We start from the raw sequence: 287,737 nt of genomic DNA, 5'->3' as shown, positions 1-287,737 counted from the left end.
TGCCGTATCTAGTTCTGCATTTCCATTGCTTTTTGCAGATGATACTAATCTTTTAATCTCAAACAGAAATATGGTTACTCTAATTAATCAATTAAATCACAATCTACGTAATTATTCAAACTGGTTTAAAGCAAATAAATTATCATTAAATATAAAAAAATCGAGTTTTATTTTATTTGCTGGAAATAAAACATATAGTGATCGAATTAAAATTGAAATGGATAATGAGGAAATAGTGCAAGTTCCATCAGCATGTTTTTGGGTGTCTGGATTGATGAGAAACTTAGTTGGAAAGATCAAATTGGACATGTCTGCAAAAAGATAACTAAATCAGTTGGAATTTTAAGCATAATAAGACATTATGTTCATACTTCATGTCTTGTAACATTATACTATAGTTTAATTTATCCCTATCTTACTTATTGTAATATTGTTTGGGGAGCAACATTTACAACTCACTTAAACAGAATATTTTTCTTACAGAAAAAGTTTTTACGGATAGCTACTTTTTCCAAATCTGATACACCAAGTGCACCTTTGTTCAATAAATTACGAATCTTGAATATTTTTGATATAAACACACTTCTTACTTGTACATTTGTGTTCAGAACTCAATATGATTCCAATTGGCCTTCTTATATTAAAAGTTATTTTCAAAGCAACACTCAAATTCATAATTATCCTACTAGACAAGCTACAAATTTACACCTTCCTTTATATAAAACCTTGCGTGATCAATTCTCAATTAGATTCCATGGTGCTAAACTTTGGAATATTAATATTGATCTTGTGGAACCCTTTGTATCACTGACTATGTATAAAAGCAGACTAAAAAATAAGCTGATGGCGAGATATTAATGTTTTAAAATGTGAACTGTGAAGATTATTATGTTCTACATTGATGCTGTTTTATATTTATACACATGATTGTACTAATAATATGAATTGACTGGGCGTGGTTTTTTTTATAAGCCCATTTGGGCTTCCACCACTTCCATGCACATGAATTTGTACGTTTGACTTGTATTTTTGTATTCTTTTATTATACAGTCTTTTATTATGTGCTAAATAAATAAATAAAAATAAAATAAATAAATAAAAATAAAAAAATAAACAACGCAATACTAGACAAAAGTAAGACAAAACTAACACATGAAGGAAGAGATGAAGAGCAGTGTCATAAACATTTGTTTTATTACAGCATTACAGTAGCAAATGTAAAGTATTCCAACAGAACAAGAAAGATGAGCAAGGATGCAGCAGGGACTTATATTTTGACTTTATAAAAAAGCCTGATGGCAGAAAATCAAAAATGAATTGTTTATCAGTGTAATTACTACAGTTTTACAAAACACTAATCTAAATAGCATAACAAAAAAACAAAAAAAAAAAAGTGGTAGAGGGCATCAAGGTTCAGTATTTGTATATGTTTCCGAGCAACTCTGCAAACCTTGGATCCTGCAACAGCAAAATGAGAGCAACATTACATTCACAATATGCTTCAAATGTTTTGGCATGCTTATTAGATTGTACAAAATGCTTTTACGCTTCCGTTTTGAAGGTCTCATGGGATATTCTGTCTTCATTTACACCTTCAGGACATTCATTGATATATTTTATGCCCAGCATGGTCAGAGCTGTGAGGACAAAAATGTCTGTAAGTATCTGTGTTAGTCCCCAGACTTAATATTCCAAAATATAAAATTTAGAAACTGTATCACAGGTCAGACATGGTGAAATAACACCCTTTTACAGATAGATAGACAGCAACACCTTTGAAATTTTGCATGAATAATTTTGTTCATCAGAAAGACTAAAATATCTAAAAATTTAATTAATTAAATACTATTTACCTATTGTTTTCTGGTAAATTACATTAGCTAAGAAAGACAAGCACTCACCATGTCTGTACTGAGCAAAACTGATGTGTTTTTGGTTTGTAGGGTCAAGTATCCCAAGGACTGCATCTAGGTTAAAGTTGTTGAACAGATTTGGCCCTTTCACACCAGTTTGTTGAGAAACCTTCAGCTTCTTTAGCTCTTCAACAAGAAACTCTCTGGGATTTTCTGAATAACATAACCATAATCAGTAAATCACACTGACTTTTCACACTGAAATAGCTAAGACTAGCAAAGAAGTGTATTTTTTTTTTGACAGTTTAAAATATACACCTAGATAAAAACCAATACAAGTTAGTCAGTTTTGAGTCTTGCATCTGAAATGAGAATAAAGTTTAATACATTCTAATGCAGTTTAAAATTAATACTAAAAAAAAGGAAAATTTAGCTTCAGAATTGCTTTTGATCAGTATCACAGTTTTAATTAACCAAGTAGTTTTTCTCCTCGGCTGCTATTATCAGAGATTTCACACAGTTTTAATTCCAAACCAGTACAAAACTAATTAAAGACAGCTAACCCACAGCCACACCATTCTTAACCACATAGTAACACAGTGTAAGCTAACATGCTAGCTATCGCAAAGCCTTTTTCAAGTACATGAAAGCAGGAAGGATCTCTAAGCTCTAACCTGGTCTGTGAAAGAGGAGCATACTGGTCAAGTTGTCCATGAGCTCAATAATTTTGTGTTTCTTGAGATAGTCTGCTGCGTCTTTCTCTTTCTGGGTCGCCATCTTTTCCCCAACTTCTGTTTAAATTGGTTGCTATGATACCGTGCCACGCGCTCCTAGATAGCTTATAATCACGGGGCCGCTGAAATTAATATTTACTTAACCACACTGCACCAACCCCACCTTCAGCCTTTCTTTCTACATTAATGCAAACGATTAATTAGTAACACGATAAGAAAACATACCTGCCGAGACAAAACTGAGGCGGACACTGCACAAGTAAGCATATTGTCTCTTCAAGTCAACATACAATGAAAAATTGACAATGATAAAAAAAAAAAAATAAAAATACAAAGACAAAGACTGTAAGATCTACACATTTTAAAAGCTCTAAAATAAGTATATTTAGCTGTTTGATAAATTAAAAAATAACTTCAAATTTTAAAATGGTTCAGAGTACAACCACATAATAATAATAATAATAATAATAATAATAATAATAATAATAATAATAATAATAATAAAGTAATTTACTATAAATTACTGCCAAAATATGAGATTGATATGTTTATTCCTTTGTGGAAACTTAACTTGATTTTTGTGCTCCTGAGGTTTTGTGTTATCATTTTATTCTTACTTTGACAATTTTTATTAATTCTCCATAGATAAGTAAATACATTTAAAGTGAAGATGGACTAACAAGGATCAAAGTGATTATGCTCTGGGGGGGGGGGGGATCCCAGATGGCTAAAGGCCCCAAAATGTGGCATCTTATACAATCCATTATACAGTCCATTTGATCAAAAAGGAAAATGATTATTTCCAGATGTCCCAGAAATGACTCAGTTCCCACGTCTGTTAAAGCATTTAGCGGTAGAATTCTGCTGACTGTCCATACAGAGGAAATATAATTCCACATCAGTCCACACTTTGTCATTTTTTAAGTTGTTCTAAGGTGGCAGCAGCTTCTTCTCTGACTTTGTAGCCCCGTAGTTCTGTTCTTAGCTCACCAGGCTTTGGTGGGACGTCTGGTATGGACTGAAATATAAAACAAAAGCAAACACTTTTTCACATTAACATTGTTATGTAATGTATTGTTTAATTCCTACTCATGACTGACATTATATGACTTTTTGTTTAGATCTGTAAATAATCTACATACATATTCTCGTATTATCAAAACATTTTGAAGTTGTTACAGGCCATTAATAGAAAACAGAAACCATTTACAATGAAAGTTTTTTTTTCTTCTTCTTTCTTTTTCCTCACCAAATCAGGCAGGTAGTACTGATGAACGGCCTGTGCTCCTGCAAACATGGCCAGAACACTGGCTCCGACCATTCTGAGGTATCGAGACCACGACACACCATATGGTAGCATCTTGACAGACTGGTGTGATCTGATTCAGCTTGGGGGAAAAATACATATACAAATCAGAACTGGGGAAAAAAAAGAAAAAAAAATCTAATCGTGATCAATATTTCTGTCTTGACGCTAAGTCATCTCCGGATTTCTAGCATTATTATAAAAAAAACTTATTCTTATATCAGGTAAGACACGCTTGTGCATGTGTTGTACTTTTACTATTAGCCTAGACATAATAGCCACAAGACTGGAGATATTTCACGAAGAGCAAACATAAACAGACCTGAAGTGAACCTTGTAAAACCTTACCTTGCTTACTGCAACAAAAATAACTGCTTCATATAACTATGTTTTACAATTTGAAACTACAGCGTCTGTCATTGGTACCTACAGGCAGGTCATACTGTTTAGCTAACATAAGAGCGATTTAAATGAGTAAGAGTTCTCACTCTGCACCTGTTTACGGATACCAAATAGTTGGATATTTTGTATCCTCCCGTTCTAGTGATGCCTTCACTTAGATAAAATAAGTAATTCAATTTCAAACTCTAATGAAAATCAAACTTAGCTTCTCTCGATCTTCGTAAATTTCACTGGAACTGTGCTTGGGAACGCAGTGTACATCTTTTATATAAACTATCTTCGGCTGCGAGTGTCTTCTTCATTGATTTGATTTTGTATTGTCGCATTCATCCATACGATATTTCCCGACATCTAGCGGTAAGATGTATGAATTTATCAGTCTTATGTAATATGCTCTGCAATCGCATGTGTGCGTTTCTGTTTTTGAATTATTTAAAAATATACCATTTTTGTTAAGATCTATGAGACGCCTATTTAATATGGAAGTTCTTTAATGGGGCAAGTTTAGGAGAAAACACTTGAACTTGGTTAATGTAGTACACTTTATCACCAAGAGATGGCGGAATGTACTCAATCAACCTGATTTTAATGAAGTCTTGAGCGTTTAAATGGTCTTTGTTTTGGGAGTCCCCAGTTTCCTTATCTTTTACCTTAAGAAAAATGTACGACAGGTATGTCTTTATATTCATATAACTTTCTGTTTCGTTATTTTAGAGGTCACTGACAGGTTTAAGACGGCCGGAGAATACCGTAGCGTTGTTAGCTTTCCATTAGCTAAACCTGTCTGTAGCGGCGTTCATTGGTCTTTGTGTTCCGTAATGCAGTATTTCTCCAGTTGTAATAATTCTAGCTTTACAACATACAATACTGACTTATTCAGGAGTAGAATAAATCTCAGTGTATTGAAATAAGTCAACAGATAAGATGGAGGAAAACCAGTTTACATCTCTCACGGCTCCTTCGGATTATTTTCAGCAGTGGTGAGTTTGTGTTGCAACTGAACGGACGGGGGAACTTCTCATCTTGTCTCCCCGACGTCTTCATTTTCATGCATGATGGAGAATTTATAATTATCATCTAAATAAACGTTTTGACCATTAATTATTTTAGGCTTTTAGCTGTCTTAGTCTAATTATTAAAGATAATAGCAGCATAAAATAGAGCTATGCCGTACTTATCTGGAGGCAGAAATACTTGTTTCCTACAGTGGTTTGCAGAAGTGAATGTAATTATTGACAATAAACTTTACAATTTTGGTAATTGTGTTGCATTACGTAAACATAACAATAACCCTGTTTGATGACTGACATTTTATGATTAGATTTCTAACTGTTTTTCCAGTTATAAAATGTAACAAGGCAAATAGGAGCGTAAGGCTAATAGACATGTACACAGAAAAAGTATATACAGTAAAATTATGCTGAATTATCGTTAATTATATTTAAAAATGGGGAAAAATAAACAAAAAAATATAAAACCTTTCAAAGGGATTTCTCAAAATTTTTTTCTAATGAAAAAAGTGTGGTCAGAGGTAGTGTATTAGAAAAAATTTAATTATGTATGGTCTCTAACACACACACACACACACACACACAAAACAGACTATAAGAATAAAAACAACACATTTCTTCACCTGCAGCATACTTTAAAATTAAATTCAGTCTGCAAAATCTTCTATTGAGAAACCATTGCAAGCGTAAAGCAAACAGTTGATATTGTGTTATTGAGCTTGTCTAGTCAGTGTTTTTGCAATCTCATTAATTGGTCATGTATTTTCATGACATACTAGCTCAATACCCTTTATCTAAGCAAAACAAAACTAGTATTTAATGGCTTTTTTTGGTTATAGCAAAAGAATGGTGTATAGGAAATAGAAAGCAAACATGTGCAAATAATTTAAACTCACTATTTAATTAAAATTGTTCAGTAGAATAAAATACAATATTAATCTTCTAAGCTCCAAAGAGAACTATATCAGTTATATTAAATACATAAACTGATCAATTACTTAATCTTTTAAAATTACTCATTTTGAATGTAATACTAGCTGCATATTTCAAAAGGGATGGGGCAACAAAATATCTGAATGAATGGATGTTATATGTTAAAAACAAGAAGAGATCATTTGGTATCCAAACTGATTACATAAAATGCATTAAATGATCAAACACAATACATAGAATATAAAGTGATGTACATCAGTGCATGCATGTTTATTAGTCCTGTGTTTTGTGCAAGTTTTCTTCAAACACTCCATTGAACACCAGACATCACTTGTCTTCACTTATTGTCCACAGATTCTTTCTGTTCTTCTTTTGCTCACCTCCTCTATTATCTCTTTTTCATCCTTCTTTCTCTTTTCTAGGTACCAATCCAGTCAGCAGCACCCTGAAGCGCAGCATGTGATGTCGTTTCATAACATGGGCCATTATAGTGAAGGCCCTGTAGAAGAGCCTGTTATGGGCCAGCTATCTGTCCACCAGGATCCATCGCTTTACCAGGAACCTTTTTACCAAAACTACCTTCCAGCCTCAAATCACTACCAGGAGCAGGTCTGCCACCAGAGCACCAGGGAGCATCAGCACCAGCAGCATCCTGCAGTCCTGCACCAACCTCAACATCACTCTATGACACAGCAGCAGGAAACAAGTATTCAGCAGCAACCTCAGCCTTCTGGGCAACCTCAAGGTATAGGAAGAGTTTTATGATTTATTTTCCTAACGAGGGTCTCTGTGATATCTGCTTCTTATTGTAAAGTTAAGTTTGTTTTCTGTTGCTTCTTCTGCGGCAAATGGTTTGGTACTCTGCAGAATATTTTAAAAACCTGACCTGCTTTAAAAACAATGAACTACATACAAACCAGAAAAGAGAAATGCCAATCTTCAAATCTTATTCTGCTTTGGGGTCTCTCTCCTAGTTTTGCCACCAGCAAAGAAGAAGAGAGGTCGACCTCCTAAGCAGCAAATGGACAATGGTGAGACACAGGAGGATGAGGAGGACACCGAAGCTGCCAAAAAAAAAGCAAAGAGGGCTCTCAACCGGTTCAGTGGCATGTCTGTGGCAGAAGTTATGGCCAAAACCCTTCCTGATGTTATTACCTACAATCTAGACATATTGATAGTAAGTTAGTTAAGAAATCTACAAAGAGTTTCTGTATCTGCTCTATTGTATAACAGAAGTGGATTTGCAGGTTAACTGTTGTTCAAATTGTGGTTAAGGTTTAAGTTGCACAAAAAACCCTCTTTTATTAAGTGTAACTCCTTTATGTTTTTCCTCAGATTGGAATCAACCCAGGACTATTGTCAGCCTTCAAAGGACACCATTACCCAAACCCAGGAAACCATTTCTGTATGTTGATATTCACTTTCACTAATAACCAAAAAAATCTGTATTTTTCATTTAACCTTTTCACTTAGAAAAGCTCCGTCCAAGACACAACCGTACATTGTTAAAACTGTGAAACCATTTCAGAGGTTGTTTAAGAGGGAGTATTAACATATTTCCATATTTATTATATTTTTAATTTTACTGCACATGTTTAAAAACTGTTAGTATTATTTGTTTATTTTTACCTTGATTCTGAAGAAAATTTGTACCCATGCAAACCAAAATCTTTTACAAGTTTTCTCACCTTTGTTCATCAGCCAGCTAAAGTAAGCTGGGAACAAACGTACATGTTGTGCAGCCACTTGTAGGTAAACAACCCTGCAAACCAACTAAAAGTTATCCTGTGTTAAATGTTTTTTTTTTATGATTTGCTTTGTTTGGTATTTACTTGATAGCCCCATGATGGATATTAAATGCTCAGTCCTTCCTTTCTGTGCAGGGAAATGTCTGTTTCTGTCTGGTCTGACTGATCAGCAGCTCAACTACATGCATGACCAGAGTCTGCCAGAGAAATACAGCATTGGCTTCACTAACATGGTGGAAAGAACTACACCTGGCAGTAAAGACCTCTCCAGGTGAGGGGAAAAAACAAATAAAAAGAACAAAAAAACATTGTAAATAGTTTCTAACAATCTGATTTCAATGAAAGTTAGAGGGAAACTCAGAAAGTGCATCTTTTACATGTACTAATGCCAGTGGGATATTTTAAGAATATTAAGAAGTGTGATTTGGATCCACTCCACGGTTTAATGGATTCTTTTTGCATCCATCCACTGTACCAGGGCTGTCAGTTTCGGCATATTAATTCTGGCAACAAGCAACAATAAAAGACACATTGCTTAGTTAAAGATACATTATGCACTTTCCCAACCTTAAAACGCAACGCTCCAACCTGTTTGGTTTGCATTTTTGGAGCCATCATTGCCCAGCAACGTCCCACTTTCTCTTCTGGGATGAGAATGACATTGCAGCCGAGTTTTAATTTACGCACTGAGTCACACACTTAACAAGCAGATATAAACACACCGGCTGATTCAGCAAGAGAGAGAGAAAGGGACAAGATAAAACTGTGTTTTACTGGCTGGATAGAGCTTACAGTACAGGTAGGATGCAAGATAGATGCTGACTTAGCCATTGATACGGGGTTGCTGAGTAAATCTGCAAAAGTTTTGTAGTATGTCTTTAAAATGTTTAAATAAACGTTGCAGTGTTTTAATAGACAAATTTATCAGTAGATTATACCTGAAATCCAGATATGGATTATATGGGTTATTCTTTAATCTCTCTCTCTCTCTTTTATGTTTTGTCCTAGTAAAGAGATTCGTGAAGGAGGCCGACAACTACTTGACAAGCTGCAGAAATACAAGCCATTAATAGCAGCCTTTAATGGAAAAGGTAAACTATTTCAAAACTTAAACTACTTAATTTTGTCTAATTGTTTGAAGTATGACTATAGGTTAAGCTGTAATTATTTATTCATTTATTTATTTATTTATTGTAAATTTCCCAGGTATCTATGAAATCTTTTGTAAAGAGACCTTCGGTGTTAAGGCCAAGAATCTTGAATTTGGCTTACAGCCCTACAGAATCCCAGAAACTGAAACGGTATGTGGAAACAGGAACTCTTTAGACATGCTTCCAGTAATTAAAATAAATAAATCTTCATATCTCTTTTGTCTTAGGTGTGCTACTTAATGCCATCATCAAGCCCTCGTTGTGCCCAGTTTCCACGTGCACAAGATAAAGTGCATTTCTACATCAAGCTGAAGGAACTGCGAGACCAGATGAAAGGCCAGGCAGCCAGCCACGAGATTGTAGAGACGCAGTACACCTTCGACCTGCAGCTAGCTAAAGGTAAATGGTGCAGTTTGCCTTAAGTACATAATACAGCTGTGAGATAGGATTTGTGAAACATAAGCAGATACAGTTTTGACATTTCTAGATTTTTTTTTTAGATGAAAGTCAAAACTCTGCTCATGTCTTTGTTCTGCAGAGGATGCAAAGAGGATTGCTATCAAGGAGGAGCAAGAGGATCCAGAGTATGAGAGCTGCAGTGGGCAGCAGAACAGCTGAGAGTACAGAAGAAAAACCTCCCTGTCTGCTGTAGCACTCAGGTAGCATGATTACCTTTTAGTTATAATTTAAATTGGTTAGAACTAAGGTGGAGCTGGACAGCTTGTTGTCTTAGCTCCATATAACCAAAAAATGTCAAATTACTTTGATTTCCTTTTTAAAGCTAGCTTGATTTCTGCATTTATTTATAATACTGATAAAGACATAAATTAATCACTGTATTTATTACATGATATTGAAATTGCTGAACTATACTAACGTAAAAAGTACTGACACATAAATCACAAATAATCTGTGTTATGGTCATTTGCAGAAATGAGCACTGTAAGCCAGTTGTTGGACCATATGACAACGGATCACCGCAGCTGGGGTTATTAATTCAACAGATAACCAAATATCAGCTGAACTAGTACCAAGGTACACATAGAATTACACATTAGAAGGGCTTTGCTGTTCCTGAGGCAGTGCAATGTGATGCCCAAGACACACAGAGCCCACACCAGTTATATTTTTTTTAACACTGAGAAATGTGCATGTTTTTTGGTGTTACTTTTTAATTACTATTTATTACTTTTTGTATGTGTTTCCAGCAGTTTATTTTGTATTTTGATAAAGGGTATTTTATGATTTATCCACTGTACAACATTTCTCATTTGTAAGAACAGCTTTATTAAATCTCTTTTAAAGCTGCCAGATTTGTTGTGTGATTGTTTATTCAATTTGCAGACTGACCTATAATATAAGAAATTGATTCTATCAAAGCACTGTGATAAAGGTGGAAGGATTTATCCAGCAGTTTTGAAACTTTAACAAAACGCCAAGAAATGGCTACATGGGCAATTTGATGTGAAAATACTGACTTTGAATGCATTGCACATTCATATTTTCCTGTAAAAACAAATCATGCCTCATCAGGTTTTATTGACAGACTTTGCACCCCTATTTCTTTTAAATCATAAGAGAGAATAAAGATCAATAAATATGACCATTGCTCTGTCCATACCATTCTCACTGTATTACCATTATTCGACAAAAACACAACCAAAGTGTCCCTTTTATCTTTTTTTTTTCTTTAAGTAATAACTATTTAGTGAAAATTGTCTCACTCGAGGTCCACATTTGTTGAAATGCTGATTGCTAACTTATCCTTTTAAACAAGACAATCAGCAACAGCCAGAACAACCTCGCAGTATTTAAAAGCCCAGCAGCTCATACCAAAGGCCGTGTAGGTGGACTGATTTATTTGTTTTCTTTTTATCTTTTTATTGTAAACCTTTCTTTATAAACACTCTTTTCAAAGAAGAATTCGAGTTAGATATGTTGTAGAATTATTCAGTGGTCGAAAATCTGCCCTAAAACATATCGTAGTTTAAAATAATGAAAGATATTCTTGCCATTCACCCCTATGTCTTCAACTTGGAATCTTCCCGTGTCAAAGTTGACAGTGTTGTCATGTCTTTGTTGCCTCTGTAGCATCGCAAATTTTGTGAATCGAAGTGGGGAATAGATGAAAAAATATCAGTTATTATCGCAGAAGAAACCAGCTTAGACCTTACTTACAACAGGTATGTTTGGGTTTTTTAAAAAAAGATGCAGACTGAGTACATTTTTGGGAGGGGGTTCGCTGGGGAAGCGAACCATTCATCCATGCTAAGTTAGCCGGTTAGCTAGCTGTTGGCTAACATTAGCTTTACTTGTGGCACTGTTACTGACTATCTTTTAACAGTACTCTTCATACGGTGAGCATGAATATAAACTATCTTTATTTGAACTGACAGAGTCACAAACGTAAACCATTAATTACCAATAATGTGTTCCAAACCAGTTTTAAGTGAATCAATTGAATACGTTTACATGCGGTTTAGCTTGTCAATTAGCAAAGTTTTAGAAAATAGGAGAATAATTTTAGCGGGTTTGTTACTGAATTGGTCTTTAGAATATGTCACGTGATATTTCCATTAAATTAAATCAGCAATATGGTGTTTTAACTTTGCTTTAATGTGTCATTTTCATTTAAATGTCCCTTTCTTGTTTATGTTATACTTTTTATTTACTTCCAAGTTTGATTACCCAGCGTTAGCACATGCATTCAGTTTCATTCTTTAGCATGGTCTTGTGTGCTAAATCACATGCACAACCCCTAGCTATGTTTCCTCAACATGCATGTTGATTTATCCAATAAAGTTAAACCACCCAAAAGATGGAGGAAACGCTGAATGGATCACTGCCTGTTGTCTCCCCGGAGTATCTTCAACAGTGGTGAGTCTTCCTCCTCACCACAGTGTGGCCAGAAAATAGTCAAATTACATTAACAAACCTCTAAATAGCACGGTGAGATTTAATGAAATGAAAGCATGTGCACCTACTTACCCTTTTGCCTTTATTTTGCACCATTATTATCATACTGTCATGTCATGAATGAGCATTGTTACTACAGTACATTTATGTATTTATTTTCTTTCTTTCTTTGTTGTAATTAGAATCAATAAAAGAAAACCAAAGAAATGTGTACAATGTTTTAACTTGATAATACATTAATTGTGCCCCAACAATTTAGCTAAAGTGCTGCTTTTTCATGCATCCTGAAAATTTGTTGCAAGTAACTTTTGCTGCTGCAAGGACAATATTTATATACTTCTCTTTTATTTGTAGATTTACACACAATAAAAATTCTCTGAACTTATAGTTCCTTCCCCGTTATTCATCCTTCAATAACTACATCTATTGTAGATGTATATGCAGTTGCCCGATTTGACTTTATGTACAGTTAAAAAAAACGCACACACACATTGGAGAATTATTGAATGGTGTTGCCCATTTCTAAAGGTATTGTTTCCACATTTAGTTTATTTTGACTGACAAATCTCCTCTAACATTGTTATGATTTAAACCTGACAAAATGACCTAATGATTGGGTTTTTATACTGTGATTTAATAATTTAATACATTGTATGGATTTGTGATGAGAATTATTAATTGCCTCTCTTATGAATGCAGCAAATTATTAGGCAAATAAAAAAAAGGTTAATAGATGAAGCAAACTGGTTTAACTCTTTAACCCCTTAACACATCCAACTGTCATTTTTGCTTGACGTAGTTGTACTTATCCACTCTTTTTATCATTTTTATGATTGTTATTCCACTTCAGGGTCCGTTCTGCCCAGCAGTTTCAAGCTCTTCAGGCCCAGTACGCAAACTTCAATCCTAATCACCAGTTTCACTACCCAGAGCATCAGACTGGAGAAGCAGCCATTGCACACATGGCTAATGCAGAGCCCATGATGGATCAGCTGGAACCTGCCAACTTGACAAAACGTACTGTGAATTTAGAATTAAACAGTCTACAATAAGCGGGGCTGAGTTAGAGTATCCCATTAAATTTGTGTATTTTTTTAAGCATGCATGCACTTGGAAAAAATCTTTTTGTAATTTAATGGTGGTCTTATAAATATGGTTTGTGTGGGTATTTGATTTGTAAGACAGAAAGAAAGAAATACAGTAGAGTGCTATTAGTGTACTGTGTTCTATAAAGAATCTGTCAGCATGAGGACATACTAGCTTTACAGTAAATGTTAAAAAAAAGTTGCTTGTTATGACATGGCTTTTCCTTTATTCTTGGCAGCCACAGCCAAAAAGAGAGGCAGACAGGCACAACCCAAGACACCCGGTGAACCCAAACCACCAAAAGTCCCCAAACCACCAAAAGTCCCCAAGGCACCAAAAGTCCCCAAGGCACCAAAGCCCCCCAAGGACCCAAATGCACCCAAAGCAAAACCAGGCCCTAAGCCCAAAAAGGGCAGCGAGGCTCAGACTGATGGGAAACAGGAAAAGATTGATGAGAGCTTCAAGAAGGTGAAGAGGAAAGTTGACCGCTTCAAAGGGATGTCAGAGGAGGAGGTCATGAAAAAAACTCTGCCAGACCTCCTGGAATACAACCTGGACTATGTCATTGTGAGATTTGCCTTTTAGCTGGTTAACCAAATTTGCAAACAAAATTTTGTTTGGATTGATTTTAATTTTGCCAGTTTAACAAACATGAATTTATTTATTTATATTTTTCAGATTGGTATCAATCCAGGGCTGATGGCAGCTTTCATCGGGCGTTGGTTTCCAGGACCTGGAAACCACTTTTGTAAGTTATGATTTAAGAATAATTGAATTACGTAATAATAAAATCATGGTTTAGAGCAGTGGTTCTCAAACTTTGTAGGCCACAATCCCCAAAATAACATAGGTTAGCTTTCGCGACCCCCACATGGCGACTTAGTTCTTAATTGTGTGATGTGTGAAATGGGTCATCCTGCATCATCCTCAAAATGTAAGGCTGGAAAACTGTTGAAATTATTCATAAATAAGGAATATAAAGTGGTTTTTGGTGGTTCACTGCTTTGGCAAGGCACCTAGATGCCCAAAATCAGCTTCCCTCAAAGAGATAATGCCAAATTCAGATTTTTTTTATGACATATGTACTAACTTTGTTTTTTATATGTTAATGTGTTAAAAATTCTTGTACTAATTTCACAGATTTATCTCTCTATTAATGGTTTAACTTTAATAGCCCTGGTAAAAATCGCAAACTTATTTGATAAATGTAGGTTATATATTTTTTACAATTATCTGGCGACCCCCTGAAATTCTCTCCTGACCTCCAGTTTGAGAACCACTGGTTTAGAGGTAGAATTTACACAGTTCACACAGTTTCCAGTTTATAAAGAACATGAATGGAAAAGCAAAGCAATCTAAGACAACTGTCTTGGAATAAGGTTTTAAATGCGTGAAAATATTGGGAAAGAATCATTTTGATTACAGGGAAATGCCTATTTCTATCTGGATTCACTGAAGAACAACTCAACCACATGCATGATACAGTTTTGCCCATCAAGTATAAAATGGGCTTCACCAACATGGTTGCCAGGGCAACACCTGGGAGCAAAGACCTCTCGAGGTAGGTTGGAAAATAAGACATATTTAACTGTTTGGATTGTCCTGAAGCTGGGAAAAAACATCATTGTTAAGGTTTCAGTTATTATTTTCAGTAAGATTTGTGTCCAAATGCTTTGTTGTAGCTGTTTTGTTTTCATCTCACCAGTAAAGAGTTACGTGAAGGCGGCAAGATTCTTGTGGAGAAATTGAAGAAATATAAACCACTTATTGCTGTATTCAATGGAAAATGTAAGCTTTCCTCTGACTGTAGAGCAACAGTTGAAAGAAAACGGCTTGTTTCACAGTATTAATTGTTTTAATTACTTTTTTTTTTTTTAGGTATCTATGAAATGTTCTGCAGGGAGCTGTTTGGCAAGAAACCACAAAAACTTGAATTTGGTTTGCAGCCACACAAGATCCCTGACTGTGATGTGGTGAGAGCTCAATTTTTAAAGTCATCATGTTGTTTCCAAATTTTAGATTTATAACATTGTACATTATAAAGTGTAATTCAAGATCAAATCACACAGATGAAGTGACAAAAATACTAGAGTTGAGTATTAATATTTGAGAGCAAGAACTCTGATTGAGCAATAATTGAAACCTTAATATTAATGTTGGCTTTTATATTTTTCATGTATTGACTTATTTTGTCAGGACTAAAAAGGATTTTATTGAGTGCCCTCTAAACTGAATGTACGTGTTTCCAGAACATGTTAAAACTCATGAGTTCAGATAGGGCCAGACAGGAAATCAGACATGAGAGCAGTGTAAATGTTTCCGGGTATTTTTAAAATAAAGGCCCTCGTGTAGATTTGCAATCGCTGAACTATGTAAACATTATGTCACTACTCGATCAGAGGGTCTGTGTTTTTTTTTCTTTTTTGTTTTTCCCATCATGGGCGACTAAATGTTTATCCTGAAAGTGGATAATCGCAAGATTATCCAAATCTCCTGTGACTTCGTGATCTCGCGGACTGAATTGACCTGCCGCGGATCTCTGAACGAAGTCGGAACACAGCGCGCATGGGCCTGGTGGAAATTGGCCATACATTAATATTTAATAGTGAAAAGTAAAATCACATTTAGGTTTAGTAAATTAACACTGTAACACTACAAACAGTACCTTTTAAATCTCGATCAAACCACAGGAATTTAATTTGTGTTCAACAAAGTTATATTTTAGAGTTTATTTTATTTTCCATAAAAATTATTACATTTTTTTCTTGAAACAGCTGACATAAGGTCACCTGATTTCATCAAATTGGCTTCTATCTTTAGCTTCAACTCTACTCAGACTCCACTGAGTAAGAAGCAGGTGGTTATTAAAGTGTTATTCATCTTGGAAAAATCTACGAATCATCAGCTTTATTTCCACAAGTGGGTTTGATCATTTAGGCCTGTTATTGAAGATTCTCTGGTTATTAGTGTATCGCAGTTCTAAGACAGAAACACTTAGCCATGATGTATATTGCTCATACAGCTTGTGATATGTCTTTCTTTAAAACACCGTTTGTTTTCTGGTGTTAAATCCTGGATGGTCCAAAATTTCTTAAGTTTCATGACAAAAAAATATCGAAAGTCATTCTGTTAGGTCGCCCAAATTTAGTTACTTCTGTTGTTTCTAATTATGGGAGTATTTTCAAATAATATCACCCAAAGTGCTCACAATCTGGGAGTAATATTTGATTTTAACCTCAGTTTTAATGCTCAGGTCTGTCTTTTTTTCAGCTTAAGATGATTGCTAAAATCTGGTCTTTTCTTTCATTTGCTGAATGACACAAAAAAAAATGTATGCACGTTTTTGTCTATTCTTGTCTTGATTACTGTAATTCATTGTTCTCTTATATCAGTCAAGGCTCCCTCTGTTGTCTCCAGTTAATTAAAAGTGCTGCAGCAAGAGTATTTGCCAGTACAGAAAGTATTAGTACATCTTCCCTGTGTTTTATTCTCCTTCTCTGGCTTCCTGTTAGATTTCGTATTGATTTCAAAATCTTACTGTCCACATTCAAAGCCGTAAATGCCCCAGACATCCATGTCTGACTTACTGACCTGGTATGTTTCTGAAATGTTGCTTTTTCCATCATGGCTCCACCTTATGGAGCTCTGCCTGCTACACTTAGACACACTTGAGGGACATTAGTATTGTCTGATGAATATATTACATAATCCATTGCTGTTAATCTGGCTTGCTTTGTCCCCCATTTTCTGAGTTGGCTATTTGTAACTTTGTTGGGTGGGGTGCTATAACATAGCAATAGTAGTAATACCCTTTTTTTTTTCCCCCAATATGTTTATTGGCTTTTTTGTTTTATACACACATTCAATAACAGTAAACAATAAATACAAACAAACAAACAAACGACGGCCCAAACAAACAATCTATCATTTCAAGACATCAAGATACAAATGCCCTTTTAACAATTGCTGAAATTTCCAGTCCCATATGAGACAGGAAAAGTTTCCAGGTTTTTTCAAAGACCACATCCTTGTGATGTAGTCGACAAGTTAAACCGTAGTAATACCCTTTTATTGTTATTGCTGTTATGGCTGAGTGGTTGTTGCTTCGGTTTTTTGTTTTATTAGATACCTTTTTTTGCTGCACTCAAATTTCATTATGTCTCATATTGTTGTTTTACCTGCTTTTAAGCCATGGCTGATATGTAAAGCCCTTTGAAACATTCTATTTCAATTCAATTCAAGTTCCAGTCAGTCGGTAAACAACAAATGTGTTCAGTTAGTACAAACTTAACATAATGAGACTGAAAAGGCCCAGGCTGAAGCATAGTGCTTTTTGGCTTAAGTATAGTGCGTACCAAAACATTGATTGGAAAATTGCTATATAAATAAAGGTTTATTAATGTTGACATCCTACAGACATGTTAAGAAGAAAATACTTAACAGCCATTTTGCTTAAACAGGCCCTGTATCTGATGCCTTCATCCAGCGCACGTTGTGCTCAGTTCCCTCGTGCTCAGGATAAAGTCCACTTCTATATCAAACTGAGGGAGCTCAGAGATCAACTGAAGGGTGTCCATAAAAGCACTGAGGTCCAGGAGGTTAACTACTCATTTGACCTACAATTGGCTAAGGGTAAGCTTCATTATGCCTAATTTTTTAAAAAGGTAAACATCATTGGGATAGTAACACAGTTTCTAGAATTTGTAATAACCCCTGAGACTGTTTGTCTCTGGGTTTGTAGGATCATGTTAAACATGTAGTTTATTCTTCCCTGTTTTATCTTAACAGAGGATGCCAAGAGACTGGCAATAAAGGAGGAGCAGTATGATCCTGGTTATGAAGATGCCTTCGGTGGAGCATATATGGAGAAAGGACCTGAAGAAGGCACAGCTGAAAGCAAGACAAACGGCCACTGTACATTTTCATCTGCTAAAAACACAGGTAAGCATAAATAGACAGGTGAACCTGAGGACAAGCCGACAGTCATATCATCCTTCATTATTTTAGATGTCTGGTTTGTGTATCATGGACAGAAATTAGCTTACTGGTAAGTGTAGAAGAATCTCTGGTTTCATCATGCAATTTACATGGAAATTCCCACAAACTCACCCTTGACTGGTTTAATAAGACAATAATGACATTCCCTGTAACTTTGAGATGAAACTAATGATTATGCTCACTTTCCTAATTGTTTTTGGCTGTAAAATTTCTTAAACTGGTGGCAAATATTAATTAATTAAGAAGACGCACTACAGAACTTTGCAGATTTTCCCTGTGACACACAGGGAATCATTGTCTGATTCGGTATCCATCTTACATCCTGCTTGTACCATAAGCTCTCGCCAGCCAGTAAAAGATTTGACTCTTGTTTTAGCTCTTGCTGTTTCTCCAATAATGGCTTCCTGTGTTTTTTGCTGAATCAGCTACAGTCTGCTTTCAAAACGGTTGGTAAATTGATATCTGCATGCTAGCGTGTGACGTGGTGAGTAGAGTGAAATTCAGCTGCAATGTCCCACAGTGTCATGGAAGAAGAAGTTGTGTGGTTTCTCAGCCCCAGGATGCTGCTGGGCAGCACCGGCTCCAGAAATGTACATAATAAATGTCACTGTGCCATCAAACAAGTCAGTAATACAGAGTTTTAAGGTCAGAAAGTTACGTTCTGCGTCTTCAATATCTTACAGCCAAGTTTTAAGTCTACAGATTTTTGCAAGACTGCAGACAAACAAACAAAAAATTCACTGTTTTTCTGTTAAATGACTCATTGTTTGAACTCAGCTGCTTGTGTATAAACAAATATCTGGTAAAGTGCTTTACTGCACATATGTCACACACTTAGTTTTAAATTAATGGATGTATAGGTATATATTAAGGATCCTGCTAATGTTTAGGCTTAGCTTGATATGTTTGTTTCCTAAACGTAGTACTGAGTGAAAACCTGAACATGGATCATCTGTCTGCCTGAAGTGGTTTTTAAACAGGAGGTTGAATCTCTGCCTGGAATAGAACCACACACCAAAGCAAGCATTCCTAAAAGAAATAACTAAATTATACAAAGGAGTCAGTAGTTCAGCGCGTCTTTTTGCATGTTTTCCATGTTCAGAGGTAGCGGAGGAAGCAACGACGTCGCAGACAGCGGAGGGCCAGCTCCCAGACGGACAGTGGATGACTCAGTCCTTTGCAGATCAGATTCCTGACATAAGCGGTGGACCAAAAGATGGCAGCATATGAGGAAAAGGTCTCTTTGTTGACACTAATGTCTGCCAATTCCATCTTTTACCTCATTTTTTTTTTTTTCTTCTTTTCGCTAGTGACTGAGTGGAATCTGACCACATTTAGGACTTTATAGAAATTTTGCAGAGTACTTTTTTCTGCACTTTTTTTTTTGTGGTCTTGTATGATTGTCTTCACAATATGTAAAATCAGGGACACTGATGTTTGACTGTCTTTGGAGAGGTTCATGTATTTTAACATTTGTTTTTTCCTTGTACTGTACTGTACTGCACATGCTGCAGTATGTTTCAATGTTCATATTTACTGTCCAGACAGTAGATAAAACTGTTTTTTAAGCTTGACAGATCAGAGTAAGTGTGTAGGATCCTTTTTGCAATATGAATTTAACTAGCATTACTGTTTTACATTCATGGTGCTATGAACTGAGATCCAAAATGATCACTTGATAAAACCAGACTTGTGTCAAATGTCCCACAAGGGGATATTTTTAGAAGACTTTTATTATGTTACACAACTCAAAATGTTTTTCATTTGAAATTTTGATCACTTTTTTCCTTTAGGAGTATTGTATGTTTATAAAAGCTGTCATTCAAATGGAATTTTATGAAACATTTGTGAATTAAAATATCCTAATGATGCATTTTTATATATATATATATATATAATTGGTTTACCTTTATTTGCACACAGTAGTACTTAATTTAATTGTTTTGAGACAATATAGAACATGAAAAAAAGTGGAAATTAACATTCAAAGGACCGGAATGCTACATCATAGCTCAGGATGTGAATAACATAAATGTTTGTTAGAAGAATCTTGCCAGAGGTAGATGAGATTTTATATCAGCAGCTGCAACATCTTTCAAATCAGCCATCTGGATCACTTGGATGCCTTTAAATACACACTTTTTCAATATGTTTATCATAAGTTGAGTTTGTGCACCTTGTGAAGTCAGTGAAGAATTATGTGCCTTGAAAGTAATTCAGCGAGGCCTTACAGTACCTTGAAGCAGGCTGGGAAAAAGGGCAGAAACTCTACTTCCTTTAAAGATTATTAATTCTGTAGATAATCCTACAAAGCTATTTTGTTGTCAAATGTCAGTAATTCAAATGCAAGGTATTCACATGTGTTCTAGTTAACACAACCATAAAAGATGACCCTGTAGAGTTTGTGTGGTCATTATGAGGTGAACAAATTCATACATACTTTTTCTTTAATGCAAACATACACCTGGTTAATAGAGAATGTGCGATGTTTTGTTACAGAGAAATAAAAGAAAATACAATGATCTGCAAGTCACATAAACCCCAAATTGAATAAGCATAATCAAGACAAACTATCAAATGGTGAAAATTAGAAACATGTATGCTTTTTATTATATAGTGTATAGTCATTTTTAGTTTAATCCCAGTAACAGTTTAAACATAAAATGGAAACAGTGATCATTTCCTACAAAGTGCTGTGAAGACATATATTCATATTATTTACACTTTCATTGCATTAATCATTAGATCAGCTTCAGTTCTGTTCACAATCACAACTATTACATTTTTATGTTTTTCTTGAATTTTTTTTAACATTTTAATGCAATTTTGGAAATATTTATGTGCATCTGGTATAAAATTCTGCATAATAAGAGACAAATTTCTGACTTTCAGCATTTGATGTGACTTCTTTGTTAAAATGATTTGGGGATCATTACATTCTGTCTTTATATCAGCATTTTAAAGAGCAAATAGTTTGTTTTAAAGGAGCTGTGGAATAGATCCTAAATTAATCTATGTAGTGTTGCAGTCAAAAACTGGACGTTTTCGTCTTATCCTGTCAGGTCAGTGGGGTCAGAGTCAGATGATTTGCTGTTGTGGTATTTCTCTGAAGATCAGATAAGACAAAAAGTAAAAAAGTATCATCATATGAACCCAGGATTTTGAAAGGATTTTAGAAACAACAAAGGATATCATTCAGAAATGTATAAAACAATTAATAATCTCAAATTACTGTGACTTAAATTACTCAGTGAAGAAATTTAATTGTAAATAAATTAATAATAATTCAAACCTTAAATTTACTACATATTCTTGTCGGCGTCACCGCCTCTGATGCTTCAGGGGTTTCTGCAGAGTTGTGTTGACGACACCAGGAGTATGCATTTTGCTCCACAGTCTGATGATCATGATGTAGAAATTGAACACAAATATGTCACAAATATATTGTTGTATAAAAAATATTCACAACAGTTTTTATTCTGTATTAGTTTCTTAATAAAGTAGCCATTACCCTGGTTAAATCATTCCCTTTCCTTTTGATTGCCCGGGGGAACTATTTTACCTTTTGGCAAATAAGAGGGTCAGTTGGATGGGCAGGAGGAGGAGGGTCAGTAGATACATGATGAGTTTTACTGGAAAGAAGTCAGTAAGCTGAGACTGCCCGCTGCCAGCGTTGTAAGTATCTCTGCATGTTTCACACAACACTAACACACAAAAACACAATAAAAATATAAGCTTTAGTATATGTATTGTATAACCTGTGGGAGATTTTTGTGATTGGGATAAATCAGTATTGTTTAAACATATTAATGCTTTAACAAAGTATAAGAATATAACCAAAATGAACTGATTTTGTAACCATATTTTAATTAAGGAAGTGTACTCTTAGTTTACTTTGTGTTTATATGGCTCTAATGTCCTCCTATTAGAAGTTTCCATTAAAAAGGTAAATCTTACATTGAACATTTTTTTAAACTTCAAACTTCCTATTGGTTGTTCATGAAACTGTGTAACTTACCTTTCTTGATGCCCACAGGGAGATTCTTTGTAACTTTGTGGTCTAACCATCGATAATCTTTCTGATGAAGATTTTGTTCATTCAGCATTGTCTTCCTCTTCCTCCGCTCTTGTGCTTGAGCCACTTCTTTCTTTGCTTCACAACAAGCAAGTTTGGCCCAGCTCACCTTCACCTGCATACTGAGGGGATTATACTCTGCACTAACCAGGTCTAAATTTAAAAACAACAAAAGAAAGAGTAGACTGATTACATATTTAGGCTGATTATTTAAAGAGTACAACTGATTTATTAAAAAGTGATTTATTAAAGATGAGTGCTTGCCTCTTTCTTTTAGGAAACAAAGAGCATCCATGTGACCATTGTGGCAGATCTCAGCAAGCTTCTGTCCAAACCATAAAAAAGTTTAAAATTACTGGATTTTTTTTCTATAATTAGACAACTCATAGTTAAAAAAAATCTTGTTTAAATTCCACTTAATGTAAACCCTGTAACTCTGGAGAGGGACTCACCTCCAGTCTAGGAGGAAGGAAAGACGTACAGACACGATGCACATTGCCTGTGTTGACCTGAATGCTAACATTACCGTAGTGGGCTTCAAAGAAGTTGAAGGTACCCTCTCTGGGGCAGATGTCGCTCTCGCCTGAGAATGGGGCCACAGTAATGGTGTTTCTGTGCTCAAACAGGGGCATGTTGTTGCTCAGGGCTCCATCCATGTAGCGCTGAGGAAAAAAAGAGTAATAAATATAGATCACCATACTGCAAAGATGCAACACTGACAATAGTTAATATTCATACTCTAAATTAAAAGACTAAAGCAGTAAACGTGGAATAGCAGCTCTGTTTCTGACATCAAAAGTTTGAATTTGAACATTAGAAAAAATAAACCTAAAAGAACTCTGAATCCAACTGTTCTATTGGCCACTAAAATAGTTGCTATTTCTGTCAAAAGTTGAATATTAAGATGTTTTTAAATAACTCCAGACATCCTTAGACAACCAAGACATATGCAAGAAGTTTGTGTCTGGTTTCTAGATTACATTACAACACTACAGCTGCCCTGAAGAAATTTTTAATGACTTCTTCACTTTCACACAGTTAGTCCTATTAGGTTTGTCTGCTGCCTTTACTACAATGGATAACAATATTCAGATGCCATAACTTTAGCAGTTTATATGTATCTGACTTGGTATGAGATACATATAAACTGCTAGAAAGACTAGAAATATGACAAGACATATCTTGTCCTGGTCATGATCTATTTTTCCATTAGATTAGATAACATAAACCCTATAAGTGACCTTAAAACCTGGTTGAAGCTCAGGTTTCTCAATCTTAATGAAAACTAATCAGAGGTCAGTTTGGAAAATCTGATATGCCTGCTAATCGTGCTGGCAGTTTTGGGTCCTTTGCTCTATTTATTTGCTCTGTCAAAAATCTTGCTGTGGATTTTTAATGCTCTTTTAATGAGGTTAGACAATTAGTATGCCCTTAAATACCTGGAAATAATCATTCACGCTTTTATCATCTCTCAACTAGACAGCTCCAGTGCAATGCATGCTGGTTTATAGTCTTCCCTGCACTGTTGGCTAATAGATCAGAACATGGCAGCTCTTCTTTAAACAACTTTTGTCTTGATATGTCTTCATGGGCTCTCTGTGTGTTTTAAATTTGATATTAAAACTAAATTTCTTACTTTTAAAGCTATGTTGTTACTTATCTACTTCACATCTACACCCTTTTAAGATCACTGTGTGCTTCTGATTCAAATCCAGTATGACACTGAGGTATTTAGCTAAATTGTGTTTATGATGTTTTTTATGCTTTTATCTCCTACTGATTTTTTGTTTAAACTGTAAATTTGACTATAAAGGACTTTGGGCTACTTTTGTTGTGTTTAAATGTTGTCAGTGCGTAAATTTGACCAGGAAAAAAAAAGCAAATAAGAATAATTTATAATCGTTTTTTTCAATACAAGCTTGACAAATAAATACGTAACATTACAAGATTTCTTCTCACCACTCCACGGTATGATGGTGGGATGAACCCGCAGTAAACAGGGAAAAAACAACTGCACATCAGAACCTACAAAATGTATGCACTGCAGGTTAAAATCTTAAAATGTTTTGTAGCTGAAATGAAATCAGTAGTCTCTTCTACCTGAATGAGCTCCTCTCTGCTGGTAAATTCTGACACCAAAACATTTTTACCATCAGACAGTCTGGTGAGGGACACACAGAGTTTTCCAGTGGCCCGAAGATGGGCGTCTTCTGGAAGCTTCTCCAGCAGGTAGCGATGTATTGTTCGCAGCAGACTAAAGGTCGGGTGGAAAACCCCAAGGGTGTGTTTTCTGGCCTCTTTCGCTATGGTCAGAATAATGAAGCAAAGCTGTTCTGAGGGCAGAAAGCAGCAAATCAGTCTTGGAAAAAGTGAAATGTTTGGGGCTTATTTACAATGGAGAACAAAAAGAAAATTAATTTGTCAAAGATATCATTTCAGTAAAGTTTTTTAAATCTATTTATCCAAAGGCAATATATGTAATCTCCCCCTTTTTTGCATAAAGAAATATCACAACTGTATCATGTTTAAAGAGCTATAAAACACAATAATCCTTTTTTATTTAAATGATTGTTTTGTTGTTCTACCACAATATAGCACTGGGTAGATGATTTACTCTTAATTACTCCTGTTTTCTTTAAATAATATGTGACCTATGGAATTTGCTCTCACTATTGCATGAACTCAGTGTGTGTGTCAGTGAACCTCTGGAACATTTGTTTACTCCAAGCACCAATCATTGCACCTGTTTTGAGATAACATATCCCTGATCTTCATGAATTGCCAAGTAAAACCAAATTAAATAAATTCCAAAAATAACATAATCGTTTCTTTTTTTATTTTTAGAACAGCAATTTCCGTACATTAGTTAGTCCTTGTGAAACATTTAAACATTTAAGAGAGTTTGATGAGCTGCACAATCTAACCTGGAATTTACAAATATGAATCTCACCGATGGGAATTCCAACAGTCAGAGCTGCTGCCACAAGACAACCAGATGAAGCTCCACAGATTTTAGAAGCACCATGAACCAGTTGTGGAACTCGCTCTAGGATACAGCTCAGTGCTCCAACGTAGTAAATACTTCTGAATCCACAGCCTGCAAAAGAGATGTTCCACTCCTCTGCCCAGTTAAACATCCGCTCTGAAGTCTCCATCAATTATAGGATCAATTATAGCTCAGACCAAATCTTTATTATAATTATCTATTCATCTCTCCAGCAGGTTAATTTGGACTCCTTTCAGTATCCCTTCATCTCAGACACATTAGTGGGAAAGTGGGCAGGGCTTTAGTTGGAAGTTGGATGTGGTAAAGTGTTGCACAACTTGCTAGACTCAAACATGACATGTTTCAGAAAAGAAAACATGTACTGCATGACATGTGACGATAGAGTGCACATTTGTGTGGGAGGGTCAGAAGGGCCAGGAAGCAAAACCAATGAGCAATGTTTCCTTGGTTCAAGGGTGTTTAACTAAATAACTATAATCCATTAACTTCTGTGAAAAGGCACTACATAGAAGAAAATATCCTGCATAACCTTAAGTTTTTTCTTTCAAATTAATGTCTTAGAATTCAGAGAAAGGATTTTGGAATTAGTTTTATACATTATCATCCCATACTTGTTTATTTAGTAATTTCAGAATAATATACAACCATAATCCATTGACACATGTGAAATATGGCACTACATGTAAGAAATCCTTCTTAAGCTTAAGTGTTTTCTTTCAAATGTACATGAACAGTTAGCTAAACAGCTGCTAGCATTATTGTATTCATACATTTTAGCTTACTAATAGCAGGTTAGGTAAACAAATTTAATAAGAACTTCTAAGAAAAAGCCAAATGTTTTTAAAATGTAACGGTTTTCTTTGAAATCTATGTTTAAGACATCAAGGGAAATTGCTACTAGATAGTTTAGCCCGAGCATTAAAGCTAGCAACTGCTAAACAGCTGCTAGCATGAAATATGCTCTTTTTATCCATTACTTCCCATGCTTGTTTTTATGTTAGATTAAGGGGAACTGAATGTGTAAATAAACAGTAAACAATGCATCACAGTATCCGCAGATAAAAATCAATATGAAAATCAGTAAATATCAAAATATGACATGTATAAGGATTTTTTTATTGGTGATTGCCATCCCATACAGCTTTTCAATTTATAATTTAGATAAATAAGGAGTTTAATATTTCAAACTTAAAATTTTCTTCCGTTTTTGTCTTTTTAAAAAAATGTTTTTTCAATCCTGAGGTTTTGTGCACATTTTGTACTCAATAATACACAACAATAATAATCAACAATTTAACATTTCTAACTGTTATATTAGTCTAAAACACTCCCACAAGTGAGGCTTTAACCTCATCAATATTATAGTCCTAAGGCTCTTTGTTTCTTCCTTGGTTTATTTAGCAACTTTAGGGCAGCAAAACAAACATAAACTTGCAAATCCAGTGTTAGTGAGTATTTCTAAGCGTGATCATTTTAAGTCCAATAATCATTCAGTGTTTGAGTTCAGTTGAAGCAAGGAATAAATTAATAATAAAAATGGAGGTTATAAAACTGAAACATGTTTAAAATAGACATTTGGCTTAAATAAAAAAAAAAAAACTTTGATAAATTATCAATATGGAAATGATAAATGGCAGATTATGTGTTGCAAAGGATCAATTTGACACTGGAAAATTGTTACATGTCTCTCTTATTCTTTTATTTAGTCAAATTGGTTTTGAATGAATCCAATTACTTGATAATTTACCTCTCAAATTTTCAATTTACAGTCCTCCTAAAGTACTGTAAAGTACTGTAAAGGACAAAAGTACTCCACAAAACTGAGAGAAAGAGTCAAATTAAGAAGTATACACCAATTCCGTTTTAATGAACATAAACTTCCAGAAAATACTAACAGGAAAATGTGAGAGTAAAAAAGGAACAATACAAGTTGTTTATTTAATAGTTTTTTTTCTTTTGTTTAAATGTAATCTTTGACAGTAACACCAAAAACAGCCAGACATTTACATCATTAATCATCATTTGTTTTTTCATCTGGATGCCAAACTAAATTAATTTACTTGAGTGCATCAAAGGTCACTGAATCTCCTGAGTTTTGCTTGGATCCAAAGCTTTGGAGCCACCCCACAGCCCTGCCTAAACCCCAGCTTCTAGCTGCGCTTGGAGCTGACTTCATGGTGGCTTTATCAACTCCAGAGGTGGTGTTGATGTTGGAAGTGTGGTCTGATGCACTGTGAGTGTTCCAGTTAAAGGTATGGTCAGAGGAAAGATTGGCCTCTGGGCTCGCTAAGAAAAGGGTCATGTTTTCTTTCCTTTGATCCCACAGGTTCAGATCTGATGGCAGGCTTATGCATCGGCGCAGAGGTGGTTGGCTGGAAAAAACAAAAGCTTTGGTGATAATAATTATGTGTCCGTCCTTTGGTCCAGAGTAATATAACTTGACAACGACTGAATGGTTTGTTAGAACATTTTATGCCAACAGTACAAAACAATGTAATTAAACAAAGATTTTCAATCTACAATATAGTGCCACGAGCAGGTCAAAGTTCCCAATTTCTTAACGTTAGGAGAAGATATCTTATCTTAAAGTACTGCAGTACTTTAAGATAACTTATAGTTCTTTAAGTGAAGCCAGAGTAGAAAGGGTGTGTTCTTAACACTGCTTACCTAATACTTCTCTCCATCTTGTCCTTCAAAGCTTGTTTGTCTCCAGTTGTCCAAAAGAGCCAGCTAATGTCCCTTGGTACCTCTGGAATCCAGCTCTTTAATCTAGAAGAACAAATCAAAGTTGTGTACAATCAAAGTCTGTAATCTTTTAAAAAGATTACATCTAAACATCAATTTATCCATTCTACTGTAGTTAAAAAAATCATAGCTGATGAAAAATGAAAACATAAAGACAGATTTTGACTTAATGTGGTAGGACACAATAAGTACAAGTTAGTACCTCTGAGCTAATGAGCGGGCAGACTCAAAAGGCAGATAAGATGTCATTTTCTTTGGCAGGTAGTCAGTCAACTGGCCCAACAAACCACCAGGACTGTGTGTTTCTTTACAGGCCTGACATAAAACTAACACAAAAACAGTGAAAAAGATGCTGCAGTCAAATAATAGTACTGCTTCAGCTGTAGATTGCTTGTTTTCTCTTTTCTTTCTCCTTACACAACCATGTCAATGACTGCTCTTACCCCTCTGAATGTTAACTGGAAGGTTTTCTATGAGCTTTGGATCCAACCACCAGTGATCTCTCTGTGGCTTCTTTAGTCCACATTGCTTTGTGCTCTCACCAGACTTTTCAGTTTCAGATGACTCCTTCACCTGATCACAACAAGCATGCTCTGTTGCATCGGTCTCCAAACTCCTCATTGGGCTCTCAGTGCTGATCAGTTCTGTGGTGAGTAGTTAAAATAAAATATAGATAACAGGACAAAAAAGAAGCACTGAGTGCACACAACATTTGACAGTGGTTAGTTTTCTACAGCTTCTACAGAGGGGTCTCTAATCTAGTTAGTATTTTTAATGGATGAGTTCATTATTCTTTTTCTGAAGACATGACAAAACGTTCTCACTGTTTTCTTGCAGGAAGCGAAGAGCATCCATGTAGCCATTTTGGCAGATTTCAGCCATTGCCTGTAAGTTCCAAGAATGCTTGATGAGAATGCAAGTTTTTGTTCACTCAACGCAATGTCACTGGCTTTTTTAAACGTATAATTTGAAAAGTGCAAAATACTAACTTACTTAACAGTAACAACCCGAAAGGTTTTCATATACCAAAATTAGTAATACAAATACAAAATATACCCCAGACATAGTTACTGCTACACTTAACTGATAATTGGTTGCAAACCTTTCGGCAACCACAATCTCTGAGCATTTATCAAAGCCATTTAGAGGCTTCTTGCACCTGCTTGCAGGCAGTCTCTGACACTTTACCACTGCTACATGTTCAAGCTCTCCTAAATTTGGTGCCTTCTGTACTAGAGGCATCAAAACAGTCTCAAAGCATCACAAAACATCCAGCATAGTAATTGGTGGCTCTTTCCTACACTTGCATTGTAGATTTTAAATTTCTTGATAACAGTGTTTCTGGTGACAGCCATCTGGTCTTTGAGCCATTTAAAATTAGAAATTGAGAACAGTCTGTGTTGTTATTGTTTGTTTTTTGTTTGTTTGTTTTTTCATTTCAACTGATAAGCTCAATTGAATACATCAAAAGAATGGCAATATTTGCAGTGTATGTTTCATGTAATAAATACGAGTCACCTGAACCTCACCTCAGCATCTGGGGGAAAGAACGTGCTGGTCACTCTGTACAAGTTCTCTGAGTTGACTTGGATGCTGACATTGTTGAAGCGCACTTGATGGAAGCTCAGCATGCTTACTCTAGGACAGAGGTCACTCTCACCTGCATATGGACTGATTGTGATTGTCTTTCCCAGGTTACAGCGAGGAAGGTTGTCACTAACAGCACCGTCTACATAGTGCTGAGTGGGAAAGGGAAAGTTGTAAACATTACTGTGTGTCAAACCTAGATAAGACCTTATCACAGATTTGAGACATCTGCCAACTGTTCTCTGGTGAACTCTGATAGAGACCAAGATGATGTAGCTTCATTCCTTAAAACTATGTTGCTTAAATTTCTATGTACTCAGGAATTACATTCGATATCAGCCTGATGAACTCAGCCTTGATGCAGCTATCTATAATGACGGCTAACCCCAACTCCCTGAGCTAAACTCTTCCTGGTGGAGTAACAGTTTCAGTAGTTGTGTGCTGCTGGTTCACTCACCACTCCACGGTAAGTGGGTGGAATAACTCCACAGTAGAGAGGAACGAAGCAGCTGCATATAAGGGCCTGGAAAAGAAGAGTATAGAACCCCATCTAAGCCTCCTCTTGTCAGACATCATAATCTAATAAAAGGGTCAGCCTATTTTCCAAGCTGTTTACCTGAATTAGCTCATCTCTGCTGTCAAACTGCGAGACCAGTAAGTTCCTCCCATCAGACACTCTGGTCAGGGACACGCAGAGCTTCCCAGATGCTCGAACATGGGCATCCTGTGGAATTTTCTTCAGCAGAGACTCCTGTACTAACTGTAGCAGGTCATAAGCTGGATGCAGAGGCCCCAGTCTGTGCTTCCTGGCCTCTTTGGCCATGTGCATTAAATCCCCACAGCATTTGTCTAACCAGAGGACAGAGCACTGTAATCAAATATTGCATACATTGTGAAATTACTGAACAATAACACTAACAGTAAAAAGGGAGGACATGTTTTTCACAAGTAAAACTATATTACTAAAGCCCAAAACTTTGCCTGCCAATCATAGCAGATAGAAAAAATGTGTACGTATTTTAAAGCAGTAAAGATTCTGTCAATTAACATAGGGACTTCATTTTTAAATTTTGGAAAAAGCTTTCTGGTATGTTGATGAAAGGTGGGGACTTTTAATGAGAAATATTATGCACTTTTTTTTCACAAGTTGACCCATTTTCTTTGGCTCTGTAATGTAATGTAATGTTACTTTGTCATAGTACATATACAATACCACAGCTGTCTTCACATTTGAAAACATCTTTATACCCTTAAACCATGCTCAAAGCAGTCAGTTGCAGGGGGTGAAAGGGTTATTTGAATCCACTCCCTCCTATGTGGAGTGCTGCTCATTTATATATCTATCATCCACCTTTGGGCAACCACTCAAACAAATTTTTGGACAAAAATTAGACTTGATATCTCTTGAAACATGTTATTATACAGAACATAAAGAGTTAAAAGTGACTTAAGTGACAAACAAAACATGGGATTGCAATGAAATCAACATCCAGTGCTAACTGGGGAAAAGCATAACTGTAGATTTATTACATCACAACTGAGCTTGGTGACTCAAATCTATGCTAAATTCTATAATTCTATAAATATGTTCCAATCATATCTTAAGTGTTGTTGGTCTCCTCTTAGGTTATTATTTATTTCTATTTCAAATAAAACATTTTAGAAATCAAGGTTTTGTGAGTCAAATAATCACCTATGGGGATTCCTAATGTAAGGATGGCAGCCACCAGAGAGCCCGCAGAAGATCCATAGATTTTAGACGCGTCTTGTATGAAGCGCGGGAACCGTTCAAGTATACAGCTGGTAACACCAACATAATAAATTCCCATAAAACCGCAGCCTGCAAAGGAGATGCTCCAGCCTTTCTTCAAATCAAGCATGCTGCAAATATAAAGATCCACTAAGCCTTCCAAATTAAACCTGCTGAAATGTTAGGCCATCCTTATAGTCAACTATCCCCTTCACAAAACACCTGTAATTAGCATCCAAAGGTTAAAAAGATAATAAACATTGTATAATTGGGTCTCAATGAGAGCTTTTCACCCATTGGCTGAAAAATACCACGTGACTCAACCCTCAGTCAGCCAAAGGTCGCGCGACTGTGCGAAGCTTTTACAACTTCTGCATTCAGTTTTGCAAGTATTATATATTTTCCTTCTGGTTTAAAAGCTAAAAAAATGAACATTCCTGTGGTGGATTTCAGCACTTACAACCTCAATGAGACAAATATTAGTGACGAACAGCTGAACTATTTAGGTAAAGAGCTGAAAAATGCCTTCACCGAAATTGGTTTTGTTTTCCTGAAAAACACGGGGATCACTCAGGAGGAGGTGAGGACAAATTAAGAGAACTCCAAATAAGTTGGTCAGAAGTGCTTAAAGTGGAATTTGTCTTTCCTCTGTGGTATGTGATGGACAGGTAAACCGTGTTATGGACATATCCAAGAAATTCTTTCTGCAGCCTGATGAACTGAAGCAGCCCTTCAGCAGGAAAAGCTTTGCAAACCATCCCAACCATGGCTGGGTGTCATTGGAGACTGAGAGGTGAGAAGAAGTCATGTTTTGGACAATTTAATTGATCTTGAATGAATAAAATCCCATTTCAGGTTGAATCCAGTTCGTCCTGGAGACCTTAAGGAGTCATTCAACACTTCCTCATTTCACCCTGACATAGTAAGAATTAACTTTTTACTTCACTTTTTTATTCAGTCACAAGACAGTCCAGATTGATCCCTTTGTGTTTGTTTCCAGTTTGAATGCTAAAGTACATGATAATCAATGTTTGTTACTTAACCACTTTTCTGTTTTAAAGCAGACCTTGAAATGATATTAAATAACCACATTAGCTAGTATGAATTTGCCACAAAATTATTGGTGTATTGGTACAGAGGTGAAACCCCAATAATGCAGTAAAATAGCAGAAAACACAAAGATGGGTTTCTAAAATGTTGATGTTTTTCAAATTCAATATCAGTTTCAGCTCTGGCATTAGTCAGGCTGTTCTTTTCTGTTCTGTAGAAATGGCCATCATCGGGCGCTGTAATGGGCTTCCAGGAGATCCAGACAACTTTCTTCCAGCGCTGTAAAGAGCTGAGTCTTCGGGTGCTGAGGGTGATGGCCCACAGCCTGGGTCTGGACCCAGATGTGTTCCTGAGTGCTCACTGTTTTATAGGAAGTATGATTGCCACATTAACTGTCTCCATAATGTGTAATAATCACAATTGCTTGGGACCAAAGTACATGTTAAAGAAGATGATGACTTTAGATATTTGGCTTTTCTGAACAAATTTCTGTTTTAGAACAATTTTACTTAATGTAATTATACAGGAATAGGAGCATAATATTAAGAATAATTGGAGTAAACTTTCTAACAAAAAAAAAAGAAAACTAACATGACTGCCAAGACTTCCCGTGTCGTCTTCTTATTAAAAATACTTCCAGAACAGAAATAAATCTTGACCCTCATGCAGGCTTTAATCCACAGACAAGAAACAAACCGTGACAATGCTGCTTTCTTTCGCAGCTGATTGCAATGGGACAACACTGCGGTCCCTTTACTACCCACCTGTGAACCATGAGAAAGCAAAGGACGGTCAGCTGCGGTGTGGAGAGCATTCAGACTATGGCAGCATCACTTTACTGTTTCAGGGCTCTGATGGCCTGCAGGTAACACTTTACATCATCTCCTCAGAAAGGAGACACACCCACAAGAGGTGTTTGATAATTCAATTCAATTAAATAAAATGCATATGGACATTAAATTCCAGCTTAAGTTGTGGTTATCTTTGTTTGTTTGTTTGGTTTTTCCTTAGTTTGCTTTAGCTTGACTTTAATGCCCCAAATTATAATAACTAGCTGTTATTAAACAGTATGTTATAGTTATCTACTAACTGCAGTTTTTTATTATTACAGGTAGCTTTTGTTAAATCTGTTTAATTATCTAAGTTTTTATGTATAATTTTACTAATTGCCTTTTTTCTGCATAAAATCTGTTTGGCAACCTGTTAAACATGCTTTAAATCACCTAATCACAATGTCACTTGCCAACTTTAAGGTCTGTAATCGTTCTGGTGAATTTATCTCTGCTCCCACTGTCCCTGGAGCCGTCCTCATCAATATTGCTGACCTGATGCAACGCTGGACTAGTGATCAGTTTATTTCAGTGGTAAGTGAAGAGTATTTATGACACTGTTATAGATGTTCGGCTAAAATAAAACAAAACTAGGTTTGTTGTATGAGATAAAAAACAATTGCAGTGTTTTTATTTAATCTTAACAGGTTCAAGTCTTTTTAAAAGTTGTGCCTATGAATTACCTTTAAATGGAAGAATTAATTGTAATGAATTTTAGCAGAATTTCTTCCAGCTGCTTCTTGACAGATATATACTTAAGTATATATATGTATGTATGTATATATATATATGTATATATACATAATTGCATTTTAGAAACAGTATTGGTCTCTGTTTCCCAGCGTCACAGGGTTTTACTGCCCCCTGTTGGAGACTCCTGCACGCGCCAGTCCCTGGCATATTTTGTCCAACCAGATGATGAGGCTCTGATCACCTGCTGTGACGGCTCAGACAAATACCCACCAGTTACATCAGGCGCCTACCTCATGGAGCGCTTCAGAGTGTCATATGGGGCTAGCTGAAGTCATTCTCATCATTTTTTTCAAATGTTTTGTCCACAAATTATAAATTAGTTTGAGAAATGAGAAAAGTTTGGAGGCACCCAAAATGATCTAATTATTTACAAATCATACAACCTTGTATCACACAGTGGTTTTACTTGTTTAATAGTGATTTGAATATGATTTTTTTTATTAAATCAGTGGGCTGAATTTGTGCAATGCAACTATACAAATGGTATGTTTGCCAGCTCATTCATTTTATTGTTAACATTCAAACCATGAACAACATTGTCATGAACTTGATAAACAAGATGATGAACAGATTTCAGCTCTTTTTTTTTTTCTTCAAACAGCATGTAAAGAAAACTAAACTGGCCAAGTTATTCTTGGAGCCAGAGGTGCCCCCCTCCCGCAGTCACCCCAAGAAATAAAAAAAAAAGAAATATGAATAATAAACAAACAGGTGAACTGTATCTCAAGTCCCCTCAGAATGTACCCTGTATAACTTTTCTCCCCTCTATTATTAACCTGTAACAAATATTTTTTTTAATTAAAGGGTTCCCATCTTTTTCAGCCTGCAGGTTGATTTCCAGTGGTTTTAGATAATAAATAAATCTAAAATATTTTATCATGAAAAATGACACATTGACATTCTTGCGCATTGATACACGTACTTAAGACAACTTCAGAATTCATGTCACTAACACCAGAACAATTAGTAACAAAAAAATTAAATATATATAATACAGTGTGTAACTTCATCTGCTCTGCAATCACTGGGTCCAAAAGACACTACAGCTAGAAATACATCTGATTTGGAAGGAATGTGATTTTTTTTATTTCTGACTTTTTGATTACAAAACTTGATTTTAGTAGGATCATTTCAACCCCTAATTCTCTTTTTTTCTAAGCCAGAAAAATACATTTTCATTGTTTTTATTATTTTGTAAATAAGAGATGGCATCAGTCACAACACACTACAGTGTGTACAAAACAAAACATTCGGTTATTACAGCCGCTGCCCTCCCCTTTTCACCCCAAAGAATTTCCCATAGAGAACAGGGTCCTTGTTGTTGTAAAAGATCAAAATGACAGAGACAAAAGGATTGATTGTCAACACAGAAAACTGGAACAGCTCCACATTTCAAGTCTGGCCCATTCAGCTGATTTGGCCAGTAAGGGGAGGGCCACCGTTGGCACTGGCACGAAATCTGAAGCATGGAATCAGATTCTCTTATACGCTCTTAATGCTTAGGTACCCCCCTCCCCCCCTCCACCACCATCAAGAGATGGTTTGGAAATATCAACACAAAACTGGGACTATGAAAACATACAAGTACACGGTCACTCATAACATGAAGAGTGTTGAGGCCTCCTAAGAGTGTCCTGGCACTGGTACATCTTGCTGCTGGTGACCAGGGGGCAGTGGCTGACTGTTTGCTGGTACAACTGGTGCTGGTCCACTTTCAGCTACAGGAGATCCAGGATCTGCAATAGTCACATGTGCACAAGTTGTGTTTAAACTGTTACTAAGCAGATGATTAAATGTTATAGCCTTGAAGACTGAAAAAAAAGGCGAGGAGTGTCCAATTTTGTTCATTCAATGGGATTTGAAATTTCTAGTATCAGAGACTAAAACACAGGCCTGTGTCCCTTTTGTCATGACCATTTTTTTTCTATTTCTTCAGCAAATCCAGTAACATTGCAAAAGAGAAACACGATAGCCCGTTTCACTGCAAAAGCCTGTGCAAACCCCCCATTGGATAGATTAGCATCAGAGAACAGTAACTGCAACGTCATACTTACGTTTTGTTTCAGCTTTTAGGTTTTGAGCTTTAACCCTTTCCATTTCTTCCATTGCCTGAGCACAGAAAGAGCAGGAAAATTGCAAGTGATTTTTTAAAAAAATGAAAATGGTTAAATTATTGCATTGTTCAATAAAACTGCACATCAGACTTGCCCGCAGTTAGAAACACTGTATGTACACAGTTTTTAAAATATAACATTTAAGTGCAGCTCAGAAATAAAAGGAGACATTTCAGGTGCCATTCAGTAATGAATTCCTTTCATCAGAATCATCTACAATCATCTCAAGTATGGATTATGGCAGTCATGTAAGTACAGAAAACAAAGGGAATGATATCCTCAATCTATAATTTCAATTCAACTACAAAATCCAAAACAAAACATAAAGCTGTCTTAATTTACCTGCTTAAGCCCCATCTTCTGAGCATTAAGTTCTTCCTGTTTTTTTTCAAGCTCCTCCCTCTGTTTCTGCAGCTCAACTGACTTCTTGTTGATGTCATTCTCCTCGTTGGCCAGTTGCTGCTCGTACTCTCTCAGTTCGTCCTCTGTGTAAAAGGGATTATGATCTAAAGTCTGCAGAGATCAGAGAGTTAAAGGATGCCATGATTTTCATCACTATGTTCATGACGTTGAAGTATAACTTTATCAAATGGTACACAACAGTTTGGAATACCAGTTTTAACTTAGGCTCCAAAACAACTTAACTGAATTCAGTCTTGGCATAACTCACCTAGAGAATTGTATTTCCAGGTCTTACCTCCCACTCATCTTTTTCGTAGAACTCCTCCTTCTTGGTGGCAGCCATAAACTCGCTCAGTGACACAAGTCTGTCTTTGTTACTGTCCACCTGAAAAAAGCACATGAAATTGCTTTAATCTATTTTTGTTGCCTTGATTAATCATTAGCCTATGCTCAAATGAAAACCTTTCATCTATTTCCTAAACCAATGACTTGGTTTTCTGCTGCTGTTTGTGCCTTGTGCAACCCAGTTATAAGTAAACAAATCTGTTTGCAAGCCTGTGTGCAGCTTGTCACACAATTCTGTGGAAAACCTTGTCCAAAAATAATTATTTCGGTCTCTGCTTGAAAATGGATGGATACTCTAAAATGACTGAATACTTAACCAAAGACGCCTCCCAATACTTGCCAGACCTAAAAAGTGACAGAGACTCCATATGTGTTGTGTTACTGCAGAGGCTCACTTCATTCATAACATGTTCCCTCATCCTCAGTCTCTCTTCCTCCATCTCGACCATATCATCCTCTTCATTTTGAGGGTTGTACACCTTCTCCAGCTTAAAGAAAAATGCAAAAAATACCTTATAGAGTCTTTAGATGTTAAAAATTGTATTAAAATGTGCAAAACCAGATGTAAAATAAAAAATACCTCTTTAGTGAAAAGTGCTTCAAGCTCATTCTCATCGAAAAAGCCATCTCCATTACTGTCTACAATACAAAACAACTGAACTCAACATATAATGCCACCCATATGAATAACATGAATAGTAGGACAAATACACCTTTTGGATAAAGGATTTTTTTCAATTCGCTTGAATATTTCATTTTAGATATTGGAGATAGTTATACAAATTTCTTTTTTTTATGTGTAATTCATTTTTCGAAATTCATGTATTTTGTAGTTACCATGCATTTTGAAAAAGGTTTTAGGATCAAAATCTTCTGGGTCCAAGCCATCTGCCTCGTGCCACACCTCTTTTAGCTGGTTTTCACTTCCCTGGACACACAAACACACACACACACGGTTGACAAATGATTCCTATTCTTTCACTATTTTCTCATCAGTTGGCAGGGAAAGGCCCTGGCGGTGGTTCTAAGTGTCATTTAGAAGCACAGGCAGTCAATACAGTTTTTAAATTCCAACTAGCCATCATTAGACTGTAAAAACAAACAGACCAATCATAGGAGTGGTCAAATCAACTGTAAGACACATTCTCAGAAATTTAAACAGGCCTTCATGTCTAGACAGAAGGAAACAGTGGTGTATTTTGAGTGTAAAGTCCTTTTACAGCATCCAGCCAAGTGAGGACCACTCTCCAGGAAGCAGACATATCATTAGTCAAGTCTACCATAAAACAGAATACTTGACTGAGCAGGTACAGAGGGCTCACCACAAAGAGAATAACCCTTCACGAGTCTCAAGAATAAAAAAGGCTGGTTCTACAGATGAAACAAAAAACCTTTCACACACAGAGATGTCACTGAAAACACCCGCATTATACTTACGTTACTCATTCACATTGACCAAACAAGAACATAGAATAACAGAATCAAGGCTAAAGAACTGCAAGGCTGGATTTGATCATTTTCCTAAGCAAGATAAAAACAAAATATTCATTTGAAAGATGGGTCTAAAATCAAGAGGTGTAAAAATGGAGAAGTCTTTGAACTGCTACTGATCCAGCAGTACGGGTGTGCATCACTTCCACTTGAACTGTGTCACTAGTGTTTGTTGATTATGTGTCAGAAAAAGACACATCCAGATGAAAACTGAAATACACAAGGATATACTTGCTGTTCTGGCTCAGCAAAATGCAACAGATCTGACTGGACAGAACAACACATCCCAGATTGACGTTGTTATAAAAGATTTTTTTAAGACAATATACTGCGCATTGCTCTGCCTATTAGGACTTTTAAATGACCCACATTAATATGGTTGTCTTACAGGATGGTTAACTTTGGGATGGTCGGCATGTTTCTTCTTCATCTCCTCATAATGCTGCTCTTCCTTCTTGCGGTCCTCCTCCTTCATGTTCTTCAGGCGCATCCTCCTTTCATGCTCCTTCATCATCTCGTACCTTTTGAACTCATCATGGCGTTCCTTGTCAAAGTTCTCCAGGTCTTTGGTTGCCTACAAATATATATTTTTATATAATATTTTAGAGATTTGTGCAACTTACTGGAACTGACAACATTACATGCCTTAAGAGATGTTTACCAGAGGATGAAGCAAAATATGTAGGTCACTCAACATTTGGTACAGGACCCTGATACAGAACAGGATTCTCATAGCAACGTTTAGGCCAGTTATAGACTACGTCTTATATTCCTGCTGTTTCAGTGCATCTTGTTAACATAAATCATATTAATTCATCTTAAAATTGTTCATAATATTTAACAATAAACTTGTACAGTTCAAATTATTCAAACAGTTCAACCTTTATATGCTTGCAAAATGTAATGGGTGCTCAACAACAGGTCTTTTAAAAGCAAGTAAGCAGCCTTCATTGTAAACCCAATGAGTTGACTTCTCTTTTATTCTTACTTCAGAGGAAGTTTGTTGCTCGATAAGGACCTAAAAATATCAATGACTACCTCTAGCCAGGGCTCCCCCTCCAACAAATGACATAAAGCTGTGAATGTCCCTAATGTACTACAGCTAAAATAAATAAAAGTCAGACCAGCTAACAGAGCTGCCTTTTAAATTTCAGATTTTGACAGTTGTAATTCTCTATAGGCTCAACAACACTAATTATAGCTATAATATAAACCACAGTGTCATGGACTGATATTATAGCAATGAATATGATGCATTGACATACGAGCAACAGCACTACAGTAACCACAAACAGTGCAAAAGCATTTCCCCTTCCAACAGTGTACAGCTGCGCTGTGCATGTATACCGATTGGATGAGGCGGTTCAAGTCCTCCACCTCGAAAGTGTTTGGATTCATGTGGTTGAGGTGCTCAAACTGTTTCAACAAGGCCTGATGGTCTAATGTAAGACCTGTAAAGAGGAGAATAATGGTTGGGTTCATTTAACTGCATCACAGTCCGATCACGTGTACTGTTCCTATAGGAACATAACAATAAAGAAGACCTTTTAACTTAATTTAGGCAGCATTCACAGAGACTAAGTGACTGTGTCATTCAAGAAAATGAAACCATGGTTGCTATATCAGTGTAAGAAAAATGTCCTTGAAATTCTTTCCTTGGAGTTTCATTGACATTTCAAGCTTCTACTTTTTTTTGAGAGATAACTGATAACTAACTATGCCAGAGGGAAAAAGAGGCTTCTTTTTTTCAAGCATCAAATAAAATTTTTTCTAGGAAAGAATTAAATAACAAAAAACAGTAAAAAAAAAAAAAAAAAAAAACAGTATTTCTGTTTTATCAAATGAAGAGCTATTACTTCAATGTTTCATTCCTTAGTTCCTGAAACTGAGGAGAAATTATCAAAAGCATCACCTACATTTGATGATTACCCAACTGCAGACTTGTATTAAGGAAGATATTGTGAAATTTCAAGTCTGTGAGTGACACATCAGCAACAAGAGACAAATTCTCACCATTCCCCTCCTGGATGTCATGTTTCGCTTTGATGAGCATCCGCAGCCTGTTCATTTCCTCCCTCTTCAACTCGTCAAGCTTTGAGCGAAAATTATGCTGGACAAAGTCCAACTCTTTGGAAAGTTTACCTTGCTGCAACCAGAGAGTCAACACAGTAGAGGTTAATTAAAAGTCCTTAAAAGTCAATAAACAGCTTACCAAAAACTGGGCTGCTTTGTGAGTATGTACCTTGATGTCATCCATATTGGCGCTTTTCAGCTTTTCTCTGAAATGGGGATCTTTCTCAAGGTACTCAATGACTTCCCTGAGGTAGCGGTCATAGTGCAGCCCGGTGTCCTGAGAAATAGTCCAAAGCCCCCATTTTGTTAATGCCTGACAGTAATTATGGTCTTTAAAATAACTTCTAGGTAATTTAACTCTTGCTAATATACACTAGCTCAACACAAAACACACTATCAAAACTGATACTGCTTCTGTTTGTTTTTCCACCAGCCTTTTACTCACAAGTAGGTGCACTTTCCATTTGCATCTCTCTTCACTGCAAGCTATTTTTCTGTTTTGTGACGTTTTTCTCTAAGACCTCTATGTAAGTGTGATACCCCTGAATTGGACAATGTACTTGTGACTCACAGTACTCCTGGGTGGCTCCAGTTCCTCCACCTCAGGTTTTTCTTTGGCCTTGTCCACACTGATAGGCACTGAGTGGATACACAACCACAAACTCAGTAGAACCAACCCACAATGGGCCAAGGCTTTACTTCTCACCATCTAGTTAAGCACGGACAAAAAGAAAGGAGAAAACAATGGGGGGGGGGGGGGGGGGGGGTAGAATAGATAAGGTTTCAAGTAGTAATTTTGAGATTTTACCTGAAGATGGTACATCTTTCATGAAGCTTTTATTTCTTCTCTTATTTCAGTGGCTGGATGCAGAGCACAGTCAGTAAAGACCTTTACCTTTAAAGACGACACCACCCTTAATTTCCCAACCACTGTCAAATCAGTAAAAGCCTCAACTTGACATAGACACGAAATAGGGATGATGTTATGCAAGTTAGACTTAATCTCAAACGCCACACTCTCCGCAACAAAGGTCTGTATAGCACACTAGTTTGCTGGATAAAGATGTAGAGACCTTAGTTTAAAACAGCTCCTTTACTGGAGATTCGTAGCTTGAAAATTGTGGACTTGTAACTCAAAATCAATAAAAAATACATGCTAACTAAACACTTTGTTTAGTGAGGATGGTATGGTGATGTGATAGCTAATTCATTATCCTGTAGAGCTGGAGAAGCCCCAAAGCATGCTGGATTATACAGAGAAACTTAATTAAGTAAAATCCTTTTTAAAGACTTACTTGCAAAACGGGGCTTACCTTGGTTTCTTCCTCCTTATTTTCTCCTCCCCGGGCTTTCACCGTTAAGTGCTACTCGAAGTGCCTGGGATTCAGCGGACCTTGTTTACAGCTGTCATCTGTCTACGACCAATACAAGCCTCAGGTAGCCGCAACCTACAGAAAAAAAGGCTGTGTTCACCATGGCAACGTCCCGCCTTAGCCGCTTCTATTGGATAGTGAAAGTATACGTTCTTTATAAAACAGTCGCGTTGAAAGATGATTGGGCCCTACGCCTGTCAATCACGAGTGTCGAAATAAAAAAAAGCGGCTTAAAGGTACGTTGAGCCAAACTGTACGTGGCGTTCAGTCAACCCCAGCCAAGGGCGGGCTTGAGGTTTTCGACAATAAACCATATCATTTTGAGATAAAAACTCGATTACAGATATCTAGGTTTATATTAATCACACTGAACTGACCTAAATGCGTTATCACAAAATACGCAATTTGCATGAATAAATCCAAGGTTCTTAATAAAAAATTTAGTTTTTTTCTTAAATATTCTTACTTTAATTATTCATATATAATATAGATATAAAAATAAAAACGGAAAAAATATCTATAAATATATATGTATATAAAGAACTGATATACACAAACGAGAGACTTCTTAAAAGTTTTTTTAAATTACAACAGCAATACCAACATGTAAAAATCCACCTTAATTAACTTAATTTCATGTAAACAAGCATACAATCCAACTGCTCCTGTCACTGTAAGATAATGTATTCTGCTATATTTTAGATTTTCAGCACTAATTATATCTCAATTTCATTGCGTTATAATGCATACGCACAAAAAAAAATCACTGATGGAGACAGTGTCTGTTTTTATCCACACGGTAGCGCTGCTTTCCCGCTCCATCCTCACCCAAAAGCTACCCAGCCAAGCAGAAACACTGCTATCCAACATTGTCCAACCAAAACTCCGCCAAACACCTCAACAGGAACTGACGTCTCCTCTGTGCAAGTGGATGGAAAAATGCAGCTGCAAGAAAAATGGCTCCAAACACCGTACCGCTGAAAGGTGAGAAACAATTCTTTTTATTACACTGGTCTGCGAGCTAAAGTTGTAGCTATTAGGTGTCCGAAATCATGTTTTTAGGCTTCGTCGTATTTAGTCGTTTCCCGTTTGAGAAGAGCCAGCATTTCCTCCTTGTTGTGGTTAGTTGGCAGGACCAAAGCAAGCAGTTGCCTGTGTACTTTTAAATTATTAAATCAGTTTGCCTTAAAGCACAAAACAGACATACAAGTTATCGTTGTTTAGCTAAAGCTAGTTGGATTTTTGTTTGTGTGAACGAGACGTTTGCTAAAAGTGTTTACAGTTTCAGCAGGTCTAGCGGCCAAGTTAGCATACAACAAAGTCAAAAGTTAAACTTCCAATAAGAGGGCTACCAAAAGTCGCAAAAAGTGGCTTTTTGTTTCGACTAGCCGGGCTAGTTTGTAAAAATATTGTTTATGATGTGTTAAAGGGGGCGGGGGGTTATCTCGTGTCATTGTGGCTCACATTATAGGATGACATAATGTGAAAACGGCACATTGACAATAAACAGCACTTCAGGTTGTGTCAGGTGAATATCAGCCGAGCGTTAGCGACGTAGCCGAATCTAAAATCTCTGCGATATGATTGTTCTGCAGTGTCTAATGCATTCAAATGAGTAAAAGAATAAATATATATATATATACTACATAAATAAATTATATAAACTGAATATGTACTTTGATATCTATAGATGACTACAAGGAAGCGAGCTGACAAACTGGTCTCTTCACTGTTCTGGACATAGCAACAGTACTAACTGATAAGGAGCTACTTTGGGCAGTGACTGCATGTTTCGCTCTTGGTGTTCGTCATTGTGAAATTCTCTAATCAATTAAAGCATTTATAGTTGATAAGAAAGAGCAAACACAAATTCTGGATTAATTATTGGTCATAAACAGACCAAATAGACAACTTGCAATCCCAGCTCCTTTCTGCTGCAACACTATCGTGTCTGTTTTGGGTTCAGTTTATCTTTACAGACGTTATCATCTGTGCAGGACAGAGTCTGTGGTAGGAAAAAAGAAAGAAAAAGATGGAGAAGTTTATTGTCTTCTACTAAGAGCCACTGAACATTTCTTTCAAATAAATAGACACTATAAGACCTGGTTACTTATTTAAGATGCTGCACTGCACTTTGATCAGCTGTATATTGTATTGCTAGCATCTGCAATTTTTCATTTATGAGAAGCAAAACTCTGTCTCATTTGGCTTGAACTCAAAGTAGTAGCACAAGCTCATGTCATGCTTTTATGCACTGTTCCTGACAATTGTATTCTTAATACTGAATAACTGAATTATGATAAATTTAAATATATGTTGAAATATGTAGATGTTTTTGCATTTGTTGTCACAGCAGTCATGCATATCACTGTGCACAAATGTAGTTTTAATGTAAACTAAGCTATATCAAAATATTCACTGTATGCAGTGTGTGATATTGCCATCCTGAGAGACATTGTATACCATAGACAGGTCACTAGTCCATCATTGGGCCAACCTAGAGACAAACACTTACTCCTAGGGTCATTTTGAATTGTCAGTTAACCTAACATGCATGTTGTGGACTATGGTGGGAAGCCAGCATATCCAGAAAGAACCCACACATTCACAAAGAGAACATGCAAAATTCCCATGGAAAGGCCATAGATGAGATTCAAAATGGGAACCCTCTTGCGGCGAGGCAACAGTGCTAACCACTGCACCACCAATTCATCAAACTAAATTGCATGTCATGGGGTTACGAACATGATGTGGTTCTATCTGGAAATTCCCCAGATTCCTTGAATTACATTTGTTGTTCCTTTTATATCCTCATTTTATAGAGGTATATAGTTTGGGTAGCTCTTCCCTAACTCTTGTGAATACTTTTAAAGTACTTATGTTATGCTCATGTGTGGTCTTCAGAGCATGACATCAGCCATCTTTTTTTTTTTTTTTTTGGCCAAATAGCAAAGAGTCCGTTTTTGGCATTTAGCGGTGTTTTTTGTTTTTGTCTCCAATTGCCGTATATGGACTTATAGCACATGGATGTCTTAAATCAGGGTCTTTAGAATGCATTTGTAATGGGTAGATCTATCTTCAGTGATTAAGAATGCAAAACATTTGACATAAATTAAAGTGATCTTTATGAAGTTCAGTCGTATTCATAGTTTCTCAGTTTGACCCAGGGTTATATAAAGAATAAGGAAGCAGCTACTGCTTAGTGTTCAGTGTGTTAAAATGTGCCAGTTAAGGGGCATTGTGCTTTTAATTCATAGCCTTTTCTTATTAAACTCTAATTTGTCACAATCGGTAATATACAGATCTTTTGTCAGAGGACATGGCGTTTCTGCAAAGAACTAAGCCATCATTGACAGCATGGACCAAAAGATGATGACCTTTCTTCATGCTCTAATTTCCCCAAGCTGTTTTTTTTTTTTTTTTTTGGCGAAGTCGGCACCAAGCTCTCCTAGTCAAATGCTTAATGAATGCAGCCACATTGTCACAGCCTGCTGGTGTTCGCACAGCTGATAAGACAATCTTGGGCCATGGCACTAACATAATGCTAACAGAGTGAGAGAAAGCCAGAGGAAGAGAGAGACCCATTGGGCTGTTTAGCATGCCAAATTCCTCAGCTGCACAATAGTGTTAGGCTAGCCTGAGCCCCAGCACAGCCAGCCTTCTCCACCACAATGGGAGGGGAAGCTCAGGAGAGGCCAGTGACGCCTGGGGAGCGAAGGAACTCACTCAACCCTGGGGCTGTGATCGTTCAATGAATGGCTGCTTTGAGAAAGCACTGTGTCATTTTAGAACAACAGAACACTCTTTGCTGCAGTGTTTTTCTTGATTTTCAAAAATTAAATGTTCCTATATCACAGGCAATTAATAGGTAACATAACTAGCTGATTAAATTGATAACAGAAAGAAGAATGAGTTTATGAGTGAGCTTAAATATGATGGACACACTGGTTTGAAAGCACATGCCAGTTATCTGACCCACATGACACTCCTCACTTTAAAGCAGTTAACTGTTGGCTGGGAATATGTAACAAATAGGAGCTGATCAATAAGCAATCAAAATGTGATCAGAGCAAAAAAATCTGGATTATTTTTATTTAATGTATTGCTGCTCTGAGTCAGCTGGTAGACTGAGTTATTCATCAATTATGTGGTTGGTACTTTGATGTTTAATTTTCTCTTTCTTGCTTTGACAACTTTTTTTTTTGTTGTTGTTTTTAGGTGCTTAACACTTTGATCTACAACCCATTTGACCACACTGACTTAAAAGCTGTTATACTTATGGCTCCTTCCACTTGACAGAATGGCCCAGATATCGAGTAGTGATGGGTTCAAGCTGGATGTCCCCCAGCCAAAGGGGGTTGTGGGTAAAGAGGAAGCCCTTCGCATGGAAGAAGAGGCTTTAGCTAAACTGCAAAAGGAGAAGAGACACGTTTTTTCAGCTTCAATATCTTCATCTGGAGCATCTTCATCTTCTTCAAAACCAAAATCAATAAAATCTGACACTACTGCGCCTAAACCTTCACCCTTTACAAATAAACCTGACAAGGACCTCATTGTCTTCCCAGAGGCCAAGAAACAGGCAGAACAGGACAAGTTCAGAGATATTGATGTGGAAAAGCTGACCAATGAGGAGCTTGAAAAGCTCCTGCTTGATGAAAACTTTGGGGCTAATAGCCGGGTGTCCCGCCCCTCATCACTTCTGGGGTTTAACCTTAGTGCTTCCTACCCTGGAGGCCATGCCTGCAGCCCCTCTCCATACCAGAGCAGCCTGTGGACATCTGTTCTATCCACCACATCGAGTTCCACTATGTCCACTACAACCCATCAGCCCACCCCAATTTTTCCCTCTGCACCGTTTCCCAAACCAGGCACATTTCAAAATGGTTTCACTCCAGCCATGTCACCCTTCATGACCCTGCCGGCGCAGCAGCCATCCTTCATGGCTTTCACTCCTATTCAGCCTGCTGCTACCATGGTCTTCCCACAACCACCAAACCCAGAGATGGCCAAACTGTTAAACAAGATTGCCAGCACCTCGGAATACTTGAAGAATGGCAGATCAGCCAGCACTGACCTAGATTCTTCTCAAGTGGGCACAACCTCTTTGGCACCTAACCCACCACCCCAACAGCCAGCAGCGATTGAATCTTCTCAAATCAGTCGCTTCGACTGGCTGGATCTGGACCCTCTTACAAAGCGTAAAGCTGAGAATGAGGAAGCATCCCTGCCATCAGGAGGTGCTGGACAGATGGTACCAGGAGTTAGCGCTGGGGATCCATGGGATGCAGTGCTTGAGACTGAAGGGAACAGTAGTAGTAGTAATAGCCCCCCTCTTGAGGGGAAAGTATCACTATCAGTCCGATCACAGCACAGGAGAGCATCAACTGGGGCACCTGTCGCTAGGAGTCACTCACTGAACATCCCTGGGACTTCCTCCCTGCACAAACCAAACAACCAGGTAAGGACATGTTAAGCAGGGAAACTGTTAAGCAGCTTTGGAGAACTTGAATCAAGAGCTGTTTTGAACTTCTACACTGTTGATTAAATCAGATCAGTGAGACACAGCAGTTCAGCTGCAATAGGCTTAGTTCCAGTTCATTCATTACTGGTCCTTCATCCTCCATAACCACACATTTTTATTGATGTTTTTAAAGGCCCAATCTCGTGTTTTCCCCATGTATTTTGGTTTATTTGCATCACCCAAAGCTAAGTCTGGATGGTGTGCTAAAAAATATGTCCTCAAGGGGCATTATGTTTTTTGCTATTGATTGACTGACAGAAAGGCATCATCTCATCATTTGTGGCTACCTTCACATGCTAATGTGACATTACAATAGCTGGTTCATCATCCAAAGCAAAAGACATGATACCCCTTGTGGTCATTGGGCCTCATTCAACAACCATTCTTACAAGCAAATTTGCTCTTAAGCCTGACTTCCAAATTTTTTACATAGATTGTGGCATTCTTGAGAATCTTCGTAGCTTGGATTTGGTCTTAGCTGAGAATAAATCCTACAAACACTCAGGATTACTCTTACAAACATTAGAGTGCTTCCATGTTTGAACAACATTATCGTTTGTGTTGTTTTCTGCTGTTCAGTTTTATAAGATTTTTAGAATAAGTCTTGGTCATTTACAAAACATTTTGTTATATTAAAATAAATGGCAAGGTCTTGCAGATGTCCTAACAGTATAATTTACCTCAGGGGAAAACTATTTTTCATTAATTTAATTAATTCACTGCTTTACTTCACTTAATTCACTTACTACGAAAAATCTCACCATGTGATAACAGAAAGTTGCAGTAAAGTAATGTTTGTTGATTTTCCAGCAATGGAAAAATAAAGTTCAATAAAAATAAAAATAAGAAGCACAGCCCTAATGTCACAGGCTATGTAATGAAATTTTAGTCTACAGTGTACTACATTCTCCATTAGCCATGACACCACAAGGATGTTTGTCCTGACTCACTCATAGGACCAGACTGAGGGCTCGCTGTCCAAATTCAGGAGCAATTGTTTACTTGTCTGTACCAAAAGCTGCTTTTATATTAATCAAATCTCACTGTGTGATTATTTATAACCAAGTTTTCATTTTAAAAAAGAGGATAATCGAGTTTCAATGTACATTTTTACCATTATTATTTTTGGTTTTCATTCATTCTTTTGGCATTCTGTTTGTTATTCTTCCCCGTCTGTCTCACCACTGTCTGTCTGGTTGCACACAGTTCGTCAGTCATGACCTTTTAGGGTCAGCTGGTCCATTCTTCCAATTTAGGAAAGATTGACATTTACCAATCTAGGAGGAAAGATACAAGCAATGTTATGGACTTCTGAACTTGAGAACAGATGTAAGGAGATATTGGTGAATGAGGCTCATTATTAGTATAATTTTGAAACTGGCATCATTAACAAGCTACATTGTGATATCAACAAATATAGAAAATAATATTCTCCTAAAGCTTTTTGCCTTTTCGCCCAGCCCTGCTTCCCCATATTTACGCTTGTTTACACAGAAAATCTATTTAAATAGCGAGGAGCTGAAAGATGTTATAATCTGTAATGTTGCACATCTGGAGGTAATGATCGTATTTACCAAAGAGAGACGTCCTGCTTCGGTCATATTCTGACTCAAATGTATAAGACTGCAGTTGAGTTTATGTTGTACTTGAAAACATTGTGTGTTTGTGAAAGTTTTTCCCTATTTAAGTTTTGCGTTAGCTTACTGACCAGTGACTCGAGTTATGCATGCTCATGAGTCACCACTGTCCTCTTCCATGCCTCTCAGCCAGCCTCCAGGAATTTAACCAGTTGAAAGGCACATACAGAAATAATTAAAAAATATTTAGAGATATGATGGGTGCAAAACAAATCTAGAGGTACCCAAAATTAAGAATTAAATGACAAAAGTGCCATCTCCCATGCTGCTCAAAGCATGCACTCATTTATATAAAGTAAAATAAAGAGGAAATAAAAGCATAGCTCTCAAAAGATTAGGGGGAGTAAGTTGATTCAGAACAGATCTTCTGGGTCAGTTGCGACACCCATTAATGCATTAGTGATAACTGCTTACAGTATATTTTTTAAGCCATTCACTTTCACAAGCAAAGCATCATCTTTACTTCTACTTCCTTCTATTCATTGTTTCATTGTGATTAGCTACCCGCTGTTTCACCCCACAGTTTGCTCTCAACCACATTTTGTAATTAAATAATCCTTCCATGGCGTAAAAGTGATCTAGATTCCTGAATTTAATATTTAGAGCATTCATCTGGGACAGCGCTGTGGGCAAATGGCATGTGATATTGCTGCCTCTATTTTTTTCCCCCTCAAAAAACTAAACAACCGTCTGTTATTTGGCTGATTGTTTTGAACTGAAGGAATTACAAGGCAAGCATGTCAGCTGTGCTAGGTGGCTAACAGCTATCAGCCACTTAAAAATGTATTATTATGTCTTCTCCTTTAATCAGTATCTGCCACTCAGGCTAACCAAAAGTCAGCTATCTCTTGCATGGAATTAAAATATCTTAAAAGTTTCATAAGAAGTCTAAATAGTAAATCTAAATATCAACATGCATTTGCCATTTTTGGATACATGTACTGCTAGAGTATAAGCTACAAGAATAGTTGGACTCTAATATTAAAATGCATTGCGGTAACACATGTTTAAAAACTACTATCTTTGAATGGTGACCTTTAGTTTAAGGTCTTGGCAAGCGGTTCTGTTGGATGCTATTTTTTGTGTTGCTGTTTACACCCACTTCCTGCTCATTGTGTTTAGATTTGTCATGACCAATCTGTGGCATGTTTCTCACGCTAAGGTGATAATTAGCCGTATAACACTGGAAGAACTCTGTTTTCAGAATTTCTTATGGTGGCAGGAAACCAAAACAATGTGGCATGATTTGATGATGGTGTTGGGGATAATTGTGGTGCATTACACTTTAAAGAAGGTCCTAAACAAGACCAGCCAAGTGCAGTTTTAGTGGACTGCTCTACTGGATCTCTCAGACCCGTGTTTAGGGCTGCAGACTTATTATTTAACCATCATCAGAGGCAGCTTGTCCAGTCTGTACACCCAACTTTGTCCTCCGGGGTTGAGGAATGCAATTTTCCTTGAAAGGATGCAACAATGCTTGTTTATTCTTGTCTGTATGTTATGTCTACTTTTAAGTATGTTTGGTAGTGAGACTACTGTGTTAGGTAATTTGATCCCCTTTAGTTTTGTGTGCTTCAGATATGGTTTGGCACTCACTTTTTAATCTCCATTCATCCTATCCTAACTTTTTGTGTATATAAAGACCTGGTAGTTTTTGTATTTGGTTCCTCCCCGGGTTCTATCTGCTGGCATCCATGTTGTCATAAACAGGAACAAGTCTGTACACATCCCCTGTGCCCTACAGCAACTGAATGCTCTAACAAGACCACCCTTATGAGTTGCTGTGCCATCCCTATTCCTGCAAGCTTAGGCTGAGGCTTAGGAAAGGGAGAAATCATATTTCAGTGAACTTTGGGTACCTGCAGAATGTTGCACTTTAAGCAATTGTCTTGATCATTTGATGCAAGCCGGGGGTATACACTTCCTATACCTTAATGATAAGTCTGGAAAGTCTTTTTTTTTTTTTTTTTTTAACAGGAGCTTAAAATTCTCGTTGTGGAAAATGGCAATGTGGCACAGAAAGAATAACAAAAAAGGTAAAGAAACGATAGAATAAAGCTAGACTTCAAACCATAGTGGCTACATGAAGGTATTGAGACCGTCATCTTACATTGATGAAACGTCTCAGAAGAGCCACAAGTGTCAAGCTCTGTGAAGCATGTATAATGTAAATTTCACAGGTCTGACATGAACTTCCTTTGAAACCCCCATGAGATCAGGTTTAAAAAAAAAAAGTCTTTCTCTTTGTATTTTTCTTTGAACCCATGTCTTGCTCTTTCTTTCATCAATGCATCAGTATTTGGCACAACATTGGCAAAGGATTATTTTGAGGGCATTTCTTAATGATTGTTTTTGTGTGTATTTATTGTTTTCTTTCTGAGGAATATACTGGCATTAAAGCATAGGTCACTTTTCTAATAAAATAATATTTATGGAATCTTTGTGAGACCAACAACATGTAATGAAAAGCCAATACAAGCGGGTGTTGAAATTCAAGACAGATCCGGACGTCGGACACCTCCTGTCTTGACCTTGCCTCTAAAAGTGTAATGAGACTTCCAACGGCACAGGAGCAAACATTTGAATACTGCTTTGAGCTGCATTGTGACTGCAAGTTGAATAACTGTAAATTGATTTATTTGAAGTAACAGCATCTTTTTAAAAAAAATGTTTAGGGACAACATGTGGTAGAATATAGACAGGAGAAAGTAGCTCCGGCCTGATTTCCTTTTGTGACCTGCTTGTACCACCAAAGGTCATGAATCACCAGGAATTCTCACAGGCATGGTGGTACTTTTGCCCTGTTGCTGTTGCACTTTATATAAGTTCTGTGTCTCACGAGGGTTTCCATTTTCATATTTTTAATCTTGTTGGGTGGTGGGGGGGCTACGGATGTTCAGATGCATTAGCCTGAAGCAGTTAAGCCAGAATTGACTAGTTTGGGGAGAGCAGTGTAAAATGGAGCAAATGTTGTTTACTTTTTGTTAATTAATTGAGATTAGACTCTTGGGAATGATGTTTGAACACACATTTAGTTTGTCTCTTTGATGCAGACTGGGTGAGCATGTGTAGACCTATTTTCTCACACTGTTCCTTCAGAATGACCTGCAGGCTGATTTTTATCTGAGCTAGCCTTTTTTTATCTTTATATGTGCTGTTATTTAAAAAAAAAGGTTTGTCTGAGAGCGAGAGAGAAACAGAGTTGGAGAAAGAGTACATGTTTTTTCACCTAAAACAGTCACATGTTTTCTTCCCAGACTTTAAAACCACCAAAAGCTCTTTAACATGTCTCACACCTTCACACTCTCCCACTCCAAACTCTGCCTAATTTGCTTTTATTGTAGTCTAATTACACCTTATGCACAAATGTGAACTGGAACACCATAGTTGACACTCTCAGTTTTCATCCACCAAAAAAATGTGAGGTAAAAGGATGCTACTGTTCAAAGATGTGCCATGAATTCCTGTCAAATATGTGATTCACTGGGCAAACGGCTCTCAGTCTCCTAAACTATATTGTTTATCTACTTCTAGAAAACAGAACTGTTTTGGGAAATGTGTTGACAAAGCAGGTGGAAACTGTGTAGTAATGCACACAATAAATCAAATATTTAAAAGACCTTTCTTTGCAGATGACTAACGAATTTGACTCCGCTTTAGCATTGGTTTGTCCATCGAGCCACATTTTTGACCCGGGGATTTTAGTTTATCACAGGAAGTGTGAAGAGATAGCTGTCAGCCACTTCCCTACTGAAAGAAGAAGTAGCTTTTTTAGAGCAGTTGGTTCCTCTGATATAAACTTTAGAGTTTCTCACAGAGTAATTTCTTGTTGTGAAAGCTTTCTTTAGAAAACCTGACTAATGTATGCAACCAAAATATCTTAATTGACAAGAACTGAATTATATCTGCAGTCCCTTAAAGCCAATATTCTTTGAGTAATACCTGCAAAAGCACTTATCAGGAATTTCTCTGTGGTTATATTGTAAAATTAAACTGACTTGTTGTTTTTGCTTGCAGTAAGTTAAGGCTCAGGTCATTTTCAGACTGAGTGTTAAATATGTCTCAGTGTTTAGAGAGTTTATATTTAATGACCTCAGCACTTAGCAGCTCTGTGTACTTGGGATCTTTCTGTCCCTCAAACATAACACTGATTGCCCAAGAACATCTTAAGGGGTTTTCTTAATATGACACAAAAGGTAACTTAGCTTTGAGGATAGACTGATTTGATTTTTCAGACAAAGATGAGTGCTTTCATCAAACACATTGCTGTCAGTTTCCCAAATATTCATATGCTAGTTAATGACATTTCACACAAATTTTGAGTTGCATATTGTATAAAAATCCTCTACCAGAAGAAATATTTGAGACACAACAGGTCAAAGATGATCTTTAACAACAATATAATGTTACACAAAAAAAAACTTTTTTGATCTTTATTCCTCATCACATCTTAGGATCAGGAGAGATGTAAAATGAAACATGAGGGATTGTCGAGCTGCAGTATAACTTTGGTTGCATTTTATTTGTTTAGTTGATTAGACGTTGCACTCTAACATCTTGATGTTAGAATAAAACATTGATTGTCACAGTGTTTACATTAGGTCTTTTCAAATGTACCTTTCAACACTTGACTAATGTGCCCTTGTTGCACATTGTGTTGTGTGACCGTAGAGGGTTGCATGTGGATTAAAGTTCATCCATCACAAATGCACTTCCAAGCCAGTAAGGGAGATTTTAAGGTTCTTTTACTAGTTTATAAATGCCTCAATGGTTCTGGACCTTCTTACCTTTCTGACCTGCTTTTACTGCTGTCATCATTGAGCTGATACATGATGAAGTGTGCTAGAGGCGCCTCAGCCCAGCATTGGTGTGTGCTTTTTCATGTGTATTAATTGCCAAGGAAAATCAGCTGCAAGTTCATGTTTTTTTTAAGCAATAAGGTGCAGCTGATATGTGAAAAGGACTAGTAACTCAGTACTTGAATTAATGCGATGGTATTAGCACCGACCACAAGTTTCAGTTATAGTCAGCCTTTAACTTCCTCCATTGTGTTCAGTCACTTCTTGTGTGTTCATCAAGTTCACTGTGTTCTTCTTTGTTAAAATTTGATTTCTTTTTGCAGCAGTAATTACAAAAAACCTTTATAATGTTAGTTTAGGAAGTTGAAGTCAGCAAAGCTTATTACATCTTTCAAGTTTGTACAGTAAAACATGACCTATGTAGGCATATTCAGACTAACCCCTGCTATCTTTTACCCAGTGTGCATCTGTTCCAAGAGTGTATACCATGTCCCACACATATGAATCAGTAACCATCAGACATTTGAAGTACTCATAATTGTGCTGGACTGGATCAAGATAGTCCAATCTGCCTGAAAGAACACAATTACAAAGAGACAGCGAAGCCACCAGGGGAAAGTGCCATAGATCTCTGTGTTGGCTCAGTTGATCACTGTTTGTTTCCCTGATTGTCATTAAATCTCAGACTGATGCTAATAGAAATTGTTGAGTTAGTATGAGCATGCAACCCTCCCAAATAATCATCATGCCTTTGTTATTAGCTTCCTTTGTACTGCCATTGCATTTATGTTTCAGAATCTCCACACTTTCCTTTAATTTCATATTCCCAGGAGCATCATAGATGTGTCACGTGTCCTGGATTTCTTGGGAGTGTCCCACTTCATCAGAAATGAATGCTCTGTGATCAGCACCAGTTGTGGATGACCACAGTGTTGGAAAGTTTTGCAGATAAATTGACAGAACTTGAGTTGCCAAATCAGTTGCAGTGAACTTAACATCAATAATGTTGAAACCCCTTAAAGAAGAAACATGCAGACATGTTGCCATGGTTTCTGCTTACATAGAGCAAAAAGTAGAAGCTGACAGTAGTATATTAAATTTCTTTTGCATTCCCAATCTGCTCTCTTGTAGATGGTTTTTATCCCTTCAGATACAGAAGGAAAACAAATCTACAACTACTGACACCATGTTGCAGGTATTTTCTAAATCTTACCACAAGTAAAAATAACAAACAGCTTTAGTCTCTCAACAAAAAACAGCTGAAAAACAGATTTCTTAAATATTTGTCAGTGTATCTTAAGGGTTATGCAATAGTCCTCTGGTCACCGAAAGTCCTGAATAGTTTTACATCTGTGTCATTCTGTAGAAGCAGGATTCACGTGTATAATTGATTGTCTCACTCTGGAGCCAATTGGGGCCAACTCGATGTAGGACACACATGACCAGCAAAACAACCCTCCTTTATAGAAATGAATTGTGATAACAGAGGCATTAGTCAGTAGGGTTGTGTCAGAGCTCTCAGCAGATTTGAATAATGTAGAAAATACTCGACATGTTCCTTGTCTTGGCAAATTGCAACATAGAACTGTGTTTAGACTATCACTGATTTAAGTTCATGAAGATCAGTGTAATTATGACAACTGACTGGAGCCATCTAAGAATTGAGGCATTAGTCTCACTTCTGTGTGGGAATTGCAGCACTTTAAGTAGATTTTCATTATTAAATTCAACATTACATCTTCAATGTAGAAAAACAGGTTGAGAGGTATATCTGTTTGCCTCTCTGGGGCAGTTTTCAACTGAGCCTTACATGCATCCTAGCTTTCAAATCTGATCCCTGACTGCATTTGCAGGCTGCATGAGATGCGTGTGGCCGCATTCTTTAGGAGGCAGCGTTAAAACACACAGGATTCATCATTCACAGAAAACTTCACATTTGTTTTATGTTGAATTTCTACATCAACAATCAGAAGCTTTGAGCCCATTCAAACTGTCCTGGAAGTTTTCTAACAGAAATTACCTTCATATAAGTGTAATATTTGAAGCCAATCTGCTCCTTTAAGCTATTCTCTCTTCTTCAGAACTACATTTGAGGTATCAAAGTAGAACTAAACCTGCACTGACATTGCGTAGAGATGTGCTTTCCCATAAATATGTCACTGCCATTCAAGTTGCATTTTATTGCTAACTAAGCAATTAGCCATTTTAATATTGATTTTCAAGCTTTAGTTAGTGAGCACAGCTGACACAGAGTTCTGCAAGATAAAATGTTATTTAGACTCCTTTTATGTCTTTTATGGGCATTACATAACTGAGCCTATTGAAATGTTTATGACTCAGGTGAATCTCAAACATATTTGGAAATATGGAAATAACATGCAGGTCACTGAATGTGCATCATTAATGGTTTTACTAAAACAGTAATAGACTTACTTATGTTTGTTACCCAGCAAACAGCTGATCTCACACACTGTCCAAAGATTAAATATGTCCTGAACAAAGCCATTAGAAAATACACGGTGTCTTTGAAGACAAATATGCAGCTCTCCAGATCTGCAAGACAAATAATATTTTAACCACTTGCTATAGTTCACATTTGATATCATGGTCTCCCTGCTTATAGACAGGATTCACCCTGGCCCACTCACTGACTTTATCCTCCATATCTCAAGTCTTGCATCACAACTTGTCTCTGGCTGTGGTTGACGCTTGATGTAACACATACATTTCCAAATGTCTGCACATCTTGGGTAACATTTGTATCAGTTGCTTTACTCCCAAAGGAGCAACTATATATGGCAAACTGTATCCCAGCTGCTACCGTTCTGATCTACAGCAGGAGAGTTTTTGTACCAGGTGGAGTTTTACGTAGGTCCTTGATCAGATGCTGCCTAGCATTTAAGTAACTTCCACTTAAACATTGTTCGAAACCGTACACACCCTCTATGGTGTGCTGGAGGTTTTAAGGTTTCCTGACAGGGAAATATATCCAGGCACACCAAACAGACCAGGAATAGCTCAATGAGCATGTGCCCAAAGTATTGACATCCCCCCAGCCCAACCCCTCCATTATGTTAATCCAGCTTTTGTGTCTGTTTCCTCATGAGTCAGAGTTGTGTCAGCACAGTGGTTTTAATGTTTTTTACAGATCAGTGTTTTAACAGGAGTCATGCAGAGCCTTGTGTAGTCACATCCTTTGTTCTGAACAAACTGTGTTCAGAACACAGTGTATTCCTAGCGTTGCCGTGAGTGTTGTGACACATCTCAGTATGTATAAGAAATGACAAAAAAGTAGTTAGTGTGTAAATTAGATCAAGCTGTTCCCGTGACTTCAGACACCAGGCGTTCTCAGTCCCTGTCCAAATAAATCGATAGAAAGAAACAAAGATGAGTCTGTCATGTTCTGCAGTCTGCTGTTGATGTATGAGTCTGAGTGTGACCATTAGCAAAGTGCTCTTTATTGGATTATCCGCCTGTGTTTGTTTTTGCTAAAATCATCCTGACTGCAAACATAAACACTGCTGTACTCAGCGACTCTTGTTGCTTGCTGGTTGTCTTTTTGTTTTATTACACACTTGTTCATTTTTGCCCCGTTGTTGTTGTTTAGTTCATCGTTTTTTGTTGTTTTCTGCCCCTCTATTTTGTCTCTCTTATTGTTTATTGTTTTTTCTTTTTTCCTTTACACAACCAAGATCTCAGAATGTATCTGGAGATAGGAAAAAACTAATGTGTGAAACATTTTCCAGCAAGGGAGGGGAAAAAACTGTAATTATTACTTTAGACTTGACTAATAAGTTGCAGAATAACAGTTTATATTAATATTGAATAAACCAGCAATTATGATATGAAACTTGTCCATAGGAATCTTGAAAACATAACAAAAATCCACCAGGCTTAACAGTCACTCTCTTCTGTCTCTTGTTGAGAGATACAGGTCCATGCTTCCCTGAGATTTTTATCTCTTGGTGTTATGTCTGGTCAGCTCAGTGCTTTGTAGTCTCTTCTCTTAGCCCTGCGCAGTTACACTCTAAATTAAATTTCAGGTTAACCCAAAGGAATTTGTGATGCTAGTAATGAAAGTGAAACTTCTTCAAAATGTTTGTCATGAAAAAAAGGGAGCCGCAGAGCTGCTCATTTGGTCTTTTGGTTTAAATTTGGCACAGGTGTGAGCACATTCGGACTTACTTATATATTTCCAAGTGAAACTTGAGACAGTAGATCTGTTGGAATTTTTTTATCAGCTGATCACCTGATTAAAAAGTAGACGTCAGCTTGATACTTAGCAAGTTGTTGCTAAGCATGATTTAGGAAGTGTTTCTAGTTATCCAGTTTCTCCATTATTGGACACAACAAGTCAATTCTGCACTCTGAGAAGAGGAATGAACTGTCATGGTGTCCCTCTTCTTTCAGTCCACTCCGTCTTTGCACCTCTCTGTCCCTGGTTGAGAATTATGTCAGGCACAGATTTTTAAGCCATGACTGAGCATTTTTGCAGACAGCCCTAAGCATAGCGGAGAAAGGGGAGGGACCCTTTCACTTCTCATTTCCTGTGCCACAGGAAGCACATTCCTCAGCCGCTGGCAGTCAGACAGCAGTAAAAGCAGAGTATAGCTGTGAGTTCCCAGCAGCAGGCAAGCCTCCAGGAATCTCTTGGAGTAATTCTCAAGGGAGCTGTCTCAGACTTTACTTTGGTGTGTGTGTGTGTGTGTGTGTGTGTGAATGTGAGAGAGAGACAGGCTGATTTGTAGCAATTTCTACTCAGTTCCTATAGTATGAATGTGCTAAAGAAATACATGTTGATGAAAGAAATTCCTCCATGAGCTATGAAACTGTTTCTAATATACTGTTCAACTCTAACTTGCAGAAAAGTTGGGAAATTTTCCAAGTTAAAATAACAACTTGTGGGTAAAAGACACAAATCCAATAAAATAATATTTATTGTCGTCAGTGACCGACTTTTTAAAATTTGATGCCATCAAAACACTCTTAAAAAAAGAAAATGTCTGAGATCTAAAAATAAAGAAAGAAAAGTTGGTGTCTTTTCCATAACCAGCATATTAATTGGTGACAGGTAAGAGTGTCACAATTAGGTATAAATGGAGAATCCTCCAAATGTTTAGTCTGTCTGAGGTAGGATAAGTTGTGGCCTGCCACTTTGTGCTAAACTCAGAGAATCATTTATAAATAAAAAAAAATGCATATGCAAGATTGCAAAGCTCTTGGTATTTCAACATATATATTCATAATATTATTAAAAAAAATAAAATAAAAATCACAGAGTCTGTGGAAGTCTCTGTGCACAAGGGCCAAAAATTAAAACCCGCTGTTGGATGCATGTGGCCTTAAAGCCTTCAGGTGGCACTTCATTAAATACTATCATGCCACCAATATCATTTTAACCATGCAGGAGGAGTATCTTGGATAGGGCTGGGTATCGTCACTAATTTCCTAAATCGATTCAGGTCGATTCAAAACAGCCTATTTTGATTTGATTCCGATTAAATCCGATTCGATATTGATTTATTTACATCTAATTATGTAACACCACCTATTTTTCTTGAATATTAAAGACATTCTCAGATAACAGTTTTTTCTATTAAAATCAGTTATCTGGGAGTAATCAGATTACAGTAATAATCTGATCTGACACACCCACATGCATTTCTGAAATACCATAACAATACAGTTTTTCCCCAGATTCACAGCCAGAAATGCTGTGATGAAAAAACAAAACAAAGTTAAACTTATAAATGTCCCAATAAAATGGTTTTATTCAGTAGAGTCACTCTAAATAGTCTTAAAGTTCAGATCTCAGATAACAAGTTGATGTTAATAAAACCTACAAAGAATACTGGATCCATTTAAATCCATAATAGCACTCAGAAATTCCTACAATGACATAGATTGAGCTTGTTCAGCTGTGCGCGTTTCCGTGACAACCATGACGCTATCGGCGTAACACTGGAGCAGGAAAAATACTCCATCTGCTCCTCACTAGAGCAAGATGCTTGCATCTCCAGCTGCCTAAGAGAAAACTCATATTTTTGTCTGATTTTCAGCTGGTTGACGTGTTTTCCAATGCGTGCTCTCTGTCATCTGATGGAAACCTGTGTGTGTGTGCACACGCGCCTGTGTGTGTGTGCTTACTGCCATGGACACAGAGAGCAAGCGCAGATATGACATGCTGTCATAAATCAGATAAATAGCATCAGACTGTTTACTTTTTGATAAAAGGACGAAATGTAAACCTGTTTTAGAGAAAATGTGACTTTAAACGATCATGCCAGATTAATTTCAAAGTACATACATGCGTGACGGCGTTCCTAATCTTGGAAACCACATTAACTAACACAGACTGTTGTTGCAGCCAGTAATGTAACCAGAAAGGAAGAAGATGAATCTACTCTGCAGAAACACAGTTTTAACGTTCTGAACACAAGCTCCTGTCAGATGGACAGAAAAACAGGTGAACTCATGTTTTGTAGTTAGATAAGCCCATGTTTGAGCTGCTTTGGGGAAAAATGGATGTCAGTTTCAACATGCTAAAGTCTATGTATAATCACATCCAAACCATCATGCTAAATTGACTACATTTATAGCACTTTTCCAGCCTTCTTGACCATTGGAAACTTTTTATACTACAACACATTTTCACTTATCCACGCCCCTATGAGTAGGGTCTTTTAGTGTTGGTGTTTCTTCTCTATCATGCAAAATGCTCATAAACGAAAAAAAAGTAAAAAAGCTGGCATCTGCGATAATAAGTGGTTGCATCAGTGTTTTAATGGCATGGATGACGTATGTGAAAGTACTGTAGATGGTGAGGTGAATAATGTCTTCTGGAAGGTGGATGGTTATTTCAACAGGACGATGTCTCATTATTTTTCACAACTTATAAGTTTGGCTTCATAGCAGGGATGTGCACGAATAACTGATCAGTCGAAACGGCGCACAAAGTTGACGGCTTTGTTTAAAAGTTGACACGAGAGAGAGAGAAAGAGAGACGCATGTCGCAGTAGGGATGGGTGATGCCAACATTTTTCCGGCTGATATAATAACATTAGTTAATGGTACTTTTTCATCAATAATGATATCGATACTTTTTGCCCCTTACAGACATTGCAGGTGTTTCGTTATTTTTTTTAAATTTTTTTTTTATTGTTTTCTTACTGGTGTAGCAGCTGATGTTGTTACCTTATATGTGCTTTTTTTCCCCTCTCTTCTTTTCTCTCATCTTTTCATTTTCTTTTTCTCTTTCATTTTCTTTCTTTTGTTTACTTTCAAGTTTCTTACCCCCCCCTACCCTCTTGTCAGGTCCAGCATAAATATGTAAAATCAGCGATAGACAAATTGACTGCCTAACCACCTTCAGATGTAAGTCGCTTTGGAGAAAAGTGTTTGCTAAATTACAGTAGAATAGAATAGAATAGAATCGTCTTATTATTTTGACAGTTATAGTCCCTGGTTCATAAATTATTAAAAACAAATGTGATTTTAAAAGTGATGTAACTTTGGTAGACATTCCTCTGTTTGGTATGTCTGTTAAAGGTTCAAAGGTAATGACATATTACCTTTTTATTATTATTATTACATTGCTGAAATTTTGCCAACTTTTCAGAATTCTGATGTATAAGAGACGTCAAACTGAAGGTGCTGAGCTACTATTTAAACATAAATCTAGGCTTAAAACCACTGAACTTTAATTAAATGTTAAACCAATACTTTTGACTCACTATCAGACAACAATATAAAAGAGCTTAAGATTTTTTTGTGTTTTCTGTCAAGCCTTTACCCCCAGAGACATGTTTATTCACTCTGTAGAATTCAGAGCGCTGAGTCTTTTTTTTTTTTTACTAAAACTGCCCCATCATCAATCTTTAAACACAAATCACTATAAACTCTTAAACATTCTTGTTCCTGGCCAGTAGTGTTTAGCTAATATAACAAAGTTTGTGTATATGCACTATAAAAATACCTTTAACCAAGACTTTACACTGCTGGTCCCTTTGTTTTTTTTTTTGTTCTACATGTCTCCGTCTGGGCTACTCTTGTTTAAAGCAGGGTAGAAAATAAGCAGGTTACTTGTGTATTATTCTAATCCCTTGAGTATCTTTGTGTTTGTTTCCGACTCTTTTGCTCCTGTAGGATAAGGGAAAAGAAAAAGGTCTGGTGAAGAATGTCGCCCTGGAGGAACAGGACGCTCAGAACCTGGAGATTGTCGCCTTCTGTAAAGACGTAGCAACGTAAGATCCTTCCTGTTGGCATGACAATTAAGTTTTCATTAGGCTTTTTTGAAATTATGTGTGACGTGTACTTTGCTAGACAGTGCTGAGAGCAAAATGAACAATGGCTGCAGTGCTACTTATATTTCTCTGCATTTGACTCACTTAAAAAAAGATTTAATGTTGCTACATGTCAAGAAACATAGAGTAATATCCATCTGTGATAGGCCAGTGTTTGTACTTCACACTGAAATAATAGCAACCTAATGGCTCTAAGCCAGTAATGCCATTGAAATAAGACAAAATTAATATTTTTTTGTGTGAGAAAATGCACACTTAGAAATGCACATAACCACATAAAGGCATGTTTTCTTCTTTTCTTGGGGCAGTACAAAAGTGAGTTTGGGTGGAGTGATGATAAAGCTGCACTCAAGGAATCCACTTTTTTTCTGATTATAAAGTTGATGGCCTCCAACTTTCCTTCATGCTTTTATCTCTGTTTTTCATAGCTCACAGTTACACAACTGTAAAAAAACACAGCCTATTTTTGTAGTAGTTTTGTCTTCCAGCAACAGTATCAGAATCAGCATTGTGTATAATGATCCACTGAGAAATTCATGATGGTTATTTTCTATTCATAGAGTTCCAGAGATATTTATTTGACCCTCCCAATATACATTAAAATAACTTCTGTTCAGATTATCTCTTTCTCCTTTTTTCACCTTCTTTTCTTTCCATCCAGTTTTCCTGTTAAATTGCTCATGCTGCATCCAGTAGTCTCATCCAAGTGATCTGATTCCTAATCCTGGCTTCTCTCGTCATTTATTTTCTCTGGCTGAGAACACCAAAATATGGAAGGAAAAAAATGTTGACTCTCTTTCTACTGTTTTTTGTTGTAGTTTGTTTATTTTGTCTTTGTTGTCCTCCGATGCAGCTTGCGTTGCAGATTCCCTCATGACGACATTTCAACCAACCCTGGCTTCGTCCTCAGCCCTGTCATAACCCAGAGAGATGGCGGAGGTGACAGTAGCTGCTCTGTCAAGGTTTCTATCGAAATCTCTGAATCTCAGCAACCTGTGACTTTCACCTGTGATGGTAAGGAGATAACCAGTGACCAAGGCATAAGAACAGTGTAACATGAATAAGTATCTGATTTTACTCATAATGTGTTGCAGGACAGTATATATCTAAATGATGGACTTTATAAATAGATTTATATAAAAAACTGAAATTTGGCAAAAAAAAAAAACAAAGATATGTGTCATCAATTTGTCTTTAATAGCAAACAGCTTAAATTTTAGATAACACAGGTCTGGAGAAGGGAAACAACATTCACAGCTGACAAACTGACATAACTTTGATTTTAAGGTTTGCTCCCTGCGCATTTGGTTAGCAATGCTTGGCTGACCATTCTTTATGTACACACACATTTACAACTGCTGAGACTGATATGTCGGATGTTTGATTTTAAAGTTCTTTAAGTAGTTTATAAATGTCTTAATGGTCTTGGGCCCTCTTATTTATCCGACTTGCTTTTAAATTATGAACCCTCATGGACCCTTAGGTCCTCTGGTAGCGGTCTATTAGTTGTCCCAAGGGTGAGGACCAAGACATATAGTGAGGCCTCTTTCCATTGTTACGGCCCTCGTCTGTGGAACGGCCTGCCAGAGAACCTCAGGGCTGCAGAGACTGTTGATGCTTTTAAAAAGAGGCTTAAGACCTACCTTTTTAGCTTAGCTTTTAACTAAATTTTATTTGATCTTAAGCTTTTTTTTTATTTTATTTTTTTTTATTTTATATCTTATTAGATATAATTAGACATATTATTTGTAACTGTGTAACCAAGTTCAGCGCCGTCTGCCTGGTTCCCTGAGGATTAACATGAGTCCACTCTGCATTTGTGTGTAGATCCATGTTTATATTAACATGTCTACTGTCTGTGTGTGTGTCAGTAATTTCCTTATATTCAGACAAGTCTTATGTTCTACTGACCCAGGCTCCACTCTAAATTAGCCATTTGAAAGCTGCAGGGTCTAAATTTACTACTTTCCTCATTTTACATCCCAGTTTTACTTTCCAAGCTTCCTAAATTCATTCTTAGTTTACCTGGTATTCTGGCTTTATTCCCACTGCCTGTGTCGCTTCCTAAATGTACTTCTTTCCTAGTGTGATCTCTATTTTGTTGTTTCCTAGTAACTCCCTATGTTGTCAGCAGAGTGTTGACCCACAAAGTTGATGTTTGGATTTCTCTGATTGGACACAATTCTGCTCTCAGGAACAATAGGCCTCAGTTGTTGCTTGGATAGAAGGAGTAACGGAGAGGACAGGAATGGCGCTTCTCTTTCACATGATTGTCCTTTTTCTTCATTCAGCATTTTTCCCTCAGTGTTGCTTTTGTTTTCTTCCACCCTTTTTCTCTTCTTCCATCTCCTGACTGTCCGACTCTGTCGTCCATCTAAGCTGCTAAATTCCTTGTCAGCTTTTCATAGATCAAAGACTAAAATTTAATGCATTGTCTTTTTCTATTCCCCTTCTTTGTTTCCAATTTTCCTGTTTTTATTAAATTTAGTTATGTGCTGTAAACACATCTAAACTGTTTAACTTCTAGTTAATACTCTGAGAAGATATGACCTTCACATTAGGCTGATTTTCTTGTGTAATACAATGTAAGTAAACAGTGTTTAATTCCAGTAAATTGTCCATCTGGTCAAAAGGTTGGATGAAATGCTCTGAGGTCCTTTGCCTCTTTTCAAGAGATCAAGCAGAGAAGAAAGCGACTGATTCTTCTAGGGCTTGGCTGTGAACTGCAGATGGCTTCTAAGGATTCTTTGCATTCTGTGACTGAGGTGGGGAGAGGGAACGAGGCGGAGGGGGTGTGCATTAAAGAAATGCAAAAGCGAGAAAGAATGCAGAAAGAGGGGGAGGATGGGGGAAATGTAGGAAGAGAGATAAGAATAGTGGGAGGAAAATAAAATTTAACGAGAGATGGATAGAAGAACTGCAAGTAAACGAGAGAGCTGCATGAATGGAGGAAGAATGCTTATGATACATGCAAGCTTCACAGAGCTTTTCTAATATACCTTATCCATGAATTATACCTGAAACTCACTCTGTACTGTAATAGTATCCTGCACTTCTAACTTTATATTCTGTTTGACTGTATATGTCTCCTCCTCCTCTCTTTAGATGTTTGACAGTCATGCTTCTTACAGAAGCTAAAATCTGTTATTTGCTTTAAGTCATCAGGGAAACACAACCATCCTCTTCACATCTTAACAATGTTTGTCTTGTAACTTTAAGTGCTGAGTGACTCCTGGCTTCACTCGAATGTCTCCTCAGTCCTTCTAAACAAATCTTGCATGAAACCTATTGGATCTGAACACTTAGTTATTTCAATCGTTATTAAAGAGTTATTGTGGTAGATTTATGTAGCATCCCATTTAACATCATTTAGGTACATGCTTGTGCTAAACTGACCATTTTTGTCCACGGGACCCTGTAACATCTTTCCCCATCCTTCTGTGAAATGCTTGATGGATTAAGACTGCTTCTTTAAACTACTGGTCAAAAATGCCACCTCAAAAAGCCCCCTAAATTGAGGTGTGGAATGTCTTAATTATGCTTACTGCACCACCACTGCTGTCCAGGCATACAGGACTAAAGTAAGCAGTAAGAAAAGACTCCATTCCTCTGAAGGGTGGTGGTCTGTTTTTGCTGGAGTCAGCCGAAGTAACCTGAGCATAGGTGCTTAGATCAAAGCCAAGATGTTTCTGTGTGCAGAGTCTGTATCTGTCTTTGTGTCAGTCAGCTTGTGTTTGTGTACACTTAAGTGTGTGTTTAAACCCTCAGAAGAAGTAGATAAACAGCAGAGTAATCTGCTGCGTGTCAAGTTACTTTCTCCACCCAGTCTTATCCTGGCTGGACACATCAGCTATCGGAGGATCGCGCACACACAAACAGCTGACCCCTCAACCTCCTCGTTTAATAACATTACACAGCACTCTGCTGTAATTCCTTTGATTTGAGAACACGTTTATTTTGAATATGAAACATAAGCTGTTTGAAACCTGGCAGGATGTTTTGCGGTTTGAGAGGAATTCTGAGAAGTCCTGAGGCTAAGTTTTTACTCCTGCAAAAGGTCTTTTAACAACTCCTGATGCTCATTTTAGCCAGGTTTCACCTAAAGGACTATATGACACAGACACATGATGGATGAAGTCATTTGTGACATTGCAAATTCTTTAGTTACTTTATAAAATCAACTAAAAGGCCTTCTCTTGTTGGTGCACCTTGTTTTGTGTTTCTTTAATTGAAACGTGTTACGTGTAGCATAAGATTTGCTGATTTTTAAAATGACATTACACCGTCATCATGTGTTAATCCTCCCCTCTGCCCCGTCTCTTGCCCCTTTCCTGGATCGCTATCTCTACATCCCTACTTTTGCCTTCATCATTTCTGTATCATCACTATCCCCTTTTTCCCCCCCTCCAGTGAATTCTCCAGTGGAGCTGTTGATCAGTCAGACTCTCTGCTGGGTCCACGATGACTTGGACCAGGTGGACTTCTCCACTTATTTGCTCAAAGTCTGTGGTCGGGAGGAAGTGCTGCAGAAGTCAGTATTTACAAGACATCAGCCTTTCGTGAACCTCTACCAACCTCTTTTCTCATGAGTTTTATTTATTTTATGTTTTTTATGACTTTTATTTGTTTTAATCTCTGTCTCAGTCTGTCACTCTTATCCTGTCCCCCCCCCCCCCCCCCCCCCCCCCCCCAGTGTCTTGTATAGATATGAATGGGGGATGTTTTTGTATCTCACACTTGAACCTCCTCCTCTACCTCTAATCTGGTATGCATGGGAAAGGCTTCCCTCCTTTGCAGCACTTAAAGGCTCCAGTAAACCTAAATGTGCAAAGCTACATATTTAATCTCCCCTTATTGGGACTGTTAAGTGAATGAATGAGCGATCATATGCCAGAACTAGTCTTCATACCATAAAAATTTCCTTTTATTATGAGTGTAATTATTACAAAATCTAAAAATAAATTGTCACAAAGAATCAGTTACAGATTTCTTTTGTCCTTATTACTTTCAGACATACCCTTTTTAGCTTGAAACGTGCTCCAAAAACCAACATGAGGACAGTTCTGTAACTCATATTTATTGCAGAGACTTTGAGCAGCTGCATCTTTGTCTCATCAATAATCAGTGTAAAGGGAACCTTCTCATTATCTCATTTTGGCATTTGAAGCTGTGTGGTTAAATGATAAAAGTAAATGAAATTTGCTCTTGACAGTTCATTTCAATTTAATGCATGAATGATCTTTAAATCATGAACAAAAACTTTATTCCGATGGATTTCTGTTTAACTTGTTACCTAAATTATTTTTATGTGCTTTCTTTTTATGTTTGTCCAGTTTAAGAGATACAATCCTAAAAATTCCACCAGAGGATTCATATTTCTCTTTATTCTGTTGCCTCCAGTAACTTCTCATTATTTTTCTTGACATGCAGAGTTATTTATTATTATTATTATTTTATTTATGATTTTTAACCCTGGGCCTCTGTCACCTTGTGCCACAGTAAACACAGCCTTGGCAGCCATGAGTACATCCAGAACTGCAGGAAGTGGGAGAATGAGATCACATTACAGCTGCTCTCTCACTCAACTATGAGGAGGGACTTGGCACGCAGTGTAAGTCACTCTATTAAGATAGCATATGAGCTCTTGTATGAGATTTTAGTTTGTTCTGGCTTAAGGTATTTCAGATTTATACACTTACTTTTACCCATTGTCCCACAGCTGGACACTGTATTCATAATTAGGTGAAATGGTTGTTTTAATTATATGTGATAATAAATCAAAAAGCTCATGCTTGGTCAGCAAGTCACTTTTTTTCAATTTATTTCACTGTGTTTTTAGGCAGAAGATGACAACTCTCGAATCGACCTAGAGAAGCACCTTGCCCAGGTGGAGAGGCCTTTTAAGGAGAATGTTACCAGGTATGAGGCTCTTATATTTTGGAAAAAAAATTTGGCATAAAGTTACATATTAGTTTATCTTAAGGTGCATTATTCATTTTAACTTTTTATTCCTGCTGCTCAAAAATAAACATTCTGTACTCTGATCTGATCATCTCCCACAATAAGTCAAATATCTGTGTCTTCTTACAGACAAGGCCTTGTTGACTACTTGGAGGGCTATCACAATCAAGTCAACATTTGTTCACAAAATGAGGTATATGCAGACCTAGAAATGAGAACTATGGAAATGGTGATGATTTTTATGTCTTTGTTTTGGGAAATAAAAATAAATTAAAGAAGAGTCTAGAAAGGAGAATATCTATTTTAGATTTCTATACAGAAGTGTATAGACAAACTACTAACTTTATTTAAATTATTATTACTATTCAACCATTTAAATACCATTGAGTAGTACGATAAAATAATTAAGATACAGTTTTATAATCTCCTGAATGTTTTTGTCTATTCAAAAACTTCAACCATAAATATTATAAGACCATGTCATTAATAAAATTGAACATCCAGCTTTCAGTCAAATCTGATTAAAATGGGGGTTATTTAATCCAACTTAAGGGGTCAGACTGCACCACCACCCTTTAAACTATTTTAAACCTGATGGTAACATAAAGATCAACTTGAATTATCCTGAAAAGAACCTTTTAATATACAAATGTTATGTTATGTATATGTTATATATAAATTTATGGTAAAATTTTATTTTTGACCATGCCCTATTTGTCCACCAACATCTTCACTTTTCTATCAACATTCATTTCACAATTTTGGCAGTGTTCAAAACAGTGTGGTCACAGTTCATATTATTCAGTACCAAGTGGAACCACCATTGGCATCACACAGGTTTCACCAGGCTTTCATTAGTGGTTTACAGAATGTTTTCCCTTTCCTTCTGATGTGCTACATGCAGCTAGAGTACATTTTATGGAGCTGAAATACATTATAGCACAAGGCAATCCAGAACATTGCAGGGTTGTTCAGATGGCAACATGTCTGGTGAACCAGTTGAGAACGGGGGTCGTCATCTTCCAGGAAGTCCATGCAAATCCTGGCAGCATCTGGCTAGGCATTGTCTTGCTGGAACATAATTTGATGGAGGTGCATAAACTGCACAATGACAGGTCTCAAGATTTAATTTCTGTATTGTTGCCTGTTCAAGTTGCCACCAATAAAGTGGATACAGGTGTGCTATTGGTGGCTTATGCCAGCCCAAACCATGATACTTGCATCGCTTTGTCACTTGCATTCGCATCAATGAAGTGCTCACCTAAATGTCGACATTTATGACATTTTTGGGTTACCTTTCAATGTCCGCAATGGAAGAACTGTCTGTGTCCTGGTCACAGCGACTTGCCACCATGCTGCTCATAAGTCAGTGAGTAATCACACTGGACACACGACTAATTTGAAAGCAGGGGTGTATTTGACCCTTTAAAGCCCGACCCAAGAAAAAAATGGGAAGAAAATATTTGGCCATAATATTTTGGCCCTTTAACAAAATTTAAATACTTTTAGTATATTTACCATTTATTACTATGCAATATGTCAGAATTATTGGTGTTCAAAAGGTATCCACCTGGTGACAGAAGAAAAGTATCAGATTGTATTCAGAGTTTTGGGCAAAGTTTTTACCATAAAGTGAGGCAAAAGGTCTCAGAAACTGTATGTATCAAATATGATACATACAGTATTAAAGGGTTAAAGGTTATGCATTTTATGAGAGCTGCGTTCTATTAACCTGCTGTGTATCACTGTATTTAGAGTACCCAATACAAGACTGTGGACCGAGTGGTGCAGACTGTGAAGAACTTGTGCTGCGCTCTAGATGAGGTGGAAACTCAGGCCATTACAGAGGCAGTTAAACGACTACGTCACTCTGTCAATTTATCAAGGACACGCTCCCCTAAGGTGGGCTCTTGATGCATAGATGAACTAATGTATTCATGATGTGATTAGGGTTTGATTATGCCTTTCTAAGATCAGCATGCATTGTTTTCTAGATGGGATCCACATCGTCTGGTCAAGCATCAAATGGTAATTCCTGTGCACACCAAGTCACACATAGCTTCCCCTAACCCTCTGCTATATAAAAACAATTGTCTGATAGTGTTCTGGTTGTATTTTTATTCTCTCCTTTGTTTACTATCCATTCTTTGATTTTATTATATTCTCATGATATCTCTACACTCACTTCAATTCACACCTGATCCCAACAGGTGTCTCCAGTCCTGTTGAGGAGAGCATGGCCTTGCTAACCAAGGCTGTCTATGACCTGGCCAAGCTCTACCTGCGCTCCTTCTGTCCTCCGTCAGCCTCCTTCAGCTCCCTTTCGTTACCACAGGCTGCAGATGGTGGGGAGGTAGTGGAGATAGTAGAGGAGCGGAGCAGCACAGAAGCTTCAGGCTCCACAGACCACCTTCAGTTCACTCTATTCGCCTTGCATGGCATCCCGGGCATCTGGGTCAGCAGGTACACAGTCAGAGGATAAAGCCATGTTAAACCCTTAAGTAGATGTTTAAAAGCTGGGATCTTTACATATATATATATATATTTTGAGAAATTATAGTATTTAAACAGGAAGCCTATGAAAATGACTAATTTGGTGCCTTAAAATATTTATAAATAGGTACAGGTGTTTGTTGACACCCAGCATATAATACAACAAAGAAGCAGTTATATAGTGCACACATTATATCTTCTCACAAATCTGATCCAGGCTTCAATATTTTCTATATTCTTTTTAATCCATCCATCACTAAAAAAAAAACATTAATATAATTAGAAATAAATATGTATGATTTTGACTAAATTAATTTATAGGTTTATATGTGGTACTGAGAAATGTATTTCTGTTCTGGTACAACATTAATGTTTGGTCTCTGGAGCTGTGCTTCCGCAGCAGCAAGCCTGGTTTTTTTTTTGCACTAAACAAACAGCTCTGATGTTGCTCCCCGTGTCTTATTTTTCCATGCCAGTGTCTGGTTTCACCCTGACTTTATCTCCCCTGTGTATCTGAAGCTGAGCTGAGCCAAATTTTCCATTCCCAGCTCTGCCACACATCAGTGACCAGGATCAGTGTAAGGATCCGTGAAAGGTTTAGAAATCCTAGCACTGTATAAAACAGTAATTCCTAAAATAAAAAGAAATACCATCTCAGGATTTTTATTCGTAGCTGTAGATTATTGGGATTTTTTGTATTATCACAGAGTTGTAATCAGTCTGCGTTGTACATCATGGTGAAGCCCAACTCAGATCTTAAACTGTAACAATAACTAAATGTATAGAAACTGTAATCCTGGCTGTAAGATGGAAAATTGTTTAAAAGAAAAAAAAAAAGTTCTTGGATTGCTGATTTGCTCTCCTCCATGGTAATTTTCTGGTCAGCCATTGAGGGTCTCATATAAAGAGGAACTGCTTAATAGCAGGCCTATTTACTCCAGCACTGCCTCTTCCAGCAGCTATTTTAAGCTAACTACAAATCTTGCTGCAGTGATAGTCATTCCAAAGACGCCTAACAAAATATTTAGCTCTTCTGGCAATAGGGACACAGTCAGTTTAGTATTTCCTTACACAGACCGACACCAATGCATATCTGTTGTGTTGTGGCATTATTATAATGCTGCTTTACTGTCGTCTAAGTGTTTGGCATTGTTGTGGCTCATGTGTCATCCATCTGCTGCCTCAGTGGATGCCACAGCATTGCCAGCATATGAGACACCAGGAGTAGTGGTGAAACTGCCAACACAGATGGCTCTGAGCACCGGATCAAGCTGGCTGTAGTAAAAACTTGTATCTGCTTGTATTTGCTTGTGTTTTTACTCTGCTCACTTACATGTATGGAAGATTAATTAAAGCAGAGGTTATTTTTAGATTTATGGAAGAAACCAAGTGCTTAAACGTGTGATCGCAGCACATCTGGAAATATAAATTCCTCAAACCTAAAGATAAAAAAGTTGTTTTGCAGTTCAAAGGTTTATATACATGAGTTTTACACAGGCATGTTTTAAAGTTGAGGAGCTGTATATAGATAGAAGTGTGTGGGATTTAAAGATATCCAGGTCACACAGGTGTTTTCACTTGTTTCCTGTTGAGCTCTTTTCTTGTCTGCCTGACTGAAAGCACTTTGTAATGTACGGTTGCTTGGAAACGTTTTCTTCTCAGCAGACATTTTTTGACATGCCAAAGCACAGGTGCAACTAATAATACTTATGATGGTTACTTCTTTTAAATCCATCATAGAGTTGTGTTATTGTTTCTGTTGGTTAACTGAAATTAAATAACTGGCTTTTCAGTAGAAATAAGATGTTTTCTTCTGAATTTCTTTTGGTGGAAATAAAGTCCCTAAACACATGATGTTTTGCAGTTGTGTGACAGCAGAGATAAATGTCAACCTTTGTTGCTGCATGCTACACCCACACAGAGATTTTCACTTCAGTTAATGCTTTTTTTTAGCAGGAACAAAAGAAAAGAGTTTAGCTACCACAACATTACATTTGAACAATAAACCCGTCCTTTCATTATCCTCAACTCTGTGCAGCATTTGGTATATTGTAAAATTTTAAGTACCATACTAAACTGAACTGTGTACATGATCTGACAAAATTTTCTCTTCGTAATTGATGAGTGATAAGTCCAACTAATAGACTTCTGCAACAGTTTTTCTAATTATCATTCATTGTTTTCATGCCTGTATCCAAGCAAAGGCTAATGTTAGCATTCTGCTACATTAATCATGTAACTGTTTTGTTATATAAAAACTTACTTTACTTGTAGATAATTTTTAATCATAGTCAAGAATACACAAATGCAGTGTTTATTATGTTGTTTCAGTTATGAGAAGTACTTCCTGGTGTGTTCTCTAACCCACAATGGGAAGAACCTGTTTAAACCAGTCCAATCCAAGAGAGTGGGCACATACAAAAGCTTCTTCTACCACATCAAATGGGATGAACTGTAAGTCTTGTCCTTTTCCTTTTCCCTTCTTGTATTTTTTTTTCTACATTTTGGCATTTTCACAGTCCCTCTGTGTTGCTGACATTATTCTTGTCTCTCCAAGAATCAATTTCCCCATAGCAGTAGCTGTACTCCCACTGGAGTCTGTTCTGAGCCTGACTCTGTTTGGGGTGCTGAATCAAAATGCCAGTGGCTCCCCCGACTCCAACAAACAGAGGAAAGCTCCAGAGCTTCTGGGCAAAGTTTCCATGCCCCTCTTTGATTTCAGAGGGTGAGGACAGAAGAACAGCCACTAAAAGCTGTTTGTTTTGTTTTGTTTTTTCAGTTTTCTACATGCTGATGCTTTTATAATGTAATATGTGACATTTTATAATGTAAGTTCCTTTGAACTAAAATGAAAGAAACCCATACTTTTAAGCTATATAAACATAAGACATCAAAAACAAAGTGAGGGAACATTGGTATGTTTGAAACATTACTTGCTCTTAATGTTTTGGTCAGTGTTGATAACTTCTGACTGTTTTTTAGAGTGCTTGCACGGGGTACCAGGCTGTTGTGTCTGTGGACATCTGCACAGGGTGCCGCTGCTGCTGCTACTGGGCCTGCAGGTAGCCGCAAGAGGGTACCCACAGAAAGAATCATATTACAGGTTTGTATTTATGGCACAATGCTGTCAGTATAGTTACATGTGAAATACTTTAAGTTTTAGTTAAGTTAAGTTTTGGGTCTTTTTTCTTTGTCCACATTTTCTTTTTCTTTTTTTCTTTGTTTTAGGCAGAATTTAATTTATCAGTTTAGAAAATCTTGTTTTAAAGATTTACCTGTTTCTTTTTGATGACTGCATCTTTAATTTCTTTTATGGCTAAACTAATGTCAAAATGGTACACAGCTGCCAAAGAATCAAGTAGCATTCAGGTCTTACAGTGTTGCCAGACTCCTGTGTGGTCACAGCACTACAGTCTTCAGGTATGTTTGGACCAAATAGTTCTAAGGGATCTCTTAAGGTCTTTGTTTTTTTTTTTTGTTTTTTTTGCATTTGAACCACTGATAAATGCAACAGAATGCTGAAGTACTGTAAAGACCAGCCAGCAGACCAGTGAAAATCATGTTGAAATTCCTCTCTTGCGTATTTGCTTAATATATCCTGCTCTTCACTGTTGGCCCATTCCTCTGTGTTTTGTTAGGATTTTAGAAGGTAACTTTATATGACCAACTTTTTACTAATTATGTTATTTTTGTAATGTCAGTTCCTGGTATTGTGTTTGTATGTTTAAGCAGTTAACCATAACAGTCACCGTACATATGTGTCATTTTGACCAATCACAGTACATCTGCGTGTGATTGCTCCCCTCTTGGTGGGGAATCCCCTACTCTGATGTATGTGCTAAAAATTGACCCAATAGAAGCATCTCTATGAGCTACAACCTGCCACCATTCCTGTAGTGTGTACATAAAAAAGAAGGTAAATCTCCTCTAGTACTTTCTAGAACTACAAAAATGGTTCCTATGGTTCAAAACTCCTTATGTTTCCCGCAATGTCTGATGTAAACCTGCAGAAAGCTTAAAATGAATATGCAAGAACACAAAGCCACAAGAAATCCCTAAATCCTACAATAACATCACTACCAATTCTCTGAGGTGAACGAAGAGACTTAGTTGGTAGTTGTGAAGCAAAGTGCAAGCTGTCCTCTTGATTTAAAGTTTAATTAGAAGAATAAACTGATCCCAGCTCTGGTATTTATGTTACCGTCAGGTGGATTTCCCAGACTCAGCAGTGGATATTTTATATGTGGGACCCAAGATGGCCCCCAGCCCTGAGCCCCACACACTGGAGGAGCTGGACCCAGACCTTCGACGCAAGCTGGAGAAAATCTGCAGCCGAGCCTCCAATTTCGGGTAGGAAAATGAAAGGGAGGTCAAAACAACAACAAGAAAAAAGCTCAACAACTATGTCACCACTCTTCACTGTCTTTATATCATCAGCAATAGGAGCTCATAAGGGAAGTTTGGTGTACACGACGGACTTCAGATGGAAGCACTGTGGTCAGTTATGCCACTCAAATCAGTGATTCTCAGCCTAAGGAGCAAAGCACATTTGCTACTTGTGTATATACAACAAACTTCAAGCAGCTGCTGGATAGTTCAACTTGTTATAACAAAAATGTCTCCAAAATTACACAAAACCTAAAAGTTTTTTTTTTTTAATCAACATACAACACATACAGTAGGTATTTGTTGTTGTTGTTTTTTTTTTTTCCTATGCTTCCATTTCCTAGCATTATTGAGATTGAAAGAAATGCACAAAAACTACATTAAGTCATCATAAATTTACCAGCATGCAGCATTTGTGGTTTTCTCTCAGACCACCCAGAATCACTTGGATTTAGTAGATCTAAAATGAGTTTTGTTAAGATGTAACTGACTTTTGCCAGCCACAGTTCCCCATCAACGCCTGTATGTTGTCTGCTCCAGTACGTCTTGTTACGTCCAGCTGCTCTGAGCCCAGCTTAATGCTCTCTTATGCCTACCGCCAGCCAAATCTCCTCTCCACCCTGCCAACATCCATGAGACTCAGCCGGCATGCACAGAGCCCTCTGTCATTGGGCTCTCACCAGCTGTTTTCTGTCCTGCCCATTCATTTCTACAGCTTCTGTGGGCAAAACACTCAAAGAGCTTCATTTTCACTGATATATCAAGTAACATTTTGTGCGTGTGTGTAAAACTCTCTGTCAGCCTTTGAAGCAGAACCTACATTTTCATTTACTAGTGCAAAGTCAGGGTTACAGGTGGCAACTTAATCCCCAGGATCATGTTTTGCTGTTTGTACTCTTATGCATGCATGTTTGGAGCTATTCAGTAGTTATAAAGAATTTTTTTTTCATTGGTTTAATTATTTTGCTGTTGACTGCTGAGGCTCTTCACCAACAATGGGAGTTATCTTTCTCAGTTAAATGTGTAATGCAAACTTCAAAGATACTCTGCGATATGTTGGAATCAGGTATTGATCCATCTGAATAAACTCCCTTCTCCCCTACTCTTTTGGCATATTTATTATAGTATTGATCCTTTAAGCTTTAAAGAACAAAAATAGTTAAATGGAAAGCAATTTGTTTAAACTACTGAACTCCCACTACTGAACTTTAGCAGATTTTCACACTTTGGCACCCCCTAATGATAGCTAATTTGGCATCTGTCCTGCATCCTGTCTCTTCTCTGGGCTCTCTGCAGCCAGTAAATTTTTCCGAGTAATTTGTTTTTTATATACTGCTGTAACTTTGTTAGTAACGCAGTTACTATTTGGGAGAAGTAACTAGTGACTATAAATTATTACTTTTTAAAGTAATATGCCCAACACTGGTGTTGATGTTCCATTGCTGGAGTTTGTTGCGATGCTGTAAAGCAAAATGCAGCTGTAACGTGATGCCCCTAGATGAGGGAAAAAAAAAATCAAGTTTGGTTTTTACTGCCTAAAGACACTACAAGTCAACAGCAGCTCAAGGAATGTACATGATGAATAACAAACGGGTCAGAAGCACTGAGTTTTAAGGTCGGAACATGTAGTGTTGCTTATCTGCTTTATCTCCGTCTCCAGGCTGAAGCGGCCAGATCACCAGCTCCTATGGGACCATCGACTCCACTGTAGGAAGGACCACCCCAGCAGCCTCCCCAAGGTGTTGGCCAGTGCACCCAGCTGGGACTGGGCCAGTATGGCACAAATTCACTCCCTGCTGCACCACTGGCCCACCCTGCCCCCTGTCACTGCGCTGGAACTGCTCGACTCAAAGTATGCACTGTGTTCAATACTTACAAATAAACTATGTTACCATGCAAAAAGGTACATAACATTATAATACAGTGCAGTGTTTGTACAATATGCATGTTGATTTTTATAAATGTTGCCAAACTTAGGTTTCTTTCTGTTTGTTGTCAGCCCGTCTAACTGTAATGATCTTCTGTCTAGGTTTGCAGATACAGAGGTGAGAAGCGTGGCTGTAAGTTGGATTGAGAAGAGCAGTGATGATGAGCTGGCTGTCTATCTGCCTCAGCTAGTACAGGTACAACCAGCAACACAAAAGTAGATGCATCACATGCTCTTTATAAATAATCTGTCATTTTTATCAAGTCATCTTTTCACCCACATTTTCTCCAACTTGGATTCAAATCAGTGCTATTACTGTCTCCTCCAGGCAATAAAGTTTGAGTGTCACCTAAAGAACGCACTCGTCATGTTCCTGCTATCCAGAGCACAAGGCAACATCAATATAGCCCACTACCTCTACTGGTGAGTGCAGCAGCAACCAAGCAACAAGTGATGAAGTGAAATGACAGACTTTCATAATATATGACAAAGCATAGATCAGAATCTCTTCTTTCATAAAGTAATTAGCTCTAAATCACACACACACACAAAATAAAACTAAAATCTCATCCAGCGGATTTGCTAAGAATACGTTTTTCTTCACAACTTTGTGATGTAAATCATTGTAAACTATTAAAACCTGATGCATCTCTTAATCATGTTTATAACAAGTTAAATCAGGTCTGGATGGGTTAATGATTAAGACAATGCAACAACAGTTTAACACAGCTGTTATTCTGCGGTTTGTCCTTTTACTTACATTCCTTTTTATATTCTAACATCTCAGCACCTGCCAGTAAAACATGCAGCAGTTGTTTACTACATGTTCACACACCAAACCTAGAATTGTTGCAGGATTGCAAATTGGCACTTGTGCCAAAACAAAAATGCATGATTTCTCCTGCAGTTTAAGTGTTTTGATGATGATAAAAGGTAGAAAGGAGGTGTCCCTTACATATTATGATACATGTAATGGCTGCAGGCTGTTAAAGGATGCTGTGCAGGATCCAACCTGGGGACAGCGCTATGAACGGGTGCTGGGTGCCCTGCTGTGCCTGTGTGGCGGCAGACTGAGGGCAGAGCTGGAGCAACAGACTCACCTGGTCACTCTTCTGGGAGCTGTGGCCGAGAGGGTCAGACAAGCGGGCGGATCTACGCGACAGGTCTGTTTGTGTATGTGCTTTTGTGATAACAGTCAGGTTTTAATGTGGTTCTTACTGTTTGTGTTTGTGTTAACATTAAGGTAGCACTGCAAGAAGGTCTTGAAAATGTCCAGAACTTTTTCCAGAGGAACCACTGCCGACTGCCCCTCAGCCCCAGTCTGGTGGCCAAAGAACTAAACATAAAGGTATCACACAATGGCTGTGAATAATGAAACTAAGTATTTATAAGATTTCTTATATATCATCTTCTTTTGCTGCATCTCTACTTGGCTCAAAAGGAAATGTGGGTGTTAAAAGAGCTTCTAATTAGACACAAAGGATTTTGTCTGGTTAAAACTAAGAGCTTCCTTTGTAGCTCAGCAGCCTGCAGGCATCATAGAGGCAGTTATACTTTAATTAGTCATTAAATATAGATTTCTTTTTCACTATACACTCAAGCATCTATTGTAAGAAAAACATAAAATTACTTGTGCTTTCGTAGGCCTGTTCCTTCTTCAACTCCAATGCAGTTCCCCTCAAGCTGGCCCTGGTCAACGCTGACCCCCTAGGGGAGGAGATTAATGTCATGTTTAAGGTGCTCCACATACACGCTATGGAAAATTATCAGTCAGCCTACAAAGTGGTCTGGTGTATTTGTCTTAAATAAAATTCTCTTCTCATTTAAACACTGCACCCCCTGGTGGCTGAACTGAAAACCAACTATATTAAAAACAAAAAAGTCCAATGTACTTGTGTTACCTGCTTCTAAAGTTTGTCTGGTTATGTATCAGGTGGGAGAGGACCTGAGGCAGGACATGCTGGCTCTTCAGATGATTCGCATTATGGACCGCATCTGGCTGCAGGAGGGGCTGGACCTCCGCATAGTCAACTTTAAATGCATCTCCACTGGCAAGGACAAAGGTAATCCATAAATGCACAAAGGCATGTTCCCTTTTGTCAAATATTAAATTTATCTGTACAACAAAAGCATGGATTTTTTTAACCTTTCAAAAGCTTAAATTGATTGTAGAGCACACATTTGCTTAATGTCAAGTCAGTTAGTTTGGTTGTTCCAGTGGGATGTCTTGAACACCCTTGGCTTGCAGTGTCAATAGAAGATTTCTTGTTTGCAGGTATGGTGGAGCTGGTACCATCCTCTGACACTCTCAGAAAGATTCAGGTGGAGTATGGTGTCACTGGATCCTTTAAGGACAAACCACTGGCAGAGTGGCTTCGCAAGTACAACCCAGCTGAGGATGAGTATGAGAAGGTAAACATAAAGAATGTAAACATGCACTTGATAATTGGAAAGAGAATAGTTGTGGATCAGTAATTTTAAAATATAATCACACCTTGTCCTTCTGCCAGGTTCTGTTTATATATATATATATATATATATATATATATATATATACAAATATATTGTGTTCTCTCAAAACTCTACTCTGACACTTTATGTGCACTCATGAAGTCATCTTAGTTGAGGCAGTAGCTGATCACATAGCATTACCAGCGGTCCAGTGAGTTATAATATTACTGACAGATAAGTGTCTACTTTTAAAATTAAAGAGGAAAACCATAACATGATTATAAGTAGATAGATAGATAGATAGATGGATGGATGCATGTATGCATGCGGAAAGTATTCACAGCGCTTTGCTTTTTGCTTTTTTTTATGTTACAGCCTTATTCCAAAATGGAAAAAAAATAATTTTTGTCCTCAAAATTCAAATGTTGTTTTTTTTTTTGCAAATTCATTAAAAATAAAACACTAAGAAATCACATGTACAGAAGTATTCACAGCCTTTGCCATGAAGCTCAAAAGTGTGCTCATGTGCATCCTGTTTTTAACTCATCATCCTTGAGATATTCCTACAGCTTTATTGGAGTTCATCTGTGGTAAATGCATGTGTGGTAAATACACATGTGCCATATGTACAGTATGTGTATTATGTCTTAGCAGCATTTAGAACATTTATTGCAGTAGGATAAACACTGTTTTTAAGCCTGTTCTCATTTTGAGGCTTCAGAATAGTCAACCTGATGGCAGCAGTTCAAAAAGATTGTGTCCAGGGTGGGATGCATCACTGAGGATGCTCTGAGCCCTTCTGAGGCAGTGGGTACTGTGGAGTTCCTCCAGTGTGGGGAAAGGGCAGCCAATAATTTTTTTGGGCATGTTGACAACTCTTTGGAGGTTCTTCTTCTGGGAAGCCATGCAGCTATCGTACCATACACACATACAATACGTTAAAATGCTTTCTATGGAGCAGCAGTAAAATGACACCAGCAAGTGATGCTGGATACGCTAAGCAATAATAATAAGCAGACTTTTGGTTGCAAAAAAAAAAAAAAAAAAGAACTATTTGGGAATTGCTGTGTTAAGTAAAAAGAACACACCTTGAAGAAGGCGGGGATGATTTGCTCGGTCAGCATTTATCTATTATTTTATTGGCTGGAGGACGTTTGACAGCCAGCTCATTTAGCAACCCGAGAGAGGAAAAAATAATCTGTGTGAGCTTTAAATTTATAAATGTGATAAATCAATGCATAAATATGAATAAATGCAAAACCTTACACTCATTTCTCAACAGAAACTACAGCCTGAAAAAAAGATTTCAAACATTTAAAGCAGCTGTATTTCAGCCCACCCAAACTCATTCAGACGTTATTTCCCAACATTACTCCAGTACTTGCTCATCAGACGGTTAAAAGGCACGTCTTCCTCTCTTCTTAATCTTTCCAGGCATCAGAGAACTTCATCTACTCCTGTGCTGGATGCTGCGTTGCTACCTATGTACTTGGCATCTGTGATCGCCACAATGACAACATCATGCTACGCTCCACTGGTCACATGTTTCACATTGACTTTGGCAAGTTCCTGGGCCATGCCCAGATGTTTGGCAGCTTCAAAAGGTGATGACGAGGTCACATTTGTGCGTGTCCACATACTTCTTATATAAATACCTCTCTGGGCTGTCAGGGTTTAAAGGTTTTTCCATGAGGGTGGACCAGGATGTTGACTGCTGACTTTTTGTTTTATTACCATGTTATCAGAATGTAAGCAAAAGTTCCTTTATCAGCTGATTTCAGCAGGAAATGCGTCTCTGTTGCAGGGTTGTAAGTGATTATACATCATCTTGAAGAAGATGAGAATTTTCATGGTTTTAAATCCCTGATCTTTTATTTTCTGGCCCATCCTGTCTTGGAAGCTGAATTGAAACTTAATTCCCTCCCTTTATTCTTCTCCTTTCAGAGACCGAGCTCCATTCGTTTTGACCTCTGACATGGCGTACGTCATCAATGGAGGTGAACGTCCAACCAGTCGCTTCCAGCTGTTCGTAGACCTATGTTGCCAGGCCTACAACCTCATCCGCAAGCACTCCGGGCTTTTCCTAAATTTGCTGTCTCTGGTGAGACAGAACACACACACACACACAGACATTCGTACCCCTGAAAAGAATAAGACAGTTTGTTACCTGTTTGACCTTCATTTTTAACATCATATTAAGTATTGATCTGTTTTTTATATATCTTTATGCTGCTTAAGCATTTTTCTGGGTTGTGTGGTAATTTTGGCCTCCTTTTTAAAAGTGTATTTTTTCTTTCCTTTTGCACCTGCAGAAGCCAAAATAACAAATGTGCTACCAAGAAGCAGTTCAGTCTTAATAACATAATAAATCACTGCTCTGTTTATAGAGCTTACCATAGTACTACTGGCTTTTAGATATTAATTCTGTTTGTTGTATCTGCAAAGGAGCAAATTAGTTTGTATTATGTAACCCACTGAAATTCAGTGATATTTTGTAATAAAAGCTATACTGCATTAATTTTTTTAAATGTGTGTGATTGGTCTGTTTTGTAGATGATGTCGTCTGGCCTCCCAGAGCTGACAGGCTCTCAGGATTTAAAGTATGTTTTTGATGCCCTGCAGCCCCACAACACAGATGCTGAGGCCACCATCTTCTTCACAAGGTAAATTGATTGACTTCCATTCTAACAGTGACGACGGACAAGAAAGCAAAAACATAGAAAATCAGCACGATCTGATCTGTAGTATGGTTCTGTTGTCTTTATTACTGCAAAATGCTTCTGTTCTGATGTAATCTCATGTTCATACCAGGAAAAAAAAAAATTTCTGCAAACACAAAATCCACCAGGTGGCAGAGCAGGCTTACAAGAAGAAATGAATATTTTCTGTCTCGCAGCAACAAAACAACAAATCTGACATGAATATTTTTCATAACACCAGTCTGTCTGGACTAAATGGACAACTTTTAGAAAATATTTCTTTTTGTGGTGTTTGTTGTTGTTGTCATCTGTCCATATTGCTTTATTTACCTCCCTGTTTTTTTTCCCTCTCTCTGCTGCAGACTTATAGAGTCCAGTCTGGGAAGCGTGGCCACCAAGTTCAACTTCTTCATCCACAACCTTGCCCAGCTCCGATTTTCTGGCCTTCCAGCCAATGACGAACCAATCCTGACTTTCTCTCCGAAGACATACACTCTGAAGCAGGAGGGACGGATCCTCCATGCCTCCATCTTCTCCTTCCAGAAGCGATACAACCCTGATAAGCACTATGTGAGCCTTGCCAAGGCTGTTTGACTTTTGTTTTTTTTCATATTCCAACTCATGTCAGATTTTACTCTAGTGCAATAACCCAGAGTGTGTGGTCGTGTTTTTGTCCTCTCTGTGCAGACATACGTAGTGAGGATCCTCAGGGAGGGTCAGAATGAGCCTCAGTTTGTCTTCCGCACTTTTGACGAGTTTCAGGAGCTCCACAATAAACTGACTATCCTTTTTCCCCTCTGGAAGCTGCCGGGGTAGGACACCACCTCCACTTATACACCTCAGTGACTTAACATCTATTTATGTTATAGTCTTAAAAGAAAACTATAAACAATTAATTTAATTTGTCATTCTCCCAAAACTGCAATCCATTTGTCATCTGTTTTTTTGTGCAGTTGAACAGTAACTGTGAAACTTATTAAATACCTTTATTTGTAGTTTTCCCAACAAAATGGTGCTTGGTCGCACCCACATTAAAGAAGTGGCAACCAAGAGGAAGCTGGAGCTCAACAACTATGTCCACAATCTGATGAGGAGCTCCACAGAGGTCACCCAGGTAGGCACACACCCACTCAGTATCAGCACACTTAAATTTGATTGATTATGTGATTAATTAACATGTTATCTTATTCTAGTGTGACCTGATCTACACCTTTTTCCATCCAATTGCACGTGATGACAAAACTGAGGCTTTAGATGCCACACCCAAAGCACTTGGTAAATACCTGCTCATCTCCTTCCCATTCTTCAACTCCTTTGCATTCTATTGTGTCTGATTTTAGTTTACCCTCCTCCATCATGTGTCATTAAATTGTTTAGATAAAATCTTAATAATTATTTAATCATTGGCAACAGCTACATTGTTAAAGGGCACAATGGGCAGAGTTGATCAATTGTTCTGAAATGTTTCAACAACTGTTGTCAATTCTGATTGTTTGCACCAGATTTCTTTTTTTCTTATATCAGGTTTTAAGCCAGAATGTTTTTAGCTTATTTTCTGAATGTCTGGTTAAAGAATTTGTATTGTGCATCCGAACTTCACAAGTGTGATGTGTGGTGTATCTGATTGTTGCAGATCCTCCACTGAGTCCCACTTCTGGCCGGGTTGAAGGAGAAGTGAAGCTCTCAATTTCTTACAGGAATAGCACCCTCTTCATCATGGTCATGCATATTAGAGACCTGGTAAACACTATAACTATAAAACACATCTCTTGCTATTTCACTGTTAATTTGATCATCCGCTTTTACAATAGTAACCCACAACCTTTCCTTTAGGTTTCTGAAGATGGAACAGATCCCAACCCATATGTGAAAACCTACCTGCTTCCAGATCCACACAAGACTTCCAAACGCAAGACAAAAATATCCAGGAAAACCAGGAACCCCACTTTCAATGAGATGGTACGGATGTGCTATTATTGCTTACATTTCGACAGTTATAACACAGACAAGCTTTAACAGTGTTTTTTTCTTTGTTTTTTATGAGAAAGGATCAAAAACACATTTACTGTGCTCATTTGTCCATCTTCTCCTTCCCTCAGCTGGTGTACAACGGTTACAGCAAAGAAACACTTGGTCTACGGGAGCTGCAGCTGAGCGTGCTCAGTGCTGAGTCACTGCGTGAGAACTACTTTCTGGGCGGCATTACACTCAGACTCAAAGACTTTGACCTTGGCAAGGAGACGATCAAGTGGTACAAATTAACGGCCGTCCCCTACTTCTAACCCCTGCCTGCCTCCGACTCCTCCAAACGATGACAACACTTGCATTCACATCAAATGGGAAATGCGACAAATGAGACCGTACTTGAAAACAGCGGCTACAGTTTCACTATACATTAGATCTATTCCAGAACTTGTGGCTTTAGAGATGGAACTTGTTTTGTTTTTTGTTTTTTTGTTTGTTTTTGTTTTTTAGGATGAGGGATTCATGACAATTTCACATTTGAAGTATAAGCAGGAATTTTAGTTTTTTAAATTAAGGAAACCAAATTTGCTATTTCTTCTCCCGAATCCTGTTGTAAGTGGTATAATTAAGATCTCATAGTAAGATTATTACATACATGTTGGCCTGACTTGATTCTGCTTAATTTTACTACTTATTAGTTTCATATTGTTTTGCAGGGTATTCCCATGTGACATGAATGTGATCCTCCAGACACACTTTCAAAGGGCAACAGGCTATTTCACCAACCCTGGAAGGGGAACCTGGTCTCTACTTTTACTTCATATTTCTCCCTTTAAACTAATCAAGATTGTTTTTGTGACAAACAATCTCGTTTCTCTTTCTTTAAGTATAACAAAGAGCTGTAATGTTTTGTACATTTTGATATTAGAGGACCAAAACAGCTTACTTTCAGAAGAGTATATATTATATATAGACTGAAATGTATTTTTTAAGGAAAAGAGAGGGGCTCATTTTTACACTTTGCTTGTTTATTTTCTATATAGGTCTGTAGGAGGCAACAGAGTTTCCTGCTTTGCAGCAAACAGTCCTGGGTAGAATAGTCCAACACACCATTTACAAGAAAATCTACAGTGACCTTACAATTCCCCCAAAATGTGCCAAACTTGATAGAAAGGACAGAGAATCAAACCACTCTCCCTAGTAGGGAACAGATCAGGGTGCCTTTGTTCTCACAATTTCTTTTTAATGCACAACTTGGCCTTATTGCTATATATGTATTTTTAATAATGTGGTATGTCCTGATTGAAGAAAAAAAAAAAAAGGTTCTGTAAAGTTATATCAGTTCTTCCAGAGCAGGTGTGGTGCCAGACCAGAGCCGTCATGGTTCTCTCTAACAGTGGACTGTCACTAAATGCACACTACTAGGGCTTTCTTTAGTTGTATTACTTGATTGTTTTTACACAGCACACTTTAAAGGGGAAATTGTATAATAAGCTTTGGAACATGCTCCTGTCTGTGTTATGAAAGAAGATTACGGAAGCTTACTAATGCTGATCTGAAGTCAGTTCAGTGGTTCTAAACCGCAACTGAAGAACCAAGACCTTTCTGGAGTCTGGACTCAAGGCTGTTGCAGTACAGGCAGCAATATCGCATTCACTCCCACTGCCTAAACGTGGTGTAATGACACTGTGATGAATTACTGGGCAAAAAGTCAGCAGTAACTGCCAGAGAGGTCCAGAGCCAGTAAGGTTTTATGTTCAAGTGAGAAAAATGTTTTGAATGTTGTGATTAGCAGCTTTGATGTAAAACATCTTTTCAAGAAGGGAACAAGATCCTGAGCAAGAGTTAACTGCTTTCCTCTCCATCTAACTAGAAAAATGTTGTTATAAAAAGAAATTAAAATAAATTTACCTGAAAAGCTTTTTAAAGATCTGCAATACAGCTGTTAAGTCACACTATAAATAATGGTGGTTTGATCAGCTCAAATAGCGACTGTACAAATTAGAGTATGTATTAACATGGCCAGTTATTTATTCTTAATTGGTGACCTCTAGCCAGAATGGATCAGTGTGTACTGTAATTCCTCTTTTTCCTAAAGCAAATTAAATGTTTTTTTGAACAAATATGAAGTGCTGCTTTGTGTGTGTGTGTGTGTTTGGACCTTGTGGACTGTACTTTAGTTAAAATGTGTTATTTGAGTGAGTTTCAATTCAATTAATCCATTGCATGGTGTGACTAGTTTCATTGGGTAAAACATTACTGCAATGTTTTGTTTGCTTAAATCAAGGTTTTTCTAAACCTCTTGTGTGTCAAGCTCACAAGTACAAAATTTTAACTTAAGGAAACTGCAGTGGCAAGCCAACTTCTTGATCACTTTATGGTTAGAAAAAGCCATTTGGGTTCAATTGTAAATATTTGTAGAGCTGAAATTGAGTTTAGATTTTATTAAATAATCTAGTCCAGAGCTTGCACCTGTAAGATTCATCAATGTGAAAGTCAGACCACCTAATAGCTAGCCGCTCTCATGCAAAGATGTAAAACTATTTTTGCGGCTTTTTTATGATTAATATTATTATTAAGCATATTTATTTATTTATTTATTTATTTTACATTTCGGACTGATCGGTCCATATCAACAATCAAAAAAACAATACATTGTATAAAATACTATAACGATCATTGTAATAACAGACACTTATGCTTCCGAATACCTTAGCAATAGCAATCATAATTCCATTTTTGTAATCCAATAATAGACACATAAATGTGCTTGTACAATACAGCATGAAAGGTAGGTACATTATCTGATAAAGCATGTAGTGTTCATGCTTTTTAAACTTTATCGTGCATTTTAAACTACTTTAGACGATTCCTTAGGGCTAAACAAGGAGCTACTAAAAAAAACAGAAATTAAATCTGTTTTACGGACCTCGCGATATATTAGTGGTAATCTGAATAAACCAATATAAATTAATACGATTTTCAAATTTATTATTTCTCAACCCTCTTGATTTTCGGTAGGAAAGGAGAACTTCCTGCGTGGTTGCGTCATTTCCGACGTGAAGGCAAAATACCATTTTCTGTCGCGTGTGCGGCCTCTCTTCCTCTACCGCCATCATGGGTCGCATGCACGCTCCCGGGTGAGCCCTTTTTATTCGTTTTAAGTTTGATATAAATAGTGTTATATCGGTTTTAGTGGCACTGCGTAGTTTTTAAGCATGTTATGGTTCACAAATGACAAAAATAAGTTCGTATTATCAAGTCTCAACACGAAAAACTGATTTGAAAAACGCATCCACTAGTCAACATCGATCTCCAGCTAGCTAGCGTTAGCAAGTTACCACATTTGCGGATTTTCAAGTGGTGTTTTCTCTTTACTTCCAAATAAGCTTAGTCACATTATAAAGGCATAAACCAAACACACAATCTTTCTTTCTTTCGCTGTTGATGGAATCAAAACGTTGCAAACACTAGCATACATGCCGTGCATGTAGTGTGAATCCAACGTTTGCCGGCCCGATTCCGTTATTGGTATTCGGATGTACAGATGTTAAGATGTTAGTTTCTTTTGAACATATGTATATCTTTAAAACGGTTGCTTTTGCGTTTCTCTGATCAAATTGTGACGTTTTTGCAACTAGATTTACATGTGTTGTGTTCCTTTTTATAGAAAGGGCTTGTCCCAGTCAGCTCTGCCTTACAGGCGCAGTGTTCCCACTGTGAGTATATAAATCTTTTTCCAGATATGCATTGTAACAGTAGCCATCAATGAGCTAGTGTTCTAGTTGATAATCCAAACATTTTTTTTTATAGTGGCTAAAGCTCACTTCTGATGATGTTAAAGAGCAGATCTTCAAACTGGCCAAAAAGGGTCTGACTCCCTCTCAGATTGGTGAGTTGTCATTCGTGAAGGAGACTACATCTATTACACATATTACTGTTTTAAACAGTAAAACCTGTTTTGTTTTTTTTTGTTTTGTTTTGTTTTTTTGTTTTTTGTCCCTAAGACACTGCTAAAAACAGACTGATACTTTCTCTCATGAGATGGACCTTGATCCTGATGTATGATTTTTATTTGGATATAATATATCAATATATCTGGAGTGCTAAAGAAGAAAGATGATTAAATTCAGTGGAGCATTGCCCCATTCCTCAGCCTGACCTTCAGATCTTTAAGATTGGACAATCAGCATGTTTGCTTGCAGTAAAATGTGTTATATCAATGTTAGCTCAATTAATTCTGTTTGAGTAATTGAAATAGATCCTCACATTCTTGGCTGGGATTGGTTTAACAATTATTTTAAATAAATATACAAGTATGATAACCAACAGATTATCTACGGTTTGGGGTACCACACCACAATACTAGAAACTGGGTTATTGATTCTGCCTGTAAGATCAAATAACCAATATAATTATTAGCCCTATCAACCTGCATAAAAGCAGTTATATTCATGATTCTCATGGGTTTATTCAGACAATTTCACAGTGACTGACAGTCGTAGATAATGTTCACATAAAATAAAATTGACTACATGTAGTGTGGAATAGTAAGACTTTAGTAAGACGCTTACATGTCATTAACTTAATTCTTATCGACATGTCTAGCACACTGGTTTTGAAAGAAGTAATAGATGGGATGGATGTTACATTTAGCTCTTCAGTGTTTAATGTTACATAAAGCATAACTTAGAATTTCCCTTTTACTCTCTCACACATGTTAATTACAGTCACATTAGTGAGCATATCTTTTTGTTTTCCTTGTACAAAAAAACCTTTTTAAAGACTAACAAACATTAAGCAAACCATGAGGGGAGGAGAAAAAATATTCTTCTGTCCAACTCCTCTGAAAAATTGTTCATATGACAAATTCCTTAAATGCAGCTGCCTCAATTGTCCATTTATGTTGGAATGTAAAATATTATTTGGACCTGGGAAAGATTATCATTGCATATTAATATTTAAAAAAAGGAGGGGGGGGGGGGGCTTCTGATGTTAATCAAAGACGTGCACTAGTGTTGCTGTCATGGCTGTGGGCCTATTGGTCTGAAAACCATGCTGACTCTCACTAAGCAGCTTATTCTCCAATAAATTTCTTTAATTTCTCGGAAAACAATTTCTCCATTACTTTTGAAAACTAAATTATTAAATTTCTGCTTGTCACCTGTTTTAAAGTGGAATGGCCTTTGCTGTTTTCATCTTGTCAGGGAAAACATGGTGTGAAAAGAAAGATTAAACCTATAACACAAAATTTAATCTAGTCTAGAGTACTTTTCATAATAATCAGATATATCCCATTACTTTTTTTTAGAAGTAACTCGACTTGAGCACACCTGAACGAAAATAATGACTTGTTAACAGGCTTGCAAAGAACTTCATGAGGAGGTTCATTAATCTGAATCAGGTGTGTTGGAGTAGGAACACATCTAAAACTTGCAAGACAGCGGGTCCTGCAGACCTGGATTGAGAAACACTTCTCTAAATGACAGTGGCTTGGGTGACGGCATGGCGGTGGCATGAGGCCAAACTAAATACTTCTAAATATTTCCTTCTTGGTAGTTTGAGAGTAAAATAGTTGTTTAGATAAAAGATCAAGCCATAAATATTTTCTATATTTGTTACTAGTGTATAAATTGTAGTTATTTATAATCTTAACGACCTTCCTGAGTAAAATTGATTTCAGATTGAAACCTTGAGAAGCTTTCACATCGGGCTGTTTTTGCTCAAGGAAATAGAACTCTAGACTCATTAAGACCAAAAAAACTTATCAGATTTTTAATCAAATCAAACTTTATTTATAAAGCACCTTTCATGCCACAGGCAACACAAAGTGCTTTACTTGATTAAAAACATTTATGCATATAAAACAAAACAAAGTGGGAATACATAATAATAGAAACACTCACCAAAATATTTCTCACAGCCGCACGCACACACACACACACGCCAAGCAGCCCCCCTCCCCATTCTATACAAACATGATTCTCTTATATCTGTCTCAAACTGAATGTTGTTATAAACCAAAACCATTGGAGGCAGGTGAATTTTTTTTTTTTTTTTTTTTTTTTTTTTTCATAGACAAATTAAAATGTTGTGTTTTTGGTGCACATACTTAAATTGAATTCACTTTAAAGTTTCAAGCCCTCTTGTGAGTTCTAAGTTTTTTCATTTTGTTATTTTTACATTTTTAGGTGTGATTCTGAGGGACTCGCATGGAGTGGCCCAAGTACGTTTTGTCACTGGCAACAAGATCCTGAGGATCCTCAAATCGAAGGGTCTTGCCCCTGACCTGCCTGAGGATCTCTACCACCTCATCAAGAAGGCTGTGGCGGTCAGGAAGCACTTGGAGAGAAACAGAAAGGTAATTGCCGAATATATGAACCAGATATTGAAACTAATGCTATGTTTTGTATGATGTAGAAAAATGTGAGTTGTTGCAATCCCATCTATAAGCTACCATTCACAAGATTTGTTCTCATTTGTTTAATTTTTTTAATTTAGATATTTTTTGAATCTTGTTTTCAAAATGCACCGCTGGTAGTTACTTTACCTATTTTGAAAACAACCATAAAACTGGTTTTATCTTTTGCTAATTGAAATGTTTTTGTAGAAATTCTTGAATTTATTTTGAACTTCTTATTGCAGTGAAGACAATGGTGAATATATTCTTTAGGTACACTGTTTAATTGAGGTTACCACAAGTGAATTTGACATTTTATTAATTAAAATGGTTGTATTTATACTTATTATTGCGTTTGTAGGACAAGGATGCCAAGTTCCGCCTGATTCTCATTGAGAGCAGGATCCACAGGTTGGCCCGTTACTACAAGACCAAGAGAGTACTGGCCCCCAACTGGAAGTAGTACGTATTGCTTTTACATTGCAGTTTCTTTCTAAAATGTTAATAACCTGATAAAATGTTCTACAGTTATGTGGGGGGCTGGTGCACAATTCATTGTCCTGCTCTTCATTCCCGTTAAGAGTGGTGATATTTCTGTTGTGCTAGAAAAAAACTGGAGGTAAATTAGCAGAATGGCGACTTGATGGCCTCTCTGCCAGTCCCCTTCAAACAATTAAAAAATTTCTTAGTTTGTCCCTGAATTAATTTACATTTAGGTACTGGACTAATTCATTCTTGCAATGTAAGGTTCTAATGGAATAAGCTAGAGGTGAAATATTACAAATTTATGTCCTAATATGTGCTCACATTTTATTGTCAGGTTATTTACTAAATGTTTTGTTTTGGGGTGTGAAAGTTGACTGGTAATTTTGAATATTTTTTTTATCTCTGTTTACAGTGAGTCTTCTACAGCTTCTGCTCTGGTGGCATAAACAACACTTTTTGGATTAATAAAAGTTAAAGTTTGAAAATTTTTGGTCCAATTGTCTTTTTTTTTCTTGTTTTACTGCTTAAGTCAATGTGGACTGCAGGAGGTGGGAGCTTTATTTTGTTTTTGTGTGTTGCTCTGTTTATTCATGTTAAAGAGATTATGTATGGTTATAAGATTTTTTTTGCCAATAAGTGTTGAGTTAACTAGAAAGTGCATCCAGTGTAGGAAATTTTTGTATTTGAGTCTTGAAAGTCTTATTTCCTTTTCCTTGCTCCAATTTCATTTTAATTTGCTTGCATGTCGGGGTCTGTTTGAAGGGCTTTCCCGTTCGCCGTGGAAATTACGGGCACTTTCCATGCGTCATATGTCACGTAACGTCAGGGGGAGGGTATTACTGGCTACCGACTGGAGTTTTCTGGGTGATTGACAGCCGCTCTGTCCATCCATAGCACGCCTTGACGTCATCTCGTTTATAAAATGGGTGGTGGTGCAACGTCGAGACAATTACTCCTACTACAACGAAGACTACACAACTGAGAAACATGGAGAAACTATGTGAGCACATCTGACGAAGACGATCGAAAAATAGCGCAAACCTGCCTGAAAATGAAGCGACAACACAGCGACGCATATCTGTCACCGACAAATACCTGGAATCTATTGGGTTTTGTTGAGGAATACCAGAATACGTGAGATTTTTCCGTAAAACACGCTTTAATCCGAGAAGAAAGAAGTTAAAAATGGCTACGAGTGTTGTTTCCGAGAAGGGCTCAGAGCGGACGGCGATGGAGAGTTTCGGTAGCGGAGGGATGGCGCTTTTGCCTTGGACTAAACAAATGCTCACCGTGCTGTGGGAACAGCTTCGGCTGCTGGTTCAGGTCATTTACTACACTTTCATGTCAGGTAAGAACCACGTAGAATTAATCAGTGTTTTGTATTTACTTTAATCTGTCTGTGTACCTTTGTTTTTAACTGAGGCGAAGTTAATGCTGTGTTCACTGTTATTGGAAAATGCAGTTCATATAATTTTATTGTCCCTAATATAAGACATTACAACATCAAACAATAAAATCTATTTGCATACACTAAACATGACCTTCCAATAAAATCACCAATAAAAACATTTTTTAAAGAAAAACAATACCCCAAATGATCCTTTAGTAATTAAAAATAGACGAAATAGAAACGAAAAATAAATACCACTACACAATTTATGATCACTCAAAATCAAAAAGAAAAAAGATCACCTGTAGCTATCTGCAATTGCTATTGCATGGGGAACAAATTAGTTTTTTATTTTTATTTATTTCCTTGTGGTTGTGTATATCCGGCCTATTTTACTGGCCACTTCACCACGCTGCTTAACTTGGTAAAATCTTTGGTTCCAACACTTCCGAACAAGGAAATAAAGGTTTAAAACTGATTCAATAAAAAGTCATCTGTGACAATACAAAAACTAAAATTTTGACATGACATTTAAATGTCTCCATAGTATTAGTAATGACTGTCGTGAACAACATTGTTAGAGCACAGTTCAATCTTTTTGGAGGTATTGACTAATTTCATTCTTGTTTACTTTGTTCCAGTTTTGTCCTTTATGGTAGTTACAACTCCAATAACGTTTTTACGTGTTTAGTACAGTGCACTAAATTTATTATTGGTCTAAGGAAACATTTGCAAAGCACATTTTTTATATTTTACAATGTAAAGTAATTACCATGTCAGCCTTACCCTCAGTTATTTACATTTTAATTGCTGGGTGGTAATAGTACTATTAGAAGTTTATGTGAAAATAATACCTTACACTTGTGGTAAAGCTTGCCTTAAATATGTCTCCTGAATAGCAAAAATCTTCATAAAGTCCAGCTTCAAAATACTCATTTTTAAATGCAACTCCACTGTTTTTCTTCCTATTTTACAGTTTTCCAAATGTTCAGGTTTGAAGTTCATGTGAGAATCACCGATGAGACAGGCGAGCACATCCAGCATATGAGCACAGCAGCAAATTCTCCAGAAACCTTCCTGTTTTCCTCGGTGGTCAGTGGTTCGAATCCCCTCTCTAATTTCTGTGCTGACACCAGTGACCCATTCACGGGAAAATCTACTGCTGAGGCCTTGCTGTCCAGTCTGCGTGCTGACGATCTGTGCTGCGGACTTGTGGACGACTTTGTGTCAGCAAGTAAAGAGGACGGCATCTTTCTTGGACACCAATCCACGTGGAAAATGGGCTTCCCCGGCGACTGGAACATCTTTGTATCAAGCAGCGACAGCTGTAGTTCAAACAACACCTGCCATAAAAGCAAAGAGAAGGTCTTCAAACAAGATCTATCTAAGGAGAAAGTTTCCCAACCGGACACTTCAGAGGAGGAGAGAAGTTTTCATTGGAGCAGTGAGGAAGAACAGAACATTGTCGAATTTGAGAGTGAGGAAAGTAAGGCGCTTTGGGAGTCTTTGTCAAAGTCCAGTGATCCATACAACCCTTTCTTTTTCTCTGCCTGCATTTCAACCAGCACAGACATGGGAAAAATTAAAGGTGAAATGAGAGACAACAGTGAGGCTGACCTTAAGTCAGCGAGCAAGGCCAGCAAAGAGATGTTGGGGTCTCCAGGGCTGAATATGTGGGTCTGTCGCTCCGACAGTGAGAGCAGCTGGGCCGGTTCAGAGGGCTCGGGCGCTGATTTCGACAAGGAGGAAAATGACAGGCTTTGGGAGTTCTTCAGCAGTCCTGAAGACCCCTACAATCCCATGTGCTTCACTGCTAGCACAGTGAGCTGCACATCTCCCCAAACAACCTCTAAACAACAGGCCTCACTTCCTGCACCTCCCCCCAAGTTTGATACAGACACAGAGGAGAAGGAGAGCAGCTTTCCTCCTTCAGAGGATGACGAGGAAGAGCTAATGTGGAAATCTCTCTGTCAAAAGAATGACCCATACCACCCTCTAAACTTCAAGGCAGGCCTTCAGAGTTCAACAACAACATTCCAACATGACAAGGACCAAACTCTCCCTGATGTCCACCACACCAAAAATACTCCCACAAAAACCAAGAAGCAAACAAAAGCATTCAGAAAACCCAGAGAGGTCAAGCCTGCTCTGCCAGAGAGGCAGTTAAAGAAGCACTGCCATCCAGACAAAACACTGGCACCCTGGAAAAGGCCGAAGCAGTCACCTCAGACTCCACCAGAGAAGAAGGAAAACAAGGCCAGCACCACACAGAAAAAGGTCATTAACTTTTGAGTTATTAAAAAAAACTGCAAGACAATAATAGATAAAGCACTAATTGTGAGCTTATAAATAGCCTACTTAGCTAGCTTTAAAATAAGATTTTTCTACATAATGAAAAGATGATTTACAATTAGTACTCTACTATTTTAATGACACATAAATTTGCTCAAACACAATGAAGAGTATGCCATTTTTATTTTAGGTTAAAACAAACACATGGTGGGTGGGGGAGTGATCAGTCACAGGATGCTGCTGAACTTTGCAGCATCTTGTGACTGAAAGTCAGAGATAAGAGGTTATTTCTCTCAGTGACACATGCTGTACTGCAGTGGTTTAAGCTGAGTTGTTGTTTCTTGTTGGTTAGCAACACTGCTGGTAGTCATGACCAAACCAGTCATGTGACCTCTGTGAGTCAGTAGAGAATTTTACTGTCGTTTAGAGCAAGTGAAGTTGCAGCAGGATTGCAAAATGTCAGTAAATACTGTAGTTACATCAGACTCCAATTATAAACCCAGAGGTAGAACTAAAAGGGATGGGTCATATACTGATTAGCTGGCAGTACACAGTGTTTTGTGTCTGTAGTGATTCTGTGCTTTAAGTTATCTTAACAGGATGTAAACTTGTTTTACAAAATGTCCTGAATTTTTGTCTTCTTATTTTATTGTTGAACTTTAGGTGCAGTTTTCTCCTCTAGTCCAAGTCCATGTCATGCACACCTGGCCGTTTGCTCGCCAAGCTTCTCGTAAAGGACACTGGGAAGAAATGGCGCGAGACCGTGACCGCTTCCGAAGGCGAATATTGGAGCTAGAGAAGGTCATCGGTCACTGTTTCTCCCACTCCCACAGAGAAAAGATCCGGGCCTACCTGGACGGTGCCTTGAAAAACCCAGAAGGTCCTGTACACTGAATGTTTTATTTCCTTTTTTGGATGAGAACTTGGGATTAGTTGCAATGCAACAGTGATTTTTGATTTGGCCCAATTAGAAATTTGATGTTAGGCCATTTTTAAATGTTTGGTGTGAAGTTGAACAACCTTGTACCTCAAAAAGGTTTTTTATATGTGTTCCTGTTGCACTGACTGACACTTTCTTATATTAACCTCAGCATTAATGTGTGGAATGTTGTTTTTGTATGCCTTATATACTGACCTAGTAATGTAACTTATTTATGCCCTATGGAGCTTGTCTTTTTTTTTTTTTTTTACCATTGGTTTTCAATGTTTTTACTTGTGTGAAGAAATCACAGTAGTGTGAGTTTAGAAGTACTGAATGTTATCATAAGAAAGCAGAGCTTTACAGTACAAAGTGTTTTGGGATGTTCAGTTTAAGCATGATAGAAACATCAAGTTCTGGTGCAGTTCTTGTGTCCCTGTTTTTCACTTTTATATGTATGTGTTTATTATTATTTATTTATTTATTTTAAATAATGCATTTATTGGCAGCCTTTGGATGTTCAGTGTGAAAAAAGGCAGTTTTGAAATGTGCCACAACACCTTGTCTGAAGTAACTCTCAGCTTCTCATGGTATCATGTAGCCAAAAGATTTGTTAGTAGCTCTGTGATTATAGGTGCTCTGTTGAATTAATAAAAAATGTGTGACTCTATTTTGTTTTTTGGAAAAAAAAAACTTAAATGTCTTAGCAAAAAGCAGAAAAGTCTGAGGAAAAAAGACAATTCTAACGGAAGTACAAGCAAATTGTTGATAATGTTGCAAAGTCGCATGCCACAGCTACGCGGTTGCAGTGTGGTCGAGCCAACCGATGCACAGAAAACACAATCGTCTGTAGTCTGGATTTTTAGGTCATATCTAAAAGTGGAAACCAACAACACCAGACTCCCTGCAGTCATATAAGCCAGTTTATCCTCTCATCCTGTTTGGACACAATCAGCACAGCAGGTCTGTATGTAAAGCGTTCAGTATGCTGCAGCTGGTCTACTGATCTTCATAACATTTAACCCTTAAACATCTAAAGCAAGTTTAACCGATTCAATATCTGATTTAATGAGCATCAGATGTCAAAAATTCTATTTCAGCATTTTTGTTCTCCCTGTCCACCGACAAGGATCAGTACTTCATCACTTTGCTCTCGTGCTTTTTCTTCCCTCAGCTTTTCTTGTCTTCATACACACAGCTTATAATTTCCCTGTGGGCTGCGAGTCTCTGTGCTGACTGACTGCTGTAAGGCTGTCGTCACGCAAGGGTTAAAAAACACAAAGTATGATGAAATGACTTTCCTAAGGGATGAAATCAATTAGCAGGTCTCCTCCCTCCTCTCCCCCTCCACACACAGCATGGTGCAAAGGTGAGTAATCAGCCGTGTCAACTCAGCAGTAGGTTTTCATCTGCTGATGTTTTCCCACCTCTATCCACCCTGCACGTTCAGTGTGCAATCCATCACCTGCTGGTTCCACACTCCCAAAAACAAAACTGTTTTTATGCCGGAGGTTTGAAATGGGGCCAAATATAACTAAAACATAGTTTAAATTTTTAATGGGACTTCAGCTCAGTTAGGTTTTTAATATTCATAAGCTGAAGCATTTCATACATCAACAGCCCCAGAAAAGATTCTGCTCGTCTAAAGCGAGGATTCAATTTTCAAGTGTGTTCAGTCTTTTAAAGTCGCAATCTTGTTTGATTAAAGTTGGAGTTTAAAAAAAGAAATAAATAAATAATAAGCTTTTATATGAGTTTTTTTTTTTCAGAGCACATTTTTTAGATGAATTTGTGCTTTTCTTCTTGGTGGTCTGATAACATTTGCTATGAGCTTAGAAATAGACACTGTGGTGTTTGCTTACAGAGTGGTAGGGATGTACTGCAAGTGTGTTGAGGGTTCCTTTGTCTGTTTATTCTTCCTGACCCCACAATTCCCACATCGGATTTTCCTGTTAATGAAAAGTACAAAGGGTTTTACGTTAGCTCACGGTGAGTAAACAGCTACAGGCTCATTGTGCTGCTCTGTGGCACTGCAACAAGACACACACTGATTTCATGGCCAGTTGAACCCATGACTTTCCTGTAAAAAGGACAAACACCACAGCTTCTCTTCCTTGTCTTCCCATCCTCTTCTTGTACAATCTCCTCTCTTTGCATCTTTCTCTTCCTCATCTTCTCCCAGTATCATAAGCTATGTGGCCCAGGCGACCCCGTCTCTAGGCAACCAGCTGGATCGGCGAGGCGGTGAAAGGATTGCAGGTGATTGCAGCAGCGGCAGAATCAGCAGTAGCAGGGGCAGTGGGTTTTCAAGTTACACATACACACACACACACACACACACATATACACGTAGTTACCCCTCTAAGTTGCCTGCCAGAAAAGGGTATCTCTCGGGTCACAATTAACTGATGATGCAACCTACCAGTAGTTATTGTGTCTGACACCACCTCATACAAACAGTCTGCATGTGATACCGACGGCAACAAGTCTATTCTGGCCATGAACAGAATATACACGTATATACCAGAGTCAAACTCTGTTCTTTTAAATATTCTTTTTTTTTTGGCACATTTGCATTTAGAATAGTTGAACATTCTCGTCACATTATATCTTATTTTGTAAGCATCACCCACAGAGGTTCTCATCTAAGTAAGATGAGAATAAAAACAATAATTAAAAAAATACCAACAAAAACCCTCTATTACCTCCCCAACACAATAAACATGAAGTAAAAGCATGACACAGTGAATCATCAGCATATCTAGTAAATACTTAAAAGTTCCAACACAACAATTATGGATTAGTGTGTCTGAGCTACACCAAGCCTGGACTGTGGATGGTTTAGGATGAGGGCTTGAATGAATGCAGTGTGTGATTTCAACCACTAGGATGCGCACTATTCCCCTCTGCTACGTGACAGTACACACATACACACTCCATGCATAGTTAATGATTGATGAAAACGGGAAAAAGCCACAAAATGTAACCACGCCCTCCCCCCTTCTTCTTTTTTGTCTCTTTTTAGAGCACAAGTGAGTTTACTTGAGCTCAAGCAACACACATGGAATAAAAACAACAGTTAAAGATGCTACTGTCTAAAAATGAAACCATATGAACAGCTGTATTTTCCCTTAATAATGTATAACTCCGTTTTCTTAGATGACATTTTTACAGATTTAAAACTAGTTTCCCTCTCCAGAATTGGACCTTTATGATTTGGATGTCAGAAATTCAAAGTAAACAATGACTCTGCTGCCCTCTGGTGATAAAAACTGATAACATCAAAGAGACCTGTGAGCATTGGAGGGCAACCTTAATAGCTTAATATATGTTCACAAAATTACCTTCTTTTAAGTCCTAAATCTAGGTGTTATTTTAATTTTTGTCATAAATAATGAATAAACAAAGTTATGGAGAAGACAGACAAGATTAAAGATAAGCCACTATTAAAGGAGTGGGCCATAGATTACTGTTATATGTTTAAATGAGGCTACCCAGAATCATATGAACAAGAACATCTCAGTTCAGTGGACTGAAGCTGAACAATCAGTGCTCTGTAATCCCATCCACTAATCTACTTTTGGAAGGACTTCGCTGTGTTGATCTAGTTAATGGACCAGTTCTAGACTAATTAGCAACATTGATGGTTGTTGTATTAAAGATAAAATTTTCTTCCTACCTAGTTTAAGTACTCCGGACAGAAATAATCGGGGGTTTTATGAGAGACAATTAAAGGGCTCCTTGTGAACAAAATAAAAATTCATGTTTGTGTCATCATGAAGTAAATAATAATAATAAAAAGAAATTTAATATTTCATACTTTGTTATTGATCTTATCAATAACTTTTGGTTTAATCAGTGTTCACTTTGTGTTTTGATATTTGGTAAGATTTGCCAAGGCTGGAAGATAATGCATTAGATTTGTTGTTATTGTTTATGTCTGGATAGTAAAAGTTGGAAAAGCTACAGTTCTTTATAAGGAGGCAGCTCCTCCATAAAGTTTTTACACTGTAGTCCATGAGGTTACAGTTAATAGTCATCCAGTACTTTTTGTCCAAAGTGAGGAATAACATCTAAGTTTCAGTACAATGAAACCCTGCTATGCATAGTAAGTGTTTCATATTAATACCATTATTAATAAAACATTTTCTATTATTGCCAACATTAAAAAAAGAAAAAGTTAAACAAAAACTTAGCCAGTCACAAGATGACATGAAATAAGTGCACCTTTTGCTTCTTTATTTGACTTATTTACATACTTGTACTTAAATACTTTTGTTGTTCTTGTATTTCCCTTCGGCCCTGAGACATGATGATGCCATGTGCTACTCCAGCGACATCCTGGGGACATGGGGATTTTTATGAAGTCTGGAGGGAGGCTGTGACAACATGGGGGGAGATTGCATCACAGTGAAATCAGAGTCAGACAGGATACTTACATCAAATAAGAAAAAATACCTACCTTCAAAATATTTGCTTACATCTGTAGGAAAATACATTTAAAAAAATATCTGGTTTGTCCAAAAATCAGTTACTTATGTTATGTAAACCAGTTGCATTAGTTCCTATGCTGACATTGTTTTTACTAAGATAGAAAATCAGTAAATAAAAAAACTGATAAGTTTAAATTTGTAGAATTTTATATAATTTTTTCATTTCTTTTGAGTTAAAATGTATTCAAATGAATAGGAAGGAATAGCTGTAATATGGGTGCAGTTCCTATTTATCTCCACCAGAGGGAGACAGAGTAATACAGAAAGCTTGTCTTAAAGGTTTGATCCAGAGAACCAATATAATTGTTTTTAAAACTATTAACAAAAATAAAGAAAAATACCTTAAACGCTTTTCTTAATAAAAATATTTTTAGACATAGAGTCACTGAATACGGGAAATTGGATTTCCTGTATCCAGTCCTGTAATTCTGACAATGAAAAACTAATATGCTTTTTTTTTCTTGAAGCTTTTGATAACTTAAGCTGTCTATTGTTAAGGAAAGTTTTAAGTTGGTAGAAAGATCCAGAAGAACTGACTGACTCAATAAGTGAACTATAATCTTCATTAACTTATTTGTTTTGACATGGTCATTCCAAGGCTGTTGTATCTATATTCTTCTTTTTTATGTTCAGGATGTTAAAGTAGCTCAGCCATTTACACCATTTTTTTAAAGACACATTAAGATTGACATGTTTTGATTAATTAATGTGATAATAACTATCTGTTGTGACAAATGTTCTGTCAATGTCATCATTTTATAATTTCCTGATGCACTCATATAAGCCTTCCTCTGTATATTTTTAAGTATAAATGACAATTATTTAAGATAAATAACTCTGTCAACAACAATTTTTACTTTATGAGTTGTTGGAAGTGTCTAGCAAGAATGTGATCATGCAATCAAACATCTTGGCATAATCGAACAATTAAAGTCTGCAGCTATGTGAGAGTTTTTTTTTTTTTGCTGTTTGCAGCTTAAAGATTTGGCTTTCCAGTTTCCTTCAGGGGATGAATTTAGTTTTTAAATCCAGACCTGTGCAGGAAGGGTGAGGCTCCATCAGGCCTGTGGGGTTTAAGCAAGTTGCATTCACTAGCTGTGTGCATTATTGACTCTGCATTTACATGTGAAACAATGGGGAGAACAGTGCCAAGAATGTGCATGTCTGAGCTGAGTCTTTGCCGCAGGAGGCTTTTGCTACTTAGCCAGACGATGTTGATGCAATGTAGACAGGAGCAAGGACTCTGAAACTCATCCTTGGAAGCCTTATTTACACATTATAACTAGAGAAAGAGGGAGACAAAGAGTAGATGAAGAGCTGTTTCTGTGTGCCTTTGTCTTTCTACCTGAAGGTTCTGTTTACTAAGGGCTTGATGCCAAACTAGACTTTGTGACTGTGTTAAATAAACAGAGGTTAGATCAGCCACAAATTATTTTAGAATTCCTTTACCATGTTAGAGTAGCTAGGTATGACGCACTGTACACGTGCCTCAACAAATGTATTTGTTTATCTTAAAATCCTCTGATAAATTAGGTTAAAGTGTTGATGTTTGGTTTACATGTTGAACTAATTTACTTATCCTAACAGACTAATAAAGACTGGTTAACAAAAGTAAGAACTGCTCACAATTTGACAAGTAAATTCAAACAATCTGTTCGTGCCAGGATGTTGTTTGCGGTGATGAACTTGTTTCGTGCTCAGTGTCAGCTAGGGCAGGCTTCAGCCCCCTGCTACCCTCTTTACTTAAAAAAAAGCAGTAGCAAAGGGATGGATGAAAATCTAGGTTCTAAAAAGGATAAAAGGAAGCAGCAAGAGCTGCAACCAACACTAGTTGCCTGCAGGTGTCAATACTGCTAGCACATGTCTTGCCAGTAAATAACAAATCTAAACAATTCAGCCTTGGTTTCTGTGTCTGAACCTTTAAATGTTCATGAGTAATGCCTGTCCATGCTCCTCTCTGGGAGAGAATTGGCTATCACTGGCGTTCGGTTGGTGATTATAGAGGGTAGTATCCACTACAAGGAGTAGCGGTTATTTCCCTTCTTGAAGTCACAAAAGGAAAGATCTCAGACTCACCTGTTTGAGCACACATTCCCTAAAAAGTGGAGCAAGCAAGTGAGAGAGGAGGCAGAATTTTCTCATTTTTGGGACTCATACACAGGCTATGAGGACACATATGACTGTTAAAAAACCTTTGGAAAGTGATTTTTGCATAATTAAAAAAAAAGGAACAACAAAAAATTACACATTTTACTGCTTAATTAAGAAAACACAAGCTTATTAGGAGGATGGCAGCAACACATCTACAAAAAAAAACCCAATAAAACAAACAAAAAAAAACAAAACAACAAAAGCCTGGAAAAGTAAGGGGTACATGTAGTTAAACAGCTGGAGAAACATGTTGCAACTAATTAGGTTAACTGACAACAGGTCAGTAGCATGACTGGGTATAAAAGAGCACCTTAAGGATGCAGGGTCTCTCAGAAGTACAAACAGCACTGCATTAAAAACACAACCCAGTCATAGAAATTACTTCATGAGCTCAGGAACAATTCCAGAGATCATTATCTGAAAACTATGAATGAAGAGCCCTCTGGACTAAAGAGGAGAACCTGCCTGGTTCATTGTTAGCACTCAGTTTAGAAGCCTGCATCTCTGGTGATCTGGGTTGCAGTTCTGTAAAGGGACCATCAGTGCTCCCAACATGGTGACATCATTTTTAGAGAAGGTCTTGCATATTTCAGCAAGACAATACTAAAACAATACTCAATTATGTCTGCATCTATTACAATAATATGGCTTCTTAACATAGTCCAGGTGATGGACTGGCCAGACTGCAGTTGAGACGTCTTACCAATTAAAAACCTTTTAGTGCATCATGAAATGCCAAATATAACAACGCCACAGTACTGTTGAGGATGTAGCATCTTATATCAAACAGGAATGAGACAAAATCCCTCAGCTATCAGTTCAGATGGGGTGCATCTGTGTCAGGGGGTGCTACGCAGTGGTAAATATGATGCTTTCCCAACTACCATTATATATAGGATGAGCATTTAAAAATAATACATGCCTCTCTTTCGTAGATTTTTATGCTCTCTTTTTAATAATTTCTGAGCTTAAAAACTACGTTTTTATTCACATTTCACACAGCATCTAGACTTCAATGTAAATAAAATCCATTTTGCCAATGTTAATTTACCCCATTTAAATGTATCCATGAGTAACTGTTTGTATTCCTCAGCATACACCTGCTTTTAATTTTAATTTATCCATTAGCTGGCAGCTGTGCATGGAAAGATGCCCACAGTGTTTGCAGAGGTTGGCTTAAGGCTCAAATCCCCCTCCTGAACCCAGTCACACACTCTTGTTTTTATGTGTTTGCTTTCTTTGTTTCCTCTTTTGTCCTTCAGCAGCTCCATATACAAACATAGATAGTGGCTGTCCTTCTGGGTGTGATAAACACAATGTATTTTTCTGTTATTAAACTCTTTTTACTGAAGTAATGGAAATTTACATCAGTATGTTTGCATCAGCCAGACCCTGCAAGATTAAAACTGTCCTTGGTGTGCATTAGATCAGAGCAATAACAAATGACTGATTGATAAAAGAAAACAAGGACATCTGAGTAAAATAAAATGCCAGCATGCTGGAAAATCATACAAGAAAATACACAAAATGAAGGAAACTCAAAGTAATTGAGACACCCCTAATCCAGGAAATGAAATCATTGTGGGAGTGAGTGTGGCAATCAGGAAGCAAATGTACTTTTATGTGGGCGTCACTGTGCATTAAGATTCATCCGCACTTAAGTTGAAGAGGGACAGAAAGTAAAGAGGCAGATGAGAACCAGATTATACAGAATGAAGGAGTTGTATCTGTTTGGTTCATCAGAAAGACCCTGATATAAATTAACTGAATGTTGAGAGATGCCAGTGTTCAATAATATTCTGCACACTGCAGAATTTTCCCAAAACTATGTTTAGATTCTTAATGGAAAGACACCAAATCATCAATTTTGCCATTAATAACTACATCAAAACATGCTGAGCTAAGTTTTTTTTTATTTTATTTACACTATTCCTGCCCACATTTCCCAACACCCGCTTTGGTTTAAATTTCCCACTTACCCAAAACACACTGTTTAAAAGAGCTATGCATATTTTTTCCAAATCTGGTGACTCTGGTGCATGTGTGTATGTGTTTTTGCTCAGCAGGACTTTCTTTGGAGTCACCTCAACATCAACAAAACCAAGCTCCGACAGGGCAGAGCGAGGTGAGGGGCAGGTTGGGATTGGCGCACACTGACAGCTCAGAGGATCTTTCTACCAACTGATGGGTGTTTGTTTGGAGAGATAAAGTGCGCAAAAAGTAAAAAGAACAATGAGATGCTTTACAAGCCAAGCTGTGCAGTGTGGACACTTAAACACGTTGAGACATATAAATCACACTTTGTCTAATACAAGACTGAGGTAGAATGTAGGTGAAAGATGTTTTCAGTTCTTTCTTTTTCATATATTTCACATAAATGTCACTAACTCAGCTCATGTTATTGATAAAGTAGCAAACAAACATTAGTCACAATGCATAAAGCAGGAGAAATTATTTGCTTTTTGTGTGAGAAGAAAAATAAAAATAAAAGGTTCATGATTAGATAAATCTGTCCACTTAAGCACAACAAGGCCACATGATTTATCCATTAGGTTCTAGCTGATTCATCTTTTTATCTAGTTGATTTTTAAAGTTTTTTTGTCAGATAGCTTTCTTCTTTAGTGTGATTGAGCTGAATATAATATAATATAATATAATATAATATAATATAATATAATATAATATAATATAATATAATATAATATAATATAATATAAAATACAGCATATACAGGTATAGAAAATAGATGGATGCATTTATTTATATTTTATGATAATTAACCCTTTAAAACTTGCCCCAAGAAATAATGGGCAGAAAAAATTCTATTGTTTCATTTTAAGTTTTTATTTAGCCATTAAACATATACATAATAGAAAAATAAATGGATGGACGGACAGACGGACGGACGGACGGACGGACAGACGGACGGACGGATGGATGGATGGAAGGATGGGACGGACGGACGGAAGTTTTCCACAATGATCTTGAGGTATTGAAAGTATAAGTCACTTTTGTTTCTTTTCCCTCCAGAGATTCTGGATGGGTTTAGTTGTGGACTCTAACTAGATCTGTCCAAGATTCTCATTTACTAATCATTACAAGACTATTGTGGCCACTGTTGATGGAAGTTTGTTTGAAAACAGCCTGATGAGTTTGTCTCTCATGGTGCTCCTAAAAAGCCTGTCTTAGACCAAATGAAAACCATAATCTTGCACCAAACCACCTGTCTTTGTTTTTCTTTTGGTAATGAGGTTATCGTTTCCCTGTTCTTTGTCCATGTGAGTTTTTATGAAATCCAGGTGTCTGTCCTTATCAGTGAGCATCAATGAAAACTTAAACTTCTGCAGTTTTTTTGCTTGATTCTCAGCCTTTTAGTGTTCTGATTTCTCCTTGAAGAAACCCACTAAAAATAATTATAAATAAAATTGATGTTGATGATGTATACAAGTGATGTGCAGTCTGGTGTAGCCATTAACATCAATGATAAGAACAGTAACTTTAAGAAGTGAATTCTGGCCATAAAAACCAAGCTAATGAGCTGACACCAAGGAGGAGACATAGTTTGTATGAATCATTGGAGGGTTATTCTCTGTTGGCTCATAACAACATCTTTTATTTTTCAGTTACTCAGTTTGTTGTTAATATGAAATATTGATCGCTGCAGCTCTGGAATCCTGTTCTCCAGGGCGTGGTAGAAGATAATCATTGTGATAGACATCAACATTGTCCTTTCTGCTCTGCACACTGCATTGCAGCCTTTAGAAAATTATTGTTTTTGGTGAGGAGCTTACTGTTGATTGTAATCTGAACAAGCACTCAGGCAAGCTGTTTTTGTTCCAGGTGTGGCTTTAAAAAAATAACATGTCTTTGTGGGAAGTGCAACAGGATGTTGTCATGAGGATGGAGCATGCCAAGACAAGTGTTGTGGATCTAGAGACTTTTTTGGAAAAGGAAATTCTGATGAACTTGGAGTTCCTGATGAATGACTCATGACAAACTATGTCCGACAGCTCTTATTTAACTTAATGGGCCACAGAGGACAGATGACAATAGCATGTTTGCTGCAAGTAAACATTAACACCTGTCTGACATGCCAGAGGACAAATATTATGATAGTGGCTTATCTGTCATATCAGGAACTGTATGTGCTGTCAGCTAGAATCTACAGTTTGTGGATGCTCTGATGCTTCTTTGTTAATGTGTGTTTTTCAGGGTTCAGTTAATGCTTATCAACCTAAAGAAAATTCCTTTGGAAATTTAACTAAAATATTTAAATCAAGAGTTTGAGCTTATCCTTATTTCCCATAAAGACAATATCAGATTGAAATTTCTTTCCAGCAAAGATCCTGGAAAGCAACTAAAAATGGCTCCCTTTAATAACTTGTAAATTAGAGATACCAATTTTACCATTTTCAATCATAACATACATAAGGAGAAATACTTAAACACTATAGAATCATCAGAACAGTCCATTTCAGATTAATGAGACCACCAAGGGGAACAGATCCCTAGTAACTTACTCCAAGTCTTGACGGCAGATCCCCAGCTGCTCTTAGGTCATCTGGGTTATGTAATTCATTTGCCCAGTGGGCTATACCTGGTAGGTAGCCCTAGGGCAGGGATACTCAACTCGATAGGGCTGAGGGCCAGATTTAGAAAATAAGAAATGGTCGGGGGCCAGTTTATAAACCATCATGCAAAATCAGTAAACTTTGAAAAAGACTGACAGCTTGTGCTCATATTTTGATGCTTTTTATTAGCTCCATTGCAATTCAGCAATATTTATTCTGAACCATTTTTAACAGTATAGCCAGAACTCTTTTTTAAACCATGCATACAAACATTGCATAAAATAAATAAACTATTAACAAGTTTTTCAAAAAATAAAATGAAAAATATTTCATTTTATTCTTTTAGTGTGAAAGATGCACAAAATGTTAAGATTCAAATAAGAAAAACATAGCTGCACAGTGCAAACCAGCAAATATTGGAAGAGATACTTCAGAAAAATCTTTGCTCATTATAAAATAACAAAGAACAAAAAGATGTTTGAAACAGTCCGGACCAGAAAACACAGGTATGGGATCAGATGCTCCAACTTAATGCATCACACACAGTCCCCTCTTAATGTGAAATAATGCATCTCATGTCCTTTGAGAGGTTGTTGAAGGATGGTTTGTGAGATGTCAAGGCGATATGCAAGCACTGGTTGAGATGCGAGTCAGTGAGTTTGTTGCGCTTTTTGTCCTTAATTACATTCATCACTGAAAAGCCCGACTCGCATACGTAAGTGGATCCGAACATTGTCAACATGTATATAGTTTTGAGTTCGGATACGGCCCCAAAACATAATGGGTCATTTGTAAACTGACAAGAGGACTCCTTTTACATCCAGTTCCTCGTGTGAAAGTTGGAGAAATTATTGAACATTAGAAACCATGATCAGGGACAACTTTGTGTGTAATATCTTATATCAGAGCACGAATGATAGCGGGCCAGTCAACAGTCCCCGACGGGCCGGATTTGGCCCGCGGGCCTTGAGATGAGTATGGATGCCCTAGGGCATCCTTATCAGGTTACTGAACTACTTCAGCTGGGTGATCTCAGTGTGAAGAAGCAGTAGGTCTATTTTAAGCCTCTTCTGGATTTCTGAATGTTTCATAGGATCCTGGAAATTAAGCCTGGTCACCCTGGGCTGTCTGGGGGGGCCTGGTCCTCCTGGGCATGTTGCGGGCCCTCTGCCTTTGGGGGGTGGGGCGGCCGCCTCTGGGCTCCTGGGGCCCTGGGCCCTTCTCTTGGGCTGCCCTGGGTGGCCGGTCTCTGGCGGGGCCGGCGGCTGCCAATCTTGGCCCACTGGGACCTGTGCCCCAAGACTTTGGGGGGCTCTTGCTGGGGGTCTCCTCTGCCGCCCTTCGGGTGGGGCTGGAGTCGTCTTCATGGTGGGGTAGCTTGGGTTAGTGCTCCGGGGCTGATGCTGGGGGCCCGGGTTTCTGGGCTGCCCTGGTCTGCCTCTGACCTCCGTAGAGGCATGGTCACATTTGCACGATCTCACTCACCACCCTTCACTACTGATCACTCCTTATTCCTCATGCTCTGCATGCTGACACAGTCACTGAGTTGTCCAGTGGGTTTATATACTAAGAGATAATTCTTTTTTTTTTTTTTCCTGAGAGTTAGTATCTGTTCGCTGTTATGCTACTTTCATGATATGTCTTTTTGATTTGGTTATTATTTAAAAACTCTTAATGACTAGCAGCTCTGTTTTTTTTTTTGTTTTTTTGTGTGTTTCTGTTTTTTTTTTGTAAAAGTTGTAGGAGATTTTCTGGTGTGTTCATGTACAGGTGTAACAGTTTGTTGTCTGGTGATGGTGTGGATTGCAGGGTCGTTTCCTTGTGTCTGTGATGTTTTTTTTCTTTTCATCTTTCCCTTTTGCATCTTTTTGCTATTTTCCATCTTTTTCTGTCCCCCCCCCCGGTCAGGTCCAGCAAGAATACATAGATTCCGTGATTCAAAGTAAATAAATTAATAAATGAATCAGATTATCAAGAGGAGCCTTACCCATAGGCCTCCCCTTGGCAGAGCAAATTTGTTCAGCACGGTACCGCAACCAGATTGTCATTTTGCTTGCAATGATGCTGGACAGGAGAAGTTAAAAAAAAAAAAAAAAAAAAAAAGAAAAGCCTGGTCACCCTGCAAAAAAAACTCATGTCAGCCACTTCCATATGCGGATACCAAATTTTGTGGAATTGTGGTTTTAAAACATCACATTATTATTAATGCAACTTCTAAATGATGTCTCCAACAAGCAGACTTGAGTAAGAATCAACCTATGTGCCAGGAATTTAAAGTTGTAGTATCTCTTATTAATATCCTTGTTTGGTTAGAGCTTTTAACCTCACAACAGGCCTCTACCTCATTAAACAACCTGAGTAATAAAGCAGCAAATATTACTGAGAGCTCCAAATCAGCCCAGCTTTCATTTTCTTTCATCAGACCAGCGAACTGCCTTGCCAGGAGGTTCTTTGCTGCTCTTTTCTGTTGAAAGCCTGTGGTTGTGATGCCTTAAACTACCAACAAAAACTGTGGTCACTGCAAAAATCATACATTTTACTGTAGGGATGACATACAAATTATAACACAATTTGCAAATGAATTAGTAAATACTTCTATTTTCAGAGAATTTAAAGTAATAAAAAAATTATAGGTACAATCAAAGGCAATTAAAACAGAGCTGAGTAAACTGCACTAGTAAATCAATACACAAATGCAATAAAATGTACAAAATATACATTTTTATTATCTTTGCCAGTTAAAAAATTCATATATAATTTTATATATATATATATATATATATATATATATATTTATGTATGTGTGTGTGTGTGTGTGTGTGTAAAAAGTATTTGGCAGCCACCGATGTGCAAGTTATCCCACTTAAAAAAATGAGAGGTCTGTAATTTTCATCATAGGTACACTTCAACTGTGAGAGAATGTAGAAAAAAAAAATCCAGGAAATCACATTTTATTATTTTTAAACAATTTGTTGGTATAATGGTCCAGAAAATAAATATTTGTCCAATAGCAAAAGTTCAACTCAGTACTTTGTAATGTAACCTCGGTTGGCAATGACAGAGGTCACACGTTTCCTGTAGTTCCTGACCAGGTTTACACACACTGTAGCTGGTATTTTGGCCCACTCTTCCACACAGATCTTCACTAGAGCTGGGATGTTTTGTGGCTGTCACTGGGCAACACAGATTTTCTACTAGGCTGAGGTCTGGAGACTGGCTAGGCCACTCCAGGACCTTGAAATGCTTCTCACAGATCCACTCCTTAGCTGCCCGGACGGTGTGTTTGGGATCATTGTCAAGCTGGAAGACCCAGCCACGTTTCATCTTCAGTGCTCTCACTGATGGAAGGATGTTTTTACCCCAAATCTCGTGATACATGGCCCCATTCATCCTGTCCTCAATACAGACCAGTCTTCCTGTCCCCTTTGCAGAAAAGCAGCCCCAAAGCATAATGTTTCCACCCCCATGCTTCACAGTGGGTATGGTATTCTTGGGAAGCAACTCAGCATTGTTCCCCTTCCAAACACACCAAGTGGCATTTATACCAAAACGTTCTATTTTGGTCTCATCTGACCACATGGCATTCTACCAGTACTCCGCTGAATCATCCAGATGGCTCCTGGCAAACTGTAGACGGACCGGGACATGTGCTAGCTTAAACAAGGGGGACACTTCGGGCGTTGCAGGATTTTAATCCATGTCGACGTAGAGTGTTACTAAAAGTAACCTTTGTGACCATGGTTCCAGCTGTCATCAGGTCATTGACCAGTTTCCCCCCCCCATGTAGTTCTGGGCTGATTCCTCACCGTTCATTTCTACACCAAGAGGTGAGTTCTTGCATGGGGCCCCCAGGTCGAGGGAGATTGTCAGTGACGTTGTATTTCTTCCATTTCCAAATAATTGCCCAGTTGATCTCTTCTCGCCAAGCTGCTTGCCTGTTGTAGACTGGCTCAGCCCATCTATGTGCAGGTCTATGATTTTGTCCCTGGTGTCCTTGGACAGTTCTCTGGTCTTGGCCATGGTGGAGATTAGAGTCTGACTGAAGTTGTGGACAGGTGTCTTTTATACCAATAACGAGGTGCCATTAATATGGTACATGAATACATCTAATATATATATATATATATATATACACACACACACACAGAGAGAGAGAGAGAGAGAGAGAGAGAGAGAGAGAGAGAGAGACAGAGAGAGAGAGAGAGATACAAAAGTTGTGTTTTGATCAGTAACCAATAAACTCATCAGTGACTTCAGTTTTCAAAGCACATGGACAAGGCAGACACATCCACAACAGCTTGGCACCACCTCCTCATACTGGTCACCAGCTTAGTCAAACACTGCTGTGGGACAGCATCCCATTATTCAGTCAGCATTTGTCACACATCAGCCATTGTGGTTGTGTAGGTCGCTCTGGAACAGCACACCTAAGATGATACCACAAGTGTTCAGTGGCATTGAGGCCAGGTCTGCAGGCAGGACATTTCACCCTCTCCACTTCCAAATTCTGTATATATTAGAGTCAGGGTAGATTACTACTGCATTAATACAGGGAAAATATATTGCACAGCTGTTAGAACCAGATTTGACCAGTTTTCCACTTGCTCCTCTCTGGGATGACTGGTTTATTTTAGATTGCCAAGAGACTCTATGTAAGGTCCCTGACTTGTTTTTAGTCTATTATTTGATGGCCACAGTTCTACAATTCTATTCAAGATGACATTACGTTGCAAAGTCTAATTGGTACTTATCTATACATGCAGCACTTTAACCATGGCTAAAGATTTTCTGGATTTCAGTAATGCTGCAATCACTTAAGTCTTTCTATGTACAGAACAGTATGTGATTTACACACACACACACACACACACACACACACACACACACACACACACACACACACACACACACACACACACACACTAGATGACATGACAATATCTTAAAAATCAGATTCCCTGGTTTGTAACAAGCAACAAGTTTTATCTATCATTTTGTCATGAGTTGAATGTTGTTTCAAAGCCTAATGGTGGCAACCCCTAATAGAAAAAAAAAAAAAAAAAAAAAAAAAAAAAAAAAAAAATACACACACACAAGCAAAGCCCTACACATAGCGACCTGTTCTCAGTCACTGTGTGCTGCCAGTGCCAAACGCGTAGCGCGCGGTCAGCCTTGGATTTTCGGATGTACGGGCTTCAATGCAGTCCCTGAAGGCAGCACTGGCCCTAGCAGTGATCGTTGAGCTCCCGGGAGACTCCATGGAGAGGGATTGAGATGAAATAGGATTTCATAGTGGATCATGGCGGCGCCTCTCGGGCGGGACGCCTTACCTGAACACTGGTCTTACGGTGTCTGTAAGGACGGCAGGGTCTTCTTCATCAAGTAAGAGGAATTTTGAGCTTTTTATGACGCCGCCTCTCCCGTTTTAACGAGAGTTGATGGGGTCTGGCGGGGTTTCCATTTATTTTTTTCTTCCCGGCGGTGTAACAGGTGTTTTTTTCTCTTTTCTCTGTCTGTTCGGCAGCGATGAGACTCGGACCACTACCTGGCTCCATCCCCGTTCCGGTGAACCTGTAAACTCCGGACACATGATCCGCTCAGGTAGCTAGCTAAGCGGTTCACGTAGAGTAATTTCACCTGTTTGCATTTCGACCTTATGTTTACTTTACTGCTGCGGTCCTTGCTGCTTACTTCAGTGTATGTTGCGTGTCGGATAAACTTTCGGATATCACGAACGAGTCTGTCGTTTGGTTTTATTTCAGACCTGCCGCAGGGATGGGAGGAGGGTTTCACGAACGAAGGGGCCAGTTACTTCATAAAGTAAGTACCTTAAAAATGATTGCGGCTGTCTCCGTTTATGGCACGCTCACCTGCGCAGTCGCTGCGTGAAGTTGCCGTGCAGCTTAATATGGCTGCTGTCTCTCATTCCCCTCTACTAGCAAAACTAACTACAGTGTAGATTTAAATCAGGTGTGTCTGGGACCCACCTGCTGACCTCTCAATGACCTCACTGCTCTCATTTACATGACATGCAGATATCACTGCATTTTAGTGTAAGTCTCTCATCTTATGCTTTTTGGTTTTTATTTTGTGTGTAATTAAAATATTTGTGTTTATATGAGTCATTATGTCAATGTATTGATATTTGGCTTAATTCAACCCAAGCAAAGCCTGTACATAAAAACATAACACCAGCTGATTTACCAATTTCCTTTTCTGGAGATATATATTTATTTTTCCATATTTATTCTTACTAACTTTTGAAACCTCATTCTCAAATTTCACTTGTGTAAAGTTTGCTTCTGCTCTGCAGAGGAAAATATGGATATTTTTCCTGCATTGAACTTTGTATTTATTCATGTATCTTGGCGTAGAATAATCAAATTTCAGGCTAAGTACAAATGCTGTTTTAACTGTATAACCTAGTAAGTATGTTAATGATTATCAACCTTCTTCCAGGTTCAGTTCAATTTTGAAGCTGAACTTTGTTGCCATATTGCAAGCTGGAGTGGGTGATGCACTTGAAATATGAGATCATATGAAGGATTTCTTATATTTTAGTCTAGGTGGTTCTAAGTGGATGATGAACAAGAGAGTGTATTATGTCTGTGTTTGTTGCATTAGCAGGTGAATGTGCTTTTTGTGCTCTGCTGCTGAGAAATCAGCTTTGTTGGAGCAGTTTGGTAAATAATTTATCTAGATTGAGTTTGGGCTGCAGCTCCCTGAATTAATGAAGTATAAGTAGTTTGTCTAACCTAACATCAGGCGCTCAGACTTTGCTGAGTTTAAAACCTGCTAGCTAAAAATACTGATTGTCTCCTTTGAAGTGTCAACAAATTGTAAGTATGTAAGTAAATGTTTATTTTTATAGCACCTTATAAGATAAAAATGGCACTTTGAGCTTGCTTGTTTTTTTTGCATCAGCAGCTTCACTGATGATACATAATTAGAGCCTGGAATACCAAAGGTGTGCAGAGGAACCTCATCTACATGGTGCAAGGACAAACTGTGTTTTCCTTTGCCTGGGTAGGGCATTCATTTATTTCCTAACAACTTCTCTAAACTTTTAATTGGCTGATAGATGGTATGTCTTGAACCAAAATAACAAAGTGAAGTAATAACAACCTTGACATCCAATATCCTTTTCACGTCAAGGGGGGCTATTTATCTAGGGGCCATGTTTATGTAACAGCTCTCCAGGGCTCCATCACTGGATCCCCTTCTATCCAAAACATGTTTTTCATGTCCTTATTGTTCACAAAAAAAACCAAAAAAAAAAACAACACAGCCTCTTCGATGTTTTTTTTTTTTACTGCGTTCAAACTCTGAGTTATTCTAAGAAGTGTTTAATTTCTGTTCCAAATGCATCAAAGCATCTGCTTGGTTGTAAAATAGACTGGATATACTCTAAATTTCTTTTGATTATTGGTAAGTGAAGCATACTTAGAGGCGTTGAATAAAACCTAAACAATCAGAAATAAGTAAGAGGCTCTGAGAAAATGATACCCATTTTTTTAGGTGTGATGAATAATTTTCTGTTGTTGACGTTTTGCTGCCCACATAATGGACTGCAGCATAGTACAATGTCTGTCTAAAAACGCATGTCTGGCTCGGTTGCTCATTGATAAATATTGAGTCACAGCATAACAGTGTTTTGTTCTGGCACAGAGAGCGGAGGTAGTCCCAGAACTGTTCATGAATGTGTTGTAGAGCATCTGCAGCCAGATTGTTTGTCTGCTTGTGGCTGTTTACTGTCTACCTTGCTCCTGTCTGTCGTCAAACTTAACTTCAGTGGTTTTTTGCCTGGACTTGCTTTAACAACCCCCTTCTAAGTTTCCCTCATGGTCAAGTGGGGGTGTAAGTATGAGTTTGGCTTGCTTGACACATTCCTTCTCTGCGGGCTAAACCCTGTCTCGCATACCTCTCCACAAATTTTACAGAGTCTGTTTGTTTAAGTATGTTTTAACTTTTCTCCTATTTGTGCATGTGTCTCATATTAAGTCACACTTGAAGTTACATGCATGCACACACAAATGTTATGCAGTTCTGTCTTTCTCTCCTGGGGGACCTACAGACGCGTCTTCCTTCTCCCTACTTTGCAGTCACTCCCAGCAGGGGGCTCCTGGTGCAGGGAGGTGGTGAGCAGGGCTGATTAGGTCCGGAGAAGGATAAACCACCTGCATGACTTTAGCTTTACTGAAGGGGATTGAAGGAAGGTAGGGTTTGTGTGGTGGGGGGTTAGGACACACGCATATGCACACAGTGAAACAAAAGAGGGAGAGAGCTGATCTGAGACGCCTGCTGGTAGCAGAGGACAGCTGGTCCATTCCATTCCAACAGACCCTCTTTATCCTGGGCTTCTACTAATATAGAAAGGAGTTAGAAACACAGGCAGTTGCTACTTAACCAGTGACTCATTTAAAGATTCCCCCTAATTTTAGGGGCCTGATTAGCCTTAATCACAACAGATTATTAATAGTTACTAAGTTAACACAAGATGCAGACTTGCTGTATTGCTTAATCTGTGTCTGATGCCTCTGTACTCATCTGAATAACCCACATACACAAAGAAGCAAAATTACATACAAACAGCTGCAGTGCATGTAGTTTCTTTCGTATACAGGAACAAATTAAATGTCCCAGAATAATTTCACCCAGCAATTTAATTTCCTGACCATTAATCCTAGTTAAGTCAAAACTGCTCTTGTCAAAATCTTACTCTAATTAGGGAAATATTAAGTTTTGCAACTTGCCTGCAGGTCTCATGTCTGCACAACATGGAAGTCCTTTATAAAACATTATTTCAGCACCATGCAGCAAAGTATTTAGGGGATTTGAAAGTATTCGTGACTTTAGCATAGGGATCAGCAAATCCAGTCCTGCAGGTTTTAAATGTTTCCTGCTTCAACACACCTGATTTAGGTTAATTGCTCATTAACAGCCATTTAATTTGAATCTGGCGTGTCGGAACAGACAAACCTCTAAAACCTGCAGGACAGCACCTAATCTGGATAATGCATCAAATAAATATGGCCATTCAGTTCCTTCGAAGGCCTGTTTAGTATCCAGTGATAGAATTGCAGAATCTTTAGTATCAGATTTTTCAGAAATTATGTTTAGTACTCTCCTTTTATTGAAAAAGCTTTGACGACCAGGAGTAAAACTGCTTTGGTCCCTCTGGATTAAATTTAAAATGCAATAATTTAGTCTTTTAGCAAGTGCTTATTAGCATTATTTTTGTATCAGACTTGATTAAGATTAGTGGCCTATATACAGTGATTGTTGCAGTGGTGATTTATCTGGCTTCAAAATAAATGTTATCAAGGCTTAAAGTTCGAAGAAGGATCCCCTTTTCATAAGATTCCTTCTACATTTATAGAAGAGGACATAAAAGCTTTTCTTTGATTTTTATTTATTTTTATTTTTTTTATAAAACTCAATAGGTATACCATCCAGTCCTGGTTTTTGCCGCTACTGATGCTTTGTGTAGACTGAGACAGCTCTTCCGTTGTGAATTTTTTTTCTCAATCTTGTTTATCTTCTACAGTTAACTTTTGGAAATGAAGCTGGTTAAGAAAGTCCTCTTGTTCTTGAGTTTGCTGGCCACACTGTAGCTTCGTTTACATGGACAAATATTTCATCTATTTGATTTAAATCAGTTTGATGGGAGGTTCCAGATGACATGTTTACGTGGACGCTGGATAAAGTTATCCGATCAGTTGTATTTATATGATGGACAGCTGTAATACGACATCTGTTGACATGCAGTGCCTCACAGTTCAGAGTTTTTATTTTTTATATTTAACCTTTTGACTGTAATTGTTAAAAAAAAAAAAAACACAGTCCCGTTCTGTTTTGCTGTCGCCATGTTTCAAATCTTCTCTGAAACTCGTTACGTCAAGAAACCTCCACGTGGTTTAAGCATGTGCAGAAACAACATCCACCACAAAACGATTGGATGGTTAATTTTTCCTGATGATCCAGTTGTGAAAAGGTTCAAACCACCCCCCTTGTAAAACCTCCCTTCATATTGTGTGTACCCTACTCCATGGCTTTCATGTCAATATGGGGGCATCAGGATTGTTCCTGCAACATAATGCCACTAGATTACTGCCATTTGGTGGCAATAAAAACAACTATTCATCCACATCTTTCCTCAGCATGCTCTGATTTATTTTAGTTTGCCTTAGTGATACAAAAGCCACCTGTGTTAATAAGGCGTCTAGGAATTCCTATAACCCTGTCTCTCTTAAACATAAAATAACACACACCATTAGCTCATCCCCTGTCCACCAATCTCACATAGTGCACAGTAATTGATGTTGCTTATATATAAATCTAATTTGATCTACACAAAATTGTTGGTACCCTTTGGTTAATGAAAGAAAAACTCACAATGGTCACAGAAATAACTTGAATCTGACATAATTAATAATAAATGAAAAGTCTATGAAATTTAACCAATGAAAGTCAGACTCAACCATGATTTAACAGAATTATTTAAAAAAATAGACTCATGAAGAAGAGAAACTTGTTGTTGCACAACCGTTTGAGGCAATCACTGCAAATGATTCCTGTAATTGTCAATGAGACTTCTGCACCTCTCAGCAGGTATTTTGGTCCACTCCTCATAAGCAAACTGCTCCAGTTGTCTCAGGTTTGAAGGAAGCCTTTTCCAGATGGCATGTTTCAGCTCCTCCCAAAGATGCTCAATACGATTTAGGTCAGGGCTCATAGAAGGCCACTTTAGAATAGTCCAGTGTTTTCCTCTTAGCCATTCATGGGTGTTTTTAGCTGTGTTTTGGGTCATTGTCCTGTTGCAAGACCCATGACCTGCGACTGAGACCAAGCTTTCTGACACTGGCCAGCACATTTCTCTCTTGAATCCCTTGCAAGTCTTGAGATTTCATTGTACCGGCACAGATTCAAGACACCATGTGCTAGATGCAGCAAAGCAGCCCTAGAACATAACAGAGTCTCCTCCATGTTTCACAGTAGGGACAGTGTTCGTTTCTTCATATGCTTCATTTTTCCGTCTGTAAACATAGAGCTGATGTGTCTTGGCAAAAAGTTTAATTTTTGTCTTGTCTGTCCATAGGACATTCTCCCAGAAGCTTTGTGGCTTGTCAACATGTAGTTTGGCTTTTTTATGATTTGTTTTTAACAATGGTTCCTCCTTGGTCGTCTCCCATTTAGTCCACTTAGGCTCAAACAATGACGGATGGTGCGATCTGACACTGATGTTCTTTAAGTTTGAAGTTCACCTTTAATCTCTTTAGAAGTTTTTCTGGGCTCTTTTGTTACCATTCGTAATATCCGTCTCTTTGATTTGTCATCAGTTTTCCTCCTGCGACCATGTCCAGGGAGGTTGGCTACAGTCCGATGGATCTTAAATTTCTGAATCATATGTGCAACTGTAGTCACAGGAACATCAAGCTGCTTGGAGATGGTCTTATAGCCTTTACCTTTAACATGCGTGCCTATAATTTTCTTTCTAATCTCCTGAGAAAACTCTTTCCTTTGCTTCCTCTGGTCCATGTTGAGTGTGGTACACACCATGTCACCAAACAGCACGGTGACTACCTGTAGCCCTATATATAGGCCCACTGACTGATTACAAGATTGTAGACACCTGTGATGCTAATTAGTGGACACACCTTGGATTAACACGTCCCTTTGGTCACATTATTTTCAGTCTTTTCTAGGGGTACCATCATTTTTGTCCTTGCATGTTTTATTTTTTTTAAATAATTCTGTTGAAGCATGGTGAAAAAGCAATGTCTGACTTTCATTAGTTAAATTTCATAGAATTTTTATTTATTTCTTTTGTCAGATTCAAGTTATTTCTGTGACCATTGTGAGTTTTTCTTTCATTAACTGAAGGGTACCAGCAATTTTGTTCACGTGTGTATTTTCCTTTATTTTGTTGCTCCTCCTGTTCATCCTTGTGTGCTGACTTCTGATTTTTAGGCTTTGTTATTTTAAAACTACTGACTTTAAAGGTAAATAGCTAATATTATGATAAAACATTGGATTATAGATAAAAAAAAATAACACATCCCTTGTGACCTTTGCCTGATGAAATGATTTCTCTGAATCATCTCGCTACTGATATAATAATCCTCCAAGATATCAGTGCGTCAGCATGATTGCCTTGACGTTTATAGGAGGTAACTTGTTTGATCTATATATAATGTGCTGCAAGGCTTTATTAGAACACTGCAGGATATGAGTAGACAAATCAATAAAACTGGGTATGAATATGTATTGACAGCAATATTCAGTTAATAATTCATAATGAGCTTTGACTAAAATTAAATATAAAGACAGTTCTAAAAGACCAAATGACATATGAATATAATCTAAATAGCAATAAATTTGGTACGTTAGTAGGAAATCTGACCCAGTTCAGTGTCATCAAATTTTAAGATGAATGTCCTCCCAGCTCATTTTAGCTTACGCTGAAGGACAGTGACTGTGTTTTGCACAGGTGACGTGTAACAGGTGACGTTCTTGTCAGAAAACTGAATTTGGCCATGCAGCAATTTGAACGCTACTTGACTGGCAGTGTAAGCACAATGACGGTATCACGAAGCCGTGACAAAGAAGCTTATCACAAAGCAGCTTACAATAATGTCAGGAGTACGGCCTTGCAGGATCTAAACTCTTCAAGGCTCTGTGTTAGGCTGACTTTAGATACCATCAGGTGTGCTGGAGTAGTTTATGTCAGGAAATGTTGACTTTGTTAAACCTTGAAAGGTTTGCTGAGCAGGTATGTTTTTCTTGTCAGCAGTGTGCAGTGACAGTCTTTCAGACAGTCCAGCATGACAGGTGTGGAAGTGATGAAGAAGCATGGCCATGAAGATAACACAGTAGCTGATTGCCACTCTTCCTCTCTGAACTCTTAAATACTTGAATTATTTTGTATCAAAACTGGCAAACAAGCAACAGGAAGAGCAAGAGGATGAATGATGACACAGCAAAATATCCTGCTGTGTCAGTGGTAAGATGCTGTCTAACATATGAACTGGTTTGTTTTTTACTCCTGAAATCTTGAATCTGAATGAGAGGTGAAAACAACACTGAAGAGACCTAAATTTTGATCTTGTTTAAAGAGAAAGGCATGACGTGTCAGAGTGAAGTCATCCACATTGCTGCTTTGACGTTATCTGCTCTTACAAGCACGCCGTGGGTATTAATTCCCAGGAACAGCATTGTTTCTCATCTTGATTGAAAACATTTGTCAGCCTATTGCTAAAACTGATGAATTGTATCAAAGACTGAGGAACATAGGGTTGGTTTGTGTCTGCTGTCTAACGTTCTTTGTTCTTAAATGAAAAAGAGGCTTTGTTCAGCTGCAGAGCTGTGGCTAAACCAAAGAACCAACAGTTCCCTGGCAGACAAATAAAGACTGGAAAAGACAGCTTTGTCAACAGCAGCTTCTCTGTTTTCATTCGTTGAAGGTGCAAACCAGCTTATATGTTTGCTTTCTGAATAGCTGGATAGTTAAAGATTATTTCATGGACATTTCTCGGACAGCATTTATATCCAGCTTTTCTTAATTGGCTTGATGGTAATTCCTATGGACATTTGCTTTCAACAGCTATTTCTTTATGTAGTAGTATGCACACAGTGCAAGAATATGTTTGTTTTGTTGCAGGCTTTTCGATCTTTGACTGTCAGTTTGCAGGTGTTTTTGATTATAAAGGTAAATCAGTAACATGGTGAATAGTTTTCTGGCTTTGTTCCGGCCTTCCGTTCATTCCTAGCATGCTTTGGTTACTGGCAAAAACAGAGTCAGGGTTTTATGTTTAAAACCGACCAACTGTAGTTCATGAAGCGCCTCAGAGTGAAAGCTGTCTTTTTAGGTGAGCTTAGAAGAGCACAGTTGAGAGTTAGATTGGTAAGAGAATTTCATGTGAAAGACATCCAGTGCAAGAATGCTTCTTTTTCTTTTGAATAACTCTTTTTATTGTGAATAACTTTAGAAATAAATTGAGTGTGTTTCCTTTTCTTTCTTATCAAATGAAAGAACTTGATGCCATCCCACGAGATGGCATATCATATTCTTTACTTTTTGGTTTCTTGGCTCTCTCCTCCATTCTCTCTTAATATTTCAAGCCAGTTTTTTTTTTTTTTTTTTATCAGAAATGTATCTCTATTCCCCTGGTCTTTCTTTTCTCTTGCTGTACCTTCACTTTTTGACCTTTTTGTTAACTTTAGCTTTGCTTTGAGAGCTCAAAAGAATGTGAGACAGATGGAATTATTGTTCCTGCTCTAAAAGCCATGATAAAGGTTTAAACACAGTTTTGTATCAAGATTACAGTTTAAGCATTGGGTAAAAAAAACAAACAAAAAATTGTATTTTTGAGAAGTCAAGATAAAACAATTAAAAAAGATCAAATAATGGGGTAACTTTTTAGGCTTGTCTCCTGAGAGGAAGTAATAATTATCAGACATTATCCTTGTTTTGCATGTGTATTTGTTGAAAAATGCTACTTCTTTAAAGGATTTAATTACCTTGTTCTAGCACTTGTACCCTTTGCATGTATGTTAAGTTAGATGCAATAAAAGGCATTTCACTTTTATCAGTAATAGAAAAAAAGTGAAGCTTTTATGGAAAAAAAAAAGTATTAAATTTCCAACAGTGTTTTATAATGATCACATATGCCATTCTTTAAATAAAAAAAAAACATAACACATTATATTTTACAGTTTTATATTATATTATTTTTTATATGAATTCCTAAAAATGGGATGACAAATTTAAATATAGATCTGTAGCCGCAGCTGCAGGAATGATGTTAACTATTGGTAAGGTAGGAAGAGAGCATTGAGTTAGTGTTTATGCCTGACTCAGTAATTTCAGAGAAACCCCACAGGAAGTCAGTCAGCATCACTGGCTAATGATTTATCACCATAAATGCATACTTGTGTGTGTCTGCTTAATCACACTTTTCTTTCAATGATTTAAAATATTGGACAAACTAATTAAAGTTCATTCAAATATAAGGAATTTGAATTTTTAAGAGTTTAGCAAATTTAGTTTTTCTGCAACTTTAAACTGACCAGTAAAAAAAGTTTAAATAATAATAATAATACAATAAACCTAATTAAAGCAAATCACTAATTTTACAAACTAACCTTATAATATACTAGAAGCTAAAACATTATTTAAAATCTCTGTGCGTGTCTGGCTTGGTACAAAGGTCAATTTAAGTATGTGTGATCTGTAGTAAAGGCACAACCCGCATCAGCTTAGTAGTACTAAAGCCAGTTTTACGCTTGTGTGTGTGTGTGTGTGTGTGTGTGTGTGTGGGGGGGGGGGGGGGGGGGGGGGGTTAAAAAAAAACAAACTGCTCACACTCTCCCTTGGTGGTGATCAGCATTAACTCTCATGTGAACTCAAGTCTCAGTCAGTTCTGTCTCAGCTCTGAATCAATGGGAACACAACTGTAACGTTAAAACTTCATAAAACATGAGGGGGCACAGCATACGCAGCACCTGACACGGTCGTGAAGTTGGTTTCTGATATACAGCCTCTTGAGATGCATTACAGGGCGCACCGCTGTGTCATGCGCTGTTGCGTTTTCTGACACAGCAAAAGGTCACTGGTTCGAGCCTTGGCTAGGGGGGTTAACAGTGGCCTTTCTGTGTGGGGTTTGCATATTCTCCCTCTGTATTTGTGTGTTACTCCGACTTCCTCCCACCTCCCAAAGACATGCATGTTAGGTTAATTGGTCACTCTGAATTCTTGCTAGGAGTGTTTGTCTCTCTGTGTTGGGCCTGCGATGGACTAGCAACCTGTCCAGGGTTTACCCTGCCTCACCTGCTAATTGTTGGGATATACTCCAATTTACCTGTGACCCTGAATTGGACAAGTGGTATAAAAAATGAATGAATGAATGAATTAATAAATAGTTGCATTTATTCATTTTTCATGAATATTTGTCCTTACAAGTGCTACATAGCTTTCCCTGCACTAACAAGCTGTGACCTGCTCGGTGTTGACTGACCAACAGCCGAGGATCTGCCCCAAAGACCCGTCTAAGGCCGACCCCCCTTATTTACAAAATGAGGCAGAAAGGCTGATAGAGATGTAAAAAGGAGACAGCGAAATGTAAAAAGAAAACAGTTAGAAAAGTAAATAGAGGAAGAAAATTCAAGATTGGAATTAATGAGGACGTAAATATGACTGAATAAAAAAGTGTTAATAAATAAATAAAATGTTTGAGGAAAAAAATAATTTTGGGGATAAGAAAACAAAAGAAAAATAAAACAAATAAATGCAGGCATAAAAGTAAAGGAGAATTTTTATAAAATCACCAAATAAACAGAAAGTTACACAGAAAAGTAAATAAATGGGAATATAAAATTAAAACAGTTGAAAATGACGTGCTATTCTCAACTATAACATATCCAGTAGTGCCTGTTGGGTCATTACAGTCCGTGGGGTTCCTTAGCCTGTTTTCCTGCATGTTCTGCTGACTTGAGCCATATTGTTGATAAGCAAGTGAGTGGGAGATGTCTCATAGGGATATTCAGTCTCTGATATACAGCTTTTGGTTTGTTTTGTTCTGATAAGGAATAAACAGGTCAAGCAGTCCATACTGAGTTGCTTTGCTGTTCTGTTTCTTGTAAAAATCAGGTGGCAACCTCAGCAAGTTGTTGCAGGGTCTTCACGCTTTACCTTCCAGAACTGAAGTCCACTTTAACTCAAATTAACAAGTTCACCTGTGTTATTACACTGTGAGTACAGAAATCTTATACATTTTATACATCTCATGAAATTCAGCTATACTTGAACAAATGTTCATGAAATTTAAAAAGAGTGCTAACAAAGGCCACTGCCAACATTAAATAACCTATAAGTGTAAAGTTGACTTGTTATTTTAGACAATACTAAATAATGGCTGCTTCCATAGATGGCTAATGGCCCTTTTCTATGTAGCTAGAATCTAGTTCTTTGTCTCTTACTTAATATATTTTAAACTTTTGACAATCAAAGGCTTGTGACGAAAAACATTTGTCTATATAGGAAAATTGTCTATACAGGAAAATTTGTCTGTATATAGACATCTTTAATTATCATTAAGTGTCTTTAATTGTCAACATCCAATCTGGATATAGTAGGAGGTTTTTGTAGAGGACCAATACTATTGATCTCTGTTATACATATTGTGGATCTTAAGCTAAGCTTAGCATAGTGGCAGGATGGAAAGGTAATTACTGTATGTTAGAAACCAATTGAGGATAAATAAAAATAACATATTAGTTATTGAGCTTTATGTGCAACGATTGTAATTGTTTTCTTATAGCATGAAATTCTCTGCAAGAAAACAAACACGTACCCCAAAATGTTAAATTATTCTTATTGATATAAATATCAAAAGCATTTCTTCGTACCCTCTATCATTGTCTCTCATCCGTTTTCCATTATGACTCAGTGGATCAATTTGTGCTGAGCAGGCGGGGTAATTATTGAGCTGTTGCCTTGTTGGTTTGGGTCTCATTGTGGAGGGTTGTGTCACTGACTTTTCTTCTTAAACATAATTTATTTCCTTATCAAAAAGCTGCAGTCTTTTCAGTTCAGTTCTGTTAAAGCTGGGCTATAGCGTGACAAGTCCCTGCTCATACTGACATAAACGCATGAAGGACTTTGTCCTGACAATGCTCTTCTGTGTAGCAGATATTTCATCAACCATTGATGTTCTCTCCTGATCCTTTTTAAACTGATGCATGATTTTTGGATATTCTCTCCCTCCTCTCATCCTCTACCTTTTCTTCTCACTGCTATAAATACAAATATTACTCTTTGGGGCCTTTTCAGTACAGCATTTGTGTGCTCAGTTCTTTTTTTGAAGATAGTCTGAAAATGGATGTCTTGAATATTTTACCTCGGCCTGAGGCTGTATTATTAATCCACCGACTCTCTGAGAGGATCTGTGTACAACAGATCTGTATGATTCAACATGATTATCTTTGGGGATATAAAAGATGGGAAGAAACTGTGAAGCTGGACAAAAGATTGAAATAAATTATTTTCTGAGCAGCTATCCTTATGCTTGTTTATTCATAAACAAATGAACAGAGAAGATAACTTGGCACAACACAAATTAGGGTTGTCACCTGCTTAGTCTGTAGTGACGGCTCCAACCATGCAGTGTGTTGCATACAGTTTCTGCAGCATGGACAGATGTTTGGTTTTCTGTCTTTCCACATCAGGCTGTAACTGTGATGTAAATCATAGATACAGTTCCAAGTTTCTCAAACTCCGTTCCCATAACAACATCACTAGGCTGCATATCTTTGCATATAAATCTTCCAATCTTTTTGCTGATGGCATTTTTTATGAGCTTCTTACAATGGAGCTGCTGGAGCTGACTTTGCTGTAAAGCAGGCAGTCAGGTGATGCTGAACCCAACAGTGGATTGTTTATGTTGTTTGTCTCTGTTGCCTCATTTAAGTGAAGGTCTCGCCAATGAGTCCGCAAGATTTAGTTGTGAAATCAGTTTTATTTAGATTTGACAAACTGTCCAATTTAAACAAAACAATATCACAAACCCAAGATATGCAAATGCAGTTTTTACAAACTATTTTTAGTTTTTAGTTTTTTCTTAGGATGACTTTGCTTGTTAGTTTCTTCCATTTTTTTTGTAACTTAGCAAACATAGCATTTGCTTGTTACAGAAAGGTAAAAGGGCACATTAGGTCAAGCTGTTACTTACATGAATAGCAAGGCAAAAGGTGACCGGTTATGGTAACAATACTTGCAGCCTTGGTCGATGTTTAGAAATAATGGTCTGTTTCATCTCTATAGTTCTCAAATTGTGGTACGTCTACCCCTGGTGGTACATCGTTTCCTCCAGTGATGTGCTGTAGGATTTTTTCCATATTAAGCAGTTTACAGAACATGCATAGCTAATCTGTAAATTACAGATAATATTTTTGAATTATAAAGGAAAGAGCTTCCAATCCGAACTTTCCAGTGAAGCTGACAGCAGGACTGTGATCTGATCATGCCAGCATGGTGGTAAATGTGCACCAACTTGCTGGTCAACTTTAACATGTTTTTTTAAGTAACCAGATATTTTCCAAATGATCATTTTGCATACATAATGTTCTCACTCATTATACTACTGTTCATGTGTGAGAAGCCAGAGACATTATCCTTCGGGGGTCTGTGATTGTCACAATCAGATCATTTTCACAGCACCGTAATAAAAGAACTAGGTCACCTGGAGGACTGCTGTCAGCTTCACTTGAAAGTGTAGATCTGAAACTCTGCCAGGTTTTGTTTGACGCTGATATCCATGTAAAACTGGAGATACTGAATGATTGGTTTTCATTTGAAAACACAAAAAATATTTATCCGCCATAAAAACTGGGATGGACATGTGCTGTGGTTCTTTCCAATTAATTGTTATTTTACTTATTTTATGGGAAAAGTTAGTATTTGTGGAGTTTATTGTATTAAATAATACTTTTAAAAATTCAGATACTTGGATTTTTTGTGGGTATTTTTGTTATTAAAATAGGATAAGTGAAAAAATGATCAGACAATATAGATTAGGTGGTATTGAAGAACAAGATACCAATCATGATTGTAGTAAACATGTTTTAATGCAGTATATAAAGACCAAATCTAAAGTATTTAAACAATCAAAATGGTCTCAGAACCCTCAGGGTTATAAGGACTTTGCTGAGGGGTTAGCCTTGGATTGTGTGACAAAGTTTGAATATAAGTTCTGGTAATAAACACCTTATACAATAATAGCTGCCGCCTCTCAACAATAAATAATATTTTCATAGAGATAAATTGCCTCTGTCTGAAGTGTGCCTAGGTCTCTTCTACTGAATGCCAGTCGTAAAGGTGGTACTTTCAGAGCCTGGTATCTTCTGAGTTGGTACGTGACTTTTTTTTTTTTTTTTTTTGTTAGATTGGGTTATTGATATTTGAAGTTTCCTCACTTTCGAACTTTTTTATAAAAGGACAGCCTCACTAGAAATAGTCAAATGAGTCATATGTTATCCTCCTGATAATTAAACAACTGGCAACAAGTCATTGAGAAAGTGTTATTAGGTTGCCTCTTATAATCACGATAAAAACAGACACACTGAAGATCTCAAATATTTGTGAAAGTAAAATTTCTGGGATAAATTGTGGGACTAATTGTACTTCATATTCACAGACAGGTTTCCCACACATTTTTCAAATGTCAACCCGCTCATAAAAATGTAGATTGCTGAGCTTGGCTGCTGTGTGTCTCTTGATGGAGAAGGAACAACTCCATCAAGTGTCCTGCATGCTGAGAAAGTATAAAATGCATGTTATTTCCTTTCATTCTTTTAAATCAACAACTATTTTTCATTTCAGAGAACATAAAACTCGCTGCTAACCTGTTCCCGCTGTTAATACTAAGCTTCACATTTATTTACTGATGTTTGCAATACTCGGATCAGGTTTGATGAGTGTATGTAGCTACCAGTCTCTGCAGATGGTTTGATTTATTTAATTAATGTCTTTTCACACCAAAATACAAGCCCCATTATGGTTACTTATTGTCAGAGTTTATTATGAATGCAGTTGAAATCTGAAATGGATGTTATAAGGAAATAAAGACAAATAGGTAAAGCAGACCTGTTTTTGTGCACAAATCTTAACAAAATCTTTTTTTTTGCTGTTATTATTCAAGATGTTTGCATTTGTATAACACATTACAGTATTAATTAAATGTATTTCCTTGCAGTTAAGAAGCACATGAAATGCCATTTAATGTAAGATATGGAAAAATGCATAAAATGTAAAGCCCACAGTTGGAAACATGGACACTGCTTGTTGGATTTCTCTACATGACAAGCCCACACATGGCTACAGCGTGGGACCAACATGCCTTGTTCCTTGGTACAAGACTGTTGTCTGTGGACAGCTAGAAAAGCTTAGGATTGGAAAATGTGTGGCCTCCATCTGTGCTCCACACTGAGCAAAGGAGGGCAGACACAAAGGAGTGATTGAAGGACTCGGATACAAACAGCGAGTGAGAGAAACAACAAGATGGTTGATACAATGTTGTGGTCCTTCAAGTCTGGCCGGTGGTGGGAGACAGTAACATTTCTGTCAGGGTAAGGAGGAGGGCGAGGCTGCCAGGGCCAAGCAACAAAAACATTAGTAATGCACATTGGAGACAGGGGTATCATGTGAGGAGGACTGGGGAGGTTAGAGACAGTGAGAGGACAGGCAGAGAAATGATGACACCCGCTGGGACGGAGCAATGGACACAGGAAAATCTGTAACTGTTCTTCAGTGATGTGCATTTTTGCTATGCTGTAAGTCGACATTGTGGTGGAAACAGCAGTAGGATGACATTCTAGTGTAAATTTTGAGAAACGGAGAACATGTCAAGAGTCTCTAACGGATGCTAAAGAGAAGATCCTGATCAGTTTTCAGAACTGTTCTGCTTTGGAAGGATGGGTACCTGCTGTAGTCGCGACCTCATCAGGGAGGCTGGTCATGAGCTGGTTCCCATCAAACGTCACGCCGTCTGGTCAAGAGCACCGAAGGTGGTCACTAACCTTAACGACCATGAATTCTCCACATGGGATCTGACATGCGATGCAAGGTAAGGCCACCATAGAGCATTATTCTTTCAAAACATCAGAGATAAGCACTAACTGCAGAGGAATTGTTGTTTGTTTGAGCCCATATCAAATTTTTTATGGTGCTGGTTGTTTTTTTTCTACGCTGTACTTGAGGAACATGAAGGGGAGTACAGCCAGTGGCGTAGGACTGGGGGGTGGGGTAAATGGTACCATTTACACACGGCCAACAGCAGGGTGGGGGCCTTTGAAAATCCTGGAATGAAAAGTTTTTTTGTTCAATTTTAAATTGTCTAATTAATACGATAATCAAAGTCATTTTGCCTGAATGAAGGTGCAGAGAGAAGGAATTTTGCATTACAATAATGATGGATGTTCAGTGCAGTGAGAAAGTGGAAGTCTGGAAACACAAGGTAAACACTTCTTTTTAATTTCTTAGAAAAGAAAGATGAGCAGCACCTGAACTAACACACAGTTTGAGCTGATATCAGCAGCAGAATTCATTAGGAGAGACAACAGAAATGAATCCAAATAGTTACAGCAAGTAATTTGATTTTATGGACCTCGCAATAAAAATTGTATTTTAGTCCTTTCCCATTGCTCAGTCATCATGATCAATCACATCATATTTGGTGTAAATGGATTCCTTGTGATTTCAGGATTGTGGAGATACCACAGGTGTCCTATTTGAAAAACTGGTGCAGCAGTCTGATTAATACCTACTGTTGGTGCTTTTGAGTCAGATTTATAAACATTTTAACCTTGAAAAAGGGCTGTCTGATAATGATTACCAAATTACTTCATGCTGTGCATTAACTAGCAAGAGTTTTTTTTTTTTTTTTTTTGCATAACAATGACATATTGAACCTTTCTGTACCACTTTAACATTGTAACATCATTACTAACAAAGTTTAACATCATGAACCACAAGAAGTTTCAGACACAGCAGCAGGTTCATCATCACGTCCAGATGATCACTGAGGATGTAAGACAAGATAAGCTCATGCAGTCGGTGAAGTTGTTCAATTTACAAAAAATCAGCAGCAGCTGATTCAAATGATTGGGCTGCACGGTGGTGTGGTGGTTAGCATCGCAGCCTCCCAGCAAGAAGGTCGCAGGTTCGAATCTTGGCTGGGGGAGGTTCGAACCTTGAGGGCGGTGGCCTTTCTGTGTGGAGTTTGCATGTTCTCCCCGTGTATGCGTGGGTTCCCTCTGGGTTCTCTGGCTTCCTTCCTTCTTAAGGATTCATTTATTTATTCTAAATTCTCCCTAGGAGAGAGTGTGTGTGTGAATGGTTGTTTGTCTATCTGTGTTGGCCCTGCGACAGACTGGTGACCTGTCCAGGGTGTACCCTGCCTCTCACCTGTTAAAATGCTGGGATAGGCTCCAGCTCACCCGCGACCCGTAATGGAATAAGCGGTCAAGATAATGGATGGATGGATGTTATGCTATAAGCAAGTTAAGATAATATTGAATCTATCTAGCTTGTATGTGGTCTGACCTCCTTGTAGAAGAGTGGGATATAGAAGATGCAAGTGAAGAAATGGGAAGTGAAAGTTGCTCTAAAGGTAGTGAGGAGGTTGAGGAGCGAAAAGCAGAGTAACAGGAAGACAGTGAGAAGTTGAGCAATGCAGAAGAGAAACCATTTGCCAATTAGAGGTTAAACTATGTTAATATTTAGTCTTATACCATGGGAATGCGTGAGAACTATTGATCAAGTCCAAATTGGGGTCCACCAAGATGGTTTGTACATAGGGTCCAGAATTTCGTGCAGCTCATTAGCTTCTTTGTTCCTGGGTAAAGCACAATTCCCCACCACCCTGTTAACACCTAGCAGAAGTTGTGTGTGTAAATTGTCAGTTTTATGAGGTTGTAATGTGCTGCAAGAGACATAAAGTAGTACACACTGTGCAAGTCATGCCAGTAGTGTCTGTGTCTGCAGAGCGAAGTTGTACTGTAAACACACCCACACTTATTCCCAGCTCAATTCTAACATGAATAATTCTGCTTGACAAGAGGTATATGACAATTTTAGCACTTTCCTTAGGCTCTTTCAGCTGGTCAGACCATAAAAAAGTGGATTTTCTTCTGCTGTTAGACAAGGACAAAACCAAGATTGATAGAAGATGTTTTATCCTCAAAGTTATTAACTATAAAATGATTACACTAAACACAAAGCAAAAAAAAAACAAAAAACAAAAAACAAAACAACAAATATTCTCATTTCCCACATAAAATAGTTTGAATTTTAAAGATTGAGTGTTCACATAATTTATTCTAAATCAAATGGTGTCTGGATTAAAAGTATGAGCTAGTATAGAGCTGAGGGCAGACTGTATGCTTTGTGACTATTGTGACCACTTCGAAACACAGGAAGGAGCAACGTGACCCTCGCAGAAAAGGGAGCATGATTTCTTCCTGTTGCGGCGGCTTGCCGTCAGTTCTTGTCTGTCTTGTTTACTGTTTTCCTGCAAAATGCCAGTTCTCTGCAGGTTTATGATCACACAGTTCTGTTAAGCTGGTTCGGTTGCCGTTCCTCCCTCCCTGTAGGAGACGCCATTTGCAGGAAATACCATAATCACTACATTCTGTTATTTTTTTATGAAGCATCCCAACCCGTGGGGTTGTACCGTTTAGAAGAAATTGGCTCCACTTCAGAAGTCTCTAAGACACTGTGCAATTAAATCCTCAGATGTAATTGTAAAGTTGCATGAATATGGAAATATTGGGATGAACATGTAAATCAGGAGCACTGAGTGTATTATGAGACTGCCACCGCTGACACCAGAGAACAAGAACATTTCATGTTTGACACTGGAAACACTTTGTTCTTTGTGCATTTCCCCTGCAACTGGTGAAGCTCTCTGGAGGCATTTAGTGCTGTCAGCATGAATGTCTGTAGACGGACGGCTGTTGTTTCTGTATCTGGAGATGTAGGGAATTATTTAACAAAGAGGTTTATCTACTTACTGTTCTATTCATGTAATACTAGTCATTATTTCCACACGATTAAAATGAAGTGAATTGCTTTTTTTCTTTATTTATTTCCATTTTTAAGCTTTACAGCTTACCCATACTGCTAATATTGATATTGTGAAGACATTAAAAGGAAGTGCTTGCAACCACGTCCTTGAAGAGTTAAACCTTGTTAGTTGTCAGTTTTCTCTTTTGTTTTGTGCTGTCACATCAGCATCTGATCAGAGTCCCCCCTGTGTCCTGGTAAAATCCTGGAAGATCAAAACCAAACAGATTAAAGAATTAAAGATTAATCAACAAAGTAGAAAGGAGTGCAGAGACCATCATAGGACAAGAAATGGTCTCAGTGCTGCAGGCTAAGTTAGAAGAAATGTGGGACATCGTGTTTTAACTTGCTTTGAAAATAATCAAGTCTCTTATGTAAACAGTTTTTACTCTGAATCTAAAAATTTGGGCTTCTTCTTGGTGTTTTGTTTGGTGCATCATGTTGAGCCTAGGGCTGCAACTAATGACTATTTTGATTGTTGATTAGTCACCGACTATTAAAACGACTAGTCAACCAATCAGATTATGTATCTCTTAATTATTAAATGGATCTTATTTCATTTTCAGCTTTGAAGTCTTGCATGAGGTTGTTATGTAAGTCCGACGATCCTCCTCTTTAAATGTTCGAGCATTGCAGACGTACTTTCGTGGTACGCAAGGTCCGCTTTACAAATCTCACATGTATTTAAATTTATTTAGTAAGTTTAAGGTGAAATTATTTCAGACTTTTGACGTCTTCTGCCGCCGGTTTATTACCTGGTCCGCCGCCATATTTCTCCCCTGGCGGCGCATGTGCAACTCTCTGTAGAGATAAGAAAAGAAGACGATGTCTCACTCTGTAGTTTTTTTTTTCTTTGCACATGTGCATTGCGCAACTCTCAGCAGAGATAGGGAACAAGACGATGTCTCACTTTGTATGTTTTTTTTTTTTTGCCGACAATAGTCGACGGGTAAATTCATTGTCGACTATTTTTTATTGTCGACTATTGTTGACTATTGTTGACTATTATCAACTAATCGTTGCAGCTCTAGTTGAGCCGTATCTTTTACAGCTAGGTATCAAAAGATTCTTGCTTCATAAAGCCGCAGTAGGCTAAACACAGGAGAAAACTGATGACGTACACAAGGATTTACTCCATTTTTTCTTCATATCATGACATTACACACAATTGTTTGAGTTGTATCCATGTGAATGTAACCTCCTTTTACAAATACAAGGAAATTGTTTTTTAACTGTTTTTAATCAGTAATAAACTAATTTACTTAAAAGCTCACCCAACTCACATGTTAATTACACATCTAGAAGAACCCATCAACCAAGAACCAGTGCAGTGTGCACACAAAGGCAGAAATTAATATACAAAAACATTACATGTACACGGCTGGTCTTTAAAGGAGATCGTTGCCTGTGGTGACCGGTAACATACGTTACTGTATGTCATGCTATGTACAGATGGTGCAAGTGTCCTCTTGTGACACGTGCACCCTCATATGCCGGGGAAATGAGCTTGCTCGTTTAGTCATCAGGGAGAATGGAGCCCAGCCTATCCAGAAGTGCTGTGGGAATGAAGTCAGCTGTGGTTCTTTGGAGAAGTATGATTTAAAAAACAAAAACAAAAAAAAAACCTTACACATCATGGACTTAGTCAATGTAACAGATCACAAGCGCCAGCTGACACTGAGTTGAAGTATCTATTGTTTTGTCAGCTTGAAAAGAGAAAAGTCTGAACACCTCATTTCTTCGATGATGCACCTTTTAAGGAACTGAGAGCAAGTAGTCAAGGAGTTTATTCTGTACAGTCTGAAACACAGTAGCTGTCTGCAGGTGCTCATGTATAACTGCATCTAATGCTACAAAATCCAGCAATCCTCTAAAAACGCCAGGATTTTCTGAGCTTTCACTTATCATGTCCACGCAGGGCTAGCTCAAATGCACCACAGAACTTGACACAGTCTATTATTTTAGACGGGATGTGTCTGTTTTTGTCAACCTTCTCATTCTGCCTGCAGATCCCTATCCTGTAGCATTAATCAAGCTGAGCATAAATGTTAATTCTCCCAAACATGGCTAGTCCCAGTACATTTTACATGTGGATCCTAGTTTGAAATGTGCTTTAAATCAGTCATACCTATCTGAATCCATGCTGGGTTTGATCCTGGCTTTTGAAAAAGGAGACAGGGAAAGCAGAATAAAGCATTACCATGACTGTGTTTATTGTCTATGGACTGGTGCTTGACAGCAATATCTGGCTGATCAGGTCCAAGCTGTTATACGTCGAGCATCTCCTGAAATGTACTCCTCTCAAATGGCATTGTTTTAAGTGACTTTGCTGAATTATTTAAATTTTCATTCTCCATTTTGCTTCTTCCTCTGTTTTCCGTCTCCAACTCCTGCTCAAACTCATTATGCTGCACTTTGTGACAGACATCATCCCGCAGCGTAGTATGGGTGTATGTAAATCCAGTTGCTCCTGGATGCAGGAGAGCAGTGTCCCAAGCAAGCTCTTATCTCTTATAGAAGAGAAGTAATTGCTCAAATACAACTTGCAGTGAAAGTCTATGGGCAAAGGTTCTTGTGCCCCAGGAAGGAAAGATGTGACCAATCAGTAACTTTATATAACTTTACTTAGTACCTATATAATGTTTCAAAGTTATTTTTTCTTGTGGGGAGTGGCGAGTCATAGTTTATAGAATAAAGGTTTTACATGCTTAAAAAAGTAGCTAAACTTTAAATTTATGCAATATAGTGTACAAATAAGCTGGTGAGCTTCAGCAACCAAAATGTTGAATTCCCACTACAAGTATCTTCAAGCATGTCTTCAACCACACTTCAAAGTGCAGCCAGTTGAGACAGTTTGGACAGTGAAGCTAATGCAGCACTCAAAGATTTGTGCACTGCTATTGCAAAGGCTAGTAAGGATGAAAATGGATTAGCATAAGAATTAAAAACAAAAGAAGACATGTTGAAATTTTTATGTTTATATGATTATAGTTTTTAATACTTGAGTAGAAGTTTTACATGTGCATTTGTGTTAATCTTAAGACTTAGATTACATTAATTGCATTGGTGGTATGAAATAGAGGACATTTTTTTTGTTGTCTGCATTTCCCCAAAAAACTGTTTGTGTACTGTGTTTTGTGGAAAGACACTTATCTGCATGCAGACACACTGGGATATGTTAAGTAACTAATCTCTGTTGGTGTCTTTGCTGGACAGAGTCTCTACTCTTCAGCCTGCCTGTTTTGTATTCAGCAGTGATTCAGCTGTTTGGTTGCCTCCAAACATTGTGAGTTTGACTGAATCAGGTTCACAGTAAAACCAGTCCATTAGAAGAAGGACTGCTTCTGCCCAGTCCTCTGGGGTATTGTAATGGTAAATCACACTGGCAGCAGCTAGTCAGGCAAAAAAATGACTTCTTCTATTGAATCATCCACAGAGTTGAATCATCATCCTTCCTGCCCACAACTAAGGAGCACTTTAACCCTCGTCAAAACATACAACATAAAAAAGAGCGATATCTATATATATAGACCTACATTGTATCATTGTCCTTGTTTTCATGGTTTCCAAGCTTATGACAATTGCAGGAATGATTATAGGATTTATAACACAGAGTGAGATTGAGTACTTTTAAATGCTGAATTAGCTATGTACATGTTTGCACTATAAACACTGGAGGTCATGCAAAAGAATACTTGTAAACACTAATTCTTAGGTGAATGTTGGATAAGAAGACTTTTCCATTATTCTTAAGCACATTTTGGACATTGCTAAAAAATTCTGAAAAAATCTTAAAACATGCCCTTTAAGTATAAAATTTGACTGTGTTGTAGCTCATAGGACAAATATGAAGGCTCTAAGGAACTTTGCGGCACAACAGTTGGTGCAGGTCTGATTGTACGCCATACTCTTCCTCTGTAGATATCTTTACTTTGTGTCTTTGCCTCCCTGAAAGTTTCCTCACAGTCTTCCAATCACTGAGACATGAGGGACACAGAGCTAGCAACACCAGACATGATTCTCTTCTGTTTTACCACACACATACTTGTTCGTCTGTGAGGATGATTAATACTAATTTAATGAATTGATGAAATAATTTTAAGATATAAAGTGTGTATGTGAAGTTTTATTTTTCTTAGTTAGCGAGATGAAGCAGTGGAATGCTGTCTTACAGCAAGAAGGTGTCTAGTTCCATGACATACATGCATGATTAATTCTTAACTTGCTAGGTATGAATGTGAGTATGCATTGTCTTTCTCTGTGTTAGCGTTTTAATGTACTGCTAACCTGTCAGGGGTGTAACCCACTTTGCCTGCTCAGCTGGTTTGCAAGTGGTGCATTTCAAATAATGTTAAAATGATGGAAAGTAAATATAATGCCTTTTGAATACTTATACTTGCATGCAACCTATGTTTTTAAGTATATTTACATGTTTCACTGGTTTAGCAGCTGCAATAACTTCTGATAACTTGCCCAAGCTTCTCATTTTATCAGTTCATCACAAGACATACACATTACTGCAGCTTTGCAAGTATCGAAGGTTTGTTCCTCATGGAACATATAGACTGTCTGACCTGGGCTTTCTAAGACTGTAGGTGGTGCTGTGGAGATTCAAAACAGAATATGGGACTGATTTTGTTTAAATGTCTGGAAGCACATAAAAACATATCATACTGACTGTTAACAAGGTTAAAAACTTGACCTCACCCACCCAGCACACTTAATTCCTCAAACAGAATATTATACTGTGATCAAACACAGTGGCCGGTGAATCATTGTGAAATTATAAATTATTATAATTTATAAATACACTGGACTCAATCTTTGTTGTTTCTGACTACAGATGTCTTTTTTTTTGCTCTTGGTCTTTTGTGACTCTTGTAGACATTTAAAGCACTGAACCAAGACCCCTCCTCCTCTCCACTTGTGCTCCTTCAATTTTCCTGCGATTAAAAGTTAACTATTGACCTTTACTGTATGACTATGTGACATTTCCAAACAATGGGCAGGCGATGACTGAAAGATGAGCATGTGGAGAATTTTCCTATTATTCCTTAAAGGGAAAGGCATGGTCTAGCCTAAATGTTTCTGAAAGCACTCACTAAGTTTTCCCAGGCATAATTCGCCCCGCCTTCTCTCAGAGCAGTTTTGGACACCGCATTACAGCAGCCACTGCCCAAAACAAGCTGATTTTAGCACACATTAAGTGATGGTTAAAAATAGCACAAGTGCCGAGATGCCGGATAAATTCCAATCAACAGAAAAAAACAAAAACATTCCCAGCATGTATTTGGCTCTGGGTTGTTTTGTGTCTTTATCTCATTTTTTCTTTTTTTAAAAACTGTTCCTGTGATACCATATCTGCCTGTCTTTGACCTCTTTCTTGTCATGTTTGCACACTAAATGGAAACATTAAGTCGTAACCTTGAATTTCCTACCATCTAACCACCACCGGTGATAGGCATAGTGAGCTCTTCTTTCCTTCTTGACAGTAACTGTCAGGGCTTTCCATAATCAAGGCCCTTTGAGGGATGGAAAAAAGGTCACCTCATCATAAGGAGGTCGAGCTTGCAGTCCAGGTCAGGGTCTGAGATAAGATTTGTACAACGTGACGCTTCATATTATGAGTTCTGGGGCAGAGTTTATAGATTGTGATTTATTTTGATTTAGAATGCTCTTATCTAAACAGATCAAATACACTGCGGGGCACAGCTTTCACTTACATCTACAAAGTCAATAATCATCGAGGTCTATTTCTTCACTGTGGTTTATTTCTTCATTGGCCTACAGAGACAATATGCAACATGTAATTATCAGAAATATTTAATGAGTCTGAGCATGTGTGCATGTTTTCTGTCAAGTTTGTGTATCGATCCATGTTTGTCTTGAAATTTAACTTTAAAGTTCATAGTCAAAGGCAGTGCAGTGCAGAGTAGCACAGTTAAATAAGATCTACTGAAGTTTCATTAAGTTAATGTGACTAGAATTGCGTAGAATTACAATCATTACAGTTAAATTGCTCTGGTGGTGCATGACTCACATTATGCAAACCAGATGCTGCCTCTATAATGCAGTAAGTGGTGAGGGGATTATTTCCTTTTTGGTAACGTTAAATTACAGGTAATAGAAGAGAGAAATAATATAAGAGGAATGTGAGGAGGAAAAGACAATTATTTAACAGTGAAGGGAAAAAGGAAGTGACTCTTAAGTGATACCACAGGATTGTAAAAATGCATGAATCCAAACCAGTAAAAATATCTGCTCGTGATTTCTGGCCCTGATAGAGAGGATCCAGGATTTTTTCCTCTTTTTTACCCAAGGTATATAAGCTCTCCAACTCTGGTTTCATAAGTTTTACTATCATCCTGCAAGATCTCATTTAGAGCAGATAGTTGCTTTTTTCCTCATGACAGTGGTTTGATCCGTGGCTGCTTGTCTTAAACACTGTTTGCAACTGGTTGTTGACCACGGTGTTTAATGTATGTTGTGGTAGAAATGGGCCTTCCTGTGTTGAATTTGCATGGAAAAAAGAGTTCCTGGCTCCTGGCTCTGTGTTGGCCTTGTAATGAACTGGTGATATGACCAGGTTGTACCCACCAAGGATTCAAAGATCATTTGGGTCAAGTTTGCTTTCCATCCAGAGTTAAAACTTACGGAGATCCAGCATTTAGTTTTTATGCTCCTAGTGTTCTTTTAGTAGTACTTTCAGTAGTTTTTTTTAAATGGGTCAGAAAATTCATACTTTTCCCAACACTTTTAATTAAGAGAAATGGAATTTCTTTCTCTTTATCATCTCATCAACAGTGTTGGTGTTGATGATGATGACTCCTTTTCCGTTGATGTCTGTTTGTATCATATGTAACTTACCATGTGTTGTCTGTTTCTCTCTCTTTGAAGTTGTTCTGTTTTATCCTTGTTAGTTTTAATTCCTCTATTTTATATGTTGTCTTTTGCACCCCACTGTAATGCTTATGATGTTTAATGTGGAGCACTTCGAGAGGCTTTGTACATGAAATGCTCTGTAAACATGCCTTGCCTTTTCTTGCACCTCATCTACTAGAAGCTGGGATAGTGTACAACCCTCTGTGACCGTCGACAACTGAGCTTTTTAACTCCAATCCTCTAGAGCCACTGCCCTGCAGGTTTTAGATGCTTATCTGTTCCAACACCTGATCGAAATTCAATGGATGCAGCAACTTGTCAAGTTCTGCACAATGACTGATTTGTATGAGTCAGGTGTGTTGAGGCAGGGAAACATCTAAAACTTGCAGGACAGTGGCCCTCGAAGACCGGAATTGAAAAGCTCTGCTCCACAATATAAAGCAGGTACAGAAGATGCATATTTAAAAATGGGAATGACACCGAGAACAACAAATGTTCCTAGAAAATAACATAAAAAAGAAAATGTGGATATAAAAATGGAAGCATTAAATTTGTTCTTTGTATTTATCTAATTTTTTTTCTATTGCTTTTGCTAGTTTTCAATAACTTTTGGCTTAATCATTTCAGTGTAGCTTTTGTTAATTACTGATTTTCCTTTTTTGACGCTCATGTCAACTGTTAGTAGGATATGCACATGCAGTAGAAGCATTACCAGATATTTTATGTTTATGTTAATAAAAGTGGCATTTAGTTTTGCTGTATAATGTAGCATAATTTAACACTTATTGTAAACCCAGCCTTATGGCGTTTTAAGCATAGACCGTTTAAACTGTGATTGACAGGCAATTTTTCAGAGAGGAAATATGGTCTGCAGAGAGAGGTTCAAGGCATTCGGCATCTTTCTCCATGTGTTTTCTTTTTTTTTCTTGATAAATACTCTATTGTAAAAATTTATGCAAACTTGATATGCGGAAAAGCATGTTGTGCTGGACGTACAGAGGATTTGCGTTTGTAAAACAAGCAAAATTATGTTCCCAATTCTTTGCCTTTGCCTTTGATGAAAATGCAATACGGGCGTCTCTGCCAGAACACGCAACATATTGGGAGGAGTAGATGCAAAAAGATCAATGTAGCACATGCAATGTGATTTAACAATGTGAAACTGGTTGTGACAGCTGTTTTTGAGTCTATATTTAGCATGTCTTAAAGGCAGGTGTTAACTGGCACAACTTAACGCACAAATGGCTGTAGTTATTGGGGTGAGGAGGAGGCAGAGACACCATGAAAGGCAACTGAGAGAGTGCATCTTTTGTGCTCATGTAAATATTTTTGGAATGCCAGAGGCAAAGATTATTGAGAGATATCGACTATCCAGCAATGCAATCTTGGAACTTCTTGATGAGTTAAGGGCCTCCCTGACACAGGAAGGAGTCATGCCATACCTTGTTTGGCAAAACTCCTTAAACATTGCGTTTCTTTGCATCTGGATCATTCCAGCATACTGTTGCAATTAGTACTGGTGCCTCCCAGTGCAGTTTTTCTTGTGTGGCGTAAGAAGGGTTGAATGCATTGTTACACAGGATGGGCAGATACTTCAAATCCCACACACTCGTGATGCTTTAGATCAGGGATCACCAACTCCGGACCTCTTGAGCCAGTGTCCTGCAGGTTTTCACTGCATCCCTGCTACAACACACCTGGTTCAAATGAAATAGTCAATAGTCAAGGTCTACACCAGCCTCTTAACGACCCATTATTTGAGTCAGGTGTGCTGCAGTATGGACATACTGAAAACCTGCAGGACACTGGCTCAAGAGGTCCGGAGTTGGTGATCCCTGCTTTAGATGATACCAAGCATGACTTTTATGCATTTGCTGGCTTTCCCAATGTTATTGGAGGAACAGATTGTATCCATGACCAACTTGTTCCTCCCTTAGACAGAAAGTTTGTTTACAGAAACCATAAACATAAAAAAGCTGCAAGTTGTGTGTGACTCAGAAGGCGCTATAACAAACGTTGTGGCAAAATATCCAAAGTACATGATTCTTTCATCCTGAGTAATAACGATTAATATTCTTTTGTTAAGAGGATAGTGCATACCACCTTCACCCCTTCCTCTTGACACATGTACTCAACCCGACCACCCCAGGCGAATGCTGACACAATGTGAACCACATTTATATGAGAACCATTGTGGGGCACACCTTTGGCATCCTGAAAAGAGGCATCTCTTTTCCACCTGTCTTATATGCCACCAAGTGTTTTTCTTCGTGTTTTGCCAGCTGCATTTACTTTTACTGCAATTCATGAAAACAAGACAGATGATCTGAAAAGGGACAACTGAAACCCAGGAGTATAAATACACTGAGGTGAACTAACAAGGAACAGGTGAAGCAAATTTGCAACTTAAACCAGGTGTACAAATGACCAGGAAGCAGAAAGCAACACATCAGAGAAGGACCTACTAAATAAAACAGGAAACAAGACAAGACCGTGATACTTTGTAATTAATTCATCTTGATTAATCACATTTTAATTGCAGAACAATATTTGCCCCCAAAAAGCAACATTTTTTCACTTAAATGGATTTTAGTGGACACCTGAATCAAGTCATAGACACAGACATTAACATTGTACACTCAAGCTCTAGAAATGGCTGAAAAAATTTCAATTCAAAACAGTAGAAAAAGAAACAGAAAATACCCCTGCCCAAAATGAACAGACCTAAAGTTAAAGTGTCATTTTGAGTACTTTAACTAGCAGCTCTGGCTTTTCTCTAATGAAAAGTCTACAACATGTTACTTTCCTAGATGTATGTATGTATGTATTTTCCTAGATGTTACTAGAGGTTGAGTTTATGTTATTAATGTCTGTGTCTAATATTTGATACAGTCGTCCACTAAAATCCATTTAAATTAAAAAATGTTGCCTTTTGGGCAAATATGTGATTAAAATGCAATTAATCAAGAATAATTATTTTAAAAGCCTCGAATTAATTAGATTTTTTTTGACTGAGTCCCACCCCTAAAATATCTATCTATCTATCTATCTATCTATCTATCTATCTATCTATCTATCTATCTATCTATCTATCTATCTATCTATCTATCTATCTATCTATATATATCTATATATATATATATATATATATATATATATATATATATATATATATACACACATTATATTACACTATGCCCTATTATTTTGTGTTGGCCACGAGCCTCACTGTGGCAGTGAGTTATTTCTACAACGGCCATTGTTCTCAATAGGATCATTAGAATTTCTTTCTATTTGCAGATTATGCATGCCTTGCATACCGATAAGGCTTTTGGATGCTTATTTGTGAATGAGGAGCCCATAATTAATCAGAAATAATAAAGTGACACAGAGATATTTTCCCACTGGATTATCAAGTGTTAAATCACTGTGTTTTACTGGATTATAACCAGGTAAACCATTTAAATGATCACAGCAGACTTGCTAAGGTCTCCAACAGTTTTAACAAGCTGAGGTGAGAGAAAGTGGTTTTTCAAATGTATTCAGCTGTTGCTTGGTAAAGGACCAAAAGACCATACTATAAAATTAGGTTCTTACTATTGTTCAGTATTTTATATATGCTTGTACACGGAATTCTTGTCCTAAGATCGTTTTCTCAAGACAGAAACACAACATAGGAGGTAATTTTTCTATGCTACACTTGGTGGAATTAATCTTCTATTTGTTGTTTGAAAAGTCAACTATTTTTCTTAAGGTAAGAAACTGAGCCTACTCAGACATCCCATCAATTTCAGACATGAACCATTCTAGAAACTGAGCTGCTGCGCCACAGAAGTTATCAGGTTTGACTAGATTAGAGTATAATGAACTAACTAATGTTATAATACTGTAATTTTATACATAAATGTTTGTTGTTATTATTGATGTTTTGTTGTTTATCTCTGGGCATTATCCAGCACAGAAGATTTCTTCTTATTGTGATTCTAACTTGAGTGATGTGGGACATGAAGACATGATGAAAGGAAAGAACAGAGAGGGGATCTATTAGTTGTGAAAATGTGTGTTTTTGCGTGCTACTGGAGATTGAAGAAACTGGATCAAAAGATCCCTGGGGATATTAACACGTGTGCACACACACACACACACACACACACACACACACACACACACACACACACACACACACACACACACACACACACACACAAGTATAAATGTTATTGCGTCATCAAAGCTCTGCTTCTCCCAAGACAGTTAAACACCCTCTGGAATTATATAAATGAAAGCATGGTATATCCACAGCATGTGAGCTCAGCTGTAGATGCAGTAGTCTCGTCTTTGTATGAACTCAGTTTACTTTGTGTTGTGTCCATTTTTCATATAAACATGTAGCTTCTCCTGTGAGCCTGTTTTCTATGAGGTCTTTTGTTGTATGGTTGATTAATTCCGTAAGAAAACAAATATGGAGTCTCGCTGAATGCAGGTGAAGTTCAGGAACTCTCGTGAACTTCAAAATGAGGGTGAAAGTCTCAAAATAATAGAAAAATCCAAATTGGATTTCTCAGCTTCCCAAAATGGTAATGACTTGCTACTGATATTTTGCAGAGCTTAAATCAGATTTCTTATTCTGAGCCGCTGGTGATGGAATGAGGAGAGATTTTGTCGGGATACAATGCACCCCATTTTTGTCCCTGAATTTCAAGCTAACCTTAACTCTAAATGTTTTTTTTTGTGATTTCTCCGGGGAAAAAACAAATCATACAAATATACATCAACTTTTTTTGAGTGATGATATCAGATAATGAGCTGTATTATTGTAAAGGTAAATATCTGAAGTCATCACTGGATTGTTGTTATTGAGCAACATCAATGTTTAATGCGCCTGCTATGTTGAACTGCTAACTTGCTGGGGGGGAGAAAAAATGAAAAAAAAAAAAGAAACTGTTTTTTTTTGTTTTTTAAAGGATTTTCATAAATATGGGCTTAGCTGTGACCTTGACAACGGGCATTAGCCTGAGGAGTTGTTTTTGGAGATTTTGTGTGTATGTGCATTTTAAAGCAAGTGGTGTTGCAGGGATTGAGGCTGTAAAAGCCAGATAAGCCAAACCCCGGGTACAATCACACTCCTGCCATCTCTCCCACTGACATGATTCAACACAGCTGTCACATGTCTGCAAGGTGGCATCCTCTGGATGTGTGCTGTAGGTTCTGTGTATATCCTAAGGCATATATTGCTGTTCTTTTAAGGCATTGGTTTTCGTGTGTCTACGCGTACATAAATGCATAAATGTATTAATGATCCTTTTGAGTTTTACTTCTTCTGTTTGTCTGCGAGGCTTTGCAGAACATGTGAAAGACTTCTCATGTTTGTGTGCATTTGTGTGTGGGCGGATTGTGTTCACCTGCCTCTTCAAACAAGGATAGCAACTATGGAGACTGAGGATGATGGAGGAAAGGAAGCAGCAGGGTCCCCTGTGTTTCCCTTACTCTGATTAGATTGTGCTGGAATTAAATTTTACAACAAAAAATAGCAGATGAAAGGGCAGGTCCACCTCGTCTGTTCTTTTTCACCCTTCCCAGTCCCACCTGTTTTTTTTATTTTCTGTTCCTCTCTTTCTTCCTCATTCCCTCCCACCACACCCCCTCCACCTCCCTTTTCTTTTGCTTCTCTTCCTCTTCCTGCACTTTCACCTCAGCAAAAAGATATGTTATTGCAGGCTAGTTACACCAGAAATTATGATGTTCCTTCAGGCTGTATTTAAAAAATTATGATTATATTGATGTCAGAGGTGACACACAGACACGTTATTAAGCAAATGTCTAATTAGTGCACTTTTGTGGCTTTGCTTGTTAGATTTATTGGTATCTTAAGTTAGAGTTTTATTTTAATCAGAGTGAAACACAAGCTCCACTTGCAACAGGGCATCACGTTTATTTTCTGGCTGAAAAGAAATTGATCTTTTCATTTTTCAATTTGTTTTAAATAAGATGAACGTCATCATCATCAAGCACTGAGGCTGCCATATTTCCATGAATGGCAAATAATTTCTTTTTCTTTTTTTCAAACGCAAATGCTACAGGCATCAACATTAACCATTAGACAGAGGGAAGTTAATTACACACAGGACAGTGATGCAAGATCAGAGTAAGTATATGAAAACAGTGTGCAAGATTTCATAAATGCATTAGTGTGTCACAGTGGCAGGTTTCTGGACCCAAAGAGGAAACGGGGTACTTGAGCTGCAAGTACAATGAAGTTTATTGACAAAGCTTCAAATGATTCACTGGTAAGAATGGTTCCACTGAAAGTGGCAGAGTTGATGGTATGGTGAGTGGGCAGGCAGATGTGTTTCAGCTCCACGAATTGAATATACTGGGACTGTGAGTGCAGGTGTGGCTCCATGACAGGGGGTCAGGAGAGTGATTCATCAGCAGCGATAGGATCCAGATGACAACTTTTGGCTTCGACAGGTTTCCTACAGAGATATGTTATACCGAGTGAACAAGACTATTTTAATCTCAGAAAGACCTGATCTTCCACTTGTTGAAAGCTCAGCAATCTGAATGAAGGAAGGACCGGGGTAGGTAAAATGCAGGGATGATGGACTGATGAGTTGCAGCTGTGCTTCAGGAACCTGTTAGAGCAGAGAGACAGTCACGCCCGCACCTACAAGGGAGAGACACATGGGACAAAGGAAAGAGAAAACAGAGGGCAGACCACAGAGTTCAGAGACTTATAACAGTGTGTATGTGCTAAAGAGCAAACAAAGCCATGTTTTTGACTAACTTTTGTCATGAAGTTATCAGGGTTTAGATGTCAGAATCCCTCTTATTAAATGCAAAAATACAGCAAATATTCATAAGGTGATTTTGTAGCTACACAATTGCACCTTGTTAAGCCTCTTAACATCAGATTACATATTTGGACTCTGACCTGCACTGAGTGGAGCTGCCATTCTGCCAGCTTTGCAGCCGTGTCACCAGTTGTTTTTGTTTTTTTTCCCCAAGGCACATGGGGAGTCGTCCTTGCAGCAGGGTCATGGTTCTACTCTGCTTAGTAGGGCACTGGAGTAGACCCCCTCTCCGGGGATGCTGTGCATCTCTGTTTAGCTCGACAGAGGTGAACTCTTACTTGCAGGCTTCATGTTTCTAATTGGGAGGTTTGAGTCCAGTTGCAGGCTTTTTTGGATAAACTGCTGTGGACTAAAATAGACATTTTGCAGTTTTCATTTCTACCTGGCGTCCTCTCTTATTTCTATTTTCTGTATCTTTGCTCACCTGTAATATTTTAACTACTGTATTGTTATTTATTTAGTTTTCCGAGCAAGACTCTGTTTATATGCTCTCAGTAATGTGATCATATTTTTGAAGAATGCACTAAAGGTCTATACTGAATTTGAATTTATAGTAGCTGATAGAATAAAAGTTTTGAGCAGTAAAAACACAATTTCACATCAGTGAATCAGCTGACCTCTTCCTACTGCAATTCATCCAACTTACAAACAGCACCTGAAAACATGCACTTCGTCTGGCCTTATTTAAATAAACAGTACACCTTGCATCCTTAATTTTGGTTATGCAGTTCAGTGTAATCACACATTTAGGTAGTTATTGTTAAGTGTTTGGAGAAAGGCGGACAGGCCATCACAAGGTGTTCATTTTTATTTGATTTATCTTCAGGAGCAACTTTTAGCGTCATCTTACCTGAAACCCACCTGTAGCTGTCAGCATCGATCATTTCAGTCGGAAATAAGTTCTTGGTTCCTAAAACACATCGCCTGAGCTTGGCAGGATGAATTCTCTTGTGAGTGTGCTACCAATCTGTGAAAGTCAATTGTTGACATTGTACAAAAGATGGATAGAATTCCATACAAGAGCATGGCTCATCTTGGGGGATGCTGTGTCTAGTCAAGCAGAAAATGAGTGTACATTTGGAGGTTACAGTAGGATGCAAATGTGTTAAGCAAATGGTTAGTGATCACAAATGCAGCTCTATACAGCATGCTGGAGAGTGTTCACAGATGTGCCTGGTGATATAAAATATAAGGACTCTAGATTACGATAATTTTCGTTGTATATGTGACCAAAAATTTGTTCAGTGCAAGTAACTTTTTTTCTTGGACCTACTGGTGCACCTGACATTTTGCAGGTTTAAGGGTAAGACTGTTATGTCCCCGCATGTTTGTCTGCTTATTCTGTATTCATCGCCCCCATATCCAAGCTAGAAGAATGACACTTTGATAAAAATCCAATTAAAGGCAGAAAAGGGGCGATTTTTCACCCCTAATTGGCTAATACTACACCAGGTGAGTGCTTTGGGAAGAATAAAGATACGTGCTTTTACGCCAGTCTCTACAAGCCTCCAATGACGCACGAAAAAGTCGCTAGATTTGTTGCTACTGATTTTTTGAAAAAGAGTCAATGTCTGAATATTCTATAATTAAAGCTGCAGAGTCACTAAGTAACAGTGGTGGAAGGTAACTTGCCGTATTTGCCCTTTAGAAACAGCAGAAACATGCGTATCTTTCGGAACGTGACAAAATAGCAGAGATTATTACGGCAAAATAATTTTAATAAAATAAATAATTTGTTGACATCGCTGTTTGTTGTGCTCTGCCATGTTTTCTTGTTTACTCACTCAGCTGAGCTCGCCTGTGTTGCATGGGTTGAAATGCAGTTAAATGACATCACACCAGAAATGTGTGACCATGTAATATCATGATATTACAATTTCTACTGGTATCAAAAAATCTGTCGGTATTATTGTGGATGATACGCTGTCGACATCCCAAGTTCTGTACCAGCAATGGAACAAGTTTGGTTTGGGAAAGGAAGAAAAAAAAAAAAAAAAAAAACCTTGGTTAAGTTTAGGAATCAGCATCTGGGTTCTGCTCAGGAAAAGATCCTGGTTGGAGTAAAATACGACCTTTCACTACTCTGATATTTCTTACGAAGTGTTAAGTGGTGAGTTTTTGCCAGTGCTATTTGGCATTGATGTTTTTTTTTTTTTTTATGACAAACAGCAGCACTGTAATCAGCAACAGGACATGTTTTCCATGAATCTCACTGCTGGCTGGTTTCCTCAGACTATAAAGCAAAAGTACGGGAGGGTTTTCAAAAAAGCGTTTGATCTCATATCTTTGAATGACACTGAATCCCATTTGTTAGGTACATTTTAAAAGGTGTCGCATCCTGCCCCTCTTCCCTCTCTTTAACATCTTCCTCACGCTCATTCTCCTCCCAGCGGTGTGTATAGTGTCAGATGAGAATGAGGCGGGAAAAGGAATGCAACTCTGCTCTGTTAACCTCTTCCTTGTTTTCCCTCCCCCTCTCTCTCTCTCTCTCTCTCTCTCTCTCGCGCTCTCTCTTTCTCTCTCTCTCTCTCTCTCTCTCTCTCTTTCACAGTCCTGATAGATTTACTCCCTCACTGCCACATCCCGCCTTTCTCCCTCTTCTTTCCTTTCTCTCTGTGAGTATGCTCAGTCATTCAGCTCTGTGCACCGCTGCTGTTTCGTGAGGCTGTAGAGCTGGTGAGCAGCCCGTGATTTGGGGAATAAGCACTTGTATCTGCGCCAGCTACCTCAGAGGCAAACTAGATAGTGGAAGGAACGCTGTGGCTGTGGATTTTTACCTGCTCACATCAGCAAGAGATGGATTTGTGGCTTCTTTTTAAGTTTGGAGAGAATGTGCTGCAGGCGTAGATGGCATAAATCGCTCCTTTTTGGCAACAGAGTGATAGAGAAATTGGTGTTTACAAAATCTGCCTCTCCTCTTTAAAGCTGCCAGATGTATATCTGCACCTGTTAGGTAGAAAACTCTGGCAGTACTCTCCAAATCATTGAGATGTAACGTGATTTATCACATGGTTAAAGAGGCGAAAGATACAGTTCAGCAAGTTTGACCTCAACGACAGCTGCTATTCCTGATTACTCCTGAGACCAGGGGGGGTGAAAAATGACTGGATCCAGGCAGGACAAACGAAGTAACCTGTGATGTCAGACTTCACCTGGGGCAGTCCACTCAGACTGTGCTGAGCTGTTGGCAGCAAGAGCAGACTGCATTTCCAGGTGTATAAACCACATCAGACCTGACTCACCTGACATCATTGCATCTCTTGTTTTCGCTTGGCTCGTCACGTCATTTTCTCACCTCATCTTCTTAGTAATCTCAACCGTCAAACCCACCACCTCTCATTCTCTCCCCATGGATCCACTCAAAAGACGAGAGAAGCGACGCTGATTAATGCGACTCCCAGAAGCCTCCGTCTGATTCCACGGCACTAGAAATAGAAAGCAGAAAGAAAAATTCTTGGCACTTGTGAACTGTCATCACACAGAACAAGAGAAAAATCATGTGGAATCAGTCCGGTTACTGCAATCACATCCCTCACCCTGGATATCCCTTCTATCATGCACCCTGCAGGTAATGTTTGCCTCCTCTCTTCAGCTTCCTTTTGCGGTTACAACCCTCTGTGATGTCTAAAAGTGACCTGATGCCTGGTTTAATGAACTGTGTTTTATTTATGTGCACTGTTCCTGTAGTAAGACTTGAACAGCTGTTTTGTGTGGGGAATGTTAACTTCAGTTGGTGACAGTTGTTGATCCAGTGAGTCTAATGGATCGGTGCATTTCATTGTAGATGAAGCCAAGATTATAAGGGGTTTAGTGTTTTCCAAAGATGTTGTAACTAAACTGGTTTGTCTGGAATGTTTTAACAGAACCAGGAAACTGGTTTTTCCTGTGCAGAATAATAGAAGTTAGTGTTGTTTGTTGGTCAATCGTGATATAGTGGAAGGAAGTGGGGCGATTTTATGCAAAACACTCCTGAGGTGAACAACTTTGGCTGTTTGAACGATAACCATCTGTATTTCTCTAATAACATACAGACATTACATAAGATTACATCGTTCTTTTTCCATTTTGTCCCTTACCCCACCCTTTCTGGAGCTGGAATTACATCATTACATTTATCACCTGGTTTCAGACCCACTCTCAAATGAACACCATCAATCCTCATTCCCTCAGGGGAGAGCAGACCTTTGCCCACACCACTGTTTTTGTCAGATACTGTAACAGTCCCTAACCTGTAACGTCTGCTGCAGCTCAGCCACTAGAATACTGATTTACCATTACTAGTTACCCCTGATATGCCTGTGTGCTTGAGCTAAAGAAGAACATGTTTTTAAAAGGGATCTAATGATAAAAGAATAAGCATGCAATGTTGGATGTGCACCTGCACACTGTTGAGCTTAAGTACATCTATACTTTATATCCTATTATTCTTATCTGTTCATTCTGTGCATAGTTGATGTGAATTTGGTGGTGTTGGTTCACTGAAAGGGGGCGTTGTGCTGATCAGTGAGTCATACTTTAGACCACCGGGCAGGTCAGTAACCTCTCAGATTAACCAGCACATGGCAAAGCGAGGGAGAGAACATAGGAATCCAGGAAATAGCTCCTAGCTCTAAAACAAACTAACAAGCTCTATTCACTCCCTATCTGCTCTCTGTACTCTGACTCATACTCTGAGTCTTCCACCTGTAGCCCAATCACCTCATGGATTTGAGTGAAATTTGACAATTTGCTGAAGTAAATTAAATGAAATTTAATGAAAAGAAAAAGAAAAAAAAGATTGATCCCAGAAGGAAACTGCAATGTTTTAGCAGGGTTTTATTATTATCTTTTTTAACAATAAAATGAATTAAATAGAGCAAAGCCTTGTTCTGGAGGGCAATGGCTGCTGGCAGGAATGATCTCTGGTACCTTACTTTCTTGCATTAGATGTGAAGAAGCCTCACACTGAACACGCTTTGTTGTTTCTTCAGTGTTGTGTTGAGGATGTGAAGAATCTTCCACTATTTTCAGCATCATCCACAGCACAGAACCAGCCTCCTTGATCAGTTTATTTGGTCTCAACAGAACTCAGAAGTCTCTGGTTCTGATGCTGCTGCCCACTTTCCCCAACAGACTTAAAGAAGATATGCAACATCTTGTGCAGATCTTCTCCTTTGCAGTGACATGTCCAGGATGGCACTAATGGTGGTTAAAAAGCACTGCAATTCATCCTCCCTTTAGATTTCCGCTGACTTTCCTAACGCACTTAAAGCTATATACAGACACATTAGAGTCCATGCAGCCATGTCTCACATAATACTGTACTCCCCTGTAGCACCGGAAGCTCGTCCATTTTGTAAGCTAGCAATCTCACGTTACCCATAAGAACGGTTGGAAGAAATGGTTTGAATTTCCACCGTTTTTCTCTCTGCCTCACTCCTGCCCTGCATCCTCTTTGCTTCCTCTTTGCTTGTGTTATTTAGTTGATTATCTTGATTTTGGAGCTCTCCATCTATTGATCCCGCTGGTAAACAACTGTTCTGTTGCTATGGAAATTCATAACAAGTCTTGAGTTCAAAGTACATGGAGAAATCACTTGAGCAGAGCAGTGTCCCGAACCACTGTGATAGAATCTTCTTGAAAAATGAACTTGACTGTGATTGTTTTTAAAAAATAAAGTCGACTAGTTTAAAAATCACGACAGTATGGTCAGACATACTATAGTTTGCTGCCACCTCATAGCAAATCCTATGAAAATCAGAACTCAGAAAAACAGGTTACCCACATTTTTAATTCCCTTCTTTTTCATTTTCTTTGTCTTGTTTTTTTATGTAGTTTTGTTTCTACCTACTGTTTTACTCATTTCAATTTTCAATTATTTCCCTGGATTTGCAGTTCTCTGTTTAAAGCATTAATGTTTACATCTGTCCCACTGGCAAGTATATTCCCTTTTGGTCTTTAGCTGATAAGGGAACATTTTTTAGGTATCAAGGGAGCACACTGAAGTTCAGGAAGAACTGATAAGGAGTTGATACTCAATAAAGTTATATGACTCCAACAGTTCTTTGTGGGGACATTCCTTCATTAGTTTGTCAAATATCTCCTAGAATTCAGACTGTTCCTTTAATTAGAAAGTGCTAAACATGAGACACTCATATTGCAAAAAAGAAGCTGTTAAATAAAGTTTTTTGCAGAGACTCAGTTCAGTGATCCAGTGCTTAGTCTGCTCTAGTTAATGATTCCCTCACCTGTCAACAGGCCCATCATTGACACTAGCTTGCTCCTCCCCCATTCTGTGTAATCCCGCGTGTTTGCATTTAAATAACGAGGCGTTCTTTCGCTGTTTGAGAAAGTCCTCAGCCAGACTCTGTTGTTTGGTCCGCTAATCCATCATAATCCAACGGCATCAGTCAGCCATGGAGGCTTGAGGTGAGCTTGAAAGCTTAATGAGGATCTGCTCATGTTTGCTTCAGAGTATTGATTGTATTTGCGTTTGTGTGTGTTGATTCATCTGGTCTCTGAGTCAGTGTGTCGGCTGTCTTTGACCTGCTGATGAAAGCAGTCGATGGACTGGACATTTAGTGAAGTGCAGGTACTTTACCAAGTTATATTGTGTTAAGTAAGTTTGACAGTATTTGTTTGGATAAAGTGTTTTGCTGAGTTTACGGAGTGTTTATTAGAAATAATAAAATAAAAAAAGACTGGACTGGACAGACAGGGTGCAACATGAGACAAAGGTCACGACACAGACTCTCTCACAACTCTGCATGTGCCAGGACTAAGACATAAGAGTTTTGCACTATGTCTGCATATGAGGATTTTCTACTACCCAAGGTAGGTGTGTGTGTGCGCGCACGTGTGTGTGTGTGTTTATCAGCCTCAAAACGGCTCAGAGATGTAAATGGATTTGGGCTGGTGGCTCAGCAGGAGGTGAACGGAGCAGATTGTCTGAAAGCCTTTACCTCAGCCTTACACACGAACACGCACACTCACATATGAACTGTCACACACTCTTTTTGTCTGTTCATCTACATATATACAGTCATCTCATAAAGACACTTTTAGGAACTACTAATTGACTGTTTTAACTGAAGGGTGAACCTTAACCTCTCCCTAACATTAGGATGCCAAAGTGTGTGTGATGATCGGCTTCTAATCTTTAGACTTGGAATGAATAATGTGCGTCAGCAGGAAGAAATTTATTATGGGGTGCTATCCCTGTCATCTTTAGTTAGCTCATGAAATTGATTTACATAAAAGGATCTCTTGCTGGTGAGCAAATTATAAGCTTTTCTAAAATTGATCTGAAGGCAAAGCAGCAGCTTCTTTTAGCAGTGGGGTTAGTTGAGGAAGGGACATGGTAATTGTGTACAAGGTTTTTAAAAACCAATATATAACTTTTCTAACCTTAAAAAAATATGCATTTCTGACTTGTTTTGATGGTACAGTGACATTTAATATATACATTTCTGGCATTGATGAATCTTAACTCTGGTTAAATATGTACAAAAGTTAATAAGTCAGCCTGGTAAACAGTCTCAACTGCTTGTTGAATAGATGGGTATGCAACTGAGCAATCCTTTCATAAGGAATGTTCAGGAGGGTCTCACTGTCCACTCCTCCCAAGTCTTGTCATGCTGCCTCGGCTGGATGTTTGATCCTGTTGACACTTTGACAGAATGAATTTCCCAACAGGTTCTCTTAGGGAGGGCAGCCTTGTGTCTCAGAGTGTCGGGCTGTCACAGCAGCAGCCTTGGATGGGGCGGCACACAGGAGGGAGCTGTCATCGCTGCAGTGTCTTTGATATTCTGTTTTTGTTTGTAGCTGTGATTATGTGGCAGGTGGATTGTGGGTTAACTGTTGAACAAATATGAAAACCACAGGTAGTCAAAGTGCAAAAGCAAAAACTAAAAATATTGTATGTTTTGCAAACAAGTCAAAAAGATCATAGTGGTGGGTTGATATGCATCGAAAGGTAGGAATGTTTTTCTGCAGTTTGATATTAGGAGTATAGGAATAAATTACTGGTTAATCATCCACATTTTTCAACAGCAAAATTAGTCAATTGAACCTTTAAGCCATGTAAAAAAAAAAAAAAGAAAACAAAAATAAACAAACATTTGCCTTTTCTATCGTCTTAAAAGTAAAGTCTTTTTATTACTGCAGTGTAATGATGTCTAAAACTGTATCAAAGACTTAATATCGATGCCTAGCAAATGCCCAAGATGGCGGGGAGTACTTCAAACAGAATCTAGAGGTTTTGATCAGTCTGTTTTCAATTCATAAACTCTTATAGTCTGGATTTAAAAAAATATATTTGTCTCACCAAGTGGCTCATTGTGGCAGCTTCTCACAAGAGGATTTTCTCGCTCCATCATTTCTTTTCATTACATGTTATCATACAGAAGCCTGAATCTCAGATTGATGCTTCAACAACAGCCTTGTTTGCTCAAAGCTAAGTTCAGTAAATTTTCATCAATGTCAGAACTGTCTGATACTGAGCAGGAATTATGCAAGCTCAAAATGAACTTTCAGTAATAAACAATGCCAAAATTGCTTTGAAAAAGTCAGCCTGCTGGTTGTATATCCTGCCTTTGTCAAGACGGACGGGGAAAATGGAATAATGTTCAGTGCCACAAGCTAATTTCATATTCTTAGGTGGGACTCTGTGTGTAAATGTCACCCTTCTTAAAATTCTTGTCTTGTTTCAACCGGTCTGATTTGTGAAATGTGAGTAAATGAAAATAAACAATTTTTTTTCTTCTAAATGTAGCAGAGGGACATTTGAGAGTACAGTGAAGATTTGGTTGTGAAATCCATCACAGAAAACAGATGGTAGTGAATGTATTTTGGTTGTTTTTTTTTTCTTTTAGAATTGATTGGATTTATTCAGATGTAGTGCTAACTGTGGAAAAAGGTGAAAGAATCATGGTTTAGATGTTAGACAACAGCTACAAAGCAAGAACAGTATGAATTCCAATGAGATAGGGTGGTTCTTCCACCACACTGTAAGGCTGCATCTAAAATTTTGTGGGATTTTAGGGTTAACAGGTAGATACAGATGGATGGACTATAGCAGGGCTGCTCAATTCGGTCCTACGAGGGCCGCAATCCAGCAGGTTTTCCATGTATTCCTGCACCAACACACCTGAGCGAGTTTTCAGACCCCTCTAGTGCCTCAAAGCATTTCAAATAAGCGACAAATCCAGCAACTTTTTCTGGTGTTATTGGAGACTTTTGGAGACTGATGTGAAAGCATGTAAGCAAGTACGTTTACTTCTTCGCAATGAGTGCTGGGTGCTTGTTACTGGTGATGCCTGCTGCAGGCCCTTCCCCCAGCCTCGGTCCTCATGCAGCACCCAGTTATGAGCTGCAGTCAGAGCTCCATGATCAGACTAAGTGAGACATGCAAAGCTGAAACTGGCTTTTCCTGCCCTGACTTACCGTCAAATACTAATGCCTGTTAATGAAGAGTGTCGACAAAAAAATAAAAAAAATTAAGCACTGTAACATGTTGTACACTCTTAATTAGAGCTGGAGCTGTTAGTTAAATATTGTTTGTGATTAAAATTCTGTTAATCAAGACAAACTAATTGCAAAGCTCCTAATTAATTTTTTATTTAACTGACTCTCATATATATACATATATATATATATATATATATATATATATATAAATAACAGGTATAAAATGGCATATATATGTGTATATGTATGTATATATATAAATGTGCCAGTCAGTTAAATAAAAAATTAATTAGGTTTGCAATTACTTTGTCTTGATTATAGTAACGAGTAAAGTTCTATGTATTTTTGAGGATGCTGAAAGCTGGTGTATGGGTTTGGGTGCATATTTCTAACACATTCTCTATAAAAAAAAATTCCACTTTCATATGTGTGACTTTGTTGAGTACAGCAATAGTATCTTGGCAGTCAGGCAAGGTGTTAAGTACAGTTTGTTGCAGAAGAAAACAGTAAAGTAGGATAAATGGAACAACCCCAACACATTTCCATTTCATGTTTTCCATTTACCACATTGGCAACAAGAAGAAAGTCTGTCTGACTACAGTCTCATTGGAAAGCATAGGCTACAACAGAACTGGAGTGATTCTTCTTGGTGTCAGTGGGTAAACTACATTTCTCCTTCCACCCTCTAATGAGACTTGAAATGCCATTTTATACCTGTGTTATGCCACAGAGGTCCAGACTTTTAATGTTTCAGCTGCAGGTACTTCTAAAATAGATTTGAGCTCATGTGTCAAGAAAAGTAAAAAGGAGCATATGTGCAACTCGGGATTTAAAGGAAGGAAGGACATTATTTTTAGCTCCTGGATTTTTTTCCGTTCATGAAAAACATTTTTAGTATACAAGAATATTTGGTTTTTATTAATACCCACAATACCCAAGTTGTTGTGGGGTTCGATCTTTCACATTTGTAAAGTCAACTTTCAGTGAATGCTGGTATAGTGGTTAACTCCAACAGTGGAAATGAACAATTTATCAAATTTTGAATTTATGTTGGTAGTTTGTAACTTGCTGGCATGTATCTTGATGTGTTTTTCTTTTTAACATGTCTTTCTAAGCCTGTGGAGGAAAACGTCTGCATTACCTTATTTCATATTACTCTATCTCACTTCTGTCAGTAGGATTTCTTCCGTCTTTCCTTGAATTATTAAAATTTCAAGTAAACAGACTCAAATGTCTGATACTGAAAGAAACTGGAGTGGCAGAAATTTGGGCCAATTCTATAATTAGCCACAGCTTTATAAAGAATAAGAAAAGGCTGAAACCATGTGGTGTCTGCCTGGTTAAGCTGCTGCTGCATCCCCATAATGATTACAAGTGTCCCTAGAAAGAGTTTGGAGTTATTTGGCTTCGCAGAATGTTTTCATGTTTTAGTTTTAACTGCCTTTTGGGAGCGGATAGTCCAGTGCTGAGACTAAGGAGAATCTGGTTATATAATTAAGGGCTGAGGAGGCCTTATGTCAGTGTGTTGTACGGTTTGATTTGGTCTTGCTTAGAAATGTTTAATCACAGAGATTAATGTGGTTCATCACCTAAATTAAACATGGGAGCCATGGGTTTGACTTAGTCACAGTGAATTTCACATGGTGCTACAGTGGATGGTCAGAGAGCAATTTGGTGTTGCTGCATGGCCATTAAAGACAGCTTTTCTTACATGAAACAATAAATTGTACATCTGTCGGCCTCAAGCTAAAAAAAAAAAAAAAGATTAATAGTTTAATAAATAATGTTGTTTATTGTAGAATCATAGCGCTTGTTATTGTGGGAAACGAGTCTTAACTGGGACCAGAGCCAGCTTTTGATACCTGTCACTAATAATTGTTCAGTAATAACTCTATGCAGTTTAAGGGGCTTAGCTATAGACTGGAGATCTTAAAGGTACCACATGTAACAAAACAGAGGTCAGTGTCAGAAAAATTTGATATTTAATCAAAAACTGTGTTTTTATTGGTAGGTAATTACTTTTCTAAAGTACCTGTTTTTTTTATTCTCTTACAGTAAGCCATTTATTTCTGTGCTGTGGGTCCACATACATTCGAGGTCCACGAGGGCTACTTTCCTTCAGGCTTTAAGATTCCTTATCTAACACACCTGATTCAGATGAAGTGGATCCAACTGTTTGTTGTCAGGTTCTGCACATTGACCCATTCATTTGAGTCAAGTGTGTCAAAGCAGGGAAACATCTAAAACCTGCAGGATAGTAGCCCTCAAGAACAAGGGTTTAAGATTGCTGTTATACACACTAGACTGATAAAAGATAGAGCTTCCTGGTTCCATCAGTTAAATCTTTGGATTTGAACTGTATCTCAGGTCTGGACTCAGGTTATCATAACACCCAAAATATGTTTTGTAACCATACTATATACAGCTAAAGAAACAATGACAACAAAAACTTCTGTAATCCATTTAGTTTTTACCTTCATTTCACATGAAATTATGTTTGCAGAATTTCTAAAGGGACTCCACAGTATTGTTCAATTCCAGTGAAAGCAAAGAACCATATTAAACACAGGCCAAACTCACAGCATGATTCTAAAGTGAAAATTTAATAAGTAAGTCTTAAGTAGCAAGAATCCTGAAAGGGGAGAGGAAAAAAAGGATAGCAAGGGGACTGCAAATATCCCCTCTAAAGTTTAGCTTATGTTCCACAGAGATATCACAATAGCTCGCATGCTGTGCAATTTGGTATCTTTCCAGCTGGGCGTGCAGCCTCTCATTTTTTGTAACCTGCCATGTACTGCATGAAAAGCACATTTGGAAAAGGAGGGAGAGGAAAAATCTCTCACTTCTTGAAATTCAAGCAGGTAGTTCTGCAGACGTTATGAATCCAAAGCTGCTTAAACATATGAACATTTTCAAATAATACCTTCCAGTGAGTTATTTGCTTCCTGCACATTTACCATCATTGTACTTCTTTTTTAAAAAAAAATAAACTTTACAAAATGCACTTCTTGCCTTTTTTCTCCTTTAAAGCAGTGACACTTGCTGTCCAGAGTATCTAAGCATAAGTATTGATGGTTGTGACGCTGTGTAGACACAATTGGCTCACTATTCACTGCTAATCTGGTTTGCTGTTTTTAATTTACATTTAAAAAATGATGAGAAATAAAAACAGGGAATGGAAACACTAAAAACTGTGCAAAAAGGGTTTATATAAACAAATTTAACGTGGCTCACAAGATGTTTTTGTTCAGCAGCAAACAATAAACTTACATGTCTGATGGATGTCTTCTTATTATAAGTTATTATAGTTCTAACAACACATGGGACCCTCTGGTCACAGTGAATTTAAAGCCAACTAATATGAGTCTTTAACTGTCTTCTTTGCACTGGTGTTAGTTTGTTGATGTCCATCCATCCATCCATCCATCCATCCATCCAGCCAGCCAGCCAGCCAGCCAGCCCCACTTGCAGATGTTGCAGGGGTGGAATGTATACAGACATTTACTGTGTCACCTTACACTTGCATTGTTGTTTTAATTGTACACCTCTTCCTTTTTATTTACATGCAACTAAAACTTTATCGATAGCTCTTTATATATATATATGTGTATATATATATATATATATATATATATATATATGTATATGTGTGTGTGTGTGTGTGTACATTATTTCACTATGCTTTTAGAGCTCTATTTATCAGACCTTTTTAAGTGCTTAGATTGTTGATCTTCTTTTCGTTCCTTTGCTAGTTTATATTCAGTTACCATGGAGACTTGAGTATACATGCAAGCAAAAACCCTTCCTCTTTTAGATAGGGGCCCGCCAGGATGCTGTCAAGTGTTTTGAGTGTGCATGCATTGCAGACTTTTCACCATTAGCATGTCAGGCTGTCAATCATTGTGCTGACTTCCTCTCGGTTTGCGCAAACACTGCTCCACTGTCATCCACTAACCATTGCAGCAGTAGTGATTTTATTGCAGTAAAACATTTTAATCTCCTCTGCAAAATGCCACTGCTGTTTGGCATTATTTATTGCTATGGGCAAAAGTGGGGACTTATCTAAAGCCAAAAATGGCCTCATCTCAACATTGCCATAGCAACAGAATGCCCCAAAGCATTCTTTTCAAGGCTCTGGGGGGTGGAGGAGTTGCTTCTGCACTGTACCATCACCAGTAACAACAGAGGTGGACGCTACTCTGTCTGCTGCTTCTGATTGGTTGTGATGGATTTCTCTGATACCCACCCTCCTCAAGAAATATAGCCACAATTGAGATAGAATGGTTCATCAGGACTCAAGGACCCCAATCCTGCGCCTTGATGGAGCTGCACTTTACTATCAGAGCCACTTTATAACCATTGTGTACATCTTTGGAAACAGCACTAGCAATATGTCCTTAGGATGGCATTAAAAATATCTTTAAAGGTTGCAAGGATGAAATATATACTGGCTTTTTGTGCAAAATAATTTTTAAATTCTCATAAGTGGCAAGTACAATGGCAGGATGTTTAGTAAATAATTTAAAAAGTTGGTTTAATTCAGGTTTATGAGAAAAAGGAGCAGAAGAACAAGTCTGGGAAGACCACAGAGGTCCTGAGCTGGAGTCAGGGTAGAGACGCAGTGTGTAGCTCATCCTGTCAAACCAATCAAGTGCACTATAAATAGATCTGTCAGTAAACATTTGAGGGGCACAAAGGTTGATTTTCACAGAATCAATAAAAATATGATCACATCAAAGTGAAGGGCAACAACAGGGACTCATGCAGAACATCAGATTTAATTAAAGTGTCTTTGAACAAAGCTTGTCTATCTCTTGTAGACTTGTGGAACATTTGCACTGCTCTCTTTTGCATTAACAAAAGACTTTTTAATGTCAGTTTTAGGAGAAGTCATGCAACTAAATAAAGAGTATAACTCTGTTTATTATCTCTGACATATTTCTGACTGGCTTGTTTATTAGTGTATGGTCTTGGTGGACTGCTTAAACTCAGTACTCTTTAAGGATTAACAAAATTGTCTGAACTAAACTGAAAAGAACATGCTTTGTAAAATTATTTTTTGTCTAAAAAGGATGGCATAATTATCAAATCATTTAAACCCTGTATAAAACTTCACATAATTTAGTGCCCTTTTCCATATTTTACTTCTGAAAGATTGAGCCTCTTTCATTTAAGGCGTATTTATACTCGCGTGGCGTCTAAGTCACCTCCTTAGGTGCTGCGTAGGTCCACAGACGCTCGATGCGCACCTTTTCTAGACCTGACATGCACCCCTGCTACGCAGACGGTTACCCGGAGGTACTCCTATGTGATTGGTCAGTTTCGGATGACGTGTGGCCTGAATATCTGAATCTTCTCGCTGAATTTGTGTGGTAACCAACATTTTGAAAACAATAACAAGTAGATCAGGTTGATGAGAGGCTGATCGAATTATTTCATAGTTGTCTTCCACAAGCTAATAAAAACACTGAACCATACTGGACGCCACTGTTGTTTTAAAACAGAAAATACCTACTGAACACCAAACCCCTAATTGCTCCTGATGGGTCGTGGTTGAGCACATTGCGTGGCAGCTTCCGCCATCAGTGTGTGAATGTGTGTGTGAATGGGTGAATGTGACATAATGTAAAGCACTTTGGGTATAATTCCACGTACAGTAAAGCGCTATGTAAGTACAGACCATTTTTACCATTTTTAATCATTTTAATTCTTCTGAGATAGCGGTGAACCGCAGCTAAAAGTTTGTTAAGGACAGAATCTGTTGACTTAAAGTCATCTGCCACACTGACAAATAATAAACTAGTGGGTAGCAGTTGCTTTGCTGTTGCTCTGCAGTGTCTGCTTCTAACATTTCTTATCCTGTTGGTCCTGACAGCATGTGGTCACGGGAGACTTCCTTTGTTTATACATATGAGAACGCAGAGCAAACACAGCACGAATGCTACAGCCAGTTAATGGTTATATGCCGACAATGACAAAAATGTTAACTGTAGAGAAAACGGGCTGGTAACTGGATAAAGTCACACAGATAATCTTGCAAAAGAGCTTTGTATCGTGAGAAGAATAAAAAGTGAAGATTAAACGTTTACATTAATAATTCAGTATAGGAAATATATATATATAACAGGATTATTAAACACAATAGCCTCAAGAATATAAAAGCAGATATGGTATTTTGGAACCAGAGTAAATGAAGTGGAAGCTCAACTCTTTAGTCTTAGAGAGGCCTAAAGCTTGAAACAACAGAATTAAATCCCATCATATGAAATTGTTCAGCCTCTGATCTGTCTGTAGACACCAACACAGAAAAAAGAATTGATCTTAGAAGTAAACATTTGAGAGATTCTGTCATGTCTCAGGTTCCGTCAGTATAAGTGTGATTCAGAACTTAACTGTGAGAATGCATTGTTCTTTCAGACTGTGCTGACAAGTCTGCCCTGTATTGCAGGTTTCAGGTTTGCATGGGTACTATGACAGTATCATAAGGATCTGACATTTTGGGGGCACTAGAAAGATTTCCAGATGGAAAATCATCTCTAATCTAAAGCATGATCTAGAAGATCAGATCAAAGATTTCATTTGTATTAAAAATTCTGTCAGAATCCAATTGACAGCTCTGGTTTAATTGGTTGGATGCCAAAAACATTTTGTTTTTGTTCTGTTCTTAGCCTGATTATCTAAAGTTTAACAACACATGATTTCGAACAAACTATTGAAGCATCCTTCAACCACTACTGAATTCCAGCCTACTCTGGGATGCCAGAATGACCCGGCTTGTGTTCATGATTGAGCTGTTGACATGCAATACAATAAATTAATATCAACTGACATCCAGCTCTTTGTTTTATTACTTTAGCATTATATGATGTTTTTTTACCCTTCAAATAATTGCTAAAAATATATAAATATGTTTAAAAAACATTTAGTTTAATTTTGTTATATGTTAGCTGATTGGTGAATGGTGAGTGATTGGCTTCTCCTACCACTGCTATGCAGATGACACTCAGCTTTTCCTTTCTTTCCCACCCGAAAACACAACCGTTTCAATGCATGCCTTGCTGATATCTCTGCATGGATGAAGGATCGACAGCTTCAGCTAAATCTGTCCATAGCTACACTCCCTCTAGACCAGGGGTGCCCAAGTTCGGTCCTCGAGATCTACCATCCTGCAACTTTTAGATGCAACCCTTCTCCAACACACCTGAATCAAATGACTGGCTCGTTACCAGGATTCTGCAGAGCTGAATGACATGCAGATGACATCTGATTGAAGTGTGTTGGAGAAGGGTTGCATCTAGGGCTGGGCGATTAATCGATAAAATCGATAAATCGAATTTTCCATTTCTGGAGATTAATTTTTTTGAAAATCGGGATTTTTTTCCATGGTTAGTTAGCAGCAGACGTAGCCCTCCCTCCACACCAGAACGTTTGTCTGACAGATTTTTAGTAAAGTGACCCTTCACTCACGCCTGGGATTTAGCTGTGCGTATAACTGCAGTGAGAAATGCTGCTCTCTATGAGATGCAGAAATCAACTTAACCCACAAACCCTAGTTAAGAGACAACCTTCATCAGGGGAATTATTTCTGCAGTGGATCCTGTATGATAAGGATCCAGATGGAAAGAGATCACGGATGCATTGTGTCGCATATTTCAATGTAAGATATGAAGTCGTTTATATGGTGGAAGAGCCATGACATTATGTGCTTTAGTTTTGCTAGCATTCATCTATATAAACAAATGAATGTTTTTAATAAGTTATGTTTTGTAAAAGAAAAGGAAAAAAAATCGATTAAAATCGGAAATCGGATTTGGTTATAAAAAATCGGAGATTTTATTTTTAGGCCATATCGCCCAGCCCTAGTTGCATCTAAAAGTTGCAGGATGGTAGATCTCGAGGACCGAACTTGGGCACCCCTGCTCTAAACAGTTACGCTCTGCCAGTGAAAGACACCTAGTGCTCCCACCACAACGTGGCGCAAAATCAGTAGCTAGACTCTTTTCCTCTGTTGTTCCCCGGAGATGGAACGATCTACTAAACTCTGTCTGATCTGCAGAGGCCTTGTTCACTTTTAAGAGCAAGCTAAAGACTCACCTGTTTAAGGAGCATTTCCTCACTTAGCTTAACTCTTCTTCTCATCAGAATGAGTTAAAAAGATTTGACCAGCTCTTTGGATCAACTCAGCACTGAATAAGCTGTGTGCACTTATGCCCAAGATGATGTGTGATGAATTTGTGATCTTGTATTTAAACACAGGACTATTATAGAAAAAAAAAAAAGAAAGCACTGCCTCTAGCATCTGAATCCAATTGGACTCACAGCAGTCTGACTACCACTTAATTATGATGTCCCCTCCTGTTTGAATTCTTGCTTGTGTTGTTCTTACTCTCAAATGTAAGTCAATTTGGAGAAAAGTGTCTGCCAAATGACTGTAGCATAGAATAGAAGTATTTGAAGCCCCATACAAGCCCCAAGTAATCCCACATGCTTATCAATTAAATATATATTTAATGAAGCTTTGTCTACTTCTGAATGAAAAAAAGTTTCAAAGGCAAAAGAAATTGGCTGTAAATGCCACCTATATTTTTGGCTGTGTTAGCACAGTGTCAAAATGACCTCTTGGTCTTGGTGGTTCTGGGGGTGTATTGGAATGTTGTTCTAGGGTTCTAAATCATTTTAGGTGGGGAACTGAATCATCCTCAAAACCCAATCACTTGTTTCTTGTTCCACTTTTTGAGAATTTCTGAAAATGTGATCAAAAATTTGTCAGTTGCTTTTTGAGTTATGTTGCTAACAGACAGATGGACACACAGGCAGACGAATGTATGCCATTGAAAACATAACCCCAGTAATTATCTAACAGGGTTAAGTGAAGTCATGCATCAGATTATAAACCCCACATACTGCAGGTAGCTTTTTTTTGTCTCTTGAGCTTTTTAAGACTGAGAACAGCTACTTAAGTGATTCGGCACCAGTGACACATCTCTGCTCCACTTTATCTTTTGACCTGCACCCACGTAGCCCAGCAGAGCTGAAGAGCTGCCAGTAGATGACATGACTTATTACTATCTGATTATGTTAATTTTGTACTCCGTGTGTGTGTCTCTCATTGTTTCCCTTCATTATTGTATAACCCCATTCTCTCTGTTTGTTTGACTTACACAAGTTAATTATTTATGTTTAAATGCTTAAAAATGACAATGGCATCTAAAAATAGCCTCTCAAGCAGCTTTAAATTCTTTCACAATGAATTTTTTTGCCATGAAAGCCCAAACTTAAGTGTGAAGACCAATTCTAAATCAGTTCAGGCACTTTCATAATGGGCCTAAGCATTGTTCACTCAGTTAAACTCTTCCCCCAATCAGAAGGCTTTATTTCTACAGCCATTCTGGTTTGTACTAATGTGTCACAAACCCGGAGATTGGACTCAAAAGAATCAGGATTCCAGTGAAAGGTAAAAAGGAATTTATTTGAACAATGTAAATGTGCACTGGTGATCTATCCGGTCTCGTTCGGTCAGCTCTTCTGTGGGGGGGTATGAGAACAGGTGTTAGGAGGCAGGGAGTCTGTGATAATGATGCAGGATGTTACAAATCCACGTACCGGGTGCTGTAGTGCAGTTTGGTGAGATCGTACAGGCAGAACCCGGGAAGCCGGACGGGGAGTCCACTGGAGTGGGTGGATAACTGCTGGGTAAAGAACAGGTTAGTGGGGGAATAACTGGCGGGGGTCAGGGTCTCCAACCCACGGAAGTGGGTGATAATGAATATCTCCGTCTGGGCAGAGTAGATTATTCCGTGATCCAAAATCCACATCCAAAAACCAGTCCAGGGGTCAATAATCCAGAAATCCAATAACAAACAGAGATACCAGTCAGGGGGCAGGCAGAGACGATGGTCCAGGTCCAAAACAAGGTCAACAACAGGCAGGTAGGCAGGCAGACAGGTAGAACAACGGCTGGAAACGTGCAGGGTAGAACCAAGACGATCTGGCGAAGAAACGCTGTCACAGGCAGGTATTTAAAGGGCATCAAACAGGTGAAGCGTATTACCAATCAGAGTGGGAAAATTAGGTTGCGTTCAGGGAGGCTGGGAAGTCCGACCCTTATCAGACGGATCATTACACTAATGCATATTATATTTTCATTATTTCTGGAATAAGACATTTAATGGGCACTCGGCTCCTCGGCCTGGCTAGGAGCGGCTCTAATTAGAGTCAGTCAGGCACCGAGGCATGGAGCCAAACGTCACAGCCGATTTAAATGTGGGCAAGTGTTGAACACAGAGTGATCTGATTTGTGTACAGCTAACAGGAAATGCTCCTGCAATTGGTCTGGGTATTTAAAATGCTTTTACTCTCAAAGTATGTCATGGATGTTTAAGACCAACAGCATAGGTGTTAGCATAAATGCATGCATTTTTACATCCGCATTCAAAACAGCAAGTGTGTTGATATCTAGTTGAAGGTACGTAAAGTAAAACTCAGTTCCAGACTAGGAAAAAAGTTTCAAAGTTTTTCATCCTCGAGACACTGCAGGGCAATGGCGGCTCCAGGAATGTACATATTAAATGTTGCTGTGGCACCACAAGAAGTCAGAAACATTTTTTAAGGTGATAAAGTTACATAGTACTACTTTAATTTTTAATATACACAGTTTTTTTGTTTGTGAGTATCCCTTTTTTTTTTCTTTTGTAATTGTTTTGCCTAAACTAGCCAGAGGAAAATCAATACACCCATTGTCCTTTTTTTAAGAGCGCTCTGCTATTTTTAATGTCCAAATTGAATTTGAACTTCATGGTTTGGTTTTTGTCATCCAACCAATCATATGGGCAGAAATGGCTATCCCTGGTAACCAAGAAAATGGGATATAGACTTGATCGGTCTGTAAATCCCAGGCTGTAGGGTATGATAAATCTACAATGATTAGAACAAAGAAAGAAAAGTCCATTTAAAGGGAGCAGGTTGGAGCAGACATTAAATAGCTGCTGGTAATAACATTAATGGTGTGATGGTGATAAAGCGGTAGCACTCTGTTAAAATTAAAATGACCCACAGTCTGCAGGTAGTCTCAAATAACACGCAGTGAGCTTCGGGGCTAATTGTCCAGTGCCATACAAAAATATATATTGCAAAGGAGCAGTTAGTTTGTCATAAAATGGCAGTGAAGGCAGAGGTGTGTTGTTGAGACATAATCATAGAAAAAAAGATGAAAATTATGGCAGGAAGCTCTCCTGATCACCCATGTGTACACATGCAATAACGCTGAAAAGTTATCATTTGAATTAAATTGAAATGCCATTGAAAATGGGTTAATATCCTATGAGCCAAAAAGTTTATTGAAGGAGAATGTGAAATTGTTTGCTCCAGGTTGCTGTCCAATCTAATAGCTGTTTGGCCATTTCCCTATAAACCACAAATGTCAACATGCTGGTTGCGCTGGAATAAAAGTCAGGCCATCACCAAAGTCAATAGGATTCATCCTCTGGGAATTACAAATGTCTGCAGTAAATATCAATACATGCAGAAATTTCTTTTATTGTGGACCAAAGTAGTTACATAACCATTCCCTCTGTTAGCTCATCAATGTTGCACAAGGGTGGGTGTTTGCTGCAGATATCTCATGTGGGAGACAAAAATGAAGGCTGTCATTCAGTGTGGTTGACAATAGGTACAACATCTGTTCAACCTGGCAACACTGATGATGAAATGCGGTTTGTGAAATGAGATTTAGTGAGAGCAAAATTCAGGCTTCAGCAAAAATAAATCTGACAGAGCCATAAACAGATGTTTGGAACAAAACATCCCCAGACTTGCAATAAATAACAAAAAGGCAACCAGCTGAAACAGGGGTATATTGGCAGGTACACGTGGTTTTCATCACCAGCCATGTGGTGAAAATGGTTGGTTACTTTCCATTTAAAGTGGTTGCTTCAGGTTGAAAGGCTTTAATAATAAATGATACATAAAGGAGAATGTTGGAGTGAAACAATTCAGATTTTATTGAAACATTCACGGCGTCATTTAATGTTCTTTCTCAGTCAAGACAATTGCTTGTGTTCATTCACACACAGAGTAATCCTCTGGGTGGGGGGGTTTATGATTAAACATAATCATCACTACACATCTAACATTATCAACTTTACAGCCTGTTGGATGACGAAATATGATCCAGTGTTGTTGATAATTTATTAACGGGAAGACACAGACGTGTGGTGCGACAACAGTACAAAGAACAAACCACAAAGTTCCGCAGTAACATCAGTTCGTTCCGAGTCACTCTCTTTCCACATAGCGTCAACATGAAAAGAGCCATGCCCCTTAACTTCCAGCCTATCAGAGACTTTAAATGAGACGCATCATCAAGTACATCATTGATTGAGCTTCTGACATGTTCAGTGACACTCTGTAAATGTCACTACTATAGTAACAGAATATTTTTATCTCAGTTGAACTGATCTGTGAGAACAACCACAAAGTAGTCGTGCATAGGGCACCCAAATGGCTGGTGTATTTAGCTAAAATAAGAAGTACAGGTAAAATAAAATAAATATTGGGCACTTCTGCATGGTCTGGGCTCTGGAAGCAGGTTGTCTATGCCAGGGATGTCACTGATGCCCGTGTCTGCCTCAGTAATACTGGCATCGTGTTGTTTTTAGTTTGTCAGTTCTGCTGAGTGACTAGCCTGGCTTTGTCAGTGTTGTTCTGTATTTGACTGGGTCAAAGTGAAACTAAAGATGGGGAAATTGTCTGACAACATAAAAGCACTATGATGTAATAAGCATATTTGTGCTTTCTGTATCAGGTGCTGGGCCTCTAAGGTCATGCAGTGTATTCTAGTTGTTTCCTGTCTTGGGAATAATCAGTGGCTGTAACGAAGATGTGCCTGAGCAGGAGTTGAGTCAGTGATGAGCTAAATGATTGATTGTACAAGCTTTAGTGTTCAAGGGGGTTCTGGTTAAAAAGGAAAAACAACAATATACCGTCCTAAAAAGAATTTAAGTTTTATCCTCCTCCTTTGCTTTTTTTCTTTTCCATGTTAGTGAGAAAAAACAAAACAAAACAAAACCGCCTTAATTTGATAATTCTGTTGGTCTTATTGACTGTCTATTATCAAGATTGCTACCAGTGATTCCACTATAGAAATCCAGACATCTGTCCCCTTCCCCTCAAGTCTGGGACCAAGAAAGACAAAAGGAAAGCAACCCCCGTTTGATTATTTACACTTGAAAAGTCAAGAGTCACATGTCTGGCGTAATATCTGCTCCTGGATTATATTTACTAAAAGAAGACAAATTTGTCCATCCTTCTCTCAGTTCAAATGTATTAATTGTTTTATCAGTTTAATTCAAATCCAAGTTCCAAACTACATCCAAATTGCATTATTTCTGTTGATTTGATGCTTTATTTTATATTTTCCTATTTTCATTGTCTAATTCATGATAATCTTTATCTTTTCAAAATTGAAATCCTGGTCTTGCTATAAAGTGGATGTGATTCCCTCTTCAATGTGTTTTTTTTTTATAAAAACAAGTAATGAACACACAGCCTTGATGGTAAATGAACTTGTACTTATATAGCGATCTGGTGCAAGGTGCAGATGTATCTCCAGGTAGCCCTTTTTGTGTTCTAGAGAAAAATCCAATTTATGCACTTTCGCTTTTCCAAGTAACCTAATTCTCAAAATAGTTTTATGTAACCTTCACAAGTCGAGACGTTAACAGTTAAAAGTTAATGTTTACAATGCATTCATAGCAACATATTCATAATTAAATAGATTTTGTAAAAGTGTTTTTAATTTGGTCTCCTAAGTGAGAAATGTGGATTTTAAAAAAGCAGCTAAAATATGTCAAAAAGTTGAGAATTTACATGGCACATTTAAGAGTTATTTCCTGTATCTGTGTTATGTGGTGACACACTGACACGCCTCCTCAGGAGACTAGTGTGGGGTTTGTTCCCTCCAATTTCTGTCCTATTCCTCTACCTCGCTGTGTCTGAAGTAAATATTGAACATTTCTTCAATCCACACATCTGCCCCACATTCTCAATTTAGATATTATTTTAAAGACAGATAAATTATAATAAGATTTATAAAGACTTTATTAGTAAAACACTCTTGTGTGATGTGGCAGATAAAGAAAATATGAATACATTATGCAAATATAACCTACATTCAGGTAAAACTGATGTTTCTGTCCCACTTACCTCTCAAGATACTGTATTATTACGCACAATTTCTACAGATATGAGGATGCAGGACTTCATTAGTGCAGTTTTGTAATGTGCCATCTTGTGTCTTTAGACTCTTTCACACATCTGCTGCTTTCCATTGATCATGTGCTGGTGTAATGTGTGAATTAGCCCCTGGTGGTTTTTTCTTAACATTTCCTGAGGCAGTCTGACTGGGTAAGACCTGGTAACTAATACAAATTATTCTTATCACAGCATGAGTGTGAACTGCTGCAGTCACATTAGTTGTGTCCCAGTTCAGGATATACACACTTCAGAGTTCACAGACTACAGCTGCTTACCGTTCATGAAATGAGACATGCTATATAGCCAACAAGAATTTCCCATAGCAGCCACGTAGGATGACAGAAAACCAAAAGCTAATGATAATCATGTGTTCTTTTAATTCCAGCATCTCAGCCACTTGAATCAAAAGTGTTAGAGTTGTAGTTTAAGCTTCTCTACATAGTTATGAACATACTATGTAAAATTAACCCCAAACATCACGGAACACAAAAATTATATTTTCTTACAGCAATAATAAAAAAAAAATGGGGGCAGCACAAATCAGTTCTACTTAGGGCACGAAATAGCAGCTAACACTGGCCCTGAGTATTGATTCTTTGGGTGCATAATGTTGCTGAACATAGACCTGACCAACTGCAGGAACCTCAGATCATAGCACTGCCCCACTAGGCATGATGGATGAATCACACAATCTGCCTCTGTTCTTACCCTGATGCCCCCATCAATCTAGAACTGGGTAAGCCTGGACTCATCAGACCATTTGACCTTCTTCCATTGCTCCCTAGCAAACTCAAGCCTTTTTCTCCAGTTAGCCTCACTTTTCTTAAAGCTACATAGCTGTTCAGTTGAAATCCTTTCAGTTCCCTTCACATTATAATAATACATTATATTGTGTCCATTATTCATTCACTGTGGCAGACTGACGGAAATGTGGCAGCCTATCCACGCCAACAGCCTCTCCGACTGCCACCGAACATTCATCCATAAACCAGCGATGGAAGGAAACTGTTATAGGACAACCTGTTAGTGCTCTATCACCTCAGCTACTACCTGCCCCAAGCACGTGGTGCGTGTGAAATACTCTCACTTTTGCTATTAAGTTTTAATGTTGTTTTTTTTTTTTTTTTTTTTTAATGATTTGATTTCACCAAATGTTTTAAGTGATTGCCACTCAAGATTGTTCAAAATTATTCTCTGACTACATTTTGATGATGGTTTCCCACTAACCTTCCAGTTTTTAATAAAGCAATGGACAAGTTTTAACTTAATTTTAGTAGTTTCTGCGTAGATGTTTCTTTGATTGATGACATCAGATTATGTCTCGTATGGCATGGTTGTTTTAGAAATGAGAAGCTACTCACTGCATCAGATTGGGTTAAATAAGTTGTTGCAACTGAAAGGTAATTATCCATGCAGTAATTATCCAATATGAGTTTCTTATCTGTTTGCTTAGTTAAATCCAGGTGCTGACTATTTTTTTTTCTTTTTTTGGATGGGCTGGGTACATTCAAAGGATCATGTTTATCAACTGTTTTAACTTTTAATAATGGAAAGACATCACTTTAAGAGATTAATGAGCACATAAATGTTTTGTATGTCCCATGTGAAAGAAAGAGGCTCACTGCTGTTCCTGGCCTCACCTCTTAACCTGATCAAACCTCGGTGTACCTTCATCAAATCAAACAAGAAAGCAATTCTGAATGCTTCTAAGACTGAAAGTGAGAGGGAGATGGACTGTGAGAAAATCACAGAGGCTGTCTGTGTTTGTGATGTGTGTGTGGGTCAGTGGTAGTTCATGGCTGTAAATACCTGAACCAGAGTGTGGCAGCAGCATGAAGCTGAACCCAATGTGTCAGTACCTCAAGCTCACCAAGCCGAGGAAGGAATTTACTGGCAGCATCGGCCTGCTAAGAATTCAGCTGGGTGACTCAAAGACTGTGTGTGTGTGTTCGTGTGTGTTTGTCATGGTCAGATTGTATTTCATCTTTTTACCCCTTGGCCAATAATAAGACCACGCTACCATGCTGGCACTCCCTTCTCCTTGTTACAGACAGGATAAGTGTGCAGTGCATGCAGGATTTGCTTGTATTCACGTTTCGAGGAGAACAGAAGTCATGAAGCCAAAGCGCTGACCTTGGATACAGGTAAAACAGAAAACAAACAAAGTATACAAAAACAGCACTATGGACTTTTTGAGTGCTGCTTTTCATTATGCTGAGGAAGCTTCCTGCATCTTCTGACTATTTTTGCAGTGCCAGCGGTAGAAGGTGGAGGTTGGCTCTAATGTTACTGCAGCAGAAGTGAGCTGCTGGCAGGGCTGCTCCGTCTTTTCTGCCAGCCAAAAGGAGGGCAAAGCATCTGCATATATTGGTTGAACTATTTTAGTTAGCATGCTCAGTAGCTCTGCTAATTAAAGTTTCAGCTCTGCCACTATGGGTAATAAGTTGCTGGACAGGGTAATGTAATGGGCTGTTCATTTTATTAGGGTTTGTTTGACACAACCTGGTGGTGCTGATGTAAAAATAGGCACATATAAATTGTTCTGCAATTGCTCTGCATTTGGTCACTTGTTGTGTGTGTGTATATATATATATATATATATATATATATATATATATATATATATATATATATATATATCCTTGGGACTAAAATCCAGTGTTTCCTCTGCCATGAAAACATGTCATTTCTCTTATGCTATCTTTATGTACAGTGTTCTTCCCTGATGCGAACACACCACCATCAGCTGAAAGCTATGATTTTATGGGTCCCTGCTGGTAGCTGCAACCTTTCAGGAACTATTTCAAACATTGACACCTAAGGGTTTGGCTGTATTTTAACCCTCAAAACTCTACTAAATGTACTAAAAATTGCCTTCCAATATTTCACCAATCTAGAACAGAGCCAAAACACGTGAATCAAAGTCGATTTGATTGTCTTTCATCTTTTGCAGATTGGACTTTTTTTTTCAATTGATTTTGGCTAATTTGGATTTGCACAAAGAGTGGTTCTCCCAGATCCAGCTCCCATGCATATTTAATTTAGGAAATGGAAACACAATTCAATGCAGGAATTTCACTTAACATTAATAAAACTGCACCCTTTTTGTTGGGTTAAAATGCTGTGTGGTGTTAATTATCATATGGGAGTGTTTGTTAGGTAAATATAATCCAGAGTTCTTAATATAGTGCCTAACCTGTAGATTTAAGAAAAAATGGGATTTGGGGAGATAGAACTTCTCAGACAGCTGGTCAAAAGAGGCAAACATGTTTTCTGTATACATGCCATTAAAGCCTTTTAGGCCTTTTTATGCCAGATATTAAAGGCAGCATCATGCACTGAAGGCGCAAAGAGGTAATTGGACATGATTGGACTAAAAAAGGCTAAAAGTTTCCAGGGTAAAATGTTTTTAAATCTTTTTTGATTGCTTAACCATAAAGTTAACATGTGGCATAGTCCTTGGAGGTGTTGCTGCACCCTTTATGGCTGGTAGGGAAACTGAGGCGCCTGAGTGATTCTCCATTTTAGCCTAAGCTGGGCAATCCTTAGCTTGGTAATAATAGGACATACAGTATAAATTGGTGGCCCAATAATAGAGACGGAAGTTAGGGAGAGCCAATCCACCATCTGTTTTTGCTTTTTGCAAATGTTTACGTAACCTTGACTATTTGTTGTTCCAGACATATGACAAATTGACAGAATCCAGTAAAAAAAACAAACAAACAAAACTACAACAACAACAAAAATTTAGGAATAAACATGGGCAAACATTGAAACAAGTACAAAAAATTGTAGAGAATGTACATTTTAATTGAATTAACACTACCTATTAGAGCGGTTGGAAGAAGAGACCACCTAGACAAGTCTTGCTGGGACTGTTTTAGTAGTTTCTCAAAGTTGTGTAAACGTAGTTCTACAGAGCTCTTTGTAACAGAGATTCCAAGATAATTAAAACTGTCTTCATCAATTTGAAATGGGGATCCAAGTCTCTGAAGTACTGTGATGTCCATCTTAAGAGGTAATTACACACTTTTGTGGAAGTTTAAATTATACCCTGATATGTCTCCAAAACGCTGCAAAAGATTAAGAACATATGGAATTATGGTTTCTACTCTGGACACTAACAGAAGAAGATCATCCCCATAAAGCAAAACCTTATGTTCCATGTTGCCTCGAACAATCCTTGTAATTGAAGTGCTATAGCTATAGCTAAAGGTTTGATTGCTAATGCAAAAAGAAGTGAGCTGCGAGGACAGCCCTGTTGTGTTCCATAGTGTAACAGATGAAGAGCCTTAAAAAAAAATTTCCCCTCAAAATTCTGTATTTTTTGCATCATTAATAACACACACACACACACACACACACAAACAATATATATATATATATATATATATATATATATATAGTTTTGTGACAGGAAGCTGCTCAGTCAGAATACGTTTGTTTCTCTTCTAACTTTTCTTGTTCATTTGGCTCAGACACCATTAAAAACTCTTAGATTAGTAGGGAAAGCAAAACATATCCTCATATGAGCCAATAACACGATATTCCACGTTTTACAACTAGTTCCATTTTTAATGTAATATTCTGTGTTTTCCCCAATGTGAAAATCATTAGACCTTATGGCTGTAGCATTGGCAGGTAACACAGGTGAGGTGTCTCGGTAATGTCCAGGATTACCTAATCTGCCAACACTGCAGTCAGTCTCCTTTTACTCTTTGCTCTGTCTGCCTGTGCAGTCCTACACAGAGCTGTACAAAAAAGGCATCCACAATATGCTTCCTGTTGCCATAATTTGATGAAAACATTTTTATTATAATTCAAGCTGTGTTCATTTTATTTCCCAGTGATTGTATGTTCTCCATTGATGATCAAGGAAAGAAACATTTTTTTTAAATTTACTTCTCCTTGCTCTCTGTCCTACACCCATGATGCTTCATCTTAAACTTATCTGGATTTTATTATTTATTCTGGGCATTGTTTGGGTCTTTAAAAGCTCACTCTGTTCCTCCCAGATGAAGACCACTTTTATGCTATCAGAAATATCAAAAAATCATTCCAGCATCTACACTGGTATTTTCTGTTTTCACAAGAAAAGAAAAGTGATTAGAAAACCTAAAGAAAAGAAAGCTATATTAATATAAACTCCGCTACTTCAAAAAACTATCACTGGTGCAGTCCCAATCTATATTTCATATGTTGTTGACAAATTCTGTTGAGAAGATCCAAAGCTTTCATTCTGAAACAAGCTGGTAGAAACAAGCAAATCTACACGTTTAGTGTGACTATAATGTTTTCAACATTGGTGATGAATGCCAAGAATAATAAAAATGTCTGAAAATAGTCATTTTATTTCTTTTTTGAAAAATCAGATTTGCTTTTTGTTTGTTTTGTCAAGTTTTCTTTAACGTGTGCCAGTTTTCCGAGTAGCAGCTAAGAACTTTTTTTTTATTTTTTATGGCTCAAAGCAGCACCCTTCCAGTGTGTGGTGCTCTAGGCAGCCACATAGTATATGGCTTATGCCTGTTGGTATCTTTGGTTTTGTAAAAATATTTCCAGTAACATATTGTTAGTGTGAGAGGCCAAAAACCATATCAAGGGGCTCTTTTTGCTCTCATTGGTTGTTAGTAATCTGATCTATGGTGCCAGCAGCCCACTCTGTAACCAGAAAATGGACAGTGATAATATTTTAATCTATATTTGTGCTGCAGCCAAATCAGGACCCCTCTTGCAGCTGTTGCATTGTGCAAATCATTTATGTGATGTTTATTTAAATGCTAAGCTGTGTGCTGGAGTGTCATTTAGCGCTTGGCTGCGCTTAGCGTGTGACTTTTCATTGCTCAGTGAAAATTCCTGTGCATTTTTTTATTTTTTTTAGTTTAGTGAATGGACATGAGCAGTGTCAGTCTGTGAGCCCTTCAATACATTTGGAATAATCTTGTCAGATAGGCTTCCCATAAGCATATTTGATCAATTTGTCTGGAAAACAAGAGAATTTGGGCTTTAGAGCAGGATCTTCTTCTCATGTATTGATTATTTTAAAGCTTTTTTAACAGTTAAGTTATAAGAATTTGTATGTGGTTAGTAATAATAATAGAGTTGCACTCTCAGATAACATAAAGACACAATCATAAATGGACAGTGGCTTTTAATGTTTTTTTAAAAACACACTCTCACCCACACATATTCAAAAAATAGGCATCATTTCTTTCTCTCTTCACACCTCATGCACACTCTGGTACACTGTTAAACATGCACAGTGTGCTCCGAATGGAATGACCTTGCTGTGTTTTCCATACACTGCACCGGCAGCACTCCTCTCTCCCCTCCCTCCCTCTCTGCACTTCAAACACATTTCATCTGGAAAATCCCTTTAAATAGAAATGACCTTTGACTTGAGCGAACACCCACTCGTCACCTCATTTTTAAACACTCTGTTACACATCTGTTAAAACAAAGGCAGGGTGTGAAATCCAAATGATTGTAAGACAAATGCATTTATGTGAGTGGCAGTCATCCAGCTGCTCTGCTCTTTGTATCATCAGTCACAGTCAGACGGAGGCGTGGCTTACTGTTTATAGTGACACTCTCATTAGTCTCTCATCAATGACAAGAGAAGCCTAATTAAGAACTAATTAATTAAAATATATAGGATATATTTTGGAGCCCAATATTGAGCTAAATTTTATTGATTTGTTTCTAATAAAGGCTCTTCTTGTCCCCACCCAAAAATCCTAACGTATTATGCTGATCGATATTTAAGAAATCAATGTTGATGTCTGACTATAAAGGTGCTGGCACTGTTTCACTGAGAGGCCACATTGATTATCAAGTTGTGCCAGCTCCTTTTGGCAAGAGGACAGAACAGAAAAAAAAAACAAACAGATTTTAATTTGGTTTCGAAATTAGTTTGTAACCTTTTACGTCGTCAGTCAATTTTCTGATTAGCTGACCTGATTTATGAGTGAAAATGTTCCTCAAATTTCCACAAAACAATTCATACATTAGTTGTAATGTCAGTTTATTTAGCTGCTTAATGTTTCTTTTTCTTAGAAGCCTGCTAAATGGCTAATCCTCTAATCATTAATTCACCACTTAGTCGTAATGTGCTTAAGTTGGCAACACAGGGTGAGCAGGAGCAAAAACAGTTAGAGGTCTTGAGGAACATATAGAAACCCAAATCATGTGACCAGCAGGTGCAATGGCAGTCTGTCAGTGAGAGGGAGATCATGTGTGGTATGTACAGGGGTGCCGCCAGGAAATCTGGGCCCTATGAAAGATAATGCTTAATAATTTTCTTATATATTTTTATATCTCAATGGGCCCCTATCAAGTCGTGGGCCCTTGGAATCTTCCTAACTTTTCCCCCCCATACGGCGCCCCTGGGTATGTATGATCATGTGTGTTTGCATGAGAGTTGGGTTGAGCTGTGCAAGTGCTGTCATGGACATCATGGTGTTTATGTAACCCTAGAGCTTTACCACCCGTCCCCCTTAAATGTCATGTGTACATCGACAGTGTTAGAAAAGTCCAACATGGACACGGGGAGAACTCCAGCGGACAGCGGTCAGGATTGTCTTGTAGGAGAAAGGCTCAGTTTGTTTCTTTGATATCAGATCTTGCTTTTACTGAGGTTGCTTCAGCTGCCCTGATGAGTGAAGATTAATAAGACCAAAAGCAGAAAAAATTAAGTGTTTAACCTGCATTAAAGGCAAAGTGAAACTTGGAGCTTTGCTTCTTCTTAGATGACAATGTATTGAGTCATTTGTCTGAACAGCTTGTGTGGGGGTCTCTTTGTTCAGAGGTTACAGACTAGTACACACAGGTTTTCAGCTATTTTCTTTTAGATGTTTTAGCGACATAAAAAAGTTCAAATTTCATGACTGATGTGAATTCTGTTAAAGGGAGAGATGTCGGCACAGTGATGATGAATCACCGATGTTTGCGTTGAATAAAAAGAAGAAAAAACCCAAAACACTAGAACTTTTTAATCTCCTTAGAGAGTTAATAAAGTATTTTTCATTTAATTTCAATATTCCAGAATTATTGTCAGACCTATTTATAATACACAAGCTTTAACATAAACAAAGTAGAACATTATAATCTAATATTTATGCTATGTAACATAGGGTATAGCTGTTTACTTTCTTGTCTCGTTTTGGTAGGGTTTTGACAGCACTTAAAACTTGTAATTTCTAAAAATAGTTTCATAGTTTTAAATTCAGGGAATAAAGATGAATTTTTCATTCCAGGAATACAGATAAATAATATACTAAAAATGTGGCAACAGGAAGTTAAAACTTCATGAGCGAAAAAAAAAAACCCATCAAATTCAAATTTTTATTCATAAAGTCTTATTTATATAACCTTCAAACATGTCTGCAGAAAATCTTTTAGATTTCAGTTTTGATTTGCTGTGCTACATGTAATTATTGGTTAAAACCCTCTACTCATCTTGAGCAGCTGCCTGATCAAAATGACAACAGAGCAAAGGAGGATCTGCTGCATGTGTTTGCTTTGCCACAAAACAAATACACAAGTCAGTCACTGTGTTTCTTTTATGTATTTATACTGACAAATTCATTCTGGAGGGGGGTACCATGTTGGACATAGGTCTTTACCAAACCTTAGGCATACTTGACAACACCTAAATGGCTTTACATTGAATTGCAAATTAGGGCTGGGCAATATATCGAGATTTTCAAATATATCGAGACTTTATCAGACGCAATATAGAAGGAAGGAATATCGTTTATATCGAGATATCTTGTTTTGAGTTAGAACCATCTTCTCTTTTCTTTTTGCATAGCTGTAATTTTGTTATGGTCATTGAAAAGTATTTTTAATTTATTTTGTTTTAGGAGCATTTCATTTAACATAAAGGTACTTTAATTTCAGTCAGCTGTTTTAATGCACAAGTGCTGCTGATCCTTAATAAAAGTGTATTTAGCACTGAAGGCTGTAAATTAGAGCTGTCTATTTGGTTACTTGACAAAAAAAATATATACATCGAGATATATATCGTATATCGTGATTAAGTTAAAAAATATCGAGATATAAGATTTGGTTAGTTTTCATTCTTTATTTGGATAATCTTTGTGTTGTTTTTGTCTCATAAATGAATTAAATAAACTAGGTATAAATTATGTGTATAATCATATAAGAACTCGACTTTGTTAAAAATTTGTATCTCACTGTCAAATAGAAATACTGTGCTGACTAAATTAGTTTTCTATTTTATATAAAAAAATTTTGCCTTTCTAAAATTAACTTAAAAAAAATCCTAATTGCAACATGACATATAGAACTGTTTTACTTTTTACACCATGCATATAAAGTTGCTTGTATAGTTTTACTCTTAAAATGGTATTTTAATAAAATTGTGTATTTTTTCTGCAGCTTTCTTAACCATCTGATGCATGAATTATTAAAAAAACAGAGGTACACTTTTTCACATTCAGTATTTTACTTCTACAGACATGTTGAGTGATGCTTTCTTTTTTAATCTTATTTGACTTTTTGTTAATTTTATTTATATATTAGAATTTTTTAAATAAAATATGTTGTCATATTTATGTATGTTATATATATATATATATATATAAATGTAGCTGTAGCATTTTCTTGTCCTTTTTGTCACTGGGGCAGACTTAGTAATTACAATGTATGTATATATATTAAATGAGATAAAGTATCTATTTATTCTTCAGTGAGTGGTCAGTGTATTGAGTGACTCATGTCCACTGAAGTTGCTAATTTGAAAATATACCATCCTCACCCATGAATATACTAGAAAACAGTCTTTAAATAAGTGTCCACTGTAGTGTACACTATGGATCAATGGGTTAATTATTTTGTTTTTATGAGTCCTTTTAGAACAACTTTTTTTTTATATTGCTGTGTTATCTATTGTGGTGTGTGAAGGCTTGTTTTATTTTAATATGCATGAATTGCTTTTTTTTACTTTTTATTTTTTATCATATAAAGCACTTTTTGTTGCCTTTGGCATGAAAAGAGCTTTATAAATAAAGTTTGATTTAATTTTATTCGACTATAGCAGTAAGACGAGGGGGTGTGTCTCATTTGTGTTTGGAAATCAAAGTTTATGGAACAAGAAAAATGTTTAGATAAATGGAATAGCTCCACTGTATGCTTTTAGCTGATATTGTTTAAGATGCACTTACATTTAGCTTGGACAACAGATAATGTTCCATGTAAAATGTAAGAACACTGACCGAGCAGATGCTTTTAATCTGAAGACCTTTAAGCATATTGTTGATAATTCAATTAAAAGAAAAAAAAAAAAGAAGAAAAACTAAAAACCCAAATAAACTTAACTTTTTGGCATATAGTTTGCACTGTGAGCAATTAGATAATGTACCATGTTACTATTTGAAGCACTTAAATCCACAAAACACCTCGGGAGCACACTTCCAGATTCCACAGAGAAATTAGCTGCATAAAAAACGAAGACCTCATGTTTGACCTGAATTGATCATTTCGTGACTCATAGGAGCTGTTCATACAATGCATAAATGAAGGAGGAAATAAGGCTTCACCCTGCATGATTTAACCTGATTTCAAGATGATGATTGTTCAGAATGAGGATATAAAATGATCAGCCTATACTTCTTAAGCAGATGAACAGGAAAAGCCTCTTTTTTTTATTATATGTGACAGCTTGTTGATAATTGGCTCTGGTAGTATAATAGTGTACTTGGTTTTATCCTTTATTTATTACATCACTGCATTTATTGTTTTTCATTCAATAATATGCTCTTGTTCAAGCTGTAATAATCAGTTTAACATAACTTCGGCATTCAATTTTTATAGCTATATGAATTAAACCAGTCATGTTTATGCAACATTGTCCTTCTAACAACCTGGAAACATCTGTCTGCTACAGATGGAAATGGGTGGGTTGGCATGCTGAGCCTGAACCAGAATAGTGAATTTGCAGGCAGTAGCTCAGGAGGAAGAGCAGTCGTTTGCCAACCTGAAAGGTGGTGGGTTCCCCACATGCCGAAGTGTCCTTGGGCAAGACACTGAACCTCACATTGCCTCCAGTTGGGGGTCAAAGTTTATTCACCAGTGATGCATGTCTGAGCGATGTGAATTCACCCCTCTTACCAACGGTGTTGTCGTTACTCAGCTGATCCCTTTTTGCTGGCTTCATGTATATAAGGACTCAGTAATGTGGGACTGAGTTTCCTTTATTTGCCACGTTTGAATTACTGAGGAGCACTGAAGAGTAGCAGCCGCAAATTAACCAATTTTGATTTTTTTTTTGCCAATAAGGTAAAAACAATATGCAAAAAGGGCAGTTCTTGCTTCTTTACTTGCCTACATGATAACATTTCTGAAGGTATTGACTGAGAAGTTAGGGCTGAAGCACAGCAGAGAGGGAGGGGAATAATCTACAAGATTCAGCTGTTGAAATTTTCGATCCAAGCCCACCTTCTTCTGAATATCAAATTCTACCCTAAAATAGTGAATTTAGGTTGAAGCGATCACTCATTCATTGTTTAGTTAATGACACAAAATAGAACATTTTCCATTTAGGTTTTGACCACTGATGTTTTTATGTCAGGATGACACAGTGTACTATGTAAAGCTTTTAGTATTTGTTTCAACATTTTTCCTTTACACACCAGACCATCATTGCCTGCGTTGTTCTGAAATGACACAATCACATCTATAGAGTCTTGTACTATTTTAAACCTCACTGCAGAATGAATTCACTGCCACTGATAAACAACCTCTCAGGATACTTACATGCTGTTCCAGTTCATGGTGTGTGAGCAGTCTGACATGGATTTATCAGTTTCCCAGGAGAAGTGTACCGCATATCAGTTCACACACAAATGAGCCTTTCTGTGAATGTGTGCGATCAATATCTAAATTTACTGTTGTGTTGACCGACAGCGTTTAAGGTGATAAATTCCTTTTTTCCGTTTTCATGGACTGGAACAGAGAGTTAATAGGTTTAACATGTAACTTTTAACTTCATGAGATCACTATGAATTCTGGAGGTACCTATTAGTTCTCTCACATTTGTGCAAATGAAAGACATTTGTACAGCTGTCATCACTGCAAAAGAACATTATTGAAATCCAGTTTGGTTTTTCTTCTGAGATTAACACGTCTTCTATCACCCGTTTCTTTTTTCTGATCAAAACTAAAAATCTACAACCATGGCAAAGTCCTCTAAACAGACTGGTCGGTATTTTAAAATTCATGTTTTATTAATAATTCTGGCTATTCTGCTTTTTGGAAATACAATCTTTAACATGGTGGGAAGAAATTCTTGAACACTTTTTCCTACAATATTAAGAATGTAACTTTTAAACCTTGAACAGGTTGTAAAATATTTCGGACCTGTAACCAAACACATGCATGATCTCCTGTACGGATGAGTAAAACAGTGTTCACACACTTCTTCTGCCATTTAGCATCAACTGTCAGGTTTTTTGTGGTGCTGCCAGGAGCGTCTCAGTCATAACTCAGTTCTACAGAGGCCTGTCAGCGCAATCTGTTCCTCTTTTCTTTCCACAGCTGATTGAGAATAAATCCTTCCTCTTTAGACAATTATTAATAGTCACAGTCTATCAGACTGAGATAGTGAAGTACAATGGATTGATCAGTTCAGGATTCGGTAAAAGTGCAAAATTGTAAAAACATGATAGAGTAATACCCACTTTTGACGAGTATTATATGTCCTTCCTATGCTTTATAGCAGAGAAATAGTAAAATTAGATTAAAGGATGTACATACTGCATATTATATGTATTAGTAAAATCCAAATGGCAGTTTGAGCAAGCCCCTGGGGATTGTGGGATGAAAAAAAAAGTTTCCTCATATAAAGGCAAAACTTTCTGTAGAACTAGACATGGGGAAGTGTTCAACCATTTGGGGTAAGAGGACAGCAATGAAAGGCAATGAAGAATAACACTGGATGCATCAGTCAAGCCATCAAGTGCAGATCTAAAACTGCAGCCAAAGATTTTACAGCAGAAAATCTAGAAGTCCGGTCTACAAAGAAGTAGTTTTTCTATGTTTCTTATAGTTTGGCCAGTTATTATTCTAATATATTTCTTTGACTGTGATAGACTACTGACAAACAGACTACTATTTTTTTTCTTTTGGACTTATGCTCCTTGAGTTCTGATATCAGTGATATCTGCTGTTCTCTCTCTCGGATCTAGAGGGATAGAAAAGCACTGATTTTATAATTATTTAGGGGGAAAACTGAAATAATTCTCTCTCAACTCTACCTGGGTTTTACTGTCATGTACTAATAGCACAAACACTAATAAACAAACATAACAATGTAGTTGTAAGCAGTGTTTTCCCATCTCGGCATCACAGAACTGAGAGTGATGAAAGGCTCCTGTAAGTTTCCTGTGACAAGAGGTTTTGTTCTCATGCTGTGAGCTAATAACAGCATTGTGAGTTCCTGTTGTGGGGCGTGCTGCTGCCATGTCACAGGGTCTCCTGGGAAACCTGTAGGACCTTTTTCTCCAGCATCAAGCAGGAGTCTGTAAAACATGAGTAATGTGAGCTGCTACTGAAGAGAAAACAATGTTATTATGTATTGATTGTATTTAGAGCTTTGAAAGGGTCCTGAACCTTCACACATGTGTTCTGCTAAGTGTGTGTGGTGTCATTCATCAGAATTTTTTTGCCTCTGTTGGTCACAACTAAGCAGCTCTTCTGGAGAACCTGAGGAAAAAGAACTTTTGTTGGAGTTTGTTTAGCGATAATGATTATGGTGCGAGGATGTACACATTTCTTTGTAGTAGGACTGAGGTTATTTTATTTGCCAGTGTGAGGTCTTTTTGTCCACCTTTTCTTAGTTTCCCTCCTATCAATTGCTTGCTTTTTAGTTGTGGTCATTTTTTGGACCCAAAAGTGTAAAAAAATATTAACATATGTACCTTTTGCAATAAAAAAAATGACATCTTTTTTTTTAATGAACAATAGTTGAAATTCTAAATGACAATTAAATGATTTCCTGTTTGGCTACTCTGACAGTTTTGTTCTGGCTCGGATACAGACTCATGCTCACACATACACCCACACAGTGACCCTCCATGCAACCCGATGTTGTTTACCCAGTCGGGAGCTTTTACACTTTGAATGACTGACTGAGTCTATGACTGATGGAGGCTCGGGTCTGCGCTGTCCAGCATTTGTGCTGATCCCAACACTTTGGTCCACACATGCTGCGCAGGATGGTTTGGGTGGGGTGAGTGAGTGGGAGGGGGTCCTGCAGCCAGTCCTGACATTCTACACGGGGCTGGGAAAGTCAGGGACGAAGGCCCATCAGGGTGGGGAGGTTGGACAGAGCTCCTAAGCCTGCTTCTCTTCTGGGGAATGATCGGCTCTCGCACGTTGTTGTGAACAAAGCAGGGGTGACAATCCAATGTGATGCCTTCAGTGTTTACAGTGCAACAGAAGTTGCTAATTTAGTCTTCTTTCTCTCCTCCCTCTGTCACTTCAGCCATAACCAGAGGACCACATCATTTCGCCATCCTATAACGGGACAGATTTCCCCAGAGAACGTGGACTACATCCTGCAAGAACAGTGAGTGACTGAATTTGTTACTTTATTGCAGCTGCAACTTCAGCCAGAATAAAAATTTAATTTTAACTCAGAAACTTTAGGCATTTGATAAAATTTACTTTTTCTTCTGTCTGTGGGGATCTATAAACGTTTTCACTTTTTCACTTTTTTTTTTTAAATAATTAAAGGATCCTGCAAATGAGTAAAGCCTAAAAGACCCCCCAAAAATCCCAAAATCCTTTTCTCTCACTATGTTTAATGGTTTTCTGGTTTTCTGTTGTCCATTGACTTATATTAGGCAGATTTTTCTGCTTGACAGTGACTTTGGAAAGATGTTACCCTTGTCTTAAAGTTAGCTTTTACAATTCTCTCGAGTTTAGCTGGATATTCTGTCTCGTCGGTCGGTGGATGGCGGATTCTATAAAAGTTTAGGAATATTTAAAGTCGAGCTGTGTTCCTTTCATTTCTGGGCTGATGTTTGATAAAAGAAATGAAAAGAGAACATTTTTAAGGGATTTCTCAAGGACAAGCAACGATGTTGGAGTGTCATTACTGCCTTGTAGTGTTGCAGGGATAAGGACATTCCTCGATCTCTTGCTCGCATTTGAAGCAAGTTCACTTTTATTTTGTCTTTGTCATGTCTTGCCAAAAGTTGGAATATATTACACATTAAATGTCCTTTAAACACAATCCAGCAACTAAGTATGTTAGCTTAGCTAAAAATCTGGGAGTGGATTGGGCAAAATATATAGCCTTGCTTTTTCTAATGTTAAAAAAAGAACTCACTGGTGGCCTGGAAGTAGAATTTGCTGACCTCGGACAAAGCTGGGTTAGCTAAGCTGAGCTCATCAACTGTTGTTTGGAGCTTCATGTAGCATGAGTGTTGCTGTCCTTCTGATCGATCTCTTGACAAGGGGGTATGAGCACTTTTCCTAAACTGCTGAACTACATCTTTATTCCAATAGTGAACAGAGTTTCTGTGCTAACTTTGTTAACACAATTGGAAAGGGTATTTCATTTCTCTGCAAGGGCTGTTCAGGAGCTGGTCCAGTTGACAACTTAAGAAAATGAAAGACCGAATAGGAGTAGAGAGCCCCTTTTTATATTTTTAGAAACTAAAGTCATATTACTTTTGTGCTATGGAGGTTTCAAGTCCTGATCCATTCACATGTAAAGCATATAAATGAGAAACTGTTCTTTGCTAATAACAACAAGCAAACCTGACATGTTAATAATAAAGCATCAACTATGAGCATAGATTTGAAATGATTATAGCTAGTGGGAAAATAGTGCTGTCTGTTTTATTTTGTGTGTCTGCAGAGCAGAGAGGACACAGATGAAGTGAGGTAACCCTTTAATGGAGCCAAAAACTACTTATTACTGTAGGTGCAATAATGGCTTCCCACAGTGTTCATTTGCTTAAACCACAAATGGATGGATCTTGACCCCAAAAATCTGAAAGCCAGAACAAAATATCCAAATGCCTCTCTAAAGAGTAGAGACGTTGCTAAAAGCTCAGTTATTGGTGGACAGAAAACAATGCAACAGAAAACAAAGCACGCTCACACCTACAGCCAATTTAGAAACACAATTAGCCTAATATAGAGGAAACCCACTCAGACACATGGAGAAAATACAAACTTTACGTGCCTGTGTTCTTTTTACACTATCTTGCTCTCCTCTTTATTTAACACACAACTTCTTTAGGTTACAGTAGCTTACAATAATAAACCTCCAGCAACATAAAATACATGAATGTCATGAGTTGCTGGTGGAATAATTGAAATAGTCATAATAAGAAATGTAATTGATAAAGGAGGATGTTGTTAAGATGGATAAATCCTGTGTGTCTGCAGGCAACATTTGTTGTTAACATCAAATAAAAAGTAAAAGGTTACACTGATATTACCAATGCTTCCATCTAAATGGGAAGCCATTTATCACGTTACTTTTTTCCCCCCTCGTTCTTAAGTTCTGTAATTGTTGCAATTGTTGTCTGAGTGTTTGGTTAATATTTTATGTGGCTGAGTCACCTTACTGTGCAGTTTCCTCTGAGGCACCATGGCTGTTGCTGTTCCTGAGAATGAATTTAACTTATTGTTTCTTGTTAGACCTGGGTTTGGCCCCTGCAGGCCTTGAATGATCAAGTCTTGTACTTTTTGCACAAATGGCAGTGGGTGAATTTAAACGTGTAAAACAGCTCAAGCTTTTGATTACAGCTCTATGGGCTCAACATAAAGTTAAAGATTTTGCAGCTGTAAATGAGTGTTTGCAAATAAGTTCAGAGTTTTATTTGAAAAATCCAAGTTTGCAAATATGCAGAAAAAGATTCACTTGGATGTAAAAAAGATTAGTATTTATGGAAAATGATAACAGATGTGAAGCACAAGACTGAACTCATTTTATTTCTATCTGATTGGATGGTGACTAATCAAACTGGCCAATCAGAGAGCAGACAGCTTCCTGCCCTGCTTAAAGGGTAGAAAATACATTTTTAAGGACAGATGGTGGTGAAATTGTGTCTCAAAGTGAATATGATAAACCAATATTTTCAGTCTCTAAATTCCAGCAGCAGGTGCTGTAACCTGGTAATGTGGTCTAGGTTCCCAAGAATTCAGTGGAATTGCCCTTTACACATATGCTTAGCGTTGTTTATTTACGCATTGACAGCACTTCAGAGAAGTTCTTTCTGACATTGCTCTATTGTTGGCTGGAATTGTGTTGAGAGAGCAAGGACTGTTTAGCCGATACAGTGACAGTGAGCTGAGAGCGCGCTGGTCACTGTCAATCCAAATATGTGTACACAGTGGATTAATAGGCTCTCACAACGATTCTCTGCTCTGTGTTATTCCCTCGCAGTCCAAAAATACCTCCTCCCGATGTGTGTTTTGACTCGTGGGCACTAGTTTACTCGCTTGTGTCATGTACATGCACTCTGTGTTTACCATGTCTGTACTCCGTTTTCATGCATGTGGTCGGTTTGCGAGTGCGCCCCTTTTGGAAATGCCAGATTGGAATGTCTATTCAACTTGTAAAATGTAAAGGAACGTATCTGCAGGTACCCCTCAACGGACTCGACATTGGACTCTGCGTTCACGTGCAGAGCAGATGTCTGACAGCAGAGTAGCCTGCCACTACTGCGCTTCTGGAGGTGGCAATGCCAGTTGAATTAAGAAATATTGATGTTGCCTATGTGAAACAATTTACTTCTCGGCATTTTGAAGGCATGGCGCGGACAATATAGTCATGGTGAATGTAGGGAAAACACTGCTTTCTGTTTAGGAAACTTTAAAATGTTCATCATGTAAAAGAAAACGTAAATAATACATTTCTGTCTGTTCTGACATTAAACTAGCACATAGATTTTCAAACCAAATATTTTTAGAACTTAGTTCAAATAACCAAGGCAGTACAGTCTGACTTAATCATAGTCTCACAATGTAGGTCAATCTGTTGTTACACCCCTAATGGAAACCCATGTTTTCCTAACGTCTTGGTAGACTCCGGTGTACCCAGCTGCAAGAAAATCAATTCTCATCATTCTTTCACTTATTTTGTATCTTTCTCACACTGAAGTGTGGGAGTGTGTCTCTGTCAGCCAGGCCTATCTGGTGGCGACCTCAGACACCTGTTAACGTCCTCAGGTCTACCCTCTTGTGTCGGCCATTGGGCTTTGTCACATCTGTCCAATGAGACTCTGGTTTGAGCCTTTTTATCTTGTCCTCTGATTCTCTCCCTTTTCACATCTTTCCTCTTCATATTTCTTTTTCTGTCCCGTTTCCTCATTTCTTCTTGCTCTGACTCATTGTCTCTCCCACTCTATTTTTCCGTCTACCTCTCCATTTTTCAATCCTAGACAGTGAAGGACCAGGTTACATCTTTCCTCACTATATTCTGATGGATCTGCCTTATTAACAGCCGTGTAGGCGTGAAGCAGGCCTGTCCAAACCACTATGATAATGTGTCAGTACAACACACAAACACACTGTAACCGTGTGTGTGTGTGTGGCTGTGAAAATAGATTTTGAACACATTTCTGATGAAAGGCTGTAGTGGAATTACTCTGTATGACCACTTGGGAAAACAACATTGCTCTGGGTGATGTTGTATTCATGAACACAAGGATGTACATTATTGTGAGGCTTAACTTAGTAAAACCATAACTGTGAGGCCCTCTTCATTCCTGGAGTAAAAGGACTTGAGGGTAATGCATTAAAGCTTTAACAGGCAAGTTAAATCTACATACTGAACAAGGAATTTTCTGCAAAGAATTCCTAGAGGAAAATAAGTATTTTAATTACACCGTGTTTCAAATTATTATGTATATGCTGTTTTTGCTAATTAACCATAAATAATCAATTCCAATGACAGTAAATACAATTTTAATAGGCAAGGCAAGGCAAGGCAGTTTATTTGTATAGCACATTTCATGTACAGGACAATTCAAAGTGCTTTACATAAAACAAAGACTTTACAGATATTTATAATATTACAGATATTTATAATATATATTTATATATATATAATAAATAATAATTATATTAAGTTATATAAAAATCTAAATTTTATTGAAAAAACTACCAATGACGAAAACTTATTTTCCAATCACAAAATCAAATCAAACTAAACTTTATTTATATAGCACTTTTAATGCATGATTAAGGTGTGAGAAAGTACTTAAAGTATACAACACATGTGGGATTTAAAGTCACAGACGCTGCCATGTGCACAACCCCACCCTGCCACAAAGTTTCGCGTTAAATATTAAATAACCCATTTAGCTCTTCATTGCACATAAAAACTTTTTTCTTGTTCTTGTGGCCTCAAAAATAAGCTTCACACAGAGTATGTAACAAGCTTAAATGGACACAGAACCCTACCCTCTCTAAACTGTCTCTACAAATAAAATAACCTTATAAATGAACATGTCTTGGCACCAGGTGAGGAAATAGAGTCCTTCCACACCAAGAGCCACCACACCCACGACCACAGAAGCCTTCACCACAGAACCCACCCAGGCCCAGGCAGACTGTGGCCCACACTACAACCATAGGGCCGCAGTGCAGTGCCCTGGCCACCCAGACAGGGACAGTCACCATGGCAACGACCCCACAGTCAGGTCAGGGGTATGGACAGTACAGTATGTCTCTTTACGGACAAAGCTCTTGCTTCTTGTGGCATGTGTAACAAGTTTAACTCTGCTCTTCACCTATTTGCTGTCACTCTCAAGCGAGCCGCAGTAGAACCGGACAGGAAGTTGGGACTCCAGTGTTTGTTTTTCAGAATTAATTTATTTGCAGAGCAATGTTACATTTCCTGAGTACAATATCACACTCTTATTATGGTCTGTAAATGTGCACAAATATAGACTTTATGTTCATATGGATATAATATATAAAATTTATATTTGTAACATCTAAAAATAAATCATAATTCTAAAGGTATGGCTGCTTTTAATTAGCTGTGGCAGTGCGCCACAATCATTTACGTGTAGCAGAAACCCTGAACACAGTTATTCAGCTTCACAATAGCATAAAACACAAACCTGGGAGGCTGAATAGGCTAGTTAACATAACAAACCAGCGACTCCAACAAGCAAGCTACCGGTAAGCAAGCTTCACCAAGCTCCTGATCTCATTCCATATCACTGAATCCACTGAATGTTTTATCCTCTGTGTTGTTTCTGAACAACTCTGCCAACTTCTGCACGATTACCATTTTCGGCTGCGTATTTTACTACCTGCAGTTTGTAATCTGCGAAATAGGATTTTGTTATTGAGGGCATTTTGTTTGAGTTCAGTCTTCCTCAGTTGTCTTTTTGCTAATGTTTCAGTTAATTTTTTTTTGTGGTACAACGGCAGCAAATGTCGTGGTTATTACAAGCCTAGAGCATCCTCTCATGGCTTTAGATGGTAATATTTACTCCTTGGTTCATGTCAGTAATTAAGATTTAAAAACATGTTAAATTATATATGTATATTTACGAATAAAAGTGCAACTTATAGTCCAGAAAATACAGCATGTCTTGAGCCTCTTTTAACAAAACATCAACAGTCTCTGCACCCATAATGGTGAAACGAGGCCCTGCCACAGGTTTTGTTACTAATATTGGAAACAACCAAAAGGCCAGTACCAGAGGACCACAAAGTCCTCAAGGGTTTATAATGTAAAAGCAGGTCAGATAAATAAGAAGGCAATTTAGACATTGTAAATGACTAAAAAAAACATTAAAATGGATCCTCAAATGCACAGGGAGCCAATGCAGCGATTTCAAAACTGGTGTAATGTGTTCCCACCCTTTGGGTGTTTGTATATGTGGCAGCTGTAGCTCAGGAGGAAGAGAAGTCGTCTTTCGGCAAGACAATTAACACCCCCCGTTAATTGTCCCGATGTGCCTATCGGGGTGTGTGTGAATGGGTGAATGTGATAAGTAGTGTAAAGCGCTTTGAGTGGTCAAACTGACTGGAAAAGCACTATATAAGTACAAGTCCATTTACCGTTTATCAGGTTTGATAAAACCGCAGAGGTAATTGCTAAGAGGGGACAACAAAGAATCAAGCTGATTAGGAAGCTCAGCTCTTTTAATGTTTCTGACAGACTTTTATGTAAGTTTTGTCATTCCTTTATTGAAAGTGTTTTAACAGTCTCTTACTTGTTGGTTTTACGAATTGTCAGTGAAAGACAAGAATATTTTAAGCTCAATTGTAAACATCTGTTCCAAGATCATAGGAGTCCAGATGACTGACCTTAGCTCTCTTTATAAAAAAAAAAAAAAAAAAAAAGAATTGTCCAAAAGGCCAGACAGATTATGAGACGTTCTTACCATATGCTAAACCACAAATTTTATTTAATGCCCTCGGGATGACGCTACCTTACCCCACTTTGGAAAACAAACAGATAAGTGAGTTCTTTTATTCCTTCTGCCGTTACGCTTAACACTACTGATGTCAGCGAGTAAACATGGCCAAGCATTCTATTTATTATTTTATTGATTATTTATTCTCCATGATGACCTATGTGTTTGCTGCTTTTTGTCCTTATGTGGTCACTGATTGCTGTTGACAGAGTGCCTAAATGTTTATGTTTGTGATAGTTTTTTATGTTACTGTCTGGTAGACTGTAAACTGAACTGCCCTTCGGGGATAAATAAAATTCCAAATTCCAAATAGTTTAAACTGTAGGTCTGTCGTCACAGTTTTCCTAACATATTTTGTTTCAGTGCTTGGCACAACACATTAGTGATGGATATATACTACCTTATGTTGTGGAATTAAGAATTAATTTTGTAGCAATTGTTTCATCAATCCACATTAATTTTCCTGAGATAATTGGATATTTTGGTGCTTCATCTAACCCTGACCCAAAACATTAACTATGCTGCTATTCAAGACCTTGACAAGCTTGTGTGAATCTCACAGTTTTCAGTGAAGTTAAAGCATTTTCTCAAACATCAACCCAGTCTTTTAAAGCACACAAAGTTACCTGTACACACTGCCTCCTTCCTTTTACTGTTGGACTGTGAAACGCTCAGCTGTAACATAAAGATAACCTTTAGTTGCTGCCACCCTGTCAACTCCTGATGCTGGCACATGTGGACTAGCTTAAGCTAGCGGTATCTCTGAAATTTGTCACCTTCAGCTCCAGCTCCACCTGTGCCAGCATGTGGCCTTTTTAGAGGGATGTCAACATCAGCTTTGATGGAGGCATCAGCTCACACACCTTTAAAGCAAAGCTGAAGTTCAGTCTGAGAGGGTTGCAGTGTGCATTTGTGTGCGCGGAAGATTGCCAAGCAGGGATTATCATATATTCAGGTTGCTAAAGTGTCAGGACTTTTCAGTTTAAAAAAGACCTTTATCAGAATTTATTATGGCAGTAGGAGACATGGGACATCCTGGTGGCTATACCATATAAACGGAAGGCACTACACATTTGCTGCAGTAATAGTGTTTGCACAGAGTTTATCTAGCAGATTGATCTTAAAAAACAAATCAGAACACATGCTGTGCCTAGTTGATTAGTGGTGATATTGATGCAAATCAGTTAACCTAAACCAAACACAATTCATTCATATTTTTTCACAGCTATGTTACTAACAAAGGCTTTGGCAATAAATAAACTATTTACTTAACTAGTAATGTTTAAGGAAGAGATAGAAATTGACTGCTTTTTCTATTTGGTGTTTCTTATAGCTTAATAATGGTTGGATATTTTCTCTGTTTTACGAAAGCAGAGAATGTAAGCCAGGAAAAACTTTTCTGGTTGATTATTCTGTCTGATATTTGGCTCGAAGCACAGAATTCTTGGCTGTCACTCAACTTGTCTTGCACCATATTATTAAGTTATGATCCACAGTCCCTCTCCATGTTTTTAAAAAGCTCTTCGCTTGTCTTTTTCTGGTTGGAAACATATTTTTCTGTCTTTTGATAGTTTCCTTATGCACCGATATCGGACGTGGAGATTTAACTGAAGTTATGCCAGCAATGTATTGAGTGCAGGCATGTTGATTGATGCAGCATGATGATGCTTTGTTTGACCGTTGCCATAGCAGCAGTGTGGAATTGAAACAGGGGATGCAATTATAGGTGGAAAATGTCTCGAGGATTCTACTTGAGTATTCAAAACATGGTTGGCATATATTGGCTCCATTAATTTAGCCGCCTGACTTCCTCTTGCAGGTAAAGCAGTTACTGTGTAATAAATCCTTAATTTTTTGGAAAAGATGTTTTTCTTTTTTGTTTTGTTTTTGTTTTTTCTGAGTTGGCAATAAGAATATTGATACCAGTCTCATGTGATAGCTCAGTACACTGACTCCAGACACACAGTAAAGTTTTATTTTACCTATATATAAAACTGATGAACACTGGGCAGCCCAAGACAGGAGTCGGTGTAATACTTGCCATTGCAACATATGCTAAGACTGTTGGTTTCTTTGGGATTATATGCATATCTAAACATGCACGTTTAACTCCAGACTCAAGTTCATAAGAAAAAAAGAGAATTGCCAGTGGGGGTATTAATCTGAAACCAGCTATGTTCTGTTTGAAACATTTATGGCCTAATAAGCACCAGTGAGATGAGGAAAGTTAGCATTATCACAAAGGAACGTGTTTGGACTTAGCATGTTGATGTCCAGACAAATCAAGCCACAGGTCTTAGAAAAACATAGTAATTGTGCAGTTTTTGAGCCTTAGGGTAAAGTTGTGTATACTTATGTGGATCTCGTTGTTTAGTTGCATGCTCAGTGCTTAGGGTTGATATTTATTGTTGGACCTGACACATGTAGATATTCCTTTTTTTCCTTTATGGCTCCAACCCTCAACAAAGGAAAAAAAAAAACAGTAATTGACAGACAAAACAAAACAACAAAAAACAAATGGGCTGCAACAAAAAGCACCAATTTACTCCCATTATCATCACAGAGACGGATCCCTTTGATTGACTTGTTTAGAGAAAAGTGTCACAGAAGCTATATTTAAAGCTTAAGATGAAGACTTGTCCTTTTTATAAGTAATATTCCTCAAAAACTAGGAGAAAGGCTGTCTTCACTCATGTTTTTAAAGGAAAGATTTTAGCTCTCGCTGCTTGCCCTGACATCAGATTTGGAGAGAAGAATTGAGTTTAACAATGTGGCTGTGCTGAAATAATGATCACCACTCTTTGTTTGGAGAGGTGATGATGAAGTGCCTGTGTGTTCTTTCCCTCTCAGATAATTGATTGGAACAATTCTGAATGTTTCTGCACAATGCAAGCTGAAGGTGAATATTTTGAAATGTCAGCTGTGTCTGCGTGGGCTGCTGTTGATTTCTGACTTTTTTGTTTCCTTCCATATGCGTGTTTTACGTGCGTCTGCGGCTGGCGGAGGTTACTAAGTGAGTTTTTCTTGCCTTTTTTGAGGAGTATCATTAAACTGCAGGAAATGTCTTGTAAAATGTCAGAAACTTTATAACAATTACCTTTCCTGTCTGATCAAACCTCATTTGTGGCCTCATTGTTTGCAACGTAATCTTTCCCCTCACAGATCCTTGCTGCTAACTCTTGTGATTGCACTGTTTGTATTTGAGCCATCATTAGTGATATTTGTTGTTTACTTTTATTCTAATGATGGTCTGGGAGCATGAAGTTTGTTGGTGTATTTTTAAGCCCCTAGCCTTTGAAGTCACTTCAAAGAATTGTGTAAGGCTTGGGTCATTTCGGGTTGATGAGTGGATTTTTCTCAAGTGATCGCCCCATTAGGTTGCGTCCCTGCACCACATCCTTCCAGCCGTCAAAAGTAATTATTGGAAACCCTCCAGTGATTTAGTGTTGCACTTCAGTAAGGAGGGAGGGGGTGGGGGGTACATGAGGCTGATGAACTAAAATAGAAAAAGAGATTAAAATATCCCACCTTTCACTCTCCAGTGTAGGTCAAGCTACATAAAGGCGGCCCTTGTTTCAACATTTCAGACATCTTATGATGAGTAAAATGAACCTGAATTGTAATGCCAGAGGATCTAGGTATGCAACAGAGGGGTGTACCAAGAAAATATAGCTACAGTGGTGTTATGTGCTACAAATGTTCTCCTGCAACACAATGCCAATTAACCTAATAGCTGTGTATATTTCCTGCAAGGAGTACTTTAGCATGAAATGCAACGAATCCTCCGTGTTGGTATTAGCATTGTCTCTGCCCAGGCAAGGAAGCATTCTAGGTAGTTCAAAGATTACATGTTTTATTCATTACTGCTTGAAGTGCATGATTCTGCTTATTGGATGATTTTGTTGATCCCTTATTTTTATGACTTATCTAAGTCACTCAAGATGTCTATTTTTTGCTAGTCATAAGAGACACCTGACAAACTTAAAGTTTGTAATGCCGCAGTTTGACACAGCTCAAACCGCTTACTGTTGGACTTTGCTTGTGCAGTTACTTAAAGGTCAGAATTGCTAGGGAATATTAAGTGTTTGAATGAAGTGATTTTTTCCCCCTATCAGCCACTGCAATCAGCTTCCTCTTGTAGAAGCACTTCAATCAAAGCTGCTGCACTTGATTTGCTTTGTAGCAAACAGTATGTGGGGATAAGACTTCATTGTATGAATTTAAAATGTGATATCTTGATGTTTAGCAGCAAGGTGTCCTTACATTTCTTCTGTGTAAAACTAAATGTATGATTATCAAAGCCCTAAAGGTAAGGGGCTGAAATCCATGTAGGTCTTATTCTGTGATGCTCTTGTTACAGACTGGTGACTGGTACATGCAGCTTACCAACACTGGTGTGACTGCTGATTAAATGAATAATGGATTCAATGTAAAGCACTTCAGGTGTCCTAATAAGGGGTATATAAATCCAATTTATTATTATTTTTATAGACTGTATTTTGTTTCTTTCTCCAACTTGAAGATTTTTTTTTTTTATTCCACAAAGCTGTTTCCAACAACCAAGGACAGGCTGCGTGTTTTTCAAAAGAGAGATATGATGAACATGTTTCCTAATGATAAATGAGCATCTGTCAGATCATAACCCTCTCATTTTTAAAGTCAGTTGTAGTTAAAAAAAAAAAAAAAGAAAAAAGAAAAAGAGTTATAAATCATGTATCAGCTGCTTCTGCTTTCAGAAATCCTCATCAGTGTCCTTATATTTTTCACTTAGGTGCATAATTTGTATTGTTTTAATTAATTTTATAAAGTAAAATTTCCTAATCTTTGGCTTTATACACTTTCAGATATATTTTCTTGTAATAAATAAATAATTTAAGTTAATTATTTGTCAGTGTGAGAGTACAAAAGAAAGATGGATCAAATGGAAGAATTTGATTCATTGTCTCCTGAGGTGTGTGATCACTATGATCACTGTGTCAGTGTTTCCCACAGACCAGGTACCAATTTGTGGTGCTCCCCTGGTGCCGTTGATGGAATCAAGTGTGCAGGGAGTGGTGGTGGGTGGAGTCGGTCATCGGGGTGTTAAATATACACCTGTATGCGTATCTATCCTTCTTCAGTCACCTTCTGAGACTCTTTTAAAGCTACAAGGATTTGAAATTATTCAGTTCGATCTTAATTCTTTAAAGTAAGTTCTTAAGGACAGGAGATAACTAAGAACTAATCTCTTTCCATCTCACCAACAATCTCAGTGGTATTAATATCAGTTATAAAACCACCAGATGTGACGACTGAAGTTAAACAGTCATTATTGAACTCTGATCTGGCTAAAAAGGCTAAAAACACGTCATTGAAGTGTAAGTCTCTTTGCAGCTGTTAAAAAAAAAAAAAAAAGCAGCATCACCTATTTGTGCCCCCCTTTTCCTAGTCAGTGCCCCTGCCTTGGCCCCCCATTAGAACTTGTCTAGACCCGCCCCTGCATAGCTGATGTATAAATCCTTTTTATCACCTGTCAACTACTTTGTTAGAGAAGGGTCCTTCCACAAGCAATAAATTGGGTAAATATGTGCCAACCATGTGAACCATAAAGCGCTAGTTTCCTCTGTTGAATATTATGCAGAAAAAGTGTGGCCGTTAAAACACCATCACCCTCCATGGGTGTGACGCCCATGTGTTGTTCCACCAATGTTCTTTTTAAAGTCAAATCCGTCCATAGAGTCAGCCGGCTCATCTTGTTCCACACAATTAGATTATTTATCGCCAATAACATGCTAGTTTTGACAGCCTTATTTTTTTTTTATTTTAAAATTGCGTTCAAGGGGGTGGAATAAGTGGTGCCACACATTGGTCTATGTGTGAGAAACCCTGCTGTCTGGTCAATGACTGAATAAGTCATTCTGCTAGGCTGCAGAATAAGGATTTCTCAAATTCACCAAGGGTTTCAAGAGGGAAAAATTATTTAAAAGTTTAAACTTGATTATTGTGCTGCATCAAAAGCCTAACTCTACACCCCCTGAAAGAAAAGATTAATATAAACATTGCATAACTACTGAGGAAATCTATATCAAAACTACATCAGAGGTGCAGAAGCACCTACCTTCTGCCGGTCATGTCAATGCAGTGTATTGATTATATTGTGTTGTGTTTGTGTGTGTGTGTGTGTGTGCAGGCCTCAGGGTTCTCGTATAATGTCCAAACCCACAGGCGAACAGCTCTCTAGTACCACTGTCAGCGAGGCCTCCACAGCCATCACCTCCTCTACTGTGGACACTTCTGCCTCCAAGGTTAGTGTGGATGTCTGTTCTTGTGTTTGTGTGTGTCAGTTGTTCACTAATGTTAGTATCCTGGGCATTGAAAATAGTTCCATTCATCTTTTCTTCTTTGATTTGGGTTTTTGGCCTTGCCAGAGGACTGCTTGCTTGTAATTTACAAGTTCAGTTGTGTCACAGTTTAAACAAAATCTTCTCTTTTAGCTTCTCTGCTGCTCAGTCAAGTGTTAAACAGATAAAAGAAGTTAATTCTTCAGTCTTCACCAGTACAACAGGTAGTGCCCTGAAATCCTTAATTCATTGGTGAGAGGTCTGCCTTTTCATCCTGTTTTACACTGCAAGCCAGTAGTCTAGTTTCTCATAGAAACATCTATGCTGTGCAAATGCAAAAAGCAGACAGCAGCAAGTAAACTTGTTTGCAAACATAAATTGTTTTTGATGAATTAAGCCAGCTGAACTAATGTGCTAATTGATGATAACATGTTAAACTCAGCAGGTTCATGAGCCGAGTATAGCTCCAATTACCACTCATCATCTCAAGCTGACAGGTGCTTTTCTTGCAGTCAGACTGTCTTTACCAAAGGAAAACATGCCTACGGCTAGCAATCTTAATCACTTTTAAAATGTTATCTTTGTTGTGCTAGTCTTTAAATCTTGTTTTAATGCCTCTGATTTAAATGGTTGTCTATTTGTTTCCTTCCTTGTTTCCCTCCCTGTGCAGGGCTACACAATATTAGGAAGTCATGCAATACGCAGTATTATAGTTGAGTACTGCATTTATGGTATGACTTGCGATTCATAAATATATGGTGTTAATCTCTGGTGTATTAATGAGGGCTGCATTCCACCTTTGCACACATGCATGTTAGCTGGCTACATAGTTAGTTTGTTGTAGAACATGCACACAATCAGAAATTCCTCAAAGTGAAATGCAGAATAATAAACTATAAAATAAGTTTTATATTTGAACATGCAAACTATGTCTCAGGAGGGAACAATTTAGATGTCTGTACGGAGGCTACAGATTTTTGCAACATAAAGACACCCCTGTGGCTTTATCTTCCTGTTACTCTATATGTCACTCTTCCCTTCACACACATGTGCACACACATCTCTGCCGTTGCATGAAATCCTATCCTGCCCCATCAACAGGTGCAGCGGAGCAAGATTGAACACATGTCATTGGGTTCGGTGTGGAGATGACAGTGCATCCATCACAACACCCTTTCAGGTTTTTTTGCCCAGTGTTATCCTGGCCTGCAGCCATCCCAGGTGCTCTGGCATGTAACCCCTGCCACCAAACAGCAGTAAAACAACACAGAAGCCTCAATCTGACAAGAGCAACTCTTAATTCAAAGTGGCCCTTTTATGCTCATTTCAGGCTCATTTTTTAACATGTGAATCCACAAGAACAGCAATTAATTTTTCACAACCCCCTTTTTTTAAATTTTATATCAGTCTTCTCTGTAAGGCCTCAGATCAGCCTCTGCCAGAAACAAGCAGAATGAGACTCTTCCTCCCTGAGCCCCGCCTCCCCCTGATGTGGGCTGCCTCTGATTAGTTGTCAGGAGTGTACACATCAACTGTTTTCATCTCCCCTCACATCCCCCCATATACAACTATTGTTTCATGAAAGTTACAAAACATATGAAGATGAAATATACACACATACATCATACATACATCTACAGTGTTGATCACTAACTTTTTGGTCATCATTACATGTGTGTTAGTCCCCTCCGCACACACCCATCCACTGGGACAGTACTAAGATTTCCAAGTGGAAATAACTCTCTAAAACTTATCATTTTCAGCGCCATGGAAACTGAATGTAGAGACAACTGGAAAGCTCAAACATGCATTTATGTGATAAAAACAGTTCTGCTTACTTGTATGACGAGTATTCAACATTATAACACTGTAGAAAGCTTAAAAAAGTCAAAATAGCATAATAGGGCCCCTTTAAGACTTTTTCTCAGAGGGAAGATCATTCCTGTTCCCTCTTGCATTGCACAGTGCCATCATGAAATGAACCACTGTTTTAAATAAGTCACATCAATTCTGCCTCTGACAAAACATCAGAAGATGCACTGAAGCTAAAATCATCCTATTCTTCCCCCGCGAGTTATGTGTCACAATTTCTTTTTAAGCACTTGTCGGCTGTATCGCTAGCTGCGTATGTTTTGTTTTTAACCAGCCGTGCACAACTTCTGTGGGATTAATCAAAGTCTCTGTCATTAAAGAGTTTCACTTGGATTCCAGTTTCATGTTTCCTTTATAAGTCTTATCAGTTATTTTACCATATAAAACTCAGCTCTTCCAATAAGTTGAGTGTTATCTTGGCACCACAGCTAATAAGACAAAGTTTTCCTGAACAGTTATACACTAAAGGACTAATTTGGATTTATTTGGAAAGAGGTGAAAACTACAGCTCAAAACTTGACTTTTTCTTTTCATCAAAGTGACACTACTTTAATGTAGTTCATTTCAGGGCCAAAACAAATTTTACTAAATTAATTTTTAAATAATTAAAATTTCTTTGCCTTTCAGGTTTTTGAGTCTGCTGTGAAATTTACACGTGAAGGTCCATAGCTCTGTCTCCCTGTTAGCAACATAACTCAAAAAAATTTGATGGATTTTGATTAAATTTTCAGGAAATCTGTAAAATGGAATAAGGAATAAGTTATTAGATTTTGGGGGATGATCTGGTTCACCTTCTGGAATATGTTTTTAAGGATTCTTACAGGCACAAACACCTGGGAGCATCTGTGAATTTGGTCACAATGGTCTTTTGCTGGTAAAAACAAAAGGTTGCGAAATCTAGCACCATTGGATTTTCAGAGTTTCTTTTAAATATGCCAAAAAGCTCCGGTTTGAAGGACTTCTTTGAAAATTGGAACCTTACAAACTTCTGTCAGATCTTACAAAAAGAAGAAGTCAAAGACAAAATAATAAATACTGACAACATAAACAAGTGAAAATAACAACCAAAGAACTGTTAGCAGATTTTCAGGTCTCTGTCATTGAAAAGGGAACCCCCTCCATCAGTGCAGTCTATAACACCCTCATGGGGCGTTCTGTTGTTGATACTGAGAAGTAGAGACAGGACTTGGGAGAATGGGAGGAGAGGATTTAACAAGATATATGGGAAGACATTTGGGAAAACTAAAAGAATAGCAGATTGTAACCGATCTAGGGCATTGCAATAAAAATTTGATGTAGTGTATTTATCACCTGTCTGTCACCCTGAATTTAAGCCTCTCACCTCTTCTTTGTGTGTGAAGTGAAAAATAAGTACTGGTAGTCTCGCACACTGCTTGTGGTCCTGCTCTGTGTTACAAAGATACTGGGAGGCAGTCCGGCTTGAAGTGCAGACCACGTTAGAAATTGAGTTTTGACTGGATCCAGCATGGTTTCTTCCAGGTCTCCCCAACATTTATCATGTACCCTGCTGAAGTGTATATGTCCATGCATATTGTTTTAAAAAAAAGGTTTACTCCTCTGGATTTTTTGTGAAGCCCCCACAATATCTGACAAATGACCAGAAAAAAAAAAAAATCTCTAGTCTATTGCATTCTTTTTATGAGGATTTTTCTCTTTCTCTTTATACAGTAGACACAGCAACACTGCATGTTACTGACTGATGAACAATTGTGTGTTTTAGGAATGAAGTGAAAAAATAATCTGAAAAAATTTGGTGTGTCTCGTAGATTTATCACAATAAATAAGCAACTCTAAGTTTTTCCTTTTGTATTACAGTAAAAAGTTGACTTAATCTGCCTTACCTGATATTGCACATTAGATGATATCACTATAGTTACTGCACACATCACAGTGTTGAATGTCACATCCCTCGTCCCACATTGTCCTATTTAATCAACTTTTAGTTGTTTTACCATTACAGTTGGTAGACTATAAACATGCCTGCTGGATGACAAAACATGAATCTGATGTGTCTCAGACTTTTATGGTCATAAAAAAGTGGTATAAATGCTTTGGTGTCTTTTTTTGGGAGGGTTATAGTAAAATTATCAAACTGTTTATTATATTCTCCAAGAATAAATAAGAAAAAAGAAAAAAAAAATATTTTGGCATTGAAAATAGAAATCCAGGAAATATAAAAAGAATAAGAAAATGATAATAATAAAATAATTTTAAATTTTAAAGAAATGTATTTTTAAAAAAATTAGGAAAAAATAGTAATCTGGTATATCAGTAAAATGTATGTAACAAAGTTAAAAGGAAAGCGACTTGGTGAATAATTTGTTACAAACTTGCTTTTTCCTTTTGTTTAAAATAAGCTCACATCTATATTTTTCTTTAATTGCTACCGATTTTTTAATTACTTAGTCAGTTTGCTTCTTTTCTCAAGTTTAATGTTTAATCATCCTGCTGTAGTCTTCATATTGTCACAACAGCAGATGCAAATGTGCATTTTTTTCTAGCTACTTTCTAATAAGTTGAGCCAGTCAGTACATACACAGCTTTATATCATGTTTTTTGTATAAGAAAAGAATAAGATTTGAGAACCCAACAATTTTTAACTGACAGTAAAAAAAAGTAAAGTAAATATTTTCATTTACAAGGCTGAAAACAAATAACATAGACCCGTTATGAAATCACTTTATTATTCATGCAATCATTTAGCTGGTAAATCATTTTAGCAGTTAATTGAACCCAGAGTGACTCTTGGGATCTGCTCTTAGCCCCTGATCAAAGTCACTTATACAGGCTACAATTAGGTGTAATACCTCCCCTCCCTTCCCAACCTGAAGGGAGGGGAATGCACTTCTCTTGTTTAATTACTGCACCCTCCCAGATAATTCCCATCTGTCTAGGGATTTCAGCTGGCAGCCTTCAGGTCTCAGGCCAGATTCTCTTGGCTTTTAGGTTATTTAATTGTGTGCCTCTCACATTATACGTAGCTGGTTTGGCTCTCACTCACTCACCTACAAGACAGAGTGCTACAGTGCAGCAGGGACCACAGCCTGTTCCACAAAATTACTCTCAGCCTAAAAATAGATCACTGCATTGTATGCACATATACACATATTTGCACACACACATGCACACACATTCCCGCAGAGACAAACATTTGCAACATGCAGACATACATATTGTATATTTATAGCTGATGTGACAGGATTAGAGTTACGCTGCATATCTTCATCATGCTTGGCCAGCCAACCGCCTTCTAATTAGCTGTTTTCCAGTGTACTCCTCCCTTTGCTGCTGCCAGACACAGTCATGCAGCCATCACTCCAAATATTTTATTATATCAGTGAGGGGCTGGTGTGGTTGCATGGTTGATGTGTGTGCCTGTGAAAGTTTGCGCATGCAGTGCCGAGGGGGGGTATCAGAATAGAGCATAATGTAATGACATTTTATGAATAATTGCCCTGTTACAAGGACATGTGGTGGCATGTTCTGCATTGTATATTACCCTCATATAAATAAATGTCCAAAGGCAATTAGAAACATAATTCCATAGCAGCCACACTGACGAGCCTGCTTGCAGCACATATGTCTCTGCAATTCTTTTTTGTTTACCAGCACTGTGAAATAATCATTGGCAAAGTCAGTGAAATAATTGGGTCGGTTCTTCTGAATTACACCAGAAGATGTGTTTTATTTCTTCTCCATTGTGGTTCTATGTCATATGTAAAAGTGCAATAATGGTCAACATGACTAGAAAAGAGCATATAAGTACAGTCTATGTACCACTTTCTTTGGAATATATGATGTTTCATGTAAAATTGAGCAAAAATAGGGAATTAGATAAATTCAAGGAGCATCATGGGTGTGGCTGACCTAGTCCAAGTCAGCACAAAATTAATTCAGTTCAGTTCATTTTTGTGGTGGTTCAGAAATCTGGTCAGAGGAGGTGTTTTGGGGATTTTTAATTGGGATGAGGCCCAGGGACAGACCCAGAGTACGCTGGGAAGATTATATCTCTCAGCTGGCTTTGGAACACTTCCATGTCCTGTGGCTGGGGAGGACTGAGATCTGGGCACCTCTGCTCAGACCTGTCCCCCTACAGCCTGAATCCTCGATGAGCAGTACAAAATGAATGGATTATTTAAACAATTCGGGGATCTGCAGCTTTTTTTTTTTTATTTACAATGCCTTTCATTGCACACTTGAATAGTGTGCAACAAATAGAATTTAAAATGAGTTTAATGTTTAATACTGATTCAGTGTTTATTTGTTGTGTCATTACGACGTCAGGAGCCCGAATTATATCAAATCATGTGATAACGTATACATTTCAGTGTGACCAGAGATGAGCTGTACGTTAGAGACTGTACCTGTAGATTGTTACTCATAAAAAAAATTATTTAAGGGAATTTTCTTGGTTTATGAGCTCAAGCCTTGAACTTTTAAAGTTGGTGGTGGTCCTGAAGGTTAAATTAAATATGTGAACATGCAGAAATTGATTGTCTCACCTCTTGACTTTTTAACACACTTCTACTATTTGGGCAAATTAGTATCTGCCCTTTTTCTGCCATAATTTCACATCTTTCTTATAAAGAAAGGGCTGGCCTCTAACATACAAAGATAGGTTCAGCAGCCAGTCTTTCCAAGCAGGATTGTCTGGCAGTCAAAACTGCTGACATAAAGGTCACAAGCCCTTTTATTATTCTTTTTTTTCTAATTTTTCTTTTTTTTTTCAAGAAACCTCTTGTCTGTCAATCTACAGATTCTTTGTCAATGTCTGAAAAATGCTATAGCAACACTAGCCGTCACTGTCACAGAGATCAGGTGGAAAAGGATCTGTTCTCAAATAAGGACTGTAATTAGGTGGCAATTGGGGCAGAATCAGATAGTTACCTAAAAAAAACCACTCAGTAATGATGGTGTGGGTAAAGGTCCATTCAGTTCTGTTATAAGTAGACTGAATGGTAAGATGAGGCACAGGCAGCATATTTTCAAATATACTGCTGTGGTTTAGAGAACAGTCCTACTTTTCATGGCAGACTCTTCAATATATTTGCAAAGACTGTGTTTTTTGTTTCTGTCATAAGTAATAAACCAGTCAAATTTAACATGGAAAACAATTCATGTTGATGTGCAGCGATTAGCCATCTATGCTTCTTTGTGTAAACTATATAGTAGATGTAAAAACCAGCGTCTGAACATTTACACATGTGGACTACACTCTTTTGAAAAGGGAAACAATCATATTGAGTGTGAGTGTCCCATTCATCAACTCTTCACTGCAGTGAATGATAGGGACTTTTTTGCCTGCTTGTGTATCATTAAAGCCCTCTACTCTTGTTTGTGTTTGTTGCAGGCCTCTCGGCCTGGTGGCAAGGTTCACAGCTTCGGGAAAAGAGAGCAATCCATCAAGAGAAATCCCAATGTCCCAGTGGTGGTCCGAGGATGGCTGTACAAACAGGTAAACAACACTTGCACAACACTGTGAAATAGTTCAGACTTATAAGCTAATCCAGAATACCAGTGTGGATTTATTTCTTTACATTTATAGAGCTTTTCTTACATTATTGTTAACCCTGAATGTAAACGTTTCCTTTTAAACTTGCTTTCTGGATACTGAAATAGGGTTATAGTTTATATGCATAATAAAATCTTCAAATCTAACGTGGGTCTGTCTCCTTTTTATTGCGGCCAGTGTGAAGGAACGGTTTTAGTGACTGTTGCCAGTTGCCAATAAATGTTTTGGCATGACAGATTGGTGGTCGAAGGTTTGAAGCTGGAAATTTAATTTATTACAGTAGTAAAAGCTGCTTTGCAATTTTTTAACTTAAAAGTTTAAAATTTATATTGATCTTGAACTGCAAAATAATTGTGGATCTTATGATAATAAAAAAATAGTAAAAGTGAAGAAATCTCTGTACACATGGGACAGGGCTGGAAAGGAATACAGGTATTTAATGCTTGTGATCTTCGAGCGCTCAGTTGATAAGAGATAAGATTCTTATTAAAATCACTGCAGGAAGTTGGGAAAACATCAGTAAAGTTAAAAACATCATGGATTGTACTGGTTCAAATGGTCAGTTGTGGAATGTGTTCTTGTTCTTCATTAATTCTAAACTTCTGCTCACACAGACATTTTAATGTCATTAAAATGTTTCCATGCATAGCAGAGGTGTCAAACTTCAGTCCTAGAGGGCTGCTGTCCTAGAGATTTTAGACGTTTCCCTTTTCCAACACACCTGATTCAAATCAAATGGCTTAAATCTACAGCTTGTTGTCTAGTTATGTATAATGGTCCATTAATTTCAGTCAGGTGTTGGTAAGCAGGGAAATCCTTGAAACCTGCAGGACAGCGAGACAGCGAGACACTAGTGTTTGACACCCCTAATGTTTCTCCCAGTACATGGAATTAGCAAAATATTAATGCCGTGTAGAGGACTTATTTCACAGAAAGTTTTGCTCATTTTAGCAGAACAATGCAAAGCCTCATTCAGCATGTATTACGAGAGCATGGCTACATAGTAACAGAGCTGAGGTGAAACTGGTCAGGCGGCCTCCTCTTTTGGAAATTGGTTTGTAAATATAATTAAAAACAATTGCTTCTGTAATCTGGCATTTTTTAACAGATTCATGCCTATTTTTACTAAAGAATCTTAAAATATTTTTGTTTGTTTTTCTATTTATTTTCTACAAAATATCCATATAGTCTTTGTAATTTCTGAAGCACAGGTTAGATTTACTATTGATCACCAAAACTGATTAGTCAGCAATGGCTGGTTTAAAAAAAAAAGGAAAAGCTTGTGAAATTGTTGTCAAACAAACAATGTCTATCTTATATTGGGATGTTCAGCCACATTTTTGCAGGTATTCATTCTCAAAGTTGAATTAACACATTAGTAACCTAAAATTAATTTATTAATTGGATTACAAGCCTATTCCTATTTCATTTAGTATCCTCCACTGCAACAACCCAGCTTTATTTTTTTATTTATTTGTTCAGCTGCTGAAGATCACAGACTGGTTGTTACTGGAGAGCATTTATACTTAAAATAACTGGAGTTGGAATGAAGCTGGAAGAAGCCTGGACTCTGTACAAGACTACCTGCCAGCATGTTGGCACAGACACAAACAACAAACTGCAAAACACACCTACTATATATAATAATCAGCAAATGTTTTACATACTGTAGAAGCTATGCAGGATACCATTATCACAACCAAATGGATGCAACATGTTTTATCCCTTTCATCCACTTACATGCAGGCATACGTCCTTAGTGGAAGGATGAGTATGTAGAACTATATTTATGGTCATTTTCTCTTTCCTGTTTCTCCTCTGATTTATAAATGGCCCCCCAGCCAGAGAACATACAAGACAAACATGCTGTAAAGCTGTGGTGACAGACCAGCAAGCAGACAAACAACTTCAAATAATCACTCTCCTCCTACCTTTCTTTCCTGATCGCTCTTTTATCCATCTGCTCGTGTCCATTACACTTTTTCTTTAATTATTTTTGTTTTCTTACTGTATCTGCTGTCCTTCGTTCCCCCAGCCTCTCTTTATTTTTCAGTCTGTCCCCTCATCTCTCTCATCTGCCCCCTCTCTTCCTACTCAAGACCTCTGTTTAAAGCTTCCTGTTATCTCCTCCAGTTTGCACAATGTGTTTCATTTTCCACTTCCCACTTTATTTATGTAGCACTTTAAAAACAGCACAGTTGACCAAAGTGCTTATTACAAGCATAAAACAATAAAACAACTTGACATGTAATAAAAGCAAATCAAAAAAGTAATAGGAAAAAATGGTAAAATAGTAAAAGCCAACATCTCAACCTGAATTAAAAGCCAAAGAGGGGGGAGTGTTTTAAGAGATGATTTAAAAACAGCAAGTGAAGAAGCTTCCTTAATGTGCTAGGGTATTTGGTTTTGCAGTCATGGTGCAGCTACAGAAAAAGCTCAGTCTGATTACCTGAGGGAATGTAGGGCTGAAGGAGGTCAGAGAGACAATGTGGGGCGACAATGTGGAGGCACTTCACTTAAAAACAACAGCAACATTAAAAATAGTATAAGGTTATGGCTGTTAGAAACAATAACGTCAGAAAATTAAGCTTCTTTTGCAACTTTCACAGTTTTTTGGTCCCTGGAAAGACACCTGTAACCTGTCATTTTTCCATTTATGCTCAGCCTTCCTGCAGACACACACAACAGACATGAGATGTCATGTAGCCAGGGCTCATGTCTCAGGGCTCAGATTTAAGAAGTCTAGTTTTCAGTGAAGCCACTGAAACACAGTTTTACACATGGAATTAAAGTATTATACATGCATTCTTTACTTTTATTGTTTACACCTGTTTCTGCCTGCAGGACAGCTCTGGGATGCGTCTTTGGAAGAGGAAGTGGTTTGTCTTGGCAGATTTCTGTCTGTTCTACTACAAAGGTGGGTTTTTGTAAAATGCTGACTAAATGCTGTACGTGGAGAAAAGAACTGCTGTTTTTTCCACCACCTGTGTTATTCTTGCCCACTTCCCATCAGTCAATTAAGCTTTGATACACAACAGAACCACATAACAAACTATTCAAATCATAGCAGCTCTGCAGCTGGAGCAGCATACTGTAAGAAAGTCTCAAGAGAATGGCCAAGACTATGTGAGGTTTCTCTGCAGTTTGAAGTTATTTTCAGTCTGGATGAATATAAAATATACTAGTATTTCCTCCATTCTTTTTTCTTAATTATATTTATTAAAACTCTCTAAAAACAAATAGATCTAACATGCAGAGTTTGGAACCACCAGCCAGTATAGCCTCAAAAATGTACCAAATTCAAATAGCCATAGCCCAAATTGTTTAAAAAAAATGCAGCAATATCCTAATTAAATTTTATATTACAAGAAAAGAACAAAAGGCTGCAGCTGTCATAGGACTCTGTACACACACAACAATTACTGTGAACCAGAAACTGAACCAGCAAAAGGGAAGCCATGTATTTGGCAGTTAGAGTTTCAGCCCACAACAGCAAGAAAACCAAGCATGTCACTGAAGTCAGGAAAACATCCACCAATACAGCCCACTTCTCAGTTTGCACTCCAGTCTGAACCACTGTATCTATCCAAGTCTGAAGTATGAAGATGTGCCAATATCTCTGAAGTACACAGCAAATATCACATGTCACAAATGTTACTATTCAGTGGATTGTGTTCTAATTTATTTGTATATGCAGTATTAGAGCATCAGTCATCTGTATCTTATATAGCAATGTAACTACTACTCTTGGCACAAACACCTGAGTGACTGGACCAGATGGACACATGGATTTATTTATACATTGCACAGTGACTCTTTGTAGATTGATGTTGTGTTGATCCTGAGAGAGAGAGAGAGAGAGAGAGAGAGAGAGAGAGAGAGAGATTCAACAAGTAAAGCAGGCTGACAGGTGAGTGGGTGGGCAGGCAGGCAGTGTAGCCGCGAAGCATTGACAGTGACGGGAGACCTGAGGCACAAAGAGACACATGCCAGGAAAGACGGGATATTCCAGAAGACAAGTCTTAAGTTGCAGGACATGGCTTGGGTGTTAGCTGACTGATGATAGAAATGACCTGGTAAAGATTGAAGTGCAGACCAATGATGCAGCAAGGTGATGAGTTGATGAACCACAGCTGCATCAGTGCCACACCCATACCTGACAAGACAACAGAATAAGATTTAGACATGTGGGAAAAGGAAGAGCGGAACATGAGGATACAGATCCTGCAGCCAGATGATCATTACATCTGTTTGTGCGCTATGAAATCAGAGTACAGAAATGGTCCCAATGAGGAGAATCAGTTATATCCCAGTGGAGTATAAGCATTGTACCTTCAAAATTATGTGCTCATATTAGGCTCACATATATTTTGAGCTTGTTGAGGTTGTAGTTGTAAATGAAGCCTTGTGGCCTTGTAAAAATAAATATGTCAGAAGTTACACAAAAGCACCAAGAAAATTGAAGTGCTTTGGTAAGCATTTCTTTACAGACGTTTCAGATGAACCCTTTAGACGCTGGAGTTTTTAAAGAAAATGTTATGAACTGTTAAGGCATACTGTAAATAAGAAGAACAACATTGAATATGAACCAGAGTTTATGATGGGAGTAAAATTACTCATCTAATTTTGTTTTGTATTCTGCCTCCCCAAACTCGGTTAGATAAAGCCTCAGTTTCATCTCCCACTTGTGTTGCTTCAGGTACGTTATTGTTGTAGACAGACGCACCATGATTTCTAACAGAAGCATCACTTTCACTGTCACTTGCTGACCAGTCGTCATCCAGGAAGCAAATTTTCCCCTCCAGAGTCAGAGATGGCTAATAGATTAAAAAGTACTACATAAACAGTGAAAAAGTGTTTCGATATGTGTGTGCGTTCTCTGTGATTTACTCTGCGTTACAGACTGTGAGCACTTCGTCATCGGCTTCGTATGTTGACTTTCAAATGCGATTTCCTTAAGGAGTCACATGCCACTTGTCTAGTGGTGGAAAGTTGCAACAGGTTTGAACTCTTTCTGGAAATATGTCCTGGTGCTTGTCGCAATTTTGTGACTTGAAAGTTTTGCTATCCAATAACAGAGCAGGTGGTTCTGTAGCCTTCTATTCTGTTGACGGTCTTGCTGAGATTTAAACCTGCAACCTCCTTATTGTGAGGTAACGTTGCCACACTGTCATGCACCCAATGTCAGTAAATTAGACAAAAATGAATACTGATTGAACAAAGAATGCCTAATTAGGTCAACAATCAATCAAACTGCTTATTACAAACTAAAAAACATGAAATGGGAGCTGAAAGCAGATTCTGACGATACTATGAAATGTGGGAGATGAAGGAGCTAGTAAGTCAGTCGGGGTGGGCATTAATCAGATCTTCTCAGTGAGCTCCAGCTGAAACACATTGGCACACATATTGACAGCTCACGCATACATCACACACCCCCATCACCACTGGGTTCCATCCATCTTTATCTGCCTCTCCACGCCTTCCTTATTCATCGCCATCTTCTTAACATCCTTTTGGGAGACACGGCTCTGCCTGCTCGCCTCGACAGGGAGGGTGAAATCAATTCTGTGTCGTCTCATTTTCTCTCTTTTCTCTGTCTTCTTGCTCACTTCAAAGGTTCCTTTTCTCAACATAAAAACACATGAATTGTTCCCAGCATCACTCCTCTCCCTTTTAATGTTCCAGAACAACCTAGCCTTTCATTTTTCTCTCGTTTATATTTAGAGGTCAAATCTTTTGTAATTTACCAACATATTTTTTGTTCATATTGAGCAATCTAAATGAATTCAATAAAGGTGAATTTATATAAATGATAATGAAACACTCGGTGTGATGCCAGGTGATTCTGTGAAACAAACTCCTCATTTGGAAAAGGGCAGACACTTAAAAACAACCCAAATACTTTGCATGTGACCAGATAATTGATTTGTTAATCAAAGTAATGAATGAATATCAGCTGTCACTGATGATTGTCGTCATACATAAACCCACCTTCAGTTATCAATGCACATATTGATCAGCTTCCTTGCAAGGTAAACTCACTGCTGAACTGTAAGGTGGACTCAGCATGTTCAAAGTAACACAGTTTAAGATTTAGGGTGCATTCTCACCAGGATAGTCCAGGGGACCCCGTTCGATTGGGTGGGGAAAAGTTTTGCATGTTCTTTTGGTTTGGTTTGCTTTCGCACGTCACTTTTCTGAAGCAGACAACACCACCTGGACAAGATCATGTAGTTACAACAACTGCTCGTTAGGGACGATATTCCCTAAAATCACCACTGATCAAGAAGAAAAAACACTGGAAGAAAACTTGTTTAATTGATGGACTAGGATAGAAAATGACTTGTTCACTGCAAGTAAACAACAACAGAGCAAAAATAAATTTATGCAGTCTTGGGGTTTCTGTTTTTACTTTGGTGTTCAAACCTAAAGCAGTTTTCACAAGAATCTGTCCAGCATGAGCAGCTGGAGAGGCAGCAAGCTATCCAGCATGTTGCGCTAACGACATATCCTGCTTAAATTCCTCCCTTTGGTTCACTGGATGGTCTGTTTGCTTTCACACTGCACGCAACCAGGGTTCCCTTGCAAGTGAACCAAGACCCCCTAGTTTTCAACCAGACCGGTTTGCTAATGTCGTCTGCATCAAAGTGCAAATGAGTGTTCACACTTCTCCAAACTGTACTCTCTGAGAAAGTGGACCAAGGTTAGTTTAAAGCTGGGATCTCCAACTCCAGTCTTCGTGAGCAACCGTCCAGCAGGTTTTATATGTCTCCTACTACAACATACCTCTGCTCAAGCCTGTTAATTACCCAGTGATTTGAGTCAGGTGTGTTGCATCAGGAAAAAAAATCCAAAACCTGCAGGACAGTAGCTCACAAGGACTGGAGTTGGAGATCCTTGGTTTAAAGCAAGCCAAACAGTGCCAGTGCGAAGGTGCCGTAAGTGACATCTAGTGGTAAAGTTGCCAATTGCAACCAAATGTTTCTGCTACATTTGATTGTAAGGGTATAAATAAAATTTTATCTCAACTCACGAAAAGCCTCTGTAGAGATCAGTTTGAAGCTCTAAAAACAGGAAGATCGCACCCTGATGTGCAGCTATAGCCCAAGTCACTCCGAGATGTTTAAACTTGACTAGAATCAGATGGGTCAAACTGTTAGTTAGTACTCGTGCTTCTTTTTAAAGTTGCATAAAGCATTCCCAGATAGTGACTTTGCTTCATTAAAGTCCAGATTTTCTAACATACACCCTTACCATCATGCAGACATCTACATGGTGAATTTGGCTATACGATGAGAAAGTTACAATCGGCAGATTGTTTGGAACGTTTCCTCACATGGTCCACAGAGATGCAGTGTTGGATATACTTTGGGCAATAACTTTATTACCTTCCTGTGTATACTGGAAGTATAGTGGTGACATGGAGTCATGTCAGATCCTCTTTGTACATATAAACACTTTGTTCTAAGATAGTGGGGAATAAAAGGAGTTTCATTCTCTCATTTTTCATGTACCACTTTTCTCTGAGCTTTGTGGGTTACACAAAGTGTATTTTCATTTTCATTATCCTAAACGAAAGGACTATTACGTATAATAATCGATCATCCTAAACATTACAAAGTTCCTCGGAACCTTATTTGGTGAATTTATGAGTAGTTCTAAATCTGTGCAGAAGAAAAATGGTTCATACACACAACAGTGCCTTATAAGCAGGCATTAATCCTGGGAATTCTCCAGGATGAAGCAGCGTTCATGCGTGACCAGTGTCCTTTACACAAGGACACAACCCAAATCAACCATATTTTAGAAATCATTGTACCTTTACTTGCTATGCTTTCTGCTACCAACATAATGTAATCTGTGTTTTTTTTTTATTTGTCTTTTGATTCATGGGCATAGCTTATGAGAACTGAAATACAAATAATAATTTTTCTAAAACTGAAGACCCAGAAGTAAATAGCCTTGTGTGCAGCAGAGTGGCCTTACAAGGGTATTGAGTTCATGGCACAATTCGTATCAGTCTGGCTTCACAAGTTTCTGTGAGGACATCCCTGCTGTCCAAACAAATGGTATTTTTCTTAAACCTCCAGTAGGACAAACTCTACCTTTGTCCGCATTATTCATGGAAACATAGATTTAATGTATTTATTTGGTCATATATCGTTAAATTCTGTGCTCTTTTATTAACTTATTTGACCCTTTTCAATCAGGGAAGCCTTTATTATTAAATTTTGTAGCATATTGGTTGTAATAGTTTCACTCAGTTATGTTGAGTGGACAGTGTGTGCTCTGCACGTCCCATTGTAATTGCCTCCTCCATGCATACACATGGTCAGAAGTGCCACCTAATTTACACTCACTCACGATGATATTTATAAATCACATTCTGTGGATGGGAGACAAACTGGGTAAACAGCGCATACCACCAGCAGATTAATGAGGTGCACAGTTCTGCCTCTTGTTTCTTTTACTGCCTGTATTCAGTCATTTTTATCTTTATGCTACAATCTGAAAACCCACAAATTTGCCGTAATGAGGGTGTGCATATGACACTTTCCATTCTTAATCTCGCGGACACTTCCTTACCTCCCTTCTCCACTCACTATAAATACTTTAACACTGTGCTGGTTGAATGTAATATAACTCTATTTTTCATGGTCAGGTCTGGTCGATGTGGATGAGTATGTGTGTGTCTGGGTGAGACCAGGCTGGGCAGTGCAGATAAAAACTACCCCACCGTCTCCCCATTTAGAGAATGTCTCCTTCAAAGGCCCTTGTATTATTTTTAACCAATTACCCGTTTAATCCACAGCACTGCCTTATCACCTCTCAGCCAAACACCCATCGTCGTGCACAGGTGCCACGGACACATATTTTCATATCGTTACTGAATTTTACGATGCAGCACTTATTACACACTCAAACACAGTCTTTCACACACACATTCTAACACTCTGCCACAATATTCAGGAGGAAAACAAATCCTCTGAAGGGCTTTATTTAGAGAACCTTGAGAGCTCAGGATGTTTATAGAAAGTGAAAACATTTGTCTTCAAAGGGCTGCTTGAGGGTTAAGCCTTCTGTAGGTTAAAGGCGGCATTTTGTCAGTGAGCATCCTCGCTATTATAGAGGGGAAAATGTGTGTGTGTGTGTGTGTATGCATGGGTGATCTCAGCATAGGAAGGCAGCAGGCTGCGAGTTGAAGCAGGGGAGCATTTGCTCTGTAACACTGAAATACCAGAGTGGTCATTTACCTTTTGGCACAACACTATGGTACGAGTGACGGCATGTGTGTGTGTGTGTGTGTGTGTGTGCGTGCGCGCGCGTGCGTGCATGCATGCATGTCAGTATTATGATACTGGCGGCAGGCCGAGATGAAATTAGTGGGTGATGAGTGATATTTATTCTATTGCCCCTTACTATCTTCCATATCTCTGTCCCCCCCCCACTTTGCCATGATTATCTACTCACTCCCTCCCCCCACAACCCCTCCTCCATACAACTCTCTCTTCTCCATTCCTCCCACTATCTCTCTCTCTCTCTCTCTCCTCAGACAGCAGAGAGGAATCGGTCCTAGGCAGTATTCCTCTGCCCAGCTATGTCATTTCAACCGTGGGACCCGAGGATCACATCAGCCGCAAGTATGCTTTTAAGGTATGCCCCCCCCACCCCCGTACCCTCTTTTTTTTCTCCTTTTTTTGTACAAACTATTTCTATTCTGTCTAATGTTTCTCAGGTTCTGTCCCTGATGCTACTTGATTTTTTTTTCTTTCTTTTTTTTTAAATTAGAGACTGGCTCTGGTCATCTGGAATTATTTAGCAAAAAAAAAGAAAAAAAGAAAGGGAATAGTGAGCAAGAACAATTTCTCAGCTGGATTAATTGAATTTCTCAAGTCAATGAATAACTGAACTTTATAGTAAAGTTGGTTTCATGAGATCTTTTCCAAGTTCATGTCCCCAGATTTTACCAAACAAAACCAATTTTAAAACTAACTCAAGTGTTTTCTCTCATCCTAAGATGAAACAAGTTTGTAAGAAATGAGAATGTTTCATATTTCAGATATTTCAGTTTGACAGACATCGATAATGTGTTTTATTCGCAGCCGAGCCACTTGAGATAAAATGTATACGTTTCATTCTATTTAAAGCCGGGTTTCCACTGAGTGGGTAATGTCATTGCAGACACAGAAGCTTGTCAGATAAAACAGGCGTTTATTTCCATTTTAAAAAATTCCTTTTCCTCCAGAAGGCTGACGCAACACCTGATGCATGTCAACCAGCAGGTTTGCTGCTACACAACCATTTCCCCCCGAAGAGATGTTTTTATGACTAACATTTTTGTGTTTTTTCTCATAGCTTGATATCATTTGAGCTAACAGCTTTAATAAGTCTTGTTTAAGTGACCATTTCAGTTCAGTCTAGTTAATTCTTTCTCATCCAAAATGGTTTTAAATAGCATTCACCTAGAGGACTTTTTTGAATGACAGTACAAAGCAATACAATCATAACCTTACCATCACACCCATCCGCCTCTCAGTGCTATGCAGTACTCACCACCTGTTGCAGCAGCGTCCATTACTGCTGATTGTCTGTCAGCGTCTCAATTGAGTTAGACAAGTTCCACTGGAATGGCATGAAGCTTCTCCATTCCCCGAGGCAGTAGGTTTTAAACTGAGACCAAAATGAGTAGAGTTAATAGTGAGGCTTATTGTACAGTACACAGGATTGATTGTACTGTAGACAACTAAAAAATACATTACTAATTAACACGTAATTACTACATATGCTGAGAGTTTTTTTTAATTTATTTTTGTAGTCAGGAATTCAGTCGGCTAAATGGAGCTTTAAAACTAGTTTATATCTGGAAATCTGTTTGCCATGTTAGAGTCTTCAGTCTAAAGGTCTAAACTCGGTTTCCCTACTCACTTTATCTCTTTAGAGTAATCTCTTTCTATTAAATTATGTTTACATTCAGTCATATTAGCCTGGACAAGCTGGGTTTTAGTATCATTTCAAGACACAGCTCTATTGAATCCTGATTATTGTGCCAGTAAATCTAATTTGCAACCCCAACACCTTGAACTTTCCTATTCACCCTCCCCATTCAGCGCAGATGTTTTAACTTTCTGTAAATTCATATACACGTTAATATTTATATGTCTCAACTTAAGTGGTGAGGGTTGTAGTTATAGTAAACCAAACTAAACATTTCTGATTCATTTGGTGTATTTAGACTTTTTTTTCAACTAAAATGATTGCTGCTGACTAATTCTGTGAGTTATATCACTTCATTCCAGCGGCTATTTCAGGTCACTTGTTGTTTTTGATGCTGAGATGGAAGATAATCTGAACTCATGCATGTGTGTGTGTGTGTGTGTTACTAAAGATTGGCAGAAATGACCAGACAAAAAAATCTGGGTTTTACCAGACAAATACAATAATACATATATTTTGATTATAGCTCAAAATATTGTCAACCTGTGTACACCAGGGTGTGATCAGCATGTAGGCATCACCGTTGGGTGTAGTTACACTAGACCACTAGCAGAACAGAACGTCCAAACACCCGTCAGTGATGTTGGATGCTGTCAAACTCTCAACCAGAGAAGTTCACAGAAGAAGGCCACATTCAGCTACAACTTGAACCCCTCAACCTCCCACCTTTCAGCCTCTCCTCCCCCCTAATTACAAAATCCTCTTCCCTCTCTTGTTCCCATTGGCTGGCTGCCTGGCTGGGACTTCCCTCCCTCCCTGTGAGTGTGTCACGCCGGCCAGTGAAAGCCCTCCCATAAATAGGTACTCTATGCTCTCATTGTTGTCTCCCATTGGTGTGGCTTTTGGTTCAAAACATGACAGAATATACATTATGTATATTCCTCTAACCTTTGATGCATGTCTTGAAAATAATGTTGTTTTGGCTGAAATGTCCTTTTTTCTGTCAGTTTTCCATCTGTTTTAATTCTCCCTGCCTTGTTTTTCATGCCCTTTTCTCTTCTCTTCTCCTTTATCACAATATGAATCTTTGTATTTGCCTTATTTGGCTTTGGGCTCGCCACTCATCTACAGTATTGTGCCCCTCTTCCTGTCTCCTCTATCTATCGCATCGGCTGTACCAGCATGCAATTTTTGATGGTGTGGAGAAAAACCTTGCTGTTCAGATGTCACATCATCTCAGACTACTTTTCCCGAAATTAAGGGTAGAAAAATAACATTTAAATGCTTTAGGAAATCTAGCTACAGGCTTTGCAACTTAACCATTATGCTAGTAGTTTTTTAAAACTGCATTTTAAGTCGTCTCTGATATAGATAAACCTCTCTAGCAGGATTTTACTAACAGAGCAAGGACACTAAATTTTTCCTAAAGCTGAGACACCAGCAAATTGTTTGATCCCTTTGGGTGTTTTCCAGTTTAAATTCAGCTTCTACAGCTGCAGGTCAGGGAGAAGTTACGTTATCAGGAGCTTTGTGGTGCTCTGGCTTCTGAGGCTTATCTGTATGTGCACAATGACTCTTTAAATAGCGCTTGGACACAAAAAACGTACGTGTTTGTCAGGGGCTGTCCACAGGCATTGGGCAGGCACTCACTGTTGCAAGCTTTTGTGTGTGAGAAGTAAGTGATATTTTCAGGCTGAGAGAGAAAAGGCAGGAAATGATTCAGAGTGGAAATATAAAGCAAATAAAGAGAGGAAGTGATAGAAAGGATGGAGAGGAGAGGAATGATATGGATGGATAGCTGTGAAATAAGGGGCAGAAGGAAATGGTGAGAAAAGAGGGATTTTTTTAACACATTATTATTATTATTATTTTTCGATAAAGCGTGATTAAACAATACAAAGCAGGAAACAGATGATCAGAAACACCCTTACAAGTGAAGTGCCACCAACTCCCACACAGACACAAGCAACAGGGGAAAAAAGAGCCCTGGCAGTGTGTGGCTGCAGTGTGTAGGTGTGTCGGTCATACACTCAGAGCTGAATGACCCTCTCGGCATTCCTGTTAAAGAGAAACAGAGACTCCCGGTGTTATTTTAGCATGCTGGTGGTGTGTGTTACATTGTGCCATTACTGCATGTGTCTCTGTGTGTTTTTTGGAAGCAAATCTGGTCAAATTAGATGTTGATTGTAGAGCTTTTAAATGTGTATGGTCTGGTAACGTTTGCATGGTTTTGCACTCGATATTTTCTGCTAAATTAGGCCATTCCTCTGGACAAACTACCATGGAAGTAGGATATGGAAGCAGGGTTTGGAATAAATGTGGACTTAGGTTTTGGTAATACGAGTTTGACGTCAGTTTATGCAACATGTTTCACTACAAAAGCATACACCTTTGTTCGTTCTTGTGTGTTCAATGAAAGACACTATTCCTGCATGTGCATACAAATACTGACTAGTAGCAGAATCCTCTGTCTCTAATCAAGCTGCCTGTCTCTTTGTGGCTATAAGACACCATCCCTCAGAGTCCTAATGGTGAGGGGACAGATGTCTTTAGACAGATGTTTCCTGAGGATGCTGTTGTAGTTTGCATTGAGAATCATAAGATTTTCCAGAACGTTTTATGCAGTTTCTTTCAACTGGTTGAGCAGCCGACCAATGTACAGAGGCTACAGTTCCTCAGTGCAGCCGGCGCACTTTCAAGTCCTGCCCTGGAGCCCTTTGCTGCACGTCTTTCCCTACTCTTTTTGACCCCTGTTCATGTCAGAATACGCTCAAACAAAAGCCTCTGGAGCCCAAAAATTTCTTTAAAAAGAACCAGTAGATTAGAATTTTTTCCTAGTGAAACAACAGTTCTCATGCACCATTGTGCTTCAAATGCACGGTTCCTGAGCTCTTAGTGTTAACCAAGAACCTTAAAGAAGAAAGGATCTGAAAACTGAAGTAATCTTATCCAAATAAGTACCAAGACATCTTATCAACATTTAATCTGCAGGCACTACACAAATTGTATGTTGTAAGTAAGTTTTCTTACTGGCCAATAGCTGTAACTTTGTTTTGGATGCTTAAAATCACCTCTAAAAATTCTTGTTGAAGAAAGGAAAATCCATGTTGACTACCTTTTCCAGCCATTTTCTGATCCACACGCTTCAAACCATTCTCATTGATAAGTTTACTGCAAGTTGTTCACAGCAGTCTCCATTTTAATATTTGCTTCCTCTTGAGATCAAATGGTGAGTTGTTGCTTCTTGTCTTCCTTTTCTTGGTAAGTTACCTTAAAATCCTGCAGTGTGTGATACAGATTGCATCAAATCTTGTAGCATGAACATGCACATGCTTGAGACTGGAGAGATTAAATTTTATCCTTAATATGAGGAAAGCAACTTGATTTTTTATATCATCTGTTTGGATTTTTAAAGCTAATGTAGTTTGATCCCATCACTATCTGACTTTAGATTTACCATCTTATCAAAAGTTCTGCACTACTTACAGCTAACCTTAAAGATAAAGTCCCAAAAATGAAAGTCGTGATGATAAAAAAAAATAACACAAAAAACACCAACAAGCCAAACTAAAATTTATTGACTCAAAATGCTTGTATTTCCCACCCTGTATGCCAGAAATACAGTGCCCACATAGCTGCTAATGAATTTGCTGCAACACACCTGGTTTAAATGCTTCCGCATTCTTAATGACCCATTAATTTGAGCCAGGTGTGTTGCAGCAGGGAAACACTGAATATCTGCAGGACACTGGTTTAAGAGGTCTGGAGTTGGTGATTACTGGACTAAATAATTAATCAACCTGGAATGGTAAAAATTAAGACCTGCAACATCCTTTATAAAGTCTGCAAACAGAGACAGTATACTTCTTCTAGAGGTGATAGTCTGACATGCCAGAAAAGTGAAATGAAATCGGTTAAGCAATAAAAAATCTGCAACAATACCAACCTGAATGTGAACTTTTACCATAAATCACCACATTGGAATGAAGCCTTTAGTCACTCCTACACGGTCTAAGCTTCTCAGTTCATTCATGCAAACTCTCACTTTCTACCTATCTACCTGAACAACATAAAATGGTGATAATATGGTGCATGCCAGGTTACTGAGTCCTGGATGCGTTAGGTACACGATGCAATCCCAGATCCTAAAATATTTATCAGTGTTTTGCTGTAGCATTCTGAGTCAGAAAGTTACATTTCAGCCTTTTTTTTTCTTTTTGGTAAGGCTTTGCTTTAGCTTCTGTAATAAGTCTGAGCATCCAGATGGCAGCACTTTCAAAAGGAGCGTGAATTATCATGCTGTTTGTGTTCATGTTTGGATTCGTTTGGCAGGGTTTGTACAGAGTTTACAGTAACACGGATAGAACAGCAGGGTGACAGTCTGTTTTATTCATGAATGTGTTTAGTGTGTACATTAAACAGCCTCAGTGGGTGTGATGTTTTGTGTGTCTCTGACTGTCATGCTGAAGACAAGAAAGCCATTCTGCTGAGGGATCATATTAATTCTCTAAACCAAGAAATCACATAGAAATGTTTGTGTTGCAGCCATATTGGATCTCAGCACCAGCCCTCTGCACACACTCAGTAGCCAATGCTTCATTATACTGAGAAATAATCAGGGTAGAAGAGATTTACTGTTTAACTAGTTTTGATTTACATGCATCTGTTGTGGAGTAGGTGCTCTCATTTCTCTTCTGGTCCCAACTCCTGAAGCACTAAAGGAAGGAAGGAAGGAAAAAGAAAAGTGGGACATTTATAGAGCAGCATTCAATGGAGTGCAGCTCACATTCAAAAGGGATCTAATAACCCCACATTCCCTACAAGACATCTCTATTAAGGATACAAAATACTTAAGGGCCATTAATTTAAGAGCAGCTGTTACTGATACTGTTCCTAGAATTTCATGCCGGTTCAGTTATTTGAGTGTGTGCACCCCATCATGAAGGATAGCTAAAATATTACACTTACTGTATGTCAAGAAGAAAGTAAAGTATATGCTCATTGGATTGTGTGTATGTATATATATATATATATATATATATATATACACACACTCTCTGGACAGGCCACCAGTCCATTGCAGACTTTGGAGAGACCAGACCTTCTTTTAAAAGCCAATCAATCTGGACTTCGACTGGATCATTACAACACTGAGTTTCTTTTTTTTTTCAGACATTGTGTTGTAGATTTTTTGCTGTGTTAAGGATCATTGTCCTGTTCATTGACCCAGTATGGGTCGAGCTTTGGCTGACAGACACATTGTCTCACATGTGACTCTAGAATACATTGGTATATAGAAGAGTTCATGGTCAAGTCAATTATTTCAAAGTGACCAGGTTATGTGACAGCTAAACAAACCCAAATAATCACCCCTCTACCACTGTATTTCAAAGTTGGTATGAGGTGTTAGTGGGTTGTGCTTGGTTTTCACCAAACATTGTGTAGGACATTGTGTCCAAACTTCTGTACTTGGTTCCGTTCTGTCCAAAGGACAATGCTCGAGAAGTCTTATAGTTTTAGATGCAGCTTTGCAAACCTAAGCTCTGCTGCCATTTTCTTTTCTAAAACCCTTTAAAAAAACGGCATACTTGTATTTTTTTATTTGGGCTGTCATGAACTTTGATATTGAGTAAAGTAGAATAGATAGTAGAGTCTGAAATGTACCTTTTGAATTCCTTGCAGTTTCTCTGAGCATTGCACAGACTTTGGAGTGAACTTGCCAGGACATTGACTCCTGGGAAGACCGTCTGCTCATGTTTTCCATGTCAATACTCATTCTTGCTGTAGAATGATGGACTCCACGTTGTTCACCAATTACCTGAAACTGCTTCCCAGATGTTTGGGCAGCAATATTTCCTGTTCAAGATCATTTCTGATGCCTTTACTCCTTGGCATTGTGTTAAAACACATCAGAATGCTGCACACCAGCAAGATTCTGCTTTTAAAAAAAGAATCAAATTTTTATTTTGTCCAGAAACCCTCCTGCTTCCATGCACTCCCTGCACTGTGCTGTCTGGTGTTTCTGTAGTCTCCACCCACACAAAAAGAATAGCCGGTTGAATATAACTACCCCTCATGGGTTCTCCGCTGCGCTGTGAATGGTACTCTGGGAAATAAAGGAGATGGCTATAAGCTCTAAACTGCGTTCGATAACTTCTTGAGGCCACTTTGGGCAGTTGTACACGATGAAACCACAACTGCCACATTTATCAGCTTATAAAACATTACACTGACTCTCTTATAAAGGACGAGGGGCAGCATTTGTTTACATCATGGGTGTGTTTCTGGTTGTCTAATTGGGGAAAAACCAGTTATTTAAATTTAAATTATTGTTTGCTCCTCACTAACATTGGTCAGAAATATTTTGCTGTTTGGCAAATTAAAAAACTACTACAATATTTTCATCATCTACTCAACTTAAGTTGTTTTTTCTTTTTTTTTTTTTTTCCTTTAAATGTTAATACCTTCCTTTGGGAGAAATGCTTTTAAAATCATCTTGGACACCATCTTAGAATCTTATACTTTAACGGTTGTGTTTGTAATCTGGTATTTACTTTAGCATCTTTATAGGAGGTTTCTAAGAGGAAATGGCTAAAGAAGAGAGGTTCATGATAAGAAGGTTTAGGGGTTGTTTTTATCTTTCACCCACCTTTTTCTGTTTTCATGGTGACAAAGTCTCTTGCCTTTCATTGGTGAAAAGTTGTGGCTTTGTTGTTTACACCGGGCTGGTGTTCCTGTCTGTTTATTTCTACTGTGTGGTTTCCCTCATTGGCTCTCTCTGTGTCGATCAGTGCTTATGTGGCCCTTGATGTCGTCTTTCTCGCTGGACAGCATGATATCTCCTCGTCTCTCTGACCTCCACACTAGCTCTCAGATGATTTCTGTGCATCTCTGACAACCACTTGACCTCACTTCTCCTCTCTTCCTATAGGCTAGCCACACTGGTATGCGCTCGTACATTTACAAGCAGAGCTCTGTGATTGGCTCGCAGGCGGAGCACACTGGGATGCGGACATATTACTTCAGCGCTGACACCCAAGAGGACATGAACACCTGGCTAAGGGCCATGAACCAGGCCGCATTGATGCAGAACCACACCGACACACTTGTCCGGTATGAATCCACACAAACACAAAAACATAAACACTAAAGAGCACACCTGATTAGTCATTGTCCTAATTCAGTCAGCTGTTGAGTTCCAGCAATACACACAAGAAATATCATTCAGTTTCTAAACACATAATAATGTAATAATAAATTTTTGTCTACTGACAAAACCATGAGCTTCCCCTTGGGATTTACTAATAGTATAAAGTATAAAGTAATTAGTATCTCTTTATGGTTTATTAAGTCATTAGTATCGTCATTATTCCGTTTACTATGTATTTATATGGTTTAAACAGATACTTTACACCAGGGCTCTTCAATTCAGTCCTACAAGGGCTGCAATCCAGCAGGTTTTCCATCTATCCTTGCTTCAACACACCTGCATCAAATTAAATAGATCTATCTAGTCAGGTGTGTTGAAGCAGGGATACGTGGAAAACCTGCTAGATTGCAGCCCTCATAGGACTGAATTGAATAACCCTGGTTTACTTTAATTTAATTAATTTAATTGAATTTCCCTTTGGGATTAATAAAGTATTTTTCATTTCATTTCATTTCATTCATTACGCAGATAAGGGTAGCTGTTTCAAGCAAAAACAGCTGTAAAAATTTTAATAATGACTAGAAGCTAACTAATTAAATTTACACATACTTTCATATTCATACTATTGCATCATTTTGGGCGGGAACACATCACACCATTTTTACAATCGCTGCATTGGCTCCCCATGCGTTTCAGGATTGATTTTAAGGTTCTTTTAGTAGTTTATACCTGTCTAAATGGTCTTGGGCCATCTTATTTATCAGAACTCTTTTAAGTCATGAACTCTCATGGACCCTGAGGTCCTCTGGTACTGGCCTTTTAGTTGTTCCAAGGGTGTCCATTTCAACAGACAACAGTCTGCCAGAGGGCCTCAGGGCTGCAGAGAATGTTGTTGTATTTAAAAAGAGGCTTAAGACCTACCTTTTTAGCTTACCTTTTAACAAAATTTTATTTTATTTTAATTTATTTTACATAATTTTATTTCACGTTATTTTATTTTCATTTTATTCAACTGTACTACTTCTTATTTATTTATGCCTTTATTAAATGGATTCATTCTTAGCTGTTCTTATTGTTAAGGCTGTTTAATTTTAATTTTAACTCCAGTATTTTCCTTTTGGGGATCCTCCATGCCGGGGGCTTTCCCTGCTCGGTCTGGGGGCTGCTGCCACAGTGATTGCACCTATCAGGGTGGCTGGGGCCCTGCACTGCAGCCTTTTGGCTGTGGTGTTGGGCCCCAGTCTGTCCTGATGGGGTTGGTTGCCGCTGTTAGCCATGGGTGGACTGGCTCCTGGTGTGGATGGATCACCATGACACTGATATTGATTTGATTTACCCTAATCTCTCTTGTACGTTTCCTCACCTTTGAAGTTTTGTCTTCTATCTATTCATCTGATTATTCAATGCTATGGAGATTTTAAAAGATTCAGTACTGCAAAAATCTTTACATTTTTTAATCGGAAGATTGTGTAATTAGAATATTTAATACTTCTCAATGCTTTGTTGTATAGAAATCACTGTGGACTCAGTTATCCTGTATGACAGTCTTTGTTTATGATAGTGTGTGTGTGTGTGTGTGTGTGACACTAAGGTATAGCTGCTACACAGCTAAACATGCCTCCTGGAAAGCTCTGGTATTTAATAACCTCTTATGTCACATCAAATAGCATATATTCCTGACGCAACATCCCAACTATTGTCCAGACATGTCGGCATATGATCGTGCATTTGTTTTAATGCTTGGTTGCATTTAAAGTGTGCGTTCTGATGGTGGCGTTTTTGAGCAGCGCCACGCTCCATATATTATTAATGTCTTGACTATGGGTGGTAGTGCAGATCAAATACGCCCCATCATTCACTGGCAGCCTCAGGCACCCTGCATGCACCACTTCATTTTCATTATACTGTTTTTGCAGAGGGAAATCCCACAAGCAGAAATTCGCTGTTGGTGAATGACAGAAAGGAAGTGAAGCTGCAGACAGCTTCCAGTTGGGAATTTTCTAAACTAATTTTTCATCCCATTTTCTTGTATTTATGTCATTGTAAATGCTTTGACAGGAGCATTATTATTTGCTGGCATGTTAAACCACCTTTTTAAGAATTTGTTTATTTTCACTGCTTATTGGAAGAAGACATAGCCAGTAACACATTATTTTAAAAGTGCAATGCCCCAATCATAACAATTCAGATACACCTGTACTTTTTTACTTTCTTGCACATATGTTTAGACACTAGCTGCTATTTAGAAGAAAGCGATTACCGGAGGCTTTCATATTCAAGCTGAAAAAGTAAACTTGTTTTTGTGGTTAATTTAATGTCAAGTAAAAGACTGTTTTTCAAGGCTGAGAGCTTCATGTCACTTGAGATTTCATTAATGAGTTGTTGTAATCAAGTTGCGGTATCCAGGCTTTCCTGTTATTTTCTCTGATTTATAATAGCCTTTGTGGTGTGTTTGGCCTTGTCTTCAAAGTTAGAGATGAGGCTAAAAGTTTCACTGTACAACAGTCATTATCGAGTTTAATTTAGTTCATGTTAACAGAACAATGACTATAACCATCAAATTAAAGCAAAATTGTTCTTTTCAAGTAAAAGGCATTGAAATTCTTTGAGAAATTTGAGGATCAAAAAATCTTAAAATATTTGGAAAGCACGTTGCAAACCAGCCATTTTAATTGTCATTAAATTGTTTTTTTACAGACCGGCTGACAAGTTAGACAAGTTGTTGCAGCAGGCTGTTCCCCAGACAAACTACGTTAACCACCACAAGACCAAGACCAAGACCTTAGACAATGAGACCACAAGGCCCATCATCCATGAGGTTCTTCTGGAGCCCATACACCGAGACATAGAGGAGCGCTGCAGCTTTCACAAAGGTTCTCCTGGTAACATCATGCCAGAACACCCCATAGGAAGCACCAGTCTGGAAATGGACACGCACACTTCACTTCCATCCAACCCTGCAGCCACCACCATACCACAGTCAGACCATGTGTCGGCTTCAGCACCCGTGTCCAGGGTGCCATCCCGGGCTCCGTCAAGAGCCGCCTCGACTTTGCCCTCCAGCTTTTGCACGAGGAATGGCCTCGTCTCCACACCCAGTCCCATTCTGGAGCCCAACGGCATTGCAGCGGGGACGTACCAAAGGGCCCCGGAGCCACCAGCAACTGACACATTCAAGCAGGTGCAGAGGAGAAGCACTCTGGAGCAGGTGGAGCAGTGGGTCAAAGTTCAGAAGTCTGATCACAGAGGGTATGTTGCTGTTTATTACACAGAAATGGATTCATTTTAAATGGAAGTAGGCCTCTATTTCCTATCCAAACAAATAAGTACATTAGCAACTGTGCATCACAGGCAGAAAATAAATAAAAGAGTAGTTGGTGAGATGAAGAATCTGATCTTCTAACTTCTTAGAAGCTTTACATGAAGAAAATTTGTACACGTTGGGTATGTAACTGTGAGGTAATTAGTAATAGGTGCATGTTACATTTATAGTTTGTCTAGTCTAAAAAAGAAACCCAAAGACTGCTGGTTTAACTTCAAACAGGATCATAAAAAATACCTAAAATCTAAAATTTATACATCTTGTGTTTGGGACAAAATTAATTTCCAGCTTTTCTTGCTCAACAGTCCCCCATCCAGAGAGAACACCCTTCCCCGTCGCACGCCACCAACCCAGCATAAGTACACATCTGTGGACTCCTATCAGACCCTGCCAAAAACTCCACGACAGAGCCCCCCACCTGGCCGACTTGGCGAGTACAAATACGCCCAGGACCGCCTGAGTCACTTCCGACTCACCCCAGATCAGGGAGGCCCAGGGTCCAAAACTGTTTGGCAGCTGTACGAATGGCAGCAGCGCCACCAGTTCCGTCACGGCAGCCCCACAGCCCCGCTTTATACTCCGGCCCCAGAGTATCCATTTGGTCCCCGCCCTCCATCGACTGTGCCTCCGTCTTCCTCAGCACCCAGGTCAGAGGGACCCCCTCGTTGTGTGTCAGTGCCACCTTCATCCACAGACATCCCTCCACCGGGGCCTCCACCCGGCTTCAGCCGAACCCTGTCACCCACACGGCGGCCGCACACGCCTGCCGAACGGGTGACAGTCAGGCCTGCGGGTGATATTTCAGTGTTAGACATCCCTTTCACTGTTTCTCCTCGCAGGACCAAATCTCAGATGATAAAGGTAAAACAATGTCTGACAGAACCAGAAAAACACTCATTTTTGTGCTATTACTGACTTTGTTGTCCATCACAGCAGGTCCAGGTTGTTTCAGTTTCATGTTTTTGTATTAATTTGAAGATGACAAAACTGTGAAATTACAGCTTTAACTAGACAAAGAGATTGTTTACTTTTCTGTTGTTTTTACTGTAAAATGATAAAGTTTAACTGTATCATGGCATATCTTAATCTTGGGAATGAGGCTAAAATTCTACACAACTGGCATATTTGTTACATCATTATAAAAATGACTATAAGTGCTACAAATTCATGACAAACCATACTCAAACAAATGGTACTAATACAAGAATGGCAATACAGTTTGGTAGTAATGTGTATGTTTTAAAATAATATGTATACTTTTGATGTAGCTGCTATGCATTTTTAGAGCCTTTAGTGAATTTTAATGCAAAACTGTATTAACCTATAAAGGGAAATAATGTTGCTGCAGTAGAAATTTTAAATAAATAATTAAAAAAATGAATAAAAAGTTAAATAAAAATAATTTTATTAAATTTAAACATTCCATCATCACCCCTTGAAATCATCAGCTACGGTATTATTTTGAGCATCAGTTCTTATTTGCATATTTACTCATCCAAACAGATATTTAAAATTGCCACAATTACCCGTAATCCCTTAAGCATTCACAGCTCCAAACAAGCTTGCATAAATGTTTTTAAAATTAGAGTTCAAAAAGAAAAAAAGCTTAACAGATCTTAAACCACATAAAGACACAATAAAATCAGAGCTACTGAAAAACATGCCCACAAGTTCCACACCATATAGAGTATGTCTTTCTTTCAATCGATCAATCAATCAGCTAGCCAGCCAAACTTTATTTATAGAGCACTATACATGCATATGCAACTCATACACCAGCCATTAAAAATGTAATGAACAAACCCCCCATCCATACCTATCAAGTCCCCCAGACCATAATCCCACGAGTCACACAAATTTTAGCAATTTCAGTGTAGAAAAATATCCAATTAATGGCTTTACTAAAAAAGTATGTCCTTAGCTTTCTCCTAAAAACATCAACACTCCGAGCCACCCTCAGGTCTTCCTTAAGGCTGTTCCACAGGCGAGGACCATCAAAGCTAAAAGATGCCACATTAGAACAAGAGACCAGCCCCTGATGACATGAGGGCCCAGGGAGAGTCACAAGTTAAATAAATAATTAGGACTAAAACTTTTAAGAGCTTCAAAAACTAATGAAAGTATTTTAAGATCAATTCGGTAGCAAGCAGAAAGCCATTGCAGAGATTTTAAAACTGGAGTAACAAGAGCTTACTTTCTGGTCTTTGTCAATAGACAAGCAGCTGAATTTTCTAAAAAGCTGTAATGGATTTATAATCTTTTTTTTGAATAAAAGAACATATTTTTTGTGTTTTTAATGTGAGATATAAAATTAAGATTAGAATAAAAAGTAACTGAGGTTCTTGTGTCTTATGTCTTCAGAAGTGATGTTTTATAAACAGTTCCTCTATGTGCGCTTCCTGACTGCTGACTAAAACTTGTTTTGTCTTGGTTGAGCTGAAGGAAGTTTTCTGCAATCAATGTCTTAATATCTAAAATATAATAATATAAGGCGAGTGTCACCAGGAGACATGGTGATATAAAGGTATGTATCATCAGCATAGCTATGCAATATAAAAATAAATGCAATATGTTGTTGCATAAATTGTGTATAGTTCATCTTGTTTGCTTTAAGGTTCTTCCAAAAACCTGAGAGTTTTTTTTTTAATTTCTTATCCAGAACAATATAAGATGGCAGTTATTTTGACAGCATATGATGTTTGTTATAACTCTGCTGCAGTGACTTGGCAGATTTAACTTTAAGGCAGTAAAAATACAACTAAAATGCATTTTATATTAATTCCATTATTCCTATAGAATAATAATAAATGATCTTCATATACATTATGTGGAAACACATTTGTCACATTTATGTAAAACGATGAAAATCAGCAGATGACCTTTTGTATATTAATGCACTACTTTTAATATTGAGTGAAACATTATGCAAATGTGCTCTGATTCTCCCACACATACAGTTATTCAGTTTGCCCAAAGATAACAAACAAGACAGTATTTTGCTATGAAGGTCATGCATTTTACATTGTCTTCTTGAGGAGCGTGTGTAGCCTTTGGTTATTTGGACCTTGTTGTTATGCTGTAACAGATCTGTTCATAGTAAGACCGCATTGAGTCTGCAGTAACTATATACCCATATCAGATCTACTATAATATTTGTGTATTAATTCTGCAAGTAATTACTTTAAATGTGTTTGTGTTTTTTAATATAGGCTACTACAATTGAGAGACGCTCAATGCCTCCATCTGGATACATGACACACACAGTTAGTGCACCCAGCCTTCATGGCAAAACGGTATGTTTTATAAGTGAATATAGTAACACTGATGTTATATAACAGCAGGAAATTTGACATTTCAGGAAACTTTCATTTTAGAAGTAGTTCAGTTGTGTTAATTTATGAGCATCACAAGAGGTAAAGGACCACTTGTGGATATGTTTTCTGTTCTGACCAAACAGCTGGTTGTTGATTTTTCTGGAGATGTCTAAGAGGGGAAACTTGCCTGAAGTGCAGTTTCTGTGAACCTGCATTTCTTCTAAACAACATTGATCCTAAGTTTAGCATTTTTTTGCTTCTCCAGATTAGCCATCAGTTGCAGAGCAACTTGGCTACAAATGCTGTGAAAGCATGGTTAATTCTTGAAAAATGGCGAGTTTTTACTGAGCATGATCTGCCTGACTCAATATCTTGTGGTGCTTGTGACAGCCTGAGGAGCTCACTCTGCTCCTCATTCAGCTGCGCCGCCATCAGGCCAAGATGGCCTCCACACGGCAGCAAACGTTAGCCCAACTCCAGCGGCTCAATGGTCCCAAAGAGTCCTACTACCAAAACCACCTCTTCACCGATACCACCTCTAGCACCAGTCCCCTCCTCAGCGCTGGCCCCTCTCCTGTGTCCCACCTCGGACACCTGGGTCTCTCAGCTTCACTTGACCCTCGCAACACCCAGGTGGGGGCACGCCTGCCTGTCTGCCCCTCATTTTATGGTAGAGGTTGCCACTATATATTGTGCAGGGCTGCATCACATTAATACCATATTGAGAAAGCAATTTCTGAATTTATATCAAATTTCCTGCAGTTTGTTTTTAGTGAATGAGCAGTTCCTATTGAAACTGTCAGGTCAGCTCATTTCTAATTAAAAATGTGCCCAGGGATTACTAGAACATAACAAGACTTCGAAGAAAAAGTTGAAACACCTGATAGTTTAAACATTATTGATCACCACAACCCCATAAAATGTCAACGTTATAATCGAGTAATGCATTTTATGTAATGTCTGTCAGTTTTCAAACACAACACTTTCTCCAAGATCCTTTAATCACATAAAAATACTTATTATATTAAATACAGAACAAATGTTTCATAACATATGGTTTAGATATGCTGATAAACTTTGAAGCTCAACCTGATCCCTCTGGGTGAGGTTGGAAAAATAGGTGGGAAAATAATAGTGCTCAAAATATTACTTGGCATTGGAAAAAAAATAAATAAAGAAAAGAAAAACTCAATTGAAATAAAAAAAACATTGGTATTGAAAAACATGTACTAAAGAAAAGGGGGGGAATGTATTGGCATAGTTGCACTGAAACACAAAACACACACACTAATAGCACATTAAATGAATAAATTTAAAAAAAAAGAAGCTAATCAAATTCCAACCATGTTCTTTTACATTGACCTTATTGTTGTTTTAGAGTTTCCCTTTAACTATATGTTGTTTAAAAACAAAGTTGCCATCTACAGGAAGGGCTAGAGCCCTTATTTTCTGAAGAGGCTGAGGTCCTTCAACATCAGCCAGACAATGTTCAGGGTATTTTATAGTCTGTGGTGGCCAGTACCATTCCTTATGTCATTGTGTGCTGGGCTAGCAGAGTGAAAGGGACTGACACTAAAGCCAGACATGTTGTGGGTGTGGAGCTAGTGGAAGAACGCTACTCTGGTCAGCTGGTCCAGACCAGAGTCCAGACTAGACACAGAGATGCAGTTTTTAGGAGATTAAACTTTTTACCAAGATTAGACACTTTTAAATCCAGTTCTAAAAAGATTTCCTGTTAACTGACCTAAACTGTAGCTTTATTTTAATAATTTTAATTTTATTTTATTAGATTTGATTATGATTTATGCACACCCTTTTAATTATGTCTTAAATGATTTTATTTGATTCACTTTGTATTATTCTTTATGTTCTATGTATTATGTAAAGCACATTGAATGAAACTTGGTTTGCTTAATCTAATTGTTAATATTTTTTATTGTATCGTTTGTATTTTTACTTAACTTATCACCTTTTTGTCCTTTAAACTTTAATTTTCTATTTTTTTTTTCTATTAATTTTACATTGTATTTAACTGGTTTAAGGAGCACCGTGATGCAGCAGTTTTTCTCTGATTAAAGTATTTCTGATTCTGATTCAGAGCACTAGTTTCAAATAATCTGCATGTAATTTGCATAATGTGGAGAGTGCGTCTCTCTTCTGGCCTGCCATCCACAAATGAAACCACTTACGACCCAACAAAACTGGAAAGCAAAAAAAGAAACTGTAAAAGAGACAAAAAGCAATACCAGTGTTTGTCTTTTCAGTTCAGTTTTTTGTGATGGTTTCTGTAGCTGCACTGGCCCCGGTAGACCTCCACTTCATCCCGTATGATATAGTTCCCAACAGAAAATACAGCCTAAAAAAAAACAGCAGTAGCACCAGGAGCCTGGTGTTAGGATATTAGTGGCAACATCTTCCAATGAGTGCTTGCCTGGCTCCCGAGAACCATCCGCCTCCCAACCATGTGCCCTATTTGGCTGATCAGTCTCCATACTGTGCTTCTACTGATCCTCTCCATAGCATGTTGTGCTTTCTATCTTTTCGACGTCCACAAAGCCATCCCATGCTTTAGCTAACTGGCACACTGTGGATGTGTTGTCCCGTCTGGTCCTCTGATGCGTGACTCTCATTCCTGGCCGTGTTCAAGTTTGTTTTTGTGGAGTGGAGTGAGATGAATTAAAAGCTAAATTCAGTGATGTTTCTGAATCTGCTGCATTTTAATAGGTCTTGTTTGTGCTGGTCTTTTATCTGTGGCGGTAGGAGTGGTTAACTTATCCAAAGATTAAATAAATGAATGACTTTATAAGTGTATGTGTAAGTTTGTCATGATGCATGTCAATGCAGAGACATAACACCATTCCTCATGTCTTACTCAGTGCTCATGAAGATGAAGATGGTTCAGATTTTTAATTGTTTGATTCCTGTTTGTACACATCAGTAATTCATTCTCACATTTTTATCATTTTCCAGGCTGATGACACCTACATGCAGCTGAAAAAGGACTTGGAGTATCTGGACCTAAAGGTTATTTTTGTCTATTCTGCTTCTGCTTTACGGTTCTTGATTTGAAACATGACTTGCGTAATTTAACACACTTGGTATTCCTTACTCACAACCTCTTCTATTAACCTGGCCAACATTAAACAGCCAAACCAGGACAGCTACAAACATTGTAGCTAACTGGAGATGTTCAGGCACCCGTGTGGGATTTTGAACATCCCCATATACTTGCAGTGATCTTCTAACTCTTGAGTGGTTTTAGAAGCATCTCACAAAAGTAGCCGCCATTATATGACTGCGGCTCTGTCTCTGTGGTTTGTTTTTTTTTCTTTTTTTTTCACTCCCAGATCAGAGCTCTAGAGCCCCTGATCCTCGCAGTTCACAGTTTACTACTGCACTGCACTGCTGGGCCTCTCAGGCCTGTAATGAACGTAAGCTCTTTGTGTACATGCGTACGTATGTGTGTCTGTAGCCAGTAAATGTGTTGAATTAAAAGGTATGAATCGTAGTGTGTCCATGTTTGAATTTCAGCTTGTGCATGTTCGTACAGTGGTCAGAGTTGGGACGCACGCTCATAGTCTGTGTGCGTAAGAGTGTGACTTCATGTCTTTAGAACGTCTTTGTTTTTGTTTTGAGAAGACCATCCCATCGCTTTCAGCACTTGGCTTGAACGTCATCAGATGTCTCATCATCACATGGCTCCAGCTCTCTAAGAAGCAACAAAAACTTAAATCTGTAATTTATTTCATTTGAACCTTTATTTAACAAATACAAATCCCAGAAAAGAAAAGGTTTTCAGTCTCTTTGCTGATCAAACTTATTGTATTTAGAAAACATAAATATTTTGATGCCAGCAAAATACTCAGAAAGATTTAAGAGAGGTTTACATATTTTTACTAATTTTGGAACTGATAATAATAATTTTTTGAGTTTTTTAGAAGAATCTGTGTCCATACTTAGTGAATACAAGATGTCAGCTGCTCAGCTGTCTGTGAGTGGTGTTGTCTGATTCTCGTCTTCATGATGCTCTGTAAATTCGCAATAGGAGACAGATCTGGTTTACAGGCAGGCCAATCAAGCACACACTCGGTGTCTGAGTCATGCTAAATGAAGTTGGCATTGTCCTGATAAAACAACTACAGGCCTGAAGGAAGACTTTTTTTCTTGATGCTCTCTACATCCCAATATAATCCTCTACAGCAGTGATACCATGGGCACTGATGCAGCCCCTGGCCATGACAGACGTTGCCTTTTACACCTTTCTCTGATAACAGTCTGGATGGTCTTTTGATCTAACACATGGAGCCAGATGTCAGTTTTTTATTTTTTCCCAAAAGTTGCTAAATTTGTACTCTTCTGATCTCAGAGCACATGTCCACTTTCTCTCTGTGCATCTGACATAAGCTTGTGCCAAAAGAACTTGGCAGAATTTCTGCACAGTGTTAATCTATAGCTGCTGACATTAACTGAAAATGGTACTTAAATAAACTTCTGAGACCAAGTGGTGATATTTGATAGAGGTGGGAATCTTTAGGCACATCACGGTTTGATTATGATTCAAACAGCCATGATGCGATTATAAAACGATTGTTCATTCATCTGTTTGCCTGTGTGACTACTTGACTTCTACTACTACCCTAATGGAAGCATGTGTCATGGTTTCTTATATTTGTTGTGACAAACAATGAAGAAAAAAACTCGCTTGTCTATTGGTTAATGCAGGATAACTTCTGTTTCCACAGTCTAAGAGTAAAACATGGAGCTGCTTCAAATCCTGCCGGCCAGTGCCCCATAGTTGTGTTTACCAAAAATGCCCTGCGTTGAACCCACAATGCCCTCTGCTTTGTAGTCCAGTTCCTGCATTTGGCTCACTAGAAGTGAACCGAGAGCTACTTCTGTAGGTAGACCAGAGTGTGCTTCTTTGATCTGCATCAGTTTGTTTGTGCATTCACACCTGTCCAGCCATACTGGACTGTCAGAGCAAACGAAGCCACCCATAGAAGCCAAAGTACGTCCACATGCCAGCTTCTAATGCAATGAGTACCGGTGTGATATGTGCATTCCACATACTCTCTCGGTACTGCACTTTAGCAATTTCAAGGTCTGCTTTTTACGTTCTCCAACATTGTGCTATTAACTATTTTTTAACATTTGTAAATCAATTCCAAATTCTCCATGTCCACATTGCGATGTGTCTAAAAAACTACTTTTCCCCTCTAAACATTATTGTTACTCATGTGCCGCCACCTAAAGGCCCATTTATGCTCGATGCAGAGGACAGATTCGCACTTTTGTCTGTCTCCTGCATAATTAGTGCATTTTCATGGGCCTTGCGGATCTGTCGCTTGATGCTGCAAACAGAGGAATACCACCGGAACCACAGGGGCATTGCTGAACTGTATCGCTGACATACCGTAAAAACCATAGAGGAAGAAGAGGAACAGGAGGGAGAAGAAGAAGACGATGAGGACAACTGTAAAGATGGCGAGAGCTTTTGAAGAAAGGCTGAGTGAGGGTGTTGTGCAGTTGCAAACAACTTTATAGCGGTGCATTACCGCCACCAACTGGTGTCCGAAACTGACATCAGTACGCCGGAGTGAACTCTGAACTCAGCACTGCCAACTAGTGAATGAATTGCCTTCATAACCATGGCAACGTAAAAGACGCATGAAGGTATGAAGGTCGTATGACAACGCCTGAAGTAGAAGTACCGATTACATACATAAAGAAGCATAAATGGGCCTTAAGAGGTTAACACTAGGACAGCCAAGGTGGTCATTTTGGCCATTTTGAAATTTGCATTAAATAACTGTCAAAAGAAAATCGTAAAGCCTCGCTGGTCCCTCACTTTTCCTGAAACTACCTGAATTTTCACTAAAAGTAGTTTTAATATTTAATATGTAAAGAACCATATGAACATCTATCTATGATCATTTCCACCTGTTTCTGCCACAGGTGGTCATTGTTCTCTTTTTATAGTTTCCCGATGTTCTGGATCAGATAAAGCATAAGTATTTTGTAAAAGGTGGTATGTAGAAATGGCTTGGTGCTGTATTTTACAACATAATATTCCATGTTATGGAACTTTGTAGCAATAAATGTCCATATCATCTTCATAAGTCCACTGAAACCCAAACAGCTCAAAGGGGTTTCTACAGTAGCCAACAGATGAACTGGAGAAAAACAGCCAGCAAAGCAGACAGAACAATGTGGACTGCAGCACAATCCAAATGAGAAGCCGACTACTAAAAGGAGGCTTTACCAGGTACGGAGAAGCTGGGAAATAACCGACATCATGTGAGGCAAAGCCTTGCGTCGGTGCTGCAGCAGGAGAAGAGACAAGATCTGTGCTGGCTGTGACTTCTAAATAGTTGTTTTAGGCTTAATGTAAACAGTGTAGATTCTCATGACAGTATAAATATTCTTGCCTTCGTAGCCCAGTGGTTCCTAAACTGGGGGGTCTGTCGTCTTTGTGCTCTATGACTTTAGGATTATTCACCCCCATTCCATTTTTTTTACAAATATTCAGGCTGCACAAATTGAAGTTCAGATTTTGTTTGTTTCTGTGGCAAACAAGGCTCCAGTTGTTGCTTTATAATTTTTTTTAAAGTGATTACAATTATTATTATTAGAGCTGTATACCTATAAAGGGAATTAATTGAAGTTTAAATGTAGCGATCAAAATGACCTATGGTGGCTGTTTTAGTAGTTATTGAATTGTGGCCTTTCTAGTAATAAAGGTCACATGTGCCCAACAGTCGATTCTGAACCCGACCTTGAAAAGGCGAAAAAAAAACAAGTTCTTTGAAATTTGGCATTGTGAGCAGTTTTTACTTATTAGTGTTTGGTATAAGGGCAAGAGTATAAAAATGGAAGTGGAACCACTAAGCCCTCCATTGGATGCCCCTGTTATACCCAATCCTGACACCCTCACCTGCCACCAACTAATCTGCTGGATAAATCTACCAGAACAATAAAACATGAATATTATTGAAACTGTTTTATATTTATTTGCCTTGTATGGTAGACAAGAGTTTTTTTGTGTGTGTGTTGCTGGCATTGAAATTCCAGATTTGCTGAAATGTAAATACAATGAAGTTGGTCAATGAAGACACTAAAATTTCCTTTGTTTTTCTTTCTGTTTAAGCTAATTACAGATTAATGTTCTGTTGCATTTTAGAAAACTTCCCAACTTTTCTGAAAATGTGATTTGCGCCATAGTTTACACCCCTCTTCCAACATGTGGTGATGTTGACAGCGCTGTTGAATTCTGGGCATGGGATGGCTCGGCAGTGCATGTGTTGTGGCTGTGGCTGTGGCTGTGGCCCGGTGGTTGAAAAGCCAGCTGCTTCTACCATCGTCTCTGAAACGCTGCACCTCCTCGACAATAATCCACTAAAGAGGCTCATGTACTACTAAACTTATCACCTCCAAGTCTTGAAAAAAACTGTTGTCAGTTAATTTTGTTGTTTATCTCGTGTTCAAAACTGCAGGTGCTGTAATTTCATTTACTTAAACCAGCATGTGGAACCAAACTGAATAACTAAAAATGAACATCTATTCTCAAGCAGTCAAGGGTGTGTTCCCTAAAAAATATTGTCCTCTTCAGAAAAAGATACAGCTACTTTTTTAAAGTTGCTGTATTTAGATGACGCTGTGTGTAGAAGTTTGATGGGCAAGTCATTTCGTGCAGGGCTTCAAAGTCTCCATAGCCACTGTGTTGTTCATGGCTAGAGCTGATTTTGTGTGCCAGAGGTCACTCATATTGTCATGTTCATGAGGGCAAGAGAATGTGTCCCAGATAATCTGCCTTTGCCTTGTAATAGTTGACAGCTAGTCTTGTGTTTCATAGTTCCTTTATTTCAGCACTAATGCACCATAGAGTCAGGCAATTCTGTTTTAGCACACAATTAACATCTGGAAATGTTTACATTGAAATTTCCAGGTAGCAGGAAGTCAGACACTGAAGGAGTCAGGGAAACCTGTCAAGGTTGCAGAAAGTGATGTGGATGTAAGTATAAGATTAGTAACTACTTGTGAAATAGCTGCATAAAGTACAAACTTATTCCACTTTTAACACGTCAATTAATTGTTTTTTTGTTTAAGTGATTTTTTATGTCAATTTATGCCACACTCAGATGAAAAAGAAAATACTGAACCTAATATATGTTTGATTTATGAGGGCTAAAAATAGGGGAATAGATTCACTGTCTTGTTCCGCTTCAAAGCTTCTAGCTTCTTCCTGTATTCTTCAATTTGGTTAAACAAAAAGTTGAGGGAACTGAAGGAAAAATATATATATATATATATATTATATATATATTTGGATTGTAAGAAAGTGTGGGAAAATGTTGTAATCTTATAATCCTAGCTTTGAGGTAACAAAGGCATTCAGAGAGTGTTAATGTGTTGATGCCATTACTCTTTCACTTGGATGATCCAAACAAATCCCTGCAGCTTTTCTGTCTTTTTTTCTCTGCTATGAAAGTATTTCTCTGTGTTTGCTTCATACGTAACTGCTTTAACTATTAATGAGCACATTCTCTGCTATGAATATTCAATTAGATCCAACGGCATCACCATGGAGACTATGCTGATTAATAACTTGTTTGGTCGAATTAATTACATAATGTTTCGAGTAAACATTTGCATGAATAGGTAGCTCATTCGGATCAAAATGTTTTAGCTAATATTATTACATGTTTTGTTTTACCACAGGAAAGATAAGTGATGTCACCTTTGCCTTCAAGTTTGCAAAGTTTAATCATGGATTAATTATAAAGCTCTGAGTGGCTCTGATACTGTAATTGAAAGTGTCAGGTGGGTTGTACCCACTTTGTAAAATGGATTCACCCATAGAAAACAGGGGAGCTATAGGACTGTTGAGGTGAGGTGTTCAAAACCTGCATACACTGAATCATATAAAAAAAGAACACTTATGGATCTTTGTGCACACACTGATTCACATCCCTGTACATGGTTGCTGCAGCCATAGATACAAGGTGAAGTTGTAATTAAGTAGCCTACATGGGTGACTTTAATTATTAAAGGTCAATGCACAAATGCACATTTTTAATAGCAATTTAAAGGTGTTTCATCTGAGAGAGCATACGGTTTGTTCAGGACTACGTTTCAAGTCTGTGTCTCCCTCTGCAGGTGACGTTGAGTCGGTTATGCGAGCAGGACAAGATCCTGAAGGATCTGGAGGCAAGAATCAGCTCCCTGAAGGATGACAAGGTGCAAACTCTCTTCTGCTGTCTAATCTCAGTTAGTTTGATCATTTTATAGGGAGAAATGTTTGAAAATGAGAAGAAAAATCATGCTACACTTCAGGATATTTACTTTTCTCTTGTCAGTTAAGCAACTGCAGAGTTTTGAAACAGTTGTTTAAAAAAATGTTTTTAGATCATTCATAATTTAAATTTAATTTAAATTGTGAATTAGTCCTCAAAATCTGATTACAGGATTTATTAAAGAAAAGGCCAGATGTGGATGAACTGTAGGAACATGCTGTATTTTGTAGGCCTTTTGGCTCCTGAACTCTTATTGATGTAACAATACTGTCTAAAGAAAGCTGATCCTAGTTGCTATGATTTCAAGATTTTTAAATTTTTTGTTCCTTTTTGCACTACACAGACATATTGTCTTCCCAGCCTGTGCAATATCACAAACGCACACACACGAAAAAACAAAACAATAACATAAAAGAATGTAAGATAGGTAAATTTGCGTCACGCTGCTCGACCACCCTGCTCTTTCAGGACAAGCTGGAGAGAGTACTGGATGTGTCCCACCAGCAAATGGAGCAGTACCAGGAGCAGCCAGCTCACAGCCACAAGATTGCCTACCAGCAGAGGCTGCTGCAAGAAGATCTGGTGACAATCAGGGCCCAAATTTCCCGGCTCTCCACGGTATCTATGTCTGTATGAATGCATGTGTTCATGTGACGTAGGCTTTCTACTTTTCATGGGTGGACAATGTGTGGAATTGTGTGGTGGTGTTAGCATCTGCTATATAAGAATAAAAATTTGTCTATGCTGGGTAAAATGTTTTTATATTAGAATTACAGGTATCAGCACACATCATGCGTGCGTGTGTGTGTTTGGGTTATACAGGAAATGGCACATTCCTGGGAGGAGTATAACGGGCTTGAGAAATCAATTGAACAGTTGAGGACGGCACTGCAGGCGCACATGAATCACAGCGCCACCTCTCAGGTGAGGCCTGGTACAGCATCACAGAGCAGGTTCAACACAAGCTTAACTCATGTATCTGTCAATAGAAAAAAAAGTCTGTTTGTAGTTTGTCTCACCAGACAGGTTTGTTCAGGATTGTCCAAAAAAAATCCTCACTTTAGTTCTTACTGGTGTTCTTTGTTAAATTATTTACAGGCAAGTTTGATAAGTGGCTATTTTCTTGTGCATTAGAGATAACAGAATAAAAATCCAGTCAAATATAAAAACTACATGTGTTTGTGTCCATGTCTTATCAAACAGCAAGAGAAGGCTGAGATGAAGCGTGAGCTGTGGAGGATTGAGGATGTAATGGCTGGACTCAGTGCCAGCAAAGCCAACTACAAGATCACCATTGAGTCTGTTCAGAACCCAGGTGGGAAGAAGTCAGCAACTAGGCAGTCACTACCAGCAATTACTATTCAGTGTCATGTGACAAGGGTTAAAACTCAGAAAGGATTGTTAAAATCATTGGGCCTCATTTACAAACTATTCTACCAAGCAAATTTGTTCTTAAGTCCTACTTACAAACTTTTTACAAAGGTTGTGGCATCCATTAAATCTTCATATCTTGTTCATAGAATTTGTTCTTATCTAAGAACAAATCCTACGAACACTCAGGTGTACTCTTAGAAACATTTGAGTGCCGACATATTTGAACAAAGACAGAGTTTGCGTTGTTTTTTTTTTTCTCTACAGTTCATTAAGCAGGGGGTAATTTGCAAGAAAAATAAAAATTGATGCAAGGGTGTACCACTTTCCACTTTAGCCACTGCAGGGGGTTGTTAAAAAAAACTTCTTAAGTTTAACTGAAGAGCAGATTTAAGAAGATTTGTGAGAAGATATTGGTTATTGAAGCCCATTGATCCTGTGATTTAATAACAAATACTAGTTTAAATATGTTGCTGTATATCTATTAATGATTAAAAGCTCAACTTAGATTTTTCTGTCCTCTCACACCCATCAGAGAGGAAATTAGTGCCTTCAGTGTCAGACCCTGCAGTGCCTTCTCTCAGCACAAAGATCCAGCCTCCTCCTCGCAGCTTCATCCCCAACGTCCTCTCCCACACTTTGCCTCACAGCACGGTGCCAAAGTGGGTGAGTGCCATGTTGCTTATATTCAGTTTCAGGAACTGTTGCAGGTCCATTGTCTGATCAGGCCATAGAGTTTTACATCAGAAACCTCCACCAGCATTGCAGCAGCACTTATAAAATGAGAAATCCCTGTTGGTGTGTTTGCTGTACAGGCAGAGGACAACGCCCCACCCAGGCCGCCACTGCCTCAACTCTATGACTGCGAGGAGATACCCCCTGTGGTGCCGCCCCTCCCCAAAGAGGCCTCAGTTATTCGCCACACGTCTGTGCGAGGGCTCAAACGCCAGTCAGATGAGAGGAAGAGGGACAGGGAGAGTGGGCAGTATGTTGCCAATGGAGACTGTAAGGTATACTGTGATTTACTCCATCATGAAGTGTTTGTTCAGTGGAAATTTTCTGCACACAGATTAATCAATGCTAATTCTCTCTGGAGGTTTAGAATCTAAAGTAGAGTCCAACAACCTTTATAATTTCTGTTTCAGGCTGACTTGAGATCATACCTGAGTGAACCAGAGCTGCCAGGAATCAGCCACCACAGTGCGGGTTCTGACACTGACTATCAGTATTATCCAAGCAAAGGTATCCAAGGAGTACAACATAGAATATGCTGCCCATTTGGCTGGAAACAGTTTCCTGGTATTTTGAGCAAATAGTTGTATGATCAGTAGCAACCAAGCCACATCACACTTTAAATGTAAATGATGGATCCATTCTTACCAGAAGCTTTTCTTTTGGTTTATTTGATTATGCTTATTAAGAGGTGTGTTTTAGTTAGTTTTCATGTTTAAACCAACAATGTTTTACAGGCACCTCATCTCAACTGAACCAGTCCAACTCCATCTCATCCTACGTCACCCTAAGGAGAGGTCCAGGGAGCTCAGCGGCAAAGGTGAGTTTTTGAAATCATTGGTGTAGGTATTGGTGATCACCTAAGGTGTGTACTATAAATCAAGTTTTTTTTTTGTTTGTTTTTTTTTTTATTAACTTGCTCAAATGCATATAGTTTCCAATCAAGACAGTGTTATGAACCAGGTTGTGTTCTTCAGTCTGAGTATAACCATAAAAGTATGTCCTTATCATTTGCTATAAAAACATTCCTCCCCCTTACATGCCAAACCCATTCTTGTTCCAGTTCTTTCCATACTTTTTCTCCATCATTGCCTCTCCAGGAGAGACCAAAGAGTGCCTTGGAGCGTCTGTCATCACCTACTGAGGCCCTGCAGCTTCCTAGCAGCCAGCCTCGGGGCCGGATGACGGCAGAAGAGCAGCTGGAGCGAATGAAGCGCCACCAGAGGGCGCTGGTTCGAGAACGCAAGCGGAATCTCAGTCAGGGCGACCGCTCCTGCACTGGCCTTTCCACCTCCACTGCCACAACACAGCGCTCCTCCTCCTCCTCGAGGCTGCCTTCTAGCTCCTCCGATCCTCTGGCCTCCGTACGTTGTCCCCCACCCCCGCGCAGCAGCAGCAGACACAGGGAGCACCAACTTCACCACCAATGTTGCTATGCTGCTCTTCAACCCCCAACCACATAATAACCTAGCGAGAACGCTAACATACTAGCACTCTGCCTTGTGTAACCAGTGGTTGTTGAGTGTAGCTGCTGGCACTAACAGGCTAAATAGCAGCACTTACTAAAGCTGGCTAGCTAGCTTGGTTAATGCTTTAAAGAACAGTGGAAAACAAAATGACCCGTGGAGGATTGTGGGGAACACATGGCTAGATTTGGACTTGAACAAAGTGGCTCCCTGTTAATTTTTATTATTATTATTTTTTTAAAGGTTCAGGGGTTTAAAATAACTATATTACCACTGCCATCCAGTGGGACCTCACTGACACAATCCTGAATGTAAATCCACTGAGAAGAGGAGGAAGTGGAAGGCATCGCTCTGCCTTCCTTTCTCTGTTTTAATCACCAGAAAGTAGAGAGAAGAGCCCATTTATGTACATCTACTTGTACACTTTTATTTATTTACTGAGTGATATTTTCAGTATATAGTTGTACAGGTCTATTTTGTAGAGATTTGATATATAGAGCATATAGAACAGTGGGGGAAATGTTGGGAAAAGTGCAAACTAAGTTTTCAGGTTGATGAAATGAAGAAAGAGGCAATGCTAGTGGCACAAATCATGATCACACCTCCCTGCTTTATTTTCTTCAAATAAAATACAAGTGCCTTCTTTTGTCAATGATCTTTTTGCCTTTAGTCCTAAATTTACCTCCCAGATCATTTTCCTCTATCATGGTTTGTTAAACACACTTCCCCACTTGACAGAGTCGTATAGGAAAGGATGCAAATTCACGTTTAAGGCTGCTTTTCTGTGTAGTTGCAGGTATTAATCAGGGAGACGTGAGAACCTCGCTGCTTTTAATCCAAAAAGGAATAATCTGAGTAAATCTAGGTTTCAGCTAGCTGTGCCCTTTAATCAGTTAGTAGGATGCTAGCAATGTTAACATGCTTGTATTCAAAATTTCAGACTCTTAATGAAGTTATCATCAAATGTAATAACCAGATTGGTATTATGATTACAGACTAACATACCAGTAACCAGACTGCTGTGAGTTGCATATTTTTTTATTACATTTCCCATAAATCCTTTAACTTTTATTGTTACAGGAGTATTTCTCATATTCTGCTACTACTTTATATCTCTTTATGATAACAATGCCACAGCAAATTTTCTTAATTCCTGTACTCCACCAGCATATAATGTATTTACACCATTTAAATGAATTCCTTCATTCATAGGGCCTTGTGTTGTGTGGACTTACAAGGCTATTTTTTATCATTTAAGAGTGGTTCAAAATCAAATAGCCACATTTAAAGTCGGATTATGAAGCTGTACTCGGGTCTGAGTACTTTTAAGTGGCCTATGCTGTGACGTTTTATGCATAATAGATGTGCAGGACAGGTTCAAGGAACTGAGCTAAAAATGCAATAAAGAAATGAGTGTGAACAAGGAGTGGGCAACTCTGTCTGAAGGAATCTGAGAGGAAAGCATGAAAAAGGACTGTGTAGGTCTTGCAATAACTGACTTTTTCCTTTCGATTAATCTTTGTCAGTAACATTTCTCTATTGGGTTAGTAGTACAAAACCAATGGACATTTATTACGGTAATATAAAACAGACAACTGTTTATTTCAACTTACCCAAACTGTCATCAGGTGTCCCCCTGCAAGACCAGTCAAAAAATATTCGCCACAATCTACGTGCAGTAGACGCTTGAATGATTTTGTCCTTCTTGGCGCTGCTGTCCACTCCTTGTTTGCTGACAGTTATTTATCCCCAAAGCTTTTCTGCCATATTGCTTTCATCTTTCTACAGGACAGTGTATCAGTATATCAGATAAGAAGAGAATTAGTCACAAAAATAGCAACAGGTGGTTGCTCAGTTCAAGCATACAAATATTGTAGGGAACTTAGAGAAATGAACTGCTAATCTCCACCTAATTCTGTGTAATTGAGAAGCAATGCGCAACTCTTTTCCCCTTTTATTTCTCTCATGTAGAGATTTAAACTCAACAATAAAGAATTTCTTGCTTCTGAACCTCCTCTTGGCTGTTTTCTTCCTAATCTGGTGGAGGTTTGATGAATGTGTGTTTGCATGGTTTTTCTGTCTTCTTGTATCCTTCTGTAATCAATTTGATTCTCTCGAGCGCAACACAGCATGGGATGCAGTGTTTCTCAGAGCATGTGAACACACCAACAGATCAGACCCTGCTGCAAGCTGCTGGAGGGGGAAGAATGCATGCATGGCTTTGATACTCGTTGGATGATTACTCACAAGTACCACTCACCACACAAACACGTACACAGGAGCTAGATAAAGAAAACGAGTCAGAATGTTTTTGTAAATGCAAATAGGCTGATGTGCATTAGGGAGAAGAATGATTTCTAATTACAGTTTCTAGGAATGCAAACAAATAATTATTCCAAATATAAACTTTTCAGACCATTTATTGCAGTAAATATTTATGGTTGCAGACAAACGTAATTTGTCTCCCCCTGGCTGCATAATAACTCACTGCTGTGATGCTACATGTCCAGAAAGAGTGCTTACTCTACAGGTGCTGGCTTTATACACGATACATGCTGTACAGATCTTTAAAACATTGTTGTTTAAAGTTTGTGAACTAGTGAGGGCTTAGTAAAAATGACCTTGTTAATGTATGCCATGGCAAGTTTTTACATATAAAAACTTGTTTACTCTGACTGCAATGTTAGGCTATGGATAGTTCCCTGAACCAGAGAACCAATTTCAAGAAGAGTTTGATTTTATATATATATAAAAAAGAAGCATCAAACTAGTTAACTCTTTATATGCTATTGCTCTCTATAATATTAGAAGTGCACCTCTTGCTGGCAGCCCAGATTAGTTGCTAGATGTTTCCTATTTACTAGGTAACTAATAGCAGCTGCCAGCTAGCCTAGTGCTCGATGTTAGAAGCTGCAGCTGCTAGCAGTTTCAGTGGCTAGGCAGGTCTGTGGCAGCTTACAAGTCAGAGTCATGACTCAACTTTTTGCAAAGTGGTGCCCCAGGTTCTCATTTGCACATTATCTTTATAGTCCCACCTGCAAGTAGTCGCAATAGGTTTTTCCTTTCTTCTATGTAGGAGATACAGGCTCTCACCTCGTCTTTCTTAGACTGTTAGTGGTGCTCAGCAGATTCAGAGCAGAAATTCTCTGATGGTTGTTTTTTTTTGGGGGGGGTTTGTTTGTTTTGCTTTTTTTGTTTCTAATGCATAAAAGAAGAGCGAGAGAGAGAGAAAGAAACGTCTTATGGTTAAGATATATTTTTAATAGAAGGGGACTGGAAACAGTAAATTCCGAGACAATTTTCTTGAAAGCATTTCTCAACACTTGAATTACAGAAATGTATTCAGGTTATGTTTCTATGATTTGGATAACTGATTAATTAACTAATAAGACTTCAGCTATGAAAATTCTAAAGGCTTCAGCTTCTCACATCTACATTATTATCATTAATTATAATTTTTGATGATTTAACTATTCTTAAAGCTATTAAGAATTCTGATCCGGCATCATTTGAAGTAAACCTATGATCCATCAAAAGAGAATCTTATGGCTTAATGCAACACATGATATAGCTACAGAAACTTAAAAACTTAAATTACACAAGCATCTTTTTACTAGCTGAGTAATCCCGCCTCCTGCCCTTCCCCAGGTGTTTGACTGGAGTGGGGAGCGACCTAGAGCAGAAGGTCAGAGCTATGAAAGGTTGAATGACGTCAAAGAGAGGGGGAGGATACAGTCAGAAGAGTGGGTAACGGTAACAGCCACACGTATCCAAGAGGTGGATGTGGAACCTTTCGACTATGACCTGGATATCAGCAGAGAGGTATAGTACTTCTCATCAGTGTGTCAGTCATAAAAAATAAATTACAGCCGAGCAGTTGCACACAAAGTCCCATTTCTCTGACATGAGGTTAAAGCTGAACATCAGAGTTCTCATCTACTTTCCCTGAGAGTACACTACTAGTCAAAAGTTTGGACACACTTTCCCATTAGATTTAATTAGAAAATGTTTCCAAATTTTGACTGGTGGTGTACATGAAAGCGAAGAGTGGGACTGAAAGAGTAAAAGTTTACCTCAGAGCATCTATTTGTAAGCTAACCCTAAAAACATAGGGTCTACTTTCTGTCCAACATGCAGCTGTCCAAACCCAAAAAGGTTCCCATCCCAGAGCGCTATGTGGAGTCTGACCCTGAGGAACCTCTTAGTCCTGAGGAGCTGGAGGAACGCTCCCGTCGGGCTGAGCGTATTAAGAACCTTCTCGCCAAGTCCAGGTACACAGCCCTTTAGCTATAGCTAAACATGGGTTTAAATGTGTCTGTTTCAGCTTTTTTTTTTTTTTAGTTGATGCTAAATAAACATTAAAGATGAAGGTATTTGTCTTAGCTCATTTATATTAGAGTTAAAACTGTTTAACCATCTAGTGATGATACATTAAAACTACAATATTGTAATAAACATGAATATGTTTTACTGTATGTATTGGAATGTTTGTGCTGCTTCAACTGCACTTAATAAATCCATCACAGCTGCTTTTTAGTTTAAGTGCACTTGGCAAATATCCTCTGTTTATTTGATGTGGGTGCATGTGTCTCTTTCTCAGTGTTCAGAACATTCAGTCATCAGCAGCGCTGGACTTCAGCGAGCTGGACTCAGCTCTCCAGCAGCAGGAGAGGATCATGAGTGTGTCCCATGCACTGGCCTCAGAGGCCTCGCGCAAAAGCAAACTGGTTGCAGGTTAGTTTGTTAGTTACTAACATATAAACACTGAAACCTTCACATTATTGTACTTTGGTAACATAATGCAGCATCTGTCATCACAGCATGTTTCTGCAAGAACCTGCACAACCCTGAGTGTTATTGTCAGAGAAAGTCAAACAAGGCCATAACTATGTAAAGACCAGCTGCTGTGTACTCAGCTTGTGCACCGTCCATAACACTTCAAACAGCAACCATGAATCTGGAATCAGAAATAGAGCAAAAACACACACAGAGTAAATCTACAAGCAAACAAAAAGGTTATTTTTCTTGCACTTTCTTTTACTTTGAGCTTTTACTTATAGTTGAAATAAGTCCATAGTCCAAATAAATACTATACTTCACAAATCATTCTCATACCACACTGGTACCGAAGTGGATGTTAAATTCCAAATGACGTTTGAGTATGGCACTGTGTGATCCTGTCATTGTCCCTGGTGTGTAGGGACTGAATGGCTGGAGAGTTGGTGAGCATGTCTGGTTCAGGTACACCTGCCCTGACCTTCCTCTTGTGTTGTGAGGACTTATCGTAATTAATGTGTGTTTGTCTTAGTGCTGTTTGTATTGTGTTGTTTTTGTGAGGGAAAGTGCACAGCTTCCCTTTTTATTAAAAAAAAAATTAAAGTGATATTCCTGAATTATACTAACATTCATTATTTGTATCATGTCCAAAAATCATTTGTGCACTGTCCTGATTTTTATTTTTACTTTTTGGTGGTGGTCAAAGAGCATCAGGAGCAGGCTTCACAAAGACTTAACTGATGTCAAGTTTGCTTCTGAATCAGTCTGATGTAATTAATACAATAATACCAAAATAAAAAGACTTATTTTAGGACTCATCAACATATTTAGGATGATTTGGATCTAAATAACTTAATGATAACATGGCTTTTGTTTATCTATCTTAATCGTATTGTCAATTAATTGACTTATCCAGTGCATAAGGGGCCTACAATTTTTATAAATAATAATAACAAAAAATAAAAAAAACAATAAAATAAAAACTAAAATAACCTCCTATGACCTGGCACCTGCATCATGTCTGGTCCTCTGAAACGTAATACTGACCTCTGTGTAACTAGAACCTGAAATCTTAAATACAGTAAAAACCAAAGCTTGGGTCTTCAGTTGTCTGGAATCTGTTGCACTTGCATTCTGCTCAAGATGGTCAAGAACTACACAGGCTGCACAGATGCTAACAGCTGTCCAACTAGTGTTAGTTAGATACAAGTCCCTGTAAAAGCCTTTGTGAAACCAGCACCAAGTGAGTGGCTGAGTGATATAAAAAAATATGCTTTTTGTAAGTGTGTTTGCCTTCTGGTGTTTTGGTGCAGGTTGTGTGAGTCTTTTCTTGTGTAAAATGAAAAAAGACACAGATACATACCTATTGATTTGTGTGGCTCCTTTGTTACTCAAGAATATAACGCTGTATTGCTGGGAAATCATCTTCTTGTTTTTGTTGTACTTTCAGTTTCAGAAACATATTCATCCCAAATATAATCTACGTCTGTTCCATCACGTTTGCCAAACCACTTAAATAAGAGGACATTTCTGTTTTTGTGAGAATTAAACACATTAAAGATTCTTACATACAGTCATGGACAAAATTGTTGGTACCCTTCGGTTAATGAAAGAAAATATCACAATGGTCACAGAAATAACTTGAATCTGACAAAAGTAATAATAAATAAAAATTCTATGAAATTTAACCAATGAAAATCAGGCACTGCTTTTCAACCATGTTTCAACAGAATTATTTAAAAAAAATAAACTCATGAAACAGGCCTGGACAAAAATGATGGTACCCTTAACTTAATATTTTGTTGCACAACCTTTTGAGGCAATCACTGCAATCAAACAATTCCTGTAACTGTCAGTGAGACTTCTGCACCTCTCAGCAGGTATTTTGGTCCACTCCTCATAAGCAAACTGCTCCAGTTGTCTCAGGTTTGAAGGAAGCCTTTTCCATGTTTCAGCTCCTCCCAAAGATGCTCAATACGATTTAGGTCAGGGCTCATAGAAGGCCACTTTAGAATAGTCCAATGTTTCGTTCTTAGCCATTCTTGGGTGATTTTAGCTGTGTTTTGGGTCATTGTCCTGTTGCAAGACCCATAACCTGCGACTGAGACCAAGCTTTCTGACACTGGCCAGCACATTTCTCTCTAGAATCCCTTGATAGTCTTGAGATTTCATTGTACCTGCACAGATTCAAGGCACCCTGTGCCAGATGCAGCAAAGCAGCCCCAGAACATAACAGAGCCTCCTCCATGTTTCAAAGTAGGGACAGTGTTCTTTTCTTCATATGCTTCATTTTTCCATCTGTAAACATAGAGCTGATGAGCCTTGGCAAAAAGTCCCATTTTTGTCTCATCTGTCCATAGGACATTCTCCCAGAAGCTTTGTGGCTTGTCAACATGTAGTTTGGCTTTTTTATGATTTGTTTTTAACAATGGTTCCTCCTTGGTCGTCTCCCATTAAGTCCACTTTGGCTCAAACGACGACGGATGGTGCGATCTGACACTGATGTTCCTTGAGCTTGAAGTTGACCTTTATTCTCTTTAAAAGTTTTTCTGGGCTCTTTTGTTACCGTTCGTATTATCCGTCTGTTTGATTTGTCATCAGTTTTCCTCCTGCAGCCACGTCCAGGGAGGTTGGCTACAGTCCCATGGATCTTAAATTTCTGAATAATATGTGCAACTGTAGTCACAGGAACATCAAACTGCTTGGAGATGGTCTTATAGCCTTTACCTTTAACATGCTTGTCTATAATTTTCTTTCTAATCTCCTGAGACAACTCTTTCCTTTGCTTCCTCTGGTCCATATTGAGTGTGGTACACACCATGTCACCAAACAGCACAGTGACTACCTGTAGCTTATATATAGGCCCATTGACTGGTTACAAGATCGTAGACACCTGTAATGCTAATTAGTGGACACACCTTGGATTAACACGTCCCTTTGGTCACATTATTTTCAGTCTTTTGTAGGGGTACCATCATTTTTGTCCAGGCCTGTTTCATGAGTTTATTTTTTTAAATAATTCTGTTGAAACATGGTTGAAAAGCAATGTTTGACTTTCATTGGTTAAATTTCATAGAATTTTTATTTATTATTACTTTTGTCAGATTCAAGTTATTTCTGTGACCATTGTGATATTTTCTTTCATTAACCGAAGGGTACCAACAATTTTGTCCATGACTGTATATGAATTGTTTTAGTCTGCATCAGCACCACAGATGCAGACATGTTTACTTGTGTATGTAAAATCATGACTGCAGTAAAATCAACTGATGCTATGACTTTTTTTTTCTCCCTAGCTAAAGCTGCTGCAGAGCACTGAACCGGAGTGGCCTACAGAAGCATCAGTTGGATGGATAACATTTTACAGCAAATTAACTGATTCACTTACAACCTTTTTTTATTACTGAGCACATGACACCTGATTTTTTTTTTTTTAAGTTTTTGATTTGTAGTTTTAAAAATGACATCAAGTTTTCTTGCTTCTGCTCTCACATTGCACAGTTAATAATTTATAACATGAAAGTTGCTGTTTTTTTAACCTGCAGTGAGATGTTCTGTAGTTTGGTCTGTAGTTCAGAAATGAAAGCCAAAATCAGCGCATACAGATTGCAGTGGACATATTTAGAAATGAATTGTTAATTTATTACACTGGCTTGAGATGCTTCTGCTGTATGTTTTCTCAACATTGTCATCCAATTATCACAACACTGAATGAAACACATCACAATAAGCATTAAAGGAGATTTCTGTTTTTTGTTTTTTGTTTCTAAGTGGGCTTGTATAAAGTCCTGCTGAGTGGTCTGTGTATGTGCAATAAACTCCATTCAGAGCACTCTTAGTTGTAAGTCACAGCTTTTTCTGACAGGTTAGCTAAAGCTAAAAGCTTCTCAGAATGAGGCCATCAGCAGTTGAATTTTCATCAACTAAAATAACTCAAATGTTAAAAACCTAAAGTGGAAACTTTGTATGGATGTTTCCACTGTGTCACTTTGACATCATTTAGTAGTTGCCACTTTCTCAACTGAAGAACCGTCCCTGGTGCATTCAAAGACAGTCTGGTTTACAAAACTGAGCAAATTGTGAACTCTGAGTTCAGAGTAGTGTTTTGCTTTAGCTTATCTGTTAGAAACCATCTTATTCTGCAAACAATGCTCTGAATGTTCTTTGCTGAGGTGAGATACTAACTACTACATAACCCCACTTAAAAAACATCTTTTAAAATAGCTAAAACAATTAAAAAGAAACATCAAAAACACAGAATGTTCATGTTTTTCTGTTTTATTGCAATATAAATGAGTCAGCTTTATTTTAGCATAATACATCTTGATCTCAGATTATATGTAAAGGTTTTTTAATGCTATAAACAAAATACAAGAGCAATACCTACACCTGTTAAACAAGAGCATTGTTTGGGATGCAGTTGCCATAGCAAGTGTCAGAAAATAAAGTTGAGTTGCTACAGTATTTATCTTGAGACACTTTTTGCATCACACAAAGTCAAGATACTTCCACCCTGACCCTCAAGAACGAACAAACTATTCACAATAACAGTACAACTTTACACACTCCATAAATACAGAGTGTGTCTGTCTAGACACCTGCTAGAGTAATGAGTATGAAAATGTTAAGAACTGGTTCAAAGCACCATATTACCGATAATAGCAAAATAATGAGGGATCATCCTGCCTGTGGAGTGAGTGAATTTGTAATTCCCATAAAACCCATCACAACTACATATTTTATCACTAAGAAAACTTAATAAAGAACTTTAAAATAAACTATATCCAATATACACAAACAATTATGTGGAAGCTCACATCAGCTATATGCTTGGTAGACATCAGTAAGTACACAAGTATTCAAGTGGAAGCAGAGAATTCTGCAAAGGCAGAGAAAACTAAAAGCAGATAGATTACCAACATATAACAGCTGAAGCCAGCTCTAATGAGGTCCTGACAAAACAAAGGAGGAAGAACATTATTTGCTTATATCCACAGACTGCAAGATGTCCCTGCCTGCAGGAGAGCCTCTCAATTTTCCCAAGAACACTGGAGTCGCTAAAAAGATGATTGTAAAGAGTACTAAACTCTTCTTGCACACTCCACATTGTGAATACAGTGAAATGACGCTGTGAATCTGAAGTGTAAGCTTATATTCATTTAAACTACTTGACTTATGTTTCTTCATTTTTTCCTACAATACATCTTGATAGGAACACTACTTACTCTTCAGTATGTGACCCAGGACCCACTTAGAAAGCTCATTTCATCCTCATTCTTCTCAGCCTTGTGTTGTTTCAGGAACACAGCTATTTAAGGATATTCTGGGGTGCACAAAGTTAAGGTTGAACCTTTATATCCCAGCCTGAAGCCCGGATACAGTGGCCCTGAGAATTCTGTGTTGAATGTGTGGAGGTGAGTCATAGACTGCGATGATACGGCATAAAAAGACAGAGTGCCGGCTGACCAATCTAAGAACACACCAACCCTCTTTGTGTCGAAGTAGGGGACTGACATGTCTGCATCACTCTTATTGTACCAGGCCGTGTATTTGCCTTTAAGGTAGCGCAGACTCCAGGATTTCTCATTGTAGCCAAGAACAGATTCATTACCTTTTTCCTTCCTGCTGATTTCTTTATAAGCTACTCCTACACCGATCCAGTCCCCACTCCACTCTACTTCCCAGTAACAGCGATCCTGCAGGCCCTCTTTACAAAGCACTTGTCCCCAGTCTGAAAATCTGTCCGGGTTGTCGAGGTATGGAAGAGCACTTTCCATTCGAGTGATTTTTTTGTTGTTCTCGGAGAAGGACAAATGTGCGTCGGCTGTGTTCAGCTCCATAGTCAGCTCACATGCATCTATAAACAGGAAGTGATATAAAAATGTAATTTTCCCCAAACTTTTCCGTTATGTCCTTATATGAAGATGAAGACTTACATTTCTTCAAAGCTGATTTTAAGTAGCACTCTCCGTTGCCTTTTAAGCTATGGAAACAAAAAATTTTTCTTTTTCAGCACAAAAAAAAGTCTCAAATAAAACCAACTTGTGATCTTTAATTTAAAGTTATACCTAACAGTGAGGTGTTCGTTATCCTTCTGTAAAGAGGACAGCAGCTCCATGCCATCTTGCCCTGGATGATTGTAACTCAGATCCAGTTCCTTTAAATGACCAGGGTTGGTCCGCACAGCTGCAGCCAGAAAGCCACAACCAGCCTCTGTGATCCCGCAGAACTGCAGCCTGAAGTCACAGCGTAAAGCAATCATACCATTAATTACATCATTCTAATTGTAATACTAAACAGTACCCAGGAGTAGAACTGACTATGTGTTTAATGGATCTCATCTGTGGATTGTCATATATTTAACCTGCACCAGTCCATTTATACAAACCTCAGTGTTTCCAGCTGGCATGTGGGACTTCCCAATCCGCTGGACAGCAGTTTCACTCCTGCATCTTGCAGATCATTGTCACTCAAGTCCAGCTCTTTCAGACATGAACTGCTCAAAAGGGATGCAAGTGCTTCACAGCATTTCTCTGTCAGGTTGCATTCTTTAAGCCTTCAAAAGTACAAATATTATCCATTGTCATTAGCAAGTTCTTGCTTACAAGTAAAAGTCATGTATTAAAATTTATGTGAAACATTTGACCTCTTCATGAGATCCCTCTGTACATAGGACAGTATGAGGTAAGTAAGTGCAGAACAGAACATCTTTGTACACACAAGGAAACACCAATCCTAACATGTAGCATGCCAAAAGGATGGAGAGAAACTCGGCTAAAAGACTCTAACAAGCACTGCCATCCAAATGAAACACCTCAGGGCTGCAGAGAATGTCCATGTTTTTAAGAACAGGCTCAAAACTCACCTTTTTAATTTGGCTTTTACTTAGCTTTTATTGTTTTAGAGTGGACATTTTTATTATTTTTATTTATTATTTATTTATTTATTACTATTTTTTAAATTATTTTATTCTATTATTAATTCTATCATTAATTCCTTCTAGTTTTTACTGGTTTTTTTTGTCCCCCTCATCATTTTAAATATATTTTCCAGTGTTCCTCAGAGTGAGACCTCTGCACTGGGGGCTGGGTCGGCCATGTGTGCCGGGGCGCCTTCCATGTTATTGGTCTCTTGTCTGGTGCCCGTGTTGGTGCCCTGGCCGCTGTGGTCCGGCCAACTCCTTGTTCAGACGGCTCCTGGGATAGTGTTTTGGCTCCTCTGTGCTCGGCCACATATTAATCTGACTGTGTGTGTGTGAATATGTATATGTGGTGATGGAGATGGGGATGGGGACAGGGAGCATGGTGGGAAGGGGGTGGGTGGGCTATTCTGTTTAATTCTTTTAAAATCTGTAAAGCACTTTGTGCTACATTTCATTGTATGAAAAGTATAAATAAAGTTTGATTGATTGAGTAACCCTAAACATAACTGCTCATTATTAAGATGTCTGTCTCATCACTGTGGGTCAAAAGCTCAGTGAACTAGCAGTTAAAGAGTAGCAAACAAAAATAAATCCAAACATTGTAAGTCATGTCTTATTTTTTACTGTTTTGTGGACAAAAGTTTTATTCCAGCTCAAAAGCTTTGTGTTCTATGGCTCTGCCTTTGTTTGAAATGAATCATGACGATTCTGGTAGTTTCCATGAAGATGAAGGTCTTATAGTGAAGTATTCACTCTTCCAGTGATATACTATCTTGGGTTCACTTCTTTCTGAATACTTGTTGTTTCTAAGGTGAATTAGGGGGCTATCCCTAAATTCTCCTGCCTCTAACCATCGATAGAGGTGTCCACCATTAACACCAGGCAATATATTGCTGAGGTATTTACCTGCATACACCAAGCATCTGTAAAACTGCTTAGATTCACTTCTTTAGCTTTTACATTTGCACAGTTCCTCATCAGATTTTACTTTACTTATTTCTAGATCAAATGGGCTGCAATCCACTTGTTTTCACTGGAAGTAACATAGTTTTCATTTAGGAGGAGATAATAATTTAAAGATAAATTTACTTTGACACAATAATATCTATCTTGAATCTGACATTTTTAGTAGTAATCCCACATATTTCAGCTTTCTTTTGAGACCACAATTATATATACAGCCATAGGAGCTGTGGAAATATACTTATTTATCGGACAGAAGGCAGAAAAAATAGACCTCGTGAAGAAGAGGTTAAAAAGCAAACCAACGTATCCATCATCACCTAATGATTTTATTAGGATATTGCTCATCTTTACTCACAGTGCCACTTTGGATTCTTTAATCACCGGTAACAGCCTCCGCAAACCCTCCTCAGATCGTGAATAGTTTCGTAGGTCAAACTCATCCAGCGACTCCTGTGACGTCAGCAGAACACAGACCAGAGCGGACCACTGTGACGATGACAGCGTGGTCTCTGGCAAGCTACCAGAGCTCAGGTAAGTCTGGATTTCCTCCAAAAGAGACTGATCATTAAGCTCTGTGAGGCAGTGGAAGAGGTTGATGCACCTTTCTACAGAGGAAGTTTGCTTGATTTTCTCCTTGATGTACTCAGTAATTTCCTCATTTCTTCCTAAGCTGGTCTTTATGGTGGTCAGAACACTTCTCAACAAAGTCTGAGTGGATGTCTGTGAAAGGCCAAGAAGGAAGCGAAGAAAAAGATCAAGGTTGCCATTCTCATTCTGCAAGGCCCTATCCACTGCACTCTTGAGAAGGTCGGTTATTTGACTGTCCCCTTCCTGAACTTGGGTGGTTTCGCGTAGATCCAGCAGGTTTTTATTTGAGGAGACAAATGTGTGAAAAACGTATGCCGCAGCTAAATACTCCTGAACACTGAGATGCACAAAGGAGTAGATCTTCCTCTCCAGATGAAATCCAAAATCAGTCCCTGAGATCTGTGTGAACATTCCTGAATGGATGGCAGTGTCATTGATGTTGAGGTCATACTCATTCAGTTCATTCTCATAGAAGATCATGTTACCCTTCATCAGATGCTCAAAGGCCAGTTTTCCCAGTTTCAAGATCAGCTCTTCATTGACCTGGGATGGTGTATCTGATTCCTCCTCTCCTGCTGAATACTTCTGACTTGTGATCAGTGAGTTGTAAACCAAATAATGGGTGTACATTTGTGTCAGAGTGTTGGGCATTTCGCCTTTTTCGTCATCCTCTCTTTCCTTTCTTTCCATTTCTGTCAAAATCCTTTGTAGAACAGTGGCAGATATCCAGCTAAAAACTGGGATGTGACACATGATGTGGAGGCTCCTGGTCGATTTTACATGAGATATGACTTTACTGGCCATGTCCTGGTCCGAGATCTTTTTTCTGAAGTACTCTTCCTTTTGGGGATCATTGAACCCCCGTATCTCGGTCACACGATCAATGAGGTTGACTGGAATGCGATTTGCAGCTGCAGGTCGGGAAGTAATCCAGATATGTGCAGAAGGCAGCAGGTTCCCTTTGAAGAGATTCGTCAGGAGAACATCTACTGGGACTTGCTCTGAGTCGCAGCAGCATGACCTGTTGTAGTCAAAGTCCAGGGGAAGCCGGCACTCATCAAGACCATCAAATATCAGAATGAGTTTGTATTTGCCAAAATTGGAAATTCCTGAATCTTTTGCCTCAATGAGAAAGTGATGAAGGAGCTCTGTGAGTGTGCAGAGTTGCTTCATCAGATTCAGCTCCCGAAATGGGAGGTTAATTAGAAGTTGAATATCCTGGTTGGCTCTTCCCTCGGCCCATTCCAGATTAAACTTATGCACAGAGATGGTTTTTCCAATGCCAGAAATTCCTTTTGTCAGTGTGGTTCTGATGACTCTGTCTTGTCCACAAACAGGCTTAAAGATGTCTTCACATTTTATTGGCTTGTCTTCTGTCACAGTTGCCCTGGTTTTAGCCTCAATCTGTCTGATCTCATGTTCATTATTGATGGCACCACCAACTCCCTCTGTGATGTAGAGCTCTGTGTAAACCTTGTTGAGAAGTGTCTGGTTTCCATGCTGTGCCACTCCCTCGTAAATGTATTCAAACCTTTTCAATTTCTCTCTGAGTTTACGTTGGCAGACATCAAGCTCACCATAGATGCCTAAATGTGCAAAAACAAAAATATGTTGTATGAGCCACAGTGCTGAAACTTCAAACTAATGCAATACAGCTATGTAAGAGTTTTTAAGTTGTATGTTTTTGAAGGACATATGTCATCCCCATCAGGTTTTAAAATTAAGTAAATACAACTTCAGATTTGTAACAACACATATCATTGTGTTATTAATTTAATAAAAGATAAAATGCATAGGCACTGTATGAATAACTTAAGCATTTTCTGTATGATGTTATCAGTCTTTCACGTCATTGTGGAGGAATTCTAGTTCATTCTTTTTACATACCTCTGTTAAGGTCCTAATACAGTATTTCAATCACATTAAAGTCTGTGTTTGGAATCATTGTCCTGTTGCATGACCCTATTTGTGGTGAAGAAAGACAGCCACATATTTTACTCTCGAATACTTTGGTATACAGAGGAGTTCATGGTCGACTCAAAAGACTACCAGAAGTTCAGGTCACGTGGCTGCAAAACTACCCCAAATCATCACCTCTCCACCTCCATGCTTGACAGTTGACATGAGGGGTTTCAGCTGGCTGTGAAGTGTAATACAATATTACATTGAGTGAAATACTTTGAAATTGTCGCAATGCACATTTGCATCATAGAAACCATGTTTACATTCATAAAACATAAATACAATGTTAATAACACTTTTACTAAGAGCTAAACAACTTTACATTTCAGAAAAAAACTGTACAAAACATGAAACACTTTTACAATCCTTAATGCAAACTTACATGTGCAACTGCAAAACACTTTTCAAAGTTCTACATTGCTGAAACACTTAACAACAAAGCAACTTTACACTGAAGTGAAACACTTTCACAAGTTCAGGAAACACAATTACAAAGATATGAACAGATTTTTCACCAAAATTTGTCACCCATCGGAGTCTATGACTGCAGAGACCGATAGTGTATATTTCTTAGAAGAGGAGCAAAGTCTCGAAAACACTTGTATTGAAGTCTGAGTTCATTACAATGCATGTACAGCAAAGTCACACATTCTGATAGCAATCAGAAATAGTGACCTCTGTCACCCCTTTAGCCTGGACTCTTCTAACATAATGTGACCCTCACATTGCCAAGGTCACAGAGGTCACCACTTCTAAAAGCGATCAGAATGTGTGAAACACTTGTTCATATCTTTGCAATGTTTCATGAACTTGTAAAAGTGTTTCACATCAATGTAAAGTTTGTTGTTAGTAAACGCTGTTTCAGCAATCCTTAATGCAAACTTACATGTGCAACTGCAAAACACTATTCAAAGTTCTGAATACATTGCTGAAACAGCGTTTACTAACAACAAACTTTACATTGATGTGAAACACTTTTACAAGTTCATGAAACATTGCAAAGATATGAACAAGTGTTTCACACATTCTGATCGCTTTTAGAAGTGGTGACCTCTGTGACCTTGGCAATGTGAGGGTCACATTATGTTAGAAGAGTCCAGGCTAAAGGGGTGACAGAGGTCACTATTTCTGATTGCTATCAGAATGTGTGACTTTGCTGTACATGCATTGTAATGAACTCAGACTTCAATACAAGTGTTTTCGAGACTTTGCTCCTCTTCTAAGAAATATACACTATCGGTCTCTGCAGTCATAGACTCCGATGGGTGACAAATTTTGGTGAAAAATCTGTTCATATCTTTGTAATTGTGTTTCCTGAACTTGTGAAAGTGTTTCACTTCAGTGTAAAGTTGCTTTGTTGTTAAGTGTTTCAGCAATGTAGAACTTTGAATAGTGTTTTGCAGTTGCACATGTAAGTTTGCATTAAAGATTGTAAATGTGTTTCATGTTTTGTACAGTTTTTTTCTGAAATGTAAAGTTGTTTAGCTCTTAGTAAAAGTGTTTTTAGGATTGTATTTTTGTTTTGAAAATGTAAACATGGTTTATATGATGTAAATGTGCATTGCGACAATGTAGAAGTGTTTCACTCAATGTAATATTGTTTGAACTTCCCAGCCACTGTAAATAATTTGGTTTTACCAGCAATTAATGTTTACATTTATTTCGTTATTTACTTTGCCACTTGGGAAAATACTGAGCTGGGTGGGTAACACTTAGTTTTTCATACACTGCTTCTCCATTTTAGTTGAGTTAAAGTTAAATAAATACATAGTTTAATTTGTCACATTGTTGTTCCTTTGAAGTTGTACTCATTCATTTTTCACATAACTCTTCCCACAGACATAAAATTTAAAATTAAAACTGTTAATTTCCATTTTCCCATGAATATATAATCTGTACTTTTGTGTTATTTCTTGAAACTTACATTTTTCCAATTCATTGGCAAGTGTCTTTTGTCCTAATTCATTGAGGACATGCAATGTAATCTTCAGAGCCCCCTCGCTGGCATTTGTGTCCATCTTTGTATCTTCAGTAGTGAAACCGTCTTCATCTAGACTTTCCGTCTTCCTCGTCAAAGGTGGTGATAGGTGTGGAAATAGCGTCTTCTTATAACGTTTAATTTCCCTCCTAAGAATAGCCACACCCTGGGATTCCACCAGCTGCAGTGTTTTAAGCAGAATCAATGCAGCTTTTATGTATACATACGCTTAACTAACTTATTCTCCATCATATACATAACCCACCTTGAATACAGCGTTTATATCCATCTCTGCTGATTCCAGGTAATCATTGTGGTCCCTTAAAATGTATATTAAGAACATAATTATATTGTGTAGAAAGTCATACAGTTTAAAAAGCATCATTGGTGGGGATAATTTCTCCAAATAAAGTCTGGACAGCAAACAGAATTTGTGTAATTTTCTGCAGAAAAGTCTTACTCTCATGGACCTCAGAACAACAAGGAAGGAAAGTTTGGATATTTAGATTTGGTTTTTGGTTGGTGGCTTTAGTCCCAACTCAAAGATATTTTAGCTCTTGTTTTTCACTAAACTTCATCACATTTTTTTTCCCGTTTTAGATGATGCATTCTTTAATATGTACACTGATCCTTGGAAAACCTGAGCCAACCATGAAATGCTCATTATACTTTATCCATTCATATGTTTTTAGCCCTTCAGAGTGAAAACGATGACACAGAGATACATAACTCCTAATCTGCTAATGGCACTCTTGGAAGGTAAACAAAGAAACAAGTTTACCAAAAAGTAAGGCAACAGGAATTCAGCCACCATGTTAAGAGGCTTTCAGAGTTGGATAAGCTGTAAATTACTATCTATGACTGAAAACCCAGTACAGACTATCCTTTTTGTACCTGGCAGCATCTTTACTAGTGACATCATGATAAGCCTTAATATAAGAATCACTTGCCGATTCACAGGAGGCAAAAATATTTGAGTTTTCAATATGAAATGACCTGTTACCAGAAATGACCAGTGTTGTCTTGGAGCACTATGTTCTTGAATAAGATTTCAATGTTTTTACAAAGCAGGGGACTTTTCATGCAAACATACAGCAACATTACAACTAAGAAAAATGAATTCACTCTGCAGGCATTCATATTTAAAATCACCTCCAAACATTAAATATGTTAACTGAGCAAGTTCTAGGTACCTGTCTGATGTTTCTTTGGCGAAGTTCTCATGATTGTGCATCGAGGCATCACTTTTCATAGAGACGCAAGACAAGGCAGGAATTTGCCACTTTTTGGCCTCTTCAGAAGTATCCATTTTCCTGGCAATCTTTATTTCCTGTGGAATACAAGTTTATTCTTTTACAAGTAAAAATATGTTAATACAGGCAATAATGATTACACAAAATTACTTTATTATCAAGAAATAAGAACATTTTAAACCCCTCCTGAATACCTGAATCCAAATTTCAACTTATATATCTACAAAATCAGACTAAATCAGGAAATGAAAGGGATGCCTACGTGAGAAAGTAATTCAATTTATTTAGTTTGAGATTATCAATAAAAGAAAATTGTTACTCTTTTAATATAATTAAGATTTAAGTTAATATGAAGTATTATAAGACAACTGAAAAGTAGTGAGGCTGAGATGGTCAAACGGTAGGAAGAAGGCAAACTCAGCAGTCCAGGAACTTCTTTAAGATGAACGTTTTATTTTCAATCCTGTGTCCACACTACAATCCAAAATGATCAACCTGGAAACCAGTCATGCATGTCTCCTCTTTTCCTTCCCTCGCCAGCTTCTTCTTCTTCTTCATTGGGTTAGGCAGACTAGATGCATCTATGGTGTATTGCTGCCATCCACTGGTCAGAGGTGCCACAACAACAACAACAACAAAAAAATAAAGCAGACAGACCTACATCCACTTATATATATTTATCCGATGCAAAAATTCCCCCACTTTCTTGAGTTTATCCCAACTATCCAACTGCAGCAATGTCTGTACACTAAAAACTGTCATGCCAAGCGCTCCCAGCTCTCTAAACATTCTCCGCCTTTGCCAGGTGTATTTCTTGCAATCCATAAGAACGTGTTTAACGGTTTCTGCACAGCCACAGTCAAATTTACCATCTGGATGCTTTCCTACCAAGGCCAGCCCACTCCTAAGTCCACAGTGACCAAGCCTCAACCTTGTCAGGACTACAGAATCACTCCACTTGTCAATAACCCAGCTGATAGTGGTCCTCAACTTCTGTACTTCAAAATAAGCCCTGCCTCTTCCTTCCTCCTCCCACAACCTTTGCCACTTCTCACGCAGAAACCTAGTGATAAGCAACTTATACTCTGAGGACCCATATTGTAAAGAAAATCCTACACTTTCATCTCCCAGTGCTTCTTTTGCCAAATGGTCAGCGCATTCATTCCCTGTAATCCCCACATGCGCCGTTACCCACAGAAACCCCACCTCACACCCTGCTCGATTTACTCTGTACAGCAATAGGCAAATTTCCAAAAGTATGTCAGACCTGGTCTTAAAGTTCTGGTCCTGAATTGCAAGAAACGCTGAAGCCAAGTCTCTACAGATGACCGATATCATTGTCGATGTTCCTGAACCCAACAGACTGCCCTTAAAATCGCGATCAACTCTGCTGTAAACACAGACATACAATCAGGGAGTCTGACCCCCTTTCCAACACCTTTTCCAGGTATAAATAAACTAAAAGCTGTTCTATTACTTGCTGGATCCTTCGATCCATCCGTAAAAATCTGCAAATGCCCCTTCCAGCACCGCTCCAGCCGTGAACGAGTCAGTTCTACCACATCCCTTGAAGTACCTCTCCTGCCACTATGGAGCAGATGCAAATCAACAACAGGAGCTGGCACCAGCCATGATGGAACAGCAGACCAGCAGACTGGAGAACACATCCAGATCACCAACACCTGCTTCCTTAGCAACACTCTTCAGCTGCCCTCCAAAGTTAGTACGGACTTTCTTAGCAGGACCCAGGAACTCCCAGTGCTGACTCCACAGAGATTTAACCGGATCAGTCTCATCCCGTCCACTGCATTTCACAAGATACTGTAAACCTAACTGACACCTTCTAAGGCTCAACGGGAATTCTCCCAGTTCCACCAACAGTGCTGAAATCGGTGTGGTAATAAAAGCTCCGCTGCACACTCTCAAAGCCTTCAACTGAATTACATCCAGCTCTTTCAACACAGACGGAGCAGCCGACCCATAAGCTGCACAGCCATAATCTAAGACAGACCTGATACTGGCCCTGTATATCATCAACAGCACCTCAGTACTAGCTCCCCAGTCAGACCCTGCAAGACACTGAAGGACATTAATAATCCTTCCACACTTCACACAAATTTTCTCAACGTGTGTTTTCCAAGTCAATCTCTCATCAAGCCACATCCCCAGAAATGTGAACTGTTTAACTCTCTCAGGATTCATGCCATAAATCCTCAAACCTACATCCCGAACAGACCTATGCCCAGACACCATGAACTTAGACTTGTCAGTAGAGATCTTAAAACCCCAATCATCCGCCCAAGCATAGATGTTCTCCAAAGCTCCCTGAACTTGCCCCATAACATATTTCAGATTTCTACCCCTCTGTCAGATGGCACCATCATCAGCAAATAAAGACAACCCAAACCCTGTCCCTACACCACTGAACCTACCATTTATCAGGACATTAAACAACACAGGGCTAATAACACTCCCTTGGGGGGTACCATTTTCAACCTCTACCTCCACAGAGAGCACCTGTCCCAACCTCACTTGTATTATTCTATTACTCAAAAAATCCTTGATCCAATTAAACATCCTCCCACGAATCCGAGCATCGAACAGGGCAATCAACAGCCCGTCCCTCCACAGCATGTCATAAGCCTTCTGAATATCCAAGACACCAACAACCCTCTCTGTTGGCCATAGCTCTTCTAATATCCACATCCAGCCTCAAGACAGAATTTGACCATTCAGTCAGTCAGTCAGCCTACTCCCCCACAACTCACTATAAGCAATCAGATTCCCCACCCAAACAAATGGACCACTAATTTCAACCATAATATCCATGAAATAACTCCTCTCCAATGAAACACAAGGATTATACACATTAACAAGGGTAACCTTCCCTTTTTGTCATCCACAGTTCCACTACCACACATTCAATCGCTACCCCAACATCAATTCTACGATACTGAATCCCTCTCCTAATAAAGGTTGCACAACCTCCACCAGAAGCACCCTCCCGATCTCTTCTCTCATAATCATACCCCGGAATAACAAAATCCAACCTCGGCTTCAACCAGGTTTCATCAATGCAAATTATATCAGGTTTAGTCAGTAATTCACCCAAAAAAAAAAACACTTAAATTCCTGACCATTCGCTATAAGACCTCTAGCATTCCATTGCAGCAAAAACAACATACGGCTAATGTCGAGCCTATCCTGCACCCCAACTCCACCCAACACCACTTCTCCATCTGCATCATCCCAGGGAGCCTAACTATCACAGGCCCCAAGACCTACCCGGTCTTGGGAATAAGTAAAACTCCAGACATCCTCAGGAGGGACGTCCCTAAAACCAAGCAATCGTTCAGCAGCCGAAGTAATTTCTCGCGCCACATCGGATTTCCTCTTTGCCACCATCTTTACTTTCCACAATGCTTCAACCATGAACACCAAGAAGTAGCAAATATTTTCAACAGGTCACAAGTACCTGGTCTAGTACAGGTCTGCCCGGATCCCCCCGCACCTTCCACATGCCGCACTGCTTCAGCATAGGAGATATTATTCCCTTTCCTAACTCTGTCAATGTTCTCTGCCTTAACATAATGCGGGCACCCTTTAAAAGAAGCTGGATGATCCCCCCCCCCACAATTACAACACCGCACTGGTTCTACGCAATCTCTCCCATCATGATTTTTACCACACCTTCTCCATCTAAGCTGCCCTCTACATGCAGTCGCCAAATGGTTCATACGCCCTGACAATATAACTCATGAACCCAAGCTGAACCTTAGCAGGTAAAACACCATCAAGAAAAGTAAGGAGGGCCGGCGAGGAGCCTCCCCCACTCATAGTGTTGCCCATACGCTTCACCCCAATCACATTCTTCTCCTTCAGGCCAACTAATAGCTCCTGGTCAGACACCTCCACTGACACACCATAAATCACCCCCTTAATCCCTATCTGGATCCGTGGTTTAGAGACCTCAACACCCTTACCTAGCAGGCTCGTGATCCTCAGTGCCCTGATTTGCTGCACAGCCGTCTTGCTTATCATAGCCAGTACCCCATTTCTCATAACATAAACATTCAGCAAGTCACCAAGCTCTTTTTTCAGTTCTTTCGCCAACTTAAGGGGGTTAACAGCACAGAACCCAGAACCCCCAGACAGTTAAACAAACACCCGGAACCCCTCCTCCGTGCCCTGCTCGTCCCTCCGTAGTTTAGCATGGCCAGCATCATCAGCATCACTTTCCTGCGAATTATCCGCACACGTCTTCCATTTATGCTTCCTCTTGCCAATTTTACTCCATCCCTCCTCATCAAGTTCACCACCCCTAGTCATGGGCAGAACCACACTCCAGTCAGTCAAGCTGTCTGTCCTGCGGCTCAACAACCGACTGAAAGTCCATCTTGAGACCTCCCTTGCCAGCTCCCAAAACTGACTACGTATATACAAAATTGAAAACACACCTGTTCTGATTTAGACTAAACCATTTACCCCAAAATCCATACACCCATAAACCTTATTTTACACAAACATAAAAAAAACTAATCGAACTCAAACAAACCCTACCTACAAGAAAAGAATACCAGCTCTAAGACATTAATTAAAAATAAATCAGACATTCAAATAAAGAAATGACAAAACTTGGTTTTACCCAATGATCTAATCTGTGAAATCACCCACACCTGTAGTTATGAAGTGCTGGGTTGGCCACTCCCAAACACCTATCCCGCAAGGTGGGTCCAGACAAAGAACATGTTAAATATGAGCATACTGACAAATGCAACACAATACCAACACAAACAACCCGGGATAGTAAGTGTACCAAGGTTACATGGCAACTGAAAAGGAATAAGTAAAGTTTAAACAAATGGTAAATGGTCTGTATTTATATAGCACTTTACTGTACCTGGAATGATACCCAAAGCACTTTAAATTATACATCACATTCACACACTGATGGCAGAAGCTGACATACAAGACGGTATTCACACACTGATGGCAGAAGCTGACATACAAGACGGTAACCACAACTCATCAGGAACAATTTGATGTTTGGTGTTCGGGACACCTTGGCATTAGCTCGACAGGCCAAGGATCGAACCGGCAACCCTCACACTACAAGACAACCACTCTACCCACTGAGCCACGCCGCCCCCAAATATGAAATTAAGGTTAATATAAGAGAGAAGTGGTGAACAGCTACAAACTCAGCCACTTTGTCACAACAATAATTAAATTAAATTAAATTAAATCAAATTAAATATATGCAAATTATGACAATAGGAAATGACTGGTTGTTGCATAGAAGCAGCAGAATTTCTGTATAAATCCAAATGAGCTGAAAGGAAAACTAACACAGAGCCTTTTAGAAACTTCTAAATCATATTGAGAAAATCCTAAAAACACACCAGCTGGGATTGTAACGTACAAACTGGTAGAATGACTGTGCTCTCTGTTAATGTTAGTCCTTGTGTACATCAAATACCATCTCTATGTCCATGTCATGATTGAAACACATACTGCTCACTGGCCAGCTTGTGTTTTGTGGTGCTTTGATGCATGCATATGTGGACTCCTACCTGCATGTTTTTACATACTACTTTTTTCTTTTTTTGTGAGTGTGTCTTGCTTTGTACAGATATTAATAATGTAATAATAACACCTTTTGTTCAGTTTTATCTTGTTGATTATTATTTTCAGAATTTTAGATTGATGGATATCAGACATCACACTTCACAACTTTGTGTTCTGGCCAGGAGCTTCATGTGACAGCTGTGTTTTGCTTCACAGCACCATGTCACACACCAGCACTTGCTTTTTTGACTGTGCACCATGGCTGATTTAGCAAAGAACCCCAAAAGAACATTATCAGAGGAGGCAAGAAAAGAAAGAGAGTCAGTGACAGAGCAAGAGATAAGACAAGAGTCAGCTTCAGACTTACTTTTACAGGCTGGAGAGATCTCAGAAGAGACAGGAACCAAGACCAATCCCGAATTATCCTTCATTAGGGGCGCCTAAGAATAAAACACTGCCAAAGTTCAGTAGTGTTAATAAAAATAGTTTAGTTTATTTATCACTACACAAGATAAGACTGTTAAAAAAAAAAAACAAAAAAAAAACAAACAAAAAAAAAACATCTAAAGCTTCTCGAAGTTGCAAAGACAAAACCATTTAAACAAAAAACATGACCTTCAGTTTTTCTGACACATCAAAACGAGAGTGTAGGAGAACTTTATCGCTCCCAGTAATGTGTTGCATGTTTATTCCGCTGGAAAGGATGTTAGCATGCTGGCAGAAATTAGCTAAAACTGTTACCAGAAGTAAAATATTATCATCATAAACAATTTAGAAACTGTTGTAGAAGACATTACCAAGAGTCTGGGATGAGTAAAAGTATATAAGGTTTATTACAGGAGAAGTATAAAATACAGGCAATACTTTCAAGTTCCAGAGCTGTCTTGCTGACCCCAGAAGCCGACAAGAGGACTCTGCCTTGCTACATTTTAGGAATCAGTTTTATTCAACCTGATTCAAGCTGAAGGCCAGTCTCTAAACTGATAAAAGGAAAGGAGAGACTGTAATGTGCCGTTCTCTTATTGTCTCGCCCAAACAGGCTGCTATTTTCTAAACAACTGTTCGTATCTAGCAGCTGCCCATCAGTCTCAACTTTTCCCCATATCACGAAACTGGAAAAAAAGTGGTCAACCTGACCTCACACAAGAACACAACAGGAGAATAATAACTTCAATGTTCTATATAAGGAAAATACACATTATGAAATGCAATTGAGGGTAATAAATATATCGTATGAATAAAAGAATGATTACATTTGTGATTGTTATACTGTATGAGTAAATATGATCAATTACCATATGCACTAAAATAACTTCCACAAAACTAAAAGTTTTAACACCTTTATCAAATAAATGCAGCATTGCAGCAGAATGTTGACTTGTGTTGAATATTCAAAAGTTTTTTTTTCATTTGTTTATCTATTTTTTTCTTATTTAATTGACAATCAACAATCCAATCCAACTTCATTTATAGAGCACTTTTAAAATCACTTAGTTGACCTAAGTGCTGTACACAGCCTTAGGCTTAACAACTATTACAAATATCATACTAAACAGTAAAAAGTAAATATATACTATAAAAGCGATAAAATGACAAGTAACAGTAACACACAATAAAACAATAAAATAGAATAAAATAAAACTTGAAAAAAGTCAACAACTCAAGCTGTGTTAAAGACTAATAAAAAAAGTCTTAAGAGAGGATTTAAAAACAGAAAGAGACCCAGCCTGTCTGCAGGGCCAGTGCATTCCAAAGTTTGGAGCGCCAACAACTGAAAAGGAGCTGTCCCCTCTGGATTTCATCTTAGATTTTGGGACAGCTAACAGGGAGTGATGTGACGACCTAAAAGAGCGGGCAGGGGTGAAGGACTGGAGCAGGCCGGACAGATACTGTGGGGTGTGTTTGTGTATGTGTGTGTGTGTGTGTGAGGAGAGAGAAAGAGAGAGAAAGACTTCATTTTTAAATCCGGAAGTATGTAACCGCCACGTAGTATCACGTTTTTAATGTCCTATTTTTATTTATTTAGTTTGGGTGACAGCTCCACGCTTAAATTGTAATTGTAATATTGTAATTGTAATATTCTGGTATTCTGGTTGGCGCAGGTTTTTAGGTTTTTATAAAAACGAAAGGTCCTCTTCATCCTCCATCGTTACAAACTCCTTCACGAAAATAGCGTTGCATCTACTGAAAGTCAACTACACAAACTTGAGTAAATTCAGCTTTTCTGTAAAAGTACTTAGGCCAAGATTTTAAAACAAACCTACCTGCTTGGAGGTTTCTAACCAGCCTAACTTGCGTGCAGTGAACGTGCGACATCCAACAGTACCCAACTGCAGTTAAGATGGCGTTCTTTAGGGGGAGCTCAAAAAATCTTTTTTTTTATGTTATAGCACCTCCTTCCATGTTTCTTTAACCTGGAACCTCCTTATAACTTCCTTAAGCTCTCATAACCCTCAACTTTTGCACAATTCTCCTGTAGGAGGGTGCTATAATTTAATCAATGCTTTATTCCAATTCATCCTATTGTTTATTATACTTTATGTGAATTTCTATCATCAACACAATATGTTTCTATCTGTTGATTTGACAATTGTAGCATAGCAATGGTTGTGGAGAAATATTCTCGGGGTTCATCGTCTCTAGCTTAACTTTGTTGTTTCAGTTGTATAGGAACTGGAGTGGGCAGACTTAACAGAGACTGTTTCTCCATGAGATCATGCTGTATCAAAGCAATTTAATAACCAGCACAATGCAGGAATTCACTGGTTACACTTGACCTGGTTAAAGTTCATCTGAAACGTGATCCCAGCTTTCGGTCAGATATCTTGTGCTTTAATAAGGCAAAGATGGAGTGATTTGGCCAAATGGATCCTCCGTATGTCTGGAGGAAGAAAGGAGAAGCATACAAGCTGAAAAACACTGTGCTCACTGTCAACATGGTGGTGGAAGCATAATGGTAAGGGGATACTCTTCCAGTGGCACAGGTAACAACATCAAGGTCCAAGGAATCATCAGAAAGGAGGATTACATCAGGATCCTTGATGACAATATGAAGGAATCTGCCAAGAAACCCCAGCTTGGCCATAAATTTAAGTACAGGTAGAACAATGATTCAAAACATTGCCAAGGGTAGTGAAGAAATGGTTCAAGGAGAATGATGTCATAAAATGGCAAAGTCATAGTCCTGTCCTGAATCTCATCTGGAACTTGTGGAGAGACTTGAAGACCACACCTGACCCAGCTTGAGGCTTTTTCCAAGGAAAGTGGGCCAGCATCCCACAAGAGACATACAGGAAACTGGTGAACTTGTACAAGAATTGTCTAGAAACATTAATTAAAACTAAAAGCTTTGCTTTTATTAAGGAAAGGCATTGGACTCAGAAAACCTGCTGTTTAAATCATTTTGAAAATAGCATTTTTGAAAATCCATGTATAAAATACCCCTGACATGAAGATTTTTTAAAATTATGTATTATTCTTTCACTTGTTGATCACATATAACTCACACACATTTTACGTAGTAAAAAATGTGTAAGTCACTCATTCGCTGAGCTGCCAAGCATCATTAGTGCAGCTGTCATGTTCAGCAACTTGTCCAAAGACAAGTCAACACACGGAGAGGCCGTGGACTGAAGCACAAATCTTGCACTTAGCCACTTCTATGAGTGATGTCACAGCACCATAGACCTAAATCTAGATAGAAATGGGTTTGTATGACAAACCAAGAAGCATCATCATAGTAGCCTTGCTTATCTTATGTTATCTGAATGAAGTTTCCTTTTTTTTTTTAAATCTACTTTCTTCAGAAGTGGATTTTTTTTTTTAAAAACACCTGAAAAAAAATGTTTTGTCATGCTCTATTTGCTGTTTTCCTACTCTTAAAAAAGAAAAGAAAAATCTGATTTAAAACCTTTAAAAAAATTAGATCAGCTATTTATATAACAAAAATTACAACTCTCACTTCCTTTTATTGGCTTTGAAGAAAGACATTAACAAAAAAATCACAATGTCTACACTAATCGTGCTCAGTGGCAACTTTTCTAGTTTCATCCAACAATTCATGACAAATGTAATGACAATTAAATGCGATAAAAACGTCCAAAATAAAATAAAAACTGCATCATTTACCGCTTCACATCATTTAACACCACAGAGGCAAAATCAATGTTTTAGCCTGGAGACGTAATTCTTTTATGACCTGCACACCGGAACATTTCTCAACAGTGAGTTCTGAAGAATCATCTCTAGACAGTAAAAAGACAAAAATGATGGGTGACAGCTTATAGTTAAACAAAAAGCATCCAACTGTCCAAATTTGAAAAGTACTAAAACTAATCCTTGGCTTGGTTGCATCCCTCAATCCTACGCTGATTTCACAAAGGCTGCTTTGTAGTCGTGTTTCTGCTCCTCGACTGGGTTGTGTGAGCTGGACTTTGCTTGTTCTGATGTATTTTCTTTCGGTCTGGGATCGCAGTCTTTGCTCTGAGCTTCTGTCGCACCTTCTGTGGCGGGCTTCTCCGGCTCAGTTTCTTTATTCTGAACATCCACTGGAGTGCAGGGTAACAACTCTGGCTGTGGGTTCGGCTGTGGATAAGAAAGGGAAAAACTTTTTCTTTCAAGAAAAGGTTAATCACATTTCATTGTGGTAGTAGCAGTTCTAATTTCCTTGAGAAACAACAAAGTCCATGACAGAATAATGTCTGTGTCTAGCATTCAAATCAAAGCAGTCCGTCTTCGTACAGTCATGAATAACAGAAAAACAACAACTTTAGTAGTTAGTTACCCTTAAAATTGGCTAGAATGCTGTTGTACAGAGGATCTGCAAATGAGCTTTCAGAGTTGAGAATCAATAATTTAACAGAAAGAAATTCTACAGAATCAGTGCAGGCCAGTGTTTAGTCACGCTGGGAAAGAAAGCAGTAACAAACTGCAAGATGAAGGTACTTCACCAGCTGAACTTCTCAAGTTCCAGAAGGTAAATCAGTTTGCTGTCCAGCTGCTGAACAACGCACTCCCAACAAACTGAACAGAACAAAAGCCCAACCATTACCTGCTATTACCTGTTGGATCTCGAGACCCATGACTGTACAGCTGAGATGACAAAGCCTTTTACATTTTGATAAGACAATTAAGCCAAAGTTCATCAGTATTTAGGAGGAAGGTACCTAATTATACTATCAGTTTTATAAAGTGTGTCTTCAGTAATAGGCTGCATTAATTTCTCTGTCTGGCAATGAAGCTAGCCTTGTTTAGAATTTAATTCGGCAAGTAGTAGTTGATGAGTCTTTAACTGGATATTTAAAACTGCAATTCTTTTTTTTTTTTTTTACTACAAAATGTGTATTTTTACAGATGGATGGACAAAGACATACTAATTTTATTCCTGCTACCTCTATTTGTACTGGAAATCAGTTAACCACTGAGAAGTAGGGCTGGGTGATATGGCCTAAAACTGATATCTCTATTTTTTTAGCAGGCATCTCAGTTTTAGTCTTAGGACAAAAAAGCTTATTAGTTTTAGTCACGTTTTAGTCATGTCTAAGTTTGATAGTTTTAGTCGATGAAAACTCAAAGGTTTTTAGTTTAGTTTTAGTTAAAAAAGTATTTAACAATTTAGGTCAATAATACGTATTAAAATGTGGAATCAAGGTTGACAGGTTATAACATGAATTGCAAACCTTTTATTTCTATATTTCAACTTTTTTCATGAATTGATGCCCTACTTCATCATTCAAAATGTCACACAAGAAAATATCAGATCTATAAGTTCAACCTATAGCAACACATTGTTAGCTTGTTGTTGGTTATTTTCATCAATAATTACGAAATTAAAAGGAAAGATTTTAGACTTAGAAGGTTTCCCAACCAACAGCAAACACTTTGTGATCTACTTAGGGTTATGCATTGCACAGATAAAGTGCTAACTGTGGAATCAATTACTCCAAAATCTTACTTTGGTAACTGTGGCTTTATTTCTGAGAATTTTCTGTAGTGCAACACTCCACTCTGAACATACACACCCTAAATATGAGCAATGGATGAGGAACACATGCTCAACTTGACCTGGTCTGCCAGTGAAATTATGATGGATTATTGTTAAAATATGTCCATGTATCGTTTCGTCGCTTCCACCAAACCCCTTCGTCGACGCTGCCACCATGATTCATCTGTGTGTTATGAGATGTGTCTAACTGCTGTGTGTGTGGTTCAGCCAGCTCAGTGCGTGTAAGCATGAGTAAATGTGCACGCGGAGGGAAATGTGCATCGGGAGTGAAGAGAGCAGAGGTGTGGTGTAAAAAGTATGAACGAGGTCTTGTAATAAAGCCGTTTCTTAGCACATCCGCTGCCTTCCTTTCCTTGTGTTTTACCCCGTTAACAAGTGTAGAGAGGAGCGTAGGGAGTTAACCCCGAAACGAGTGCTACTCCGGCCCTGGAGAAGAAGGATCTCCCCCGTGTCTTCCGACCACGGTCAGAAGAGGAAAACGGGAAAGGTTAACATGTGAATGAATAAACTACTTGTCTGTGTATGCGCTGCACGTCTGGTGGTGGGCGTGGCAAAGGTGCAGCAGCATTGCTGACTGACAGATTGCAATCACAATAGACAGAAATGTCGTGTTTTTAATGTCAGACAATCAGTCCTTTAACATTTTCGTCTCGTCAACGAAATCTCACGGTTTGTCACGTCTCGTTATCGCCGTGAAAAAAGGGTTTGTCAACGAAATAAATTCATCATCATTGACGAAAACAACACAGATCCCTATATACTATATACATCCTGATGTTTTGAAATCGCCTCTAAAACACTTCCATCTCTTAACTATTCCATGCTTCTTTCCCGTCCCTCCTGAAACAACAACGTGCATTTGTGCAGGAGAGTTTTCTGGATGGGCAGGGGAGCGAGTTGTCTGTCTGCTGTGAATAAGAGAAGCTAAACTATGAAGATAATCACTTGTAAATACTTTTAAACGCTACCATGTCAGTTTGTACTCACTGTCCACAATATTGACATTTAATATATTGCATTAAAAACTTTTCATGATACATAAAAGCATATCAGATTTATCGCCCAGCCCTAGTGATAAGTATTATAATTCCTAATAATTTAAACGCTGTATAGCCAATTTATACATAAAGTTGGATGGAAATTCTGTCCATCCTCTGTGTTCACTTTGTTTGGTCATTTTTACTGTATTTAGAAGATTTAACACATAATACATATTAAGTTAAGTAACTGTTCCAGGATTTACTACATCTGGTCCCGTGCCTTTCCTTCTATCCTTTCTGGCCCAAAATAACCCCTCACCTCAGTGAAACCCAAACCACAGTGTCTTCGGTCTCGCCCTGACAGCTTTCCGTCCATGCTCTGCTGGTACTGCATCTCCAGCTCCTGGTTCATCTTCTTATCTTCCTGCCCTGCAGAGAAGACATCATTCGCAACATGCACATCCAGCCATTACAGCTCTATCCAAGCATGAATGGAGCTGCATGGCGGATGTGTATTGGGGAGGCCAGATTAATTTTACTGGCGTATAGATGAGGCAGCCTGGGTACACGGAGGAGCATATTAGCTGGATTGTGTTTTAAATTCATGGGACAAATGCAAAATTTAACTGTAGCAAAATAAAGTGGCTCACCGGAACGGAAGTGGGACGTTGATTTGTGGTCACCAATGACAAGACGTCCAGTATGTTCTTTCTGGTGAACAGGAAAGAAATAAAAAAGAAAAAGAAAAAAGAAAAATCAATAACTGTCACTACTTCTGCCAGACCAAAGCAAAATTTTATTTAATGTTTTTTTTTGTTTTCTCTTACAGACTACAGGTTCTTATTAACCAAAATTAAAAGAAAGATATATAAATATAAAACAAACCATGACCCATACCTTGCTTGCACCCATCAACCGTAGAAACTTTTGCTTCCTCTCATCACTTCCCAAATCAGCAGATGCCCACTGAGTAGATTCCTGCCAACACAAAATATTCCTGTTACATGAAGTGTCTTTATAAGCCAGCAATAAAAACTGTTTCTAACGGGACAAGATATTTCTGCACAAAGCTGAGGTCTAGATGAGCAACAGTCTGCCAGTTCATCAAGTAACCATTTTTAAAAACACATCTCCAAAGGTTGAGATTGTATGAAAAATCTTATGTTTTTTTTTTATATTATTATTATTATTATCATTAAAAAGGAGAAAAAAAGTTGTGGGGATTCTTTTCATTTCACTGCGGACAGTATGGACCAAGCAGACATTATATGTTTCATCTCTTGAACATTCATTTTGATGCTCAATTTGAAGGCAACAGTTTTAAAAAAGAAAATTTTAAGTGACAATCAAAGACTTTAAAGGCTTGGTTGAAGTGGTTTTTTGACATGATTTTGTTCAGGGGGAATGGAAACAGCTTCACTAATTTAGTCTGACCTAGCAACGATTAGTAAGATCAGGTTCTCCAGCTGTTTTTCAATATGAACTGGCAAAATATATATATATATATATATATATATATCTGACCACTGCACAAAGTCTGACCACTGCACAAAGCTTTCTCCAGCACATCCCAAAGATTCTGAGTGGGGTTCAGGTTTAGTGGTGGCCAAGACAAGTGTGAAAACGATGTCTCATGTTGCACACTTTAAGAAGTGTTTGCCAGAACATGATAACAGAATAGACAGACAGACAGACAGATAGATAGATAGATAGATAGATAGATAGATAGATAGATAGATAGATAGATAGATAGATAGATAGATAGAATGGCTGAAATGCCTCATTGCTTGTTATACTTAATGCAACAGTGTTTCTCATGTATTGCTAAAAGAAATGGTGACATTACAAAGTGGTAAAAACTTTGATGCCCCAACTTTCTGCAGCATAAAACGCTGTAATGACTGTTAAAAGAAAGAAATGTAAATAGGCTGATGAACCAAAATCTAAAATATTGGACTCATACAGTCTGATATTAAAATAAAATAACTCAATTCTTCATTAGTTTTTTTCTTCATGTTTCTGTTTATCTGTAGGAAAAACAGATTTTAGAGACTCTTTAATGTAATGTAACACTAGACCTCATTAATGGAACGCTGTGGATTTATCCAACTTATTATTAGGCAACAAATGAATAAATAAACATAAGTTTAGTTTAATCGTTACCCGTTATCAAAACATTAGACCATAATGATTTTCACATCACTGATCATTAAAATGAATTTATTTGCCGTGTTGAAAATTATATAAATCAATTTGATACCAGCACAATGACTTATTATTCAATAAAATTTATAACAAATAAGATTTTACAACGTGGATCTACATCGTATGTTTAAACATTTAAAGATGTATGACAATATATCTTATTTTTAAAATTGAGAACATAATTTGAGCACAGTAATATAACGAATTCTCCGATCCTTACTCCTAAACCTGCAGACAAAAGATTGTTTATTTCGATTAAACACTTTCAATCATTCTGAAATTTGAATGCAAGTCTATTACTTTTGACAATTTAATACCACAGTGCATTAAATCGGTGAGTAGTACACCACTACTACTAGCATTATACGGTAAGTAAACTTTGATGAGACTGCAGCGTGGTCAAGTTTCTTGATAAAGCTCATGAAGCCCAACGTTAGCCAAGCGGCTAACGCAACGCTATTAATATGTTATTATTTAATGTATTTCCCAGGTCTTACTATCAGTTTTTCTATTTTACTCACTTGCGTGGGGGAAGCGGGTCGTTTTGTGCCGTGCTTATCCTCTGGCAAACTCATTATGAGCGACACCGTTCTTAAAATGTAGACAGAAATCTCATGCCACCTACTAGCAGGAGCTAGCTGAATTTATCAACAATTCTAGCTAATTCTAACGCCACTTCCTGTCGTCGTCTTCTTCTATGGTTTTATGTTGGTGGTTGCGTTAGCTATACACTGCCACTCTTCGGAGGAGCATACTCTCAGGCGAAACATTTGGCCTACAGCCAAATTAGTTTTATTTACACCCTGGATGGTTAAATAATATTGTATTACTGAACGTCCTTGATGTGTAATTTCAAACTAGTTGTAAATAGACTTTTTTTTTTTTGCTTATTTTACAGTATTTAGTCTTATGAAAATTAATGCAAGCCATTGTATATAAAAAAAAAAAACTTTTATAAAGACTATGATTAAACCCAAACAAAAAATCAGTTCAATAAACAAATAAATAGATAAATATGTAATTTCAACTGCGATGGACTGGTGACCTGTTGGGGGTGTACCCGACTGGCTGTGCACAAACAGGTATACAGGGAACACCAGAGGGCATATGCTGAAGCTTTGTGGATTGTATGGTCCATGTTTTACTCTACCATCATCAATAACAGCCCCAATAACTCTAAACAATTTTTTTCAACAATAAATCACAACAATAAACAGAAAGTCAGTAACATCCGCTCACACCTATCCACCACTGCTGTCCTGTCCCCCCATACTGCTTGACCCAACATCTGGCATTGACCAGGCTTTTTCCTCATTCTCTGTTGCCACACGGATGAGGTGAAGGATATCATTAGGAAAATGAAGCCATCTACCTGCGCCCTGGACCCGTTCCCCTCAGCCTTGCTGAAGGCAAACATCTCTGCCATTTCTCCACTCATCACCAAAATCATAAACCACTCCCTCTTGGCTGGCTTTATCCCATCTGGATTAAAAACGGCAGTCATCAGACCTCTACTGAAAAAACCCACTCTGGATCCAGAAGTTCTCTCCATCTGCAGGCCCATCTCTAATCTTCCATTTCTGTCAAAAGTTCTGGAAAAAATCATTGCAGCACAACTTCTCACTCACCTCAAACACAATAACCTGTTTGAAAGGTTTCAGTCTGGCTTCCGCCCTGGCCACAGCACAGAAACAGCACTGGTCAGGGTAACCAATGAACTCTTGATGGCAGCAGATAATGGCTCCCCATCCCTACTCATCTTCCTGGACAGCTGCGTTTGATAGTTGACCACAACGTCATCCTCCACCGTCTGCAACACACTATTGGTCTCTCAGAAAATGTCCATAACTGGTTCATATCATACCTCACAAACTGAACTGAGCATGTCGCCCTGAGAAATTCAAAGTCTCATACTCATAGTGTTACCTGTGGTGTCCCTCAGGGCTCTGTGTTAGGCCCCACTCTTTTCACCATTTACATGCTCCCCCTCGGCAATATCATCAGCAGACATGGGATATCCTTCCACTGTTATGCTGATGACACACAGCTCTACCTCAAAACAACCCCCACCTCCTCTGTTCCCCTGCCAACATCCACACTGACCACCTGCCTGGAGGAGATAGATGCATGGATGAAGCTATTTCCTCCAGCTGTACAGCTCGAAAACAGAAGCCATTCTTTTTGGCACTGCACACCAGCTACGCTCCTCCACCATCATCAGCATCACCTTCTCTGGCCAAAACATCCCCCTTTCCACATCTGCCTCCAACTTGGGTGTTAAAATGGACCTTCACCTTACTATTGACTCCCTCATCAAACACCTCTGTATGACCTCATTCTTCCACCTCAAGAACATCGCCAAGCTCCAACACTCGCCCTGGCAGATGCAGAGAAGCTCATCCATGCCTTTGTCTCCTCCAGGCTAGATTACTGTAATGCACTCCTCATCGGGATCCCTGGCAAGAGCATTCAGAGACTGCAATACAAACAGCACTGCCAGGATCCTGATGAGGGTGTGCAAGCAAGATCATATCAGCCCCATCCTGAAAACTCTTCACTCCGACTCAGAATAGAATACAAGGTCTTCCTCCTCACCTACAAGTGCATTCATGGACATGCCCCTCTTTATCTACAGGAACTCCTCACCCCTCACACCTCTTCACGAACCCTCCGTTCTACAAAAACACCCTCCAAGTTCCCAAAACCAAGCTACCTAGCATGGGTGATCGGGCCTTTTCAGCTGCTGTCCCAAGACTGTGGAACACCCTACCAGACCACCTGGGAAGTCCACAGTCTTTAGAAGTTTTTAAGCAAAACTTGAAAACCTTCCTTTTAAAAAAAGCCTTCTGCTAAATAGTATTTTATTGATTTTGCACCCCACTGAGCCGTGCTGGTCAAAGGTAATGTGGAGCTCTAGGCGTACCTCAACTGTGGTGCCCCCAAATACAAAATTTGTAAAAAATGAACACATTGTTATTTTTTCACCTGAAATTCCGGACAGCAACAACTGAGGAGACAGTGTGTGGCCCTTCATCAGGTTTTTTTTATTGAACTGACTTACTTTAAAAGTGCATTTAAAAATATTTAACAAAATATCTCTAAATCTCCTCCCTGAGCCAGCACCTTACCATGGTGGAGGAGTGTGTGTGTCCTGATGATCCTAGTGGCTATGTTGTTGGGGGCTTTATGCCCCTGGTAGGGTCACCCATGGCAAACAGGTGTCTAGGGGAGGGACCAGACGACAAATTGTAACGATCGTCTCAGGAAGACCCGGAAATTCAGCCCACACACGGTGATGAGTTTGAACAGTTTATTTGGAGCTGAAGAGTAGAGGCAGGAAGGGAGCAGGTTGACGGCAGGCACAGCAACCAGGTTCAGGAAGTGGGGCTAGGCAGAAAGAGGTGGTTGGTCCAGAAAGAGGTCAATTCCAGGTAGGCAGAGATCAGGTAAGTCCGGCAGGGGATCAGGCAACAGGGAGTCCAGGTGTGGTAGCAAGGTCGGCAACAGAGATCTAGAACAAGACAAGGATTTACTGCAGGATATCTCACAGGGAAATTAAATGACCATCTGGCAGGGAAACATGAAAGAGAGAGGGTTTAAGTAGGGCAGAGCAAAGGTGTCATGATCTGTGGTGTGGGGCTCAGTTTTTTCAGCTGCCCTGAACGCCTCATCTCCGCCAGCTCTTGATTAGGGCTGATGCGCTACACCTGTACCAAGCCCTATTTATACAGCTCTGTGACATTCCTCCAGCGCCAGATCGTCGTGGTTTCACCCTGCACGTATCAGCCTCTGTTACCTGTCTGTTTCCCGTATTACCTGTCTGCCTGCCTGCCTGTTGACGACCCTGCGTTCCGGAACCTGGATATTCGCCTCTGCTCGTTCCCTCACTGGTAACTCTGCCTCCGCTAATGTTTGGACCCCCTGTATGTTTGACCCCTGGACTGCTCTCTGGAATCTCCCTTTAGATCACGGACTTGGTTTTTGCTGCTCATCGGAAGACACGGATGCACCTGCCGCTGTCTTCCACCACCCGGACTCTCTGATCACCGTCAGTTTCAATATTACCTTGCTATTCGTCAGTCTGTTAAATAAACCTCCATTACCTATCCCTGGGTTTTCTGATAATTTATGAGTCCTCCTTGCTGGTACGTGACAGTACGATCTGGCCAAACCATGGACTCGTCAGATCTCAGGGATAGGTGCACCATTACACAATCCGTTCCGAACTACCGTTCCTCACAAGCCCCTCTGTCTAAGTCTGCCCCAAAGAAGCTCAACTGCCGACAAGCTACTCCGTCTGTTAATCCGACTCACGAGTCGGGTGCGTTTACCGCTGACCGGTATTCTGGTGACCCAAGTCAGTGTCAAGCCTTTCTGACTCATTGTGCGCGGGAAATTGAGCGTTGTCCGTCCTTTTTTCCGACCGAAAGGGTTAAGTTGGCTTACGTCGTGTCTCGTCTGTCCGGTCCAGCACAGTCATGGGGTTTTAAACTCTGGGAAAGGGGCCTGCCGGTGTCTGCCACATTTCAAAGCTTTACAGAGGAATTATATCGGACTTTTGGACCACCCAATTCCAAACTGGAGACAGTCATCACTCCGACACCTGCTTCCCAGACAAACCAGCCTAGTATAATGACTGCTTCAGTTCCACTGCTCACATCTCCAGTGTCACCTCCAGCTCCCAGGCTCACGTCTCCGGTTCCCCGGCCTGCTCAGCCTGCGAAGGTCCTGTCTGCTCAGCCTGCAGAGGTCCTGTCCGCTCAGTCTCCAGAGACCCTGCCTGTTCCACCTCCGGAGGCCCAGCCTACAGAGGACCAGCCTCCAACGCCTGCTCTAGAGTCTGCTCCGCAGCCTCCGATGCCTGCAACCCCGTACTGCTCCTCTCTTCTGGTTCCTGTTCCTGAGGAGGTCCCTGGTCCGGACGCTCCTCTCCCTCTTCTGGTCCCCGGTCCTCCGCCAGAAGTAATGGATTCTGTTTGTCTTCCAGAGCTCCAGCTCCAGTCAGCGCGCAGCCCTAAGCCGCAGCTCCAGTCAGCGCGCAGTCCTGGGTTCCAACTCCAGGCAGCGCGCAGCCCTGAGCCGCAGCTCCAGTCAGCGTGCAGCCCTGAGCCGCAGCTCCAGTCAGCGCGCCTTCTAGAGACCCAGCTCCTGTCAGCGCGCCTTCCAGAGACCCAGCTCCTGTCAGCGCGCCTTCCAGAGACCCAGCTCCTGTCAGCGCGCCTTCCAGAGACCCAGCTCCTGTCAGCGCGCCTTCCAGAGACCCAGCTCCTGTCAGCGCGCCTTCCAGAGACCCAGCTCCTGTCAGCGCGCCTGTCGCCAGAGATCCTGCCTGCCCGCCCGCCTGGCCGTCCGCCAGGGGTCCTGATCCGGTCTGCCTGTCCGCCTGGCCGTCCGCCAGAGGTCCTGCTCCGGTCTGCCCGTCCGCCTGGCCGTCCGCCAGAGGTCCTGCTCCGGTCTGCCCGTCCGCCTGGCCGTCCGCCAGAGGTCCTGCTCCGGTCTGCCCGTCCGCCTGGCCGTCCGCCAGAGGTCCTGCTCCGGTCTGCCCGTCCGCCTGGCCGTCCGCCAGAGGTCCTGCTCCGGTCTGCCCGTCCGCCTGGCCGTCCGCCAGGGGTCCTGCTCCAGTCTGCACCGCCGTCTGGCCGTCCGCCAGAGATCCGGCTCCTGTCGGCGCAGCCTGCTCTGCCGTGGGAGGCCCTGCCTGCTCGGCCACGGGGGATCCGACTGGCTCATCGGCCGGGTTCCTCCTGTCTGCTGGTGCCCTCCTCCGGACCCCCGCCTCCCGCCCGGTTCGGTGTTGTTGGGTCGCCGGGTGTCGACCCTTGTGGGGGGGGTACTGTCATGATCTGTGGTGTGGGGCTCAGTTTTTTCAGCTGCCCTGAACGCCTCATCTCCGCCAGCTCTTGATTAGGGCTGATGCGCTACACCTGTACCAAGCCCTATTTATACAGCTCTGTGACATTCCTCCAGCGCCAGATCGTCGTGGTTTCACCCTGCACGTATCCAGCCTCTGTTACCTGTCTGTTTCCCGTATTACCTGTCTGCCTGCCTGCCTGTTGACGACCCTGCGTTCCGGAACCTGGATATTCGCCTCTGCTCGTTCCCTCACTGGTAACTCTGCCTCCGCTAATATTTGGACCCCCTGTATGTTTGACCCCTGGACTGCTCTCTGGAATCTCCCTTTAGATCACGGACTTGGTTTTTGCTGCTCATCGGAAGACACGGATGCACCTGCCGCTGTCTTCCACCACCCGGACTCTCTGATCACCGTCAGTTTCAATATTACCTTGCTATTCGTCAGTCTGTTAAATAAACCTCCATTACCTATCCCTGGGTTTTCTGATAATTTATGAGTCCTCCTTGCTGGTACGTGACAAAAGGTGCAGGTAGTGTGGTAATCAACGGTGCCACAGGTGGAGCAGATGAGCTTGATGAGGGACTGGAGGCTCAGCAGAGCAGCAAACATGACACAAATCATGGACTCAGGTTTCCTTGCCAGGACATGGGTCACCGGGGCCCCTCTCTGGAGATTGGAGGTGGGGCACGGAGGAGAGCGCTTGGTGGCCAGGCCTATGCTCATGGGGGCAAAGTCGGGCTCAGCCTGAAAGGCTCCTGCATGTGGGCTCACCACCTGCAGGAGGGGCCATAGGGGTCGGGTGCAATGTGAGCTGGGTGGCTGCCGGAGGCGGGGACCCTAGCAGTCTGATCCTTGGCTGCAGAAGCTAGCTCTACGGATGTGGAATGTCACCTGTCTAGCGGGGAAGGAGCCTGAGCTGGTGCGCGAGGTTGAGCGGTTCCGGCTAGATGTAGTTGGACTCACCTCGACGCACGGCTTGGGCTCTGGAAGCACTGTCCTTGAGAGGGGCCTCACCCGCTTCCATTCTGGAGTTGCTCCCGGTGAGAGGTGCAGAGCAGGTGTGGCCATGCTCATTGCCCCCAGACTTGGCGCCTGTGTGTTGGGGTTTAGCCTGGTCGACGAACGTTTAGCCTCCCTCCGCCTTCAGGTGGGGGGGATGGGTCCTGACTGTCGTTTGTGCTTATGCACTAAACAGCAGTTCAGAGTACCCACCCTTTTTGGAGTCCTTGGAGGGGGTGTTGGAGAGCACTCCTTCCGGGGACTCCCTCGTTCTGCTGGCGGACTACAATGCCCACGTGGGCAATGACAGTGAGACTTGGAGGGGTGTAATTGGGAGAAATGGCCCCCTGATCTGAAATCGAATGGTGTTTTGTTGTTGGATTTCTGTGCTTGTCATGGATTGTCTATAACAAACACCTTGTTCAGACATAAGAGTGTCCACATGTGCACTTGGCACCAGGACACTCTAGGCCACAGTTCGATGATAGACTTTGTAGTCTTATCGTTGGACTTGCGGCCGCATATCTTGGACACTCGGGTAAAAAGAGGGGCGGAGCTGTCAACTGATCACCACCTGGTGGTGAGTTGGCTCAGATGGTGGGGGAGGATGTCAGTCAGGCCTGGCAGACCCAAGTGTGTTGTGAGGATCTGCTGGGAATGTCTGGCGGAGTCCCCTGTCAGAAAGAGTTTCAACTCCCATCTCCAGCAGAGCTTCAACCATGTCCCGGGTGAGGCAGGTGACATTGAGTCCGAGTGGGCTGTATTCCGTGCCTCTATTTTTAAGGCGGCCAGCCTTAGCTGTGGCCACAAGGTCGTCAGTGCCTGTCGTGGTGGTAACCCCCGAACACGTTGGTGAACACCAGCAGTGAGGGATGCTGTCAAGATGAAGAAAGAGTCCTATCGGGCCATGGAGAATGACTTCTGGACGACTTCGAAGAGATTCTGGTCCACCATCTGGCGGCTTAGGAGGAGAAAGCAGTGCTCCATCAATACTGTGAACAGTGGGGATGGGGGGGCTGCTGACCTCGACTCGGGACGTTGTGAGGAAGTGGAAGGAATACTTCGAAGACATTCTCAATCCCATCAACACGTCTTTCGATGAGGAAGCAGAGTCTGGGGGCCCTGGTGTTGGCTCTCCCATCTCTGGGGCTGAGGTCGCCGAGGTGGTTAAAAAGTATGGTGGTATACCCGCTGCTGTGAGTGTGTGTGTGCGTGCGCATGCGTGCATGCATTTGTGTTGTAGTAGATGGAAATGGCTTTCCCATTAGTGCTGGATGTTTGGATTCTAGATGCTACTTTAGTTTAAATATAGATATATAAAGAACAGCTTTATTATAAATTTATTTACTGATGTTTTTGTTTACCTCCAGGTCACTGGCTGGTCAGTAGTTAAAGAGTTTTAAAGAGTGTTTTACATTTTATGTTGCTCACAATATATTTATATTTGGAATACAAAGCCAGTCTTTCATGATCTCACGTTTGTGTGGGTGTATACTTTATGTATTAATGAGGTTGGTGGTTCTTGTATGAGTGTGTTGCTTCAGGACAGGGGTGTTCGAGACTGGGAAGGAAAAATCAGAGTATACCACTAGTTTAAACTAAGCTATAGTACTGAAAAAGTAGTAATGGTAAAGATGGAAAACAGCTAGTGAAAGAAGGAAAGAAGGGAAATGATGGAAGGAAAACAAGTGATGAAGCCTGTAGGGAAAGAAGGAAGAGACAGATGAGATGATAGAGAGGTACAGTAAATACTACAGCATGATCTTTATTCTGAAAATTGCAAGTGACTGAAAACAGTTCACGTTCATCATTTTGTTGCAGAAGATGTGCACTAAAGAGCAGGTTGTGGGGATAAACAGCAGATGCCTGGAAAAGTAAAAGTTTAATACTGATTTTAGAGATCTTGTTTACATTGTCACGTTTAAGATTGAAAATAAATTCATATCGAAGCACATATTGCAGTATTTGGCTTTAAACAAAGTGACACAATGCTCAAGAAAGCTTAAATAAAAAGCGGTTTTTATTGTGTTGGTTCACTGAGATTTCTTTATGAGGGTGTGGGCTCAGCCCCTAATACTCCCAGGTCCAGGAAACGCCCCTGTCGCGAATACAAGCAGCCAAAATGAGTTTTCTCCGCAGGGTGTCCGGGCTCTCCCTTAGAGATAGGGTGAGAAGCTTGGTGATCCGGGAGGAGCTCAGAGTAGAGTCACTGCTCCTCCACATCGAGAAGAGCTAGATGAGGTGGCTCGGGCATCTGGTCAGGATGCCTCCTGGACGCCTCCCTGGTGAGGTGTTCAGGGCACGTCCCACCGGAAAGAGGCCCTGGGGAAGACCCAGGACACGCTGGATGGACTACATCTCGCTGCTGGCCTGGGAACTCCTTGGGTTTCCCTGGATGAGCTGGTGAATGTGGCCGGGGAGAGGGCAGTCTGGATTTCCCTACTTAGGCAGCTGCCCCCGTGACCCGGCTCCGGATAAGCAGCAGAAGATGGATGGATAGATGAATATCTCTAAATGTTCTCACTGTTCAATTTCATCACAAGTAAAGGACAATGATGATATTTTACTGGATTATAATGCTACTGACATCAGTACACAAAACAAAATCAAGGAATCTTTCTAGTTTGGTAATTCCTGAAAATCTTCACGATGAAAAATATATTATTTATTTAACATGGTACACATTCAGTTCATCTGTAAGACTAATCACCTAGTCTACGGCAGGAGTTCTTAACTATTTTTACACTGGGGCCAACTTTTCCAGTACAGAATGGTCCGGGGCCCATTAAAATCTTAACACAGTTTTGATTTAATTGATTTCACTCTTGGTTTAATTTGTTTTAATTTCATAACTAAAACAAATCCACTTACAGGTTAACAATCTAAAAAAGCTATCTTAAAAAAAATTTAAAATGACCCGATACAATGAGATCATCAAAAAGACATTTATATACCTGAAACTGCACATACAGCAAGAGGCCCAAAAGGATATTAGTTCATGGAACAAAATCAGGCTCCTACAAAAACAAATTTAAAAGCTCATGTCATGCTTATAAACACAAAATATTATATCTCAACAGCAAATGAAAAAATGCAGGGACTTAAAAAGATGGAAACTTGATCATTAAAACAATGCAGGATTGCAACCATTTTTGTCTTTGTTTTTTTGTTTTAAATACTTCTTCATAACTTTCACTACAGACAATTTCACTCCTCACAATACACCAATATGGAACAATCGATACGTTCTTATTAATAGAAATCTTTGTTGTCTGATGGTAAAAGGAGTTTGGGCATTTTCGCACTTTATGAAAAATTTTGGAGATATTTTAACCCATTAGGATTTTGCTTCAAGTTTGATCTTAATTGTACTCCAAGAGCATACCACAAACTGATTAAAGCAATTCCAGCTTCTTTAAAATCAATGATAAAGCAGTAGCAGGTGTACACAAAGATCATCCTTGAGCTGAGACAGCTCCACATAGGAAATATTACATTTTTTGATAAGATTTTCTCAGAACTATATTAATGAAAGAACTCTTCCTCAATCAATCAAGAAGGCATATTCTCAAAGATTTTAATTGGGAGCAGATCACTAAAATAAGAAAAAAGTATATACCATTTGCCTCCAAATGCTAAAGAATTACAGTTTAAGATCTTAATGAGGTTTATTAAACTAATGAATATATTAAACTGAAATTCAAATGAGATGTTAATGGTTGCACATTTTGTGATTGGGATGCTGAAGATTTGGGTCATCTGTTGTTCAATTATAATTTTGCTCAGTCATTTTGGAAGGATATGTGGAGCTGGCTACAGACAAAGAAAATTAATGGTCCCCCGTGACTGTTATTAAATTTGGTGCCTTCAACTACAACAAAGAATGGGATCTCATGGTGAATAACTTAATTTTATTGGTAAAATATTTTAATCACAAGATTTTTAAATGTAAACCAAGTTTCATTTATTGGAGAACTGAATTAAGTTTATTTATGAGGTCTTTGGAAATAGGGGAAAATGAATCTGTAAACTGTTCACACTGCTGGAAAAGATTGTTTAAACTTATTGTTCTCACTCCCCTATGTATGAATTTTATTTTATTTTATTTATTTATTTTCTTTTTATTTTAGCTCAGTCTGTGTTCTGTTGGTCTCAACAAACAATTGCAATGATTATGTGTCTTTGATGTATTTGAACATATGTTCATTAAAATTATGTTAAAAAATAATTCTGCTTATTGGAGTTTGTTGAACAACTGACATATTACCGCCACCAAGTGGTGGGAGGCTGCATTGCAACCGTGCTTCTCATGATGATGGTAAAAGATATCTTGTGTTGATAAGACATTTACTACGTAAAACTACGACGGTTTTTGCCTCTTCATTTTGATGCCTATTAGCTACATCAATTAGGCAATGCATAAACGTAAACTGAAGTGTGAACCTGGCATTGTGTTAACACCTGCTGGTAGACTTTGCTTGTGTGGAGACCGTCGCCTATGTCGCCACTGCCACTGAGAACTTGAAATCTCCCCTTTAGAAGACCTTGAGAGCCTAGAACAAAATTTTATAAGACAAAAGTCTCATACTACTCATACCTAACTACTAAAATAATAATAATAATCATAAAACCTAATAAAAGTAATAAAAAAAACATATTTGGTGATGGATGTCACACCCTCTTTAGGGTTGGTTGTCCCAGGTGTCACTCACAACCAACGCCCGATGTTCACACATGAATGCATGTTATGAGTCCCTTTTTTCTTTGCAGAGAGAAAATGAGCAGGGAATTGTCAGAATAACGCTCTATATCCAAACACCATCTGATGTAATGCTCTGGGTAATGCAGTGTAGCTGAACCCCCCTCAAGTAAATATTCTGTGAGGTTGTTTGGACTAAAATATTATTTTTTCTTTAATTGAAAGGTTTTATTTAAAAAAAATCTATTTTCAGAATGCTACTTTTTCCATTTTCTTTTAAAAATCTTTGACATTGCATTGAGACAACAAGTCCCAAAGCGTGTGAGAACCATTTGCGTGACAACCCACAATGTGGATAGTTGTAACAAAAACACAAGCTGTAGGGCATACTTGGCAGTCCATATATTTTTATATTATGGAGCGAAAAGTTTCTTTGTTACGAAAGCTTTAGGCTTCCATTATAGGCTACAAGTTAAAATGGATCAACTAAGGTTAAAAATAGTTGAGAACTGAAATTAAAGAAAAAAGTGTGGCAATCAGTCCACTTCTCTGCCCTCCATGTCGGTGTCGTTTCATATGTTCTTCCTCATCTGTAGTTGACATTATTTTCGGATGTTTTGGGTGTTGTTTGAGTAACAGAAAATCCCGTATTTTTTTTCTTCTTTTAACCCTGTCCTGTCCAGCATCCTAACATACAGAACGGTGGTCTGTGTCACATTTTGCTTGACAGATTTGCTCTACCAAGGGAGACATGGCTGCCCTTGATATTTTTATTATTTTTTATTGTAATCTTATTTTCTTTAGTCTTTATATGTCAGTGCCGAACCTGACAGGGAGATAGAGGAAGAGTGAAAAATAAATAAATAAATAAATAAATAGGTGAGAAAAGGACAGGATTAAAATGTGTACATAACAGTTGTCTAGGCTGCCTCAAACACACCACAAAAAAACAAAACAAAACAAAACAAAAAACAAAAAACAAAACACACACACACACAAACGCACACACACACACAAACAATATAAACTACCACAGTACTACATGATACATAAAAGAATAGGATAATGATATGAAAACGTACAGTAGTCATCAAACGTACCAACAGGTCCACCGAGCACCAAGTCCAGGACAGCCAAAGCAGACAGAGCAGCGGGGCCTCCAGACCGGAGCCCCCTGGCACGACGGGGCATGGGCACCGGGCAGCACAGGGCGACGGTGAGCAGGCTCAGCAGAAAATCCCGTATTAGTCAATGAACTTAAATTCCATGTTTTTTGTCCTCTTAAATATTATCTAACATGCCTTATTTTCTAAATCAGCCTTTAAAAAAATGAAAACATTTAGAAAAGGATTTAGGATGAGTTGCTAAAAACAAGCTTGCTACTATTTCTTAGTGTTTGTTTAGCATTACTTGGGAAAAAGTCCATAAAATGTATAATTGCATGATATTCCTGCTGGGTTAGAATGGCTATCAATGTAGACACGACACACACAAACAACAAAATATGCTGCTCTATTGGTCTGTTGAGGTTATTGCAACATGAGAACAAAGAGGTTTAGATAATCTTTATTAAATACATAAAAATCAGCTTTGAAACAGTCCAGTTTTACGTGGAACGT

The 287,737-nt window shown here is 38.4% G+C and overlaps 14 protein-coding genes, 1 long non-coding RNA gene and 1 other non-coding gene across 32 annotated transcripts; 8 read left to right on the top strand and 8 right to left on the bottom strand.

Annotated features, from left to right (window-relative positions):
* Positions 1 to 1,166: 1,166 nt before the first annotated feature.
* On the bottom strand, positions 1,167 to 2,664 carry si:dkey-42p14.3 (EF-hand calcium-binding domain-containing protein 10). Its single transcript, XM_041998149.1, has 4 exons — positions 2,528 to 2,664; positions 1,902 to 2,066; positions 1,547 to 1,637; positions 1,167 to 1,458 (listed from the first exon to the last, which is right to left on the bottom strand). Exons 1-4 carry the CDS (start codon positions 2,628 to 2,630, stop codon positions 1,407 to 1,409), a joined length of 411 nt encoding a protein of 136 aa, XP_041854083.1. The 5' UTR covers positions 2,631 to 2,664; the 3' UTR covers positions 1,167 to 1,406.
* A 418-nt stretch (positions 2,665 to 3,082) lies between these two features.
* On the bottom strand, positions 3,083 to 4,353 carry c10h12orf73 (chromosome 10 C12orf73 homolog). 2 transcript variants are annotated; one of them, XM_041998148.1, is made up of 3 exons: positions 4,240 to 4,353; positions 3,837 to 3,975; positions 3,083 to 3,605 (listed from the first exon to the last, which is right to left on the bottom strand). In XM_041998148.1, the coding sequence occupies exons 2-3, from the start codon at positions 3,945 to 3,947 to the stop codon at positions 3,501 to 3,503; spliced, it is 216 nt and encodes a 71-aa protein (XP_041854082.1). In that variant the 5' UTR covers positions 3,948 to 3,975; positions 4,240 to 4,353; the 3' UTR covers positions 3,083 to 3,500. The 2 variants fall into 2 exon arrangements, with proteins under 2 accessions (XP_041854082.1, XP_041854081.1); XM_041998147.1 differs by having other exon boundaries at positions 3,837 to 4,006; positions 4,242 to 4,353.
* A 369-nt stretch (positions 4,354 to 4,722) lies between these two features.
* On the top strand, positions 4,723 to 10,434 carry tdg.2 (thymine DNA glycosylase, tandem duplicate 2). 3 transcript variants are annotated; one of them, XM_041998212.1, is made up of 11 exons: positions 4,723 to 4,966; positions 5,208 to 5,275; positions 6,661 to 6,983; positions 7,213 to 7,415; positions 7,574 to 7,643; positions 8,122 to 8,257; positions 8,995 to 9,077; positions 9,193 to 9,287; positions 9,365 to 9,536; positions 9,676 to 9,796; positions 10,069 to 10,434. In XM_041998212.1, the coding sequence occupies exons 1-10, from the start codon at positions 4,904 to 4,906 to the stop codon at positions 9,753 to 9,755; spliced, it is 1,293 nt and encodes a 430-aa protein (XP_041854146.1). In that variant the 5' UTR covers positions 4,723 to 4,903; the 3' UTR covers positions 9,756 to 9,796; positions 10,069 to 10,434. The 3 variants fall into 3 exon arrangements, with proteins under 3 accessions (XP_041854146.1, XP_041854148.1, XP_041854147.1); XM_041998214.1 differs by lacking the exon at positions 5,208 to 5,275 and having other exon boundaries at positions 4,726 to 4,957; XM_041998213.1 differs by lacking the exon at positions 5,208 to 5,275 and having other exon boundaries at positions 4,727 to 4,966; positions 10,069 to 10,433.
* Positions 10,435 to 11,192: 758 nt separating this feature from the next.
* Positions 11,193 to 20,973, top strand: tdg.1 (thymine DNA glycosylase, tandem duplicate 1). Its single transcript, XM_041996967.1, has 11 exons — positions 11,193 to 11,320; positions 11,940 to 12,014; positions 12,904 to 13,070; positions 13,378 to 13,706; positions 13,818 to 13,887; positions 14,565 to 14,700; positions 14,845 to 14,927; positions 15,018 to 15,112; positions 17,600 to 17,771; positions 17,928 to 18,080; positions 19,240 to 20,973. The coding sequence occupies exons 2-11, from the start codon at positions 11,956 to 11,958 to the stop codon at positions 19,365 to 19,367; spliced, it is 1,392 nt and encodes a 463-aa protein (XP_041852901.1). The 5' UTR covers positions 11,193 to 11,320; positions 11,940 to 11,955; the 3' UTR covers positions 19,368 to 20,973.
* Positions 20,974 to 21,429: 456 nt separating this feature from the next.
* On the bottom strand, positions 21,430 to 25,491 carry LOC121647475 (patatin-like phospholipase domain-containing protein 2). The gene is made up of 8 exons (XM_041996968.1): positions 25,163 to 25,491; positions 24,313 to 24,545; positions 24,172 to 24,237; positions 22,665 to 22,874; positions 22,477 to 22,537; positions 22,156 to 22,365; positions 21,700 to 21,841; positions 21,430 to 21,534 (listed from the first exon to the last, which is right to left on the bottom strand). Exons 1-8 carry the CDS (start codon positions 25,365 to 25,367, stop codon positions 21,459 to 21,461), a joined length of 1,203 nt encoding a protein of 400 aa, XP_041852902.1. The 5' UTR covers positions 25,368 to 25,491; the 3' UTR covers positions 21,430 to 21,458.
* A 411-nt stretch (positions 25,492 to 25,902) lies between these two features.
* LOC121647695 (patatin-like phospholipase domain-containing protein 2) lies at positions 25,903 to 31,492 on the bottom strand. 2 transcript variants are annotated; one of them, XM_041997348.1, is made up of 9 exons: positions 31,245 to 31,490; positions 30,168 to 30,400; positions 30,009 to 30,074; positions 29,494 to 29,703; positions 28,789 to 28,849; positions 28,408 to 28,608; positions 28,167 to 28,290; positions 27,887 to 27,988; positions 25,903 to 27,591 (listed from the first exon to the last, which is right to left on the bottom strand). In XM_041997348.1, exons 1-9 carry the CDS (start codon positions 31,429 to 31,431, stop codon positions 27,276 to 27,278), a joined length of 1,500 nt encoding a protein of 499 aa, XP_041853282.1. In that variant the 5' UTR covers positions 31,432 to 31,490; the 3' UTR covers positions 25,903 to 27,275. The 2 variants fall into 2 exon arrangements, with proteins under 2 accessions (XP_041853282.1, XP_041853283.1); XM_041997349.1 differs by having other exon boundaries at positions 27,328 to 27,607; positions 31,245 to 31,492.
* A 96-nt stretch (positions 31,493 to 31,588) lies between these two features.
* On the top strand, positions 31,589 to 34,505 carry si:dkey-10o6.2 (uncharacterized protein LOC100124608 homolog). Its single transcript, XM_041996745.1, has 7 exons — positions 31,589 to 31,881; positions 31,970 to 32,094; positions 32,157 to 32,223; positions 32,569 to 32,725; positions 33,074 to 33,216; positions 33,605 to 33,715; positions 34,024 to 34,505. The coding sequence occupies exons 1-7, from the start codon at positions 31,729 to 31,731 to the stop codon at positions 34,201 to 34,203; spliced, it is 936 nt and encodes a 311-aa protein (XP_041852679.1). The 5' UTR covers positions 31,589 to 31,728; the 3' UTR covers positions 34,204 to 34,505.
* Positions 34,419 to 41,821, bottom strand: LOC121647385 (nucleobindin-2-like). Of its 2 annotated transcripts, XM_041996743.1 has the most exons (13): positions 41,673 to 41,821; positions 40,931 to 41,068; positions 40,529 to 40,636; positions 40,300 to 40,432; positions 39,634 to 39,737; positions 38,675 to 38,860; positions 37,633 to 37,723; positions 37,376 to 37,434; positions 37,191 to 37,283; positions 36,746 to 36,835; positions 36,391 to 36,561; positions 35,989 to 36,043; positions 34,419 to 35,670 (listed from the first exon to the last, which is right to left on the bottom strand). In XM_041996743.1, the coding sequence occupies exons 2-13, from the start codon at positions 41,066 to 41,068 to the stop codon at positions 35,558 to 35,560; spliced, it is 1,341 nt and encodes a 446-aa protein (XP_041852677.1). In that variant the 5' UTR covers positions 41,673 to 41,821; the 3' UTR covers positions 34,419 to 35,557. The 2 variants fall into 2 exon arrangements, with proteins under 2 accessions (XP_041852677.1, XP_041852678.1); XM_041996744.1 differs by lacking the exon at positions 40,931 to 41,068 and having other exon boundaries at positions 41,673 to 41,805.
* Positions 41,822 to 42,591: 770 nt separating this feature from the next.
* On the top strand, positions 42,592 to 85,997 carry pik3c2a (phosphatidylinositol-4-phosphate 3-kinase, catalytic subunit type 2 alpha). 2 transcript variants are annotated; one of them, XM_041996838.1, is made up of 33 exons: positions 42,592 to 42,716; positions 46,032 to 47,190; positions 61,835 to 61,932; positions 62,846 to 63,006; positions 66,403 to 66,523; positions 67,492 to 67,603; positions 67,832 to 67,911; positions 68,083 to 68,146; positions 69,709 to 69,855; positions 69,948 to 69,981; positions 70,164 to 70,416; positions 72,778 to 72,900; positions 73,004 to 73,171; positions 73,429 to 73,549; positions 74,654 to 74,796; positions 76,493 to 76,684; positions 76,862 to 76,955; positions 77,088 to 77,182; positions 77,742 to 77,922; positions 78,003 to 78,107; positions 78,404 to 78,496; positions 78,693 to 78,822; positions 79,035 to 79,171; positions 80,645 to 80,814; positions 81,155 to 81,311; positions 81,764 to 81,873; positions 82,272 to 82,479; positions 82,597 to 82,721; positions 82,906 to 83,023; positions 83,103 to 83,184; positions 83,543 to 83,649; positions 83,743 to 83,868; positions 84,009 to 85,997. In XM_041996838.1, the coding sequence occupies exons 1-33, from the start codon at positions 42,664 to 42,666 to the stop codon at positions 84,189 to 84,191; spliced, it is 5,250 nt and encodes a 1,749-aa protein (XP_041852772.1). In that variant the 5' UTR covers positions 42,592 to 42,663; the 3' UTR covers positions 84,192 to 85,997. The 2 variants fall into 2 exon arrangements, with proteins under 2 accessions (XP_041852772.1, XP_041852775.1); XM_041996841.1 differs by having other exon boundaries at positions 42,597 to 42,716; positions 45,951 to 47,190.
* A 924-nt stretch (positions 85,998 to 86,921) lies between these two features.
* On the top strand, positions 86,922 to 91,245 carry rps13 (ribosomal protein S13). The gene is made up of 6 exons (XM_041998080.1): positions 86,922 to 87,014; positions 87,545 to 87,593; positions 87,688 to 87,766; positions 90,066 to 90,235; positions 90,636 to 90,736; positions 91,173 to 91,245. Exons 1-6 carry the CDS (start codon positions 86,992 to 86,994, stop codon positions 91,204 to 91,206), a joined length of 456 nt encoding a protein of 151 aa, XP_041854014.1. The 5' UTR covers positions 86,922 to 86,991; the 3' UTR covers positions 91,207 to 91,245.
* LOC121648252 lies at positions 90,818 to 90,949 on the top strand. The gene has a single exon (XR_006011939.1). It is a non-coding gene; the product is annotated as a small nucleolar RNA SNORA19 (small nucleolar RNA).
* A 392-nt stretch (positions 91,246 to 91,637) lies between the features above and the next one.
* On the top strand, positions 91,638 to 96,031 carry ppp1r15b (protein phosphatase 1, regulatory subunit 15B). Its single transcript, XM_041997760.1, has 3 exons — positions 91,638 to 92,108; positions 93,127 to 94,427; positions 95,106 to 96,031. Exons 1-3 carry the CDS (start codon positions 91,946 to 91,948, stop codon positions 95,334 to 95,336), a joined length of 1,695 nt encoding a protein of 564 aa, XP_041853694.1. The 5' UTR covers positions 91,638 to 91,945; the 3' UTR covers positions 95,337 to 96,031.
* A 15,781-nt stretch (positions 96,032 to 111,812) lies between these two features.
* On the top strand, positions 111,813 to 249,878 carry LOC121648203 (pleckstrin homology domain-containing family A member 7-like). Of its 10 annotated transcripts, none has more exons than XM_041998197.1 (30): positions 111,813 to 111,958; positions 112,101 to 112,177; positions 112,339 to 112,396; positions 183,135 to 183,218; positions 196,223 to 196,337; positions 203,617 to 203,721; positions 206,623 to 206,695; positions 213,335 to 213,435; positions 221,708 to 221,829; positions 224,564 to 225,115; positions 225,494 to 226,049; positions 228,398 to 228,481; positions 228,893 to 229,135; positions 231,473 to 231,526; positions 231,850 to 231,933; positions 236,448 to 236,513; positions 237,659 to 237,739; positions 238,264 to 238,413; positions 238,618 to 238,719; positions 238,999 to 239,110; positions 239,702 to 239,832; positions 239,982 to 240,176; positions 240,312 to 240,408; positions 240,636 to 240,718; positions 240,999 to 241,262; positions 245,013 to 245,186; positions 245,502 to 245,635; positions 245,965 to 246,098; positions 246,565 to 246,605; positions 249,437 to 249,878. In XM_041998197.1, exons 1-29 carry the CDS (start codon positions 111,876 to 111,878, stop codon positions 246,588 to 246,590), a joined length of 4,140 nt encoding a protein of 1,379 aa, XP_041854131.1. In that variant the 5' UTR covers positions 111,813 to 111,875; the 3' UTR covers positions 246,591 to 246,605; positions 249,437 to 249,878. The 10 variants fall into 10 exon arrangements, with proteins under 10 accessions (XP_041854131.1, XP_041854129.1, XP_041854135.1 ...); XM_041998195.1 differs by having other exon boundaries at positions 221,648 to 221,829; XM_041998201.1 differs by lacking the exon at positions 228,893 to 229,135 and having other exon boundaries at positions 221,648 to 221,829.
* LOC121648206 lies at positions 163,829 to 164,496 on the bottom strand. The gene is made up of 2 exons (XR_006011926.1): positions 163,982 to 164,496; positions 163,829 to 163,903 (listed from the first exon to the last, which is right to left on the bottom strand). It is a non-coding gene; the product is annotated as an uncharacterized LOC121648206 (long non-coding RNA).
* Positions 249,879 to 250,408: 530 nt separating the features above from the next.
* Positions 250,409 to 267,715, bottom strand: LOC121648205 (NLR family CARD domain-containing protein 3-like). Of its 2 annotated transcripts, none has more exons than XM_041998206.1 (10): positions 267,642 to 267,715; positions 265,745 to 265,831; positions 259,750 to 259,886; positions 258,822 to 258,876; positions 258,503 to 258,737; positions 254,384 to 256,202; positions 252,529 to 252,696; positions 252,209 to 252,376; positions 252,077 to 252,123; positions 250,409 to 251,997 (listed from the first exon to the last, which is right to left on the bottom strand). In XM_041998206.1, exons 3-10 carry the CDS (start codon positions 259,863 to 259,865, stop codon positions 251,453 to 251,455), a joined length of 3,153 nt encoding a protein of 1,050 aa, XP_041854140.1. In that variant the 5' UTR covers positions 259,866 to 259,886; positions 265,745 to 265,831; positions 267,642 to 267,715; the 3' UTR covers positions 250,409 to 251,452. The 2 variants fall into 2 exon arrangements, with proteins under 2 accessions (XP_041854140.1, XP_041854139.1); XM_041998205.1 differs by lacking the exon at positions 265,745 to 265,831 and adding an exon at positions 259,451 to 259,552 and having other exon boundaries at positions 267,642 to 267,710.
* A 1,610-nt stretch (positions 267,716 to 269,325) lies between these two features.
* On the bottom strand, positions 269,326 to 275,238 carry c10h11orf58 (chromosome 10 C11orf58 homolog). The gene is made up of 5 exons (XM_041998092.1): positions 275,088 to 275,238; positions 273,259 to 273,339; positions 273,012 to 273,072; positions 272,681 to 272,790; positions 269,326 to 269,961 (listed from the first exon to the last, which is right to left on the bottom strand). Exons 1-5 carry the CDS (start codon positions 275,139 to 275,141, stop codon positions 269,740 to 269,742), a joined length of 528 nt encoding a protein of 175 aa, XP_041854026.1. The 5' UTR covers positions 275,142 to 275,238; the 3' UTR covers positions 269,326 to 269,739.
* Between the last annotated feature and the right edge of the window lie 12,499 nt (positions 275,239 to 287,737).

The sequence above is a fragment of the Melanotaenia boesemani genome, chromosome 10, assembly GCF_017639745.1.
Source record: "Melanotaenia boesemani isolate fMelBoe1 chromosome 10, fMelBoe1.pri, whole genome shotgun sequence".
NCBI lineage: Eukaryota > Metazoa > Chordata > Actinopteri > Atheriniformes > Melanotaeniidae > Melanotaenia > Melanotaenia boesemani.
The sequence above is the reverse complement of the archived record's forward strand: the minus strand, read 5'-3'. Positions and strand labels throughout refer to the sequence as shown.

Coding starts and splice junctions, on each gene's coding strand:
- si:dkey-42p14.3 (XM_041998149.1), bottom strand. CDS start 2,630: ATGGCGACCCAGAAAGAGAAAGACGCAGCAGACTATCTCAAGAAACAC. Junction 2,067..2,527: donor GCTCCTCTTTCACAGACCAG/GTTAGAGCTTAG, acceptor TATGTTATTCAG/AAAATCCCAGAGAGTTTCTT. Junction 1,459..1,546: donor GAGACCTTCAAAACGGAAGC/GTAAAAGCATTT, acceptor TTGCTGTTGCAG/GATCCAAGGTTTGCAGAGTT.
- c10h12orf73 (XM_041998148.1), bottom strand. CDS start 3,947: ATGCTACCATATGGTGTGTCGTGGTCTCGATACCTCAGAATGGTCGGA. Junction 3,606..3,836: donor AGTACTACCTGCCTGATTTG/GTGAGGAAAAAG, acceptor TTTATATTTCAG/TCCATACCAGACGTCCCACC.
- tdg.2 (XM_041998212.1), top strand. CDS start 4,904: ATGGTCTTTGTTTTGGGAGTCCCCAGTTTCCTTATCTTTTACCTTAAG. Junction 7,644..8,121: donor AAACCCAGGAAACCATTTCT/GTATGTTGATAT, acceptor CTTTCTGTGCAG/GGAAATGTCTGTTTCTGTCT. Junction 9,078..9,192: donor AGCAGCCTTTAATGGAAAAG/GTAAACTATTTC, acceptor TAAATTTCCCAG/GTATCTATGAAATCTTTTGT.
- tdg.1 (XM_041996967.1), top strand. CDS start 11,956: ATGGAGGAAACGCTGAATGGATCACTGCCTGTTGTCTCCCCGGAGTAT. Junction 15,113..17,599: donor AGATCCCTGACTGTGATGTG/GTGAGAGCTCAA, acceptor TTGCTTAAACAG/GCCCTGTATCTGATGCCTTC. Junction 17,772..17,927: donor TGACCTACAATTGGCTAAGG/GTAAGCTTCATT, acceptor TTATCTTAACAG/AGGATGCCAAGAGACTGGCA.
- LOC121647475 (XM_041996968.1), bottom strand. CDS start 25,367: ATGGAGACTTCAGAGCGGATGTTTAACTGGGCAGAGGAGTGGAACATC. Junction 24,546..25,162: donor GACTGTTGGAATTCCCATCG/GTGAGATTCATA, acceptor TTCTGCCCTCAG/AACAGCTTTGCTTCATTATT. Junction 22,538..22,664: donor TCCTTCCTCCTAGACTGGAG/GTGAGTCCCTCT, acceptor TGGTTTGGACAG/AAGCTTGCTGAGATCTGCCA.
- LOC121647695 (XM_041997348.1), bottom strand. CDS start 31,431: ATGCTTGATTTGAAGAAAGGCTGGAGCATCTCCTTTGCAGGCTGCGGT. Junction 30,401..31,244: donor TACATTAGGAATCCCCATAG/GTGATTATTTGA, acceptor TCCTCTGGTTAG/ACAAATGCTGTGGGGATTTA. Junction 29,704..30,008: donor CACCCACTTACCGTGGAGTG/GTGAGTGAACCA, acceptor TTTCCCACTCAG/CACTATGTAGACGGTGCTGT.
- si:dkey-10o6.2 (XM_041996745.1), top strand. CDS start 31,729: ATGAACATTCCTGTGGTGGATTTCAGCACTTACAACCTCAATGAGACA. Junction 32,224..32,568: donor CCTCATTTCACCCTGACATA/GTAAGAATTAAC, acceptor TCTGTTCTGTAG/AAATGGCCATCATCGGGCGC. Junction 33,217..33,604: donor AGGGCTCTGATGGCCTGCAG/GTAACACTTTAC, acceptor GCCAACTTTAAG/GTCTGTAATCGTTCTGGTGA.
- LOC121647385 (XM_041996743.1), bottom strand. CDS start 41,068: ATGGTGAGAAGTAAAGCCTTGGCCCATTGTGGGTTGGTTCTACTGAGT. Junction 37,284..37,375: donor AAGCACTTTTCACTAAAGAG/GTATTTTTTATT, acceptor TTTTTCTTTAAG/CTGGAGAAGGTGTACAACCC. Junction 35,671..35,988: donor CCTAAAAGCTGAAACAAAAC/GTAAGTATGACG, acceptor TGACTATTGCAG/ATCCTGGATCTCCTGTAGCT.
- pik3c2a (XM_041996838.1), top strand. CDS start 42,664: ATGGAAAAATGCAGCTGCAAGAAAAATGGCTCCAAACACCGTACCGCT. Junction 69,856..69,947: donor CAAGGACACGCTCCCCTAAG/GTGGGCTCTTGA, acceptor ATTGTTTTCTAG/ATGGGATCCACATCGTCTGG. Junction 72,901..73,003: donor CACATCAAATGGGATGAACT/GTAAGTCTTGTC, acceptor TGTCTCTCCAAG/AATCAATTTCCCCATAGCAG.
- rps13 (XM_041998080.1), top strand. CDS start 86,992: ATGGGTCGCATGCACGCTCCCGG. Junction 87,015..87,544: donor GGTCGCATGCACGCTCCCGG/GTGAGCCCTTTT, acceptor TCCTTTTTATAG/AAAGGGCTTGTCCCAGTCAG. Junction 90,737..91,172: donor CTGGCCCCCAACTGGAAGTA/GTACGTATTGCT, acceptor CTCTGTTTACAG/TGAGTCTTCTACAGCTTCTG.
- ppp1r15b (XM_041997760.1), top strand. CDS start 91,946: ATGGCTACGAGTGTTGTTTCCGAGAAGGGCTCAGAGCGGACGGCGATG. Junction 92,109..93,126: donor TTACTACACTTTCATGTCAG/GTAAGAACCACG, acceptor CCTATTTTACAG/TTTTCCAAATGTTCAGGTTT. Junction 94,428..95,105: donor CCAGCACCACACAGAAAAAG/GTCATTAACTTT, acceptor GTTGAACTTTAG/GTGCAGTTTTCTCCTCTAGT.
- LOC121648203 (XM_041998195.1), top strand. CDS start 111,876: ATGGCGGCGCCTCTCGGGCGGGACGCCTTACCTGAACACTGGTCTTAC. Junction 111,959..112,100: donor GGCAGGGTCTTCTTCATCAA/GTAAGAGGAATT, acceptor TCTGTTCGGCAG/CGATGAGACTCGGACCACTA. Junction 203,722..206,622: donor GAGGATGGCTGTACAAACAG/GTAAACAACACT, acceptor TTCTGCCTGCAG/GACAGCTCTGGGATGCGTCT.
- LOC121648205 (XM_041998205.1), bottom strand. CDS start 259,865: ATGGATACTTCTGAAGAGGCCAAAAAGTGGCAAATTCCTGCCTTGTCT. Junction 258,877..259,450: donor ACTAGTAAAGATGCTGCCAG/GTACAAAAAGGA, acceptor ATACATTTTAAG/GGACCACAATGATTACCTGG. Junction 252,124..252,208: donor AACGAACACCTCACTGTTAG/GTATAACTTTAA, acceptor TTGTTTCCATAG/CTTAAAAGGCAACGGAGAGT.
- c10h11orf58 (XM_041998092.1), bottom strand. CDS start 275,141: ATGAGTTTGCCAGAGGATAAGCACGGCACAAAACGACCCGCTTCCCCC. Junction 273,340..275,087: donor GACCCGCTTCCCCCACGCAA/GTGAGTAAAATA, acceptor TTGTGTTGGCAG/GAATCTACTCAGTGGGCATC. Junction 269,962..272,680: donor GTGGTTTGGGTTTCACTGAG/GTGAGGGGTTAT, acceptor TCTTATCCACAG/CCGAACCCACAGCCAGAGTT.